Source organism: Schistocerca gregaria, chromosome 3 (genome assembly GCF_023897955.1).
Source record: "Schistocerca gregaria isolate iqSchGreg1 chromosome 3, iqSchGreg1.2, whole genome shotgun sequence".
Lineage (NCBI taxonomy): Eukaryota > Metazoa > Arthropoda > Insecta > Orthoptera > Acrididae > Schistocerca > Schistocerca gregaria.
In genome coordinates, this window is record NC_064922.1 from 501547345 (window position 1) to 501835702 (window position 288358).

At 42.7% G+C, this 288358-nt stretch overlaps 1 protein-coding gene and 1 non-coding gene across 3 annotated transcripts; both read right to left on the minus strand.

The window, feature by feature from the left end:
• Positions 1–47520: 47520 nt before the first annotated feature.
• LOC126355175 (knirps-related protein-like) lies at positions 47521–217273 on the minus strand. Of its 2 annotated transcripts, none has more exons than XM_050005387.1 (4): positions 216127–217273; positions 117425–117502; positions 54189–54667; positions 47521–51163 (listed from the first exon to the last, which is right to left on the minus strand). In XM_050005387.1, exons 2-4 carry the CDS (start codon positions 117500–117502, stop codon positions 50710–50712), a joined length of 1011 nt encoding a protein of 336 aa, XP_049861344.1. In that variant the 5' UTR covers positions 216127–217273; the 3' UTR covers positions 47521–50709. The 2 variants fall into 2 exon arrangements, with proteins under 2 accessions (XP_049861344.1, XP_049861343.1); XM_050005386.1 differs by having other exon boundaries at positions 216732–217272.
• Trnai-uau (transfer RNA isoleucine (anticodon UAU)) lies at positions 116832–116906 on the minus strand. The gene has a single exon. It is a non-coding gene; the product is annotated as a tRNA-Ile (tRNA).
• Positions 217274–288358: the final 71085 nt, after the last annotated feature.

Genomic DNA, 288358 nt, shown 5'->3' on the forward strand with positions numbered 1-288358 from the left:
GAGATATCTTTCAATTATTAAACCCACTAGCGAATCAATTTGTGGCACTCTCGTATCTTGAAATGAGTCACCTTTTTCGAACCTATCTGCTACAATAAAACTCGAGCGTGTTTTTTTCGGCAGCCCCAAGCATCTTGTTCCTATTTCGCAGTCTCTGCCCCATCATCCCTGCTGCTTTGTCAATGCGATCCTCACAGTTCAAGTTGGAACTGAGCAGAAGTTAGAGAGAACCACATCTACTATCTTCTGGAACCTGTGGAGAAATGAGGTGAGCTGAGTTAATGCAACAGAACTGTCTTTTTTGACCACTTTGTGGAAATGGTAACATGCTCTTGTCACAGCTGAGCCAACAGTGTAAGATGTGCAAGGCCAGTGCAAAATGAAACTTTCTTCTGCAGCATGAGGTAGTAGTAGAAAAGTACAGTACAAGCAGTTGAGGGAACTGGGAGAGCGACGAGTATTTTACAATTACACTGCTATTCAGTTCCAAACTACATACAGGTAATGCAGCCCAAAGGAGATGTGCACCCTTCACGGTGCATTCAGGTCTGTCGTCCAAACATTCCCTCTGTCATGGATATTTTGTACCATCCAACAGAGAAGAAAAAGAAAAAGCTACAAACTATAAAAATTCCACTACTGTCATCCAGTAGAGAATTCGATAAGATTTTACCATGTCCCTGTCTTCCAATATATATATTGATCCACTCAGCAACTGAAGTCGCCTGAAAAGTTTCATCGATCGTACTGTAGAACCACCATATCGCACAAGCTGTCAGTCACAGGAGTGGGTCCCTATGTCCCTGTGTTGTTGTTTGAGACAATGTTTTTTTTTATGCTGTAAAACGTCCAAGCGGTGTACGACTACAGCTTTGTGCACTATCATACATTTTTTGTTTCCACCACAACTTCAAGCCCTGTGTCAGGTTCTGAAGTGACATTAACATGTTTCGATCCATTGGCTTTGACAGAAAGTTGGACATGGAGTAAATTATGCTGCTGCTTCCACAACTCACACACAGGATGATTGAAATATTAGACAGAGATGGTGTTTCTTATCGACAAAAATGCAAAAGACATCACAATTTAAGGAAACTGGAAGAGTTTTAGGGCACTGTGAAGCGCTTCCAAACAGCTCTCCGAAGGTGACTGATGACATCTACATTTAAGCTCATCTTTCACATCGGCAGGGTAGCAGATGGACTGGTGATACATTTCGACTGATTCTGTATATTGTGGTCACGCATTCAGTCACTGTTTCGGTGCTAGTCATTCCTGGAAAACGTTGCCTATTTCTCCATCTCAAACAAGTTATGTCAGTCAATCATTATGTGGTAGTCAAAAGCACACCAATGGATGAATGGGATGTAAAAGACACCGTTGATGTACTGTAACAAACATTGAAGTTGACAGTGCAATCAATTTTAGCAGTTTCACTAGTTTTGCAACGCTGACCAATGACACGGCCGGCAGCATGCTTCCCAATTATTGCATCATCTCTAAACCACCCCTCCTCTACTTTGAGAGTACTACATACCAGATATATACCAAAGTATACTAGATCGACGCATTTATAGCACTTTCATCATAGTGTGTTATTTATGATTACAATTGCCCATCTTTCCCCTATGCAGATGGGAGTCACAGAACATACTCGTTTTCTTAGGATAAAGTTAGAGATTGAAAGATATCCTCGCATTGTCTTTGACCAACCATCCGTGCAACACTGTCACCAATTTAATTTGCAGCTGGCCAGAAGTAGACTGCTACATTCAATGTCTCATGAAGGGACAGAGCAAGTCGAGTCTGTAATTGCTATTCTCTACCAATCTTACTCACGGCACCCATCCAAATGCACAAAATGTCTCCGTAAGCGCGCATGTCAAGGAGGTTAGCACCTCTTATCGGTTTATAGTAAATATGAAAGTGTTGTGATGATATAACAGACAGTTAAGAAGAAGAAAAGTGTCTTTTTATGCATGATGGAGCTCCAGATGGATTGAGTTTGTAGTATTTTAGGTAAATCAAATGCAGTATCAATTCTAAAGTATTGTTCTAGTCTCTGGGGTCAGAACCAAGAAGGTATTGGTAAGAGAGAAATGATCACAGAACACAAACACATGCACTCTAATGCAGGACAGAAATGTGTAACATCTGACACACATCCACACTGCATCCCACTCACTATGTCAACAGCCTTTATGAAGACAAAAGTACCTCCTTAAAATGCAGAGTAAATTGGAAATTTGTGGTAAGGGCTATGGGATCAAACTGCTGAGGTCATCGGTCCCTAGGCTTACACACAAATTAATCTAACTTAAACTAACTTACGCTAAGGCTGACATACAAAGACCCATGCCTGACCGAGGACTCGAACCTGTGATGCAGAGAGCCACGCGGACCACGACAAAACGCCTCAGACCGCGCGGCTACCCCACACAGAAAAACGAAGAGTCTTCGTGATACATACACAATATAGGTCTCCAGAGGTGTATAGCTCCCACCGTTCACATCACATCACGGTTCAGAAATTATACTATGCTCGCATCAGTCCTATGTAAAATGATTATTAATAACGGAGAAGCCACTTACAACGAAGCAGACCAACGTGTAGCAGTGGTGTTTGAGATGTGAAATTACACATCATGATGACAGTATCTCCATAAAGAGGATATCAGTTAAGCAGGTGTATACATGCAGATTGCAGTACCCCACAAATACCTGTCAGTAACTTAGAATCACCGTAGTTATGAAACTGAAGACTTGATTTTATGCTCCAAGGTAAGGTAGAGGAATGGAGTACATTTATGTTCAAAGTCGTGGCATTTGTGTGGAAGGGCACTTTACATCTACATCTACATCTACATCCATACTCCGCAAGCCACCTGACGGTGTGTGGCGGAGGGTACCCTGAGTACCTCTATAGGTTCTCCCTTCTATTCCAGCCTGGTATTGTTGGTGGAAAGAAGGATTGGCGGTATGCTTCTGTGTGGGCTCTAATCTCTCTGATTTTATCCTCATGGTCTCTTCGCGAGATATAAGTAGGAGGGAGCAATATACTGCTTGACTCATCGGTGAAGGTATGTTCTCGAAACTTTTACAAAAGCCCGTACCGAGCTACTGAGCGTCTCTCCTGCAGAGTCTTCCACTGGAGTTTATCTATCATCTCAGTAACGCTTTCGCGATTACTAAATGATCCTGCTCTCCGTTGGATCTTCTCTATTCTATCAACCCTATCTGGTACGGATCCCACACTGCTGAGCAGTATTCAAGCAGTGGGCGAACAAGCGTACTGTAACCTACTTCCTTTGTTTTCGCATTGCATTTCCTTAGGATTCTTCCAATGAATCTCAGTCTGACATCTGCTTTACCGACGATCAACTTTATATGATCATTCCATTTTAAATCACTCCTAATGTGTACTCCCAGATAATTTATGGAATTAACTACTTCCAGTTGCTGACCTGCTGTTTTGTAGCTAAATGATAAGGGATCTATCTTTCTATGTATTCGCAGCACATTACATTTGTCTACATTGAGATTCAATTACCATTCCCTGCACCATGCGTCAATTCGCTGCAGATCCTCCTGCATTTCAGTACAATTTTCCATTGTTACAACCTCTCGATACACCACAGCATCATCTGAAAAAAGCCTCAGTGACCTCCCGATGTCATCCACAAAGTCATTTATGTATATTGTGAATAGAAACGGTCCTATGACACTCCCCGGAGGCACACCTGAAATCACTCTCACTTCGGAAGACTTCTCTCCATTGAGAATGACATGCTGCGTTCTGTTATCTAGGAACTCCTCAATCCAATCACACAATTGGTCTGATAGTCCATATGCTCTTACTTTGTTCATTAAACGACTGTGAGGAACTGTATCGAACGCCTTGCGGAAGTCAAGAAACACGGCATCTACCTGTGAACCCGTGTCTATGGCCCTCTAAGTCTCGTGGACGAATAGCGCGAGCTGGGTTTCACACGACCGTCTTCTTCGAAACCCATGCTGATTCCTACAGACTAGATTTCTAGTCTCCAGAAAAGTCATTATATTCGAACATAATACGTGTTCCAAAATTCTACAACTGATCGACGTTAAAGATATAGGTCTATAGTTCTGCACATCTGTTCGACGTCCCTTCTTGAAAACGGGGATGACCTGTGCCCTTTTCCAATCGTTTGGAACGCTACGCTCTTCTAGAGACCTACGGTACACCGCTGCAAGAAGGGGGGCAAGTTCCTTCGCGTACTCTGTGTAAAATCGAACTGTTATCCTATCAGTTCCAGCGACCTTTCCTCTTTTGAGCGATTTTAATTGTTTCTCTATCCCTCTGTCGTCTATTTCTAGATCTACCATTTCGTCATCTGTACAACAATCTAGAGAAGGAACTACAGTGCAGTCTTCCTCTGTGAAACAGCTGTGGAAAAAGACATTTAGTATTTCGGCCTTTAGTCTGTCATCCTCTGTTTCAGTATCATTTTGGTCACAGAATGTCTGGACATTTTGTTTTGATCCACCTACCGCTTTGACATAAGACCAAAATTTCTTAGGATTTTCTGCCAATTCAGTACATAGAACTTTACTTTCGAATTCATTGAACGCCTCTCGCATAGCCCTCCTCACACTACACTTCGCTTCGCGTAATTTTTGTTTGTCTGCAAAGCTTTGGCTATGTTTATGTTTGCTGTGAAGTTCCCTTTGCTTCCGCAGCAGTTTTCTAACACGGCTCTTTTCCATCTCTTGCGATTTTGCTTGGCACATACTCATCTAACGCATATTGTACGATGGTTTTCAACTTTGTCCACTGATCCTCAACACTATCTGTACTTGAGACAAAACTTTTGTGTTGAGCCGTCAGGTACGCTGTAATCTGTTTTTTGTCACTTTTGCTAAACAGAAAAATCTTCCTACCTTTTTAATATTTCTATTTACGGCTGAAATCATCGATGCCGTAACCGCTTTATGATCGCTGATTCCCTGTTCTGCGTTAACTGTTTCAAATAGTTCGGGTCTGTTTGTCACCAGAAGGTCTAATATGTTATCGCCGCGAGTCGGTTCTCTGTTTAACTGCTCAAGGTAGTTTTCAGATAAAGCACTTTAAAAAATTTCACTGGATTCTTTGTCCCTGCCACCCGTTATGAACGTTTGTGTCTCCCAGTCTATATCCGGCAAATTAAAATCTCCACCCAGAACTATAACATGGTGGGGAAATCTACTCGAAATATTTCCCAAATTATCCTTCAGGTGCTGAGCCACAACAGCTGCTGAGCCAGGGGGCCTACAGAGACATCCAATTATTATGTCTGAGCCTGCTTTAACCGTGAACTTCACCCAAATCATTTCACATTTCTGATCTCCGTCAATATCCTTCGGTACTATTGCACTTCTAATCGCTATAAACACGCCTCCCCCTTCACTGTCCAGCCTGTCTCTGCGGTATACATTCCAATCTGAGTTAGGATTTCATTACTGTTTACGTCTGGTTTCAGCCAACTTTCTGTCCCTGGTACTATATGGGCGTTGTGACCGTTTATTAATGAGAGCAGTTCTGGGACCTTTCTATAGACGCTCCTGCAGTTTACTATTAGCACTTTAATATTGTTATTCCCTGTTGCATTTTGCCTACTCCTACCTTGCCTCGCCTCAGAAGGTGTCTTGTCGGGCCTAGAGAGGGAATTCTCTAACCTAAAAAACCCCCATGTGCACTCCACACGTACTCCGCTACCCTTGTAGCCGCTTCCGGCGTGTAGTGCACGCCTGACCTATTCAGGGGGACCCTACATTTCTACAACCGGTAGCGGAGGTCTAGAAATTTGCACCCCAGATCTCCGCAGAATCGTCTGAGCCTCTGGTTTAAGCCTTACACTCGGCTCCAAACCAGAGGACCGCGATCGGTTCTGGGAACGATACTACAAATAGTTAGCTCTGATTCCACCCCGCGAGCGAGGTTTTCCGCCTTCACCAATTCCGCCAACCTCCTGTACGAACTGAGGATGACCTCTGAAGCCAGACGGCAGGAGTCACCTTGCTGAAGGAGCAGCCACATGTCCACTCAGAGGCAGAGCCGGCGATGCCACACGGCCAGCCTCCACGTTTACCCTCCGCCTCGTGCGCCGCAAACGCCGCTGAACCTGCCACTCCCCTTTGGGAGAGGGTGGCCCAACCGCGCCCGGTACCCGCGAAGATGTCTCGACAGCAGGGACAGTGGGTGAAGCACGTAACACCTGGGGTGTACCATGCGACGCACCGGAATCCCCACTGCCGCTACACTCCGAGGCAGCAGCCTGAAGACGGCTGACAGCGGCCATCAACACGCTCAGCTGTTCGCAAACAGTGGCCAGCTCCTCCTGCGTCCGTACACAGCAGTCACACATCCTATCCATCCTAAGGAATCAATTTACTGCAGAGAGTCAATCAATTTTTAACTAGACTGCTAATTCACTAAGGGCGGCTGATTGTTGACTAAACTGTGATTGCTAGCCACTTCTTGTAGAAAACAATGAAAATAGCACTACCTGTCTCTGGACTGTATTCAAAACAGACATTAGCACTACTGGCACTGTGGCTGACTAAAGGGACTCCGTCTGACTGTATTCAAAACAAACACGAAATCTATGAAACAATTAAGTAGCAATACCATATCTTGATTTATAAAGCTTCTATAGTTGTTCACGGGGATATCGTTAGGCGGTACTTTTGCGTACCTGCAGAATCGCGACCACTTGTTACAGTAGCATAGCATTGTGATCGTGTTTTATTAATAACTGGTCGCTTGTAAGTCAATTACGTATCCCTCCCTGAGACACACTGGTACCACTCGCAAGAAAAACAAATGAGGCATGTGTTTGCGCTGGCCATTTATTCCCTCCCATGTAAATTGTCCAATTGACTGCTCCTACAGATTTCCTGTCTTTATTTGGTTGAGAGAACAGCGATTGTGATGTTTGTTGTTTGCGTCTAGATGGTGAAAGACAGGTGGAAGAGACGTTTTCTGTTTCTCTAGACATGAGTCACACCATTGTTGACTTTGAAAAGTAAAAGGTGATTTGGCATGTGTTGTATCATGACATCGGTATTTATTTCAAAAATACCAGTGAATCTACCAGTTTCGTCTATTTTTTTGACTTTTCGCATAAAGATCTTTGAGGACGAGATAAGTTTCTAATCACTCAGTGGTATGCAGCATGTTCCACCTCGCTATAGTTATGGGTGCCTAGAGATATAATTTTCACTCTTTTTCGTCAGGATTATACTTTGCTAGGGATCAGCAGCATACTGCTGAGCGGCTAATATCGAGAACTGTTGCGTAAACGATAAATCATGTGAACATACATATGTCCTTGTAACCTCAGTCTGGAGATGACTGTAGAAAGCATGGCAGTAAAAAGCAAGCTGGTCGAGGGCAGACAGTAATGCCTTTAACCCAAGGGGAGCCAGCCCAGCCTTTGTACACCAGTTCAGAGAGTGACTGCGGCCTCCTGAGGGCACTTAAATCATGTTCCAGGGCAGCGTGTGTGGGGGCAGTTGACTCGAGACAGTTGGCCGCAGTGGATGACCACAGGAAATACCTATTGCTGTGAGGATTATATATGGTACATGTGCTTATATTTTTTGGGATCCATCTGTCTTCGCAGTGTAAGTATGAGTGTCTGGTGACCGATAGCTATTTGCAGGATTCAGAAGTGATGATTTACTATGGTGCAGTATATGAACTGTGTTTACTAGGTAGATATGGTATGTGGTGATATTGATATAGCCCAGTCTCACCCTGAAAAATTTAAGCTTTCCGGAGCAATATAACGGAAGAAGTGTCCTTGGCGATATTATTCATATTTCATGATCTGTAGACTACTTTCCTAGGGTTTAACTGTCAGTGCAATAAGGCTGCTGTATGTCCTTTTCCGATCTGTACAAAATAGTATTGCCGCTGAAAGTCTCATAATTGGTCCGTCTGCAGAAAATGGCACACAGTGCTCCCTTCCTGGCAACCACAGCAGTTTTGCAGGTTTCACACCAAAAAATTCAAGCTTTCCTCAACACTAGCACAGCATTGAAATTGAGGAAGTGTCTTCGCGATAGTTTCCGTACTTCATGATCTGTAGACTACTTTTGTAGGATTTAATTGTCGGGGAAACATGACTGCAATTTTTTTTCGATCTGTACAAAATAGTTATGCCACTGAAAGTCTCGTAATTTGTCTGTGTCTGCAGAAAATGGCGGACCGTATTCCCACACTGGCAGCAGCAGCAGTTTGTTGGGTAAATTCAGTAAGAACCAGTCAGAATGCTCCATTCACAAGGAGTTCAATGAGGTCAGAGGATCACAAGACATCCTTTGTATGAGGCATTGGAGCCCGTACAGACTGATTCAAACAAGTCGGGAGCAAGGTATCTGCAGACAGTTCTGCGGTACCTGGGAGTCACGTGATATCTTCTTTGTTCGAGTGTTCAGAGACAAGTCCAAGCAAACCATCCTCCTCTGTTTCCGACAGGCGGGTTTCTGACCCTCACCCGCCGTTGTAACTTTAGAGAATCTCCAGAGCAGCAACTGTGAAACATCGAAAATTTACCAAAAATTCTAGCCTTTTCCACGTCTGTGTGACAGTGAGGTGACCCGTGGCCTCGGGGTAGCGTCTTTGATTCATAATCAAAACGTTTTCGGTCCCGGGTTCGATCCACGCAACTGCCTAAATTTTGATAAATAATCGGCATTGGCGGCCGAAGACTTCCGGCATAAGAAGACAGCCTCATTCCGCCAAAGAGGGCGGAGGAGCGGATAGAGGTTCAGGGCACTCTCTTGTCCTAGGAGTGGGAAATTGCCCCTAAAGGCGGAAGAATCAGCAATGATCAACGGCATGAGGATGCAGAAGGCAATGGAAACCACTGCATTAAGGACACGTAACGTGTATCCACAGGACATGTGGCCTGTATTTGAAGAAGTGTCGTGATGGTCTCTCCATTGGCAAAAGATTCCGGAATAGTCCCCCATTCGGATCTCCGGGAGGGGACTGCCGAGGGGGAGGTTACCATGAGCAAAAGATTGAATAATCAACGAAAGGATAATGTTCTACGATTCGGGGCGTGGAATGTCAGAAGCTTGAACGTAGTATGGAAACTAGAAAATCTGAAAAGGGAAATGCAAAGGCTCAATCTAGATATACTAGGGGTCAGTGAAGGAAGACAAGGATTTCTGGTCAGACGAGTGTCGGGTAATATCAACAGCAGCAGAAAATGGTATAACAGGTGTAGGATTCGTTATGAATAGGAAGATAGGGCAGAGGATGTGTTACTGTGAACAGTTCAGTGACCGGGTTGTTCTAATCAGAATCGACAGCAGACCAACACCGACAACGATAGTTCAGGTATACATGCCGACGTCGCAAGCTGAAGATGAACAGATAGAGAAAGTGTATAAGGATATTGAAAGGGTATTGCAGTATGTAAAGGGGGACGAAAATGTAATAGTCATGGGCGATTGGAATGCAGTTGTAGGGGAAGGAATAGAGGAGGACGTTACAGGAGAATATGGGCTTGGGACAAGGAACGAAAGAGGAGAAAGACTAATTGAGTTCTGTAACAAGTTTCAGCTAGTAATAGCGAATACCCTGTTCAAGAATCACAAGAGGAGGAGGTATACTTGGAAAAGGCCGGGAGATACGGAAAGATTTCAATTAGATAAAATCATGGTCAGACAGAGATTTCGAAATCAGATACTGGATTGTAAGGCGTACCCAGGAGCAGATATAGACTCAGATCACAATATAGTAGTTGTGAAGAGTAGGCTGAAGTTCAAGACATTAGTCAGGAAGAATCAATACGCAAAGAAGTGGGATACGGAAGTTCTAAGGAATGACGAGATACGTTTGAAGTTCTCTAACGCTATAGATACAGCAATAAGGAATAGCGCAGTAGGCAGCACAGTTGAAGGGGAATGGACATCTCTAAAAAGAGCCATCACAGAAGTTGGGAAGGAAAACATAGGTACAAAGAAGGTAGCTGCGAAGAAACCATGAGTAACAGAAGAAATACTTCAGTTGATTGATGAAAGGAGGAAGTACAAACATTTTCCGGGAAAATCAGGAATACAGAAATACAAGTCGCTGAGGAATAAAATAAATAGGAAGTGCAGGGAAGCTAAGACGAAATGGCTGCAGGAAAAATGCGAAGACATTGAAAAAGATATGATTGTCGGAAGGACAGACTCAGCATACAGGAAAGTCAAAACAACCATTGGTGACATTAAAAGCAACGGTGGTAACATTAAGAGTGCAACGGGAATTCCACTGTTAAATGCAGAGGAGAGAGCAGATAGGTGGAGAGAATACACCGAAAGCCTCTATGAGGGTGAATATTAGTCTGATGTGATAGAAGAAGAAACAGGAGTCGATTTAGAAGAGATTGGGGATAGGGTATTAGAATCGGAATTTAAAAGAGCTTTGGAGGACTTACGGTCAAATAAGGCAGAAGGGATAGATAACATTCCATCAGAATTTCTAAAATCATTAAGGGAAGTGGCAACAAAACGACTATTCACGTTGGTGTGTAGAATATATGAGTCTGGCGACATATCATCCGACTTCCGGAAAGCATCATCCACACAAATCCGAAGACGGCAAGAGCTGACAAGTGCGAGAATTATCGCACATTCAGCTTAACAGCTCATGCATCGAAACTGCTTAGAAGAATAATATACAGAAGAATGGAAAAGAAAATTGAGAATGCGCTAGATGACGATCAGTTTGGCTTTAGGAAAAGTAAAGGCACGAGAGAGGCAATTCTGACGTTACGGCTAATAATGGAAGCAAGGCTGAAGAAAACTCAAGACACGTTCATAGGATTTGTCGATCTGGAAAAAGCGTTCGACAATATAAAATGGTGCAAGCTGTTCGAGATTCTGAAAAAAGTAGGGGTAAGCTATAAGGAGAGACGGGTCATATACAATATGTACAACAACCAAGAGGGAATAATAAGAGTGGACGATCAAGAACGAAGTGCTCGTATTAAGAAGGGCGTAAGACAAGGATGTAGCCTTTCGCCCCTACTCTTCAATCTGTACATCGAGGAATCAATGAAGGAAATAAAAGAAAGGTTCAGGAGTGGAATTAAAATACAAGGTGAAAGGATATCAATGATACGATTCGCTGATGAAATTGCTATCCTGAGTGAAAATGAAGAAGAATTAAATGATCTGCTGAACGGAATGAACAGTCTAATGAGTACACAGTATGGCTTGAGAGTAAATCGGAGAAAGACGAAGGTAATGAGAAGTAGTAGAAATGAGAACAGCGAGAAACTTAACATCAGGATTGATGGTCACGAAGTCAACGAAGTTAAGGAATTCTGCTACCTAGGCAGTAAAATAACCAATGATGGACGGAGCAAGGAGGACATCAAAAGCAGACTCACTGTGGCAAAAAAGGCATTTCTGGCCAAGAGAAGTCTACTAATATCAAATACCGGCCTTAATTTGAGGAAGAAACTTCTGAGGATGTACGTCTGTAGTACAGCATTGTATGGTAGTGAAACATGGACTGTCGGAAAACCGGACGGAAGAGAATCGAAGCATTTGAGATGTGGTGCTATAGACGAATGTTGAAAATTAGGTGGACTGATAAGGTAAGGAATGAGGAGGTTCTACGCAGAATCGGAGAGGAAAGGAGTATGTGGAAAACACTGATAAGGAGAAGGGACAGGATGATAGGACATCTGCTAAGACATGAGGGAATGACTTCCATGGTACTAGAGGGAGCTGTAGAGGGCAAAAACTGTAGAGGAAGACAGAGATTGGAATACGTCAAGCAAATAATTGAGGACGTAGGTTGCAAGTGCTACTCTGAGATGAAGAGGTTAGCACAGGAAAGGAATTCGTGGCGGGCCGCATCAAACCAGTCAGTAGACTGATGACCAAAAAAAAAAAAGGACAGTGATTCGAATTATGTTTATGCAATTGTTCTGATTTTCCCGACTGTGCCTATACATCAGTGTGTGCATCGAGAAGTGAGTAAAAAACGTCCCTGACTCCAGCAGAAAATATGAACTAAACCCATTCACCGTTTCACAAAAGTGATGAAGCAGCTGTAGGGCTCAGAAATTTCTCTCTCTGTTTGTCTCTCTCTCTCTCTCTCTCTTTCTCTCTCTCTCTCTCTCTCTCTCTCTCTCTCTCTCTGATAGTGTCTTTTAACAAGCAGCTAAAACTCGAAAAGTGGTGAGCATCCTGTTTAGAGTTACAGCGATATTTACTTTCAAGTATCGTCTTTTTGGAGTGTAAACTCAGATATTGCAGCTGACATCAGTTTCGGGACCTGTTTACCACAGTAGCGTGTGAAGCGTCTCAGGAAGGTTCCACAAGTGTACAGCGATCTTTTTTAGAGTCCATGTTCGAGTGTGGCGGTGTACATCGCAAAAATAAAACAAACTACTGTACAGAATCTTTTTTGAAAGTGTGTTTAGTGACATATTCAGTTGGCCTTAGCTCCTAAAGCAGTTAGTGCTCAAAGTCAAGCGTATTTCCCACAAAAGCGCTCGAAGTGTTTCAGGGACGGTTTCTCAGGTATGTCACGATTATTTAGTCAGTGTCCAAGGATGGCGGTATACACCGCAAAGTTGAGGCAAACTGCTGTGATCTTTTTGAAAGTATATTTAGTGACATATTGAATAGGATTTAGTAACCCGTGAAGCAGCTCACGCTCAAAGGCAAGGGTATTTCTCTCAAAAGCGCGCAAAGAGTCTCAGGGACGGTTTCACAAGTGTGTCGCGATGTTTCTTGAGTCCATGTTTAAGTGCAGTGATGGTATTCCTCGGAATAAAACATGTATTTACATGACAAATTGTTTAAATATTCTTGCGTCATGAGCAAAGCTCCCCTTCTCTCTCTCTTTGTGCAGTCGTACATTTAGTTCCTGTGACATCTTCGAGTTACGTATGTGACAATTATCTGCACTGCTTATAAGCCAGAATGAATAACTCCGAAAGCGGTTTGTGTTTAATGACAAAGCTTTTTCTCTGTTCCAGCGGACACGGAGACTTTGGAGTGAATGTGTTTCCTTTGGCGCTTCGAAAGACTGGACTTACCTCGAACGATCTACAGTTGTAGCATACGCACTTATCAGTATGAGTTGCAAAGCGTAACTCAGCCCGATGCTGCTGCATCTTCATTATCTGATGATGAAGCATGTTCATCTTCTTCATATATTCACTAAATATCATGGAACACGTGATACACACAGTAAACAATTAACTCTGTTCTCCCATTCCAGCAGCTAGACACAGACTGAGAGTTTCCCGCCATTTTTTCGCCAGAGCGCCATCTTGGATTATGTGGTGGGGGAGTGAAGGAGGGCTGACACCACCCGCTGGTGGTGGTGGTGTGAACTAGATCAGTTGGACTGTGGACCTTATGGTGAACACTCTAGATGGAGCTACTGTCTACGATACTCAAATTGCTTAAAAAAAACAATGCATTCAAAATAAAGACTTATGTCCATCCTATCCAGTAGCGCAGCACAGACTGAGTCCTTTTCCCATCTATTCCCTGGTGGGGGATGGGAGTGGGGGAAGAGGGAGGAGTGTAGAATTAGGTTAGTAGAGACAGACCATTGACATATTTCCCCGCCAAAATTAGAACTTCCTGCCCCATCTGTGGCCGCCATCTTAGATCCACCATATTTAATAAATTTGCAACAATGCTGTGTATGCACCCTCTTTGTCCCGCTACTGACGTGTCACACGATGGGAAAGATGCCACACGCCCCTCTTACCCAAATTTCATTCCTTTCTTTGACGCTTCTGTGATGAAGGTCAGAACTGCGACGCCCGTTGTTGAAATCACGTGGTTTTCTTGTGGGTGGCCGAGGAAGATTTTACAGATATATTGCCGCTCAGTGAAGATACTAAAAATCGTCAGCGGGTGAGGCATAAAGGGTGTCGCTGAACAACCCCATCCCTTGTGCCGTTGATTTACACACATTTCCCGGTCGTAAACAGCAGTTTGTAGTGCGATGAGCAACGAAAGAACATTCTTGATGACAACCTTTGACACTGTTAATATCCCTTGAAGGAGTCAACCCTTCTCTAAACAAGACCTGCAACGGCGCTGAATGTGATAGCACTGCTTTGAAGTGTACCTAGACCGCCATATTTGGTCCATCTAAGACCCTCCATTTCGGAAAAACCATCCGCACACATTTTTTGCACCCTTCAATGTGTTCCTTCACAGAACCAGGTACTCACTGATTCGCAGGCACCGGCGTGGCCGGCTTTCCTTTCGAGATTGAGTTAAAACGGCTGGTGCATAGAACCTTCCATTCGGAGACACAGGCACATGTCACTACAATAGTTTCTAACACATTCCAGACAACCGTCACTTTGTGACTCGCTACCTCGGTCTGCCCCGGGTTCCCCTATAGCAAAGTTGAAGTTGTAGACGGGTACTGCATAAACTGAAAAGTGAATCAAACTCAAAGTAAATGGAGGAGAGGTAGCCTGGTTTCAGTTGAGTAAGATGGCAAAATAATGCGTAACGTAACTTATCACTGATGCTTTACAGAATTCTATCTTCATCGATAACAGTCTTTGTGTCATCCCAAAGATAGGCTAAAATTTACAGACGCGCGAAATTTGGCACGTACTTCGATGCGAGATGCCTTTAATAGGTTCCACAACGAAACATTGTCTCGAAATTAGGTAGAAAATTCGAAGAAATTCTGGTCGTATGTAAAGTACACAAGCGGCAAGACGCAGTCAATACCTTCGCTGCGCAGTGCCGATGGTACTGTTATCGACGACTGTGCCGCTAAAGCGGAGTTATTGAACGCAGTTTTCCGAAATTCCTTCACCAGGGAAGACGAATGGAATATTCCAGAATTTGAAACACGAACATCTGCTAGCATGAGTTTCTTAGAAGTAGGTACCTTAGGGGTTGCGAAGCAACTCAAATCGCTTGATACGGGCAAGTCTTCAGGTCCAGGTTGTATACCGATTAGGTTCCTTTCAGATTACGCTGATACTATAGCTCCCTACTTAGCACTCATATATAACCGCTCGCTCACCGATAAATCTGTACCTACAGATTGGAAAATTGCGCAGGTCGCACCAGTGTTCAAGAAGGGTAGTAGGAGTAATCCATTTAACTACAGACCTATATCATTGACGTCGGTTTGCAGTAGGGTTTTGGAGCATATACTGTATTCAAACATTATGAATCACCTCGAAGGGAACGATCTATTGACACGTAATCAGCATGGCTTCAGAAAACATCGCTCTTGTGCAACGCAGCTAGCTCTTTATTCGCACGAAGTAATGGCCGCTATCGACAGGGGATCTCAAGTTGATTCCGTATTTCTAGATTTCCGGAAAGCTTTTGACACCGTTCCTCACAAGCGACTTCTAATCAAGCTGCGGAGCTATGGCGTATCGTCTCAGTTGTGCGACTGGATTCGTGATTTCCTGTCAGGAAGGTCGCAGTTCGTAGTAATAGACGGAAAATCATCGAGTAAAACTGAAGTGATATCAGGTGTTCCCCAGGGAAGCGTCCTGGGACCTCTACTGTTCCTGATCTATATAAATGACCTGGGTGACAATCTGAGCAGTTCTCTTACACTGTTCGCAGATGATGCTGTAATTTACCGTCTAGTAAGGTCATCCGAAGACCAGTATCAGTTGCAAAGCAATTTAGAAAAGATTGCTGTATGGTGTGTCAGGTGGCAGTTGACGCTAAATAACGAAAAGTGTGAGATGATCCACATGAGTTCCAAAAGAAATCCGTTGGAATTCGATTACTCGATAAATAGTACAATTCTCAAGGCTGTCAATTCAACTAAGTACCTGGGTGTTAAAATTACGAACAACTTCAGTTGGAAGGATCACATAGATAATATTGTCGGTAAGGCGAGACAAAGGTTGTGTTTCATTGGCAGGACACTTAGAAGATGCAACAAGTCCACTAAAGAGACAGCTTACACTACACTCGTTCGTCCTCTGTTAGAATATTGCTGTGCGGTGTGGGATCCTTACCAGGTGGGATTGACGGAGGACATCGAAAGGGTGCAAAAAAGGGCAGCTCGTTTTGTATTATCACGTTGTAGGGGAGAGAGTGTGGCAGATATGATACACGAGTTGGAATGGAAGTCATTACAGCATAGACGTTTTTCGTCGCGGCGAGACCTTTTTACGAAATTTCAGTCACCAACTTTCTCTTCGGAATGCGAAAATATTTTGTTGGGCCCAACCTACATAGGTAGGAATGATCATCAAAATAAAATACGAGAAATCAGAGCTCGAACAGAAAGGTTTAGGTGTTCGTTTTTCCCGCTCGCTGTTCGGGAGTGGATTAGTAGAGAGATAGTATGATTGTGGCTCGATGAACCCTCTGCCAAGCACTTAAATGTGAATTGCAGAGTAGTCATGTAGATGGAGATGTAGATGACTTAGAAAGAGCTTATTGAATATTAGCTGTTGGGAGGAAGAGATATACATCTTAATCAAGGAATATTCCAAATACGCCGAGTAATATATTTCAAGAATATTTTCTTTACTTTTTAAAGAGGTGTAGCGATGTCATATGAAATTTATTTCGTAATTAGCTCTTACCAACAGCTGCGCTCGGATATCAGTAGTTTGTTGTGATGAGTGACGCTGAGTAAGTAAGCTTCCGTATGTTCCTTAACATGTGCTGCCCGCGTGTGCCTCTCTGTTTGGGTGAGCGTAGCTCGTGGTGAGTGCCGCGCTCTGCTCCCTCCCAAGCCGTCCCAATGCCCGATGTGCCTGCATGTGCAGCGTCGCTGCGGAGCAGTGCGTACAGAGGGGTGTGAGCAGGAGTACGCACGTAGGAATCGTGTTTTCAAGTAGTTATACGTTAGACAAGGTGTACATTATGCATCAAGTAGTGTGGAAGTAGGGATGAAACACATTGAAGATTGTGTAAACATTTCATTGAAATGAAATGAGCGTACGGCATCCTGGGCCGGGAGTTCCCCATTCGGGGAAGTTCGGTCGCCGAGGGCAAGTACTTATTGCATTCGACGCCACATTGGGGGACTTGCGCGTCGAAGATGGGGATGAAATGTTGATGAGGACAAAACAACACCCAGTCCCTGAACGGAGAAAAGCTCCTGCCCCAGCCGGGAATCAAACCCGGGCATTCCACCACGCTGACCCCCTTTTTTTTTAATCTCATTTTGCTCGTTTTCATACGTTGTATCTGCTTGGGGCGGACGTTGCAAGACACTCGTTTCGGTTCGTCGTTGATCCATTAACTCAGTTTCTCTATTACAGGGAGCAGCTAATCCCCTGACCGAACACGCTGAGTTACCGTACCGGTAACCACTCAGCTGACGGGGGCGGACAACATTTCATTAATTACTTTGAATAGTATCATGTAGCACATACCAATCAATAAAAAAAAGTATTTTCGCAAATGTAGTAAAAATCAAAACAGAGTGAGTAAATCGGTTTTTAAACAGTAATATATTTGCCTAATTCGTGTAATATTCCTCAAATCATTAAATATCTTTCACTTCTAAAGTAGCTTATGTTCTTCCTGAGGTTCAAACTATTTTTATACCAAATTTAATCGAAATCGGTTCAATGGTTTAGTCGTGAAAACGGCAGACAGAGTTACTCACAGATACAACTGCAAATTAGGACATTATTTTCTTCCTTGGTCCGAGTCTGATTAAATAGAGCATATACATAGTTCCAAGCTATCATCAAGTTACCTGTGAAAACTATATGAAAATTCGTCTAGTAGTTTTGAAACCAGTGTGTTCAAACAGAGAAACAGACGGGAGAGATAGTTTTTTGATAAAACTTTAAATCACTATATGTTTTCCCGTGATCCGATTTAGACGAAATAAAGCCTATAACGGATCCCCAAACTATGCTCTAGCTACCTGGGAAAATGACTTGAGAATTAGTCTAGTAATTTTAGAGAAGTGTATTCAAACAGACAGAGAGACTGACTCAGCAGATTTACAGATTTATTATTAATGTAGATTGGTAAGAAACCTGTAGAAGAAATGTATCACAGTCGTAGGTGAGCACGATGTCAATAGAAAAACTGAACCACTCTCGAAACCGGTGTTAGTTAAAAAAAAGGGGATTTAATAAACCAAAACATGCTCCACGAAATGGCAAATTTCGTATTTTCGTGTTCTCCCTCACGCCGTAGTCACGCATTCTGGGTATTTCTGCCCAGCACTTTGTTCTCATATTAGGCACAATACGGACAGTTGCATTTAATAATGACAGCGCGAAGTCCCTGCTGATAGACACCAGTCACTTAGTAGCCAACAACTTCGGGACGGAACGCTTGGTGGTCCTCCTTTATCTGATTGGAGCAGCTAATTAATCGAAGCAAAATTTATTAAACTCGTCCGGCCGAATATCTCGGCCGGGTCCGTACGTGAGGGAAGGCGATTTAATTGATTTATTAATTGCCACACATAAATCATGGTTCGGCGCGTTTCGAGGCCGGGTGGGGGGCGGCATGCTAATGCGGCGTGTTTACTGCCGGACAGGCCGTGTTAAGTGCGGCGCGCCCGCGATCAGATGGAGATAGCAGATAGCAGATAGCGGCGCGCTCTCTCCGGCCCGCAGCCGCGGCCATTAGCGGCGGGAGGGCTCCACCCACGGTGCGGCTGCCGCGCTCTTGCCGCCCGCGTCAAGTCGCCGCCGCTCTCGCACCTGGCAGCGACACACGCCCTCTTAACGCGCAGAAAGATCCAGACGCGGCACTGCTCTCATTACGAATTTCGGTGTAGGTCGGGATATCTACGGTCACGTGCCATTTTATTGATCTGAGTAAAAAAACAGGTAGATTAAAACTGAAGAAACTGCAAAAAGGTGGGAATTTAAGGAGATGGGACCAGGATAAACTGAAAGAACCAGAGATTGTACACAGTATCAGGGAGAGCATAAGAGAACAACTGACACGAATGGGGGAAAGAAATACAGTAGAAGAACAATGGGTAGCTTTGAGGAATGAAACAGTGAAGGCAGCAGAGGATCACTTAGGTAAAAAGACGAGGGCTAGTAGAAATCCTTGGGTAACAGAAGAGATGCTGAATTTAATTGATGAAAGGAGAAAATACAAAAATGCAGTAAGTGAAGCAGGCAAAAAGGAATACAAACGTCTCAAAAAGGACATCGATAGGAAGTGCAAAATGGCTAAGCAGTGATGGCTAGAGGACAAATGTAAGGATGTAGAGGCTTATCTCACTAGGGGTAAGATAGATAATGCCTACAGTAAAATTAAAGAGACCTTTGGAGAAAAGAGGACCACTTGCATGAATATCAAGAGCTCAGATGGAAACCCAGTTCTAAGCAAAGAAGGGAAAGCAGAAAGGTGGAAGGACAATATAGAGGGTCTATACAGGAGCGATGTTCTTGAGGACAATATTATGGAAATGGAAGAGGAGGTAGATGCAGATGAAATGGGAGATATGATACTGCGTGAAGAGTTTGACCTAAGTCGAAACAAGGCCCCGAGAGTAGACAAGATTCCATTAGAACTACTGACAGCCTTGGGAGAGCCAGGCCTAAGAATACCATCTGGTGAATAAGATGTATGAGACAGGCGAAATTCCCTCAGACTTCAAGAAGAATGTAGTAATTCCAATCCCAAAGAAAGTAGGTGTTGACAGATGTGAAAATTACCGAACAATCAGTTTAATAAGTCACAGCTGCAAAATACTAACACGAATTTTTTACAGACGAATGGAAAAACTGGTAGAAGCCGACCTCGGGGAAGATCAGTTTGGATTCCGTAGAAATGTTGGAACACGTGAGGCAAAACTGACCCTACGACTTATCTTAGAAGAAAGATTAAGGGAAGGCAAATCTACGTTTCTAGCATTTGTAGACTTAGAGAAAGCTTTTGGCAATGTTGACTGGCATACTCTCTTTCAAATTCTGAAGGTAGCAGGGGGAAAGTACAGGGAGCGAAAGGCTATTTACAATTTGTACAGAAATCAGATGGCAGTTATAAGAGTCGAGGGACATGAAAGGGAAGCAGTGGTTGGGAAGGGAGTGAAACAGGATTGTAGCCTCTCCCCGATGCTACTCAAACTGTATATTGAGCAAGCAGTAAAGGAAACAAAAGAAAAGTTCGGAGTAGGTATTAAAATCTATGGAGAAGAAATAAAAACTTTGAGGTTTGCTGATGACATTATAATTCTGTCAGAGACAGCAATCGACTTGGAAGAGCAGCTGAACGGAATGGGCAGTGTCTTGAAAGGAGGGTATAAGATGAACATCAACAAAAGCAAATCGAAGGTAATGGAATGTAGTCGAATTAAGTCGGGTGATGCCGAGGGAATTAGATTAGGAAATGAAACAGTAAAAGTAGTAAAGGAGTTTTGCTATTTGGGGAGCAAAATCACTGATGATGGTCGAAGTAGAGAGGATATAAAATGTAGACTGGCAATGGCAAGGAAAGCGTTTCTGAAGAAGAGAAATTTGTTAACATTGAGTATAGATTTAAGTGTCAGGAATTCGTTTCTGAAAGTATCTGCATGGTGTGTAGCCATGTATGGAAGTGAAACATGGACGATAAATAGTTTGGACAAGAATAGAAGCTTTCGAAATGTGGTGCTACAGAAGAATGCTGAAGATTAGATGGGTAGATCACATAACTAATGATGGGGAATTGAATAGAATTGGGAAGAAGAGGAGTTTGTGGCACAACTTGACCAGAAGGAGGGATAGGTTGGTAGGACATGTTCTGAGGCATCAAGGGATCACCAATTTAGTACTGGAGGGCAGCGTGGAGGGTAAAAATCGTAGAGGGAGACCAAGAGATGAATACACTAAGCAGATTCAGAAGGATGTAGGCTGCAGTACGTACTGGGAGATGAGGAAGCTTGCACAGGACAGACTAGCATGGAGAGCGGCATGAAACCAGTCTCAGGACTGATGACCACAACAACAACGTAAAAAACAGCAAGATGCTTGGTTTTGGTCTTATGTTAAATCTGCCAGCAATTCGAAAAGACATTTTCCACGCCGTACATTTGCCACACTTGCCCCTTCGCCAGGTAGCTTGAGTAGCGATCCCTCAAGTAAGAGACGCCCTTCCTCGTACATCTTCTGTCCGCTTTCAAACCGCCGTCTCCACCTCTTACTCAATACAACCAGTACGTAAGGAACCTTCTTCTTCGACATCTTGGCGAAATACACCGCTTCTTTTCCGAAACCGAAATATTCATAGCTTTTGGGAAACGAAAGCTATACCGACGATTATGTCAGTATGTAATTAGTTCTGCCAAGTATAATTATAGATCCCTCTGTCTCTACGATAGCTTCCTTTCACGCTTACTGATCGCGATAGACACAGTTCACCGGCAGGGGAGCAACAAGAAAGGAACGTTGTAAAGAGAAGGCGAATGTACGCTAATCATTTCTTTTTGACCACTGCATTTGTGCCTTCTTTAATTACTACAACTGCATGCCTAAAAGACAATAGGGAAAGAAAAAGTTGGAATGTGAATGTTTGAAAAGAAGAACGACATACTCCATATTAATTTACTCTCTAAAAGCCGGCGGGAGTGGCCGAGCGGTTCTAGGCGCTACAGTCCGGAACCGCGCTACCGCTACGGTCGCAGGATCGAATCCTGCCTCGGGCATGGATGTGTGTGATGTCCTTGGGTTAGTTAGGTTTAAGTAGTTCTAAGTTCTAGGGGACTGATGACCTCAGAAGTTAAGTCCCATAGTGCCATTTGAGCCAACTCTCTAAAATCCGATATCCCTTCCGGCGAAACATTAGTTAATAAAGTGTAGCGGGACAATGTTCAAAACATGACTGAAAATACGATCAATAAATAGCGATAAGAACATCTATGATTGACATGTCATCTAAAGTCGACGTACAATTTTAAAATGTTAGAAATAAGGAAATGGAGTAATACAGAATGCTATGCTTGTAACGTACGTTGTTATTCTACATTGTTTAGCTCTGGTATTTACAGGGTCACAGAGAAAGCATCATAGGTTTTGGAGGGAAAAGCCGCAATTGTAATGATCTGCACTACAACAGAAACGATAAGGACAACTTAAGGAAAAACAATGTAATGTGTGTTTCAGCTCACAAGCGACATTGAAGCAGATAGTTCCTGTGACTTAGTATGGGCAGAGGGTATATTCTACAACCAGAATAAATTAATAACTTGCTCCTCTTCCCGGCCCCTGGCCTCAGATGAAACAGTTGAACAGTTCAAAGAAAACTTGAATCTCATCACAAAAATGGGTACGCTACTCATTCAATTATAGTTGGCAGTGACTTCAATGTGCCTTCCGTATGTTGACAAACATACATTTTCATACCCTATTTTAGATAGAAAACAACTTCCGTAATTGTTCTAAATGCTTTTTTTAAATTACTTTGAACAATTAGTTCACGAGGCCATTCAAATTGTAAATGGTTACAAAAACACACTTGACCTCTTAGCCACAAATAATCCTGAGCATCACGACGGATACAGGGATTAGTGAACACACAGTCGTAGCGAGGCTCAGTTCCGTAACAAAGAAATTCTCCAAAGTAAGCGCGAAATATATCTATTTATAAAAGTAGCTAAAAATTCGCTTGTCGTCTTTCTAAGAGACAGTCTCCAATACTTCCAAACTATGTAAGTGGCTTCAGTTCAAAGAAATAATATTAACAGCAGTCGAGAGAATCATACCAAATAAATTAATAAGAGACGGAACTGATCCCCAATGCTACACAAAACACGACAGAAATCTGCTGCAGGAGCACCGAAAAAGGCACGTATAATTTAGACGAAAGCAAAATCTCCAAGTATGGCGAAGTTTTACTGAGGCTCGAAATTTGGTGCGGATTTCATTGCGAGATGCATTTAATAGTTTCCACAACGAAAGTCTCTCTAGAAATGTGGCGGAAAGTCCGAAGAGATTCTGGTCCTGTGTTAAGTAAACCAGCGGAAAGGCTCAGTAAGTACCTTTACTGCACGACAGCGATAAGGAGGAAGAGGGGGAGACAAGCGACCCAACCCTTCGGAGCAGGCAAAATCGTGGCAAATGTCCGGCGTGGCAAATGTCCGGCGTGGCAAATGTCCGGCATTCATGCGAAATCACTCATTCGATCAAAGACCATACTGGCACCCAAACTGAATTTAACAGAGAGTTCGATTTTCCGCAATTGTTTCATGCGGAAGATCGTAGCACAGTCTCTTATTTCAATCATCTTACAAATATCCAAATGGCAGACATTTAGATAACCGATGCAGAACAGAAAAGCAATAACATTCGCTTACTATTAGAAAGGCATGAGGACCATATCTAATATCTACGAGGTCTATCTAAAAAGTATCCGACCATTGACTTTCCCGCGCAAAGTAGAGCCAATAGCGCGGCGCCACTGATCACAGTAAAGGAAGAGACTGCATGCGTTTGCAGCGCGTCAGTAGCTGCCTGTCGGTCGCTGAGTGAGGTGCTACACAGCGTTTTCGTCAGCTTAACGATTCTCTCAAGATGACTGAACGTGTTGAGCAGAGATAATGCTTCAAATTTTCTGAAAAACCTAGTGATTCTCAAGGCGAAACAATTCGTAAAATTCAGTAGGTGTTTGGAGAAGATGCGATGGATATAATACAAATTAAAAAGTGGTTCAACGGATTCAGAAATGGCCGCACATCAGCGTTCTGGCACGCCCCAAAATGCTCAGAGGGCAGCTGTTGTTGAGAGGGTGCAAAATTTGGTGATGGAAGATCGTCGATTGACTATGCACCAGATTGCCCAAGCGGTTGGAGTGAGTAAAGATTGTCCACATTCAGTTTTGAGTGATGATTTAAATATGCACCGAGTGGCTGAGAAATTCGTGCCCAAGTTGTTGTCACCGGAACAACTCCTTTTTGGCTGGTCACTGTGGCCGAGCGGTACTAGGTGCTTCAGTTGGGAACCGCGCGACCGCTACGATCACAGGTTCGAATCCTGCCTTGGGCATGGATGTGTGTGATGTCCTTAGGTTAGTTAGGTTTAAGTAGCTCTAAGTTCTAGGGGAATGATGACCTCAGAGCAGAGAAGAGATAATGTGGAACACGACGACGGATCTGAACACCATTCCAAAAGAAGACTTCCAGAGGTGTTTCCAGCAGTGAAAGGATCGGTGTGCTAAGTGTGTGCAAGCACAAGGAGCCTACTTCGAAGGGGATTAGGGTCCATCCCCGTCAGGTACTCGAAATATTTTTTTATGGATAAAGGTCGGATACATTTTAGACAGGCCTCGTACAACGTTTTACACTGAAGCGCCAAAGGAACTGTATAGGCATGCTTATGCAAATACAGAGATATGTTCAAATGGTTCAAATGGCTCTGAGCACTATGCGACTTAACTTCTGAGGTCATCAGTCGCCTAGATCTTAGAACTAATTAAACCTAACTAACCTAAGGATATCACACACATCCATGCCCGAGGCAGGATTCGAACCTGCGACCGTAGCGGTCACTCGGTTCCAGACTGTAGCGCCGAGAACCGCACGGCGTGTGTGATATTGTGCTGTAAGTGTCCCTTCACGTTTCCATTTCACTATCACATCAGAAACAGTGGATTTAGAGATGTTTAGGAGTGTGGAAATCTCCCGTACAGACGTATGACACAAGTGACACCCAGCCACCTGACCACGTTCGAAGTCCGTGATTTCCACGGAGCGCCACATTCTGCTCTCTCGCGATTTTTAATGACTATTGAGGTCGCTGATGTGTAGTACCTGGCAGTAGATGGTAGCACAATGCAACTAATACGAAAAACGTATGTTTTTTTTGGGGGGGGGGGTCCGGATACTTTTGATCACATAGTGTATTATTAATTGGGGAGGAGTGGAAATTGTCCCTCAGGAAGGCGTCAGGTAAATTTTTATCAGATTTTTTGAATAGGTATATTTATTATTTATTTTTGGAGGATTTGGGGGTTACAATATTCAATCTCGCTACGACAACCCTGTGTTCACTAATCCCTGAACCCGTTTTGATGCTCGTTATTAACTCAGGATTATTTGTAGCTAAGAGGCCAAGTGTGTTTTCACAACCGTTTACGTGGGCTCATTAACTAACTGCTAGGAATAATTTTTAAACAATGCGTTTAGCAGAATTTCGGATGCTGTTTTGTGCGTACCTCTGGAATAAACATGTATTTTCCCTTACAAATCGAGGGTAAACTGAAGTCACCACCAACTGTAACCGTATGAGTCGGGTACGTGTTTGAAATCAAACTCAAGTTTTCTTTGATCCCTTCAGAAATTGTGTTATCTGAATTGGGAGGTCGGTAAAAGGATCCTATTATTAATTTATTCCGGTTGCCAACAATGACTTATGCCCATAGTAACTCAAAGGAACTATCTACTTCAATTTCGCGACAAGATAAACTACTTGTAACAGCAACAAACACGCCACCCCCAACCGTGTTTAGCCTATCCTTTCGGAACATCGTTAAGTACTTCGCAAAAATTTCGGCTGAGCTTATCTCCGGCTGTAGCCAGCTTTCAGTGTCTATAACGATTTGAGGATCAGTGCTTTCTATTAACGCTGTTATACCCGTTACAACCTGTACACACACACACTTATATATATATATATATATATATATATATATATATATATATATATATATATGTGTGTGTGTGTGTGTGTGTGTGTGTGTGTCCAGATGCAAATTACAAAATGTTTCAAGCAAATGTTCGTTAGTAGTCAGGAGGACATCAATCAGCATGACTGCCTTCGCTGTAGCTTTGTTTTTTACAAAGATGTGAACAGCGGTATGACTTTATTACATTGCACCCTGTATTGTTTATTCGACAATTCATTTCCTCTCATAGCAATCTCTTCAGAAATGTATAACAATGTACCATTCACTGAAAGACAACGCTATTACTTACATAACAATATTGATTTGAGCCTGGGATCACAAACTTGTCCACATGTTGGAGTTGTCAGAAAACAAATGAAAACCAAGTAGAAACATAACACAAAATTGACTTTGACTCCCCTGTACCAATTCCCAGGAGAAGAACATTCAAAGGTGCTCAAAGTGGTGGCCTTCGACACCGATACAATGGTGAACTCGTTGAATGAAATAATTATTTACTACTTCCAGTGTTGCCTGGTGAAGAGAATTACAAGCAAGCACGATACATTCCTGCATGTCCTCTGGAGTTGTAGGAATATCGCAGTAGACAACGACTTTAATGCATCCCCAAAGAAAAAAGTCCAGAGTATTTAAATCAAGAGATCTACCAGGCCAAGTAACTGTTCCTCCTCGACCAATCCATCTGGCAGGATACCTTCGGTTCAGAACACGAAATGCACGCAAGGAATTATGTGCTGTACATCCATCGTGTTGATATAACATAAGCATTCTGGTTCTTAGCGAAACTTCATCCAGAAGAGGAGGAACAATTCGTCTGAGTAAGCTGGCATACGCTGTGCCGTTTAGACTACTGTTGATGAAATAAGAGCCAATAATTGTAGTACCAAGCATCCTACACTAGACGTTAACTCTCCATTGAGGCTGATGTTCCATCTGTCTAAGTCATCGTGGGCTGTCGCTGGACCAATAATGCATGTTCCTTGTATTTACCTGTCCTTTGTTTGAGAAGGAACATTCATAGGCAAATAGAACATTAGAGAAGAAGTTCGGGTTGGCGAGGATTTGCTGCTGTGCCCACTGACAGAACTGTACACGAGTCTGGAAGTCATTCCCTTGCAATTCTTGATGCAGGTGTACATGGTAAGGATGGAAACGGTGACGTGTAAGAATACGATGTACACTGGTTTTAGGAATGCCAATCTCTTATTCAAGCTGTAGTGTACTCACATGTGGATTCATAGCAATGGAAGCGAGAACAGTAACTTCGACAGCTTCGCCTGTGCGAGTGCTACAACGATTGCGTTGTCGTGGGTAGAAACTTCACCTTTCCTGAAGCGTCACAACAAGGCGAGAAAACATCCATTGGGAAGGTGGGTTCGTGTCAGGATATCGCTCTCTGTTCAGTTCCGGTGCCTACGTAACATTGCGGCTACCTCCAACGACAACAACAACAACAACAACAACAACAACGTCAAAAACAATAAAAGAAACGTTATGCCGATGCAGTTTGTAGGAAGGGCAGTCTTTACTGTATGCCTACTCTACACAACAGTATTTAAAAGGACTAAACTACTGTACTAAATGTACGCGCATATATGAAAACAGTGTTGAAATTACTGTTCTGCTAAGTTACATTCCCCATAGATGAGTAGCATTTCTACCTTCTCTTCGTTGGTGCACATTCTACTCACACAACTCTTCAACTGACGATGGTTGACGGAATGACGGGTGTGCATTCTACTTATGTTTACATTTGTCCTCTGTCAACGTCAGCACGTGGATGTGTTCCGTTTTCCCGAGTCTCCTGAGCTAAGCGCTGGGAGCGTCAACGTCAATGTAGTTAATAACGTTGTTATTATATATATAAAGTGTATGTGTGCTGCTGCCCCCAGACATCAGATACACTGAGCTACTGTAGAATTAACCTTAAGAACACCTAACATCACCACTGAAGTCTGTTCTTCTTTAATTGTGCTTGCAGCGTTTGGCAGCTCTTCACAAGAGAAGGGCGAAAAAAAGCGACTGCTCGCAGTATGTCGCCCATCCCTCGCAGTGTCGTCATCGGAACCCTCCGCCGCTGGCCGGCGCACCTCATTTATAGGCGGCCACCGTCTGTGAAGTGGGGAATTATGGGACACCAGAACACGCAGTGACGAAGGCCGCCGCCGCATACGAGTGGCGAGTTCTGTCCTTTTACAGGTATGTCCGTGTCGCCTTCGAGTAACTCCACTTTGACCCTTATATAGTCCCAGACTAGGTTCGGCGTACTTTAAGACGTTATTGAATTTGTCTCGGCGAAGTCACTTACTTGCATATGGATACATGATCCGTAGAGTAATACAGCGTTTCGCATCGGCGGAGAAAGGAGCGAGACGGAAATCTAGACTAATCCATTTACGTCGTTACAACGCGGTTATAGCGGAGCTAGTTTTCTTGTATCCCCGCAACCACTCCATTGAGTTGTCATTTTCTCCCCTCGGCCTTTTTAGCCTTTTTTCCCAGCCTGAGCCGTCCGTCGCGTCGGCCGGTTGTGTGCGTCCCCGCGTACAGACAGGTGCGCACGGCACAACCTGGTTAGCCAGCCAGCTTTCCCGTTCCGTGAAGTCGTGCAGTACTCTTTACTGCGGCCGCGGCGCGATGATGCGCTCTCCGCTTTTGTTGCGCCCGCATTCCGCGGGCGGCCGTTTCGAAACTGATATAGTGACCGCCGTCTCCGCACGCCGCCGAGCTCGTAAATACCGCGCACTGCACTAATCCCGAGTCCGTCTTTAGACCGCAGCGGTGCAAATTGTTTTACTGCCGCCGATAAAAGTCGGCGCCATTATTCTCGACTGCGACACATTTCAGGATTAAGTACCATCTTCTTGCCGGTCCGTCCGACAGATGGCGACGAGTACGTCGCCATGTGCACTGTCGCAACCTGGCGAACAGCACACGACAACGTTCCGACACGCACGCGCCGTTTACGTCCTGCGGAGGACGTCCCACTGTGGATGTGGCATTTTCGTGTCCCGCTGTCCGTGTTTCTCTGCCCGCGGAATATCCAAGGTCGCCGATGCACATCCTGCGAGCAGCTTTTCCTCAAAAGAAACAAAAAGAAAAACAATGCTAGATACTGACGAACAAGGCAAGGAACGTGTTCATGATCAAGAACGAGCGCTTGCAGGCACAGATAGAACCATAGAAGACAAAACATAGGCAGAAAATGCACAACACATCTCACCAAAACAGACCACCTCACAGAATAAAACGCCACAACGCAGACAACACACAGAATTAAAGGAAACAAATAAAAATGTAACGGGTAACATAAAACAACAAACAATAGACCACAGTAACACAGAGAATAACGTGCAACATAGTAGACTAGAAGACAGAGATAATTACAAGTTGCACTTAGATTAATAACGAGATTAAATCAACAAGACGGAGACAATATACACTGAAGTGCCAAAGAAACTGGTATAGACGTGCGTATTCAATTACAGAGATATGTAAACAGGCGGAATACGGCGCTGCGGTCGGCAACGCCTATAGAAGACAAATGTCTGGCACAGTTGTTAGATCGGTTACTGCTGCTACAATGGCACGTAATCAAGGTTTAATTGAGTCTGAACGTGGCGCTATAGTGGGTGCACGAGCGGTGGAACACAGCATCCCCGAGGTAGCGATGAAGTGGACATTTTTCCGTACGACCTTTTAACGAATGTACCGGTAACGTGAAATAATGAATCCGGTAAAACATCAAATCTCCGACATCGCTGCGGCCGGAAAAAGATCCTGCAAGAACGGGAGCCGAAGGACCACTCATTTACCCTTGATCACTGCACGTCACAAAGCTTTAAGCCTCGCCTAGGTCCGTCAACACCGATCTTGCACTGCTGATGACTGGAAACCTGTTGCCTGGTCAGACGGGTCTCATTTCAAACTGTATCGAGAGAATGGACTTGTACGGTCCATGAATCCATGGACCCTGCATGTAAACAGGGGACTGTGTGCAGTTGGAGTGATATGGGGCCCCCTGATACGCCCAGATACGACTCCGACAGGTGACACGTACGTAAGCATACTGTATTATCATCTGCATCCATTCATGTCCATTGTGCATTCCGACGGCCCTGGGCAATTCCAGCAGGATAATGCGACAGCCCACTCGCCCAGAATAAGTACAGAGTGGCTCCAGGAACACTCTTTTGAGATTAAACGTTTCCACTGGCCACCAAACTCCCCACACATGATCATTATTGAGGATATCTGTGATGCCTTGCAAGGTACTGATCAGAAGCGATCTCTGCCCACTTTTACTCTTAGGAATTTGTGGACAACGCTGCAAAATTCACGATGTTAACTCCTTTCAGCACTACCTCAGACATTATTCAAGTTCATGCCGCTTCGTGTTGCGGCACTTCTGCTTGCTCTAGGGGGCCCTACCCGATATTAGGAGGGTGTAACAGTTTCTTTGGCACTTCAGTGTATGTTACCCGACAAAAGATCAAACTCACCGAATGATCCTACGATCTGATAATATACCGACTGACAAAAAAGGACTCTTGCAGATGTCGGGAAAGGTATGTGCAAGGAGGAATGAAGGAATCTACTTCGACAAGGTATACAAAGGCCTCGTAAGGGTACATGGACGACTATATTTTGACCACACGCTGAGCGGTCCTACATGTTTTGTATTTACTAGACTGCCAATGTGATTTTCTTATAGTTAAATTATATAAAAGTGCCATTTTAGTGAAAGTGCTTTTGAAGCTTTTGGAAGAAGTAGATGCTGATGTAGTGTGTCTTCAAGAACTTACGTAATGGCAATACCTGATCTTGCAAAACATTGTATGACGATAAACGAAAGACGGGACATCAAGACAATAATCATAGCATATAACAGAAAAATCACAGCTAAACTAATCACATAGTTCTTTCGAAACACTTTGCAACAGCTGAGGTAACAGTAGGGAACGATATTTGGATAATATCCTAAACATATGCACAATACTCATTTTACGTAGAACCTTTTGCAGACGGAATAAAAGACATAGTACGAGTTGCAACTGGAAAACGACTAATGAAAACGACTGATGATTCTAGCAGACATCACTGCACACTCAACTCTTTGACACGCAGATAGAATGGATGAAAAAATAAACATAATAATTGACGTAAAATAAGAATACAATCTATTTTTTGGAAATAAACCTGGTCAGCCACCGACCTATTGCTATAACATGGGAAATAAAAGTAATATAGACATCTTACTTGCAGACACTACGTCCATTATACACATTACAGACTGGAGAGTTTTAGACAACGTAATACAAAGTGACCACAATGCAACATTAATACACACGGGAACTAGTAACACAAACACACACAATACACTAAAGAAACGAGTACTCTTAAACAAAGCAGGCCGGAATAAACTGAAACGGATAACTGAGAACTCACCTGTAAACGCAGTTCAAGGCAGTATCTATTACCGAGCAGACATCATAATCAATCTTCTAGCACAAGCATAAAAGCAAGCAATTCCTACAACATAAACCACACAAAAACAAGTAGTGCCATGTTCGACCACATTAACAAGACTAAGAAATGAAAGACCAGACAAACGACGCTACTACCAAAAATCTAAGATACCTCCGGAAAGAACCATTAGACTACAAGATTACTTAGATGCCAAACAAAGATACAAAAACGAACTCCAAAAGACCAGACGAAAACACTGGGATAGATTTGTGAAGACCAACACATAAAAGAACATATTGGAGTTACCTTTTAAGATATAAACAGGGCATAGGAAGACCCCAACAGTACTGCCAACGCTTTCAGTATCTCCAAAACTCTTAGTCTTTCTATTACTTGTCATAGAAACAAAAATACTGTTCGATACCCTCTGCTCATTAGATTAAAACACGGTCAAACAATTCAAAATTCCTTCCATAGGATAACGCTGGATTGCAATTGAGCATTATACTTGACGCGAATTTGCGGTAATAGTGTTAAAATTGGACGGATCAGCAAAAACTAATTAGGAGTGATGGCTGATTCCTATAGCGGCGTCAAACCAAAGTTTGCACTCTCTTTGTTATGGCGAGGAAGTGGCACAACATTACGAGCGTGTGCTGTGCGGTGCATGTGTTTATCTTTTAATTGGCTGTAATATACAGTTTTTTGTTCCTAAGTAAGGCCAACAGACGGAGTAAGTTGCCCTGCACACTTGTAAACAGTTCTTACTAGTGACAATAATAGCGTATTTACCCATGTGCCTGTACTCATTGTTATCTGTGAGCGTTGGTGGAAATGAGGTGTGTTATCCTATATTGGACCGGCAGTATTTTTCTTTATTTGACTGCTTATTTGGAGTGGTCCAATTTCGGACAATAAATTCAAACCAAACATGGCTTGTTTAAAAATAAATAATATTAATACCAATTATTACTTCAGTATTGAAATTATAGATTAAATTTCGTAATCAATGAAGTCTATACTAATTGTAGTCTTCTTTGTTTTTATAGATAATGTCAAAATGCGGAAGATACGGTACCTGGGAGGAACAGATGATGGAAAGAGCCGTAGGTGCTTACAGACATGGTAATATGGAATTGAACTGTCCAGAACACATATACAATGTTTCTAATGCCACTTTGAAAAGGTATGTTGATGGTGCCATTTTTTTTCTTTTGTTCTTAGTCGTCAGTCTTCTGACTGGTTTGACGCAGCCCGCCACGAATTCTCTTGTGCCAACTTCTTAATCTCGGAGTAACACTTACAACCTACGTGCTCAATTATTTGATGGATGTATTCGAATGTCTGTCTTCCTCTACAGTTTAATTTAATATTATCGCGGTAGAAAACAAATAGTCTTTTGAAAAAAGTTGACCTTCTTGATAAAGCAGAAAAAAACTTCGTAAGTCGCGTATTAACTTTAGAAGAGAGATTTTTTTGGACTAAGAAGGCTTGAGCCTCGACGCCTTGTATTAAACTGGGAGTTGAAAATGGCTGGTGGCAAGTGGTATTACAATGTATCTCTCGTCGCCCTTAAATACCGCTACGCTAACCTGGAGGAGCATCTATGGCCAGGGCTCGTGTATTTTATTTTTTAACGAGAAAGTTGATAATTTTTTAATTCGTTATAAAATATTCTTGACGAAAATGATGTGGAACATACGATGACGTTAAACGTAGGTGAAACTGCTCTTTTCACAGTTCAGAAGTCATCGAGTAAAACAGAAGTGATTTCTGGCGTTCCCCAAGGTAGTGTTATAGGCCCTTTGCTGTTCCTTATCAATATAAACGATTTGTAAGATATTCTGAGCAGCCGTCTTAGATTTGTTTGCAGATGACGCTGTCGTTTATCGACTAATAAAGTCATCAGAAGATTATAACAAATTGCAGAACGACTTAGAAAAGGTATCTGAATGGCGCGAAAATTGGCAGTTGACCCTAAATAACGAAAAGTGTGAGGTCATCCACATGAGTGCTAAAAGGAATTCATTAAACTTCGGTTACACGATAAATCAGTCTAATCTAAAAGCCTTAAATACACCTAAATACCTAGGCATTACAATTACGAACAAATTAAATTGGAAGAAACTCATAGAAAATGTTGTGAGGAAGGCTAATCATAGACTGCATTTTATTGGCAGGACACTTAGAAAATGTAACAGATCTACTAAGGAGACTGTCTACACTACACTTGTCCGTCCTCTTTTAGAATACTGCTGCGCGGTGTGGGATCCTTACCAGACAGGACTGACGGAGTACATCGATAAAGTTCAAAGAAGGACACCACGTTTTGTATTATCGTGAAATATGGGAGAGAGTGTCACAGAAATGATACAGGATTTGGGCTGGACATCATTAAAAGAAAGGCGTTTTTCATTGCGAGGGAATATTCTCAAGAAATTTCAAATCACCATTTTTCTCCTCCGAATGCGAAAATATTTTGCTGACACCGACCTTCATAGGGAGAAACTATCACCACGATGAAATAAGTGAAATCAGATATCGTACGGAAAGATATAGGTGTTCGTTCTTTCCGCGCGCTACACGAGATTGGAATTATAGAGAATTGTGAAGGTAGTTCGATGAACTCTGTGCCAGGCACTTAAATGTGATTTACAGAGTATCCATGTAGATGTAGGTGTATCAAAAAATATTAATACGAAAGGGGAAAGGTCAAGTAGATGGAATAACGAGAGGTCTAAGAGGAATCAGTGCTATGTCAGTTTGTTATAAGAGTCCTTGTGGGAGTCCTTGTATTTAACGAGCTTTAAACAATTTAAACTCTCAGCGGAACACCTCCAATAGCTAAATTTGCATGCCCAGGAAGTGGTTGGATCTCAAATGAAATTTTTGTGCAGTGGCTCGAACACTTTACAGAAACTGTAGTACTCACCGACTGGAACCTTTGGATGTGACCTTTTTAAAGGTTTTCTCAGTCGTTCTTGTGATTATTGGATAAGAGACCATCCTATGAAGCGTACTAGTTAATTTCAGATAAGTGAAATGGTTGGAAATTCATATGGACGAGCTGCAACAGCAGCCATTACTGGTGAACGGGTTAAAAACTACTTGAGTTTTGCCTTTTAACAGAAATGTTTATGATAGCGAGTTTGCAGCAGCGGATTTATGAGCAGTTTCATCGGCAACTTCAACAACGGTCTCACCAGAAGTCTGCAGAAATGACAGCCGAAGCAGCAACAGCAGCGCTTGTAGAAGTCGATGCAGAAGGTCCACTGAAAGTGATGCCGTTTCTCATCAATATGAAAGCTGTCCCAGATCTAAAACCTACATAAAGGCAGAGGAAATGTCTCCACTGCCCAAAAAGCAGTGAAAAACAGCAAAACAGCACACCGTACAGATTTGACGTCGTCTCCATACAAGAAAAAACAAGGGCATGAAGAACGGTCTCCTGCCAAGGTAGTGCCGAAGAATGGTACAGTCACCTGGTTTTGCATGTTATGCCAGATTGATGAACAGTATGAAGAGTCGGGAGTGGAAACATCAAGACTGCACTAGAGTGGGACCAAAGAAGAAGAAATATTACTGCAATGAATGTTATTATATTTTTTAATTGAATTACTAAATTTTTCCCACTTTTCTTCGGAGTGATCACATGACGACTGAGCTAGATTGGGGCCAATGTTAATATATATATATATATATATATATATATATATATATATATATATTTCTTTTATCGTGCTTCAATTTAGGAAAGTGTATCTCTAAATTGAACTAGTATATGTATAAAGCAAATACTCTTGTGGTCCTTCATAAGTTTTCAGGTACATTAATATGTGCATGTAGTGGTTTACAATTAATTGTGTCTCTGTGCACATATTTTCAAAGATAGGCACTCTTCAAATTTTTGGTTAAAATCTCGATGTCCTCAGGTGGGGCCAATGTTAATATTTTTTTTTATCGTGCTTCAATTTAGGAAAGTGTATCTCTAAATTGAACTAGTATATGTATAAAGCAAATACTCTTGTGGTCCTTCATAAGTTTTCAGGTACATTAATATGTGCATGTAGTGGTTTACAATTAATTGTGTCTCTGTGCACATATTTTCAAAGATAGGCACTCTTCAAATTTTTGGTTAAAATCTCGATGTCCTCAGGTGGGGCCAATGTTAATATTTTTTTTTATCGTGCTTCAATTTAGGAAAGTGTATCTCTAAATTGAACTAGTATATGTATAAAGCAAATACTCTTGTGGTCCTTCATAAGTTTTCAGGTACATTAATATGTGCATGTAGTGGTTTACAATTAATTGTGTCTCTGTGCACATATTTTCAAAGATAGGCACTCTTCAAATTTTTGGTTAAAATCTCGATGTCCTCAGGTGGGGCCAATGTTAATATTTTTTTTATCGTGCTTCAATTTAGGAAAGTGTATCTCTAAATTGAACTAGTATATGTATAAAGCAAATACTCTTGTGGTCCTTCATAAGTTTTCAGGTAAATTAATATGTGCATGTAGTGGTTTACAATTAATTGTGTCTCTGTGCACATATTTTCAAAGATAGGCACTCTTCAAATTTTTGGTTAAAATCTCGATGTCCTCAGGTGGGGCCAATGTTAATATATTTTTTTTTATCGTGCTTCAATTTAGGAAAGTGTATCTCTAAATTGAACTAGTATATGTATAAAGCAAATACTCTTGTGGTCCTTCATAAGTTTTCAGGTACATTAATATGTGCATGTAGTGGTTTACAATTAATTGTGTCTCTGTGCACATATTTTCAAAGATAGGCACTCTTCAAATTTTTGGTTAAAATCTCGATGTCCTCAGGTGGGGCCAATGTTAATATTTTTTTTTATCGTGCTTCAATTTAGGAAAGTGTATCTCTAAATTGAACTAGTATATGTATAAAGCAAATACTCTTGTGGTCCTTCATAAGTTTTCAGGTACATTAATATGTGCATGTAGTGGTTTACAATTAATTGTGTCTCTGTGCACATATTTTCAAAGATAGGCACTCTTCAAATTTTTGGTTAAAATCTCGATGTCCTCAGGTGGGGCCAATGTTAATATTTTTTTTATCGTGCTTCAATTTAGGAAAGTGTATCTCTAAATTGAACTAGTATATGTATAAAGCAAATACTCTTGTGGTCCTTCATAAGTTTTCAGGTAAATTAATATGTGCATGTAGTGGTTTACAATTAATTGTGTCTCTGTGCACATATTTTCAAAGATAGGCACTCTTCAAATTTTTGGTTAAAATCTCGATGTCCTCAGGTGGGGCCAATGTTAATATTTTTTTTATCGTGCTTCAATTTAGGAAAGTGTATCTCTAAATTGAACTAGTATATGTATAAAGCAAATACTCTTGTGGTCCTTCATAAGTTTTCAGGTAAATTAATATGTGCATGTAGTGGTTTACAATTAATTGTGTCTCTGTGCACATATTTTCAAAGATAGGCACTCTTCAAATTTTTGGTTAAAATCTCGATGTCCTCAGGTGGTTCTATATAGACTATCTTACCCTACTTATCACACACTGTTGCCTCTGAACTGTGTGTAAAATATGTATACATGACCCTGTTTGTGGAAAGGAATTCCGACAAGCGGCAGCTAGCGTCGAACACAGTAAGCCGCAACGAATTCGTCTGCAGCAAATAGTGAAAAGTATTTAATGTGAATGCTTGTGCCGGAGTGCAGAACAACATTTTGCAACTGACACTGGATGGTACTTCTTACTAAGCAACTCATATCGGAAAATAATTACAATACTAATAGTAATTCCTTGTGGCTCAACGGCGAGGTACAAGTCTTTCAATTGGAAACCTTTTCGGTGACTCCTGTGCTCCTCGGCCGCCTCTGTAGTCCTTCTGCCTTGATGGTTAGTCCTGGTCCAAAGTTTTCGTAATTTTGACTGTGCTAAACTAAGGCCGCCGTGTTCATCTTTGACAAGCCAGTACAGAACTTGTCACAAAATCAGTAAAATATCCATGCAATTCGGGCATTCGTATTGTGAATCTCATCAACTGCAGCCGCTTTGCTTTCCATACTTTGGGAGAAGGTAGTACGGACCAAATCAAGAATAAAAGGTTTAATGAATGTGGGCTCCAAATTGCATACCGTAAGAGCTATGAGCACTTGTTGAGTGGAAGATATGTGTTTCACAGCAGCGAAGATGAACAAATTCTCTTAGCGCTTAAGATATCTATTCTCGAGCCCATGTTTGCTAGCTTTTTTGCTTCGAATGATCGTTTCTGTCACATCCCTGAAAAACTGAGCATTCCTCCTGGGACACCCTGTATTGTGTATTTTCGAACATTTGCAAGTTCCGAAAAAAAAACTCGTACTGCAGCGTCAACTTTAAATATAATTTGTGTTTTTTAAAAACTTCTGGAGACAGTATCCTCGAAACCAGGCCATCGTCTCCTGTGCACACTGTCTCTTTTAAAAGAAGTATAGAGCCTGTGATTACTCGTCCACCGGACTGTGAGTGGGGTGTCTATAGTAAGTGTCGGCGCCCTGAAGTGGGAGGGCAGAGGCATGGAAACCTGCTGCAGTCATACCCCTACCCAGTAAGTTCGAGGTGCCGCCCTACACGTAAACTGAAACTGAGGGAGCAAACCTCACTTCATCTTTTGGGAAACCTGCTGTCACATGTTAAGAGGAGGCAAGCGCAAAAGGGTTCCTGTGCACTAATCATCGATACTTAAAACGTGCAACAGATAGTGGTACCCGTTAGGGATATGGCAGCAAGAGATGTGAACAACACTTTTTGCACTCATTATGTGTGCTTGGGGTCTCATTCAACGTGTTAGACTATTCCGGCAGGCACTGAGGGAAAAGAGTGCAGCCAGCTGCAAATTGTGGCGCATGTTGAATCAAACGACGCCTGTCAAATGGGCTCCACAGTCAGTATATGATAGCGAAGGGTGAAAGACCGGCGATACTCGCTGATTTTCAGCGAAGCCCACAATCCTCAAAATGGTCCACAGAACTGCCCGTGGACCCCAGGTTCTGAATCGAGTGGAAGGTCAGAACGAGAGACTGCTAGCGTTCTATGATAAGCTAGGCTGCGACTTCCTACGCTTGAGACATAGCTTGGAGAGGGTGCTGTGAAGCCTGCTGGAAGGAAGACTGGTCAAGTTAATTGTTTTATTTCATTTAAGTTCCTTCACTCCTTATTCCAAGTGTGTCAGTAGTTGAGTGCCTAGTTTCAAAACAATACATCATGTGGCGGAGAACGGTAAGATTCAGCAGGAGCAGGGAAGTCGATTTGGTTGAAGAAAACTGCCCCAGCCCGGAAGAGCACGTTTGGCCAACCCTCAGTAAGACATGTACTGCAAGAGGAAGATGGCAGACCTTAACGAAATCTCTGCCCACGACATTCTTTTATTTCTCTAAACATCTTTAATCTAGGGTCAGAATGTTTTCTTCAAAAATACTGCTGTTGTATAACAGCAGTTGTTGTGGCAACTTTGAACCGGATGAGAGTGGAGCGATCAGCATGCAGACGGGCCTGCTCCCAGATAAAGCAGATGCCCTGTGGGATGTGGTGAGGTGCAAAAACATCGGTATCTACTACAGCGCCGCGCAATGAATGAGCCTTGTTCACCATAAAATCATTCCAAATTTCGTAATAAAGAGACCATTCGAGCCTCAATATCCTGAAAAAAAAATTGTCTGAGCGGACACGGAAAAAAATTCTCTCTACGCCTTGTTGAAACTGGCTTATATGAAAAAATAAATGCTAAATATGCCCTGAATTAAACGCTCTATCCTGTAAGTTCAGAGACATTAGTTTATATAGTAGCGTGATCTGACAGCACCAATAAGAAAATATAATGTAGAACAGGACGGACCTACTTTTCACAACGTTTTCATAAAAGGCGCAGTAATTAATTAATTGATTCAGGCCAATCTGTCAAGCGGCAATAAACATCTGAATATATATGAGTTACGTGCAAGCAACTGTTCTTATATCTTCATTGTGTACAAGGGGCATGCTGGGCCCAGTTTGTAATCATGGCTCACAAATGCAACATGTGACATAGTTACACTTTACAGTAAATGATGAACTCGAACTCCATCAGCACCAACAGCAACTGAAAAGGCATGCATAGAAAGATGCAGAATACAGCTCACCGTATTTGCTATATAAAAATGTTACTCGTAGAAGCTATTCGAGAAAGTGGCTATCTGTCTTATAAGCAAAACGGACGGTGTATAGAAAGGTTTAGTTCCCCTTGCAAATAACAACTCAGCATAAAAGCGCCATAACTGGAAAAATTGTGATAACTAAATTCAAATTACTTTGAAGATATCTGATTAGAAAAACTTATAATTGTTCCCAAATTGTAGTTAAGCCTAGATGACACAACATTGATCTACAAAGCACATGGTACAAAAGGCTGTAACACTTTAAGTACTGGAGCAAAATAAGATCTATACATCTCGAAAAATGTTGAAAGAAGCACAATGCATACGGATGTGATGCGTTTGTAAACGCCACTATACGGGTCGATTAACGGAGAACAGAGTCCGTACCGTGCCTCGAAGATCATCCATTATCGAAAAACACAAGCGTAATATCTTAGCATAGAAGAAGATATTACATTTCTGAAAATACTGTGAAGGTCCCCAAGCTAAACCATGCAGTACGAACAACAAAACAGGCGCGCATTGTCCTCACAACATCTGCGCTTGGCTAGTAAACTCTGCGTTCAGCAGTACTCAAATTTTAAACAACTGTGCCGCATTGCCGCACTGAGTACCAGCGCCCCTGCCAGCCTGACCACTCTGTCCGCTTACAAACACGCTGACCACTGTTCGGCCTCGATACAATCCACGCTCGAACTCACTAACACGCGGAGCTAGAAACTCAGAGAGTGTCTTTAAATCAAGGTACTGAACGCTCCAAAGAAAGTTATTCTGACATATATTGATAGCGCGGTACGGAATACATCTTTGCAATGCACCTGCGACTTAATAACACGCTAAATAATGTCAGTACTGAAAGATGTGAATATGACAGATAACTTGCGATATAGTTAAATTCTTTTTAGGGTTTCGTATCCCAGTCTCTAGAAACGGAACCCTTTAGGATTGTCCGATTGTCTGTATGTCTGTCTATACGACTGTTAAAACCTCTTTTCTCAGGAATGGGTAGAGGTATCAAGTTGAAATTTATGTCACTAAATAAGGTCAGCGGCCCCTTGCCGAATGTGTAAAAGTTAAGCTTGTAAGTCAATGTAGTCAAAAGATATGGCCATTCATGATACATAGTTTGCTACTCGCAGACTCATTCATCAAAACTTGTAAATAAACTATCGATATACATGAAGCGCCTGGTGGTCTAGCGGTAATGAATGTCGCTAGAAACCGAACTGTGAAGGGATTCAGTCTCGATCGGACTATGAATTTTTTTCAGTCTGTGTCTTAACCAAACCTTCATCTCTCAGTGACGTGGGGAGACGTGAGAAGCAGCACAGGGTTCGGATTGCACCTTGAACTGTAGATCCCCTTTCCCGGGTTAGGTTAAGGACATGAAAAACGCCGCATAGGCCACCAACAGGAAGACTTGCACCAGGCCGCTGAACCACACGAATTTATTATTTTCTATATACATAATGAAGTGTTTACAGAACCCTCAGAGCGCGAGTGCTGACCATTTTTTTTTTTTTTTTGTTTCTCCTGTTTCATTTTTGTAAAGGCTTATATCACTCAAGAGATGAACACGGCAAGCGTCATAATAACTCAGTTTTCTAGGAACTTCGCACAGTAGGAGATGAGTCAATATAAGCACATACATTTTACGGTCAAAGTTTTCGAGGTACTGTGAGTGCCTTTTAGGGAGTAAACAGTTCAGGAAAAGCGGTGGCATAGTGGGCAGAGTCGTGGCTTCACACTTTTGCGCTCCTTGTTCGAGACCTGAATATTGTTTTTATTTTTCATATATCTACTCATGTGTATAGAAGATTACTACACGAATGTTCTCCAATGTGTGTTGAAATAACGTTGTCTTTACTCGTCTGCTAACTGTATGTCTGGTCAATGAATTTAAAAAATAAAAATAAAATAAATCAATGAAAATTTTTTTTTGATATTTGTTTCCTTGACATTTCTTTTGCATATCTTGGATTCATAATCAATTGCAAGCGCCAGTTTTAGTTACAGTGATCCGTCATGCGTGGTTTGCGGTGAAATTATTGCCAACACATGAAATTTCAGTGATGTTAACTTTTCTTTCCCGAGTGACATTCTGACGAAGACATGTCACTGTTGCAAATCTGCCTTCATGCTGTGCTCGTGGTGTTCAGAATTTCTTTATTTCTACGATCGGTATCATCCAAGGGAATACACCAAATCTTCCTGCAGTATAAACACTAGAATGAAATATAAGGACTGATATAAGAATGAAATATAAAAATACAAGAATTAAAAATATTTTAACTCCTGAAAGTACCGTAGACACATATGTTATATAATAAATGTATGGCACTTATTGTGAAACCCAGTTGCAACTTTACGATTAGTATAACGCCTTTGAGTCCCATAGCTTGATAAAAATATGCGTGTAGTAACCCTCTGCGCACACGAGTAGATGTTGTTGTTGTCTTCAGTACTGAGACTGGTTTGATGCAGCTCTCCATGCTACTCTATCTTGTGCAAGCTTCCTCATCTCCCAGTACCTACTGCAGCCTACATCCTTCTGAATCTGCTTAGTGTATTCATCTCTTGGTCTCCCTCTACGATTTTTACCCTCCACGCTGCCCTCCAGTACTAAATTGGTGATCCCTTGATGCCTCAGAACATGTCCTACCAACCTATCCCTCCTTCTGGTCAAGTTGTGCCACAAACTCCTCTTCTCCCCAATTCTCTTCAATACCTCCTCATTAGTTACGTGATCTACGCATCTAATCTTCAGCATTCTTCTGTACCACCACATTTCAAAAGCTTCTATTCTCTTCTTGTCCAAACTATTTATCGTCCACGTTTCACTTCCATACATGGCTACACTCCATACAAATACTTTCAGAAACGACTTCCTGACACTTAACTCTATACTCGATGTTAACAAATTTCTCTTCTTCAGAAACGCTTTCCTTGCCATTGCCAGTCTACATTTTATATCCTCTCTACTTCGACTATCATCAGTTGCAAAACTCCTTTACTACTTTAAGTGTCTCATTTCCTAATCTAATTCCCTCAACATCACCCGACTTAATTAGATTACATTCCATTGTCCTTTTGATTTTGTTGATGTTCATCTTATATCCTCCTTTCAAGACACTGTCCCCCCGTTCAACTGCTCTTCCAAATCGTTTGCTGTCTCTGACAGAATTACAATGTCATCAACGAACCTCAACATTTTGATTTCTTCTCCATGGATTTTAATACCTACTCCGAATTTTTCTTTTGTTTCCTTTACTGCTTGCTCAATATACAGATTGAATAACATCGGGGACAGGCTAGAACCCTGTCTCACTCCCTTCCCAACCGTTGCTTCCCTTTCATGCCCCTCGACTCTTATAACTGTCATCTGGTTTCTGTACAAATTGTAAATCGAGTAGATAAATGAATAAAATAAAATGAAAACAGTAATCAGGCTTAGAACATAGGGCGCAGAAGTGAGAGGTCATGGTGTTAGCCACTGTGCCATATCTTTGGTTGAGGCTGTCACGCGCTAAAACGTATCTAAATTACTAAAACTTTCACTCTCGTTTTCTTATAAGCGGCCGACTATTTACGGATAAGCCGCGACCGGTGTTTGCTTATTTTGATTCCTCTTCCACTGAACGAAGGTGGTGGGAAGTAGGGTTACGGCACTTGCCGTGTTCACCTCGTCAGTAGCGACAGCGCCGGCACCTCCAGCGCGAGCGGAACCATTATTTTGGCGAGCTGCGGCGCGTGGGCCGGGCGGCTCGGCGCGCCCGGTGGGCGTGGCACGCATTCCGCTCTCACGCTCGCCACCAGCCACGGCCGGCGTGCCCGACCTACGCGGTTCACTGGCCCTGCGCACTCCTTCTGGCTACCATTGTCAGCGGCGCACCATTCTGATTGTGCAGCCGGGGTATGCGCGGCACGCCATCGCTCCAGCTGCTGACAGGTGACAATGGACTCACCTCGGTGACGAGCGATTTCACGTCGCTGTTGCACCAACGCATGCTGGCGTACACACTGGTGGCGCTGTAATAAATCTATATCACATGATTCGGAGAGACTTCAGCACACCTTGCACTTCCGTTTCAAGTCTCTTAACGTGTAGGAGAGCACATGAACTCTGGTTAATTTTGGGTAGGGATTTCAGAAACTTCCGCTGCAGACTTAAGCTATCCAGTGGAACCCTTAGATTCACTGCCTCTTCAAGCTGCGATTCTCTGTTGGACGTCACATCAATCCATTAGGACAGCATATAACTTAATTAACGGAACCTCGAAAAAAGTGTCGAAATTTACTGCTATCTATGGCACAAAACACGGAAAACAAAAATGCTGTCGTAATCTAGATGTCTGTCCTAGCGCAACACTGAATCTGCTTGCCCCTTCACAACGTTATCATCACAGCCACAAATGAAAAAAAAAAAAAAAAAAAAAAGGTTCAAATGGCTCTGAGCACTATGGGACTCAACTGCTGTGGTCATTAGTCCCCTAGAACTTAGAACTACTTAAACCTAACTAACCTAAGGACATCACACACATCCATGCCCGAGGCAGGTTTCGAACCTGCGACCGTAGCAGTCGCACGGTTCCCGACTGCGCGCCTAGAACCGCGAGACCACCGCGGCCGGCATCACAGCCACACCTCTCTTCGATAGTTTTCGTCAAAACGAATCATACATTCTATATGGTTCCATCTTTCTGCTACAGACAATATGAAATTTGGATTTGTGAGATGTAAAAAGTTAAGGAGCAATGGAAGTGAGCAGGGCGGCAGCTGTACCACAGTGAGAGTCTGTTCTCAAAGACAGGTAGGCGCTGACGCCATCTGTTGCTAGTCTGCGTTAGAAGGTCGAGTGGAGATGGTAAGAAGATGGCGAAGCTCGCTCACAGTTTCAGTCCCAAAAAGGACGTTAAACGAAATGGACAAAGACCACAGATGTGCGTCAGAGACTAAATCTCTTTAACAACTGCCTGTTTAAATGCTGTTTTTAATTGACTGCAAAGTAAAAATTTGACTAAACAATGAAATAATGAGTGCTCTCGCTGGGAATCTCAAGCTGACTGAGAATTTCCAGATTTCCAGAAGGTTTTTGACACCTTTTCTCACTACTTCCAATTAAAGTTCATGCCACTTTTTTTACTTTCGTTGACTTTCAAAGACCTAACTGTTACACATTTGAAAGAGTACGTAATGTTAGTCTGGCGACAATATTTTATACAATTATTTCAAGAACTACATGACACAACCGGTAGAACTAATCAGTGAGTCATGGACAATTAATTCACCTTAGGCGGAGGTCGACAAAGGATAATACCATAAATCAGGAAAAATGTTGTCACAAACATTCCGGGACATATACACATGTTTATTTGCCGGTTCATATGGGTTAAACGTGACAGAACTATGGCAAACCATGCACGTACTGTAGAGACCACACTGATGTTCAGTTTCCTCGTCTATGAACTTATCGTGACGCACTTGTCCTACAGTCAGCTCCATTTTCACATACAACCCTACTTTAGAGTTCAAGTGACGATACTATTTGGAATTCCAGTGCAGCTCAACCAAAACTGAGTGACAGAATTATAAGAGATACTGAACATGTTGGCTTATCTCCTGAAATTGGTACAGCGAATGTTGCGACTGTTGACAATGCCATACAGTTTACATTTATGAAATTGGTAGACTTTTGAACATCCGCATTAATGAAACAGGTTTTCATACTCACAGAACATAATATTGAAAGTTAATCTGGTAAAAGATTACGCCTCTTGGGTGAAGTTTGTTACATGGTGGAATCATTTCTGTTCGTCAGTATGATTTGTATATAAAGTGAATATCAGAATGGTCGTAAACAGATTTTTCTCTTTACTGCGTTACGGCGGTATATATAATTCACTGAAATATTTCACTCAACTTCATGGTGATCGAAGTGTACTGGAATTGTTATATATCGTGATGAAGCTGTTACTGGACTAATCACATCTGACGACGACAATGAATTGCCTCTATCCGGTAATATGAATATCCTAATTATAAAGTGATCTTGACGTCATATATTCTCATATAAACGTTTATAAAGTCGCATAGTTCAGTCTGAAAATATGTCTATTTCTGAGAGAATCCAGAAGAACCAATGTGCAAAGAGGCGGGAAACTGAAGTATTGAAGAATGAATAGATGCGTTTGAAGTTTTTTAAGGTTTTAGATACTGCGATAGTTAATACCCCAGTAATAAAGTCAGTTGAAATAGAATGAACGTGTCTGAAAAGAAAGACAGAAAAAATAAGTTCAAGGAAGGTGATTGCGAAGAACCTTCGGTAACGGAAGAAACACTTCAGATGATCGAAGAATAAATCAATATTCAGAAAAAGCTAGGAATACAACTGGGTAAGTCACTTAGGAATGACGGATATACAGGGAGACCAAGGGTAATTGCCTGCTGGATAAATGTGTAAAAATCGAAAAAGAAATTATCGTCGCAAGGGATGATTCAACATACAGAAAAATCAAAACAACCTTCGGTGAACTTTAAAGCAGTGGAAATCGCGTGGTTTAAACGCGGGTAGGTGTAAAGAGTACACTGAAGGTCTCTACGTGGGGAAGTAAGTGACTGGCGGCGTTATAGAAGAAGAAAGGGTATCGATATAGAATACATAGGGCATCCAGTATTAGAATTTAACAGATCTTTGGAAGACTTGCGATCAGAGATAGATAACATGCCTTCGGAAATTCTAAAACCAGTTGGGGAAGTGATTACAAAACGATTATTCGAGTTAGTGTGTAGAGCCCATGAGACTGGAGATAAAGCATCAGACTTCCGGAAACATGTCATCCACAAAATCCCGAAGGTAGCAAGAGCAAGCAAGTGTGAGAACTATCGTATAATTAGCTTAACAACTCATGAATCCAATTTGCTGATAGCAGTAACATGCAGAAGAATGGAACATAAAATTGAAGATCTGTTAAATGACGATTTGTTTGAGTTTAGAAAACATAAAGGCATCAGAGAAGCATTTCTAACGTTGCGATTGGTAATGGAAGTAAGGCGTAAAAGATCACCTCGAAAAAGAGTACGATAATTAAACAGTGCAAGATGTTCGAAATTCTCAGAAAAATAGGTATAATCTGTAGGGAGAGATGGGTGATATACAATATGTACACATACCAAGAACTAAAATTAAGAAGGGATAATCGGGAACGATATAGGGAGTAAAACAGAGTACCAGTCTTTCACCTATAACCCTCCGTACGTACATCGAAGAAGCAATGGAATGGGAATAAAATTAAGAGTATAATGAATCACTGATAGATTCGATGATGACATTGCTCTCCTCAGTGAAAGTGAAGAACATTACGGGAGTAGTTCAATAGAATGAATAGTTTCATTAGTATAAGATATGAACTGAGGGTAAACCATAGAGAGACTAAAGTTATGTGGAGTAGCAAAACCGATATAAGCGATAAACTTAACAATGTGTACCAAGAATTATATGAAGTCAAGGAATTCTGCTATCTTGGAAACAAGATACAACAGGCGGATGCAGCAAGGAGGACATAAACAGGAGACTTACACAGGTAAAGACGACATTTCTGGCCAAAAGACGACTACTAGGATCAAACATAGATTTTATTTTGAGGAAGGTATTTCTGAGGGTATTTGTTTGCAGCACAGAACTGTATTGTAGTGTATCATGCGCTCTATGAAAACCACAGAAGGAAAGAATCCAAGCGTTTGGAATGGGGTGTATACAAGGATGTTGAAAATTAGATGGACTGATAAGATAAGAAACGAGTAGGATCTCCACAGAACCGACGAAAAAAAAATATATGGAAGACAATGAAAAGAAGAAGGGATAGGATAATAGAGCTTGTGTTAAGACATGAAGAAAGAACTTCCTTTCTACTTCAGGAAGCTGTAGATGATAAAAACTGTAGTAGTTCTATTACGTATCTGTATGTTGTTTCTCTTCAAAAGCATATATCTCTAGTAGTTGCGATAGCCAAATCAAACCGCCGCTTTCTGAATTTATAGCTAAGAATACTTGAATCCACTCGAAGCCAAATGATGTTATTCTTTCGGTTTCCATTTGACAGTTGTAAAACTTTAGACTTATTTTATTATAAACGTATAGCGTTATTGTAAAGGTAGGCTTATTCACCTTAATTTTGTGTCATGGACGTAATCTTACACAGCTTTCGACATTGAATCATCTTCCTGTGTTCTGGACAACGGTTAGAAACAGAAAGTGTTTCGTGGATTAGCCTTTCTTCCAGATGGGTGGTATTTGAGTTTGGTATGTAAGCTTCTGTAGTGTTAAAAATTCTAGAAGATTTTCGCTGTGATTCAGTGATTGCCTCCCGTTAGAGTTTCTGTAAACTATTGTTCACGTACTAAAGCTGGAATAGTCGATGTCCTTTAAGACTGCTGTGAAATAGTTTATGACAAACAAGGCACCGTGTGTTCAAAATCTGTACAATGTTACCAAGATACACATCAAAAATAAAAATGAAAAACCAGTTTTAAGCACGAATAACATTTTATTGTGAAACAATACTTTCGTTGATTACTGGCCTTATTTTGATACGTTGGAACTCCAACATTGAAAGTGGACGTAAATGTTTCCCAAGGAACAGCGCACGAAGTGCGTATATCAGTACGCTATGAAACTCATCTGCTCCATTGAATTACTTAAATAATAACAAAATACATAATATTTTACAAAAAAGCAAACAAGATACTAAAGAATATGCAACAAAAGTAAGTATTTACAATTGTCTTAACACACATGAAATCGAGTAATATTATCATACAAAAATATATGCCTCCGGTAAAGAACATGCGGTAGTAAGCCTAAAAGAATTCCTTTAAGGAGGCTTCAGTTTTCGTCGTAAAAAAAATCAAGATAGAATATCTGCTAATTCGAGTTTTTGTAATGCTGATAAATAATAAAAGAAGCACACAACGTAATCTATTTAATAAAAAAACTGGCCATTTAAAGCGTTCCTTCAATTAGGAAGGAATAAACATCTGCAGAGTCGAGTTTTCACTACTTCATTCAAGGAAACCTTAACAGAGCGTATCTGTAGCTACTGAAGTAAAGAAGATTCACAAGGAATTCCGTAATCCCCGTTTAGATACGCAAATAAAGCGCGTTCGTAGCTATCGCTGCCAATTATCGGCATATATCTTGCACTCCTTGGCAGGCCCCGTTTTCCAGTGCCACAAGCGCTGTATGCTATAGGTTTGGTAATCCTGATCGCCAGCAAGATGAGTACGTCGTTACCAGAGATCCATTATGCAAATGAATGTGATGCTTTCCTAATGAACTGAGCTGTACGAAAGTGTATCATGTCTTCATTAAAAGGAATTGAGATGATATTAACAGCTAGGTATGGCCTCCCTGTTCCGGGTCATTACCGGTCCAATAAAAGTGAGCCACTCAAGGCGTTAATTTAAAATGGCAAGCGTGATAAATTCGGTCCTTTAAAATACATTAGCTTTAGTCAATTTCATTTTCTCAGTTGCTTCGTAAATTAACCTCGCGATAGGAGATTGCTTTTCAGCACTGCCCATTAAAGAAGTATTAGTGGTAGGTGAGGGCACTCCGTAATGAACTGCGCATGAAATTGAAAACAGGCATCCCCCTGGACACGGCGACGAGACTAGCCATTCAGTCCTAATCGTGTCCTCACGATTTCCGTCTGTCAAGCATTTGGCGCCTTGCCGCTGTGGTCTCCCCAAGGTAGCTGCCTTCGGCCTAGATATTGCTGATGCGAATTACTTCGTAGAAATCTCAAAACAGAGCTTCGCAGTACCCTACCAGCTTATCTGTGGCGTTAAGGTACTGGAAGCACTTGGAGGTGACGTAAGATGCGGTACGTAGTTATTTAGTTTACTTCGACGCTAGTCTAATGTAAGAACAGCCCGTACTAGATGCTGTTTCGGAATTCTGAAAGATGTCTGGATTAAAGTCTTCTGTGAAATGGGAGACCAGAAGATACTTGCAATCTGTATCAAGTGGTGCTTTCTATCATTAACATAAGATGGCACCTAGTTGGTAAACTGGGGCATTTCACATTTTCTGAGCATCGACAGATAGGCGCACATCGTGCGTCTTCAAGTTTTACCGGTGAAATGATTGCTGAAACGACATTTAGGTTGCGCAGCTATAATCATTTTCTTGTTTCAACTGCAGCTACGGCTGCGAAATGTTTACACGTCTCTTTATTCAGTGAGTGGATTCAGATAATATTAACATTTTGCATTTGAAACTTCAGGGGGAGAATAAAACTGGCTGCAGCTGGAGTTTCGTGCTTACAAGATAAGCATTAAAAGACGGTGTGAATCCGCACATATGTAACAACATACAAAATAATCAATGATCAGGTCGAGAGAACAGGTAAATGTGTAGAAGTCATTGTTTCACTCTAAGACGTCTGCACACAAAACTATAGAATGAACTTTTCCCCAGCAAAACACTGTCTCCGTGATCCACTAATGACAGTTTGGGAACTGCAGCTACTTAACTGTCTTCACTAGGTGGACACCAATCCACCCCTCTTATCGACATAAAATATTTGGCGGTACTAGGGATGGATCTCGCATCCTCTATGGTACTGTCAATTCAGATATGGAAGCACACTTGCATAAAAATACGTAAACTAGTATCAGGCCGTTCCTCAAATTGTTATATGCCATCAGTTTATTTTTTTCCAGCAGCAGAAAGTGAACCAGTTTCTTCCAGACCGAATGCACTATCGTTACGAGTTTACTGGGAACGAATATTCCACAACTAATCCTTAGCCGCAGTTGAATACAAGTAGACCGCTGCAGATATGAGCCTGCGTAGCGTTACACACTCAGGTGGTCTTCGCCAAACTCCAGTCTTCGGCGGTCATCTTGTTGGTAAGGTCGAGAGGCGTCGACTGACGATCCCCGGCTGCGGACAGACAGAGGCAAATCCAACCCCTGCAGATATAGGTTCACGTAGTGTCAGACGGTCAAGGGAAATCGGTCGCCCTCTTTTTGAGAAGATGGAGAGGCGTTGGTCGATCGCCCTGAAAGAATTCCTTGATCGTAGTTGAGAAGAAGCAGGCGATGCAATCCAATCGCTCCCAATGTGAGTTCATCTGGTGTCGTGCGGTCAAATGGCTCTCAGCCAAACTGGGATACTTCAGCCACCCTCTTGCCGGTGAGGTCGAGAGGCGTTACCGTTCAACCCGAAACAATTCGTTAATCGTAGATGAGGACAAGCAGCGAAGCAATCCAACCGCTGCCAATACGAGTTCATCTGGTGTCGGCCTGTAAACTGGACCTCAGCCAAACTGGGGGCTTCGGTACCCCTCTTGTTGGTGAGATCGCGATGCGTTGGTCGATCACCCCGAAACAATTCCTTAGCCCAGTTGAGGACAAGCAGAGGAGGTGGTTCAACCGTTGCCTATATAAGTTCATCTGGTGTAGGAAGGTGAAGTTGTCCTCAGCCAAATTGGGGGACTTCGGCCGCCCTCTTGTTGGTGAGGTCGAGAGGCGTCGACCGACCGTCCCGTCGCTGGCGGTCGGCGGCGTCGGCGCTGTCGAGCGCCTCGTCGCAGTCGGCGGCCGCCGCGGGCGGCGAGCTGGGTGCGGAGTCGGAGCAGCACTTGGGGCGGCCGCGCACCGACAGGTCGATGGGCTGGTCCTGCTCGACGGCGACGCCGGCCAGCGCGGGGCTGCACAGCAGCAGGTCGCCGCCCAGCACCAGCAGCCCGCCGCCGCCCCCGGGCGCGCCGGCGCCGGCGCCGTTGACGGGCGTGCGCGCCGCCAGGCTGGGGTACAGGAAGCGCGCCTGCGGGGGCGGCGCCGGCTGCAGCTGCGGCGATCCGTGTTGGGGCGGCGCCGGCCCGTGGTACAGCGGCGGCGGCCGCGGGCCCCCGTGCAGTCGCGACATGAGCCTGTGCACACACACAACGTTGCCCTTCAGTTTCAGAAAACACAGTATGACAGGACGGAAGTAATTGTAATTGTTTGCAACTTGTAGTGAAGTGAACACACAATGTCTGGCACATTACAACGAATCGGGATATCCCAACTTTGATTAACGAATATCGGTACTTTACGATGAGGCGATGAACGTCATGGAATAGAGATATGCACGTCATTTGTACTCTGGTGACTCATGTGGAAAGGTTTCCGAAGTGATTATGACCGCACGAGACTCTGAACGCAGGATGGTAGTTGGACTTAGACACATGGGACATTTAGTTTCGGAAATAGTTATTGAATTTAATATTCCGAGATTCACATTGTCAAGAGTGTGCCGAGAGTACCATATTTCAGACGTTACTTCTCACCGTTGACAACGCAGCAGCTGACAGCCTTCACTTAACTATAGAGAGCAGCGGCGTTTGCGTAGAGTTGTAAGTGCTAACAGACAAGAAACACTTCGTGAAATAACCGCAGAAATCAATGTGAGACGTAAGACGAACGGACCCGTTGGGACAGTGCGGGGAAATCTGGCGTTACTGGGCTATAGCAGCCTACGACCGACGTGAGTGCATTCGCTAACAGCAAACACGTTTTTCACCTGCGGCAATTATTTTTCGCTATGATAAATACTAAGTTACACAGTTGATTTGTAGTCCACCTCAACTATAGGTCACCCTACAACAAGCAGATACGAACAGTACTAAGGACGGAACAAGATGGGGTATCCCTCATCCCATAGGAGTATGCTTAGTGAAGCACTGTGAGAGTTCAAGCCAACCATTAAGAAGTCGACTGCCCTACTTTTTGTCTCTAAAAGAAGATCAGAGATGTAGCAGTTTTCCAAAACAAACAACCAATTTTTTTATATGTAAATGACAATTATTTATGAATTATTAGGACTTTATTGACGATAAAATGCTGTCTTTTGATGTAACAGACCTCAGCCAATAACTGCTTTTCTTTTCTATGCATAATAACGTTAAATTCATTATTATTTATTTATTTTTGTCTGTTTTCTTACTCAAAATAAATGAAATATATACATACAAACACGATCTTCAGTACTTTCCACGCCATACTAGAAGTTGCTTATTTTGCGATACACTATCTGCTAATCTATATATAAATTAAAGTAGAAATATGTATGTATGTATGTCCAGGATCTCCTTAAAAACCTCTGGATTGATTTCAACCAAATCTGGCACAGAAACAGAAAGCTTTACTAGTGGCAGCACTGTGTGATTTATAACTTCATTGCTCCAACACGAGCATAAATATGTGGTAAAAAGTGTTTTTTTTTCAGCACCTGCCATACAGACTATCCTGCACAACATTAGTAGGAAGGTAAATGGCATGATGGCATGAACAGAGCTGAGTCAGAGGACATGGGCAGAAAAGGAGGCAGGGGGGGGGGAGAGGGACAGTCAGGGAGGAGGCAGAAGAGGAGGATGAGATGAAGAGGGGAAGGAGGAGGTGGACAGAGAGAGAGGGATTGAAGGATTTGGATGGGGAGGGTGGGCAAGATTTAATGTTTAAGGACAGAGGGTGTATCAGGTGCTAGGGAGAGGGGCAAGATTAGATGGATTGAGAGATGAAGCAGGAGTAGATGAATAGTGAGAGGTGGGAGAAAAAAAGAGTAGAGAGAGCGGGAGTAGAAGTTGAGTAGAGATGGGAAAGGAGAAGATGAGCTGGATGTATGGAGGAGCTTGGTATACTGTGAGAGTGGGGAGGAGGAGCAGTGATGGACAAACAGAGAGGAGCAGGAGGAAGTGAACAGCGAGAGAGGAGGTGAAGTGTAGAAAGAGATGGACTGGAGAATGTGGAGTGGGTGATGCATAGAAGAAGGGGGATGAGGGGACGGAGAGAGAGAGATATAGGAACAGATGGACAGAGAGAGGGGTGAGGAGAGAGAGGTGTAGGCGCATGTTGAAGATAGAGTGAGGAAATCGGCAGGTGAAAAAGGAAGCGATTGTAAGAACGCAGCTGAAAGACAAAGACACAGAGAGTGTATGAAGAGGCAGTTCGAATGCCATCAATTTCTAAGGAGGTCATATGAAAGATGGAATACATAAATACGTGGACAAAGCAGGGGTATTCAGCTAGTATCGTATTAGACAAAAGTGAATTGTTTGTGTAATGCACTGTAATAAATTAGGGCATATTATTCCCACGCATTTGGAAGATAGCAGTAATTTACAGATACATTTTTTTCTTCGTGTTGGATTCCATTGGAACCACTGGGCTCGACGAGTGTGAAGCAATCCAAAACAAGAAGTCAGCAATCAGTCACTACTCAATCTGCCAGTCTGTTCTTGATTGCAGATATAGATTTCAGGTACAGAATAGATGTTGTCATATGATATATGAAACACAGAGGTATCAGAGAGTTCAATATCACTGATTATTTTGTATTTATTATGTTTCTAGCACACGATAGGTATTCTGTAGCTGAGATCTACATGTATAATAGTATGGACTGAGTTGCGACTGACTGCTGGCTTCATTCCTGTTTCTGTATATTTTACTTCTATGCATTTTCAATCCCTCTGAAGCTCACACGAGTAGTATAATTCCCGCTGATGTTTGTATTGAAATATGTCAAAAACTTCTTATGAAAACAAGAAGCAGAGTACTCGAACTATTCCTCTGAACATTTAGCGTATGCTGTGCAACTGGAGGAAGTAAGACTCTGAGAGACATAGCAAGAAACCTCTGCCTCCCAAAAAACCGTTTGATAACTATCACTCTGGATCTTCCGGAGTGCCAAAGGCACTTCTTTCAGTACGAAAAGTAGAATGTTCCGGAGTAAGTGGAAGTACACCTCCTCTGTGAGGCGTTTTGTGAGAAACACAGGAATATCTTGTACAAGATTACGTTCAGTATGAAAATCGTGCTCTCTGGACGTATGCTCGTAAAATCCTATTGATCTCAGGGGGAATTTGGCTGTACTGGCTGAAGAGTTAGGAGTCTGTGGGCTTGGAGAATACGTACCCTGCAGTGATGGCGGCAGTCTCGTCGTCGACGGAGGACGCGCCCGAGGAGTCGTCGGAACTGCTGGACTCGAGTTTGCGCCGCTTGGGCAGCGGAGACGGCGGCAACACGGGGAAGGCTCCGTTGAGCCCGGCAAAGAAGGCGGGCGGGTAGAGGCCGGGCGGCGCGCCGCCGAACAGCGACGCCGCCCCCAGGGGCAGCCCGCCGCCGCCCATGCCGCCCCCGTCCTGCCCGTTCTGCTGCTGCTGCTGCTGTTGCTGTTGCTGCTGCTGCTGCTGCTCTTGCAGCAGACAGTGAATCTTGAACCAGTTAGAGCGCCGGCCGTAGCGGGAGCCGCTCTTGGACATGCCGACCTCGATGCACTTCTTGAGGCGGCACGCTTTGCAGGACGTCCGATTCTTCTTGTCGATGATACACTCGTTGTTGTTCTTGCATTCCGAAATGGAGTTCATGTTGTTGTAGGTTCTCCCGAAGAATGACTGAAAGAGAACAGAAAGTATATGGCGTTATGAAAAAAAAGCTAATTTGGTTACGTAAATTGTAAGTCTACTGACTACAGGAGAAATATTCCAGTTTCGACTACTAAGTAGCCTTAATAAGATCGATTACAATGTTACGTAAGCCTGAAACAGGTCAGCTTTTCAGTCTTTATGTGTTACCTGCCAACGACGTATTTTCGCACATTGCTGCATAATTGGGTCAAGCTCATGATCCGATTCCATCCGTGTGCCTTCGACCCATGGCGTCATGTGGGACGTCACCAGTTGGCGGCGTGTTACGAGAGGCATTCAGTAAGTAACGCGGCACATTTTTTTCACGGCCAGTTTCGGTTGAAAAAAAAGAGGAATTACACTACTGGCCATTAAAATTACTACACCACGAAGATAACGTGCTACAGACGCGAAATTTAACCGACAGGAAGAAGATGCTGTGATATGCAAATGATTAGCTTTTCACAGCATTCACACAAGGTTGGCGCCGGTGGCGACACCTACAACGTGCTGACATGAGGAAAGTTTCCAACCGATTTCTCATGCACAAACAGCAGTTGAGCGGCGTCGCCTGGTGAAACGTTGTTGGGATGCCTCGTGTAAGGAGGAGAAATGCGTACCATCACGTTTCCGACTTTGATAAAGGTCGGATTGTAGCCTATCGCGATTGCGGTTCATCGTATCGCGACATTGCTGCTCGCGTTCGTCGAGATCCAATGACTGTTATCAGAATATGGAATCTGTGAGTTCAGAAGAGAGGGGGGGTGGGGGGGGGGGGGTTGAAGGACAAGTAACTACAACGATAATTTTCTTAGAGGAAGTGGGCAAAATTATTGTCGTAATTGGTAGTAGATAAGGTAGTTATTTACCTCCCGAAACTCATCGCTACCCACGCAGGTTACTGGTCGTAAGTGGTGTACCACTGAATAAGAAAATTATTAATTAACAACTGAATCCTTCTAATCAAGATTGTCAGTAAATTTACAACATATTAAATTTCATGGCAGTAGTTGTATCGTGATAAGTAAAAAGTAACAAAACTCCTTAAATCGTTGTTTTTAAACTGGGAATCGATGGAGCTGAGACGGAAACTTTTGACAAAAATAATTTGTATGAGTAACCTCCTGTCCCATTTGAAATATCATAACTATCATTACTTCACAGCTTTCACGTTGAGTTATGATTTCAGTATATTGCTAATACAATATATATATATATATATATATATATATATATATATATATATATATATATATATATATATATATATATATGATTTTGTACCGCGCTGGTCAGACGGGTAGGCATCATTTACAAAATACACACTGGCTACTAGACCACTATTTTATATCGAAAACGTAATTTTTAACATTGTAACAAACTTGGAACGCTGTGTGTCTCTCAATAAACAAGTAATTGAATTAGATTAGAAATAATATTTATTTTATCACTGTACGTAAGTGTTACGGTAGATTACACACTGTAAACGAACTGACAGTCGATTACGGATCAGCGTTCAAGATAGATAACCCAGAGAAAAATCTGTGCCATATTCAGTCGCCGATCCAGGTGATAATGCCTAAGTGTTCCTGGCCTTAGAAATACACTCAAGTATCCATATTGACAATAAGCAGCAATACATCGTATATTCTTTTATAACAAGTGATCAATATTTTTTTCTTTCTTTTGTGATCTTATATTTCTAAACTGGCTGAGTATAGGGGCAGTCTGCTTTGTTTTATCCTATGGAAACTACGGAAAATTCCATTTGTTATCGTAGCTAGGATACAATTGCAAGCACTCCGACATATCTAAGTGATAAAATCTTTTAGCAGCTTTTAAGCATTGGTGAATAAAGTTGGGAATACTTTTAGCAAAATGTCACTGGATGGCGTAAACCAACTTAATCGACATAGTATCAAGGGCTTATATACCAGTTTTAAGTAGGTGTTAATACAATGAAAAAGCTTGTCACTGAAACAACATGGAAGTACTTCGTAAGGAATTAATAATTTGTGTGGTTTTCAGATTTCGTTATTCGTATCGCCAGAGAATTGGTTACTGTCACACACTTCCCTCTACCTACCGACGTCTTGAACAAATAAGTAACAAAACACAAAGATACAAGTACACATTTTACCATTAAAGGCATTTTACTGTGACTCGCCACAACAAGTAAGAGGATTATAAAGTGTGGGCAGATAAAATACGAAACGATGTCTTTTTAGAGGCCTTACAAAGGTTTTCTCCAGGTACTGTATATTTTGTGTGTGGCTGGAGGATTGCTGAAATTAATGATTGGACATTTCTACTCAAACAGAAGTATCACTGAAAGGGCGCGGATCTTACAGAAATTGTGCTCGATAGCACAATTTCAGAGCAATTAGAATGGGAAAGGGACAAACAAAGTATTGCATAAGAGAAAAGATGCGGATACAGCAGTCACAAGAGCATGAGCGCTCAAGGTAAACACGATAGCAAAGAAATCTGTACTAGCTTTTTCTCTCATAGCTAAGGCACATCCTGCTCGCTGAAATGAATGTTGATGAGGTGAGTCCTGGAGAACATTTGTTCACCAGCTATTATAATGTCGTAATGTGCATGGTCCGTGTAAGGTAAGGTTCCTGTATCTCCCTCATTTACATAGCTCGAACCATGATAGAAATATACGTCTACTATGAAGAGTTAAGCATCGTAATTATTACGCAAGATCTCTTTATTGAGAAACACCTACCGACTACGTACATTGAAGTTAAGTGAAACATTTGGATAACGAAGTGATCGAATGTGGAGGCTTATACTTCGACTTAATCGTATCGTGCTTAATTGCTGTGTCTTCAAAACTCAAGTAACTGCAGTGTGATTTATGTACTGGTAGCGGTAAACTCTGTGGACAAGTACATGTACAGCTGAGGTTAAACTTGGCTGTTTCCTTTGTGCTTTAAGAGAAGAGCTTGTCTATTTGACCTTTTTCCAGTCTACGTCTTTAATAAACATATCTAGAGAAACTTCTCTGAGGCACACAAATTCATAGCAAAGGTGCTTGGTATTTGCAATTTCGAGTATCGCTTTAACAATGTTATTGAATATCTGAACTGTTCTATGTCAAGGAAGCAATGAAGCAGAAATAATGTGTCATAATATTTTTAATATGGTGCATACCGCTTACGGGTGTCAATATATTTATTGCCTGTGAGTGCAGTTCTGACGGTCTGTCATTTTCAAAGACGCATATCAAATGGCGTTGCACAGATTAGCATATTACAAGCGAGCGAAGATGGCCGAACCCTATTTCGTGGAGACAATGAGAACGGATACTTGTACTGATTTGTTTTTCAGTTAAATCATAAATAAATTTGTAATTCAACTGCTAAGCGAAACAATACATGTGGCAGATTTCAGAGGTCATATTTTCCGCTTCCCATGTACTAGTTGTTGCTGTGGTCATGAAATCAAATTCGGCGATAATCAATGAAAAGTTTATTAACGTTTGTTATAAGCGCTGCTACACTTTTAAAATAGTCTGAATAATGGTCGCCAGCCTAGCTATGATTCGCAAGAATTCATTCTCAGTCTATTTCCGAAGACAGAAACCATGTAGCAGCCTAACTACAGCGCATTCATAAATATTCCGCTAAGTAACAAAACAGCGAAACAAACTAATTCCTTGCTACTTCCACTGAACTCTTCACAAAGTCTAGCAGTTCAAAGCTACGTAGCTTGCGGTAAACACCAGAATTACAACACTTCCAACTTGGACAGAAAAAAATGCACACAACTGGTTTGAATCAGCCGTATCGAGTCCATGTTTTTCACTAAACATCGCCAATCCTACCCATCATGTGCAATCCTAAACAACAAAAGTCGCGTAAACAATTGGGAAAGGACTGATCATAATTTCAAGCCTACGCACGGGAAACACTTGCGAAGACTTGTCGGCTTTCTGTACTGCCGAAATAACTTTATCGATAACTTTGGATATGTAGCCCCCCCCGGAAAACTTCAAAATTGTTTAAACGTTTACAACTTTCATCCAAAAGACCTCATGAGCAACAAGAAGACACTACCTTTCGATATTCCTTTCTCTCTCTCACGACACTACTTCGGAAATTTCACCATCCTGTCAGAACTACTAGACATGTATCCCACCTGAAAAGTGATGGAGACTTGATCTTGTGGGAAAGTCTCGAGCCTACAGGCTAGCCCCATATGCTCCAACTCCAACAATAACTATTGTATCCCTCCACTCTAGCACACTTTATGTTGATTACTCATCAGCTCGCTGATACCGAATAACACAGGACACCGCCTCTTCGGTCCCTAATAATATATATGATGTCCCAGCCAGCCAGCCATCTATTACGTTAGATCAAAAGAAAAGAAAATCATTAGTGTTATTAAGCTCAAAGTTGAATAATTGTCCTTTATAATGAACTCGGAATTATATGTTACATCATTGGGATTATTTGGAAAGACAGATGTTTTAATCCCTGTTCGGTCTGATCACGTTTTTCTGTCATTTCACTAAACCAGTGGAAGTGGGTGTCGTTGACGAGAAAGTCATACTCTTTTTCGGCGTTTCTCCAAGAAAACATTACTAACTGACAAACCCGCCATTGCCCTGGCATCCATTTTGTCAATTTTGTATTAGAAACGAAACCTTGCATGTTCTTCCGACTAGGTGTGAGATGATCCTGAAGCTGCGTACGATTGGTTAACGTCTCGTTGACAACGGCTCTTCACAGCTGTATGGACGTTGACTATTGATATTGCACCACAGCCACAGTCCCTTTGACTGTTCAGAGACGTCACTAACCCCGCCCAAAGATGAGGATCCGACTGCCGATCAGTTCCAGTCTTCCACCAGGAAGGAGGTACGCGACTTGTGTTTTCTGTAGGTGAACCATGTCTAGACGGTCAATACCGCGGTTCGATCGCGACCGCATTGTTACTTTGAGCAAGGAAGGGCTCTTAACAAAGGAAGTGTTCAGGTGTCTCGGAGTGAACCAAAGCGATGTTGTTCGGACATGGAGGAGATACAGAGAGACAGGAACTGTCGATGACATGCCTCGCTCAACCCGCCCAAGGGCTACTACTGCAGTGGATGATCGCTACCTACGGATTATGGCTCGGAGGAATGTTGACAGCAAGGCCACCATGTTGAATAATGCTTTTCGTGCAGCCACAGGACGTCGTGTTACGACTCAAACTATGCGAAATAAACAGCATGAGGAGCAACTTCACTCCCGACGTCCATGACGAGGTCCATATTTGCAACCTAGAGACCATGCAGAGCGGTACAGATGGGCCCAGCAACATGCCGAATGGACCGCTCAGGATTGACATCATGTTCTCTTTACCGATGCAGTTCGCAAATGCCTTCAACCAGACAATCGTCGGAGACGTGTTTGGAGGCAACTCGGTGAGGCTGGACGCCTTAGACACACTGTCCAGAGAGTGCAAGGTGGAGGCTCCCTGCTGTTTTGGGGTGGCATTACGTGGGGTCGTCGTACGCCGCTGGTGGTCATGGAAGGCGCCGTTACGGCTGTACGATACGTGAATTCCATCATCCGACCGATAGTGCAACCATATCGGCAGCATATTTGCGAGATATTTGTCTTCATGGACGACAATTCGCGCTCCCATAATGCACATGTTATGAATGGCTTCATTCAGGATAACGGCATCTCTCGACTAGAGTGGCTAGCATGTTCTCCGGACATGAACCCTATCGAACATGCCTGGGACGGATTGAAAAGGGCTGTTTAAGAACGACATGACCCACCAACCACTCTGAAGGATCCACGCCGAATCGCTGTTGAGGATTGGGTCTATCTAGGCCAACAATGCCATGATGAACTTGTGGATAGTATGCCACGATGAATACAGGCATCATCAATGCAAGAGGACGTGCTATTGGGTATTAAAGGTACCGGTGCGTACAGCAATGTGGACGACCACCTCTGAAAGTCTGGCTGTATGGTGGTACAACATGCGATGTGTGGTTTTCATGAGCAATAAAAAGGGCGGATATGATGTTTATACAGACCTCTATTCCAATTTTCTGTACAAGCTCCTGAACTCTCGGAACCGAGGTGATGCAAAACTTTTTTGATGTGTATAGTAAAGAACGAATGTATTAACTTTATACATGATGCGATATTTTTTCAGACATCTCAGTGTTTGGAAATTTGTGGTAAGGTCTTATGGGACCGAACTGCAGAGGTCGTAGGTCCCTAAGCTTACGAACTACTTAATCTAACTTAAACTAACTTACGCTAAGGACGACACACACACCCATGTCCGAGGGAGGAATCGAACCTCCGACGGAGGGAGCCGCGCTGGCCGTGACAAGGCGTCCTAGACCGCACGGCTACCCCGCGCGGCTTTCAGTGTTTATCACGGCATGTCTCTTGAACTATGTGTCGTACAATAATATATTTGTGTAGGTAGATCGAACTGCATATGTGAATACTGTCTGCGAATACGTTGTGAAAAGAGGTGTAGCAAAGAAGTAACAAATTCAAAGGTCATGCATAATGCGGCATGTTTTCATGCATCTCAGTGTTTATGATGTCATATCTCCTGATCTACGTGTAGTGCCATTACATAATTTTGTACGTGTGTTTAGAAGCATATGTCGATACTGTGTACAAAATTTATTGCAAGTAGAGTTAATAGCACAGAAGTAATAAATCTGAACGTTATGCATGATGCTACATATGATGTTTCTTAACCCCACAGCGGTTGTTGCCTGACAGTAAGGGATGTGAGTATCAATTTTGGCTGAAACCTGTTCAGTGGTTTTAGGAGGAGATGTCGAAAAAAAAGACACAAACATAAGAGGAGTGGCAGGAAATAATCCGGACTCATGCTCTAACTCTTTACTGAAATAAACTTACACAAGTGAAATGTTGCCCTTTCAATGCAGTCCTCTCCTCGGTTCCTACACTGCTCCACACGAATTTTGCACTTTTAGAATCAGTGCTGCTAGTCATTTTATGTCATGCTGTTGTGGAGGTTCGTCACTCTTTCCATCACTGCATCCACGGACTCGAACCTCGTACCTTCTAGCGCAGACTTCAGTTTTGGGAAGAGAAAGAAGTCGCATTGTCCTGGGTGTATGTCGGTGTGCATATGTTCCTGAAAAGTCAAACTTCCATTTGGAAAATTATATATTGGTGGCGCAGTGGCTATCACACTGGACTCGCATTCGGAAAGACGACGGTTCAATCCTGCGTCCTGCCATCCTGATTTAGGTTTTCCGTGATTTCCCTAAATCGCTCCAGGCGAATGCCGGGATGCTTCCTTTGAAAGGGCACGGCCGACTTCCTTCCCCGTCCTTCCCATGACACCGATGGCCTTGCTGTCTGGTCTCCTCCCTCAAACAACCCACCTCCCCCCCCCCCCCCCCCCAGCAAACGCGACGCTGTCAACTCCAGTTCAACGCTCCTATTAGCGAACCGACTTTGAGAGTGGCCAATTTCCAACATTCACAATGAAAGCGCTCCTGCAAGGTACCTGTCGAATGCCTTTCGTACTGTACAACGTATACGGCTTTAGCAATGGACAACGCGGGCCCCCATACTCGGGAAGACATTCCGGCGTGCGGGACGTAATTTTCCGCCGTTGCGCCGGCTGGAAGGAAACCTGCTGCCCACGTGCGCCACACAATGTGGCGAGACCGAGGAGAAATGTCGGCGAGGCACGCAGAATATCACACGCACTCCGAGGCCACGGGAATGCCGGTGCTCTGCTCCGGTTAAATAGCTGAGCCACTTGTCGCCGCCGTCTCGAGTCCTTTGCGCAACTGCGTACGCGAGCCAAGTGGAGCTGGCCGCCTCCGGTCGTACAGCGCCGCTGCTGCCGTCGCCGGCGCCTTTCCTTTGATGCGGTGGTTGCTCCCGAAGAAGACGGCCGGCGTTACGTCAGCGGTCCCCGCAGAGGCTCGTCCCGTGCTGCGGCGCGGTGTGGCGTGCCGCCTCGTCCCTCGCGGGAAAGTGAAGCGAGCGGGTCAGCTCTGCCGGGCGCCGCGGTCGCGCGGCCCGGCCGCTGCGTGTGAAAGTGTGGGAACCGGCGCTGGCGGCGCGGCTCCACCTGCTGCTGCAGCGGCCGCCCAATCGCCGCCGTCTCTTCCTGCTCGGCAGCACCGCCGAGCCGCTCTCGGTGCGACGCCGGCGTCGTAAAAGCTAACCGGCCGCGACTTCTCACGTTACGTCGCTACTCGGTTCGTAGCCAGATGCCGCTCTATTGATAGACAACTCTCGAATAGCTGACACGGTCGTTTCGTTCCTGTGCGTCATGTGGGAACGCACTTATATCCGCGGTCGCAATCTGAAATCTTGACGAGGAGAAATGCGCGAGAAAAACTACGACACGTACTGCTCTGCGGATGCACTACTGTTCACTCTAAATAAAGGTCGCCAGCGTCGCTTTGACCCAAGAAAGAGGTATACATATGAGGGTGGTTTGAAAATTCTCGCAATCACCACTAGAGGTCAGCGCTAGCACAACGAGGTGTTCACGTGGTATTCACTGGACTGTTGCCTGAAAACACGTGCCACGTCAGTGCTCTTGGAAGAGGGCTATGGTGGTGACGTGGCTGTGTTGCTGTTTCCGCGTAGTGATTAACGAAGATGGAAAAAATCGAGATTCGAGCAGTGATTAAGTATTTCGTAACGAAAGGTATGAAAGCAAAGAACATTCATACCGATTATATTGGAGGAGTGTTCCTTCATATCCAACTGTTACCAAGTGGACAAATGAATTTAAATATTGTCAGGAGAGCTTAAATGATGATCCGCGTAGTGGTTGGCCAAGATGCTGTAAGTAGACTGCCTAGGTTTTTATGTTGGTAACGTCACATAGCGCTCTGTATGAAAATCACTGGCTGTGCTGTATGCAGTCTGAGGCTGGTCGGCATTGTTGCAATATTTGCTATTGTAGTGTTGGGCCTTGCCCAGTTGGAGGTGAGCCGCCAGCAGTAGTGGATGTGGGGAGAGAGATGGCGGAGTTTTGAGAACGGATGATCTGGACGTGTATCCATCAGAGACAGTAAATTTGTAAGACTGGATGTCATGAACTGATATATATATTATTACTTTTGAACATTATTAATGTAAATACAATGTTTGTTCTCTATCAAAATCTTTCATTTGCTAACTATGCCGATCAGTAGTTAGTGCCTTCAGTAGTTAGAATCTTTTATTTATCTGGAAGTATTGGCACTCGCTGTATTGCAGTAGTTCGAGTAACGAAGATTTTTGTGAGGTAAGTGATTCATGAAAGGTATAGGTTATTGTTAGTGAGGGCCATTCTTTGTAGGGATTATTGAAAGTCAGATTGCGTTGCGCTAAAAATATTGTGTGTCACTTTAGTGAATGTCTTAGTACGTTCAGTTCTGCCCAGCTGTTTGAAAATCGTCCGCAGCTCGTGGTCGTGCGGTAGCGTTCTCGCTTCCCACGACCGGGTTCCCGGGTTCGATTCCCGGCGGGGTCAGGGATTTTCTCTGCCTCGCGGTAGTGGGTGTTGTGTGATGTCCTTAGGTTAGTTAGGTTTAAGTAGTTCTAAGTTCTAGGGGACTGATGACCATAGATGTTATGTCCCATAGTGCTCAGAGCCATTTTTTTTTGTTTGAAAATCAAATAACGTAAGGGGTTTACCAGCACACTCATTTATAATTTTTCTAAGGCGACGTTACACCTGTAAACACGTGTCACGTCAGTCCTGTTGGAAGCGAGGCCCACGAGAAAGACAGGCCGCGTCGCGTACGTCACGAAGGTAGTCCTGAACTTGCTCGCTCTCTCAGCTCAGGAGGCAAAACGTGTTTTTAAACCTGTTAACTCGCAGCTGGGCGTGTATGTAATAGCGAGAATTGCATCTTCCACTGGAGTCTGCTAGTATGAAGTTTTACTTATTAACAGTACTACAGCGAAATTTAATTTAAGATCAATACTCGATATAAATGGTACAACCGCTTGTTTACAGCATTTAGTATCTTCTGCTTAACAGCACTAATTACATGCTGGAAGTGGTGACTTATGCAACTGATAATCATTTTGTCATGGTTTTATTTTGCAGTAAAGCTGTAACAAATTATATGTAGGACCATGGACTTCCCATCATTATAGGACTAATAACAGTAAGATTCCATAATAGCGGATTCCAGTAGAAGATCGAGTTTTCGTTTGTACGGACACACTTAGTTACGAGTTAGCAGATGTAGAAACGTAGTTTGTCTGTTGATTTGAACTTGCGAGCAGGCGCAGAACTACCTTCGTGACGTACGCGCCGCGGCTCGTCTTTCTCGTAGGCCTCGTCTTGGAAGAGAGCTATGGCAGTGACGTGGCTCAGTTGTTCCCGCGTAGTGATTTGCGAAGATGAAAAAAATAGAGATTCGAGCAGTCCGATCTCCAGAATACACTGGGGGACTGCCTCGTATTCAACTGTTGCCAAGTGGACAAATGATTTTAAATTTTGTCTGGAGAGCTTAAATGATCATCAGCGTAGTGTCACTACTCCAGAAATCATTGCAAAAGTGCAGAAAATAGTCGTGGAGGTTAGCCGATAGAAAGTGCGTGAAATTGCTCACTCTTACCAGACGTCATCTCAAAGGGTATATCACATTTTAATTGAAGAGTTAGAAATGAAAAAAAATATCTGCAAGATGGGTACCGCGACTCTTGACGCGCGTCCACATACATGTGCCGTCGCAATGACAAAATTACACGAACTAAGGTATGAATTGTTGTCACGTCCACCTTATTCAGCTGACTAGGCTCCATCAGACTTCCATCTCTTCCCAAAACTGAAAATTTTTCTTGGTGGACGAAGATTTACTTCAAACGAAGAACTGATAGCCGGAGTCGACAGCTATTTTGCAGGCCTGGAGTTGGGATCAAGGCACCGGAACAGCGTTGGACCAGGTGTAATAACCTACAAGGAGAGTGTATTGAAAAATAAAAATACGTTTCAGTGATGTGAACGAAACTTGTCTAGCTTGAAGGGGGAAACCAGATGGCGCTATGGTTGGCCCGCTAGATGGCGCTGCCATAGGTCAAATGGATATCAACCGCGTTTTTTTGAATAGAAACACCCATTTTTTATTACATATTCGTGTAGTACGTGAAGAAATATGAATGTTTTAGTTGGACCACTTTTTTCACTTTGTGATAGATAGCACTGTAATAACAAAAAAAAAATATGGCTCACAATTTTAGACGAACAGTTGGTAACAGGTAGGTTTTTTAAATTAAAATACAGAACTTAGGTATGTTTGAACACATTATTTCGGTTGTTCCAATGTGACCGATACATGTACCTTTGTGAACTTATCATTTCTGAGAACGCATGCTGTTACAGCGTGATTATCTGTAAATACCATATAAATGGAATAAATGCTCAATGCATTTGGCAGTACGTGTAACGACATTCCGCTCAACAGCGAGTAGTTTGCCTTCCGTAATGTTCCCACATGCATTGACAATGTGCTGACGCATGTTGTCAGATGTTGTCGGTGGATCACGATAGCAAATATCCTTCAACTCCCCCACCCCCCCCCCCCCCACCTCGGAAAAAAATCCGGGGACGTCAGATCCGGTGAAAGTGCTTCGACGACCGATCCACCTGTCATGAAATATGCTATTCAGTACCACTTCAACCGCATGCGAACTATGTGCCGGACATCCATCATGTTGGAAGTACATCGCCATTCTGTCATGCAGTGAAACATCTTGTAGTAACATCGGTATAACATTACGTAGGAAATCAGCATACATTGCACCATTTAGATTACCATCGATAAAATGGGGACCAATTATCCTTCCTCCCATAATACCGCACCATACATTAACCCGCCAAGGTCGCTGATGTTCCACTTGTCGCAGCCATCGTGGATTTTCCGTTGCCCAATAGTGCATAATATGCCCGTTGACGTTACCACTGTTGGTGAATGACGCTTCGTCGCTAAATGGAACGCGTTCAAAAAATCTGTCATCGTCCCGTAATTTCTCTTGTGCCCAGTGGCAGAACTGTACACGACGTTCAAACTCGTCGCCATGCAGTCCTTGGTACATAGAAATACGCTACGGGTGCAATCGATGTCGATGTAACATTCTCAACACCGACATGTTTAAAATTCCCGATTCTCGCGCAGTTTGTCTGCTGCTGATGTGCGGATTAGCCGCGACAGCAGCTAAAACACCTACCTGGGCATCATCATTTGTTGCAGGTCGTGGTTGACGTGTCACATGTGGCTGAACGCTTCCTGTTTCCTTAAATAACGTAACTAACCGGCGAACGGTCCAGACACTTGGATGATGTCGTCCAGGATACTGAGCAGCATACATAGCACACGCCCGTTGGGCATTTTGATCACAATAGCCATACATCAACACGATATCGACCTTTTCCGCAATTGGTAAACGATCCATTTTAACAAGGGTAATGTATCACGAAGCAAATACCGTCCGCACTGGCGGAATGTTACGTCATACCACGTACTTATACGTTTGTGGCTATTACAGTGCCATCTATCACAAAGCGAAAAAAGTGGTCCAAATAAAACATTCATATTTCTTTACGTACTATACAAATATGTAATAAAAACTGGGGCTTGCTATTTAAAAAAACGCAGTTGATATCCGTTCGACTTATGGCAGCGCCATCTAGCGGGCCAACCGTAGCGCCATCTGGTTTCCCCCTTGAAGCTAGACGAGTTTAGTTCTTAGCAGTTTTTTCGTTTCATGCTTATTTCGTGAGATATTTGGCCCGGTCACTATCATTGGACCACCCTATATATGTTCCGAGAACTTTTCAAACCACCCTCTTAATAATCCAGTCTCACAAATCAAAAGCCCTTAAGCAGAAAGGTATCGAGAAAGGCCCTGAGGGAAGTCCCGATATCCGACCAATGGAACCAGTGGACCAGGATATATATACACACTTCAGTGAACATAGAGAAGAATTTCATGTTGATTTCAATCAACAGTCTAATGAGTATAGAACATAGAGTGAGAGCAAATCGAAGAAATACGCAAATAACGAGAAGCAGCAGAAATGAAAATGGCGAGAAACTTAATATCAGGATTTGTGATCACGAAGAAGGTGAAGTTAAGGAATTCTGCTACCTAGGCAGCAAAATAACGCACGATGGACTGTGCAAGGAAGACGTGAAAAGCTGGCTAGCATTCGCAAAAAAAGGAAATTGCTGGCCACTAGATTAAAACGAAGGCCTTACTTTCATGAAGAAATTTCTGTTTTTACCACATCATTCTATGGTACTGAAACATGGGCTGAGATAAAACCGGCACAACAGAGAAGCGAAGCATTTGAGATGTGATGCTATACAAGAATCTTTAGAGTTAGGTAGACTGATAAGATGTGGAATGAGGTAATTCCCCGAAGAATCAGCGAGGGGAAGAATGTATGGAAACAATGAAAAGAAGAAGGGACAGGATGATAGGACATCTGTTAAGACGTCAAGAAATAATTTCCATGGTAATAAAGGGAGCTGTAGAGTGTAAAAATTGTGGAGGAAAACAGAGACTGGAATACAGTCAGCAAATATTTGAGTATGTAGGCTGCAATTGCTACTCTGAGGTGAAAAGGTTGGCATAGGAGAGGACTTCATGGTGGCCCATATCAAACCGGTCACAAGACTGATGACTCCAAAAAAGTAAACACAACCTGTAATATAAACACAACAAAATTCGACACTCACAAACGACACATGTTCCACTCAGAGGCAAGAAACCTCACAGATACAGACTTAACAGAGACACACTATTAGAACAGGGCTCAGACACAGCATCTGGACTAATACAGACAACCACTACGTAGGAAATCTGATTGTACCAACAGAAGTCATCCGAAAACAAGAAGAGATACTAATGCAGAGCTAACATGAAAATGGGTGAAGATTAAAATAAAAAGCTTAATCACCATGCCAAAGAAAGAACTTAACAGGAAACTCAAGCAGGAAACAACACCACCAAAAATTAAAAGGAAAAATACACTTCAGAACTGATACAGGTATTACAATATTACTGACCAATAATGAACAGTTTATAGAAAAAAACCAATAATTAATTTCCTAAAGCATCACAAAAATGAAATCTAATCCAACATCACATTTTCAGACATCCATAAAAAAACTTCAAGGACACCAGACATATATTCACAGACAAACAGAAACAACCTATCACACAAAAGAACCAAAAAGTACCAACTCCAGGAAGATAACCCAACATTCACAAATAAAATACTTATATGTAACATGGTATAAATTTCATGATTACACCATAATGCTATATGGCAAAGCACGTAAAGAAATAAAGAACACCAGAAGAGTGAAAAACTCAAACGGACCTACAACACAAATAAAAAGCCTACATATTCCGCAAACAGCTTCACAATTTTTTTCATATAGCAATTATGTACACCCTTGTACCGATTACAGACACAACAAAATTAACTGAAGAGAATCCATCGATACACAAGAAATTACCCACAGGTAATATTATAGACATAGCCAAAACTTTTCAAGTAGTCACATCGCAAATTAGTTCCAATCTGAAAAGGAATATTACTTACTAAATGATGACCTTTCAACGGGAGCCCAGCAGGAAGACGGACAAACGTATTCATTAACCACATGGAAAATGCAATCTTTAATACAATAATTATGAAGAATTGATACAAAACTCTTAACTGGTACAGATTTGTGGATGATGAAACCTGTGTGGCAGATGACCCAATAGAGAAAATTAATGAACTTCAAGCAGACATAAACAGAATATACAAAAATATCCAGTTCACTATAGAAAAAATTCACAAACAACAAATACTCTTCTTGGATATAACAATAAAAAGACGCATACTTGACTTTTGCAGATAGCCAACATAGGCAGAAACAATTATCTATGCCACATCAAACCTACAAAAGTACAAAGCAGCAGCATTCGAAAAAATGATACACAGACTGAACATAATCTCACCCAGCAGAGGAAACTATGAAAAAGAACCAGAAACAATACAACTTGTAGCCACAAACAACGGATATAAAGCCCCCAAGACAGAAAAAAATCAACTATTACACCAGAGCAAAAATAAAGAAAAATGAAAATGAACAGAAGACATGCACACAACAAAACTCCACAGGTACTACCTTACGCACAGACACACAGAAAAGAAACGACCATTAAATGACTAACAAAAAGAACTTGTAAATTTTAAGAAACAAACACAATTCACCATACGAACAACAAATATACTGAAAAAACTAGGATTAAATTTACACACACACAGAGATCAGGGAACACGCCCCAGTCATATGTAAAAACCCTGATACGAGAACCAGAGAAGTACCAAAGATCAGCTGTGTATTAGTTAGAATGTCAACACTGGAATTCGGTGTATCTGGGAATGACAGGCAGAGATTTCAAAATTAGATACCAAGAACACATAAGAAGATGAAAGAACAAAAATAGCTATTTTCTACTGAACACCTAATACAGCATGGACATGAAGAGCCATCTAACATGGAACGGGACATGAAAATTGTTAAGTTTTTGTATGTCCATCCTTTTGGCAGGAGGTCTTTGAAACGGCGTCCGTTTATTATTGCGAGGAAATAAAACACCTACAGCCGTCCTTATAATTTTATTTATTTTGTTGGAACCGCATCAACTACAGCCTGGTTGCGCACTGAAGCGCCGAAACTGGTTGCAACAAAATAAATAAAATCATAAGGACGGCTGTAGGTATTTCATTTTCTCACAAATGAAAACCGTTAGGGTTAACAATCACAACAGAAAATTCCTAACGTCACACGGAAAAGTTCACAGAAAAAGAGACTTTGCAGTGATCAAGAAAGACGAGTATTAAATGACAAAATCAATATAAATCGCAACCCATTAACACACTAACACAGTAACAAGTAAGGATGTACGACAAAACAGAATCCTTCTATACGCACACACTTAACAATCAACGTAATATTAAACCAAATACAGACAACACAACAACAACAAAAAAGGCGAATGAAAAACACACAGTGACTATTGGCTACAGTACGAACACTAAACAAAGAAATTAAAAATACAGTGATCAGTGGAAGTGATGTGTTGAGTTGAAATGCGTTAGAAAAATTCAAAAAGTCAGACATCATTTGTACGCAAACGATGTAATTGTAAGTACACCTCGACGGCGGCACATATGCACTAAAAAGATCACAAATCGTAAGTAGGAACACATATATATTTAACAACATGAAACTTGGGCTGCAAAAAGTTGTTTCTCACCTGACAATAAAAGAACAACAAACCCTGCAATTTAGAAACAAATCTATAATTATTATGCAACGCAAATATTATATACAAATGCAAAGTGTATTACAGGCCACTGAAAATGCTTCATAAAGAAAAGGAAGCGAAACGCGTTTGGGACATTGAAAAATCCATTTAATATGGCTGCAATAGAAGAGTCACATTCAAAAACTTATAAAGGTACTCTTTTAACATTTGATCACTGGCTAACTCTTGTATTTTTCGGATAATTGAGGCGACTTTCTTTATTGCTGTTCCTTGTTTTCACGAAAAATTCCGCTCTGTGATTCGAATCTCGTGTTAAACTGGAGTCCTTCCCAATGTTACCCGAATGACTGTGGCTAAGCCATGTCTCCGCAATATCCTTTCTTTTAGGAATGCTAGTTCTGCAAGGTTCGCAGGAGAGCTTCTGTAAAGTTTGGAAGGTAGGAGACGAGATACTGGCAGAAGTGAAGCGGTGAGGACAGCGCGTGATCGTGCTTGGGTAGCTCAGATGGTACAGCACTTGCCCGGGAAAGGCAAAGGTCCCGAGTTCGAGTCTCGGTCCGGCACACAGTTTTAATCTGCCAGGAAGTTTCAACCGAATGACTACCTCACTGGACGAAGAAAGGTATATACCGGGTCCGTGAAGAATAAGGTTCGTAAAGAACAGTTAGGTCGTTAGAAACAATAATGTTGAGGATTGCTTATAATTTGATTTAAGAGTAAACATAACACACTAAACTGTGCCATCGCATGGGAGTTGTAAGAAAGAGTAATAGTAAAAATATGAAAAATACTAGTTTTTCGATAGTTTCTGTTTCAGAAATTGTCAGTTGGTAAAGAGGGTAACGTGGGAAACACTAAGAAATTGACACCTCTGCGCGGCGAAAAAAGCTTAGCTTATAGTTCTGCTACCTGTCTTTTCATATTAATTATATGAAACATACGTGATTGGGTTGACTGAATACTGAAGACACAAAACGTGCGATAATCCCATTCACACTGGTAAATGACAACAGCTTGGAGGAAATGTCGACTATCTCTCTAAACCTATAAACGTCATTGTGAAAACTATTCGTGACGTAGAATCGTCTTATTGGTAGTTATAACGAGTACAATACAGATTAATTACAGAACAAATGTACGCACTGAAGAAACTAATTCTACCACACTCCTTTGCAATAACACTGTTGTAATAACGAACACCCTCGGCGAGTTGTTTACAGTGATTTGCAGAACCTGTAGTGACAGAAGTGATCTACGACGAAGTCTCCACAGGGGCACACATTCTCCTGCCGAGTGAAAGCTGCTATTCAGAACGCACTCATAGACTCCGCATGAGATGTTCTCGCTCGTATCCTTTCTCTCACGAGTGCGACGTAAAAGATCGAAGTTGAAAGTGACAGACTGCAAAAGTTGCGGTTACTAAAGTTTCCAGCCAGAAAAATGGAAACCGCAAACAGTGATTGCGTTCAGCATAATGTCAAGTTAATCCGAGTGCAAGGATTGTTTAAGTTCCGCAAATGAATACCTACGCAGCAGCTTATTAGTGGACCTTAATATGGGGTATTTTCACCATTCAGCTTTATGATGGCTGGAGCTCCACTGGGAACACTTTCAATGAGGTGTCTAAATGGCTGTGGAGGAACGGTGCCCCATTCTTCCTCAAGAGCCGAAAGCAAAGAAGGGCTCTGGGGCACGGAGCGAAGCCGAGGCTCTACCTCACACCAAAGGTGTTCCTTGGGTTCATGTCCCAGCTGAGGGTACACTAGTTCATTTCAGGAACGTTACCGGCCACAAACCGTTGCCTCACAGACGCTGGGGACCACAATCTAATCACGAAAAAATATGTGGTGTCTTTTCAAATCGCATCGCATACTCTTGTCCTAATGGACTAAAGGTAGTACTTTGGAACTCACGAGTGATTCGCAACTTCACAGAAGAAGACAAAGTAAATACTGCAGAATTCAGAATTCGAATCAAGAACACCTGCCAACATGAGTAACGTAGAAGTAAATATCCCCGGAGTAGTGAAGCATTTTAAATCACTTAATAAAAGCAAGTCTTCTGGTGCATACTGCATACCTATTAGGTTCCTTTCAGAGTATGCTGATGCAGTAACTCCATATTTATCAATCACATACAACCGTTCGCTCGACTAAAGATCCGTACCCAAAGATTGGAGAGTCGTACAGGTCACACCAATATTCAAGAAAGGTAGGAGTAATCCACTTAACTACAGAACCACATCATTAACATCGATATGCAGCAGGATTCTGGAACATATATTGTGTTCTTGTGTTCAATCATCATGAATTACCTCAACAACAAAAAAATATTGACACATAGTCAACAGGGATTTAGAAAACATTGTTCTTGTGAAACACAACTAGCTCTCTACCCGCATGAGGTGCTGAGTGCTATTGACAAGGGATTTCAGAATGATTCCGTATTTCTGGATATCCGGAAGGCTTTTGACACTGTGCCACACAAGCGGCTTGTAGTGAAATTGCGTGCATGTGGAATAACGTCTCAGTTATATGACTGGATTCGTAATTTCCTTTCGGTGAGATCACAGTTCGTAGTAACTGACGAAAAGTCATCGAGTAAAACAGACGTGATTTCTGGCGTTCCCCAAAGTAGTGTTATAGGTCCTTTGCTGTTCCTTATCTATTTAAACGATTTGGGAGATAATCTAAGCAGACGTCTTACGTTATTTGCAGATGACGTTGTCGTTTATCGGCTAATAAAGTCATCAGAAGATCAAAACAAATTGCAAAACTATTTGGAAAAGATATTTGTATGGTGCGAAAATTGGCAATAATGAAAAGTGTGAGGTCATCCACATAAGTGCTAAAAGGAATTCGGTAAACTTCGGCTACACGATAAATCAGCCAAATCTAAAGGCGGTAAATTCAACTAAATACCTATAAATTACAATTACGAACAACTTAAATTGGAAGGAAAAAATAAAAAAGGTTGTGGGGAAGGCTAACCAAAGGCTGCGTTATATTGGCAGGACAGCTTGAAAATGTAACAGATTTAGGAGACTGCCTACACTACGCTTGCCCGTCCTCTCAGAATACTGCTGCGTGGTTTGAGATCCTTACCAGAAAGGATTAACGGAACACATCGAAAAAGTTTAAAGAAGGGCAGCACGTTTTGTATGATCACGAAATAGGGGAGAGAGTGTCACCGAAAGGATACAGTATTTGGGGTCGACGTAATGAAAACAAAGGCGTTTTTCCTTGCGGCCGAATCTTCCCACGAAAGTCCAATCGCCAACTTTCTCTTCCAAATGAGAAAATATTTTGTTGACGCCGACCTACATAGGGAGAAACGATCATCATGATATAATAAAGGGAATCAGAGCTAATACGGAAAGATATAGGTGTTCCTTCTTTCTGCGCGCTATGTGAGATTGGAATAATAGAGAATTGTAAAGCTGGTTCGATGAACCCTCTGCCAGGAACTTATATGTGATTTGCAGAGTATCCATGTAGATGTAGATGTAGATGCTCAAGGCCCCCGTCAGTAATGAGCCCGCATAGCTTGATTTATCTGTGGTTGTTGCTAAGCGTTTCCGCTTCACAGTCACATCACCAACAGTGACAGTTTTAGAGTAGTTGAAACGTCTTTGATTGATCTGTTACTCAGGTGGCATCCAACGACTATTCCACGTTCGAAGTTGCGGAGCTTTCCTGACGGACCCATCTTCCTCTTACTGCTTGTCTACCCTCCTTCCTTTGTATTGGCAGGTCCGCCTCCAGTGACACCTAGTGGTCATTTCAGCAGTACGTAACGGTGTCTGGATTCTACTGTTCAGATAGTGTATCGAAGGGACAATCTGGGCTAATAGTAAAATGTGGAACACCTAATGAATTCCAACAGAAAACTAAGTCAAAACTGCCGAACTAGCCTAAATTACTTTTGCAGTGGCCGTTTATTTACTGATGACAGACTGAAATTAGTTATACTGCACTGTTGGTTGTCAGATTCGGTAACAGTTATGTCCGACTCAGGCCTGTCCTCTTACAGAACGTAGACTAAACTTATTTACAATAGAAACTACTCCTTCTCTTAGGCTGTAGTTTTAATAGGACCTATTGCTGGTCTGTCACATACACTACAAGTAGTTCCAACCTATACAGCTATTTTCAGGTGTAAACATATTTACTTTTGACGTCCATGTAGTAACTTCGACATTTTCTTATAAGTTGCGTCCACAGCCTGTTTGAAATTTCTAAATTGCGTCACTTTTACTAATCATTTGGTAGTGGTCTCACAGTCCAAAATCAGCTGACCGTGGTGGACTAATAAACGCAGCTTAAGGAAACATGGTGACACTTTACAGCTTAAATTTCCTTGCATTGGAAAATGAATGTATAAGCTAGAACCAGTTGTGCATATATGACTGTTTTAACTAGAAGACGTAATAAAATAACAGTTTCAGAAAAGTAAGGAGCCCTGATTTAACTAACCATCTCTCTTTCATACACGCACGCACACGCACACACACACACACACACACACACACACACACACACACACACAGTCAAAGAGAATAGGAAAGTGACAGAGAGAGAGAAATGGGATGGAGAGAGAAATCTGAACCAACAGTGGACAAGTGAAAAATGACAGTGATACTATAGTGTTTCATCGGATGCATAAAACATTAAAATTCACGGTGATTACCACATACTAGAGAAACCCTGTTTCCCCTCGTTTGTAGAAATAAAGGGAATAAAATACATTTCTATTCTATTGCTATAAGCAGGTGAGGTACTGGGCTAAACTCGGTGACTCTTTCAATATTTTCACCCGATTAAGTAGTTCTGCCGTAACAAACATCTGCTTCACTTCTGAAGTTTCACAAATAAGTTTTTTTAATTAAGAAGAAAAAGCTAATTCTATTTTACTGCCTGTATCAAGACTGATATCACCTAATTACATGCGCAATGTGCTGTGTACTGCGTTCGAAAAAAGAAATACGACATAGTATGTAAAATTACACTACACTATCATACAGAGGCCGTGCACTAAAATTTAATTATGTAAGTGACCAGTAATCACTGTGTAGATTAAACAGTATATGAAAGAGAAATTCTTGTAATAGTGGAACAGTTCAAAGAATCGAAGCAACTACATATACAGTCCTCTAATATCGTAAACAGTCAAACTGATTACCATCCACTGATTCTGTTAGTGAGTTCCTGGAAGAGATTTCGGTATTCCCCAGGAGGAAAAATCTCCAGGCAAAGAAAAGTCATAGAGGTGGTGGACTATCTTCAGTGTCTCTAACAAGCAAATACACCATGTGATAAAAAGCATCCGGACACCTCCAAAAAAAACGTTTTTCATATTGGGTGCATTGTGTTGTCACTTACTGCCAGGTACTCCGTATCAGCGACCTCATTGGTCATTAGACATCGTGAGAGAGCAGAATGGGGCGCCAAGCGAATCTCACGGACTTCGAACGTAGTCAGGTGATTGGGTGTCACTTGTGCCATACGTCTACATGCGAGATTTCCGCACTCCTAAACAGCTGTAGGTCCACTGTTTCCGATCGAATTGTGAAATGGAAACGTAAAGGGACGCGTACAGCACTAAAACGTACAGGCCGACCTCGTCTGTTGACTGACGGAGACCGCTGACAGTTGAAGAGGGTCGTAATGTGTAATAGGCAGACATCTACACAGACCATCACACAACAGTTCAAACTGCATCATGATCCACTGCAAGTACTATGACAGTTAGGCTGGAGATGAGAAAGCTTGGATTTCATGGTCGAGTGGCTGCTCATAAGCCACACATCGCGCCGGCGAATGCCAAAGGTCGCCTCGCTTGGTGTAAGGAGCGTAAATATTGGACGAGTGAACAGTGGGAAACGTTGTGTGGAGTGACGAACCGCGGTGCACAATTTGGGGAACCGATGTCAAGATATGGGTATGGGGAATGCTAGGTGAACGTCATCTACCAGCGTTTGTAGTGCCAACAGTAAGATTCGGAGGCGGTAGTGTTACGGTGTGGTCGTGTTTTTCATGGAGGGGGCTTGCACCTCTTGTTGTTTTGCGTGTCACTATCACAGCAAAGGCCTACATTGATCTTTTAAGCACCATCTTTCTTCCGATTGTTGAAGAGCAATTCGGGAATGGCGACTGCATCTTTCAATACGGTAGAGCACCTTTTAATAATGCACAACCTGTGGCGGAATGGTTACATGACAGTAACATTCCTGCAATGGACTGGCCTTCACAGGGTCCTTACCTGAATCCTATACAACACGTTTGTGATGTTTTAGAACGCCGACTTCGTGCCAGGCCTCACCGACCGACATCGGTACCCTTACTCAGTGAACCACGCCGTGAAGTATGGGCTGCCATTCCCCAAGAAACATTCCAGCACCGGACTGAACTCTGCGAGAGTGGATGCTGTCATCAAGGCTAAGAGCATTACCGATGGAGGGCGCAACGAACTTGTAAGTCATTTTGAGCCAGGAGTCCGGATACTTTTGATCACATAGTGTATCAAACATGAAGAGCGACATTCGAGTCAAGTGAGCAAGTTAGCCACGATATTTAAGTTGTATTCTCAGCCTATAACATACGAAATATGCGAAGACAATGTAAAGGAAGGCAGATCGGAGTTTAGCTTCCTGTCGACGCCGTGATCAATACCGAGGGAGCACTAGCTCGTCTCGAATAAGACAGAGGATGAACCATTTCAGCATTCACTTGTACTGATTCAGAAATTACCGTCACATAACTAGTTGCTTTTCATAATCTTAATCCTTCAATGCTTATACTACTGAAAAAAATAAGAACAGCTCCTCTTAAATACAACCTCTGTCCAAATTGAGCAACCGCATTTCTCACATTACACTGATGCGTCAAAGTAACTGGTAAAGGCATGTGTATTCAGAAATATGTAAACAGGCAGAATGTGGCGCTGCGGTCGGCAGCGCATATATAAGACAAGTGTCTGGCACAGTTGTTAGATCAGTTACTGCTACTACAATTGCAGGTTAACAAGATTTAATTCAGTTCGAACGTGGTGTTATAATCGGCGCACTAGCGATGGGACACATCATCTCCGAGGTAGCATCTCCGAGGTAGAGATGAAGTGGGGATTTTACCGTACGACCATATCATGAGTGTACCGTGAATATCAGGAATCCTGTAAAACATCAGATCTCCGACATCGCTGCGCCCATAAAAAGATCCTGCAAGAACGGGACCAACGACGACTGAAGACAATCGTTCAACGCGACAGAAGTGCAACACGTCTGCAAATTGCTGCACACTTCAATCCTGGGCCACTAACAAGTGTTAGCGTGCGTACCATTCAACGAAACATCATCGATATGGGCTTTCGGAGTCGAAGGCCCTCTCTTGTACCCTTGATGACTGCACGTCGCAAAGCTTTACTCCCAGCCTGGGCCTGTCAACACCAATATCAGACTGTTGATGACTGGTGACAAGTTGCCTGATCGGACGACTCACGTTTCAAATTGTATCGAGCGGATGGACGGTTAGGGGAATGGAGACAACCTCACGAATCCATAGACCCTGTATGTGAGCAGGAGACTGTTCAAGTGTGTGGAGGCTCTGTAATGGTGTGGGCCGTGTGGTGTTGGAGTGATATGGGACCCCTGATACGCCTAGATACAACTCTGACAGGTGATACGTACGTAAGCATACTGTCTGGTCACCTGCATCCATTCATGTCCATTCTGCATTCCGACGGACTTGGGCAATTCCAGCAGGACATTGCGACGTCCAACACGTCCAGAATTACTACAGAGTGGCTCCAGGATCACTCTTTTGAGTTTAAACACTTCCGCTGGCCACCAAACTCCCTAGACATGAACATTATTGGGCATATCTGGGATGCCTAGCAAAGTGTTGTTCAGAAGACATCTCCACCCCTCCCCCGCCCCAACCCCCCCGTACTCTTAGAATTTATGGACAACCCTGCAGGATTCATGGTGTCAGTTGCCTCCAGCACTACTTCCGACATATGGGTGTTGTGTATTGAACTGGGGACCTAGAAATGACAGAGAGGCTTCGTCACACCGTAGCTCTCAGTGGTTCACAACCCGACAACAGGCTACAGCAGTCCTCCCATCCCATTGTCGCTTCACACCAACCCTAGGATTATTGTGGAGTTCGCCCCCCGTGGACCAGCCCCCCCCCCCCCCCCCTTGGGAACGTCTCACACCAGTAAACTGTAAACCAACATGTCTGTGTGGTAGAGTAACTACAGTGTACGCGTACGTGGAGACAGTGTTTGTGCGGCAATCGCCGACATAGTGTAAATGAGGCGGAATAAGGGGAACCAACCCACATTCGTCGAGGCAGGTGGAAAACCGCCTTGCCAAGTGCTGTTGCGGCGCTTTTGCGTGCTCGCGGGGTTCCCTACACGATATTAGGCACGTGTACCAGTTTCTCTGGCACTTCAGTGTATAGAAATGTGGAATCCACAGCTGTGATATATATTATATAAATTGAAGAAGGAGAAGAAGCCGGGAGAATGGAAAGGAAATGAACTGATGATCAGCTGCATCGGTCCTTCATGCGAAATAGGCGGCGATAAGTGAAAATGTTTCCTGAACAGGGACCCGATCCCGGGATCCATCATTACTAGGTACTTGCATTAAGCACTGGGCCACCCGGACACATTGTTTATCACAATTGCACAGACTATCTCGGGACTGCTCCCGGTTGACCCCATTCCCACCTGACAGCACCTATCAGTCCCTTCCATGTCCTCCATACTCTCTTCTTTGAGATTCCCGTAGCAGGTCGAACGTATTTGTTCATCCGAACTGAAGGTGGTGGATTCATTGCCCATCGAGGCAAACCAGTTATGTGAATGCGTGATGTTCGTTGTTTCGGACAAGTTCGCTGATTCCGCACTAAGTCCCGATCAAGCTGACATCAATAGTTCCATTCCTTTCCCCCCCCTTCCGTCTTCAGATTACATAATATGTTTCATATTGCCGGATGACTTTTGCGTCTGGTGAGTGCCATCTTAGCAGAAGACGGCTCGAGTAGTCCTCTTTCACGACGGACTCCCTGCTGCAAGGGCCGCATGGGCGTGAGAAAGGGTCAAAGAACGGGTGCGCGCGCCTGGCCTTCGACTATTACAACAGCGGCCTCCCCGACAGGTGCTGCCGCTTGATTAGTTCTGACCACTAAGTGCCGCGTGCCGTCCGCGCCGGCCTTGCGCTCTGGCATTTTCGCGCCGTTGCGGTTTCCACGGAAAATTATTACGTTAACCTTCCAGAGTGACAGCTCGGTGCCTCTGTGCGTTCATCTGCAGCAACACAAGCTAATATGAAGAGGAAGCTCCGCTCTAGAAAACAAAGAGCTGTTGCTGAATGAAGAAGTGTTAAAAATAATACTTCGTCTTTGTCGCTCAGATTGCTTCCGCCAATAAAACATAACACATGTATTGTAGTATTTCCTCTGTCCCTTTAAACAATACTTTTGGTCTTACAAAGGGACCTCGCCTAATCGTCACCATTGATTTCGTCCAAATTTTTGGTATACTCAGAGCTACGACAGTAATGAAAGTGAAGGAAGTAGGAGCAGAGACGGCCAAGCATTTAAAAAACCGGCCAAGTGCACTAAGTGTTCCCTACAAACTTATTTATGTATATAGACAGTTCATCCTGTGTGGGAATCGAGAATCTCGACGATTAACAATTTTCAGATTTTTATGTAGCTCGAACGGGAAAAAAATCTCTTCTTACCAAATTTCGTAATTCTAGACCGCCAGTAAGAATCCCATAGGTTTTGATGAGTGAGTTTGCATCAAAACATATGCCGTAAATGGCCATTTCTTTGAACTGTATTGGCTTGGAAGCTGAAATATTTTAACGTCTTCAATGGACTGTAGACCATAGTATGTGACAAATTTCAGTGACAAAAATTTGAATGACATAAATTTAAACTTGATACGTGTACCTATTCCTAAGAAAAAGGGGTCATATCAGATGGACAGACAGTTGGACTGTTAAAAGCCGGTCGTTGTCGCCGAGCGGTTCTAGGCGCTCTAGTCCGGAACCGCGCAGCTGCTACGGCCGAAGGTTCGAATCCTGCCTCGATCTTGGATGTGTGTGATGTCCTTAGGTTAGTTAGGTTTAAGTAGATCTAAGTCTAGAGGATTGATGACCTCAGATGTTAAGTCCCATAGTGCTCAGAGCCATTTGAACCATTTTTGATTGTTACCAAATGACAAAAAAATATTTTTTTCTTGTGACTGGATTAAGAATCAACAATTTCCGATTTGTTCCTTTATTTTCACTGCGAATCCTTACCTCTTGCCGAATTTCATGATTCTTGGCAAATGGGAAGTACCCTACACGTAGGATATGAGGAGTGAGTTTGCCACTATTAAAATATGTGTCGCAAATGGATGCGTCTTTTGATTTTATTGACTTAGAAACTTAATTTTGTTCAGTAGCCAAGGAACCATAGACCTTAGTATGTGATACAAATTTCAGCTCTATAGTTCAGTAAGTTCCTGAGAAAATGGGGTGTCAACAGACGGGCAGACAGAGAGACAAACGGACAGCGAATGACAGAAATTTTTTTTTTTCGTTTGATACAATTACAGATTAACCATTTTTAGGATTTTTTCATTTACTTGTACGGCGAATACTTGCTTCTCGCCAAATTTCATTATTCTTGGTCAAAGGGAAGTACTCTATACATTTCTGCGAGTGAGTTTGCGAGCATCAAGAAATTTGACATAAATGGCCGTGTTTTGTGATTTCATTTAAAGCTTAACTTTTTTCATTGGAGGGCCGTAGACCATAGTATGTGACATAAATTTCAACTTTATACGTCTACACATTCCTTAAAAAAGGGTCTTAACAGTCGAACAGACACTGAGACAGCAAGACAGACGGACAACAAAGTGACCCTACAAGGGTTCCTTTTTTACCGACTGAGGTATGCAACACGAAAAATACAAGTTTTGGCGCCGGGGGCTAGGCGTAGTTTGCAGACAGCGGCTGACGCAGCGGAAAAGTACAGAACTGTAATTCGAAGGTCGTGAGGTCGAGTATCTGTACGCAAACTTTAATCGTTTTAATTTTCAGTTCTTGCGTTAGTTGCATGAAAATAACCGGAAATAATGCTCAACATATTGTGCTTATTAACATTTTCACGAAAGGCCTGAAAAGGAAAGTCAAAGGATAATTGGGGACTGGAAATAAATTAGCAAGAAGGAATTTTAAGGCGTACAAAGGACTTCCTACATATAAAATTAGATTCTTTCGTTATTCTACAGCCAGCGGAATTTAGCATAATATACTGAGAATTGTTTAAAAAATTAAAACTAATGTTAATAATAGCTCTCTACGCTTCAAAAACGTTTAAAAGAAATTTTAAAAAAAGGTTTATTTAAGTTCGTCTCGTTGGCGCCGATTTCTTTAGTGACGAACCACCAACTTAGCTGGAAGATAAAGACGTGAAGGGAACGGTTGTGGCGTGCCCAGCTTTTTTCGGAATTCTCCTGGAATGATTCGCGAATATTAAAGAAAAGCGTTTGAGGGCGTCGCTTCAAATCGTTCAGGATCAGACGGGCTGGGACTAAAACTGCTTTAACAATACATAAGAGCGTTCAAAACGCCAGAAGGAACTTGCTTATGCATTGTATTTTATTATTATATTTTGCAGACATTGAGTTACTGTAAAAGGTTACAGTTTGCCATGTTCGTCGCAAGCAAAGTGGGCTTTATTTGATTCTGCTGGCACCGTGCTTTCAAGGAGGCTGTAAAATTGATGGGTTTGTTTAAGAGAATGCGGATGGAGGACCGGATTTATTGCCACTATCGCCTATCTTTGGTGTGTGCAGCCGTTTATCGTAAAGTGAAAAATCGACTCAGTCCAAGGACAAGAGTTCATGTTGATACAACAGTTAAATAACAGCCAAATGAAGCTCACTTCTTCAGAAATGCAAATACAACTTGGAGAACGAAATACAACTCGGAGAAATACTGCAAAAAGTCAGCGTCGTAAATATCTTTTCATTCGAGTAGCTGAACGACGTAATAGTGGAGGTGCTTGCGTTCTACACAGCGGCACAGCAATAAACACAACGTAAATTAACATCGAAGTTGAATGTTTAAGAAATTTCTATAACCTCGATGTTGGCAAACATAAATAATTTAAAATTCCGACGGTTTCCAAATTTCTTCCAGATTATGTACGACTCTCCGCGTCAACTGCTTGCGTCTTATTAGTAGTGTCGTCTCGCACTAACGCAAATTCTATTTAAAATCCACAGAATATACCTAAGGTGTGTCCTTGAAAATGATCGAATTAGGGATTCAAACGTTTTGAAACGGGCACTGATTTCGACCTCAATCTTCTTTTATATAAATGGGAATGAATCTTTTTAAACGTAATTTTAAATCGTACTGGAAAATTCACAGGTATAGAGTGGGACGAAACGATGTGATCATCCCATTAGGGAGACATATTTACCTAATTTATTCCTGAGATACCCACAATACATATCGTATTTCTGTTCTGTACACGTAACATAACGTTTTGTAAGTTTTCGTACGAGATCGTTCCGTACGGTGATCGTTTTAATGTTCCGTTGACTTGTGTTCATGACCGAAAAACAGACATTTAATGATGGTCACTTATTTGCTGGCAACACATACAGATATCCTAGAACAATGTACAGTTACTATTCTACTCTCATGAGAAACATACACAATGCAAGCGAAACTATATCTGTCAACAGACAGAAGACAAATGTAAACTCGTTAACAGTGATCGAATCCATTAAATAGAATTTTACAAGTGATGAAAGGAGATGAGCGTAATTCAGAGAACGATGTGTCAACACAGATCGCCCAGCTTAAACGAAATATTTCTGGTAGAACTAGCATTGTCAAACCTCTGGCTAATCAAATAAGATTCTTTAGTGGTATAAAGGTTACAAAAACAATGGTCAGTAACTAATGAAAACATGTAGTGGGAAGCGATGAGGAAACTTTACATTATTCACCTAGCAGGACAAGTTAATAAACCCAGAACTTTAGGAGAAACATATGGATTGGGTAGCGAAGGAACTATTCGATATCACCATAGAAGTGACTTTTTAATTGTTGAAAACCTGCTGTCATACCTCACACGAACAGGGTAACAAATAGCATATTCTAGCAGGATAATACAATACTACACACGGCAGTTCACGTCGTACACGCCCAGAGCAATGGACGTAATCCTTGACTGAACTGCTTTCCTCTGATTTGTTCCTGTGTATTGTTTCTGGGGTGGATGGGGATACGTGTATACTTTGACACCAGCCTCCATGAAGCAATCTTCGTGACTCGATACGGCACATATTCCTCAAGGCGACTTTCGAAGGCTGTTTTCTTCTACACCAAAACGAATAAAAGAATGAGTTCACACTTGTAAAGATCTCGATTACAATTTAACGGCATTTAAGTCAGCATTTAACGCAGTTCAGCGAAAATACTGGTGCACCGACCTCGATCAAGGTTAAACGGGGGAATGGACCATGCTTAAATTTGACCGAGATGACCTGGGCGTACGATACTGAGATGGCGACTTGTTTCGATGTACTGAGACAGACCCAAGGCATCGTGTACAGTGCCCTAACGTAAGATGAACGCAGAAAGTCTATTCATACATGAATCAAACTTACCAGGAGTAGAATTAAATAGTACCTCCACATGTGACCACATTATCTGTTTTTCTCTAACATGGGACCACAATGGAAGATACGTAATTTTATACGTTTATGGTCCGTGTAGTTCAAAACTCAAACATACCTCTCCCAAAGTAGTTATCGAGAAAATCGACTTCTAAGTGGAAATGGAAATTTGTCCTAAGGTCTTATGGGACCAAACTGCTGAGGTCATCGGTTCCTAAACTTACGCACTACTTAATCTAACTTAAACTAACTTACACTAAGGACAACACACACACGGAGGCCCGAGAAACGACTCGAACCTCTGACGGGTGGAGCCACGCGCACCGTGACAAGGCGGCTAAGACCGCTCGGAACCCCCCTCGTCTGGCTTCTAAGTGTTCCGACCAAGATTAGTATGCTAAAATAAGGCAGAATTATCTCTTCTGTGGTGGTATGCTTTCTCGCTGATTGGGAGGCCTGGGTTCGGTTCCACGCTCACTCAAATTTTTAAACAGAGATTTATGTTCAGTTGGCATTTACGTGAAGTGTAAATTACATAATGATAAGAAAAAAATTAATTTCCTTGACTATACGATCTTGATTATAAATCTTTTATAAAAGTGGTAATTTTGAAATTTTATATGCAGTGAAAATGGATTTTTGCGTGTTGTATATAGAAATATGAAAAAGTGCGTTCTACATAAAAATGACAATTAGATGCGTTAATTAGCAAATATTTGATAAACCTAATATTTAAATGACTAGAGTATTCGACCTGCACGAAAAGAAAAACGAGAACACAATGTTTCTTCTTCTATACTGCAGCTGTCAGTTGTTTTACGCTAAATAACTCATGAAATTGCACCGACCAATTCGAGAAGTATATCTATCTCGTACTTCGAAAAATATGTGCACTTCTTTTGTTTTCCATTTCGTCAACCATAAACGAACAGAGCTCTCAAGTGATTGTCTAGAAGACATGTTTACAGATGGCCGTGTGCCATTTCATATCTGTCAACAACTTGGCAGCCGGCCGTTGTGGACTAGCGGTTCTAGGCGCTTCAGTCCGGAACCGCACTGATGCTGCGGTCGCAGGCTCGAATCCTGCCTCGGGCATCGATGTGTGTGATGTCCTTAGGTTAGTTAGGTTTAAGTAGTTCTAAGTCTAGGGGACTGTTGACCTCGGATGTTAAGTCCCGTAGTGCTTAGAGCCATTTGAACCATTTTTTGAACAATTTGGCACCTCTAGGACGCCTTCCCGACGCTATACACGGAGTTAGACGCGGAGAGACTATGGTTTGCTGACCGACGGTTAACGCAGATGCACCGCAGAGACTTTCTAAACGCGGTTCACTTCTAACCGTTATCGCGAGACATCGGTTATCTTGCTTTTTGAGCGAGGCTATCACACTCAGCCAATAAGGGTTAATACCACTATAGAATTTTCAAAAAAATCAGTTTTTTAATGGCTTGAAGGACGCTTATAATATTTTAAAATGTGAGGAAAAACTTCTAATCTCTCAAAAAAATGGTTGTAAGGAATTCCGAGCGCCCCACATGCCCTAAAACGGCCTATCTGTGCCAACTCAATACCCCTGTAGTGTCTGGGCATAGTCAGACGCCTTTCAAAATAATAGCACGTTAGCCTGGCGTTTACGAAAAAGACAGTTCTTTCGCTTCGAATCTTTATTTTTGTGTGCAGTATTTACTTGGGCAAATCTGCAAGACATTGACCAAGATTTTGATGTGGATTACGAATTGAGCCATAGGATTATACATTTCTTTGCCCCTTTCTCTGTTATATCTGAGCAAGCGAAATGTGATACGTGCGGTGCAGACACCACTTGCAAGAACGAAGTCCTCGACGCTTAGGCTTCACAATAATTATTTCTTGTGCAAACTGCCCGCAAGTTGTTATACCAGATGGTAACTTCATACGGAACGCTTACCAAATCAACAGTCAAGTCGTCCTCGAAATGCGCCTGCTTGCAGTAGGGGTAAATGTAAATGTAAAGTTTTGTTTGTTCATGGAATTGGCACGAACGGTATTTCAATCGTTCTACGATAAAATAATGTATATGATTTCGATCGCAATGCAATCCTCGGATAGCAGATTAATGCTAAGTGTTTTCTGAAAGTAGAGTTTTTTTCATTTGTTCACGTCTATAACACATTTTAAAACTTCACAAGCGTTTTTATCGTAAATTATTTTTCAAAACGGCATGCATCATAACTCCAATTTTCATTCTTCTCATTTGAAAATTTAACCTCAAGCTTCAAATAGTATTTCAAAGCGAACCACCTAGGGGATTTTCGATTAGTTCAAAAATGGTTCAAATGGCTCTGAGCACTACGGGACTTAACTGCTGTCGTCATCAGTCCCCTAGAACTTAGAACTACTTAAACCTAACTAACCTAAGGACATCACAAACATCCATGCCGGGAGGCAGAACTCGAACGTGCGACCGTAGCGGTCGCCCAGTTCCAGACTGTAGCGCCTAGAACCGCTCGGCTACTCCGGCAGGTTTCGATTAGTTAATTTAAACAATATTTATCAACAAATGACTGTCTTTTTTGGTGAAAACTGGACGACTGTATTCCAACACTCACCAATAACACAAAAATAGTGTAAATTCCCATAAATGTTTCACTAGCTACACTCGTGTAGATTACATAGATTTTTTTTCTTTGTTTTTGTAGATTCAAACTGGCGGCAGTTATAGCGCGTGCCACAGATCGCTTCAAATTCAACATGCCTCGGGAGAAATGCTGCCGTGTCACCATTTTACAATATTTTCCGACAAGAAGTTTTTGCAATACACTAAAATATATGCTCAGTAACTACCCTAAGTACTATTTCTCTATCACTTTTCCTTGCGAAAAAAAAACTGTCAAGGTAACTCTCGTTTTAGGCGGTTATAATGGTGTGACCTGTTAATCACGTAATGCCCGTTAAGTGACGAACATTCCTGAAAGGTTTGAAAAACGCTGGGATGGTGGTTCGTGGCGTGGAACACTTCCATTTCCGTGAGGACAGTCGGTGTTGTTAGCGGAAAACGAGTGCCTCGCATTTCGAGCATACTGGCGGCCGGTTGCCCGGTTGCCACGGCACAGCAAGCAAGCACTCCGTGAATGGGTCGCTCGTCCGCAGCGCGCGACGTGGCTCGTGGCGAAACCGCGCCGCCGCCGCGGCCCGGCGCCCGCGTCCGGCCTCGCCGGCCGGCCCGGCGGATGTTCCGAGAGAGGGCGGCCGTGTAGCCATTAACGGCGCCCGATAAACACGGCGGCCTCCCGTGCAGCGCCGTGCGCCGCGCCTCCGCTGCCCCGCTGCTACAATTACGCTACTCTCTGCCGCGCAACACGCGCGCGCCGCTGTTTTGCGTAAGTGCCCTGGCTCGTACCGCGTCGGGCGCTCGCGTGACGGCTTCAACACAGCGGTCACTAACAGCTCGAGGAAAAACGCCTTTGTAATTAAAATATCTGGGGCTAACACTCGGCCGGCAATTAGTACGGAAAACACACCAACTAACCATCCAATAGAAATCCCACAATAAGCTGAAGCTACTACTCGACCAAACAATGGGACTGCACCTTTCCACAGTCGTCCACACCTACTGCTATGCACGAGACAACATGGGTGCCTAATATGTTCCCAAAGCTCCGCGCACAGACATGGGATTTTGAAGTGTTCATATCTAGGGTTCTACCGCTGATAAGAAGGTGGTGGCCAAGTATTTTAGTTAGCCTTCGAACTACACACCATTTACACCGAGTGATCAAAAAGTCAGTATCAATTTGAAAACTGAATACATCACGGAATAATGTAGGTAGAGGGGTACAAATTGACACACATGCTTGGAGTGACATGGAGTTTTATTAGAACCAAATAAAATACAAAAGTTCAAAAATGTCCGGCAGATGGCGCTTCATCTGATCAGAATAGCAACAATTAGCACATGATGTTATTTACAGGAAATGCTCCACATGTCCATCATCATTCCTCAACAATAGCTGTAGTTGAGGAATAATGTTGTGAACAGCACTGTAAAGCATGCCCGGAGTAATGGTGAGGCACTGGCGTCGGATGTTGTCTTTCAGCATCCCTAGAGATGTCGGTCGATCACGATACACTTGCGACTTCAGGTAACCCCAAAGCCAATAACCGCACGGACTGAGGTCTGGGGACCTGGGAGGCCAAGCATGACGAAAGTGGCGGCTGAGCACACGATCATCACCAAACGACGCGCGCAAGAGATCTTACACCCGCCATCTGTCGGACATTTTGTGATTTTTTTTGTTCTAATAATACCCAATATCATTCCAAGCATGTGTGTCAATTTTTTCCTCTCTATCTACATTATTCCGTGGTTTATTAAGTTTTTAAATTTATACTGACTTTTTGATTAACATGTATTTCCAACAGAAGTATCGTCATAGTGCCACTATCCTACAGTAGGTGTCAAAGTATAAACATTATAGACTTCCTCCCGCTGAAGCTTATGATGTAAATCGGTTGGCCGCCCGTTGTGGCCGTGCCGTTCTAGGCGCTTCAGTCCGGAACCGCGCTGCTGCCAAGGTCACAGGATCGAATCCTGCCTCGGGTATGGATGTGTGTGATGTCCTTAGGTTAATTGGGTTTAAGTAGTTCTAAGTCTAGGGGACTGATGACCTCAGATGTTAAGTCCCACAGTGCTCAGAGCCATTTGTAAATCGGTCGGTTCTTTTTTTACTTGATTTGATCTACGGTGGGCTTGATCGAACTTACTGGCACAACATTAGTTCATGGGCGGTTACTCGGAAAACCCCACAAAAGACCTTTTCGCTGTGCTTTCGCCGTCACTAGCGGACCAAAAGGCAGACGAGGATTCCAAGATGACTATGCACTGCAAATAGCTGAAAGTTTTACGATATATTCCTAAGATCCTGATCTGGAACATCCTTGAAAAATTTCTTCCCACCTTTATCTGTTTTCGAGAGAGAGAGGTTCAAAATTACCGTGATTGTACATGTAAAATACCCAAGTAAAATCCGGTGTGAGACGAAAACGTAGTTTATAAAGTGACTTAGTATAGAGAAATATGCTGTAAAGTGTCTCCGTTATTATTTGAGAACCCCATTTTGTAGTACTTAAGTACATGCATAATTTTTTACACGTAAAATCCGGTCTGAGGTGTAACATTAGTTTCGATTTGTTTCATTTTTATACAATAAACTATCTAAATTTTGCTGACCAATACATTTCTTTTTATGTGAGCTATGCGCCCTGCTGCAGCACGAAATAGAAGGGAATCAGCGAAAAAATGCTCCTATCGCACCACAAGAAATATGAATGTGTTTCTTTTTATTTAAAAGATTCAAACTACAAAGTGGGGTACCAGCTGCCTCATTCTACTTTTCTCACTACCTTTAAAAATGTTCCCAAAATTATACCATACAAACACATTACCACTTTTTTAGGCAGTGAGAGAAGAAGTAAGAGGCAGTAGGAAAGATATGTAAAGTAGTAAATGTTGGAAGACAGAAGACAGTGGTTGTATTATAGACAGAGCGAACGAGACAATTGCAGTGTGACAGAAATGATACAGTGGCAGTGGAACATAATAATTGACAGTGACAGAACAGTGCTAGGACAAAAAATAATAGGACAGCGCCTGGGGCGGAGGGAGGGTACTCGGGGAGGAATAAAGTGAGAGAGAAAGTAGTAGTGGATGGGAGACAGTGAGCAGAGACATCAGCAGTAAGAAGGAAAGAATGGGATATAAGCAATAAGGGAGAGTAAGCGGGAGACAGTGACTGTGAGCGGAGACTGTGGAACTAGGCTGTTACACAGGAGACACTGACAGAGAGACACAAAGAGAAAATGAGAAAATGACAAAGAGTTGGGCTGAATGAATGGGTAAGAAAGGACAACAGGGAGTGGATGCGTATGAGCGATTTACAGCGATGGACTAGTGGGCGTTGTGATTGAGTTTTCAGTTAGTGGTGCTTGTGGGAGTTTGAAATGAGTTGCATGTTAAAATAAGCGAGAATATATCGCATGCCAAGGTGTTCGGCAAAATTTTTAAAGGTTGTTGAGGAAGATAGAATGAGGCAGCTCGTAACCCGCTTTTCAGTCAAAATCCTTTAAATAAATAGGTACATATTCACCTTTTTTGTGCTTCGATAGGAGCGCTTTTCTGTTGGTAAATTACGGATCCGACCCATCCATTGATATGCCAATGTAGCATAGTTTCCCGTTCCACCAAAATTTTTTAAGCCCTGCAAATCCTATAATACAATGCGTTCGGCCTAGCCTTCCAGAATCGCTTACCTTGTCCTACACGAGGCTGTTATAAAATTTCCCATCTTCTACTCCATACTGGCCATCTACGCGTGTCCCACTTGACTTTAACCACCTTATACCCCTCTCCCCCCTCTTCGATCCTATGTAGCACTCTTTCGCGCCTGTATCAACACATTCTCTCAACACTACACTTAAACACTCGTCATATCTTCACCCACGAACATTTAATCACCACCCCTTACACGAGCTTTCTCTCACCGTTTTGATTTATGCTGAGAGGCGGGGGGGGGGGGGGGGGCAGGGGGTGTAGGGCACGACTAGGCTTTCAACATATGTAAACATGAAGACGCAACTTCTAATAGTTCTCGAGAAAATCGAATATGTACGGTTTAGGCTTGCTTATGTACTTTGTGTGGTCGCTCGCACTGAAGGACCCCGCAGTTGAGAGAGTAAGCGGTTAGTTTCATATGAGCGCAGTCCTTGAATCGAATTTGGCTACTGATACCTCCTTTTTTTCATTCCCACTTTATTCTACCGACTGGCAGTATTAAGGCATACCAAATGTACTCTATTGATGTAGTCTTGAGACATTTATTTTTAAGGCTATAAAACTGCGTGTACTGAGCAGAATAGGGATGTAGCTTCTGGAAAAGACAGCATAAAAATTCAGTTAATAGTCTGCGCCAATATTCGGTTACATGATTCGATATACAGGGTGACACAGAATAACGGGAATGTTTGAAATGAGTAGTGGCAGCCATGGGCAGGTGGCAGCACTGCGGGGTCGTGACAGTTACGAGTAATCAGTCAGCCATTTCAGTAATCATGGATCGGCGGAACGGACAACTGCGTGCGTTAGCCATAAAAATGTGTTATAAAAACAATGATAGTTTGGGATCGGCACAGAGGGAGTTTCGACGTTTTTATAATTTAGGACATCATGATGCCGTTCTGTCGAAACATGCCTAAAATGTTGAATTAGTAACGTTGAAGAGACTGGATTTGCCGTGAAGAAGAAAGCAGCAGGACGACCAAGAAGTGTGCGCTCTCCAGCAAAATTGATGCTGAAACTTCCTGGCAGATTAAAACTGTGTGCCGGACAGAGACTCGAACTCGGGACCTTTGCCTTGTACTGCCGGAATTACAGCTGTGAGGATTTGGTCTTGTGAAGTCCGCACCGACCAAACGCAACGAACTATATCGAACAAAATGAGTAAAAAAAAAAAAAAAGTTGGTAGAGCACTTGCCCGGGAAAGGCAAAGGTCCCGAGTTCGAGTCTCGGTCCGGCACACAGTTTTAATCTGCCAGGAAGTTTCATATCAGCGCACACTCCGGTGCAGAGTGAAAATCTCATTCTGGAAACATCCCCCAGGCTGCGGCTAAGCCATGTCTCCGCAATATCCTTTCTTTCAGGAATGCTAGTTGTGCAAGGTTCGCAGGAGAGCTTCTGTTAGGATTGGAAGGTAGGAGACGAGGTAGTGGCAGAAGTGTAGCTGTGCGGAGGGGCCGTGAGTCGTGCTTGCTTAGCTCAGTTGGTAGAGCACTTGTCCGCGAAAGGCCAAGGTCCCGAATTCGAGTCTCGAACCGGCACACAGTTTTAATCTGTCAGGAAGTTTCTTTCAAGAAGCCTGGTTTCAACAGGACGGAGCGACATCACACACTGCACGGCAATCAATGGCATACGTGAGAGAACTGTTTGGCAACCGTGTGATGTCACGATTTGATAACATTCCCTGGACCCCTAGATCGCCAGATTTATCCGTTTGTGATTTTTTCTTGTAGGACTACCTCAAGAGCAAAGTCTACAGGACTCGACTGAAAACCCTGGATGAGTTAAAACAGAGAATTCGGGATGCTATTCGTAGTATCCCAGCTGAGATGTTGCAGCGTTCAATGAGGAATCTCACAGTAGATTTCACGAATGTGTTCGTACAGCAGGAGGACGCCATCTAAAGGATGTAATATTTAAAAAATGATAAATGCCATCAGTGTTTCGTAAATGGCAGAGTTGTAAGTTTTCAGTTACTATGAATGCAATTTCTTTCCTGCATAACTTCTAGTTTATTGGATTGTGGAAATCCAGTTTATCTGTGTCACCCCGTACTTGGTACGCCACTAAACTGAGTGACGACCGAGAACCGTTTATGAATGTAAACTAAGTCGAGTTTGCAATAGGCAGACACGATGAAAAAAATCACGCAAATGCAAAAATACTGCGTTCATCACAAATGCTGTATGTCCCATTAATGATAGTTTTCTATGGCTCTACGATCAGCATCATTCTGATTCGTGCAGTGCTCAACAGGTTACATATTATACCCGTCACGAATGTAGATACCATAATATAAATTAAATGGCTATATTGATTTTTTTAAAGTTCTCGTGTATCCTTCTTTTATTTCTAGTCTCCTTACGAAAAAGGTTTTCTCTTTTTTTTCAGGAGAAGTGCTGAGTAAACAATAAAATAATCATTAAATACTGTTATTAGAATTACAAGGGAATGAAAACCAGTACAATCAGCGAGATTCAGGTTATGAAACTAAGCGCTTACCCCTTCGGCTGTATTAAAAGCATCCCTAAAATTTTAAAATTCCAGATCTAGCAAGAATCCGCCTCACCTCCGCTTGTCGGGAGGGCTCTTGTCCTGACAGGAGGGCTCCTGTCGTCACCACCCTGTAGCCACATCCTTACACTTCGTTGGCAACCTCTCTATCATTGTCCAATTAAATCCCACAACCAAACATGCTCCCACATACAACTCATAATGCTCACTACTCAAATATCGCGAATCCGGTTATACCCTTACCCTGTCTATATAAACGCACTTCTTCATTCTTATCCATGGAAATGCTTTAAACAGTCAGCTTACGCATCTCAGGGTCTGTGTTTTATACTTCATTTCACTTTATAACATGTACTCAAAAATTTAAACGTATTTACTGTTTGGCTGAAGAGCTGAAAATTGTAACAGCTGATATCCAATGCGTTCGTATGTGGGGCCAGGGGATGAAATAATAATGAAACAAAAAATAACTTTGTAACCTAATTCTAGTGCGTGTCATTATTCCAGCAATTAGTGTGCGTTAGCAGTACATACAAAGGAACCACTGGTGGATGGCAGTGCCTAATTATGGTTGTAACCTTGTTGCTTGCTGGAGCTCGTCTAGAGGTCTTCGATCGACGTTCATCTAGTGGCAACGACTAAGTGCCAACAAACAAGACCTTCACAAGTGGAACCTCAACAACTGTTAAATTTAAGTCATCAAAATAATTAACTAAAATTTATAAATGTAGTTGGTTCTTTCTGATACTATCACTGACAATCCGTCTTCGTTTATTAACTTCAGAACCGACATCCTATAACATCGTAAGCTGTTCTGAAAGGTATTTATAAATAAGCGTAGGCTTTCCGTCACATGCAATGTTCCAACCCAGGTTGCGGTAACAGCAACAATAAATGGTTCAAATGGCTCTGGGCACTATGGGACTTAACATCTATGGTGATCAGTCCCCTAGAACTTAGAACTACTTAAACCTAACTAACCTAAGGACATCACACAACACCCAGCCATCACGAGGCAGAGAAAATCCCTGACCCCGCTGGGAATCGAACCCGTGAACCCGGGCGTGGGAAGCGAGAACGCTACCGCACGACCACAAGACGCGGGCAGCAACAATAATGTCATCAATTGGAGCACAATGTCAAAACGTGCACTGGTAGCGGTAAAGGGAGTACACATGCTAGTCGACGTTTGGCACTGCTTTGCTTTTCTAACTTCTTTGTACTTCATCGTTGTTGTTAGGGGCAGCAGTGCTGGAAAGTGGCCTTTGACCGAAATCACTCACTCGCTTATTGAAGATTACTTTAAACAACAGCTTACATTACTTCATAAAGTCACTTATAAAGTTTACCGAAGCTGTGGAACGGAATGAACAGAAAATATTTAGTTTATTAACATTGTCAGATTATCTCTTTCGATACACTTAAAGCAAAACATATTAATGAAGAAGTACAGGATACTTTGATAAATCTGATAGCAAGAGAATTTTTGGTTTCCGAAACGTAATCAGAAAGATACAGGGCCATCAGTTCACAAATGTCAAATCCGCCGTAAAACGTCTGCACAGAATTTGCAAAACGTTTTCGCTTTCTAGATCGGCATTTTAAAAAAAGGTATTTTCTACGTAAAAACATTGAACTGTTCAGACTGTTAAAATGGTCTCTTCGTAAGCTTCAATGCGCAGCTTGCGAGACAGGGAAGTGAGCCATATCGGATCGAATTCCCGCGAAGACTTCAATTACAGTTTGCCTTGTCACCGGCCGGCATGCATGTGGTTTTTAGACAGTTTCCGCAGTCGTTTTGGTGAGTGTTGAGTGGCCACGAATCTCCACCTCAGAAAATACGATAAACATGCCCATCCCTGTGCTCCAGTAACCACTACTCTACCCACCACCAAACTCCTTCTCACTCTTTGTCTTTTCCAACATTCTGTATTCCGACCTTCATCTCCACAGTTATCTTAATTGACCTCTATGTTTTCTATCCGCACCCATTAACTCTCCAGAACATATTATCTTCTTCAACACTTCTCACCTAGTGCAGGTCTTTCAGATTTTACGTGAAAATGCAGTGCTTCAGCACTTTTCTCAGAAGAATTTCGCCATTCTGCGATGTTGTTGTTTTATAGCTGTCCGTCTTTGGTTTTTCACTTAAATTACAAAACCAGTGGTAACCTATTTTTTCACATTCTTGCTATATTTTTCAATTCCCTTGACCGTAGAGCGGAATATTGTACCGCTACAGCTGACACCTATATGGGGCGAAAGAGACGAAACAACAACAAAGGCTAAAAAATCGAATCTTGTTTATCTAAATACTCGATTATCTTCCTCCACCCCCCTCCCACCCCCCGTTACTAATTCCTTACGGGATATTATGAGAGAAGAAAGAGCGTTGATTCAGTTCTGCGTAAGTCAGACTCATTTCACTGTTGTACTCCTTACGAAGGAAACATTTCCGAGTAAGGAGTAAATAATACGTTTTACGTGCTCATTTTAAGTGATCAAGTAGGGTAACTTTGAACCTTTTTATCTCGGACACGGATGAAGATATGAAAAAATTCGAAATCGAGATTTAAAAAAATGTTCAAATGTGTGTGAAATCTTAAGGGACTTAACTGCTAAGGTCATCAGTCCCTAAGCTTACACACTACTTAACCTAAATTATCCTTAGGACAAACACACACACCCATGCCCGAGGGAGGACTCGAACCTCCGCCGAGATTTTAGAAATACATCGTAAAAAATGTAGCCATGTACTGTACATAACCGTCTCGGGCTCCGCGGCTGGGTTTTGATATAGGGGAGGGGAGTTTCTCAATAACGAGTAGATATTTTTACATACAGGAAGATGACTCCTATAGGTAAATGTCTGGAGAATATACCGGTAAGAGTTGAGGGATCTGCTTTGGTTATTTATTATTTCGAGTTCGTTTCATACCGGATTTTACATGTAGTAGTACTAGGGTAAATTAGAACCTCTGCACCTTGGATAACGACATCAAGAAAATTTTCAAGGTTGTTCGAGATAAGGATCTTAGATACAATCGTACAAATTTGAGCTGTTTGTTGTGCCTAGGCATCTTGGACACCATGGCTGTGTTTTGATCGGCTAGGACGACGAAAATACAGACAAATAATCCTATTTGCTTCTTTTTCCGGGGAACCGCCCTCGAATTAATGGCTCCTCCATACCTCCCACCAAGCCCACCATAGACAACATCAAATGCAAAAAGAATCAACCGATTTGCTCCATTTTCCTAAGCAGGGGGAAGTGTGTTCAAAATGGTTCAAATGGCTCTGAGCACTATGGGACTTAATATCTGAGCTCATCAGTCCCCTAGAACTAAGAACTACTCAAGCCTAATCACACACATCAATGCCTGAGACAGGATTCGAATCTGCGACCGGAGCGGTCGCTCGGCTCCAGACTGTAGCGCCTAGAACCGCACGGCCACTCCGGCCGGCGATCGGCGAAAGATTCAAGTCCAGGTAGAGAGACATTCTCACATCGAACAATCGTAAGGGTGAACCATCCACTCCCAGTATTCCCTGTGCCAGTATCAAGACTAAAATTAACACGACATCCACGGAAAAATATGGGTCCATTCAATACAACACTTTGTGCGGTTCCATTTGTGCCAAGTTTATTTTCGAGGCTTAGTATGTTCGTAGAAAGGCATGCGGTGGCGGCGTTGACGATACACACGCCGACGAGGCATAGTGCTTCAATGCTGTTGCAGATAGAGCTCACAGCGGAATGATCCCGCTGGCGTGCACTGCGCGGCGTTTTGGAACATATTAGGTTCGCATGCGTACCATTATCTCTTCGCCGGCTACAGTCTGGAACCGCGTAGGTTCGAATCTTGTCTCGGGCATGGATGTGTGTGATGTCCTTAGGATAGTTAGGTTTAAGTAGTTCTAAGTTCTAGGGGACTGATGACCTCAGAAGTTAAGTCCCATGGTGCTCAGAGCCATTTGAACCATTATCTCTTTCACTTCCTTCACACTCTGGACCTAGATAGTCCAGAAGCAGCTCCGAGGTGGCCATATGAGACTCCCCACGTGCAAAGCGGCTGTATAGGTTTCGGCAGCGCCCGAAACACCTGTTGGGGCAGCAGGTCATACCGCGGCTGGGCGCGTACAAGCGCGGCGCTGCTGCCGCGGACCACCCCGGCAGGCGAGCTTGTATGTAGGTGAGGCGGCCGCGGCGCGTGCGCGCTGATGGCCGTGTCCCGCGCCCCGTGTTCCGGCCGGCGACACGGTTCCCCACTCAGGGCGCGGGCCGGGCCGCTATCTCCGTACACGGGGGCCGGCCGGCGCGCTTCCTAAATCACAGCCCACCTGCCGGCCGCCGCCGCCGGCCCATTGTATCAGCCGTTTGTCGGCCTAAATCACGGAGCGTTGCCTCGCGACGGCGCAGGCGCGCGCCGCTCCGCCGCTGCCGCGGAATGTAGGAATACCGCCGCGTTTCCCCGGCACAAACTGTACGTGTTATTCCTGACGCCTTGTTGCACAACAGAGGTGACGAAACGAAAGGCAAAACAGTACGAACACGTGCCTAATACGGCCTTTGACATCCAGACCAGCTAGTGCCCCTTGCGTGTAAATACTGCGTCGTCGTCAGTGGTATATCATACAATTTCTCGTGCAGAAACCACTCCAGTTCATTGACATGCTAACGAAAGACCTGAAGATAATGGGCGAACATTTCCGTAACTGGAGACGTCAACCAAATGCTTCCAAAGCAGAGGTTAGTTGCTTCTATCTCAACAACAAAACTCGCTTCAATTGTGCCACATCTTGTAGCGAGGGCCCAATCGCCAGCATTCCCGAACTTCCTTGATTGTGTTTCCAGCAGATCTGCAATACAGAGGCTAAACAGCAGTGGTGCGAGCACTGATCCTTGTGGAAAGCCATCCCTCGTTTTTTTTTTTTTTTTTTTTTTTTTAATTGAGCTATATTCAGTGCCCATACTAAGCAGTCTATTAAGCGTACTATAGATTTGCAAGGAATTACTACGAGAATTTTGTACATAATGCCTTCTCTCCACACAGCTTACGACACTACTACAGTCGCAGGTTCGAATCCTGCCTCGGGCATGGATGTGTGTCATGTCCTTAGGTTAGTTACGTTTAAGTAGTTCTAAGTTGTAGCCGCGCGACTGCTACGGTCGCAGGTTCGAATCCTGCCTCGGGCATGGATGTGTGTGATGTCCTTAAGTTAGTTAGGTCTAAGTAGTTCTAAGTTCTAGGGGACTGATGACCACAGATGTTAAGTCGCATAGTGCTCAGAGCCATTTGAACCATTTTCTAAGTTTCAGGGGACTTATGACCTCAGATGTTAAGTCGCATAGTGCTTAGAGCCATTTGAACCATCTTTGAGCCAACAGGGAACACATGTAAACTATGTGATCAAAAGTTTCCGGACATCTAGCTGAAAACGACTTACAAATCCGTGGCGCCCTCCATCGGTAATGATGGAATTCAATATGGTATTGCCTCACCCTTAGCCTTAATGACAGTTCCACTCTCGCAGGTTGTCTATAAGAAAGTAGTAACGCCAGAAGACAGTATCGATTTGCAGTTGCACGGAGTGCTGCACTGAGGAGAGATATCTATGTCGGTCGGTGAGGCCTGGCACGAATCCGGCGTTCCAAAACATCCCAAACGTGTTCTATAGGATTCAGGTCAGGACTCTGTGCAGGCCAGACGATTACAGGGATGTTATTGTCGTGTAACCACTCCGGCATAGGTTGTGCATTATGAACAGGTGGTAGATCGTGTTGAAAGATGCAAATGCCATCACCGAATTGCTCTTCAACAATTGGAAACAAGAAGGTGCTGAAGACATTAATGTAGGCTTGTATTGTGATAGTGCCACGCAAAACAACAAGGAGCGCAGGCCCCCTCCATGAAAAACACGACCACACCATAACACTACAGCCTCCGAATTTTATTGTTGGCACTACACACGTTGGCAGATGACGTTCCCCGGGCATTCGCCATACCCGCACCCTGCCATTCCATATTTTGTTCAGTTATTCGCCACCCTACAAAAAAAAATTCCACTGTTCAATCGTCCGATGTTTACGTTCCTTACACAAAAAGAAATGGTTCAAATGGCTCTAAGCACTATGGGACTTAACATCTGAGAACATCAGTCGCCTAGACTTAGAACTACGTAATCCTAACTAACCTAAGGACATCAAACACATCCATGACCGAGCAGAATTTGAATCCGCGACCGTAGCAGCAACGCGGTTCCGGACTGAAGTGCCTAGAACTACTCGGTCACAGCGGCCGGCGCTCCTTACACCACGCGAGGTGTTTTGTCATTTACCGGCGTGATGTGTGGTTTATGATCAGCGGCTCGACCGTAAAATCGAAGTTTTCTCGCCTCCCACCTAACTGTTACGGTTCTTGCAGTGGATCCTGATGCAGTTTGGAACTGCTGTGTGATGGTTTAGATAGATGTCTGTCTATTACACATTACGACCGTCTTCAACGGCGGTCTCTGCCAGTTAGCAGAAGAGGTCGGCCTGTACGCTTTTGTGCTGTACGTTCCCCTTTACGTTTCTACTTCACTATCACATCGGAAACAGTGGACCTGGGGATATTTAGGACCATGTTCGAAATCCGTGAATTTCGCGGAGCGCCCTATTCTGCTCTCTCCCGATGTTTAATGACTACTGATATCGCTGATATGGAGTACCTGGCAGTAGGTGGCAGAACAGTGCACCTAATATGAAAACGTGTGTTTTGGAAGGGGTCCGGATACCTTTGATCACATAGTGTATGGACGACATAGAGGGAAGTGCAGATGATACGATTGTCTATAAGAAAGTAGCAACGCCAGAAGACAGTATCGATTTGTAGAACAACCTGTGGAGGATTGACGAATGGTGCAGGCTCTGTTGTTGACCTTGAACGTAAATAAACGTAACATACTGTGCACACACAAGAAAAGAAATCCTCTACTGTACGACTTCGCTATTGATAAATTGCCGAAAACAGTATCTACCGTAAAATAGCTAGGAGTAACTATCCATAAAGATCTTAAGTGGAAGGACCACATAAAACAAATAGTATGAAAAGCATGTACTAGACTGAGATCTATAGGAAGAATCTTAAGGAAATACAAATCATACACGAAGGAAGTGACTTATGAAGCGCTTGTTCGACCGAGTCTTGACTATTGTTCACCAATAACGGGTCCTTCCAGGTAGGACTGATAGAAAAGGTAGAAAAGATCCAACGAAGAGCAGCTCGTTTCATCACGGAATCGTTTAGTCGGCACCATAGCGTTACGGAGATGATCAGCGAACTGCAATGCCAGTTGTTGTAAGAGATGGATCGTGCATCACGAGGATTATTACTATCGACGTTTCGAGCGAGCACTTTCCAGGAAGAGTCAGACACCACATTATTTTCCCCTGCATACCTCTAAAAATGACCACGGCAAGAAAATTCGAGGAATGAGGGGTAATACAGAGGATTGCCGACAATCACTCATCCCATGCGCCATGGTCAGAGGAAGAGGGAAAGGGGTATCAATTACTGGTATCAGAAGTACCCTCCGCCACACATCATTAGGTGAGTTGCGGGGTATGATGTGGTCATAGGTGTGGATGATCGGCGTAAGGCAACGATAGAATCTTTTTCCTCTACTTTTCAGGATGTTTAACTCAGAAACATTTAAGGAATGCAACACAGCTTTCGAAATGGGATTAAAATTGAGAGTGAAAGAATATCACCTACAACACAGATTGCTGTCATCAGAACATAGTGAGGATGCATCACAGGGCTAGTTGAAAAGAATGGACGGACTAATGACTACAAGTCTGGATTGAAAGTAAAAGAGAATGGCGAAAGAATTGAGAAACAAATTTAGCTTCAACATTGGGGACGGCGTAGCAGTCGAACTGAAGGGACTGTACACACTAGGAAGCAAAATAATGGTATGATGTGCAAAGCAAGGAGAGTGTTTCAAGCAGACTAGTACAGGCAAAGAAAGCACTGCTTGTCAAATAAATCTACGAGATCAAACATAGATCTTAATTAGACATAAAAATGTGTAATGATATACGTCCATGCCACAGAATTGTATGACAGTCAGTCATTGACATGAGATAAACAGTTACAGAGGAAATTGTAGTTTTTTGAGATGTTGTGTTACGATACGATGCTGAACCTTACGTCGATTGAAAAATAAGAAAAGACGATGTTCAGAACAGAATCAGGGAAGAAATTAGTGTATAGGAAACAGTATCTAGGACGAAGGCGAGTTGTTAGGACATTGTGCTGAGACATCAGGTAGTAATTCTCATGATATTAGAGGGATCTGTAGGGCATAAAAATTAAAAGAGAAAGCAGAGATTGGAATGTGTTAACTGGCGGAGGAGATGAATCGTCGCAGGCCGAATGAAACCACTCAATAAAATAAAATAAAATAAAATCTCAAGAAATATTGCTGAACAACCTCCGAAATTTTATCGGCATAGTTCGGGTTTACCATGCAAACCAAACTGTTTGGCTGTTCAATCTTACTACTCTCGCCAGCACACATCATGTATTTTTGTAACTAAGAAATCCATTTAGTTGTCGAAGTGGTAAGATGGTGGACTCTTATTCAGGATGATTGCTATTCAGATCCCCGCCCGACCATCCACGTTTCTGTGATTTCCCTAAATCGCTTAAATGAGAAAAAGACAGTCTGTAGTCATCTTCGTATTTCCTAATCCGCGCTTGTGCTCCGTATATAATGACCTCGTCGTCGACGGGACATTAACCCCTAACTTTCCTTCCGTAACTAACACAGCTTTTTCTTTGACGTTAAAATAATATATAAGCGAGAAGTATTGAAACTGCCATCGTGTTGTGCAACGAAACTTGCTACACTTATACACCTCATCTTGCAAACAAAAGCTGCAGGTTAACAGAAAGATTCCGACGTCCTTCGGCTAGCAGGGGTGATACGGCTACAGGGAGTAACTTCGCAAATAAGTTTACCGGACCAAAAATTAGTCACTCTAACGCGCATGCTCCAATGAATCGTTCGGTCTTTACCCACGGCGCAGCGATGGAGTCTTGGGCTGAACCGGGCTGAGCATAAAAAAAGTAGCTATCAGTAAGACATTTATGTTTCAAGCGGACTTTGATGTAAACATGGGTAAATGTAAGAACTTAACAGAATGGCAAAAAGGAGGGATAGCGTTTGGCCGTGTTATGGCCATACGGTGTGTGAAGTTGTCTATAAGAAGCGGTGACCACAAAACACGACGTCAGAACTGTGGTCGATAAAAGCCCTGACTGAGGGGGACGAGAGACGCGTTTCACTGTTTGTGAATAAAAATCACTTCCCAGCTAGACAGGAATTGCTGCAGACGGTGAATGAGGGTCGATCCCCACCTGTTAGCAAAATAAAACTATGGCGGGAAATACATACAATGAACATTTCGAGTCGGTCACCATGCAAGAGGCCATTGCTCACACTGGCACACAAAGACAACAGCAAAGTTCTTCTGACTGGAAGAATATGTGATTGGTTTTCGGAACACTGCCGCACATTACTAAATCTTCATTGGCGTGCCGAATCATCTGATTTGAAACCTATAGATAATCTGTAGGACACGTTGGAACAACGGATAAAACGCCAGCAACAGCATCTCCGAAATTTGATGGAACGGTGCCATCAAATCCTCTGCATGTTCCTTTGCCTGGGTGCGACGTATGTGCACAAACTTGTGGATTCGCTTAATAATCAAATGCAGGCGGTTACCAAGTTCAGTGGTGGAATTACGCAGTATTAAATGCGGTTTGTAATGATTTCGGTGGGAGTGACAATTTTTTATCCATCCGGTGAGATTAGGTGATTGGCTGGATCAATATTTGACTAACAGATCCCAGTAAGTCATACTGGACTGTGAATGCTCTACATAAAGTAAAGTAGAATGAGGTTTGTTCCAAGGTAGCATAATCGTATCTCTAATATCGTAAATAAACAGAAATGATTTATCAGATCGGATCAACAGCGCTATAAAACTGTTCACTTCCGAGGTCCTAGTCCACAGGAAATTATCTTCGATGGACGATGCTCATAAAGAAATGGAGACAGAGTTGGAGAAAATTTCGGATTAGTGTAATAAATGGTAGCTCTCTTTAAATGTAGATAAATGCGAGATACAGCACAAAATAACGAGAAGCAAAATCAGAATATTGACATATGCACAATTCAGTTATTATATACTCAGTTATGCATATATAAATATGTTTTTCTAAAAAAAAATTTAAATATATGAAGCGGCTGCAGCATTGGACACAAAAATTAAAAATTAATTTGTGATGTACATACATATATTTATGTATGATGGAAACAAAAATCACATGTTACACTGTTATGTACAAACTACACTGAAGAGCCAGCCAAAGAAACTGGTACACCTGCCTACTATCGTGTAGGGCCCGCGCGAGCACGCAGAAGTGCCGCAGCACGACGTGGCGTGGACTTGACTAACGTCTGAAGTAGTGCTGGAGGGAACTGACACCATGAATTCTGCAGCACTGTCCATAAATCTATAACAGTACGAGAAGGTGGAGGTCTCTTCTGAACAACACCTTGCAAGGCATCCCAGATATGCTCATAATGTTCAAGTCTGCTGAGTGTCGTGGCCGACGAAGTGATTAAACTCAGGAGGGTGTTCCTGAAGCCACTCTGTAGCAATTCTGGACGTATGGGATGTGTCATTCTCCTGCTAGAGTTGCCAAGTCCGTCGGAATGCACGATGGACGTGAATGGGTGAAGGTGATAAGAAAGGGTGCTTACATACATGTCACCTGTCAGAGTAGTATCTAGACGTATCATGAATCGCATATTACTTCAACTGCACACGCCCCACTCCATTACAGAGCCTCCACCACTTGAGCAGGCCCCTGTGACACGCTGGGTCTATTGATTCATGAGATTCTCTCCATACCTCTATAGTCCATCCGCTCGATACAATTTGAAACGAGACTCATCCGACCAGGCAACTTGTTTCCCGTCATCAACAGTCCAATGTCAATGTTGACGTGACCGGACGAGGCGTAAAGCTTTGTGTCGTGCAGCCATCAATGGTACACGAGTGGGCCTTCGGCTCCGAAAACCAATATCAATGATGTTTTTTGAAGTGTTCGCACGTTGACACTTGCTGAGGCCCAGCATTGAAATCTGCAGGAATTTGAGGAAGGGTTGCAGTTCTGTCACGTAGAACGATTGTTTGCAGCCGTCGTTGGTCTCGTCCTTGGAGAATCTTTTTTATGGCCGCAGTGATGCCGGAGATTTGATGTTTTACGGGATTCCTGCTATTCAAGGTACACTCGGGAAATGGTCGTACGGGAAAAGCCCCACTTCATCCCTACCTCGGAGATGCTGTGCCGCATTGCTCGTGCGCCGAATATAACACCAGGTTGAGTCTCACTTAAATCTTGATAACCTGCCATAAGCCGGTCGCGGTGGTCTCGCGGTTCTAGGCGCGCAGTCCGGAACCGTGCGACTGCTACGGACACAGGTTCGAATCCTGCCTCGGGCATGGATGTGTGTGATGTCCTTAGGTTAGTTAGGTTTAAGTAGTTCTAAGTTCTAGGGGACTAATGACCAGAGCAGTTGAGTCCCATACTGCTCAGAGCCATTTGAACCATTTTAACCTGCCATCTTTTCAGTAGTAACCTGTCTAAAAACTGCGCCAGACACTTGTTGTCTTATACAGGCGTTGCCAACCGCAGCACCATATTCTGCCTGTTAACACATTTTTGTATTTGAATACGGATGCCTATACCAGTTTCTTCGGCTCTTCAGTGCATATTAATGTACATAATCATTTATCTTTTATTTTTGTATCCACCGCTGCAGGACAATAAAATTTTTGTAAAAAATGTAAGAAAATCTTATTCATGTATATAAAATTACCTGATATAGTGACTGAATTGTGCATATGTCCATATTCGTTGAAAACCATTCATTTTTTTTAAGAAAAGGAAAACGTATTTGTGTAAAAGTCATTTCATCTTTGATCTTTGTGTAAAGGTCTAAGCAAGCATATCTGTAACATGTGTTAGTAGGCAGCTTAGGTTTTTGTGTTGGTAACGCCACGAAGCGCTCTGTATGAAAATCACTGACTGTGCTGTGTGCAGTCTGTGGCTGGTTTGCATTGTTGGAATATTTGCTATTCTAGCGTTGGGCAGTTGGATGTGAACAGCGCGTAGTGTTACGCTGTAAGAGGTGAGCCGGCAGCAGTGGTCGATGTGGGGAAAGAGATGGCGGAGTTTGGAGAGGGGACGATCTGGACGTGTGTCCACCACAAAGAGTAAATTTGTAATACTGGATACTTTTGAACATTATTAAGGTAAATACATTGTTTGTTCTCTATGAAACTCTTTCATTTGCTAAGTATGCCTATCAATAGTTATTGCTCTGAGCACTACGGGACTTAACATCCTAGGTCATCCGTCCCCTAGAACTTAGAACTAATTAAACCTAGCTAATGTCGTTATCAGGAGAAAGAAAACTGGCGTTCTACGGATCGGAGCGTGGAATGTCAGATCCCTTAATCGGGCAGGTAGGTTAGAAAATTTAAAAAGGGAAATGGATAGGTTAAAGTTAGATATAGTGGGAATTAGTGAAGTTCGGTGGCAGGAGGAACAAGACTTCTGGTCAGGTGATTACAGGGTTATAAACACAAAATCAAATAGGGGTAATGCAGGAGTAGGTTTAATAATGAATAGGAAAATAGGAATGCGGGTAAGCTACTACAAACAGCATAGTGAACGCATTATTGTGGCCAAGATAGATACGAAGCCCACACCTACTACAGTAGTACAAGTTTATATGCCAACTAGCTCTGCAGATGACGAAGAAATTGAAGAAATGTACGATGAAATAAAAGAAATTATTCAGATAGTGAAGGGAGACGAAAATTTAATAGTAATGGGTGACTGGAATTCGAGTGTAGGAAAAGGGAGAGAAGGAAACATAGTAGGTGAATATGGATTGGGGCTAAGAAATGAAAGAGGAAGCCGCCTAGTAGAATTTTGTACAGAGCACAACTTAGTCATAGGTAACACTTGGTTTAAGAATCATGAAAGAAGGTTGTATACGTGGAAGAACCCTGGAGATACTAAAAGGTATCAGATAGATTATATAATGGTAAGACAGAGATTTATGAACCAGGTTTTAAGTTGTAAGACATTTCCAGGGGCAGATGTGGACTCTGACCACAATCTATTGGTTATGACCTGTAGATTAAAACTGAAGAAACTGCAAAAATGTGGGAAATTAAGGAGATGGGACCTGGATAAACTGAAAGAACCAGAGGTTGTACAGAGTTTCAGGGAGAGCATAAGGGAACAATTGACAGGAATAGGGGAAAGAAATACAGTAGAAGAAGAATGGGTAGCTCTGAGGGATGAAGTAGTGATGGCAGCAGAGGATAAAGTAGGTAAAAAGACAAGGGCTGCTAGAAATCCTTGGGTAACAGAAGAAATATTGAATTTAATTGATGAAAGGAGAAAATATAAAAATGCAGTAAATGAAGCAGGCAAAAAGGAATACAAACGTCTCAAAAATGAGATCGAGAGGAAGTGCAAAACGGCTAAACAGGGATGGCTAGAGGATAAATGTAAGGATGTAGAGGCTTATCTCACTAGGGGTAAGATAGATACTGCCTACAGGAAAATTAAAGAGACCTTTGGAGAGAAGAGAACCACGTGTATGAATATCAAGAGCTCAGATGGCAACCCAGTTCTAAGCAAAGAAGGGAAGGCAGAAAGGTGGAAGGAGTATATAGAAGGTTTATACAAGGGTGATGTACTTGAGGACAATATTATGGAAATGGAAGAGGATGTAGATGAAGACGAAATGGGTGATACGATATTGCGTGAAGAGTTTGACAGAGCACTGAAAGACCTGAGTCGGAACAAGGCTCCCGGAGTAGACAACATTCCATTAGAACTACTGACGGCCTTGGGAGAGCCAGTCATGACAAAACTCTACCAGCTGGTGAGCAAGATGTATGATACAGGCCAAATACCCTCAGACTTCAAGAAGAATATAATAATTCCAATCCCAAAGAAAGCAGGTGCTGACAGATGTGAAAATTACCGAACTATCAGTTTAATAAGTCACAGCTGCAAAATACTAACGCGAATTCTTTACAGACGAATGGAAAAACTGGTAGATGCGGACCTCGGGGAGGATCAGTTTGGATTCCGTCGAAATGTTGGAACACGTGAGGCAATACTGACCCTACGACTTATCTTAGAAGAAAGATTAAGAAAAGGCAAACCTACGTTTCTAGCATTTGTAGACTTAGAGAAAGCTTTTGACAATGTTGACTGGAATACTCTTTTTCAAATTCTAAAGGTGGCAGGGGTAAAATACAGGGAGCGAAAGGCTATTTACAATTTGTACAGAAACCAGATGGCAGTCATAAGAGTCGAGGGGCATGAAAGGGAAGCAGTGGTTGGGAAAGGAGTGAGACAGGGTTGTAGCCTCTCACCGATGTTATTCAATCTGTATATTGAGCAAGCAGTAAAGGAAACAAAAGAAAAATTTGGAGTAGGTATTAAAATTCATGGAGAAGAAATAAAATCTTTGAGGTTCGCCGATGACATTGTAATTCTGTCAGAGACGGCAAAGGACTTGGAAGAGCAGTTGAACGGAATGGACAGTGTCTTGAAAGGAGGATATAAGATGAACATCAACAAAAGCAAAACGAGGATAATGGAATGTAGTCCAATTAAATCAGGTGATGCTGAGGGAATTAGATTAGGAAATGAGACACTTAAAGTAGTAAAGGAGTTTTGCTATTTAGGAAGTAAAATAACTGATGATGGTCGAAGTAGAGAGGATATAAAATGTAGACTGGCAATGGCAAGGAAAGCGTTTCTGAAGAAGAGAAATTTGTTAACATCGAATATAGATTTAAGTGTCAGGAAGTCATTTCTGAAAATATTTGTTTGGAGTGTAGCCATGTATGGAAGTGAAACATGGACGATAACTAGTTTGGACAAGAAGAGAATAGAAGCTTTCGAAATGTGGTGCTACAGAAGAATACTGAAGATAAGGTGGATAGATCACGTAAGTAATGAGGAGGTATTGAATAGGATTGGGGAGAAGAGAAGTTTGTGGCACAACTTGACTAGAAGAAGGGATCGGTTGGTAGGACATGTTTTGAGGCATCAAGGGATCACAAATTTAGCATTGGAGGGCAGTGTGGAGACCGAGAGATGAGTACACTAAGCAGATTCAGAAGGATGTAGGTTGTAGTAGGTACTGGGAGATGAAGAAGCTTGCACAGGATAGAGTAGCATGGAGAGCTGCATCAAACCAGTCTCAGGACTGAAGACCACAACAACAACAACAATTGAAGGACATCACACACGTCCATGCCCGAGGCAGGATTCGAACCTGCGACCGTAGCGGTCGCGCGGTTCCGGACTGAAGCGCCTAGAACCGCTCAGCCACAACGGCCGGCTACCTTCAGTAGTTAGAATCTTTTATTTAGCTGGCAGTACTGGCGCTCGCTGTATTGCAGTAGTTCGAGTAACGAAGATTTTTGTGAGGTAAGTGATTCATGTAAGGTATAGGTTATTGTTGATGAAGGCCATTCTTTTGTAGGGATTATTGAAAGTCAGATTGCGTTGCGCTAAAAGTATTGTGTGTCAGTTTAGTGTTGATCAGAATAAGTGAAGAGAGAAATGTCTGCGTACGTTCAGTTTTGCTCAGCTGTTTGAAAGTCAAATAACGTAGAGGTTTACCAGCACAGTCATTTAAAATTTTCTAAAGGGAACGTTTCACATGTACAAGATCTCTGAAGTGACAATGTGAACATGATGCGCAATGGAGAGTAGACAGAACAGGTAGCAGTTTGCAGACTCTTTAAGGCCCGTAAGTGCAATTGACTGTCGGAAATTCACGTTTTCAACCAGAAAAGTGTCTTTCCTAAATAAATAATTTTTACCATTAGCATACGACGCAATATAATCTACGATGGACATGGTCTGCTACTGTGAGAAGACGGCAGTATTCTTCACCCAAACCAGCTACGTATATAAACAATTCTCCATCTGAAGATGGTGGTGTAAACCATCGAGACGCGTAGTGGCAATATAAACGAGTGATTTACGCAAAAAATTATCTTATTTGTGTGGTGCAACAGAGTAGAAAATGAGATGCATAACAATGCGCGAAGTGAGCTGAACCAGTTTCCTCGATGTGAGAACTTGCAGTGTGAAAAGCGTGTGTAGATTTATTATGGCGCAGACTGACAGAATTGGTACTTGTGAGCCCAGCGCGCTACCAGCCACCGGCGAAGGCAGCCGCGCCGCGGCGCGCCGGCCGTCCTTCCGGTGAGGCAAGCGGTCGGAACCGGGCTCCAGTGCGCAGCTCGCGACGCGCTCCAGTTGCGCGCGCAGCGCCACCGCGCCCGCCGCGCACGCCCTGCCGCCGCGCTTTGTCTCGTGCGCTACCGCGTGACCCGCCGGGCCGGGACGAGCGCCGGCAGCTGCCATCGGCGATCCGTCTTCCTAGCACTGCGGTCCAGCACGCCTCCAACCGTTCGCGACTGGCTAGCGACACAGCTCGAGAAATCTCGGCTTTTACTAGAACTCTCGCTCGCTGAGCGATCTAGCTACCTCTGATGGTACTAACGCCATTCCATAGCGTTATGAATGCATGCATTTTAATCGTAAAACTAACCGTGATACACGTACTGCATTATCTTATACAGTGCAATTCATATGTGAACATTGCCACTGCTAAATAAATAAATGACCACGATCACGATTTAGTCTAATTCAAGACCTTTAGCTCGCCCTTCTATGTAGTGATGTCTGTTGGTACTATCTCCAAACAGGTCTTGCTACTCAGCTATTACCGCGATCGCGATTTCAATCGAGTTAATACGATTTATTTTTATTTGTTACACATTCAGTTCCCAACTAATTTTCTTCCTCGTTTCATCTGAATTTTAACACCGTATTTAAAGCCGTTGAAAAGACGGTGACTTTTTTTACAATCCGCAGCTCGTGGTCTTGCTGTAGCGTTCTCGCTTCCCGTGCACGGGGTCCCGGGTTCGATTCCCGGTGAGGTCAGGGTTTCTTCCTGCCTCGAGATGACTGCGTGTTGTTGTGTCGTCTTCATCATTCATCCCTATCACGGTTGGAGAAAGGCAATGGCAAACAAGCTCCACTACGACCATGCATAGTATAGCGGTGCGGGTCTCCCGCTTAGTCCCCTACGCTCCTTTTTTTATTATTATTCTCATTTTGTTCGTTTTTTTTCGTTTCGTTGTATCTGCTCTGGGCGGACCAAGGGAAACAGCCCGAAAACTTTGGTCGGAACTGGGAGACTGCAACCATATTACATTATTTTGGGGTCCTCACTCTTTTTTTTTATTACAGAGGGTATCTAACCCTCTACCACGATATATCGAGCTCATTCTAAATCAAGTATCATTAGCCACCGCTACAAACACCGCGGTTTCACAGTTATCGTAGGTCCTTCACACCCTAGTCCTCAAGGAAATGAACACTGCTGAAACGTTTCTTTCGTCCGTGATCGAAACTACCATGGAGTCGCTCGAAATCGCAATAGACTACACCGCAGCCAGATTCTACAATCTCTTAGGAATTTAAATTTACTCGGAAAAATTTATCAGCAGACTCAGATTAAATGTCTGCGTTTCTGCACGCTCTTCATTTGTCTAAAGAAGGTCGTCAGCGTCTCTTTCACACAGGAGACAGGGATAAAGTTCTCATTACTCCAAAGTCAGCAAATAACTAATCCGAGGCACCTGTGAACAACTGCGAGCTCAAAGAGAGCCTCCACATGGCTCTTAGAAACTTCTTCCATTTCCACAAAGGCAAAAGCAGAAATACAGTCAATAGGCCACAAGTCGCACAAAAACACCAACACCTTACTCTCCACAGAAATCATCATAATTACTGAGTTCAGTCTTTCATGAGCGTCGTGAGCTTATTGCTTCAATCACTTCGTAAGTACGGAAAACTTCTTTGGCTGATCCAGTCATGTACTTGTTGGTCTTCCTCAAAGTCTTCTGATTTCGATTTTATGTTGCACGTGATCTTTTCTGAATGAACCTCTTTTCAAAACGAGACTAAGGACATCCAAGTAAATTTAACTGACAGTAAACTTCAAATATGGAAGCACTGGCTCTTCTTCTCATCCACGAAACGCGTAACATCTTTCTCCTACACCGCTTCTCGGAGACATCAGTTCGGCTCTCAAGCACACAGCAAACACCAACGATTCCACCAAGCACCTCTTCGTTGTTCTGTATATTGCCCGGTTGCCAGTCTTACTGAGATCAACCATTGCGGCTCGGCCAAGGACGATACGTCGTTTTATTTCTTTATCACAGTTTTCTGTGTCACTGATCAGACATCCTAAATGTACACAATAATTCGCTACCTCCATATCCATTAAGCAAACTGTGTGTAGGATTTCATCCAAATCTTGTCGGTTAACAACCATTAGTTTCGTCTTTTTCATGTTTATCCCTACACCGAAATTTAAGCTAATAGTCTTTGCTCTGGAGGATAAATCACTAGGTTACAATGTAAAATTAAAATCACCTTCAGCCTTATAGATCTTGAATGTAATTTATTTGTGGAAACAGATTTTGCGTTTCACTACGCCGACTTCAGGCTCACTGATCAATGTGTAGGAGGATCCAGCCTTATGTGCATTCGATATAGTGGCCAGCATTAAGTAACTGGTGTCCGTAGACTAATGGTTTCAATAACGCGGTCCCTTCTTTCATCAGCTGAAGAGCGCCTTCAAGCGATGAATGAGGGGATCGCCGGCCGCTGGTGGCAGAGCGGTTCTAGGCGCTACAGTCTGGAACCGCGCGACCGTTACGGTAGAAGGCTCGAATCCTGCCTCGGGCATGGATGTGTGTGATGTCCTTAGGTTAGTCGGGTTTAAGTAGTTCTCAGTTCTAGGGGACTGATGACCTCAGATGTTAAGTCCCATAGTCCTTAGAGCCATTTGAACCATTTTTTGGAACCTCAAAGTTTTTATTTCTTCTTCATGGATTTCAACACCCACTCCGAATTTTTCTTTTGTTTTCTTTACTGCTTGCTCAATATACAGATTGAATAACAGCGGGGATAGGCTACAACCCTGTCTCACTCCCTTTCCAACCACTGCTTCCCTTTCATGTCCCTCGTCTCGTGTAACTGCCATCTGGTTTCTGAACAAATAGTAAATAGCCTTTCGCTCCCTGTATTTTACCCCTGCCACCTTCAGTATTTGAAAGAGAGTATTCCAGTCAAAATTGTCAAAAGCTTTCTCTACGTCTACAAATGCTAGAAACGTATGTTTGCCTTTCCTTTTTCTAACATAAGCCGTAGGGTCAGTATTGGCTCACGTGTTGCAACATTTCTACGGAATCGAAACTGATCTTCCCCAAGGTCGGCTTCTATTAACTTTTGTTAGACAAGTTCGTTTTCTGAGGTAATATAAAGTTCAAATGCACGATATCGCGTCACTTCTTAATTATTTTAGGGTAACAATGAAATAAAAAGCACAGACACTTACAAAATAACGTCTGTTATGCAGTTTTAATAAGTAGAACACCGACGGTGATCTCATAGCACTAGTACCCTCTATTCATTATCCCATTGTTCCGGATAAGTTGTTTCCCTCCCACGCTGCTCTATAGAAGACTGGCGCGCCGGCCGCATTATGACATTGTACGAAACGCCGCCAGGAATGCTCCGCCTCGCGCGACTATAACTCAGCATCGATGACTCGAATCAAAAGATAATCACGAAAGAGAGGCCGCCGGTCGGCGGTAAGCGTCATCGCCCCTATCGGAGCGGCAATCAATCACGGGCCGCCGCGATTCTGCACGCTCGGCGGGCGGGGGCGCCGTGCCGGCCTTCACCTCGCTGCGTCTGCGCATGCGCCAGCGCCTATGTCTGTCTCTACCTGAGACTGCGACGGTGCAACTCCGTGACCGCCGTGTTGGCTCAGGACCCCTTCCCGCCGGCAACAGGTACTTTATCCGCCGAGGTCACAACTAAGCAACCACGAGGGCAAGCCGAATATACCGGCAGTCTCAATGAAATTTTGTTTGTTACGTTGGTACATGTTGTGCAATAATATACATGTATTTCCACGCTCTGGAAGTCACATAATGGAGGGTGGTTTGTGTACTATTGTCACTCCACCAACCCTCCTTTTCCTGTTCCACTCGCGAATGGTTCATGACATTAACTATTATCGGTAAGCCTCTGAATGAGCTCGAATATATGTCATTTTATTAGGTCTACAACTTTGCTTCCGCCATTCTGCAATACATGGCAGTAGCGGCAAGCGGTGGTACAAGTAGTCGGTCGCAAGCGTCATACAGTAACCTTCGGCATTTGTCAACAGAGTTCGATTAAAATGTTGATCGATATGCGATATGCGTGGTGCTACAGAAGAATGCTGAAGATTAGATGGGTAGATCACGTAACTAATGAGTAGGTACTGAATAGAACTGGAGAGAAGAGAAATTTGTGGAACAACTTGACTAGAAGAGGGGATCGGTTGGTAAGGCATAGCCGCGCGGGATTAGCCGAGCGCTCTAAAGGCTCTGCAGTTATGGACTGTGTGGCTCATCCCGGCGGAAGTTCGAGTCCTCCCTCGGGCATGGGTGTGTGTATTTGTCCTTAGGATAATTTAGGTTAAGTAGTATGTAAGCTTAGGAACTGATGACCTTAGCAGTTCAGTCCCATTTCACACACATTTTTTTTTTTTTTTTTTTTTTTTTTTTTTTTTGGGCGTGCTCTGAGGCTTCAAAGGATCACCAATTTGATATTGGAGAGGGTAGAAATCGTAAAGGGAGACCAAGAGATGAATGCACTAAACAGATTCAGAAGGATGAAGGTTGCTGTAGGTATTGGGAGATGAAGAAGCTTGCACAGGATAGAGTAGCATGGAGAGCTGCATCAAACCTGACTCTGGACTGAAGACCACAACAACAAAATGCGATAGTATCACAAAGTCATTCTCGATTGAATATGTCTAATCTTCGAGGTCACTTCTCGTCATTTCCACGAAGTTTAATCTTCTGATTTAACAAATAAAGAAATCTGCGGCTGAGGCTCATTAAATGATGTGTAAGTCCTATGGTGAGGAACCTCGTAGTAAAATAATGTACAGAGAATGCTTTCAGCGTTTCAACAACGGCGACTTTGAGGTAGAACACCAGCGGTGGAGGAGAGGTTTCCGAAGCTACTGAAACCAACGGAAACAATCAGAATAGATCGTTGTTGAAAGCAGTTGATGTATCTTAACCGAGCACTGAAAGACAAACGGTCACAATACAGCGATAGATGTGAGAAGATGATTTTTAACATGACAATGCTCGACTCTATATCGAAAAACTCATCAAAACATACTTGGAAACGCTCAAATGTTAAGTCCTATCCTACCTGCCGTATTCTCCAGACTTTCATCCCTCTGACTACCAACTTTCTCGATCAAGAGCACACAGTCTGGCTTACCGGCACTTCTGGTCATATGAACTTGTCCAAAATTGGATCTATTCATGTATCTCCTTAAAAGACGCCCACTTCTTCCACTGCCGGATTTGTACGTTGACAGAAAGCTGGGTGAAAGTAGTGGCCAGCGATGGCCAATACTTTGCATCGTAAATTGTAAGTTTTTCGCAATAGCGCTGGCCGAGCGGTTCTAGGCGCATGAGTCCGCTGTTGCTACGGTCGCAGGTTCGAATCCTGCCTCGGGCATTGATGTGTGTGATGTCCTTATGTTAGTTAGATTTCAGTGGTTCTAAGTCTAGGGTACAGAAGACCTCAGATGTTAAGTCCCATAGTGCTTAGAGCCATTTTCACAATGAAACCTCGAGTTTTGAGAAAAGAATGATGGAAACAATGTCGAAGATTTACTACTTTCATGGGCTTTTGGCCAGGAATACATGGAAGGGAGCAATATATTTGTTGACTGTTCTATAAATGTATTTTTCCGAATTCTGACACTAAAACACGCCCCGATGCACAACGCATCTCTTGCACCATCTGCCAATGGAGCTGTATGAGCATCGCCACGACACCTTCGCACTTAGTAACTAAATCTTTGACAAAACATGCTGCCTTTTTTCGGGAAATTCAGCACTTTCTCTGACACTTTTATCTGGTAAAATCGGAGATTGATGAGCAATACTAAACTATCGGTCGAACGAGTTTTGTCAGCTACCTTCTTTGTGCGTAATGATTCAGGCAATGAATCTCAGTTTGACATTTGCCTTTCCTCCAGTTTGTTTTATGTAGTCGTTCCATTTTAAATCGCTCCGTATGCATTCTCCTTAATATCATTACTTCCAGTGATTATTCTAAAATCCTATAGTCGTACAATAATGGGTCTTTTTGCCTATTTACGTGCAATGCGTTATATTTGTTAATCTTGAGGGCCAACTGCCAGTTTCTGAACCTAGCGTTGATAATTTGCAGGTGTTACTTTCGGTACATCGTAAGAAAGGTCAGTGGCATACTTTCCATGAAGAGTCAAGATCGTCCTCTGTTTGCACATCACTGCTTGTTAAAAAAGTTGTTTTTATTTTTTTTATTTTTATTTTTATTTTCATTTTTTACTAAAATTGGGTGACTGGGACGAAATTTATTCGCCCCTACTCATGCCGAGGTTCGAGTGCTCCCTCGGGCATGGGTGTGTGTGTTGTTCTTAGCATAAGTTAGTTTAAGTAGTGTGGAAGCCTAGGGACCGATGATCTAAGCAGTTTGGTCCCTTAGGAATTCACACACATTTGAACATTTGAAATTTATTCACCTAATGACGCAGTAACAAAATGTTGAAGAATTATTGTCTTCTTAACAGGGACAGATGTTCGATAATTTAGTAATAAATAACTGTATGTCGCTCTCCTACACAGTTTGGTTTACATTAGCACGGCCTAAAGTCAAGCGCCGGCACGCCAGAAGAGACGGCTGTGAGAAGTCAGGCAATAAAAAGCTGACCGGACCTCCTTCCAGGACGACAACGCGACAGAAGCGGCCCCTGTGTGAAGAGGACATAAGCATCGCGATCGACTGCTGACGGCTCAGTTCAATAGCAATTTAAAGATTAGCAGCGTGGATAGCAGCGTCGACGTTAGCAGTTCAGGAAGTACTTCTGTCAGTTAGAGATCAGCAGTCACTGCAAAGACTGATTATTTCGTATGAAATGATAATTAAATCAACACCCTAAGGTGTCGACAGGCGTTGATATACACCAACGGGGACAACTGAAAATGTGTGCCCCGACCGGGACTCGAACCCGGGATCTCCTGCTTATATGGCAGACGCTCTATCGATCTGAGCCACCGAGGGCACAGAGGATACTGCGACTGCAGGGATTTATCCCTTGCACGCTCCCCGTGAGACCCACATTCCCAACTTAATATCCGAAAGAACAGATACCATCTTCATATGGTTATTTCGTATGTCGCCTCTCGCTTGCAACACATCTCTGTAATTGCCAAAGCTAAGCATTGTAGTTATCTTATTGTAATGAAACTCATTAATCCGAGTTGTTTGATTGATTGTCTAGAGAACCGAGTTCGCAGGATTCCTAGACACTACGTAGATAATCTACAAGGGTTGCCATGAGGTCATTTTGTAGTATCAAGGCTGCTCGTGACTAAGAAACGGGAACAAGTATTGCACCCAGGAATTTTCTGTTGTGTTCAAGTGCAGTTAATTTGAATTCAGTACAGTCCGGAGGGAGCTACTGAAGACAGGAGGCTGAGATGACTAGTGAACTCGTTTCCGTGGTCAGTGTTCCCTTATCTCTGTCCAAACCCAGGGTGAGTCGCGGCGACTGCAGTGCAGCTTGCTAGTGGAGCTCACCTTGCAGCCCTCGCAGGTGAAGGCGCCGAAGTGGAAGCCCGCGGCGGGCTCGCCGCACACCTTGCACTGCTGGTTCATCTGCAACAGCGCAGGCAGAGCACTCGTTAGAGGCGCAAGCGGGGTTAAGCGTCAGACACACTACATTAGTTACGTGGCAAGTCATTCTGTGAAATTTATTCCACTGTACACAGCCTTTAGCTTCCTTTTTGGAATCTAAGAATATTATCTACATCATAAGTAATTGGTTGCTGCATATCATTTTCCTATAATAACACATGAATTTTCTTTACGAAAAAAGAAATTTAAATTATGCTTCATTACACGTCGCACTTCTCCTTCTTTTTCTAAACGATACATACTATTCTCCAGATATACAGATATATTTACATATGTTGTTTAGAAGAAAACATTTTACTTACAAGAGTACTATAAACATATGAAATACTGCGTTATATACGTGGTCTCACATAATATAAACACTCATAACAACTAACAAATGTTTCAGGATGTAAACCTGTGACTCATGACCATCTGCATGTATGATTAATCCTCCATCCGTGTGCGATTTTCCGATTTTTCTGTCAAAAATCACAGGGGATAGTTGCCGAGAATTCTTCCAGATTGTATGACTGTGGTCCATGGAACTCTTCTGTCCCTGACGTTTCGTCCAAAGCTACGTTGGACATCTTCGGAGGTGCTCCTGGTTGTGCTGAGTCTTGCCAACTGACGAGTCGGACGTCGAAGAACGGCCCAAATACCGTGGAAAGTGGGCGTGGTCTGGATTTCACGTGCTAAACCTTGTCAAAGATAAAATATAACTATCCGTCATAGTACGTCACAGACAAAAACTTCTCACAGATTCTGTAGCGCCACTGTCCATATTTCGCTGAGTTTCATGGCTTCTTTTCTGTTAAAGATGTCCAGCGTAGCTTTGGATGAAACGTCAAAGACAGAAGAGTTCCCGCAAGAATTCTCGGCAGCTGAAACATCCGGTCGTGAAAGCCTTCATTGTATGACTGGGGACAGTATTAAAACAATCTAACAAATAAACCATGAACTGAATTAGAAGTAAGTTTTAATTGACATTTAACTTGCATCGAGCAGAAAATGCGTAAATAGCGTTCAACGTTGTAACAAAAGGAGGAACTTCCTAAAAAAAATTTCGATGTGGTAAAGCTTGAAGTAAGGCTCCGTACACTAGCCCGTATTGTAATCTTCGCAGCAAGTGCCTATTTCTTACCGTATTTTATCCCCACCATCGTTTCTTCTGGAACAGCACACAGCACGCCTTCTACGAGGTACCGTTTTTTTTAAAAAAACAGATTCGGAGTTATATTGGATATGAAGTGCCTCTCTTTGATACTTGTACTTCAGTCTGCTTATTCACCTCAAGGTAATTCATCTACGTATTTCTCGATAATCACTTCAATTACTTCCAATATAAATTCCAAAAATATTTTCTTCGTGTTGTTAGAACTGTTTTGGAATATGATAAATTCAGCAAATGGGGACAGGCAATAAATTGCCGAAATACTTTATTGTAATCTATCTTTTGCTGTTTCCACGTGGTTTCATAATGAGAAACTTACTGATCACCTCTCTCAACGCCTCCTATTGTATCGTTATATAGTCAAATATAAGTGGAGGGTTACTTACTTAGTAACAGCTTTTTGCTTTCATTATACGCGGCAATAGGTTATGAACAGTACTCAACACGCAAACTGTTTCTGTGGCATGTTATTTTAGGACCATAACTTTGCCTCTCTGGAAAGCTCTGATTTCCGTCTTTCCAAGTTTTATGGCTGCAAACACGATCGGTAGATCCATTCTATTTGCTTGAAGAGCTTTTTTTTTTTTTGCTTAGAAGTAAATGTCATAATATTACCGTAAATTGTTAGCAAAAGTTTGTGGGATGGTACCCAGTGTACCGGTATACTCTACGATGCCATCAAACAGGCCCGTTTCCATCGTCTGCGAGACATGAGAACACGTAAAATGCTAACATCGATATTGCAGAGTAACATAAAAAGATTCGACGGGAAAATAGAGGCGTCAGACGTACAAAAAGCCCGGGAAAAGTCCGACGCGATAACAGCAGGACCCGCGAAAATATCCGGAAAGTGCTGAACAAACAAGTCCGCGTCGATCACGCCTGGACGGTGAGATTTATTGCTTTCTTGCCTTTTGAGACAATGACTTAGATGTAATGTTTATATATTTTTAATACAATTACGATTACGTTTTTATTTTACTGCCAGTCTATAGATGTGGAACAATGTAACGTTAGTCAATGTTTAGAATGAAAAGTTTGTGGAAATGGCACACTTCCTCCTCTGTTAGAACACTATTCGCAGTTAAGTTGCCGACAGAACAGAAAATCTGCCATAGTCGGATGACACCGACCTATATCCGCTGCATGCTGTTTGCTGCCAGCGACAGCGAGAAAACAGATTGTGTCTACTAGAACTACACTAGCACTGCACAATGATTTTCACCTTGCAACAATGTGTGTGCCGATGTTATGGTGTACTTTAACCGCAGATTAAATCTGAATGCCGGACCAGGACTCGAATAATCTGTACCAAAATATCAGCTGTACTGCACATGGCAATCACCTACACGAATATTAACATGTGTTATTAAGCCAGTAAAATTAACTCACTGGCGTTAGCAAAACTTCACCAAAAACGGATAAAACTGTGTTTCTTCAAGGGTTCCTCTACCAAAAGAAAACATTGGAAAAAGTGAGCTTTTACCTCAAGTTGAGAAAATAGCTTTAAACGATTGATTAAAATTGGGGTAGAAATGTTACAGAACCAATTCAAGTGCAAGCTACCCGAGGGCCATGAAATCTGAACATTCTTTGTTCGCTCGATGCTCCAGGAACTTATATGCTTCGCAGATGATTTATTGTCTTCCTTCCAAAAAAAAAAATACTTTGACAGGATCTATTCCACTGCGTGGCCAATTACAATGTCGCTATCACTTCAGATTTCTTCTAACTTGGGAGGTGGATACAACTAGAGGAAATACCCACCTCAAGTCATGGCCCATCACATCATTCGCTGAAGCAAATGCGACAGCGATGTCAGGCAGAGAGCACCAACCAACTGTAATAGTCTTTCAGTTGTCACTTGCTCGCACCCTTATTCTGATGTCTCTAATCGTTTATGAAGTATTAGGGTGACCACGTTTCACGGGATTCGCTGTGTGGCATTGCTTTCTAGAACTTGAGACTAGCCCATAAAATAGTAACTGCTTTTCTATGTAGACGTCCAGAAAATATTTTCACCTCTTCACGGCATAACGTACAACACCACTTAACCTCTGAGGTCATCAGTCCCCTAAAACTTTTTTTTTTTTTTTTTTTCATCAGTCTACTGACTGGTTTGATGCGGCCCGCCACGAATTCCTTTCCTGTGCTAACCTCTTCATCTCAGAGTAGCACTTGCAACCTACGTCCTCAATTATTTGCTTGGCGTATTCCAATCTCTGTCTTCCTCTACAGTTTCTGCCCTCTACAGCTCCCTCTAGTACCATGGAAGTCATGCCCTCATGTCTTAGCAGATGTCCTATTATCCTGTCCCTTCTCCTTATCAGTGTTTTCCACATATTCCTTTCCTCATTCCTTACTTTATCATTCCACCTAATTTTCAACATTCGTCTATAGCCCCACATCTCAAATGCTTCGATTCTCTTCTGTTTCGGTTTTCCTACAGTCCAAGTTTCACTACCATACAATGCTGTACTCCAGACGTACATCCTCAGAAATTTCTTCCTCATATTAAGGCCGGTATTTGATATTAGTAGATTTCTCTTGGCCACAAATGCCTTTTTTGCCATAGCGAGTCTACTTTTGATGTCCTCCTTGCTCCGTCCGTCATTGAACTTCTTAAACCTAACTAACCTAAGGACATCACACACATCCATGCCCGAGGAAGGATTCGAACCTGCGTCCGTAGCGGTCGCGCGGTTCCAGACTGTAGCGCCTAGAACCGCTCGGCCACCCCGGCCGGCCAGCGCGGTTCCGGACTGAAGCGCCTAGAACCGCTCGGCCACAGCGACCGGCAAATGTTGGTAGAAAGGAAAGAATTCGCACCGATGCATGCTCGAAATTTAATGCGTTTTCCAGTAATCCACCACTGCTGGTCTCTTCACTAAAAAACAATCACTTTTACGTATCTGGTGATGTCCGGAGGAAATTGGGGAGGGAGACAGCTAGGAGCGGCGCACATCCGGGACGCTTAAGTGGGACGTCTCAATTTGTAACGTTTGTGGGCGACGCGCGATCCGCCGTAACGACCGTGCAAATTACCGGGATGGCGCGTGGCATCGCCGATGCCATCGCCGCCGCCGCCGCCGCCTCCGCCGCAGCCGGTGCGGCCTCGCGCCGCGTCCTCAGGGTCCCGTTTCCCTTACGTGCTCTGTTGTCGCTCACTCACTGTGAGGCACACTACTCCTGCCCGCAAGAACTCTCTGCGTTATCCGTATCCGTATCTGCGTTCGTGCATCAACCGAGTCCGTAATAGATACACAGTCGTAAGATGTCGTGACTAACTATTCCGATGGAGGAAACGCCAGCAGGTTCTTATGAATGGTGCTTGAACATTTCTTGGTCGAGAGCTCTTCGTGGGGGTAGAAGAGCAGTTTCCAGAGTAGTAAAAGCCATACAGACTTTTTGGGGACCGGGGAAAGTCGTCAATGAGTTGTTAGCGGCAAGTCACATTTCACAGACCCTGCAGCTTCCTAGTGGTTTAAACACGAGCAACAGTACGTTTAAAATATTCTGAATCGGCTGTACGCAGTTTCGATTTAGTGGCAACCGTTTCTGGATTTTAATGATGCGTTGTTCGTTATTCTCTTATTCAGTGAAGTCTATATCCCAACCATTCATTTATTGTTATTTCATCCATGCTTAATTTTGTGAAATCTGCGATCGTTAATGATCGTTCGTGAAGGACACAACCAGCCACAAATATTTTTAAAATGTTTTATTTCAGTTCCGTAAGAGGTTTCGGGCTAACATGCCTACCTTCAGATGGCTAGTGTTTTCAGTTAGACAGATCTCTTGATCAGTACCATTAGTCTGCTCCTGCACTGCACACGAATATTTGAAGACTTTGTACTACTTCATTGGTTGTTTCATTACTAAAAACACGCTAAAGTGTTTGCATTTGGCCGAACGGTTCTAGGCGCTACAGTCTGGAACCGCGCGAAAACTACGATCGCAGGTTCGGATCCTGCCTCGGGCATGGATGTGTGTGATTTCCTTAGGTTAGTTAGGTTTAAGTAGTTCTAAGTTCTAGGGGACTGTTGACCTCAGAAGTCCCATAGTGCTCAGAGCCATTTGAACCATTTGTTTGCATTTATTTAGATGTACACTACTGGCCATTAAAATTGCTACACCAAGAAGAAATGCAGGTGATAAATCGCTATTCATTGGACAAATATATTATACTAGAACTGGCATGTGATTACATTTTCACGCAATTTGGCTGCATAGATCCTGAGAAATCAGTACCCAGAACAACCAACTCTGGCCGTAATAACGGCCTTGATACGCCTGGGTATTGAGTAAAACAGAGCGTGGATGGCGTGTACAGGTACAGCTGTCCATTCCGCTTCAACACGATACCATTGTTCATCAAGAGTAGTGACTGGCGTATTGTGACGAGCCAGTTGCACGGCCACCATTGACCAGACGTTTTCAATTGGTGAGAGATCTGGAGAATATGCTGGCCAGGGCAGTAGTCGAACATTTTCTGAATCCAGAAAGGCCTGCACAGGACCTGCAACATGCGGTCGTGCATTATCCTGCTGATATGTAGGGTTTCGTAGGGATCGAATGAAGGGTAGAGGCACGGATCGTAACACATCTGAAATGTAACGTCCACTGTTAAAAGTGCCGTCAATGCGAACAACAGGTGACCGAGTCGTGTAACAATTGGCTTCCCATACCATCACGCCGGGTGATACGCCAGCATGGCGATGACGAATACACGCTTCCATTGTGCGTTCACCGCGATGTCGACAAATACGGATGCGACCATCGTGATGCTGTAAACAGAACCTGGATTCGAAACTTACTGGCAGATTAAAACTGTCTCGGTCCGGCACACAGTTTTAATCTGCCAGGAAGGTTCATATGAGCGTACACTCCGCTGCAGAGTGAAAATCTCATTCTAGAACCTGGATTCATCCGAAAAAATGACGTTTTGCCATTCGTGCACCCAGGTTCGTCGTTGAGTACACCATCGCAGGCACTCCTGTCTGTGATGCAGCGTCAAGGGTAACCGCAGCCATGTTCTACGAGCTGATAGTCCAAGCTGCTGCAAACGTCGTCGAATTGTTCGTGCAGATGGTTGTTGTCTTGCAAACGTCTCCATTTGTTGACTCAGGGATCGAGACGTGGCTGGACGATCCGTTACAGCCATGCAGCTAAGATGCCTGTCATCTCGACTGCTGGTGATGCGACGCCGTTGGGATCCAGCGCGGCTTTCCGTGTTACCCTCCTGAACTTACAGATTCCATATTTTGCTGACAGTCATTGGATCTCGACCAACGCGAGCATCAATGTCGCGATACGATAAACCGCAGCCGGACGGGGTGGCCGAGCGGTTCTCGGCGCTACACTCTGGAACCGCGCGACCGCAAGAGTTAAGTCCCATAGTGCTCAGAGCCATTTGAACCATTTGATAAACCGTAATCGCGATAGGCTACAATCCGACCTTTATCAAAGTCGGAAACATGATGGTACACATTTCTCCTCCTTACACGAGGCATCACAAGAACGTTTCACCAGGCATCGCCGGTCAACTGCTGTTTGTGTATGAGAAATCGGTTGGAAACTTTCCTCATGTCAGCACGTTGTAGGTGTCGCCACCTGCGCCAATCTTGTGTGAATGCTATGAAAAGCTAATCATTTGCTTATCACAGCATCTTCTTCCTGTCGGTTGAATTTCGCGTCTGTAGCACGTCATCTTCGTGGTGTAGCAGTATTAACGGCCAGTAGTGTAATTTGAGACAGTCGTCTTCACTTACGTAAGTTCCAGTAGATGATGGTTTGTTTTGTTGTGGGCCATATGGTTTTGCAAGTCGATATATGTGTTGTTGAATTGCAAACACCAAATAAATCACTGTCACACTTCATAATATTCTCAATGTCAGTGTTGAGCGTTAACACGAGTACACTACACGTTCGGCGCTTAAGACTGCCGTAATTGAAACAACTGCAGGAACAGCATAATGTCACAGAGAGATATGATCACACACATACACTCGTTGTATAATGTACTCCGCCATCGCGCAGTGCAATCCTGATGCAGGAAAAACCATTATTGTGAAACACAGTTCGCTTCATTCGCGGAAGATTTCTTGAAAGCAGCTCACGGGTGACAATAGGAAGCGCAGACTCACGCCACTTAAATTAACCATGCCACGTCGTTTAATAGCCAAGTCGACCCTTCGCAGATACAGCTCGGAGACACATGAAAAAGAAAAATACGTCACTAAATGTTCTGGGATCTAAGACGCGCATCCGAGTTGACAGTTGCGTTCATTTGAGAAGCTGCAACTTTAAAGGCATAGTTGGTCACAGTCTATCGGGCACAGTGACAAAAGAATGGCGGTGGTCAAAGAACTGGCGATGCGACAGGTCGATCTGCGCGCACGCGCGATCTGCCCGGTATGTAAATGGCTGGGAGCAGAAGCGTACGCCACGGCCGCTGCCCCATTGTGCGGTGAGAGGCGAGTCCCCCGCCTCATTAGATTGATCAGTGACGAAGATCTGTCCGCCGACGTGGTAAACAGCGGACGCGATCGCTCGCTACAAACGACTCGGACTGCGCTCCTGGGAATACGTGTTCTCGTCTTCAATTTGTTTCGACATGAGCTCCGCCGAGACGAGTATGTTAACGAGGGTGTCCGAGCTGCCGGCTGGGTTCTGCAACTGCAACGCCGTCGAGTAGAGCGCGCTGACGCCGGATACATTAGACAACAGACAGTATTTTTAATTGCTGTAGCTGCAGCAGCTGACGAATTCTTACATAGGGAGCATCATAACTAATAGCGAAATCCGACACGAGTAACGTAATACAAGGAAAAAGTCCCAGGTAAAATGGGTTCGTAAACGACCCATTCAAATGTCTGGGTACGAGCTTCCACTGTACAATAGTTAGTACGAACGTATGATGCGAAATGTAAATTTTCTGATTAAACCAAGGTTCAACTGCGCTCTAATTCCATTCTTACCCATGGCTGAAGATAGTAGTACAAACATGATTTGGAGCACTGACACATTTTGCTACTGATGTAAGACGACGTCTAATGTGCCAAGATTATAATACACTGACGGAAAGAAAAAATTCGCTTCTCCAAGAAGAGGTTTAATGACATAAGGTTCAAGTGGTTCATATGGCTCTAAGCACTATGGCACTTAACACCTGAGGTCATCAGTCCCCTAGAACTTAGAACTATTTAAAGCTAACAACCTAAGGACATCACACACATCCATGCCCGAGGCAGGATTCGAACCTGCGACCGTAGCGGTCGCGCGATTCCACACTGCAGTGCCTAGAACCGCTCGGCCACTCCGGCCGGCATAAAGTACTGAAGATGAATCATAACTGGAGCCCAGTTAGATGAAAACTTAACCAACACGTTTGCATTCCAAATAAATTTATACTAACTAGGACAATATTTCTTGGCGATTATTAACTACACAATCGCAATTATTTCGCAAACATCTTTCTTGCGGATTCATTTTTAATGGAACATCTTTGTTTTACTGTCGTATACTTTAAAATATAGCAGTTTCCGCTGTTAATCACGGCACATTCTTTAAAGTCACCCTGCCGCGAACAGTCTGTGCACAATGTCTTCACCATTTGACGGAATGCCCAGGCATCCTTAAGAAAACCACTATTTTTCCGATTCAGCAAATGTTAGTGCAAATACATTGAGGTATTCAGTCATACAGTTTCGTACGTTCCGTGATAAATAATATTTTATTTCCCATAATAAAATTTTATGTGTTTTGGGAAATGTCTTTCTCTGCTTCTAAATCAATCCAATTTATTCCAAGTTGTCACACACTTTTTTTTTTTGTTTCACGTGCTGATTAAACATACTTATCGTTTATAAACTACATCGTATGATTCCACAGTTCTACGTATTCTGTTTTTGACAACCGATATCAGCAGTAGAAACAATATGGAGATAAGTTACGCTACTAAGATAGTTCTGCTAGTAATTCCTGACAATTCTAATTTAAATCCCAATATTTTTCGCATCCATGATTGGTATATGTCGATTTCGGGAAAGTGAAACCGATATCTTGTTTTGACAGACGAAACAGTGTGTCAACGGTATTTTGCGTAGCCTCTACCGGTCTGTGTGTCTTTCTGCAACGTAGCTCCGAAATGATGTATGAACAACTGACGGAATAGATAATCTCATTTTGTGGTCTTAGGCATTATACATCCTGTTACAAAGATTCGAATGGATACCTCTTATGAACAGTTATGTGAAGCTTTTATGGGTTACAAGGTTTCTAGTTTCTGCTACAAGTCGATTGGCAGATATTGCTAATAGGGGACAATAGCGCATCTCCGCTTGATCCAGGGACCCAAAGTCATTTGCTTCAAGAGCTGCTGGAGCAGAGTTAAATTGTTGAATACTATCATAGTTGTTCCTAATATTCACACAGAAGGTGATATAAACATGACGCACAGCATGTAACAGAAAATCGGGACAAGGCTCACTCGTGCACCAGTACTAAATATTACACATTGTCGATGGATGTGAAAAAACAGTGGTGATCCATGCAATACATCCACGGTGCTGCTGTCGCAGATTCACAAAGACACGGGTCAGGTCTGTTATGTGAAAATAATGGCAATGTCGAGCAAAATTGCACATAAATAAGCGCAAAGTCCGTACATCAAATGAATTTTCCGGTCACGACTTTCACTCCACCACCTGCAGCCAGCAAGTGTATGCAGGACAGGAGTGACCGTGAGGAAAGAGCGCCGTAATAGTACCCACTCGGCGTGTGGACTCTGTTGAAACGCGAACCGCACAATATATCAGCTCCACAGCAGGAGGAACAGCGTTGCACAAGTACGAATAAGCGCGGAGAAGGACGAGCCCAGCGTGATGCTGTATCCCATTGTCTGTGACCGTGGAGGACTCGAAGTCGCCACTCCGTGATTTGTTGTCTCAACGCTACAATTGCCTCACACATGTGTATGCGTATGATACTGCTTAGCTTTTAGGTGACGCGGAAGGCCATTCTCTCAATTGCGATGTCACCACTTTTCAAAGATCGGAGAGCTACATTATTCAAAAAAACATTTTCTCTCGAAGCAATATTGACAAAGATTTAAAATAAATACTGAGTGTTTGCTTCACATAGTTTGGACGTTCCGTCATTTCTAAACGCTCTGCAGTATTTTACTATGTCGTTAATACTCAGCCGGACGCTGTGGACGAGCGGTTATAGGCCCTTCAGTCCGGAACAGCGTTGCTGCTACGGTCGCAGGTTCGTTTCCTGCCTCGGGCATGGATGTGTGTGATGTCCTTCAGTTATTTAGGTTTAAGTAGTTCTAAGTCTAGGGGACTGATGACCTCGGATGTTAAGCCTCATAGTGCTTAGAGCAATTTTTTGGTAAGACTCAGAAATATTCTGTAGCAGCTGTGATTACGATGGTTTTACATTCATTGTGTTACAAACTTTGCAAAACCGTATACCGCATCAAAACGTCGACACCTGCGTTTCCTATACAACTCGCCCGTTTCAGAGAAATGTTTCGCTATAAATATTAACAAGCAATGTATGGTTACAATATTCTGTTTACTGGAGTTTTAATGCTGTTACATGCAAATATTTCAATTACATATACCACACTTGACTCGGAAATTCGGTTGATAATAGTTTCGAATATTGGCCACAGGCATAATGCTGACATCTCTGTGCGCAAATATTTGATAAAATTTCACATCCAGTGTTCATTTACAATTGATAAACTTTACGTTGGGTGCCCGGTGTATTTTCACTTTAACGACCATTTAGCAACAATACTGTAAACATATAATTATTTAGTCGAACTGATCATTCAAGTTCTATGAGTGACTTCATTACTTTTCAAGTTACATTTCCTGTGTAGAATTTGTACTTCTCTTGTGCATCATTTTCCTATGCACTTCAAGAGTAAAATGCTTATGGCACCAATAACTGATTGTTGCCTCAATACTGGTAGCGCTCGTGTTAATTATTATTTATTTAATGAACTACCATGTCTCTTCATAATCAAATGTCATCTCTGTAGAATTTATAAGTCAGAAGAGCGTCCGAAATACACATGTGATATAAACGGCAATATTAAATATTCTTATTTAAATTTATAGTGTAATGGGGTTGAGAACAACATTATATTTGACACAAAGAACAATCACGTAAAAATCAACGGTTAATCTATTAAAAAAAAGATGTGTACTGTAAATCTCGTAGAAGTTATGCTGTAATTCTTGAACAAGAGCGTACATCAGCATTATAATATCCTTTAAAGTTGTTTTGTCGTCTATAAAAAATAATATACACGGTTAAATTGACACGGGATAGAAAAAAATGACAGTGAGATTTCATGAACAAGGAAGCGGTACCATTGACAGACACCTAACATGTTTTCTAATACCCCGTATCTTCTAACGTTATTTTTGCTTGTTTCTTCATTTAAACTTCACCATACTGCCTCACTGATAGCCATAAGACGTTCTAATGCAGGTCCTTCGTGCTGAAATCCTGTAAAAGGCGTTCAAAAGTTCTTAGCTAATAGAGTAAGCTAGTATAGGAAAAACTGCTGTTGCTACCATGCAAAAACGTCGCTCATGATGATATCATTTGTCCTAGTGTGCTAGTTTCCACAAGAAAGTGAAGTAGAACATTAATGAGAGAGACTGAGTCACTGTCATCATAACTATTAATGTTAACATCAAATACTGTGAAATCCAGCAGTCTTTTCTGTACTGGTTGAACATCGCGTAGCTTCCTTGGATGGAGTATGAAACTAATGCACTTTGTCACTGGTTTCCAACGATAGCCTACTAGATACTGTAATGAAGTACAAAACCCATATCAGTTTCCGCTGAATCTTACGATGCCCATAATAGCTTCGTCATTAGTGTTGCCTTGCAAAAGTAGTTAATGATTCTCTAGACAATGAAGTTGCGTTCTGTAAATAGTCAATCCTTCTACTACTACTGGAATGACATTCAGAAAGGCACAGAGGAACCTGCAGTCATGTAAAATTCCTCATTAATTTTCGCTTTGTTTGACGTGGGTATCAAAGCAGTGGCATTGTTATGATGAATGCGGGCCGCCTACGATTCACCACAGTAATAAAGATGCTGTTGCATGGTATCCTTGAGAGCAGAAGAAAGATTATCGAGCAATGAGAAACGATGTTTTAAACAACCTGCAGCAGACGGTGCGGTCTGCATTGTGTGCACCAAGAGTCACGCGGAACTGAACTCTTAATAATATTTCAACAGACATGGTAGCAAAATTACGATACAGCCTTATCTAACCGTAATGAATCTCTGTGTTGAATTCCGAGCGGGGCGGATTTATTTAAATGCAGGTAGGTTGAATGCATTAATATCAATTTGTCGGTCGGCATTGAGGTATCATGAGAACGTTGTGTAACCATATCGCTCGTTCGGATTAATATTTCATGAGCACTGCTGCCCTACAGCGTACTGTCTTAATCGAACACTATGCGGCGGCATTCGGGTTCGAGGTCCGACACTACCCTGAGAATCATATGACGTCACTTTCGCTGATGCACAAAGAACAGGAGCTAATGCAGAACTCCAGTAGTGACTACACACAAAATGATGTATTCAGCTTCTGGATCTTGTACTTTCTTTTCGCGTTTAAATTATAGGATGGGGGGTCCCGACTTTCTGCAGATGACAAGCTGTCAATGAAGGACACTATAGAGTTGATCCTCTAAAACCACATAATGCAAAATCACGGTAAGAAGCAAAACGAACCATAACTTTCTTTTGGCCTTACCTTGTTAAATCAGTTATAACCTAAAATATTTTCGCTCTTTTGCAGTTTCTTAATAATGAAAAAGAAAACACTGATGATGGCACGGAGGTGCTGAAACATGTTTGGGTAAAAAGCAAAAGCGGTGTGTCTGCAAAAAGGCCTAATCCACATCCACAAAATGATATTTCTATCACTGCCATTAACTTGTTAACATGTGCAGCTGTTTCACAGAAACATGACTCGGAGGGAAAAATCTACATGTGAAGACGCAATTTTTCTACTTAAATACGTGTAAGCCGTTTATTTCAAATATCTACGCCGGCAATTTGTAATTCTGTTCTTTGTTGTAGCCAGTGTTTAAAATGCGCACCGAACATGTGGACCTCCTCTAGTGTTCCAGCCATTAGCAAAAAATCCTTTGTATGCCACACTTTACATTATAAAAGACTGCAACTGTTTTCTCCTGCTTATGGGCCTCCATTCTCCCATTCCGATGTGGGCAGTTTGCCAAGGAAACTCTCTGTGATTTACAAACTGCTCTTATTAGCTTCAAATTATTACACGGACAGCAGGCTGCATAAATACGTCATGTTAAATAGGTCATCTCCTTCTACGATCGACGTAAATTTGACAGTACTGAAACAAAATCATTTTCAAAATATTTTTTTTATAGTTCACCAAAGAACAACAGACACCCGAAAGATTGTAAGCTGGCAACGACCCGAACCGTTACCCACAGCCGAACATTTACGTTAAATTTCGTACTTCACAATGATGGATACAAATAACGAAAATAGAAACCACAGATTCGAAACCAGCAGAGTTGTAAAGTGACAAATGCAGGACTGATACTCAAGACACAATAAAACTTGAGTAACACTCATAAACACAAATACAGTATGTGACCCTGAAATACTTCGAGTATTGTGGTGTAGAATCACACAAGTAATCCATAAAAAAGAGGTTTGACCGGAAAATACGTATAAAAGTTGAATAATGTCTTTACGTTACAAGTTGCAGTCACCGCCAGGTGGGACTACTGCTGTAATCAATCCCATCAACGCTCAGTTCGAGTCAGAGCACTCTGCGTGAAGGTCGGAGTGTGCGGCAGCTTGTTGACAGTTAACCTTTTTCACCTGCCGTCGGCATGCAGCTCTCTCTGGTTGAGGAACAGCGCGTCAACATCAAGTTTCTTGCATAGCTAGGCAAGAATGGCCGAGAGATTTTTGAGTGTTTGAAACAGGTTTATGGAGACAATTCTCTGAAGAAATCAACCGTGAACAAGTGGTTAAAAAGGTTCCTGGATGTCGGAGAAGAAGTGAACGATGACCCTCGCCCAGGACGCCCGTCGACATCGAGTTCCGATGGAAATGTTGAACGAATTCGGGCTTGTGTTCTTAAAGACTGTAGATTTACAGTCAGAATGATTGCTGACGAGCTGTCAATCCCCAAAACAATCGTTCACGAAATCCTGACACAAAAACTTGAAATGAAGAAATTGTGTGCGAAAATCGTACCAAAGCTCTTGACGCCAGAACAGAAAGCAAAGAGGGTTGAGTGCTGTGAGGACTGGTTGGAAGCAGAGGAACGAGGGGACATTCTCTACCGAGTCTTCACTGGAGACAAGTCTTGGTTTTACGAATTCGATGTGCTCAAATCTCAAAGCAAGGAATGGAAACTATCAGGAGAACTGAGAACAAAAAATTCGCGAAAATCAAGGTACAATGTGAATACAATGTTGATTGTTGTCTTTGATACTAGGGGGCATTATTCACAAGGAATTTGTCCCTCCCGGCCAGAGAGTGATAGGAAATTTGTACGTTGAAGTTCTGATACGTCTCAGAGCTCGTGTGGCCCGAGTTCGACCGGAGTTGGCAAAAGGGGGCAGGTGGATCCTTCATCACGACAATGCGCCCGCTCACACGTCGCTCGTTGTGCGCGGGTTTTTGGCCCGAAGCTCAGTCACCGTGACAGACCACCCGCCTTATTCACCCGATTTAGCCCCGTGTGACTTCTTCGTGTTCCCGAAATGCAAAATGGTGCTTCGGGGGCAGCACTTGGGAGGTGTGGAAGTCTTCAAGGCGGAAACGACACGGCAACTGAACAACATCACAACTGAAGACTTTCAGCAATGTTATCAACAGTGGAAATGGCGTTGGCAGAAGTGTATTGCGTCTCAGGGCGAGTACTTTGAAGGAGACCATATTGTAATACCTGAACAATTGTAAAATGAAGTTATTGTTCAACTTTTATACGTATTTTCCGGACAAACCTCGTATTATAAAAGAATTATGTACGTATATATGTGTGTACACTGTGTGATCAAAAGCATCCGGACAGCTGGCTGAAAATGACTTACAAGTTCGTGGCACCCTCCATCGGTAATGCTGGAATTCAGTATGGTGCCGGCCCACCCTTAGCCTTGATGACAGCTTCCATTGTCGCAGGCATACGTTCAGTGATGTGCTGCAAGGTTTCTTGGGGGAAGGCAGCCCATTCTTCACGGAGTGCTGCACTGAGCAGGGGTACCGATGTCGGTCGGTGAGGCCTGGCACGGAGCCGGCGTTCAAAAACATCCCAAAGGTGTTCTATAGGAATTAGATCAGGACTCTTTGCAGCCCAGTCCATTACAGGGATGTTATTGTCGTGTAATCGCTCCGCCACAGGCTGAGCATTATGAACAGGCTCTCGATCGTGTTGAAAGATGCAATCGCCATCCCCGGATTGTTCTTCAACAACGGGAAGCATGAAGGTGCTTAAACATCAATAAAGGCCTGTGCTGTGATAGTGCCACGCAAAACAACGAAGGTGCAAGCCCCCACCACGAAAAACACGACCACACCATAACACCACCGTCTCCGAATTTAACTGTTGGCACTACACAAGCTGCCAGATGACGTTCAACGGGCATTCGCCCTGCCGCTCGACCATGAAATGCAAGTTTTCTCACCTCCCGCCTAAATGTCATAGTACTTGCAGTGCATCCTGATGCAGTTTGGAATTCCTGTGTGATAGTCTGAATAGATGTATGACTATTACACATTACGACCCTCTTCAACTGTCGGCGCTCTCTGCCAGTCAACAGACGAGGTCGGCCTGTACGCTTTTGTGCTTAACATGTCCCTTCACGTTTCCACTTCACTGTCACATCGGAAACAGTGGAGCTAGGGATGTATAGGAGTGTGGAAATCTCGCGTACTGACGTCTGACACAAGTAACACCCAATCACGTGACCACGTTGGAAGTCCGCAAGTTTCGCGGTGCTCCCCATTCTGCTCTCTCACGATGTCTAATGACTACTGAGGTCGCTGACATGGAGTACCTGGCAGTAGGTGGCAGCACAATGCACCTAATATGAAAAACGTATGTTTTTGGAGTTGTCCGGATACTTTTGATCACATAGTGTATGTATATACGTTCCTTATCTCCTCCTAAATCGCTGGCCCGATTTCAACCAAACTTGGTACACGCATCACTTGCCCTCTGCAAATAATAGCTATGGGGATAAGAACCATCTACCTATCAAATGGGATGCGGGATTGTAAAAAGTAGTGTAGCCCACGAATACCCATAATTGTTATCCAACATTTGAAAATGAGAGCACTTTGCAACTTGCGACAAACCTTACAAGGAATTTCAAACCTTCAAGACACTTTTCTAGCTGAAAAGCCCTACAAAATGGTGAAAGGTAAAAAAAGGTCATCGCTAACTGTGTTTTTGCTGTTCATGCAGTAAAACTGTCGCAGGAAGCATGACGTTTTAATTTATTACTTCTTTACGAACAACTGTATTTGCGACAGATTTTTCGGACATTATTCACTTGTAACAGCTGCCAAATTATGTCATAGTACAGTACATAGTTCATAAATATTGATCTGCGTTATAAATATTGAACTGCGTGGAAATTAAACTGCAGTGCAAAATTCGCGTGAGATACAGATGGAGTATGTGTACAAATACGCGTGAAATATGTCAGATAAATGTAAAATATATTTGGTATGTGCGTTCGCGATCAAAGCCACGAGTAAAAAGCTAATTCTAAACCCCTGGAACAATTTCAACCAAATTTGGCACACGTTTTTGTCACGGTCTTGAAAGAATTACTGAGGGGAAAATCCACCAACCTCTTATTGGGGTGAGCGTGATAACGTGGAGAGAGAAGGGAAGAAGGGAAGAGGAGGAGACATAACAAAGAGGGAAGAAGAGTACATGGACACTGATATGAGCGGTGAAAAGGGGGGGGCGGGGAGGGGGGTTAAGACACGGAAAGAGGAAGGAAAGAAGAGTAGATGGACAGTGAGAGGGGTAGGACGAGATGAGAAAAGAGAGGGAAGGAGGAAAATGACAGAGAAAGGGCAGAGGAGGAGATGGAAAGAAAGAGGTTCATGGCGAAAGGGGTCTGTTTGCTCATTCTAACTAGCTAAAAAGAACTATAAGCCCAGAGTTAGCAAACCTAACCCTTTCCGAGGATCCAAATGGCACATAATTACTTTATGACAAACAAATTACAACAAGTGTTTCACATGCTCACCATTAAAGTGAAAGCAGCCTTCAGCACGGCTCCTCATCGATACTGGACACGCTCGAAAATCTCAGGCGTGTACCGAAAGCGTTGACAACCATCCACAATGCGTTGTCGGGGTTCTTCGACGGTATAAACAGTATTGGAATACACCGAACATTTTAAATATCCCTACACAAAAAATCCACTGGGTTCAGGTCGGTGGACCAGGGAGGCCACGACCGGATACACCCGTTATCGACATTCGTACTACTTATTATTGAACACCCTCATGAATGGGTCACGTTGCACTGCCTTCACATCCTTTCAGCATAAGGAAAATCATCCATATTGTCGGTCAGCTTGTGTTGCAGGAAATGAAGATACATACGGTCAGCAAGGAGGTCAGGTAGGAAATGTGGCAGTACCGGGGAAACCACTGGTTTTTGGACCAATGTTTACTGGTATTAAGACCCTACATCAAAATGTGATTGTGTGATTATATGTTGGTTGTTACGTGTTAGTAATCAAGTGCTTCTACCAAAGAAACGACCTGAACTCTAAATCAGACAATGGTCAGTATGTAACAATCCCCAGGAGTAAATTTAATCGATACGCCAATTCGTTTGAAGCAAATGAAGCGTAAATACACAAACTTGATTACTGTTCGAAATTATAACATGAAAGTTGCACTAAATGTTATTTCGTGGCTGAAAAACAAGTACCATACAAGTACACTGAGTAGCAGTAAAGGAACCCAAAGAAAAATTAGAGTAAGATTTAAGTTTAGTGAGAGTAATTTAAAACTTTGAGGTTTTCCGATGCCGGCCGCGGTGGTCTCGCGGTTCTAGGCGCGCAGTCCGGAACCGTGCGACTGCTACGGTCGCAGGTTCGAATCCTGCCTCGGGCATGGATGTGTGTGATGTCCTTAGGTTAGTTAGGTTTAAGTAGTTCTAAGTTCTAGGGGACTGATGACCACAGCAGTTGAGTCCCATAGTGCTCAGAGCCATTTGAACCATTTTTGGTTTTCCGATGACACTGCAATTTTGTCACCGACAGCAAAGAACTTTGAAGAACAGTTGAACGAAATGGACAGAATCTCGAAATATATATAAGATGAAATATGTATAAGAAGAACATAAAAATGCATAACAAGGATAATGGAAAGTTGTCGAATGAAATCAGGTGATGCTGAGGGATTCGGTTAGGTACGTAACACTTTAAGTGATCTATGGAATTTGGTATTCGGGCAGCGAAACAACTGATGAGAGCCAAAGTAGAGAGGCAAGAAAAACGTTTCTGAAAAAGAGAAATTTGCTAACATCGAATATATATTAAGTGTCAGCAATCTTTTCTGAAGATATTTGCCTGGAGTGTAGCCATGTACGGAAACATGAACGATAAACAGTTTAGACAAGACGAGAACAGAGGCTGAATACATTCTGTTTATGAGCTGTATTATACGTTAATATACGAGTAGAAATAAGACATCAGATCACTTTAAGCTTGTTCTTGCAGTAACTTACTCATTTATTTATTTTACTCATATTATCGCCAGTCTGATTAAAATATTTGCCCTTATATCGACCTTAATACACGTAAATAAGAAAAATTACATCTCTGAGCGTAATAGGCCGAAGCCATATCTTTTAATCAAGATCTTTGTTGCAAGCACCAGTTGCATAGCACATGCTGGATGCTGGCAAAGTTTCGCTGTCACATTGTAAATGAATACAGATTTTGTAAAAGAGTGTGAAGTGAATGTACCGATTGGTCATCAAAATCCAAGCAGATAGGTGGATACTAAAGAAAAAAAGCCGCCCATACTGTGGCAGTAAGTAAAAAACTAAATTCGCGTCCATATCGACAGATAAACAATAGTCATAGCGTTATATTAAAGCGTGTTCCATCTTTTTATCACAGAGCCAGTACACATCATTATGCTAGAAGCAGTGGTGTAACTTCCAGAATACCATCTGAAAAGGTTAGAAAACCAGTTCATGGAATAATAAATAACTATTCAAAGAAGTGTTTGGTGGCAGGTTTATGTATTTACATTCAATTAACATTCAGAGCTTCTACAATATCCATAATGGATAAGCTTAATCAGTTCAATAACAAATGCAACAGCAATAAATTAAAAAAAAAAAAGACAGCTGTAAGCGGAAAATTCCAAACTTAATAATTAGATGAAGGCTTTGAACTCATCCTAGATTGAACTTCCATATTTCCTACAGTTACTGTTTTTTCTTGCGGGGGGGGGGGGGGGGGGGGGACGGAGGGGGGAGGGGAGAGAGAGGGCGGCGGCTTGACAGATTGAATATCTTATAGTTACAGAGTCGAGTTAGGCTATAAACAGGGGTAGAATACAATGACTACTTCATGATCCGCATGAGGTCCACGTACAGAGGATACATAATGACCAACATAAACGGAAGAAGATTAGGTCAGCCGTGAAATTACTGTGCGCATTAATGGAATTGTTACTAGCCTATATACCGTAAAACGTACCCTTAATATCGGTTTTCGTTAAAGCTTTGGAGTGAGCTCTTGAATTGTCGTTTAACGACTCGGTTGCGTTTTTATGTCGGTGGTGTACCGATTGTAATGTATCAGCGCGTGTGTTTTAAATTTCGAACGAGTATTTTTAGTTGTCGGTTACCTCGCCGTGACCGGTGAACACTGCTGGAAAAGAAACTCCACAGTCCATCGGCCGTCCGCCGTTCTTAGCATGAGAGGAAAGCGAAGTTACGGAGCGCGCCGAGTCCGGGAGCTGCCTTCGCCCGTCAAACAACTTAATGTCCGCGCCGGCTTCCCGCGCGCGAGCACTGCAAGTCGTCGGCGGTTATTCTAAACACGGAGCGCTTTAGCATGTGGCTCGGGACAGGACTGCATCTTAAAAAGCCCCGGCCCCGATAAATTGCGCTCGCCGGTGACCGAATAGAATTTCTACAGTTGCAGGCCGCCGGCGGTCACCTCATCAATAAACAATGAACGTAATTGCGCCACGCGAGCTGCGGTATAAGGGCTGAGTGATGCACGTTTTAAGCTGCGCTAAGAGACCCCTCGGCTGCCGCGATACGGCCGAGGGTCGGAACTGTCGCATCTGGGAGCCCGGCTTACACGCAGCCGCGCATTGCGATGAGCAGCACGTGCGTCGCCGAGCTATTAGATAAAGCTTAAGGACAATGAGGCTGAGGAACGGCCGCTCGGACACGTTACTCGCGCCGAGGGCCACCGCCTGCCGCCCGCTGCCCACTGGCTGCGCGTCCCTCCATTAACTGTCGGCTAAAAAGGTTTCGGAGGGCCCGAGTTACCGTCTGCTCCTAAGTGTTCGTATTGATATGGAGATCTTATTTGCTGAATATGCATGAATGCAGAAAACATTCGGTTCTTCTTACATTGGAAAGTCTGCAGCCTCTTCTGTAGTTACAAATTTATGTACAGGAGAAAGGCTTGAGTCTAGCAGGCAGTTTCGATTCCAGCACGAAACACTGTACCGAAACACCGTTTTCCAAGATCGCAAACAAGAATGTAAAATGGACATGCACTTTCCAAAGCAACTGTCTTACACAGGGTATCCCATCTGTCTTCACCGCCCCAAGTAACTTTTTGTCCAGAAGCAAAATGAAAAACGTATCGAGCAGCTTCTCATTCTATCTTTGATTAACTTACGGGGAAAGTGTTCGTCTTCCGTCCCCGCAGGAGACGGACGGCGTTTCGGTCACGCGAGTCAGTCATGCTCACGGAATCACTAGTGTGCTGCAGTCCAGACGTTTATACTGGTGATAGGATAGAGCAATGGTTCCCAACAGGTGGTTCGTAGACCCCCAGGGGTCCGCGAGCTATGCCAGAGGGGTCCGCAAGATGCTATTAGAATAAAAAATATGTTAAATATATTTGGTATGATAACATATTTTTTGTTTTTGTCTGCTCAATATATTTTCAATAAAGAATACGTCAATGTTTTTTCTAAGTACCAAAAATTAGAAAATGTATAAAAAGATTCTTAATTTGGCTTTTTTTGGGTACTTGAAACTGTGATATGACAAGGTACCAATCATCTTCGTTGACGGGGCATCGAGAAAATTTTGTTGGGAACCCCTGGAATAGAGGCAATACACTACCATACCGCACCCCGGCAAGAAAAGTGACACAAGTCAGAAAACAGCAGTTTTTAGCTTTTGTCACTGAAAAGTATACCAGAAGTGCCCCAACCTGCTCGAAAAAGTCACATCTGTGTTTCGCAGTTTGTCCACTTCATGGGAGTTGCGTCAGTTTTGATTCGCCACGGCAAGAACCAGTGTCACACCAGCGTTGCTACTGTCGAGTGTGCGAGGGTCATTCGAGTAGAGCGTCACACTCTGATCTGTGGAACTTGTCATGTACCGGTATAAGGTAAAAGGAATGTAATGGTTAATATCATTCATTATCACAATCTCTTTGTTTATAAAGAGTCTGTATCTTTAATTACAGTATCCTTGAGACATGCATGCATGTCTGATGGGACAGCCATTGTTTTGACGACTACACCTTTCGTAAATATAACGAAATTTTGTGCGTTGTAGCGTATAAGACTCATATTGAATCCCTTCCCTAGCAGAAAAATATTCCTACATTATATAAGCCCATTTATGATCCTATGTTTTCGTAAATAGTGTTCCTGAAATTGTATCTAACTCATGTTTCTTACCGAATTGTATTAATTTTCGTAAATTACAAGTTTTAGTTTTTCTAATACAGCGATTTGAACTTGTTTTCCATTCCTTTCTTTAACTTAATTAACTAAAGTACTAATTTTTGCCTGACTGAGAAAAATTACGCAACTCAAAGAATTAATTAGCAGTTACCTCATTTTGAAAGAAATAATCCACACTGGCTGTAGAATATTGTTTATTAAAAGTCACGACGGTTTCGCGCCACTATAATAACCATCCTCAAGTAATAAATATTCTTCCTAACAAGTCATCGCCGTCATAATTAACTGATAACTTCTTATATTTGACGAGAGCCAAACTACATGTCAATATTACTGTTGTACTGTCTATAATGAAATTTACTGGCAAACTTACTTACTTGAAATTTAAAGAGCGCTTATACTATTTCTGTTTAAGTTTTGTGGAATTCTTGAAGTTGATTTTCTCAAGTACTGCAGTTTTGAGTAGTGACACTGTTGACATCGGGGTGCAATACGTTTTCATGTTGTGGCCGAGTGGTTGTGTTCTCCTCCGCGCCTTCTACTTTCGAGAGATTCCTTAAGACCAGCTCGAGAAGCGCCTTAAGAAAGAAGTTACACTAAGCACACGACAACGTGGGGAGTGACACTGTTACTCCAGGCTGATCACGGACGAATATAAATTATTTCGTGAGATTTTTATTCTAAAATTATCCCTGCGGGGCTCACCGGAAAACTGGCGCTGAATATTCACTTATTGCTACTTGACATCGTTAATAATTCATGTGTGTCTTTATCAGTTTCTTTTATCGTAAGTGATAACATTTTCGTTATCTCCCTCTGGTTCGAATGATAACAGCTGAATATTGTATTAAATATTTTAAATTATTTTCCGCTGGGGGATCTATTACAACCATTCTGTTTTCCTTGCGTTATACGACGATTTCGGGAGTACGAGAAGAGAACATATTTGCAACACCGCCTTACCACAATTCCTTTGTTTATATTTGCTGCTCAAAAGTTTGTAACTGACACTTCCTGCGATTTGGTAGCCAGATTTTATCACTTGTTTCAACCGGAGTTTTAACGTTCTAATAGTTCATTTTAATGGTGTTTCTTTCTTTCTATTACAGTTCGAAATTATTTGTTACCCTCACTAACTGTTACTACTATTCCAAGGCTTCAGTGGACGTGTTTATTCGATACCAGTGAACCAGAAGCGTCTCGTTTATTTCTTGAAGTAAGAATTGTTTAATTTATGCGTTTAGTAAGAGATTTTTAGTGTCTTATTAGTCTTACAAATGGTATTTAACTTGAGTCCAGTAAAGGTTCTTTTATGGTTAATTGTGGGTACTTGTCTTTCAAGAAATTGTATGTTTGTTATTAAGGACCGAAAAGTGATCTAATGAAACTTTGTGCTAGTACCCTGGTCAAAATTATTCTTGGCGCCTTACTACTTAACTGTTCCCTTCCTATGATAAATGTTGTTTAGCTACTAGCACCATCACCCTTCTTGCAGCTTTGCTCCTTATGAAGCTATGAACAGCAGTACGCCCTTTTCAAATAACATCCTATAGTTTTTATTCGGTAATCCAATTCCTCTCCTCGAAACCTGCTTAAAAACGTGATTTACTTCTGGACAGGAAGTTATTTCGAGTGGTCAAGATAAATGATACACTCTGTACAACAAAATAGCACTACAATAAACGAGAATGATTACAGATACCAAAAGGAGAAGAAGACGGTTTCCTATTATTTGGTTGGGTTTATTGGACCATACTGCTATTAGCTTGATACAAATATAAAACATTATACAGAGAAATCACAGTATACATAATTTAAGCAATGATTTAAAATTATTTTACAGCATCCACAAACGCACAATAGATACTGCTACAGAATACACGATAGCAAAAGCTGACAAAATAGAATACAAAGTAGAGCTCAACAGAGACTGGGTAGAATATTCGCAAAGATTAAAATGTTTATCCAACCACTGGTAGTACATCGAATTTCATAAAATCACTACTATCTCGTTAAATACCACAGAGAGCTTGGTATATTTTTGGCACAATAAAGCAGGAGAACTTGTTAGAAACCTCCATTTTTCACAAGGGTTTGCTGTAACTGATTTTGTCTACGAAGAAATGCATGAAAACAGAAAGTGGTTTACATCTCCTCCTTCTTTCTTCTGATAGAAGCAGAAATTGTCATCTTTGATGCCTTTCCGATGTTAGTGAGTGGAGCCGAACCATCGCTGGTACGCATTCGTTCCACGACTGAACGATATCGTACTGAAGAAATGAAGCTGTTTAGAATTTGGCATCTCAAAACTTAAAGTAGACGTCGTAACGAAGTTTTTAAAAGTTTATAACTTGGACAGCAGAAAAAGGCGTCCTTGATTTATTATCAAATTGAAAGCCATGAGTAGGGAAATACTGAAAGCGGAAACCAGGTTTGCTAATAATCCAGATAATGGAGGACATGTTGGCCAAGATACACAAATATGACTGGATTTCGAAATAAACTTAGTGTCTCGAGAACCAATAAGAAAATAAGAAAAGAAAATATTTGTGTCCGACAAAGAAGGTAACTGGTGAAAGAAATGGTATCTTTGTACATACTTTTACCAAAATTGTTGGAGGTACAATAGCACACAAACTATAAAAAAAGGCTTTCTTCAACATGTTAATCAATTAGGTGACGTATCGCAGAGCTGCTCCAACAATTTTCGATATACAGCGCATCCCACGTTAAGGACGTACTGATATAGTGCATAAATGGTTGAATAAATTGAAATTATATTTTTGGCAAATGATTGTTCAGAAGGAGTGAGTAATTTGCTGGATTTTTAACGGCCATAAATGTTTGTATCGGTAGATATAATAACGTAAATGTGTTCCTTACTTAAAACTGATACACATTTACCTTTTGTTAACATGTGGTAACAGATTTATTTCTTGCTTGATACATAAACTCGGACGGACGGAAATTAAACTGCGCTCTGAAACCTAACTTCGAACTCTCATTTACTGACTACTTATGTATTGAAGCCGGCCTCAAACTGTGACACAGTAGGCTGGGTACCTACATTAGTTGGAAGAAGAAAGTCGTTATGAGTTTTAACACACACTCACACACACACACACACACACACACACACACACACACACACACACACACACAAACGCATATACACATGTTGGTTTTCTCGAAGTGTGGTTAAGCAAAAGTAAATGGGAGACTTAGTTATGGAGACAGTGGTACGCTAAAGGCAATTTTCCTCAACAAACAACTAACTAGAGACCCTACAACCGTTTAGTGTTATGTCAGTACTCAAAAATCACTTCCTCACAGAGACCCCCAATAACTCAGTATCAGCACTGATGTGCATTTAGTCACAGTTTCCGTTTTTCTTAAATTTTGGAAACCAAAACGCTAACGTTACAACTAAAGTAATTAGACAAATTGTAAAATGTTATGGTAGATCAGCCTGCTGCTGTCATATTTGTAATATCCCATGGACACCTCACTTTCTTACGCTGGTTAGTTTGGTGAACTTGGTCAGAGGCGATTCCTTCTTCGTCCTTATCAGCTGAGTTAAATCCTAATAGCACTGTCAACATGACGACACGCTTTATCTTCCCTCGATGCTTTCCCTCATCTCTATTTCTGTCTGGCAGTCATAGAACATGCAGTTCGCTCCTGATACAGTCATTTCTCGTATAAAATACTGTGTTGGAACGTTTTGTTTGGAGGGAATCCATGTTACACGGTTGGTTTTTTCCTTAATATTTTTCCCTTGTAACCTAGTAGTCTGCCAAATAAAATAATTCAGGAGCTCCGATTATCTTGTAAGATTCCAATAGGGCCATATTTCACATTTGCCTTTTTATAATTCTTCCAATTTGATAGCGTAACATCTGGTAGTTGTTCGTCCTATTAATGTATGTCTGTCCCCATAAAAAATTGTGTCACAGCCAAGATACTAGATCTGCAATAACTGCTTCAGTAACGTTCCAATCATGGTCTTCTTCGACTGAACGGGGCTGTATTCCAAGGAAGCCATTAGTTTCATTTTAGTGATTTAAGCTATAATTAGTGCTTAGCTTGCGCGTGTTTTTCTTCTCTTGGATTATAGCTTTATTGCCGGCATTTAGTCAATGTTTCAATGACTCTCAGCCTCTTGTTGTATACCTAGAAGGATAAAACCTTCTTTGGAGTCCATACAGAATTACTTTGACGTATGGAAATGTCATACTAATTAAAAAATTCCTGTGTGTTACACGGTGGTAGAAGGAATTACTTGAAGAAACCCAACGTTTCGTCATCATCTGCGGAGGTCATATTAAGCGGGGGTTGTATCTTCTATGAAGATGTGATTCACGTCCTGGCTCCGAGTAGTTTACTCAGCGAAACAACCAAAAAAGGTATGTGGTACGGAAAGGAAATCCCAGCAGAATGGACTTTAGCACATCTAGGCCCCATACATAAAAATAAAGCAGGAAAGCGTGTAACAATTGTCGTGGCATAAGTGTCACAAGCACAATAAGCAGGCTGTGTGGGAGGATTTCAAAATCAAGAACGGAGAAGTTTGTAAATGAAGTGCAAGAACAAAATAGCCTTACAAGAGGCAGGTCACGTGTAGGTAACATCTTTACCCTATCATGGAGAAGAGATTGGAAAGGAATCGAAGCAGTCATTTGGTTTTCATAGAGCTCGGGAAAGCATACGGCATAGTGCCACTACAGCTATTGTTCCAGGTGCTGTCGTTAGAGTAACTGCCAAACATTTATGTATGAAGCATGATAAACCTATACAAGTCAGCAGAACGTGTCATTAAAGATGGGAAAGAAATTTATAGAGAGGCTTCAGAATAATTAAAGGACTGAAGCAAGGATGCGGTTTGTTTTCCACACTCTTTCAGATGTATGTCCAGAAGGCACTAAATCTGTGGTGTAGAAAGTGCATGGGCGGGGGGTTTGAAGTGGAGAACAGTATATGTACATATTTTTCTATATTGATTATCAGTCCGTTGCAGCACTTGCTCCAGAAGTTTCTGGAAGGGAATAAAACGAGTGTTTTGAAAATCAGTTTTGATAAGACGCAATATATATCTTGCGGAGAAGAGGGAAGTAGCGTAAACATTGACGGACATCTTATTAGAGTGCGTAAAAAGCTTAAGTACCTGGGTAGTGTCCTACCACGTGACGGAAGATGTGACAGAGGTATCCAACAACGGATCAGGCAGGAACGGGCGAGTATCCAAAAATTAAACCCTGAACTTCGGTCTTCAGAAATGTGTTTATATGCTAAAATTCATTCATACAGCCTACGGAGGCGAGTGCTGAGAAGACACAGGAAGAAGTAAGAAGAGAAATGCTCAAATGGTTTGAGCACTGTGGGACTTAAGATCTGAGGTCATCAGTCTCCTAGAACTTAGAACTACTTAAACGTAACTAACCCAAGGACCTCACATACATCCATGCCCGAGGCAGGATTCGAACCTGCGACCGTAGCGGTCGCGCTATTCCAGACTGAAGCGCCTAGAACCGCTCGGCCACATCGGCCGGCAAGTAAAAAGAGACATAGAGCCTTAGAAATGGACCACTTCAGAATAACGTGTAGGATTTCCATACTTAACCGCGTAAAAAATGAGAAAATAATAGAAAGGACACAATCTCATGGTTTTTTTTGCATTACTGAAAAAACAAATAGGCAGCTAGGATGGTTTGGCCATCTCAAAATAATGAATGATGACAGATGGTCCAAAGAGCATTTTCATGGCTAGCTCCTGGAAGGAGAACAAGAGGAAAACCACGGAAAGTGTGGCTAAATGGTATCCAAGAAGTGATGGTGAGAAAAAGAATGGAAGAGGATGAGGAGGAATGGGGAGATCGAGATATTTGGCAACAGTGGTGCGAGATGCAGCAACAGCTATAGTAGGACCCTAGCAACAAGGAAGGAAGGTAAGGACAAATAGCGTTGAAGAAATTCTTTACCATTACTTTATATGTATCTGAGTTGTCAGCTACCTACCTGTATTTGTAACAATTATGTAGCAGTATCGATGCTGTATATCACATTAATCATATCTTTCACCACCCTGAGTTTAATATTCTCTCCCATACACGCTTCTGCCAACGTCACTGAATGTTGTCTCTAACTGCGCCAGAAAATAATAGCAGGGTTACTGAAGGTTTGAAAAATTCAAAAGTATGGAGAAACGAAGGGTACAGTACGCAAGGGGCAGAAGGAGCATTTAAGCAACAAAGCATTTGTTATTGAAGTAAATGACGACGGAGCTTAATTTACAAAACTATTTATAGATCGGAAACTAGCTCTGAAATACATCACTAAACCAATTATCCATTTCGACAGCTCTGTGTTCACTTTAACGGATAGCAACAACTAGTTTCAGCAGTTTCTCCTAGACTTAATTTAACGAGAGCGACTGATACCGAGCAGACGCTGTCGTCCTGAACGCTGCAGTAGTCAAAAGACACGTCAGCTCCATGGGCACTGGAAATATGCAGAGCCCACCTCGGAATTCACATTTGCTTTTTGTGAAAAAGAGATCACCCGCCGCTAGGCTGCTATTTCCACGGATGGCCCGGCAGGGCCTTTCACAGTTTATGTTAATGCGGGGTTCCTTTCATTTTATTTGGCCGCCGCGCCGCGGCACGTCCTCTCGCCCTCCCATTCCTTCATCCTCAGCCTGCTCCTCTGTTCCGTTCCGAAGCTCTCAAGCACACAATTGACAAGATTCTAAGATTAATTACTCGGGATCTGTCATACGCGTTCCGGATGTGACGTTGATTTATGTTGGCGGGTGTGATGCGTGCAGCTCGCGGCAGAGGATCACCTTTCACGGGAGGGCATAGCATCCCTTTGTGCCTTCGACCGCACGGTGTAAACGTTATAAGCGCACTTTTTGTGCAAGCTCAACACTCACTTTGTGCGAGCACAATACCGCCTTGCCATCCGTAACGGTCGACAAAAAAAGGCTGTCTTTCTGGTGGTATATCGGAAAATATTTGTCAAATTAATGAACCTTTGGACAACACATTAATCGACCGTACTCCAGATACGGTTACTTCAACCGATTCAGGGGTGTGCAAGTCGGGCTCACGTGGCAATAAATTTGAAAGCTGAGAACCCTGTTATGGTTAAAGGTAAGTGTATTTTGGAGTGCTATTTATAAATAGCGTTGACAGACCCAAGTACCAAACGTTCTTGTACTCCTTACGACACGGGCGTAACACGTTTGTTAGTCGTTCAGTGCTCATGGATACCGATGTAAACGTTACATGGAGAGGGAACTTGGTTTTGATAATCCCAGTAAGTAGGAAATTATTTTCCAGTTCATGTATTTAACTGTTTTCACCTGTTCTTTTCATTTGCTACTAAGTTCACACATGGCTAATCTACAGATGTGTAATTTTTTTTCAATGATTTAACATAGGTTCATGAAACATTAGTCGTGTAATGAAACACAGTGACCTTATTCGTACATGATATTCTACAAATAGTAAATGCAGGTAGACCACCAATTATTGTCTTCAACACTACGGCATGTTGCCGATTGATATTTAAAACATGATCACAAGGAGTTTCACCTTATATATGTGACCAGAAAGAAGAATATTTTACTCCATTTTTCTGTTATTTATTATTTCTTTCACCTCATGCTATTACTTGTTAATGAAGTAAGTACCAACTTACACCGTGGTTCGGAATCGTCGTTAAACTGTAGATTTCCCTGTAATTGGTCTATAACTAATCAATTCTAATGTCAGAGTAAAGCAAGGCCGTGCCACGTGCAATAAAACCATACCGAGTAAAGCGCTCTCGCCATCAAACCAACCTTCGGTTCCAGGACTCAGTCGCTCAGTGTGAAGGGGAGATATATCTAAATTGAATAAATGATACTTAATCCATGTAAACAAGTGAAAGAACCAGATACTACCAGAAAACGTAATCAGTTTTAAGCTTATCGAAACTCACATAGTTTTATATTTCTGTACTACAGAGTGACACGAAATGAAGATGTGGAATCAGATGCAGGAAAAGTAATAAAATACTTGAGATAAGCCAGAAGGATTCTAGTAATATGTGCTGCCGTTGCTAAGGAAACCGACATAAGGCTCTTAGGCGACCCACTGTCCCATTGTGGTAGCGTGGTAAGAGGTCGCTGAAATCCTTACTAACGTGTTACGTAAATGCTGACGGAACATGAAGACGAGTGTAAAGAAATGATCACGAAAGTGAAAGGTGTCGATCTAAGTGTAGAACTTAGTGAGAAAAATAGCAGACTCCTATGGTTAAAAGAAATATGTCGAACACATTTTGTAGAATGAAGTACACCTGACTAAGATTTGCTGATGATAAGTGTCGCTATTGCTCAAAATGAAACGAAACTTCGCAGAACAGAAATATTTTGAATAATATTTGGAATGTATTCACAAAATTAAAAGTGATTCGGTGCGTTTTTTTCTCTGTGAATGAGACAGGTAATGATTACTAAAACAGAACTAGCAGTCGAAATAGTGAACCGAAACTATATCCAAGATATACTGAGGAACTATCGTGATATGACGTACTGGAGTGCTGAAGGATTTTATTCTTTGATTACCCCAGAAGTGATACATATATCATAGAAGAATCTTATTACCATTTAGTGAACACTTTTGGTGCCAAAATAGGTGAAAAAGAACTGGTTTTTCAGAAGAAAGACTCTTTCGTCAAGATGATGCATCTCCTCACCAAAATATTTTGGCAGTGGAAGACATTATGATCTTCATTATAGAATGAAGAGCGCACCCTGTTTCCTGCATTTGCTTACCTTGGACTATCTCTTCCCAGACTCAACCTTTTCCTCGCTAATCAGCGTTTTTCACGAAACCTCTCTGTTTTAGAGATGCTGTGGCGGTCCTTCGCATACATCCCGAAGAAGCACATCAGATTGAATACATTGGCACTGGAGAAATTCTGCGAGCATTTTTACTATTCCATAAGGTCATGTTCAAAAAATTTGTGCATTAAGTAACTGAATAAACATTAACATTTGCATAGGAATTAATACTGGAACTGAAAATAATTTCAATGGAAAGTGAATATTAAGTGAATGAGCCACCACAATGTTAGTTAAAGCGACAAATACGTGCGACAATCAGTGCTGCAACCACGAGACTGAATGTGTCTCTCTGTGGAGTTATTCGTGTTTATCAATGTTCTACGATCAGTAAAGCTCATGTGACCCCAATATTAGCTCATTTCCGTCCAAAATATTTCAACATTATGAAGACGCGAGGCCTCACAGTGTTCTGAAGATTATTTTTTGGCCTTTCGGCGCTAGTAGGAGGATGTTGCCTTTTGGTTCTAAATAGACCACTGCCACATAAGTGACTGCAGTGTTTTATGCGTGTTCAGAGAGCACGACGTGAAAGGGAACAATGAAACAGGAACAGTGTTTTTAGTGTTACTACCAAATCTCCTGGAAACAAAGTAAATGCAAAGAATACGCATTGCTTTCGGTAACGATCCATAGAGGCACAAAATATAACCTGACAAGTCTCCTTTTAAACTATTCCCTACCATAGCTCAAGTCTCCTTTTAAACTATCCCCTACCACACGTCAGGTTTTAATAAACTCTGGGAAACTGGACAACACATACTGCATGCTGAATCATGATGGGTATTCTGTATTGGTTTAGTCACCGCTATAGTCATTTTCACTGGGTGCTATACTGGTACTTAATACAAAGGAATTATTGAGCCGTTTTTCACGTCACTATATTCATTCAGTGACCTTTGTTTCCAGTGTTGAACTGAACAGGGCAGTATAACAATGTTTACTTTGGTGGGAATCTGGATTAATTACACACCGTCTTTTGAGTCCAATTTCATCGGTCTTGAATATTGTCGAATGCTTGTGGGATGGATTAGCAAAACGACTTCCATTCGATGAGTCTCTTCCAAATTCTCAGAATGAATTGGAACACGGTAGGTCATATAATTTTCTCCACTCCAAAGGGAGGTTTGGCTTCGACATTAATCAATATCAGGAATTAGTTTTCAAGAGATACCTCTCCAAACATTTCGAACACTGAAGAAATTTACGCTACTTTTCTGATTGGCTAATAACATTTTCAAACTCCACAGGATCGCCTTGAAACAGCAATATGTAAAACAGAGTCCATGGCTTTCGATGGCACTTCTCAAATCTTTTCTAATAAATTTGTTAGTAAAAAAACATATTAAAGATGGGTGAGTTTATTTTTTTCAAATAACACTTTAATCTTTCGAGGATGTGGTATTGAAAGCAAAATCGATAAAATTAGTAGACTGTGTGGCAAAAATGCGGAATCCTAAAGAGAAAAAAATGTGGTAATTAAATAACTGTGTGGTTATCCCCTCAGTAAATTTCAATGGAACAGATAGCCTTAATCCAAGAACTAATGTACAGCCGGCCGCAGTGGCCTCGCGGTTCTAGGCGCTCAGTCCGGAACCGCGCGACTGCTACGGTCGCAGGTTCGAATCCTGCCTCGGGCATGCATGTGTGTGATGTCCTTAGGTTAGTTACGTTTAAGTAGTTCTAAGTTCCTGTGGACTGATGACCACAGATGTTAAGTCCTGTAGTGCTCAGAGCCAGCCACTAATGTAAAGAATAAAATATACGTCTGTATAATTCCATTTGGGTAAACCATCGCTTTTAAAGGGCCTGACAATGAATAGGCTGTAAAATATATTTTTATCAGCATAAAGTATTTTACTGGACCCTAGGTAAACTTCGAATTAAAATATTGGATTATAAATAATAAACAACTGTCCTTGCCGGTAAGGACAGATTGAGACTTTCCATTTTAAAGTAAATTTAAAGAGTGTAAACACACTTTCGTCACCTACTCATCCTCACTAATTCAAATACAAATGCTGAATGTAGCTAAACAATTCATATATTCTCCAGTAAATTGCAAATACACCGCCTCGCTGTATCACCAAACCAAATCAGTTTTCAGAATATGAAGCAATAAATTCATGTAGTATGCCTCTATTAATGTACAATCTTAATTTCTTTTATTCGAAAACCAATGTTGGTTTTGGAAGTATCCTAACCGTATTTTGTGTCCATTCTGCACGATCTCCGTCGCACCCACATCAGGTTTTCGTGCACTTTTTTGTCAGTCAGTATTATCAAATTTATTTTAAGGCACAGATCAATAAAAGGAATTACCCAGGCTGTCCTCGTATTTCTATCAGTCAACGTATCTGTCAACGTAATCAGGTTTTAGATACCCTTTTTCGTTTGAAATTAGGAAAATATAAGAAGCTGATTTAACCAGACTGTTAAAACCGATGCTGATATATCACACAACGATGACAGCAGAATCAAGCGTGTATGATGCTGAAATCACGGGATGTTACTAGAACGGAAAATGTAGAATACATGTTCTGAAAATGCCTTTCCTTAAAGCGGTTGTAGATATCGCGAGGAAAAGCAAAATACCAAGCGAAAGTTTACGTCTTTCACTAAGTAGCCTTAACAGTAAAAGCATGGAATACCTACAGAACAGGGTATCTCATGTGGAATAGATTAATGATGCACGCATTCTGTGCGAGTAACATCCTAACGAATTCCGTAGAGTGGACACATGGAAAGGCCAACTATAAATTAACTCTGGACTTTGAAGGTGAGGACTTTGATTAGTGAGAAAGTAACCGCTATCTGCGTTGCCTACAGCCTGGTCACCTAGGCTTGCTCTTTGAGGTGTCTACAAGACCGCGCCCAGGGATATCCATCACATTGTTTTATCACGCTAGAGGAGCCTTTCTTCATGAGCGCCCCTCAGCACTTAGCACCATAAATCGAGGCGTGCTGTTTTTTCTAGCGTCATTCCATCCACTAGAGAACGCCGTTCCCGACAGTTAACTGAGCGCCTCACGTAGAGTCTTTATGTGGAAGCGTGTTCCGGGAGAAGCGAGACAGATTACTGAGCGCTGAGATGGAATAAAAAGCAACCATCCATACGGCGTCGTGAAGACCCTACACAGTAGAGTGTGTGCGGTTTCACCGCGCGGCGCAGTCCGCCTGAAAGGTAGGCAACACTACTTTCTCATGTCGCTCGGTGCTGGCTACGCCAGTACGAGAGCATGCTGTAAAGTGATGCCTCCGAATTTTTATGTGAAAACACTTCAAGCTTTTTAAATAAAACAAACATTATCAACATTCTACATCTTTATTCTTCACGTCTACATGTTTGTAGTCCCCTGCCACTAGAGAACTTCGAATTTTAGCGCGTAACGTGGCGGTAGGAACCGTAACTACGTCGGTACGTGAGAAAAAGCGTGCTTTGTCGAGCTTCGAATACGAAGAGTTTCTCCACACATGTATCATCCTCTCTGTCACCATGACAATGTCAGACGACGTACGAGCGCTATGACATCTGCAGCAATCCGACGCCATGGATTCACTGTCATCGGTATCATCCATACAGTCCCGACTTGGCCTCTCGGAATTTCATCGCTTTCCAGAACTTAAAGAACACCGAGGACTTCACTTCACAGTGATGAAGCGGTGGAAGTGGAAGTGAGGCTGTGGTTTCGTCAACAAAGTCAAACATTCTACAGTGACAGTGCCAACAAATTGATTTCGCATTAGGAGAAATGTGTTGCTTGTCAGGTTGGCTGTGCTGAGAAATAAATATGTAGACATGAAGCATAAAGACGTAGAAGGTTAATAACGTTTGTTTTATTTAGAAAGCTTTAAGAGTTTTCACATACAAATTCGGAGGCATTACTTTTCAACACACCCTCATAGTTCATTGTATCGTCTTCCGCATCTAACACTTTGCTCACAACGTAACTGTGGTGGAAAGCAACGCACCTAGAGTATCCTACACATAATGCTAGCTAGAATATAAGCACGTACTCTTCAGAAGATGTAATAATAATCTTCACAAAAATACAATTTCACTTGGAACGTATAAGATTCGTTTCGTGGCCACGTAAGTGATAAAGCAATCAAAAATCATAGCTTACGACGGATGTTTTTCCAGAGTACTGTCGTTCAATCCGTAGTTTTTCTTAGAGCAGTTTCTGGTTACAATCTCTTCTCATGTTCTTTCTTTATAACTGTTTATACATTCTCTATTATTTTCTATTTTCTTAATTTTTTACTGCTCTTTCTTGCTATGTTGTTTATATTTTCAAGACGCTGAAGACTGTCCCATTTACTCTTAAGAGCACCAAACTTGCAATCCGTATCTTCTTCCCAAAAGATTACTTACTATATTTTAAACTACCGCCGGCCGGAGTGGCCGAGCGGTACTAGGAGCTATAGTCAGGAACCGCGCGACCGCTACGGTCGCATGTTCGAATCCTGCCTCGGGCATGAATGTGGGTGATGTCCTTAGGTTAGTTAGGTTCAAGTAGTTTTAAGTTCTAGGGGACTGATGACCTCAGTAGTTAAGTCCCATAGTGCTCATAGCCGTTTGAACCATTTTAAACTACCATGAAACAATATCGCCTTTACTTCACTAAATCTAAAGCAAAAACATCAAGTAAATACTCCATATAGTTTCGGAAGTCTATAGCTTGTAGTCAACACTGATGTGATTGTATTTAACACATTTCCGTTAACGTAGCTAAACTCATAGTATGTATTTGTAATGTTTATGTGACAAGTTACAACACTTCCGGCTGAGAAAAACAATTTATTAAACTGCCACAACGGTATAAAAAAAACTCCACGCTCACAGCAAAAACCTCATTGTAGATGCCTTTGTAATTTTCATTGTTTGTCCACATAACTGTACACAGATGCGCTGGAAACCAGTCACACAGTTGTCAGTATGTTCAAAGAAAACTGGTGAAAGCAATGTTACCCCTGCTCATTTAAGCATAATTTGGCATTGACCTTGGATGTACTCCATTGTGTTTGGGCTAGTGTCGACTGCTGTCTTAAACATCAGCGAACATCAATTAATACTATTAACACACATAACAGGAACAGGTACGTTTTTACTTTTATCAGGGAACTTCTTACCGTTCGTTGTCACTAATACGGATGCTTAGAACATACGAAGTAGTTATAAGAAGTTACGGTGTAAAATAAATATCGATTGCTACAATGGAGATAGCATTTCTTCCCTGCAGAGGATGTTATACATACACAAACACACACACACACACACACACACACACACACACACACACACACACACACACATACATATATATATATATATATATATATATATATATATATATATATATATATATTACTGAATACGCTAGTCTCTGAATTGTCCTAAAACACGATAAGGAAAGTATTTTTGAGCTAATGGCTCTTATAATGTAAAATGTGTGACGTATTTGGAAAGGGATATCATTGCCTGTGTTATTCACCAACTTTAACTTGTCACAAACGTTTAATGTAGCTACTAAAGTCAGCATGATGCGACACTGTAAACTGTTGGCAGAAAAACGAAACTATCACAGCCTCATTCATCCCACTCAGTTCTCTGGTTCCGATTAATCTGACTTTATGTATACATTCAAAAAGAACGAGTTATAAATTCTCGAAGGTTTCTCAAATAATCATGATACATGCGCAGGCTTATAACGAATCCATAAACTTCACATAAAGGACGTAGCATTTGTGCGATCTTGAAGTTCAGACTTGATTTTCAAAAGCAATATTTGTCCTTTGTACAATGTTACAAATATAAATACAGCAGAACGTTCCCACAACTATACACGTGAAACACTGTGATACAGCAGCCGTGGCCCGGAATAGACTATTTCGTTACATTAGTAAGTACAGCTTGCAAGCTTTACAAACTAATCACTAGAACTGTCAAACATTTATGGTCTAAACAGTCTTTTATAAAAGAAGGAAAACATTTTATTGGGCCTCATAGCTGCTGGATGTTATTACAGTGTAGTTCGCATAGTTCGTCTCTCGACTTATAGCTGGCATTCTCAGATAGTCGTTTTAATAAGCATTGCAGTGACGCGTTGTCCAGGACAAAGTCATACGGTTATCTTACTCGGAAAAGAAATCATTGTTCCTGTTTTTTACGCAATACTTAATAACGCTCTAAGATAAATAAACGAAAAGTAACACTGTTAAACAAAAACATTCACTTAATATGCAAGAAATATATTCTAAAAGCTTTCTTCATCCTTATCTGGACATGTCTTCTTAATAATGTACAGGAATAGACCTCCGCAACTGCTGGCAAGAACTGAACTTTGATTAGAGAAATTGTATACAGAATTGTAGTATCATCCCACGATTATACTGCTTCTGCGATATAGTTCGTAAGGCGTATGCTGTCTCATTGTAAACAGGGAAGTTAGATCTAGCCTTAACACCTCTAGTTCAAAACCTCTTACAACGTTCATGCTGTAGGCGGCTGTGGCGGCGGTTGTGCAACAGAAATGATGAGAGCCGTCGGGATTTCCATTTAACAACAGACACCGCAACGCAATCGTCGTTTGACGTCACAGGCTGCTAGATCGTCGCAGCAAGAGTTTGCTGATTCAAGTTATGAGAACATGGAACGCAACAAAGGATAATTATTTGATATTTTATTATCTCGTCGAGTCGTCACATGTCTGACAGTCCGGATGGGTGGAGGACGTATGGAAACTTGGCACTGAAAAGTGGAGAAACATTTAAGTTAAAACGAAAATACAGCGATGAGAAGCACTTCGTAAATTCCAATTGCATCATTCACAAGTTGTGTGCCACCAATACCTTCACGAATGAGTGAAAGGAGTGCCTCCCCTCATGTGAAAGGGCTCAGGTTATGCAGTAACTGTCACAGTCAGCCTATGCAGGCCGCTTCTGAAAAGTATAATAACAACTATTTATGACAAGTCTACTCACACTAACGATTGTAATGATCTGAAAGCAAAATCTGATGAAAAGCAAGTGGTCTTCTTTACTATGGCACTCCGGTGCTGTCCTTACCTAACACTTCATACTAAGAATTTATGTATATAGATTTTTCCGAGAAAGTATAAACCTGCATAATATGAATTCGCTGAGTGATAACCGATATTTACCCCCTGAAATCCAGATATTCTGACAAATCTCTTTCATTTCACTGTGGGTAGGGGAGAGTGTTCTTGCTTAAAATGGCTCTGAGCACTATGGGACGTAACTTCTAAGGTCATCAGTCCCCTAGAACTTAGAACTACTTAAAACTAACTAACCTAAGGACATCACACACACCCATGCCCGAGGCAGGATTCGAACCTGCGACCGTAGCGGTCGCGCGGCTCCAGACTATAGTGCCTAGGACCGCTCGGCCACCCCGGCCGGTAGAGTGTTCTTCTTGGAGGATAATCTATCCAGCAACATACGATGTTTCCTGGACGGTGTTACAGTCTAGTGACCTATTTTGGAGTCACTTGAAGGAACGCGCACTGGAAACCGCAGTAAGCAATTTGCAGTATTTTCTACTGTCTTTGTTGTCGTGAGATATGAGGTTGTGTTTTGTGCAGCATTTGTAAAAATTAAGAGTTCTACATGTTTAAGTGTTGTATAACATTTTAAAGTTATTTTTAGACTACTGTTAATTCTTCACTTACAGAGTTTCACGGTGAGTAGAAATATTTTTTAAAGAAATAACATAGGTCTGAAACGTTATGCATCATTTTGTATCCTGCAACTCAAGTTCTCTTTACCATGGTACACGTGTTATTTGCAAATGAATAGCTTTTCCTTAAATACCTAAAAAAATTTCATGGCTCCAAAACGAAACTTTGTGTTCAAAACAGCATTTTTTGTAAAATGTTTTTTAACTTGTAAATGGTTTTTAGCGAGAATGGTTTTTAATTTGACTTCATTAGCGATTATTGGCATGAAGTAGACTACTAACGTAAGACTGACTATTAAGCAGATACTGAAAAGATTTCTCGACTGCAACACTTTTAAATTTGTATATAGCATTTGTTATATGCCGTAATTTGGGACAGTTGGTCATATTTGCAAAAACATTACCTTTCGGGATTTATTTTTGCTTTCAGAAAAAGACTACAGCACACGTAAAATGAATGTTATCACTTCAAACTGGAATAACAAAATATGTTAAATTTCTATTACATGGATCTCTGGAGGCGAAGGTCTGTCAAGTATTCCAAGGAACAACATTCTCCCCTACTTGGTGAAACATATGGAAAAAAAGGCGCATTTACTTATCACTCATTTCATTATTTTTCTGGTCGATATTCATAAATAATTTGTAAAACAGATGGGCAACGTGTGTGTTTTTTCGGTTTTGATAAACTGTAGGAGTGAGTGATAACGCAGTTTTTACTTTAGTTTTGAATATTTACGGAAAACCATTAAAGGTGGTGTTTAACTAATCACGTCGTGATAAGAAGGCTGAAGAACTTTAAGGAAGCAGGAAGAGACATTCACATTGTTTACGCTGCCAAATTACAACCTGGAAAGTGTTTTCAGATACAAGTTCAAAATACGCTCGTCTTTACGCTGATCCTTCTCTGTTTTCGAACAGAAGGAATTTGTGCGCTTTCAGAAGTTCTTATTCGACATATCCGGTGTGATGCCGCACTACGGCGATCTCTTCCGCTTGCGTGATCACGGAAAGAGCACAGTCAAGTTTGCTGCGGAGCTTGAGGATCAGTTCTCCCTTTTCAGCCTAATATATAAGTCAGTTTTACTTTGTTTTTGGAAAAATAAAATAGTTAAGTAATCGACGTAAATCTTTTTGCACATTATTTATTGATTCTTGGACAACATTTTCTGATTTTTTAATGAAATTCAGTCAACATTAAGCGCCCCCCCCCCCAATCCGTGGAATTAAAGCTGCTTTCATTCAAAGTGAAGTATGTCCGTGACGAGTCTTGTATAGTCTGCAAAAAAAGTCACTAAAATTAAAAACAAAGAAATTTTCAATAAATAATGAATAAATTAAAATAAAAAACAATCTATTATTCTTTGCAGATATGGACGACGAGTATTTCATCCAGATTTCAGGGAGACACATTCATCAATGTGCCTGACAGTCCATTGCGTCAGCCTGAGATACAATGTATTTTAAGCTGGCGGAATGGATTGCGAGCGTGCCAATGAAGTTACCTTGCCGAAATTTGGATGAATTACTCCTCAGGCCTGTCCGTAAGGAGTAATATGCTGTTTTTTTCAATTTTAATATATTCGTTAGTCACTGCAAAAAGTGTGACCAAAAACACAGGACAAAACTACATCTTTATTTCAAACATCCACCATTTTATTATTTTGCAAGTTTCAAAAAAGCTGTGCTACTACTCTGTCTACAATATCATGAATATAAAAAAAATGTTTGCTATTTGATTTCAGATAAGATTTGCAGCCTGCAAGATTTCCGCTATAGACACACCTCATTTCAGACAGAGCAATTATAAATGTTCCGAGTGGGGTTTAATGATGACTGAATTTCTTTTTTTTTATGTGAAAACGTTGTTCATGGATCGATGAATAATGCGCAAACAAAATTTGTAAAAATCTCATATATTTGAATCTGATCGAGGAGAACGCACCCTGACGATGCAAGTCGTGCAACGGGAGACGTACAGTCTAATGCCCTTCGTCCCTGACGCATCCCAAAAAAATGGTTCAAATGACTCTGGGCACTATGGGACTTAACATCAGAGGTCATCAGTCCCCTAGAACTTAGAACTATTTTAAACTAACTAACCTATTGAGATCACACACATCCATGCCCGAGGCAGGATTCGAACCTGCGACGGTAGCAGTCACGCGGTTCCAGACTGAAGCGCCTAGAGCCGCTCGGCCACCACGGCCTGCGACGCACCCCACCCTGCATATTTCAGCAGTTATTAAATCGCTTCTGGCGCCTCGAAGCTAGCGCGCTGCGGCTGCAGTGCCGGACTCCAGTAGCGCAGGGAATGTGTAGTCGAGCGGAAACGAATGCTGTAGCCGAGCCGAGGGTGCAAATGGCTTACGGAGACGTCAGCGTCATCAGACGGCCACCTTTCCAGGCGGTGATCTCGTCGGTTAGCCGCCGCTTGTTTAATTAGCGCGACACCCTGGCCGGCCAGGAGACGGCGTTTTTCCGCAGAGTTTGAGCGACGCCAACGGCCGGGGCCAGTCGTCGCGACTCCACAAAGCTGTTAAATGATCTGTCCGTAAGCCCATTGAGCAGGTCGCCGGAGGGCGGGTGTGCGCCCTCCTCTTCCCAGGCAGCAGGGACGCCCTCCTCCTCTTTTTTTCCTCTCTCCCTCTCCCTCCGAGCGCAGGCCTCTCCAACACGGCCGCTGTTGTTGCCCGGTTTCCACTCTGCTGATAAGGGAAATTTTCAGCCGTGATAAATGGTTTAGCGACACAAGGCGCAGGCCGCCCCAGCCACTTACGCTCGCCGGGTCCGCGCCTTTGTGCGCCTCGCGCTGTGGTCTTGCTCCTTGCATAAACACACGCTCCGCGGCGCAAACTGTACAAGCCAGCCGGTCGCCCTCTCCCCCTTCCCCTTGCTCCCCGACACTCCATGCCGGTAGACCCCTCCAGCTGCTGGCGCGTTTTATAAACCCAGTTTCGCTTGTTATGAACTCGTCTGAATTTCTAATGTCGAGAGCGGAGTGACTCTGCGCTTCCCGTTGTTGTCCCGGGGTGTTAGAGCGGTCGGAGAAGGGGGGGGGGGGGGCAGAGACCTAATTCCGGAGGTGCTAAACGAGCGTGTGCTGTTAACACGCGAGCTTTTTGTTTGCGCTGGCGCGCGGGACGGGCCGGCCGCATCTGGGTTAGCCGCGCGTAGCGCACTGCAAGTGTGCCATTCAGTCCCGCGCATGCGCGTTGGACTCGACTTGCTTCGCACGCTCCCGGATCGTATGGTCCGTGGTGGCGTTCGCGGGCCTCGGATTCCCCTGGTGAAAACGTTTTAAGCACATGGATACACTATTTTGCCACACGTTTCTCTTGACGAGGCATCCACAACAGTCATTCACTGTCAATGATAAAATCAGCTATAGTTACTAAATTTACTAGAAACATTCAAAATCCAAGCTCGCATTAATATTTCTTTACCTAAAACAACCGTTTTCGACAGACTTTCCTGTATCTTCAGGTCTCAACATTTTTTTTTTTTTTGTTATGAAATGTGCTCATTTTAAGTTGAACCACATCCCAAACTGTCATGTGGATAAAAACAGATCATTATAGAAGGTTTGTCATAACTAAAGTATTTAAAAACATGAGACACGCCGGCTGGAGTGACCGTGCGGTTCTAGGCGCTACAGTCTGCAACCGAGTGACCGCTACGGTCGCAGATTCGAATCCTGCCTCGCGCATGGATGTGTGTGATGTCCTTAGGTTAGTTAGGTTTAATTAGTTCTAAGTTCTAGGCGACTGATGACCTCAGAAGTTAAGTCGCATAGTACTCAGAGCCATTTGAACCATTTCACCCATAAGGCACTCTGCAAATGGCCATGCCCATCTATATATCGCTCACAGGTGATTGTTGCGTCACAAGTCCCCCTTAAACGGCGTTCAGAGGAGGTCCAGCTCGTGTAAAAAGATGTGCTGCGTTGTACTGCTACCGCATTTTTGTGAGATAATGATCATCTGTGAGCGTATATAGATGGACGTGACCATTTGCACTAGGTGCTTTGTGTTTTTGAGTACTGTAGTTAAGCAAACCTTTTGTAATGTACTGTTTTTATCCACACGACAGTTTGGCGTGGGGTCCAACTCAAAATGAACACGTTTCGTAAGAAAAAGATTTTTGAGGACTGAAGACGACAGGAAAGCCTGTCAAAACCGGTTGTTTTATATGAAGAAATATTCATCTAGAGTGGATTTTGAATGTTCTCGGTAAGTAAAACACATCGCTCTGTATGTCTTCTCAAAATGAGCAAATTCAATTGTAAAAATTATTTATTTCTAAAAAGGAAAGCACTGTCCGGTTACAGAACATAAATACCATCTTCAAGTAGAAATTAAACTGTGAGTCCATGAATGCACTGTTTTAATCTATTTTAACCTTCTTTATGCATCCTTTATGGACTCACGTTTCAATGTGCTCCTGAAGATCGGACGTATGTCCTGAAAGCAGGTAGTGCTTTCCCTTTTAGCAATTAGTAATTTTTACAGACTTACGTCAACCATTTCGGACTGTTTTTTAACGAAACTGACACTGTTTTACAACAAAAGTTCAAATAAAATAATTTATCTGTGTCTGTTACTTTTTGTTTTCTTCCAAGACGCACTTTGAAAACTTTCATCTTCAGGTGGAAAACAGCGGTATCTTGTTACATCTGTACCAGATGGATGCAGCTAGTTATTTGTTTTGATTTCATGTTGAATCTGTTCCAATGTAAACAAAACTGCAGTTCGTCACAAATGAACATTTTTGACTTAATTGTTCACACATAAACACCAACCACTAATATAAACACACCAAATATATCTACAATTTTTGGGAGAAAATAAAAAGTGACTGTCACAGATAAATTGTTTTATTTGAACTTTTAATTTTTACAGCTGCAGCGTATTTTATCTTTGACACTATTTTGTACATATTTGTCACATTGTCAGACACCATAACTGAGCCCATTACTTTCAACTGTAAAGTTTATTTCTGTTCATGTCCGCATAGTCTGTTTACTGGGTATACCTGTTTGGATTTCCTAGTCATCATCAGTAGGCCACATGTACAGGGTGTCCAGCTTAAACTTATAATAATATAAGATTTATAACTTGAGAGGTAATTAAGATATATATTGGCGGTATGGTTCTAAAAGTGTGGTAACTCAAAATGCTTTCTGTTTTTGCTTGTGGCAGATGGTGCCGCGTGCGCATGCGCTTAACTGCTTTGTCCACGTAAATAGACGCCAGTAGCCGTGTGGATTCCATAGCAGATGGTGTTCTGTGTGATTTCCCTCGCGGCTCTGAAATTTGTTGTAGTAACACAAGTTCGTTTTCGGCGCAAGTATAGACTGCGACCAACTGACTGTGTTCCCACTTTCAAAACAATCAAGAATTGGGGCAAGCGGCTTGGGTATACTGAGAGTTTACTTTCGATGTCGGGCCACCACACTAAGCACTCACTTCCAGAGGTTACTGTTGACTTAACCCGTACGTCCTTCCAGCGGAGCCCTCGTAATTCAATCTGACAAAAATGGAGGCAGTTACAGTCATCGTCACAAAATCAAGACTGTCGACAGACCACGATGGAGGGTATTCGCGGAGACAGCTCTGGTAAAAATAGATGAAAACCAGGCATTTCTGCATTCCGCCAGTTTTTCTGCCGAGGCTAGATTCCACACTTCCGTAGAGATAAACACGTACAATTGCCGTATGTGGAGTAAGTGCTACGCCTGTACTTGGAGAGAAGGGAAATACGGATTAGATGTTTGGCCCGCCACTAATGATGCGCATATAGAGGTGTATTAGGTGTGTAAACATACATTTTAAGATACTGTACTCACAGAGACATACCGTCAATAAATATCTCGAATTCTCCGGCGCCGGCCGGGGTGGGAGCGCGGTTCTAGGCGCTACAGTTTGGAACCGCGCGACTGCTACGGTCGCAGGTTCGAATCTTGCCTTGGGCATGAATGTGTGTGATGTCCTTAGGTTAGTTAGGTTTAAATAGCTCTAAGTTCTAGGGGACTGATGACCTCAGGAGTTAAGTTCCATAGTGCTCAGGGCCATTTGAAACATTTGAACTTCTCAGGCTCTCATACTTTATATTATTATATGTTTAACATATACACCCATTATGTTGGGACGGTCACTTCTTCAGAGCATGTTAGGACTTAATATTATCTTGGGGCTCCTTTCAGAGGCCTCACTAGAAACAAAACTGTTACATTATAAAGCTTATTTGGGTCAATGCTGACGTAAGTAGTTCTGTCCATACCAATTTAGACTGGTTGGTGAGCCTAATAGGAGCCTCGACGAAATGTTGCTCCTTGCATGCTTTGGCCCAGAAATGTTTATCGACTCTTGATAACCAGTACACCCCATGCCTGATGCTTTAAGAAATTCTTTAAATTTCTGTGAATGAAACATCAAATATCCCGATTTATGTATCGCACAGTGATATAATAATGCAGGTACATTCAATGGTATATGTGGTTAATGTCTAAACTTTGTTGCGTATAGAGGTAGTAAGTAGTAAAGAAGTAATAAATTAAAAGTCATGTTGGTGTTGCAGTTTTACTGCATGAACAGCGAAAATGTACTAAGCTATAAACTTTTTCTTCCTTTCATCATTTTGTGGGGGGTGTCAGTGAGACAAGGCTTCGTGAGTGTTTCAAAATAAGTGTTAAGTTTTTTGGAGGTCTCTAACTGCTCTCTTTCTCAAATACTGGATGTATATAGTCTGGTATTCTCCGCCCCGTGTGTAATGCTGTCTCAATACATAAACACAATTTCTACTTAATGCTTAACTTATTGTTTTAAACCTCAAACGTAAGATTGTAACTCTTAATTAGTAAATTATAATAGCATTTTGTATTCTATGGTCGATCAACATCCATGTGAAATTTTAAAAAATAACTTCCTCTTGTCCCTTTGATTGACAACCTTCAAAGTGGACGGTGTGCCGGGTTAGTGGTTTGTAATACAGACGACTAACCAGTCAAAACCTGTACATCCAGTAAATTGTGTGAGCTTTGAATGAACTAAACTTTATAGTTGAAGTAATTTTTATATTTTCCATGGTTTATTTCACGTTCAAATATCTTCATTAACATTCTCAGTAGGGACACATGTTTAAACAGTTCCACATTATGGTGGTATGAGATGGCTCCGCCGTAGTAATTTACATTATAGAAAGGAAAATTATTTCACCGAACAGCTACTTTTTTTAGCACACCGGTTATGGGGAATTATAACTCCATTTTCAGTACATCAATTCGTCTCATTAATCTAAAGTTGAAATGACGCTGTGTTGTGGCACTAATCGTAGTGATTCTCCAACAGAAAGAGGTCTCTACTCAATGGTCTGAAGATGACCATACTAGTGGTCGAAACCGGTCACCTTGATAAATAGATCGTAATCAAGACTGTTTTTAATAGTAAATATTTGTAAGACATTGATCACTGGCTCTAACTAATGGCAGGCATACCGCTTGAAAACTGGCGTTTGTTAACGCATGTAACTAGTATCTGCATCACGAAACAGGTTCCTGTAAACAGCAAAGCTAAACGAGCTTACCTGAACGTATAATATTTGAGTTCCGTGGAGACTGTCTCCTTCAGAAGATATAAGACCTCGAAATTTTTCAAAAATGGTTCAAATGGCTCTAAGGACTATGGGAATTAACATCTGAGGTCATCAGTCCCCTAGACTACTTAAACCTAACTAACCTAAGGACATCACACATATCCATGCCTGAGGCAGGATTCGAACCTGCGTCCGAAGCAGTAGAGCGGTTCTGGACAGAAGCACGTAGAACCGCTCGGTCACAACGGCCGGCTTCAAAATTTTTGATTACAGCAATAATTTATCCATGATAATGGTGGCTGAGTGCCGGGCAGTGGATAATTAACTTGAAGAAATACAGCAGCCAACCATCATTTTTTTTATAGCTTCATTTACGCCGAGGCACTTCCTGCATTTTCGTCCACTTTCAGTTGATGAGTAGACGCAGTACATTTACATCTTTATTAGTAACACTTTTTTGGTCCAACACATTTTGAATGCTGTAATTGCCTTTCATTCTGTAGCTTTCAGCTCCTTGATTCACATTTATACGCATAATGCACACATTTTCCTCACATGGCAAATACTGCACTGCATCAGTGCAGCGTTAAAGCTAAAAGTGTAAGTGTTACGCTGTAAATGTGAAACAAGGAGGTACAACTTATGAAATGAAAGGCAGCTGAAGTGTAATCGACCAAAACTTGTTACTGATAAAGATGTAAATGTATTAAGACAACCGAAGTTAGGTGAAAATCCGATACGCCTTGTGTATTAAATAAAACTGTGCAAAAAGTGGCCTGTTGCTGTAATTTTTCATGTGCTTTTGGTATAAAGTTCCGATTACTCTTTCTTGCGAAATACGGCCATGAGGCATCACTTGTTCTTCACACAGTACTTATCTCCTTCTTCCAAACACGAATGATCCACACTTTCCACAGCAATGAAGTTCGTTATTGGTCTACTCATCAACACACAGCATAATACTACAAATTCCTTAATTCTGGCTTGAGGCGGTACGATTGGACCCATTAATAGTTTACGAGAAATCCACACGGCTATCAACAAAACAATGCTAAAATTAATTTCCTTTCTTTATTGCTATTACTGTTCAGTTGAAGGAACAAATGTTCCACATTTTTAGTGAAGTACACAACGTTATCAAACACAGATTGAAAGCCCTGTATATCGTTTAAAACGTTTCCTTCATCTCTCACGCTAGCTAATTTAAAATTCTTAAAAAAATATCGTCGTGGTACAACCGAACAACTGCTGCAATTTTCAGAAACTTTATGTGGTTTCTTCATGGGTTATTCCAATTTCTGCACGAAATAATTCCGTGTCCATATAATATCAAAGTATTTAACTGTACCTGTAAATTCATTGTAAGAAGGGAACTCTAGTGTCCATTTTTGTTTTTACTTTCGACAGGCTTTTTTATTCACGTCCCTGTATATTATCGTTAACCACTCAGCTTTGAATCAGTCAACTATAAACTCGTGAAAATGATGACATAAACCAGCCAAGAACATATCCTGTATGGGTCACTGATTATAAAATTTGAAATGTGTAGTAAGATCTTATGAGACCAAACCACTGAGGTCATCGGTCCCTAAGCTTACACACTACTTAATCTAACTTTAACTTACGCTATGGACAACACACACACCCATGCCCGAGGGACGACTCGAACCTCCGATGGGGGAAGCCGCGCGAGCCGTGACGAGACGCCCCAGACCGCTCGGCTACCCCGCGCGGCCCACTGATTATAAAACAATACAAAAATCAATATTCATCGGCTGGGCACCATGGCTACTTCGCCGCTTGTAAGACTCAACCGTAACGAGAGGTAATATGTCATGTATGTGGATAAGATGGTCTGATTGTCATGTTCGACGCACCGAATCTAACGTGTTACACATTCAGAATACGCGATGAAAGACTGCAACCGTAAAACAGCTAGAGATCACTGTTACAACTTTAAATTTTGAAGCTTCGGATGCCATCTGTTACCGTTGTAGAGTCGATAGCAGCAGCAGCCCACAGTGTACGTAATGCAAACAAGCGCTCTCCGTTTGCGACGATTTCGTAACTCGTCAATATGGCGCACTTCACTGAGACCTATTTTCTTTTTTTTTTTTTTGTTTTTTGTTTTTTTAATCTGCGTGTCAGCCCGCATCTCGTGGTCGTGCGGTAGCGTTCTCGCTTCCCACGCCCGGGTTCCCGGGTTCGATTCCCGGCGGGGTCAGGAATTTTCTCTGCCTCGTGATGGCTGGGTGTTGTGTGATGTCCTTAGGTTAGTTAGGTTTAAGAAGTTCTAAGTTCTAGGGGACTGATGACCATAGATGTTAAGGTCCATAGTGCTCAGAGCCAATCTGCGTGTCAGTCCGGGTTCCCCTTTAATACAACCTATGTTCGAGAGCGCACAGAGGTTTACTGAAACACACTTACGTGGCTAAATGATTCCGCAGCGTAGCAGAAGGTGTAAATAACACACACGACAGAGGTTCAGCACGTCACATTCCCTCTAGTAGTGCCTGTTGTAAAACTGAAGCTACATGACACAAACGGCAACTGTTTTGCTTTTGGTCCATTAACCACGTGCGAGCGGAGGTGAAATGTAGGCGTGGGACATTCCAGTGGCCCGGGACCTGGCTTTCCCACTGCCCTTTTCCGGGACGACATCTTCGTCGACAGTTATGACACACTCCGCCAGTAGTACGGCTTTGAGTTCCTACCGCAAAACGCGTCGCGTCGCTCCGTCTGTCGCAAGGTGGAAGCCAAACAAACAGGCTGAAGTTCAGTTCGTACAGGAGACTCTCTGTCTCTCCCTCTGCAAAAAAAAAAAAAAAAAAAAAAAAAAAAAAAAAAAAAAAAAAAAAACCACACACACACAAACGCACACATATTCGGAAATGTATATTTGATGTATTGGCTATGTAGTAAGACTGTTGCATGGGCCTAAAAGTAATAGAATTAGGAAGTGAACTATCAACGAAACGCATTAAACGAAATACCTTCTTTAATATGAAATAACCTTGATCGTTCTGTCTTCTGGTGTAACCACTAGACTTTTCTTCTTCAGGCCGTTGCTTCTTGTAGCATTCACAACAGCGAGAAACGCAAAAGATTTGGGCTGATCGTAAGCCGAAGGTTGTAAGATGAGAATTTTTTCCGAATGGGTCACTGGTACCTTCCACTAGCCATGACGGTACGTACAACTTTGAGAATGAACAAGGTGTTGCTGATATACTAACTGGGGATCGACATAGAAAGATGACTCTTTGATACACTGCTGGACAAAAAGAACGTAATTGGGAACACCCCAAGAATTTACCACAAAAGAAAATAACTGCAGCATGTGATTAAAGTATATTCAAATGAATGAGAAAATTTTACATTAATCTTTATTGCTGGCCTGAGTGTAATTGGAAGCCAAAATTTTAGCTGTTGCTTTCTGAGGTAGCGAAGACCACTTATGTCTCTTGTCAAGGCTAAGAAGGCGCCCGCAACAGTTGTTGGGGAGAGCTGCAGTTTGTTGACTTTGCGAAAATCATTACAAAACACTATTCACTATGGAATTTTTCTCCAGTCCACAAGCCATTTATGCACATCCATAAGCTCTGCAGACATGGACGGTTCAGGCTTCCACCTTAGAGAGTAATGCAGTAATTTTTTATGCTTTGTTTCTTCTTACGAAGAACAAATATTAATCAATAACTTTACCAATATGAAATTTTCACTCTGCAGCGGAGTGAGTGCAAGTCTCGGTCCGTCACACAGATTTAATCTGCCACGAACTTTCAACTTTACCAATCATTGTGACCCATAAACTAAAAAGCAATCGCCTCCTTGTGTCGTCGTCGACGGCAGAGAAATGAAGACAATACTGTGGTGCTGACTGCACAAAGAAGTACTGAACTGAATGCTTCTAGAGAACAGAGGTGACAGAAACACTGACCTGCGAGCTGTGTAGTTAAAACACGCCTAGCTTTATAAACTGGCAAATTTGTGGCAAACCATGTCAACCTGAAGAAGGGCACAGAGCAATAACAGTTGAGGAGCTGAAATCTACAAGAGGTCTCATTGTATTTATCTATGGAAAACATCAGGGACCAGGGTGTAATCTGCCAACTGTGAAGCACAACACATGTTCTACACAGTTCAGTCGCATTAATGTGGTCACCCGTCAAACGCCTGACTAACAGCCTGTTACAGCACGGACCGCTGCGAGACGTGAAGCAAGATAGTCAATGAGGTTCTGAAAGGTACCGACCGCGATGAGAAGATATGCCGAATCCAGTGTCGTGGCCAGCTGCGCTAAGTTTCGCGGTTGAGGATACACGGCACGGACAGCCCTATCGAGGTGACCCCACAGATTCCTGATTGGGCTGTAGCGCGGTGATTTTGGTGGCGAGTGGCGTACGTTAATTTCATCCTGGTGCGCTTCGAACCACGCCTGTGTACTGCGAGCCGAGTGACAAGTTGCATTGTCCTGCTGGAAGGTATCATCGCGCTGGTGGAAAATAAAAAGTATGTAGGGGTGCGTATGGTCTCCAAGGATAGATGCATATTTGTGTTGATCCATTTTGCAGACTGACCAGATTACCCAGGGTATGCCACGAAGACATTTCCCGTACCATACCGCTCCCTTCTCCGGCCTGGATGCTACCGACGATTGTTGTCTGTTTTTGACATTTCACGCCCTACACGCCAACGGCCATCTGTCCGATGTAGTATAAAACGTGATCCATCTGAAAAGAACGCGTGTCGTCACTCAGTGGGCATGCAGCTGTGGTATCAACGTGCAAATTCAAGCCTACGTCGCCGACGATCAGCAGTTAGCATGTACAAGGCGCCTGCTTGCAGAGGCCCATATGCAGCAATGTTCCCTGAACGATCTTGACGATTCATCTGGGCAGTCAGTTGCTCAACAATTGAACAACTCTTCAGCCGTATACTTCTGTTCAGTTGTCGTTAACCCGTGTCATCTATGGCCCGCGGTGCACCAAAATGGCAGTTTTATCATGGTTTCCACGCTTCAGAACCATAAGGATACCAAATACTGAGTATTAAATCGCCCGGTCCGATCAGCGATAGCTTCTTCAGTCGCCGAATTTGATGACTTAATATGTACTTCACTACAATTATTATCCATGGTAGCCATTATGTGTGTGGACAGCAATGTCAAGGATACAATGACTTATAAAATGCAACTGTAACAACTGTGACGAGGAAAAGAACTGGAGACAGTCCTAATAAAAACCGTAACTTGAGCGGCATAAAACTCATGAAATTCTATACGATAAGTGCTCCTAGTCAAAGGGTAGAAGCGAGATGCTGCTCAGGACGTAACGTGGATTGATCACTCGCCGAGCAGCACACAGTGCTGCTGATGACTGCCGTCTCTGGAAGATGAACCGGCGAGCTGATGCGACTTTTCAGCAAAGTTGGATGCGGTATCATGTGGCACCCCACGGCACTGTTGAGAGGTCACCGTAGAGAGAAGTTCCCTCCTGGAAACGTCACTCATGATGGACGAGATGCCCTGGCGGGAAACTTGAGACGACTTCATGCAGGTTCATTATTTACAGTCAAGTAAATATGTGCGACAACCGGCACTCTCCAGAGTCGTAAGTGGAGAGGTGGTAGCGCCGTGCGCCGCTGCCTTCAAAGAGCGGCGCGCCCGCAAAACCCGCGGCTGGGGGCGACGGCAGGGCAGGTAGCGGCCGCAGTCTCACAGCACAGCGCGGCCCACCGTCCAATTTATCACCGCCGCCCCCCTCGCCGCCCCTGGCTCGGCCGCCGCCCATTACTCGGTTCCTCTCGCGCTTCTCTTAACATATTTAAACCAGGTGCGATACCGTTACACCGGTGACGCCACCTGCACCTCTGGCTGAGTGGAGTGCCGCTCCTACCTTAGCACTCGCGGCTAATTAATCGGCGTGGAAAAGTCACAGCGTCTCAAAAGGCTAACCGCTTTTTCAACTTTTTCCTTAGGCATCGTACACCTTCTACCACCAATTTTTTGTACTCTACTGGCCATTAAAATCACAGCAACGGCAAGAACAGCAAATAATGAAAATTTAGTGGAGACCGGGCAACGTTTACGCAGAGCACTTTCCTCAGGAACTATTTTTGCTAGGGCACTAACGACCGTGGAAGATAATTTTTTTCCTTAATCATCAGTATTCCGATTGGTTTGATGCGGACCACCACGAATTCCTCTCCTGTTCCAACATTTTCATCTCAGAGTAGCACTTGCAACCTATGCCCTCAGTTATTTGCTGGGTGTATCCCAATCTCTGTCTTCCTATACAGCTTTACAGGGTTTTACTTTAAGAATCTGATAGTGTCAATCGGTGACAAAACGGAGAGATGCACAAACTCTCTTCCACTTTTTTTATTTCTTTCTAGTCGTCTGCACGAAAGGAGGCAGTAATTTCTTTAATAATTTGTCGCTACGCCGCAAGCAAAGGGATATGTGCTACTTCTCAAGATAATGTTTGCCTCTTGATGTTGCTAATTGTCTCGGCCTTCTGGACCGTTCTTAGGTGCCCACTACACCGGATATACCAGGAATGTTGTAACAAACTTCAAGGGATTGTAGAGTATGTCTTGAGGAGCAAATCGAGATAAGAACCTCCGCCGAAAAATGTCATCCAACGATGCTTTAGAGTATCGAAGTTTCAGACACCGGCCCCCGCCACTAGGCCACCCCTTCGTAACCAAACGTTACTTCGGTCGGTGACGGACCGTAGGCAGAACGTCTCGCAATGTTGGTTATTCAGTGAGTGCGACTCATTTCTATGAGCTCCAGTGGAGAAGACGCAGCTAGCTGCTGCGTAGGCAGGTCTCATCGCCTGCCGCGCGCTGCAGCCGCGTGGTCCGAGGCGCTTTCTCACGGTCCGTGCGGCTCACAACGTCAGAGGTTCCAGTCCTACCTCGGGCATGCTTGTGTGAATGTTGTCAATAGCATAAGTTAGATTAAGTAGCGTGTAGGCTTAGGGACCGGTGGCCTCAGCAGTTTGGTCCCGCAAGACCTTACCACAAAATTCCAAATTTTTCTTGTCTTCTATGAATGTGATGTTCTGTAGACAGGCTGGACGATGGTTTTGGAGACGGGTTATCATCTGCATTTATTTTTCTCCTGTATACCGAGAAGCAAAGGAGATTTTAGTGGATTCTAGAAGAAAAATAAACTGTGGGTGAAACCGTGTCCGAAACCGTCATCCACTGAGGCAACAGGGCATCTCATTCATAGGAGACAAGACCTTGTTGCGCAGCAACTAGCCCCGTTTTCTCCACTAGCTATCGTGGCAGTCAGTCGTCTGAATAACAAACAACATTGCGAATCGGTCCGTCAGCGTACATGTCACGTTTGCTGCCAGAGGGGTGGCCTACTGACAGGCGCCCGCTCCAGTAACTTCGACGCTGTGTAGCGTCCCTGGATGACGTTTCCGGACACGGGTTGCCATCGTCGATTTGACCCTCAAGACACTCACCACATACACTCGAAGTTTTTAGCAACGTATCTGAGACACCCTGTATGTACGTCGGATGTTATTGTAGATCTTAGTCGACCGCGGTGGCAGTGCGGTTCTAGGCGCTTCAGTCTGGAACCGCGTGACAGCTACGGTCGCAGGTTCGAATCCTGCCTCGGGCATGGATGTGTGTGATTCCTTAGTTTAGTTAGGCTTAAGTAGTTCTAAGTCTACGGGACTGATGGCCACAGATGTTAAGTCCCATAGTGCTCAGAGACCTTTTTTTTTTTTTGTCATTATTTTTCTGTGCGGTTTTTTCAGAAGCTGAGTCATCCCAAGGAAGCAAATTTCTACCGTCGAATCAGTACCTGAAGACAAGGAACTTGCCTCGTACAAGTATTGTGTAATATCTACACCAAATCCGACTTCAATTCTTATATAATGCACGTAATATCGACGTCAGTTCCATAGTATTTTGGTATAGACGGTATTGCAAGTATGCCACATCTTCCAATAGAGTGAATTCAGACAGAGCCTATTTCTCGTTTACCTGTTTGAGATAAGACAATAATTGTGCAGAGCGCTTACACTGTCGCTGGCGAGGACGTCCATGACCTTCAGCGACGAGCCCCGCTTGTTAAACACTGCCGGTTGCCGCCCGCCGCGCACGTTTTCCATTGCAGATGTTTCCCCTCTGCCGTCTAAACGGCCGTGATATCGTACAGGCTTCGCAAGAGGTTATTTAGGTAATAATGACTCTGGTTTACGTCGTCCGCGTTTCCGCAAGTAGCTGCTGCGGTCTTAACACTTTAGTTTCGTTAAAAGCAACTGTAAGCGGAATATCAACAGGTATAAATCCCGCTCATGACAGGAACTCACATGGGTATGAAGTAGAGCGTCAATATTTCTTCTCCCTTGCTTTTTCGTGTAGCTCATCGTCAACAGTAGTGTAACTGCGGCCGGCCGGAGTGGCCGAGCGGTTGTAGGCCCTACAGTCTAAAACCCCGCGACCGCTACGGTCACAGGTTCGAATCCTGCCTCGGGCATGGATGTGTGTGATGTACTTAAGTTAGTTAGGTTTAAGTAGTTCCTAGTTCCAGCAGACTGATGACCTCAGAAGTTAAGTCCCACAGCGCTCAGAGTCATTTAAACCATTTTGTAACTGGTGAACGACACCAGGTTGCAAAAGAACGAAGAACGTGATATGCGGTGATTCTGCACAGCTACTATCGCAAGAACCATATTCTGCAAGAACTGTGGTAGTCCCCAAGTGTGAGATGGGGAGTTTTTTTTTTTTTTTTTTTTTTTTTTTTTTTTTTTTTTTTTAAGAACTACTGGTACTTAACATCTTAGGTCATCAGTCCCCTGGAACTTAGAACTACTTAAAACTAACTAACCTAAGGACATCACACACATCCATGCCCGAGGCACGATTCGAACCTGCGACCGTAGCAGTCGCGCGGCTCCGAACTGAGCGCCTAGAACCGCGAGACCACCGCGGCCGGCAACTTCTAACAAATCACTCTGCCACTGTGCAGACTCACTACCATCCCTTTCGTTTCATTGTCAGCAATGTGCAGATTTATTTCCCAGTGCTGTAACTTACTACACTCACCACTCATTAATAACACATATAATTCCTATCTGTTTAGTTACAAACAAAGACCTATTAAAATGGTTGATTTCCTGTTTCTAGTGAAGGAACAGAGAGATGCATTTTTGTCGAGGTGACTACTGAGGGCGGTTACGAAAAATATTGAGGAATTTCATCCGGGCAGCAGTCCCTACGTTTTGTTTTTAGTAGCAAGACAAACTGTAGCTTAAGAATTGTGCCAAAATTATTTTGTCTGTAAGTAAATGTGTTGGGAACTTCTTTGGTATTTACAGCGTAATACGCAACGTCCTGAACGTGAGCAGTATTGCGCGCGCAGAGTACGAGTCTACAAGCAGCGTATCATTTCTAGCTTTTCCTTTTTTTCTCGTATTATTTTCGCAATTCGTCACTCGCTTCTTAATCCATAGTGTGAACTATCGGCAAGAGATTTCCCAATTGCTAACGAGAACGTGAATTTCAGAGGTAATGCTAATCGTGGCTTAGGAACATTTGTGAATACACAACTCTGCAACACAAGTTGTGCCAAGGGAAGATACTATCATTTAACAAACACCGTATTTCAGACAATTACACAATTCTCACTAGCGTATGCGTTCTGATTTGAGTAATACGCTTCCACTGAGAAAGGTCGTCGCTACTTCAGTTAGTGCAATGACTACGAAAATCATATAAATAAGTAACTTGTTGGTTCAGATACTTTAATTAAGCTGTCTTTTGTTTTTAATCTAAGACTCTAAGATCCAAAACTTAGCTTTCAATGGATTTTGTGTGTGAGCTTAGAACCGAAAACATTCATCATTTACAAAAGCAGAAATATCTGTCACAAAAACTGCACTTGAGGTTGTGTTTACAGCAGAATACGTGAACAAGTTTTTAGCTACATGATCAACTGATACTGCACATAGTCCGTTTCACGCAGTATAGTCCTTTTCACCTTATATGTTACAGTCTTGCAAAAGATGTAAAAACCATTGACTTTAAAACACGAATGAGAAGATACTAGAAGAACTTTTGATAAAATTCGTCTTTTCTTCTCAGGCAGATTCCTATACCACAGTATATATTCTCCAACGGCAGTTAGACAAATAAAATAGTTTGCTGATCCAAGCAAAGCGCATTATAACAGCAAAACCTAACAACTTTATTCTTCTTGTGAAGTCTCTCCAAAGCATATATTATTGTTTCCATTTATAAACTAGAATTTTATAAAAATAAATCAACCAGGTAAATGTTATGCGTATATTTCAGGAAAGGAGAACGGAGAATGAAAGAGAAATGGCGCATTATGAGTATCGAAAACAATATTTCATGACTGACGATAAATAAGTACGAATTGGTACATTTCTCGCCTTGTCGATGATTGTGCTACAGTGATGACATTCGCCTTGATGATTGTGCTACAGTGATGACATTCTACATATAGTCCCTCCGAGCCTACAGATAGTATTAGAAATACGATTTTTACAAAACTATTGAAGGTTTTTCTGTTACGAAAAGACATTTATCTCATTTAAAACGGAATACATATGATTCTTTTCCAGATATGAAGTAATTAGCAAGCAGAGAGCTCGAAATATTGCAAAAGATAAAGTGTATAAGACAGTTATAGTAAAATAGAAATTGCATAACGTTTTAGAAGTGTGTATGTACATTTTAAATCAAAGTTGCCGTTCTACGTAAGATCCATCTAATATGATGGTAATATTTAATGTCTATAACATACCCAGCGACAGTAGACTTACAGTATGTTTACTATGATGTTCTTTATTACTCACAAAGCAGCCTTTAATTTGCCAGAGAAACAAGAAAAGTATTTAGCCGCAAGTAACTTCACTGATTCCCCGAAAAAATAACAGTTTTTCAATGAGAATAAAGATATTAAAAAAAATTATATCCATTTGTGTGCTTCAAACCTCAAGAGAATTTTTTCAGTAGATTCAGCTTTATGCAAGAGTCAGTCTCTCTCTCTCTCTCTCTCTCTCTCTCTCTCTCTCTCTCTCTCTCTCTCTTTCTCTCCCTCTCTGTGTGTGTTTGTGTGTGTGTGTGTGTGTGGGGGGGGGGGGGGGATGGGGGACTGAGTGCGCACGTTCTAACACGTTATGAGCCAATTACAGTGTGCATAACATAGGGTTGGGGTGTTTGGCGGAAGTGACCAAACAGCGAGGTCATCGGTGTCATCGGAATAGGGAAGGACGGGAATGGAAGTCGGCTGTGCCCTTTCGGAGGAACCATCCCGGCAATTCCCTGGAGCGATTTTGGGAAATCACGGAAAACCTAAATCAGGATGGCCGGACGCGGGATTGAACCGTCGTCCTCCCGAATGCGAGGTGCGTAACATAGTTGGATATCATTCTTTATCATAATAAGTCTTCGATCATTTGATTAGCAGAAGAAATTTTGCTTAGCACATGTCAAAGATTTGAAGAGGACCGTTTGCCGGATGTCGAATAGGAGCAGCAGTAAATGGGCACTTTAAATGAACTTGCTACTCACTTTCCCACTCGTCGAAACGTTATCTGTTGTTACAACTGAAAACCGCTGAGTCTATCTCTGGGGTGGCAATGCTAAATTAGGTTGATCCACGCAGAGAATTTTGTACACATAGGGCCTACATAAAAAACATGTCTAGATTTTTAACACCAGTGGTGGACCACCTCTGAAATTTGTAACTAATCACCTTGTCTTATCGGTTCAACGGATACTTTTGAAGCAGAAATTGCTCCATCGAAGGATATTTCATGATGGCGCTTCTGATTAGATTTTGAGACTAACATGAAATAAGCTTCCGAAAATTGTAAGAAATTTAATGTTGTCACTGACGACAATATGTAAAGCGTTAAATCTTCATGCAGTTTAAGATCTGTTTCTTACTGTGGATTTAGTGTTCACTTCATACCTGAAGGTGTTCTGGTAATTGTGTGTCATGTTTTAAGCCTTCGCGTACTGCTTCTCAAGGGGTGATGAGTGACCAGCGTAGCATTCGCGTAACGGCGTGAGACGTCGGCCAGCCGTTGTGGCCGTGCGGTTCTAGGCGCTTCAGTCTGGAACCGCGTGACCGCTACGGTCGCAGGATCGAATCCTGCCTCGGGCATGGATGTGTGTGATGTCCTTAGGTTAGCTAGGTTTAAGTAGTTCTACGTTCTTGGCGACTGATGACCACAGATGTTAAGTCCCATAGTGCTCAGAGCCATCTGAACCATTTGTGAGACGTCGCCCCCAAATACATGTCCGCAGGCACCGGCACTTGTACAAGCGTGACTCGACATTAAGCCGACGCGTGAATTTGAGCCGGTTTCGCTCAACTTTCATGTCTCGTAAGTTATCATATTACGCGTTACGCCACAGAGACAGTCTACCTGTTTTCAATCCTTACATGTGAATTACAGACCGTAGTAGAGAATGTAGCTCAATAAAACAGTCTTAAGAGTTAAAGAAAATATACTAACTTCAAAATAGTCAAGTTGTTCCAGTTTTTCTGAATTCTTTTATCCTCCGTATAAGTATAAGAAAAAACCAGTTACTCGGGATTTAGCAATGACAGGCATATAGTCGCTGAGCGGCAGTGGTCGTGTTAAGACTGTATTTTTTAGACAAAGATAACGGGAGGTTTCATAGACTGTTACAGATAATACCCCTTATTACTTATAGATAAGCATAGATATTAACCGTTCTTTGCAATGAATTATTGTTATTTTTTTAACCTAATATGTGTCATGTACACGTGAAAGAGATCATCAGCGAACTTTATGAATCAAAACAGTAAATTAAATACACATTTTGTTTTGAGGTGTATACCATCTGCAGGCAACACATTTAAGTTACCCTATCATTTATTCTATTTACGATGTTTACTGTGAAGAGTATAAAAAGTAAGATAATCTAAATGTGCTGCCAGGAGACACTATACATACATCTCGTAACAAAATGTGTGTTGTTAAACAATTATGTCCTTTATTTCTTATAGTTTACATATTATCGCTTAGATGAATAGGTGAAACATATTTCATAGAAAGCAATAAAAAAACTCAGCCGAAAAGTTCGGATTGTATTTATTCTCGTTTACGTGATTAACGTACTGAAGAAGAATGGCAGCATTTGATAACAATATGACACAGTCTACACTGCCAAAATAAATAAAAATAGATCCACAATCTAATTTGGAGAAATAACGGCCATTCAGAGAGCTCCATTTTTACTTCCAGTTAAAAAAACTGCAGTGCACGGTACGATACTTAAATAGAACAAAGTCAGCCTTCTTCACTTCTCGCCTAAACGTGAGCTAGAATTGGTTGGTAATTAGGAATGGAATGAAATGGTACTCTGAATGACAGTTTGTAGAGATTTGAGGCTATACGGGTTTAACACCTCGGAAAAATAATATTACGGTTTTTTTTGTTTTTGTTTTTTTTAAAGATATGGGTACATGTATGGAATCCTGGTACACATTGCATCCGACACCCCACCGTATCGTAGCACGCATCGAAATGAGATATCCCATTCATATAGTGCAGTACCCTGCGTTAATTCACTTTTGGCAGCAGTGGAAATGTTGTAACTAAGTCAGGCCAATCCAGACGGATGAAGCAACCATCGTGATTGCCCTGATACAGATAAAATATTTCCGCGGCTATGGGAAACGAAATACCATAATGTACTCCACTTCAATGTACTCCACTTCATCTTCAGCCTACACAGCGACAGCCGACATGGTAGCTCACCATGTTCGGGGACCGGCCACTCTTCGTAATAAAAACAAAATGTGTAAGATTTTCATCTAAGTAATCTGAGAGCTGTAATGCGAATACGCACGGGAAAAAAAGACGGAGAAACATACAGGGGGAAAAAGTGCTAAATATAGTTGACTGCCATGCGGAGCATCCCCGTTCAATTCTTGACACTAAGAAGGATTTTTCCTTGGTGGCAGGGCTAGAACGGGGTTGCCTCAGTCTAATGACGCCAACTGAACTATTGGAATGAGAAGGAGCGGCTTCATATAGTCTGCAAAGCCTACAATGGCCAGGAGAGCGAACTGATGACCCCAGGCACTTACATACAGCATCAAAATGACACTACTGGATAAGGACGACATGGCGGTCGTCGGTCCCGATTAGGCCGTCAGAGGCCAGAATGGTGGAGCTGCTTCACTCTGTCACTGGGCTGTTGCGTTTTGTTTTGGCTCCTATAGTGGCGTGCTACACTACTGTGGTGCAGCTATTTCAGTGTGTACGAGTACCGCCGACGTAGAGGACGTTAGGTGTGTCAAGTGCAAATATTGTAACCATTGGTATTTTAACATGTAACCAATGTCAGTTATTTTTTTCTCTGTGCCTAAGTCTTACCACAAACATAACACACAATTTGCTGACTGATGATTTCTGGACAGTCGTAACTGCAGCACTAAGCGGACTGCGCCTGTCAGTATAGCCAGCACTTCGCATGCTGCACCATGCATCCAGACTTCAGCACCTGATCTGCTGCCCAGTGGAAAATAAGCATTAATGGCTCGCTCTGGCTTCTCACTTGAAGATACTAACCAACCTAAAAATATACTACTCCTAATAGCTACAATTATTAGTCTGCAGATGAGGTATAAATGATGTAATCTTGCTCAGAAAATTACACCCCTAACACCCCGTATAATTGCAAGACACATAAATAAAGAAAAAAAAATAAAGAAAAAAATAAAATAAAAATGTTACTTTATTTTTTTCGAGGTGATAATTAAAGCCTTTCGACTAGCCCTCATATAAATGTATATCAAATTAAAAGTTCTACATCTACATCCACATTCATATTCTACAAGCCACCCAACGGTGTGTGGCGGAGGGCACATTACGTGCCACTGTCATTACCTCCCTTTCCTGTTCCAGTCGTGGAAAGTCTCCGTGCACGCTCGAATCTCTTTAATTTTACATTTGTGATCTCCTCGGGAGGTATAAGTAGGGGAAGCAATATATTTGATACCTCATCCAGAAGGGCACCCTCTTGAAACCTGGACAGCAAGCTACACCGCGATGCAGAGCGCCTCTCTTGCAGAGTTTGCCACTTGAGTTTGTTAAACATCTCCGTAACGCTATCACGCTTACCAAATAACCCTCTTCTGTCAACCCGACCTGCTACGGATCCCACACTGATAAGCAATACTCAAGTATAGGTCGAACGAGTGTTTTGTAAGCCACCTCCTTTGTTGATGGACTACATTTTCTACGGACTCTCCCAACGAATCTCAACCTGGCACCCGCCTTACCAACAATTAATTTTATATGATCATTCCACTTCAAATCGTTCCGTACGCATACTCCCAGATATTTTACAGAAGTAACTGCTACCAGTGTTTGTTCTTCTATCATATAGTCATACAATAACGGATCCTTCTTTCTATGTATTCGCAATGCATTTCAGTCCGGAACCGCGCGACTGCTACGGTCGCAGGTTCGAATCCTGTCTCGGGTATGGATGTGTGTGATGTCCTTAGGTTAGTTAGGTGACTGGTGACCTCGGATGTTAAGTCCCATAGTGCTCAGAGCCATTTTTGAATACATTATATTTGTCTATGTTAACGGTCAGTTGCCACTCCCTGCGCTAAGTGCCTATCCGCTGCAGATCTTCGCCGGCCGGTGTGGCCGTGCGGTTCTAGGCGCTTCAGTCTGGAACCGCATGACAGCTACGGCCGCAGGTTCGAATCCTGCCTCGGGCACGGATGTGTGTGTTGTCCTTAGGTTAGTTAGGTTTAAGTAGTTCTAAGTTCTAGGGGACGAATGACCACAGATGTTAAGACCCATAGTGTTTAGAGCCATTTGAACCATTTTTTTGGAGATCTTCCTGCATTTCACTGCAATTTTCTAATGCAGCAACTTCTCTGTATATTACAGCATCATCCGCGAAAAGCCGCATGAAACTTCCGACACTAAACGTTCTGCTATGGAATAAAAGAGTATATGTGCTCTGCTCCGAATGGACGTAGTGAAGAATATATTGTCCACCCCAGAAGACATGTAGTCCCATAAAATTGACAAAGATCTATAATTCTGAGATGTTGGCGATTTCCTGCCGTCCCAACTCATATTTCACTTACTGCACAATGGCTCTACTGTTGCGTGTGTGTGTGTGCGTGTACTGCGCGTGTGTGCGTGCGAGAGCGCGGGGGTGTGCGGCATGCTAACAAGCGGCGGGTGGGTCGCGGCGGTGCCGGCCGTAACTCAGGGATATCGCATCTGCGCGGGCCCCGGGCCCCGGGCCCGGCGGCGGCCGGGACCGTCCCACCCGCTGGGCGGAGCTCTATCGCGTGTGTCATCGCCGTGTTCCACATTTCGGGCGGTTTCCAGAAACGCGCCGCTGCGTCGCGCTGGGGTGCGGCCCTTCCGCTGACTCAGGGTGCCCGCGTGGCCCAGTCCGCCGCAGGCGAATGCGGGGCTGATGGTCGCTCGCGAGAAACCAGGAACAGCTCTCACGATCTGGTAGCAAGACACCGCTCGCTGTTATGAGAGAGGTGTTTCTATTTCTCCCCGTCGATTCACTTAAGTTTCAATACACTTTGTCTAATATTTTTCTAGTAAGTGGGCCACTATAATGCGTGGCTGGAGTATCTGCCAAATACCACTACGGATGCTATATGATGTTCTCACATACGGATCGGTAAAACACGACGGGGCCCGCATCTCGTGGTCGTGCGGTAGCGTTCGCGCTTCCCACGCCCGGGTTCCCGGGTTCGATTCCCTACGGGGTCGGGGATTTTTTCTGCCTCGTGATGGCTGGGTGTTGTGTGATGTCCTTTGGTTAGTTAGGTTTAAGTAGTTCTAAGTTCTAGGGGACTGATGACCATAGATTTTAAATAAGTCCCGTAGTGCTCAGAGCCATCTGAACCATTTTTTGAAAACCCGTCGGGTTCCGTATCTGTTAACTAAAGCAGATATTTCCACGATTTGTAGTCTGAATCAGCTGTCTATTAAAATTTCTTAAATTTCCTCGCAGATTAAAACTGTGTGTCGGATAGAGGATCGAACAAGGGATCTTTCCTTTTCGCCGGGAAGTGCCCTACCGACTGAGCTACTCCAGCACGACTCACGATTTGTCCTCACAACTTCACTTCCACCTGTTCCTTATCGTCCGCAGCTCGTGGTCGTGCGGTAGCGTTCTCGCTTCCCGCACTTGGACTCCCGGGTTCCATTCCCGGCGGGGTCAGGGATTTTCTCTGCCTCGTGACGACTGGGTGTTGTGTGATGTCCTTAGGTTAGTTAGGTTTAAGTAGTTCTAAGTTCTAGGGGACTGATGACCATAGATGTTAAGTCCCACAGTGCTCAGAGCCATTTGAACCATTTGTTCCTCATCTGCTACGCTCCACACATCACAGAAGTTCTGCGAAGTGTACAGCACAAGCACTCTTGGAAGAAAGGGTACTGCGGAGACATTGCTTAGCCTCATACTGACATGAAAATTAATGACAGATTAAGACGGTGTGCCGGGCCGGGATTCGAACCCGGGACCTTTGCCTCCGACGGCCAAGTGTGCTACAGACCGAGCTACCCCATCATGAATCAACAGACGTCCTCACAGCTTTGTTTCCGCCAGGTCCACATTTCCTATTTCCAAAGCTCACTGAACTTCTCCTGGCATTTGCTCGTTACGCAATAGTCACGCAAATTTACAAAAGTGGATATCATTGTTCAGTGGCTTAGATTCCTTTTGTCTAGTCGCAAGTTCTCGTCAACACCTTATGTTCGTACTCTTCGTAAAGTTTATGCAGCTATCTCAGCAACAAGAAATTTACAGTTAATAAGACTTTCATCACTTTATAAATGTAATGACTGCTCCTAGCGGAAATGCCGCCAGCGGCACTGTCTGGTCCCCTCCGAACCCACACTTACACACCACAAACACAAAACAAAAATAGTAGCAACCAAATACAATAAATACACAAATTTCACAGATCCTGACATTCCATGAATTGTAAATTTAGTCCTTCTTAATGAAATAGTTTCATCTGTTCTACCCGCAGGAGAAAATTCTCCATTGTGTGGAGCAGGAGGCGGAGATCAGTATTTAACGCCCTGTCGACAACGAGGTCATTACAGATGGAGCACAAACTCCGATTAGGGAAAGGTGGACAAGGAAAGCGGCCGTGCACTTTCAAAAGAACCATCCCGGCATTCGCCTTAAGCGGTTTAGGGAAATCATGCAAAACATACATTAGGATGGCCGTAAGCGGTTTTGCAACGTCGTCCCCCATGATGTGTGAAAAATGTATACATTCACCCAAATCACAGCACTTCCGCAGAAGATAACGGACATGCGCAACTAATACTTTCAGGATATTCAGAATCTCTAGACATGACAAGTGTCAGCAGTTAAATTTTAATTATAATATTATAACATTCCGTGATAGGTAATTAATGAGAAAAATCCTTTCGCGTCTGATGAAACGCTGGCCATACTCCCTTTGTATGTAGGGCATTCGCAGTCAAAATATTCCACGTTAAATAAGGATTGTTGTGCCGATTTTAAATTTTTATTCGAAGACATTGCGTATGGGCGACTTTTCACATAGGCCACGCTGCAGCTTACATTTAGTTTAATATCGGCAACATCAACGCTTCCTCCCAAGGCTGTCTACATGGGAGCTTTCGAGGTGAACTTAGTCCCCTTTTTCCATTTATGGGCGTTCGCAAATTTGCGAGTTACAAATTTTTAAAAAAATTAAAAAATAAATAAAAACTTGATGAGAATGTTGCGGAAAGTCCTTTTTCCAGCTTTTAAACATATCGCTTCTATGGATTGACTATAAATACCTGATAATGCAAATATAGACTGAAAAGTCGGTCATGTCTTTGAATAAAGGTTTTTAACTGTAGCTGAGATCGTTCTTATACAACTGGCCATAGTCTATCCAACAGATGTCGTAGACTTCATGTTGGTGCAGACATATAATTTTCGCCAAAACGCAGGTAGTTGACACACTAGGCAAAAAATATTACATTAGTATTTTCTTTAGGTTTCGAAGTAAAAAGGTATTAAAATCGTAGACAGATGTTAGTCAAATTCTGCTGTGAACTGCGCTACACCTCCCGGAAGATGGAAGCGAAGTATTTACTTTACTACGACTGAATACCTACCGGCCGCTCTGGCCAAGCGGTTCTAGGCTCTTTAGTCTCTAACCGCGCTGCTGCTACGGTCGCAGGTTCGAATCCTGCCTCGGGCATGGATGTGTGTGATGTCCTTAGGTAAGTTAGGTTTAAGTAGTTCTAAGTCTAGGGGACTGATGAGCTCAAATGTTAGAGCCATTTGAACCATTTTTTGAAGAACAGCTTTATGTAGCAGACCTCACCAGAAAAGTTTCACAGTCTTTAAGGAACAAGAGGTTTTTTTTCTTCCTGCGATAAATAAATACAATTAAAAATTGAAATGAATTATCTTCAAAGAAAGTCAGGAATACTAGTGAAGTGAATACAGCAGACTGTTTATTAGTAACAAAACATAACCTATAAACATACGATAAATGTTTGTTAAAAAGACATGATTCTAAATGTGAATCCGAATTACGAATTTCCTAAAAAAAAAAAGGGGGAATTCGCAGTTAAAACAGTATACATTGCACTATATAGCATGTCATAATGTCTACAAATACTAAAAAATACACTTAAACCCACTACTGTTGCACCTACTGTGTATAGCCACACAGTATCTTGCATGATGCTTAACTTGTCCAGGGAAGACGCAAATCTTTACAGAACGGTTCAGTTCAACTCAGATTTTGTCGTGAAACCTATTCATTTCCTTTCCATTTTCATTTTGACCCTACGCTTGTGGTTGTCTGTTTGTAACACATGTTCCTTAGAAAGTTTTCGTAGATTGTCACCCCACGTTAGTATTGTGCTGTCTCTACTCTTGCTAATGCACTATTAATTGCTAGCTTGTACTTTCAAGCAGTAACTCATCTGCGCCTGCTTTGCTGACACATACTTTCGTTCACTGCTTTCTTTCTCTCGTAGAGAAAAAGAAGCTTCTCCTATAATACAGTACAATCTAAGTTAATTTCCTTTGTGGCATCATGATCTATATAAGCCAGGAGAATGATAACTTCTAAATTAAATTATTTCATCCGCAAAAATATGTCACACTGTGCAATGATACGATAATTATCCAATTTCTGGCGGACACCGTTAGTAGTGTATTTGTAATTTCAGTTTACTGTTCACAGGACATTGATTTAAAAACCATCATAAGTTAAGCGTGTTCCAAACTGCTTATTGCTTATTAATTTTTTGTTCCTTACTCTGGAAGAGGAAAAATTCCTTCGCCTTCTAGCGTTCAACTGAACCAGGATTGCCGGACCTCACTCCTTCCGGATATGAGCCTGGTGCGGTAATCACTGAGCCATTTCGCTTTTACGACGTTTGATAATTAGAAGGAAGTTTCACGAGAGTTGTCTGTATACCAGTAATTGCCATCAATTGCTGACGAAATGTTTTCGTAGACACTAGACTAAGTATTAATACGACGAGAACAAAGGCAAGGTAGTCTGTCAAATACGGCATTTTCCTTCCTAGAAATATTTGTTACATGTAAGTAATGTAGTTCCTCCCTCTATAGTTAAAAATTTTTGCGATACAAAGAAATTAGTAGACGCCGCAAGTTGCGTGCAGCTGGTGAATTTCCACGCACTAATCCTCGCTGAAATTATTTGTATTACTAAGAGCGAAGTAGTGTCATCCAACAGAGTAACTTCTACCCATTGTCCATTTGCACGTGCATCTATAGTAACGAATTGACGACGATATCTCCACATCTGTAATTATAGATGCACTTGAAAATGGACAGTGTCTAAAAACTAGGAGTGAAAATAAATCAATTTCAAACGCAGCCTGGTGAAATCATATGTAAGGACACAAATGTTTCAATTATCAATAAAGAGCAAGAGGCTATTCAGCTGAAATGTCACGAATAGTTGCTATTCGTTAACTGTAATACATCTTGGCAGAAAACATACAATTATCATGTGTTTGATTTTTCGTATGGGCCGTGAAGTGAGTAATAGGAGATGTTTGTCCGCGGAAAAGAATTAAGGTTACAGATCGAAACATAATGTTTCAATCTACAAAAGTGTTATTAAAGTGTGTCCGATAATGCTTCCAGGAAGAATTTAATTGTAAACACAGTTATATGACACGTAAGGCCGAGTACGATGATATTAACATATGTGGGATGACACTGTCGTAACATTTATGTGAAATGACAATGAAACGTGTAGGAAAATGGAATCTTTTCTCCTTTAGCACGCAACGGAGTGATTTTGCTAATTACTTGATTACAAAGATCCGCTGCAACTCCTAAACCCTTCATTTAATGGCTGAAGTCTTGTCACTTACGAGGTAGTTCTCAGTGCATTTACAACAAAAGGAATCGACTCAAGAGATTCTTCTAGTCGTGTTTGTTGTAAGGTGAGCATCTGTTGACAGCAGACTCTGAAAATATCATTATCCTAGCCAATAGCTACAATCAGTATATGGATGCGTTCTGATTGAAATACTCTTCATTTGCTGTAACTTTTCAGTCTATTTTTTACGCGTAACCTATATGTTGTGAAGTTTAACATCACTTGTGACAGTAAATATTATGGAAAATGTGCGTTTCAGTGAAATTTGTACAGGAATAACTGTTAATCTTCCACCTCCATTAATATGAAAAGAAAGTTATAAGCAATATAACTATCATCAGTACTGTCCAACGTGGTCGATTCAATTATAGACATCCCATTACATCAACACAGCAACGAAACGCCTGGTTTACTGGAACATCGGGCTGTCCTGTAGAAACTGCGGTTTGTGCGTGTCACAAGTTACAAAGAAATAATGAATATAATCTTCAGATATTTTATTCAAGAAACGTAGGAGCATTCGTAGCTCTCACAAGTATTTATAACGCAACGTGAGAAACTGTTCATTTATTTAGCAGTGGCATAGGGCAACACTTCCAACAGTGTTTATAGGCCTATAAGATGTGGCATAAAACAGACGGAAGTTAAATATACGCCTCTAATCAATAAAGTTCATCTAACCAGTAAATGAAAGTTTGGCTGTAGGAAATAAATAGCATCAACCACAGAGATCAGTATGACGTTGCGTGATTGCTTGAACTCATGCCAGTTTACCTTCGCTTGAACAGACGTGCAAACATTCAGTATATCTGCGGAGAATATCTATACTGAACTGAATTTGAGAATTCCGACGTATAATTCTATGTACCCATGTACAAATCGTTTCCTTCGTTCATCATCACGGCAAAACTGTTGTATGTTAGTCAATGTGTGACATGCTAACAGTCTCTCAGAAATGGCTTTCCTTAAATGATAAGAATGCCAATATAGCACTATTTCTAATTCGATGGGAGTTTCGTAATGACAAATATTGCAGATGTTTGTGGAACTTCTATTTGTACATTTCTGAGGCCCGGGCGTGTTGCTCATTACATCATCAAAGGACCAGAAAAGAGAGGACACTCCTCGCTGAGTGAACTCTTAGAAAATGCGAATGGTGGTCGAAGTAAGCAGAAAGGCCTGCTTGGGCCGAAAACAAGATACGTAGCGGAAAAGGTGAGGGCTCTCCGAGGGACAGCAAGGTTTCGTGACACGTGTCAGGCTGTCATATTCCTCATGGATTTTATACGTTAGTTTTCTACTACGTTCATATTTCTAGAAGAAATCACGGCTAATTACTTCTAAAATATTTACACAAACAGTTTCAGAGTCTTTGCGTCATTAGTTCTACTTTATGGCGACGCACTCTCTCGTTAACTTACACTTTATGTTATACTTACGAAGGTATTTGCTATCCACTTGCAGACGTGGAAGTCGGGGAGACCATTCCGTATTTCTTTTTTTTTGTCAGTGAACTATGATAATAATGTCTTGCCTCTAGTACCCGTGAAATGCTCTTCCCGTAATAAAACTGATGTTACCGTTTCACAGGATCCCTACTATCTGCCTACGTCACTAAAACGTACATGACCAAAATATAACTCAATTTTCCGAAAACGAAAAAGCAGAACAGCAAAAAAGCGCAATACATAAAAGTAACAAAATCTTCAGAGAGCATCATTCCACATGAAAATTATGATGCACTGTTTTCTCAGTTTAGTCTACGTATCTTCTCTGTGGATACATTTCATTGTGTTTATATCTGCAACGGCCTTACAAAAGGCTTTTCCTTAAATGTGACATCGTTTTCAGTATGTTAAGAAAATGCATCAATTTACGGGCAATAATTCCATTATTCCAATACGGAAAGTAAGCATAACTTGTATGTAATTGTGTTATCATTAACAATTTAACTGCAGAGAGCAAGTTATCATGTTTGAAAAATCTTCATAAAATGAATTGGCATGCAGCGATGCACAAAATCATTTTGTACTTCGCAGGGAGCAGTTAACATGTACACGATTACTCTGTGATTCGCAATTAAATGCCTAGCAAAGCGTTCAATGATCCAGATTCAACCTATTTCTTTACCGTTTCACTCTCTTACAGCGCGGGGGAATAATAAACACATAAATCTTTCCGTGCGAGCTATAATTTCTCGTATATGATCATTATGATAATTTCTCCCTATGTAGGTGGACGGCAACAAATATTTTTACACGCTGAGGAGAAAGTTGGTGATTGAAATTTCATGCGAATATCCTTCCACACCGAAGAACCCTTCTGTTTTAATGATTACCACCAAAATTCGGGTGTCATATCCGTGGCACACTCTCCCCGATTTCACGATAATACAGAACGAGCTTCTCTTCTTTCGAATTTATGATGACTTTACGATGTCATTCGTAACTGAGGCGGATCCCACTCAGCACAGCAGTACTCCATAAGAGGGCGTACAAGCGTAGTGAAAGCAGTTTCTTTAGTAGCACTGTCACATTTTCTAAGCGTTCCGCACCGAAATTTAGCGGATTCCTGTCAATATTCTTGTCTAAATCATTTTGCAATTGGTTCTGAGTCAAGTCGTTCCCACACGCACCTGTTTTACACGTACACTAGGATGCTGATACGAGATTTCATCACATTTTTTTTAACGGACGTATTGAATGTATTTTTTTCATCCTCGTGGTGCTTTATTTTCCCCCTACCAGATTACTCCTACTGACAGTCGCATACAACAGCCACTCACGACTCACACTTCCTTTATAACTTGCAGATAAGGAGAGTGGAAATGTAAATCGCTCTACCAAATCTGACACTTTTCACGTGAGTGATAAATGTATTTCTCTTTACATGTAACAGATTTGTATTTCAAAAACTTATGATAGTGTTCTTATTCCATAGAATTATGCAGTTCATCTTATTACCGCAAAAAGGAATGAGAGAACTCACAAAATAAATAATTCATTAAGTACGTTTTGTAATAGGAAAGTGTGAGTAAGAAAGTTTGTATAAGCTGATTTTTTGCAAAGAACAGAACAGCCAGCAGCTACTGTTAATAATGCCATTTATTTACACAAATAATACCGTTACCCGTTTCGAACCGACAGGTTCGTCTTCAGATGACTGTTCACGTTTATATTACATCTGTCATTGTTCCCGTAGGTTGTTGGCTATTATTTGTCCAACAACTACAAATGTAATACAAAGCTGAAAAGCCGTCTGAAGCTGAACCTATTGGTTCGAAACCGGTAAAGCTGGCAATTGTGTAAATAATTAGCATTATTAACGGTGGCTGGTTGCTGTTGGATGGAAGTATTTGTTCCAAGTGGCACTAAAACTGATGGACTGTGTTTTGTTTGTGGTACTACAAGCACAGATAGAGCAATACTTTTTTAACTTGTAGAATTGTAGCCAACAAAAACTACTTCCCACATCTTTTAGATTGTCGATGTGCAAAGGGAAGCACATCTTGGCACAAAGACCACACGCCTTACAATGCGAATTCGAAACTCGACTACAGAATTCTAACGTACGTTTGAATGACTTTCCTCGTGGTTTGGCAACAGTATCAAGTCTAGGGACATGTAACAGAATACCGAGGAAACAGTCGCACTGAAAATGCGTTTTGAGAAAAAAAAGAAAGAAAAAACTTCGAAGGTTTTCTGTTTCCACTCTTCAAGTGGTGATCACATTAGACATTACGGGAGAGTGCTGAAAAGTAATGTTTCCGAATTATTATGTAAAAATTCTTGAAGCTTGTTAAATGAAACCAACTCTATTTGACATTCTACATGTTTATTCTTCGTGTCTGCATATTTATTTGTTAACATTGTCATCCTGGCGACGAACACTTTTCTCCAAATGAGAGACCAGTTTGTTGATACCGTTTGACTTTATTGACGTTGCCAAATCTTCACCTTCGCTTCCACCGCTTCACTACAACTAAAGTAAAGTCCTCGAAGGTATTATTTAAGCTGTGGACACAGACGAGAATTGGACGGGACCAAGTCGGGGCTGTATGAAGGACGGTCGATGACGGAGAAACTAAGGCGTCGGATTGTTGCAGATGTAGCACAGTGTTACGCAGGCTGACGTGAGGAGGGAAGAACTGTATTGACATGAGGTCTGGAACATGACAAGGGATTAGAATTCAGAAAGCGGACGTAATTAGTTAAATACTTAACTTTAATCCATTAATGGTGAAAGTCACCCTTGACGGTACATGATTCACAATATTATCTGTTTAGGATACGTAGTAACTGAATATGGCGCCATGCTAGGTCGTAGCAAATGACGTAGCTGAAGCCTATGCTAAACTGTCGTCTCTGCAAATGAGAGCGTATGTAGGCAGTGAACCATCGCTAGGAAAGTCGGCTGTACAACTGGGGCGAGTGCTAGGGAGTCTCTCTAGACTAGACCTGCCGTGTTTCGGCGCTCGGTCTGCAGCCACTGATAGTGGCGAGACGCGGGTCCGACGTATATTACCGGACCGCGGCCGATTTAAAGGCTACCACCTAGCAAGTGTGCTGTCTGGCGGTGACACCACACACAGCTTGTGTATGGTCTGCCATTGCTAAGCTGAAGGAGAGGGTGCTCCATGTGTGGACGAACTGTTCGAATTCGGCACTCGATTACAGCACGCTGTTCGTCACGCACCGACGTACAAGTTCTGCCACACACCGCCATGTTACACACTACAATTCGGAGCCCTCTGGCGGCAGAAGGTTTCGAATATGTAGACATGAAGACTAAACGCGTAGAGTGTTAATGATGTTTATTTTTCTTAAAAAGATTTAAGCGTTTTCACATTAAATATTCGGAGCATTACGTTTCAGCAGGCCGCCGTAGTATCGATGGTATACCAAATGGACAACTACGTTTAGCAACAAGTTCTGGACTCCGTAGCTATACTATAGTCACCAGTTTCACAAGAATTCATTTCACTATCGAGACTGCCACGCCTGCGTTATTAGCCACAACAAAGGAAAGTTGTGAGGAATGTTGGGTGACCCAGCACTGTAGGCGTTAAATGCACTGACAATACGAAAGGAATTCAGCAGCCGAATCCTTGTTACCGACAAAAGGCTTTCCCGACGAATTCCTCCCTACTCGGCCGTTCTGTATCCGGAGGAAAGCTGGGGTAGTAACGAGTGAAGGCTGTTGGAGTCGATGGGAACGTAACTAGGCGATCCATCTTGACGGACAGTGTGACAGCTGCCGCGCGCCGCGCGCTGCCTGTCGGGTAAACGGCGCATTGAGGCGGCGTTGTCACCAGCGGAGCGAGCGATTGAGATTGATCGGCCCGCGATGCACCCTCGCGAGGCGTGGACCAACAGCGCGAAGCTCGCTGACAGCGGACGAATACGCGCTGAGCGACGACCGCTATTAAACTCTTGTTTGCCGGTGGCCGTTTTGCAAAGCAGCGTTCGCCGCACGCCGTATCTACATTTAAATGGAACGGAGCTACAGACCGAAGCAACATCCACAGTAGACGTTGGCGCTCTTTTCCAGGGCGTGCTTCAGCTAGTTTCTGATCAGGTTCAACGGTTCTGGCGCCACAGCTTAACTTGTAAAACACATCTATTTATACAGGCTGTCTCTCCTAAGAGTCGTCGGGCGCATTTTCTTTGCCGTATCAGTAAATATTTTCAATTTCGTTTTCACTTTTGTAGGTGGATTCAGCCCAAACAAATAGTGGTACTGTACTATCACTCTTGATTTACATTTGTTTTTCTGTGCTATTATGTGATTAACGTACCAAAAAAAATTGTACTGTCGAGTTATTTTTGGTCCAGGATGCTATATTCTTTGTGGCAAATCAAATAGGAAATGGAGCAATTTTTCTTTTGTGGATACGTAACTGCTTTGACATATATGCAACATTCTCGACAGGCATGAAGTTCAAATCCGCATTCGTCAATGGTCATTTACGTTTATCACAAACAAATGTCAGTATAGTTAAAAATAATGTCACAGCAGCCGGCCGGGGTGGCCGAGCGGTTCTCGGCGCTTCAGTCTGGAACCGCGCGACCGCTACGGTCGCAGGTTCGAATTCTGCCTCGGGCATGGATGTGTATGATGCCCTTAGGTTAGTTAAGTTTAAGTAGTTCTAAGTTCTAGGGGACTGATGACCTCAGATGTTAAGTCCCACAGTGCTCAGAGCCAATATCATAGCCCACTTCTTTTCACATGCTTGTTCAATTAGAGCTTTTGCTCCGTATTTACGGACTAGAATGTCGGCTACCCGTTACATTCAACCTTTCAGTACACCATTCTCCACTTACGACATATATTGCACATGATATCAAATTCACTTTTATTAGGAACCTTTCATAGTCGAATACGTCGTATGTCAGTTTTTGAGCTGTATAGGCAGCATCTACTACCTTTATCACTGCGTTTTATATTTTTTTCTGACACGTTGATTCCAGTCGAGCACGCTGTCGCGTAATTTCCAAAATCATTAAATATTATTTAAGTGTAGTCCGTAATTCTGTGGGTCGTTAGGACAGCTCTAAACGAAATATGTAAAAAAGTCGAAATGTGTAGAAAGTAGTCTAGGCACTTCATGAGAGCAACTCGTGACAAGTTCAAGATGGAATACACGCCAGGCATCGTCGTAACAAGATGGATTCCAAGAAAATCCGCAGCAGTTTTTTCTTTGAATATTGGATTTCGGTAAGACAGTGGACTCTCACCCTGAGGAATCCTACGTCATTTTCAACTGTTGTGGTTCAGAAAAATGGTTCAAATGGCTGTGAGCACTATGGGACTTAACATCTATGGTCATCAGTCCCCTAGAACTTAGAACTACTTAAACCTAACTAACCTAAGGACATCACACAACACCCAGCCATCACGAGGCAGAGAAAATCCCTGACCCCGCCGGAAATCGAACCAGGGAACCCGGGCGTGGGAAGCGAGAACGCTACCGCACGACCACGAGATGCGGGCCAACTGTTATGGTGATTCTCAGCGTATTACTTCATCAAGGCAATGAGAGGAATGAGACACACACACTTAAAGGCAGACCAGAACTCTGTTTTATTAGTGGCGAATGGATGAAACAAGTAATCAAAATTTTTATCATTTACGTGAGTATTGACCACAGCTATATTGCGGATGATACACATATAATTAGAAATTAGAAAGATATGGCGGAAACGGAGCTGCGTTAGGGCAGCTGACAAGGAAACTGTTGCGTTGCTAAGGATAAGATTTATTTTAGCAGCACGTGGTCTGTTCCCCCTTAACTCACTTAACTGCTTTGTTACATTATTGATTCTCTGTATTTGTGCAACAGCTTTCGACAAAAGTAGAAGGCCATTTTTTTTCCTTCAGAGATTCTTGCAACATAGTCCTGAGTATCGCCGAAACAGACTCGTACTGATTAAAATATTTTCCTGTTATGTGATCTACCGAAGAGTCTAGCTGCAATAGGGAACAGATAGCGCAAGGGTGTTTTTGATTTAGCGAGATGACGCTGCGGTTACGCCACTGTACTTTTATCCATACGGATTGGATTTCAAACCCCCGTCTCACTTTCCAGGTTTAGAGTTCGAAGGATTCTCCTTCAGTTCTTCTGGCGAATGCAGCGATGGTCTCTTTGCACAGGTCACAGCTGACATCTTTCCCCGTTCTTGTCTCCCTGCGCTTGTACAAACAAGGGTCGCGCAGCAGAATACGTGTCGAGGAAGACACTGTGTATGCGGATACTTGTACAGCGATGGTCAAATGCTGATCAGAAAAGTATTTCGAAATCAAGCACTCGCGAAGACCGAGGCTGAAATCCAGGTACGATCACCCATATTTGTTTTCCTTTGTTCTCTCAAATTTCTCAAACCAAATGCTAGGTAATTCATTTGAAAAAACGTGGACAAATTTCTTCCTTTACCTTCTGAGATTGTACTGTAATTCTCTTGAGACTGTCGTCTACGGGACGTTACACACAGACGTTTGTCTTCTCGTATCGTTTCTCAATGTTGCGGCAAGGCGTCTACTGGACGCTAAAGACTAGAATAACTAGCTACATGTCTGTCAGAAAAATTCCTTTTCACTGACCGTACAGAAATAGCGTGCTAGATTGCGTTAGGTAAGCTTTCAGGATGACTCCGTTGACCAGTCTGAAGTATTGTCCGCAGCTGCCCACTGTAAATCACGACTGTGCTATTAACGCTGAAGCTCGCTGTAGTTCCTGTGCTGGAGAAATGGCGCAACACTCTCTGGATTCTTGCAGTGCTGACGCACTTTGGAGGATCGTCATTTACGTAGCGGCGCATACCGGAGAAATGGAGAGCGGCGGGTTTTTTTCCTTGTTACGGTCACCCATTTGTCCACCGCGGAGCCACTTGCGGCGTGATTCAGGCCTCGGCCCCTGATTCACACGTGTTGGGCAAGAGGCTGCGTGCGAGCTAGCGGCGGCGGATTCCTCGCATTCCCTGCCGGTACGGCGCGGCGCGGCGCCCACAGCCGTACTGCCGCCTTCCGGGCGCGAGCGCGGAGCGGACGCGCCGCCGAAACCGGTCCTCGCGGCCAGCCAAACGCGTCCCGCCGGCCGAAACGGCCGCGATGTAAGTTTCAGCGGACCGCGCTGCGCGATGGTCCCGCGCTCGCCCGCTGATTTGCGGGGTCTTAATCTCTCGCGCAGGCGTCTCTGGCGCAGTAGGAATGCCGTTTTTACGATCTTACACTCGCCGACTGCGGAAAATTCTCTCTCCTAGGACGCGCTTTGCTCGTACCTCGACTGCAGCGAATGTTCTGATTTCAGGAGAGACGCTTCAGCTGTGTGGCTCGATATATAATTTTATTAAGCTACCCCTACCCCTGGGTTTTATGCAACCCGCAACACCTACAAAAATCACTTTTATTAAGCTACCCCTACCGCTGGGTTTTATGCAGCCCGCAACATCTACGAAAACCACTCGCCAGGTTTTCATATTTTCTCGCTCGCTATGTGCAAACTATTAGTCCCAAAGAAAAGAAAATGAAGAAGGCCTATTTGTAGAAAATTTAATACAGTTAAATTTTGTGCTGGGATACGTTTTGGCTGGTGGCCACTATTTTCGAGGTATTCAAGGAAACTGCGTTCGGTAGTTACTTTTGTATGTTTTTCTTGAGTTATTACAAAACTCTGGCCTCTAGCGGAAACGCATCGCAGTACATAATTTATCTGCATTAAATTTCTTTCCGAAAGGCCCTGTTCATTTTTTCTGTAGGACTGATAGTTTTCAGGTTTCAAGAAAGGGAATATGAAAATCTTGATTTCTGAAGGCGTTGCAGGTAGCGTAAAAAACAGCTTTAAATGCTTGAATCACCCTACATACATCAAGCTACACAGCTCATATACAGGGTATCTCACAAATATTGTGAGAAAGTTGGAGAGGTTATAGGGGGTGTCTTGAGAAACAAATCGAGGACAGGAGCTCGTGTCGAGAAAAGCCATCTTATGACGCTGCAGAGCGTCAAAGTTTTAGGCGCCGGAGCCAACAACTGGGCGACGCCTTCAGCATCAAACGTGACTTCGTACCCTGACGGACAATGGGTGGGACGTCCCGCGAATGTTGTTTGTTATTCAGGGATCCGACTGATTACCACGACTGCAAATGGAGAATATGGATTTAGTTGCTGCTTAGAAAGCCTTATCGCCTATGAATTTGATGCTCTGTTGCTTTCATGGACGACGGCTTTGGCCACTGCTTTCTATCTGCAGTTCATTTTTCTCCTCGTACCATCTAAAATGTCCGATTTTTTTCGTTACACAGGACAAAAATAAATTGCAGAAGGAAACGAGTGTCCAAAACCATCATTCACCAAGACAACAGACCATCACATTCGTAGGAGACAAGACCTGCCTAAGCAGCAGCTAGCTGTAGCCTCTCCAGTGGAGATCGAAGCCATCAGTCGCGATCACTGGATAACATTGCGAGACGTTCCGCCTGCGGCCCGTCAGCGTACAAGGTCACGTTTGCTGCCCAGGGGTGGCCTATCGACAGGCTCCACCTCCTATAACTGTGACGGTCTGTTGTTCGCTGGATGAAGTTCGTGGACACGGGTTCCTGTCGTCGATTTGCTCCTCAGGACACGCTCTACAACACACCCAGGTTTTAAATTAAAAGGAAGGTCAGCGTTGGCCCTAATATTGATGTTTTATTGATCGCAGAATCGATTTTCGATCACATAGTGACAATCTTCAGTGCTGTACAAATTAAACTCGGACACTGGTAGCAAGTTATCAATAGCCAAAACTGAGAAGCATCGCTGACCTCCGTTTAAATTTAACATATATGGTTGTTGTGCACACAGCGCTCCATGGAGTCGCCAGTCAACATCCAGGTTTGTTGCAACATTTCTGGGACACCTTGTATGTATAGGGGGCTTCAAAGACTTTGCATCAAACGTCTATGGATGATAGATCAGGTCATGGGAGGGGACGCAGGGACGAACAACTTTTGTTGGAGACAAAATGTTCGCTGACACTTTCCGGCGACACTAGGAATCTTTTTATTGAATTCACTAACCCTATGGCGACGAGATATCACCGAACTAGCAGAGTCTACCAATCAGGTGAGCTGCGTATCGACACAATTTACCCCAGTAACTTGGCAGAGTTGCTTGGAGAAAGAAGCAAATCTGGAACTATAATTTGCTTGGCCTCCACCGTTTCAAATGGAGCAGATGACTACATTTTAGACAACGCACATTGCCCACACACGCCACGGTATGCCTACGTCCTGCTGCGACTCAGGGGCATAAACAATGGTAGAAAACCTCTAGCATCGGCGAACGTTTTGTTTCTGACAGAAGTTGTTCCCCTTGGCGTGATCTACCACCCGCAGACGTTTGACAAAAAGGTTTTGACACCCCCCGAATGCGTATACAAAAACCTACCGATACCACGTTGTCTGCTTCGTCCTTTGGTGTAATACAGTTGTGGCATGTGATGTTACACGTGCCCGTGTGCGCAAGTAGAAAGAAAACAAAACACTGACAGTTTATATTACTTTTTTTGGAATGTAAGTTATACTTACAGGCAGATCTGTACCGTAGTCCGAAGTGAACGGTGACAGTTTTGCAGTCGGTTGGCGAAACCACGAAAACTCAGTGGTTATAACATACTGTCCTATAGCGAAGGCCGAAGTTTAGGTTAAGCTGAAAGACGGCCGTTTGGTTGTCAGTTGGCGAAGTGGTGTCGAAGGCTTTAATTAATCCCAAGTATGCTCAGAAATATTTTCTCCTGTAGACTTTGTAGGGCAAATATTTATTAATAAAATGGTCTCCGAATGACACCACGCTTGTTAATGTGGGCCTTTAACTTCTCCACAAAAATACTCGAGAAATGTGCGACAACTGAAAGTCAAAGTGGCGTAAGTCAGCTGTCGTGTTGGAACATATAAAGAGGTGGAAATAGTTTCCAAGGTGTAGCGCTAGTGATGGAAGCTGTAAAAGCGACTCCTAAACAATATACCTGACGAGCAACACAGCAAACATTGTAAAAACTTGATAGTATTGTATTGAGTTAAAGGAGGGAAGGAAAGCAATTTATAGAGAAGGTAGGATGGTACAGTGGCGTAATGAGTTTTATTATTTGCATCAAATAAATAAAGGGGCACTGAAAAAAATCATTTTTTTTTGTGTAGAACATACTACGACTATAAGGAATCGAGGGCAGTAAGTACAGGATTATTTTCATCATTTTTTCTATAGGTATTAATTCTTTGCCGCTAACTGTTCAACGAAAAATAACAGTGCTCGATATATATTTGTTACTGATAGTAACAAAATATTTCTAAATAATTGCTGGTATAGCTTAATGTTTAACGCACTAGTTTGTGAAAGTAGGAGGTAATCCAGATCTGGATTGAATTTGTGCTGTGAATTAAAGATCGTTGATCTCTTACACTGGCCGGCCTGTACGCAGCAGGCAGTTTTCCACGCTTGTATAAGCACATGCTGGGATCCTCATATATATATATATATATATATATATATATATATATATATATATATATATATATATATATATATATATATATAGGCGATTCCTACAGACAGATGACACATATGACGGCCACAACGTTAAAGGAAAGTATAAAGTATATTTGCAAATGATGAAATTTGTGACTGCTTTGGAATGTGATAAACAACAGGAAGGAAAGAGAGAGCGAGAGATTTCTGAAAAGCAAGAAAAAAAAAGGAGAAATATTAAAACTGTAGAACGTTATTTCAAACTGCAATAACCAATCGATTTAGTGTGGCCGGAACAATTTAAGCATGACGATACATTATATTCCATTTACTTATGGAACGGGAATAGTTACTCGGACTCTCGCTCATAAATGCAGATACGAGCGCGGTCATATGCGCGTTGCTTAGTGGAGGAGGTTTTGGTACGGGCATAGCGGACAGCTTTCCCTCACCCCTGTTTCCACATCGCGTTCGCGAAGATGAGCGCTTTCTCAGCAGGCGGCGGGCGGGCGCAAGTGGTTGCTTCCGCTTCCCGGAGTGTGCTCAGATTACACGGGCGCTCGGCTGAAGCCGCGGCGCCACGCGAAGCCGGGGATCGAGCGAGAAGAGCAGAAATCCAGCCGTTCCGGAACGAAAGCGCCGACTTTCTTGCGGCACGCTTCTCGGAACCCGGACCGGGAGTGCGCTATTGCCCCGAAACGGCGGGTCGCGTTTGCTCAGCGGCCCCGGTGACGCCTGCTGTTTGCAGAGGAAACACGGGATCAGCAGGGGCGCGCGGGGACCACGGCTCTCACCGCCCGCTGGCGGGCAACCAGGCTAGGGCGCCGATGCGGCGACGTCCTGCCCACGTCAGCAGGTTTCGCTTTTATACTACTGACGACGACATTTCAACAACACCGGCGTTGCTACTGTGTCGGCCGCCCTCATAGTTCCCACGTCCAGTCAATGTCGCACTACGAGCGCGTCCTACATTCTTCCTCCTCCTACCGTTGTCTATTGCCATGCGCTCCACTTTTCATTTCGTTATTTGGTAACTCTTAATTCTATGAAATTTCAGCTTCCCCTGTCCTAGCTATTGGAAGTGGGAAAGTTTCTGTGTGGCATCTATCAGTGGATGAAATCTGTTATCTGTTCCTTAGATTACCGTATTATTACTCTGTGTGTAGGCCAGCCTGGTATTTCCGTGAACAAGAGTGGGAAGCAAGCCAAAGCACATACACCTAGATGTTCGAGGTGCCGCACTAGCAGTCGCTAATCTGTAGTACGCCGGCCGGAGTGGCCGAGTGGTTCTAGGCGCTACAGTCAGGAACCGCGCGACTGCTACGGTCGCAGGTTCGAATCCTGCCTCTGGCATGGATGTGTGTAGTGTCTTTAGGTTAGATAGCTTTAAGTAGTTCTAAGTTCTAGGGGACTGATGACCTCAGCAGTTAAGTCCCATAGTGCTCAGAGCCATTTGAACCATTTTTAATCTGTCGCACGGATTCGATACGGGCCCGAGTCACCTCCCTGACTCCCCCTTTATTTTTCTTCCTGGTGGCTGGATTTCAAACACTCCTACACCTTTACGGTCCAATGACTTGACTCTCTCTCTCTGTCTCTCTCTCTCTCTGTCTCTCTCTCTCTCTCACACACACACACACACACACACACACACACACACACCCGCGCGCGCGAAGAGAGCCGTGGATAGCAAGATATCATCCATAAATGAATAACCACCTTTTGTCAGTAGAATGCAAATGTACACAAAGATTTTTTTGACAGTGGACAAGGAGTCATATAGTTTTTTGACAGAACTCTTTTTACTGCACCTGGCTCACTTTGCCTGCCAACTGTTCCAATACCTAAATAAATTTATGCTGCAGAGAACCCCAATGAAGGATATTGGCACTTGCATGGCTGTTAACAATCCTTCAACCATCGCTCTTCAAGGAGGAGATCTATTGGCCGGGAACACATTCGAGAAGTGCACTGGTCTAAAAATAGTCTACAACTGCAGTTTTTACCGTAATATCTTTCATTGCCAGCCCGAGAATGTTAAATTTGTAGTCATGTTCTTATTTCTTATCGTACTTCTGTGATACTTTAGAGGTGGCTGTGAGAGCAACTTAACCTTACCCTTCATGTTACGGTTATTCTGGGCTCAAATCACAGTCTTAAATATCTTTGTTGCTCGAGGCTAAAAAAAAAAAAATGTCCCTAAGGCACAGTGTAATAAGCTGTGCCGATTTATTCCTAAAATTTTAGTATTCTACAAATGAGAGCTGTCACAATATGAACGCAATTGAAAGGAAAGATTACTTAAACAAGCATGAGATCTGCGCAGTTTATCTCTTTACTTTCTAAGTTATTAATCTGTCCTCTAAACGCACACTAAAAGCTAAACGACGACGGTCTACCAAGTAGAATGCCATTTTATGACACTGATTATGTGACTATCTACATGTACATACTAATTTTCTGCATTAAATTGCAACAAGCTACTATTCATGAGGGAGCGTATTTATATGAGAAATAGTTACATTTCTGTGCAACAAGAAGGTTTTCATTTATGTATAGACAGACCAACAAGTTATTGAAATTGAACACTCACCCAAAAAGAGAATTGCTTCATTAAAGCCTTTGTTTCGAAAGGACTCAATATGAATATCCGAGAAACATTGTAGTATCTTTCCAGTGCGGAAGGAATATTGAACGTGGCAGATATCTGAGGACGATTAATTCAAACTCTGACGTAGCCATTCCGAATGCTTTATAAATTTTGAATCGTTAATTCAAATTATAAGAGGATGGTTTTAATATCAAAGAGAAATGGTAACATGAATTACGGAATATATTTCAAAGAATAACAGAACTTAAGCTGTCGTAACTTATAATCTATTTCATCGACTTGGAACCATTCCTCCACATATTTTCAGGTTTATTCAATACTCTGGAATTGCTTGATATTTTTGATGAAGGCGCAGAAAATAGGAGATGGCGGTGGCAGAACCGCCGAAATGTGTCTCCGAAATATTAAAAGAGCAACAGAAGGACCTGAACTTCTACAAAGAGTAAGCTGACGAGTAGCGAATTAACTGGTCTCGAAATCTCGATTTTTCAATTACCTCTCATACATCACGCAGCTCAGGTACACATGTGACTCATAACAGTTGTAATCGGTAAAACTATAAATACAGAAAGAGTAAGTGCTTGGAGAGAAAAAAGTCCGTTACTCAGTGAAAGGCGAAGCCGAAGAGGCGGCGGTTTTCACCACAATGTGTAAAAGTCTAAGGTTGAGTCTGTAAACATTTCCTCAACATACTTCAGTATTCGTGGAGACTTGAGATATTGCAGCGTTTTTTAATAGGAATCTCAATGGAATTAGCAGTCTCTCCAAATAACAGCTGACACTATATGTACAGAGAAGGATACCTATTTTGGATTAGAATCATAATAGGCGTCCAAACTTGGACCTACGATTAAAGTATGCTAATTCAGCCGCTGATGCTTTACCGGGAACAACTGCAGCACCAGTTTAAGTTAGATCCGCGTTTTAACAGTCATATGACAACACTAGTTTAGATGGTTTGAACCATGAATGGTTCGAACTGTGATTTTCCGGATGGACAAATCTCTCCCTGTAGCCAGTGCGGGAGAGTTGTGCCTCGGAATAAAACTGGAGCCGCTCTTACAGTTCTAAAAATTACTGGATGCTTTAAACAGTCTTTATTAAGGGTAACGTTTACATAAGAAGCACGCAACAAACTATAGAGTGTTCACAGAAGAAGTCATTTCTTTTGATCGTAGTGAACTTCATTACGTAGCTTTAATTTTTTTCTTCAAGAAAGAAAATAGACGTCTTCCCAAAACTGGTTCACTGGTATGTCAAAAGAGTTTAGACGAATGGTTAACGTAGCACAAATATAAAATGTCAGTGTCGATATATTTATATAACTAACAGCTCACTTATTTAATCAGTGGAGGGCTCTTCTACATTATGTAAGAAATTGTGTACTTCACATGTTCAAGAACTCTAAGCTAGTTGTTTTGAAGAGTAACGTGAAATTTGTTCTCCTCCAAGGGCGTGAAACACTTCTCTAAATATATGACTTGCAGGCTTGAAGTTTTCATAAACAAAAGTCTTCGGTAAGCCAGTAGTTTCAGATAGTAAGAACAATCTCAAATTAAGAACTACAGAAGTTTGCTGAAGAAAGATAGTTTAGAAACAAATAAGAGAAAATAGGGAATGTAGAATGTATAAGAAAGGAAGGTACTGGTGCGTTTGTCAAGATGTTAGAACGACATAAAACGGATAGAGGGAACTGCGATTAAATACCTGGAAGTCACCTTCGAATAGCGAATACAGACAGAGGGGATTGTTGGTAAATGAGTCGATTATAAATAGAAATAACTAGATTCCTCTTCACCAGCATCGATAGGAAATCATTGTGATGATCGGGTATTTCCTGATAACGTCTTTGACAAAGATACGCGTCTGATAATTTCCATCGCTGTGATTCGAAGTGTAGCGGTAAAAGCTGAAGTTAACGGCTTGCGATCCTTCCGGGAGTTGATGACAATGGGCCCAGTAAGTCCTGACAGTCGTTTACAGCTTAAACACTCAATCACTGACGGACGCGTCCTGTAATTTAGCGCCGGCAGCGGATCGTGGCGGTGCGGCAGGCCGCGTTGTCGCAGCAATTAAATACGCCGGCGGGCGCATTCCGGAGCGGCCGGCCCGTGCTCCCAAGAGGTAGCCGAATCGGCGCCGCGGGAAGCGGGCAGCGGGGTGTTCACCCGCCGGCCGCAGCGGGATCACAAGGAGGGGCGCGGCGAGCCCGCAGCGCCCACACACCGGCGGACTTTATGCCTCTCTGTCTCGGCGACAGCGCACTCACCTCGAGACAACCGCCTCTAAATGTTCTTTTCCCACGCTCCCGAACGCCCCAGACTCATTGAAACAGGAACGTCATTTTCAGTCTTCCGAATGGTTTGATGCGGCGCGCCACGGATTTTTCTCCTGTGCTAACCTCTTAGTGTCAGAGCAGCACCTGATACCTGCGTCCTCAATTACTTGCTCGATGTATTCCAATTTCCATTTCCTTCTTACTGCTCCTTGAGTACTATGCAAGTTATTCCGTGATGTCTTAGAAGATGTCCTACCATCTTTCCCTTTTTCTTGCCAGTGCTTTCCGTATATTCCCTTCCTCGCCGATTACCCGGAGAACCTCTTCATTCCTTACCACATTAGTACACCTAATTTTCATCTCAAATGCTTATATTCTCTTCTTTTCCGATTTTCCTGCAGTCCATGTTTCTCTACTGCACAATGCTGTCCTCCGAACGTACATTCTCAGAAATTTCTTCCTCATATTAAGGCCAATGTGTGATACTGGTAGTGCTGATTGCTTTTGATGTCTTCCTTGCTCCGCCAGTCATGGGTTATTTTGCTGCCTAGGTAGCAAATTCCTTAAGATCATCTACTTCGTGATCACCATGCTACTTCTCGTTACCTTCGTCTTTCTTCGATTTACTCTCAGTCCATATCCTGTACTCATTAGGCTGATCATTCCATTCAACAGATCCTTTTCTGGAATTTCACTGGCGACAGCAATGTCATCACCTTAAATTTTAATTCCACTCTTGAACGTTTCTTTTATTTCTGTCATTGATTCTTCGATGTATAAATTGAAGGGTAGGGGCGAAAGATTGCATCCCTGCCTTATATCCTTTTTAATCCGAGCACTTCTTTCTTAGAGTTCCACTTTAACTGTTCCCTCTTGTCCCCGGTACATACTGTATATCACGCGTCTTTCCCTACGGCTTACTGCTATTTTTCTCAGAATTTCGAACATCTTGCACCATTTCACATTGTCCAAAGCTTTTTCCAGGTCGGTAAATCCTATGAATGTGTCTTGATTTTTCTTTACTCTTACCTCCATCATTAACCGAAACGTTAGAATTGTCTCTCTGTTGCCTTCACCTTTCCTAAATCCAAACTGATCATCGTCTAAGAGACCCTCAGTTTTCTTTTCCGCTCTTCTGTATATCATACGAGAAGAGAAAAAATCCGTGTATCTATTCTCTGCAGACTATTATACAGTGCACGGGAGAAATACCACATAGCTGCAATTATAAGAACTTCTTCTCGCTGCATTCTCGTATGAAGCTTTGGAAGAATGACTGCTTAAACGCCTCTGGGAATGCTGAAATTAGTACAATCTGGTCTTCCCGATCCCGAGAGGGTCGACACTTAGGAGACTGTTGTGTTCCTAGCTTTGTCGCTTAAAACTTGTTCTTCAAAGTTTCTTGGTAGACTTTCAAGAGATAATTTGTGTCTGTCTTCAAGGATCGGCGATATCAGGTTTTTCAGCACATCCTTAACACCGTCCCATTGGTCAAACAAACCTGTCATCATTCGTGCTGCCCTTCTTTGTATAAATGAATTATCCCATATTGATGCTGCTTGCTAAGTGTCCCGCACACTTGAACAACTTTCTAGGATGGGTCGCACGAGTATTTTTTAAGCCAACTCCTTCGCACACAGCTTTTTCACAATATCCTACCAACAAACCGAAGTCTGCCACCGCTTTACCTACGACTGAGCCTCCGTAATCGTTCTATTTCATGTCCCTAGGAACTGTTGCACCCCTGTATTTGTATGAACTGACTATTTCTATTCGTGATTCATTAATACGTTATTGTAGTGACAAGATACTAGGTTTTCAAGTTCTGTAATGTTCACAATTTTAAATCTCTGAAAACTTACAGCAAGTTCGGAGTCATTGAACCTCTTTAAGCTATTACCAGGTTCTGAATGAAAACAAGTGCAGTTTTTCTCAGACCCCACGCTCATATTAATGCTCTTCCTCTGATATGTGAACTTCTTCTCCATATTCGATTGCCTCTATACCGTTGACAAAGTTTCTATTACACTCTTTCTCTTCATTTAATTACTTTTATAGTGTTCCCATATATTTCTGTTACATGCCATTGCTCACGTTCGACAAGAACATAATGAGGAAATACCTTATCACCATGTTAATAAGATTGGGTTTTCTTGAATTCCACGCTCATAACTATACACATTCTCCCAATATTAGCATTATCGTAATATAATATTGCCCTACTCAATGAGGATGTCTGGGTAGATGTAATTGGACCTGCAACCCCTATTAAATCTATAAATGAATCTATAAATCTATAAATGAAATAAAACGAAGAAAACGAAGAGATGTTTATAAAAGGTGTATCATAATACACGCGTATACGCGTACAGTTGAATCTACGCGATACTAGAAGCAAAAACGTCTGAGTGTAAGATTTTTATTGTAAAGACCTCAATTTCTTCTAAATAGGTTCTACAGTTTTAAGGACCTGTATTTACTTTCACATTTGATGAATAACAGATTTAAATATTATTCCTTTTTTTCGTATTTTATGCTTTTAAGATAGAAGCTTCACAAGCTGCGACACCGCCGCGAAAAACCCAATGACCCGTGTATATAATAAGTTTCGTTTAATTTACGTCTATGTTCACACTCTTTTTTGTTTAACAGATTACCGGTTTCGGTCTTTAATGACCATCATCAGATGAATCAGATCTGATAATGGTCATTAAAGACCGAAACCGGTAATCTGTTAAACAAACAAATAGTGTGACCATAGACGTAAATTAAAGGAAACTTATTTAAGACAGAAGATTGTCTTGTAGACGACGTGAGCGTTAGCGAAAAGAGTGGGAGAGAGAAAGTAGAGTTGGTTATGCATGTAATTCCGTGACACTTCCTGATCCGGTTTAATTGGCAACGCATGAATACTTGTTCATCAAATGCCGCCCATAGGTATGAATCATATGCATTTTAACAGCACTTCACTAAGCTCACAAGCAGACATAGTGAAAATAATTGCATTCGTTTCAAGTCTTAATTTAAGCTTACCTGTTCTCTATTGTAACATCTGAAGATGCGCTTCGAAACTGGTTATGATTCTGCCATATTAAAGGGGTTGTGTTAAAAATAAAAAATAATACTTTACAATAAATCAGTGACCGTCTCCGCTAACTAAATGTCTTATTCTCCAAAGTCTCATATACATGGGTTCAAACACGCATGAGCTATGCACTTCTTCATCTTCGATACCGTGGAACAAACCTCTTCTACTGCAAGCTCTTTGCTTTCCATGTTTTGGGAGGGACCAGTATGTATCAAATAAAAAACTACTGTCTAGCAAACATGCGCTGTAAAATGCATAACGTAAGAGCTATGAGCACTTCTTCAATGGAAGATATATGTTTCACAGTAGTGAAGATGAAGAAGTGTCCATAGCTCTTAAAGTATGCGGTTTAGTCCCCATATCTATTGAGAGTTTTTTCTTCTAGTATCGTGTATTTTCAGCTATATGCGATTACGCTTTCAATTATGATGCATCCCGTAGATTAGCTTCCCTTAGTTTCCCGATGGTATCGACGATATTAGACACGGAGCACTAGCTCATGGAATAGAGACCGAAATTTTCCGAGCCCTATTCAAAGGAGCAATTCCAAGAGTGGCCTTACACGATTTATGTAAACCACGATAAATTATCAGATGTAAAGGTAATTGCGGGCATACAACAAGGAATTGATACTAGACAGTTACTACTCATAATACATGTAACTGAGTTAGCGCGTAATGTCATAACGCAAGCGAGGTGTTCGCAGATGACGCTGTTCTGCTGCGTGTTTCAGAATACCTGGTATCTCTTGTGAAAACATGAGCTAGAAAATGCTTTGATCTAGATCGATGTTTATGAAATAATAATATGACAACGACATGGAGCCGCGAGTTACCTGTTCGTGTAGCGTAACGCGTAGCGCACTGCCGTTCGAGACAGGAAGGCGAACCAGACCCGGTTCCAATCCAAGTGGCGCATTAACGACCGTGTGCTGGTACGCCGCCAGCGTCAACCTTTAGGTGGTTTCCCACGCTCGTTTACACGAATTCTGGGTAGGTCCCCACATTCCACCCCAGAAAATACTATACACAAAGAATTAAAATGTGATTACATACAGAACTCGATTTACGCAGTTCTTAAACATGTAGCACGCATGACTTCTCTCGCTTATGTTACTGTGATATCAGGATATATATCCGTCTACACAGATAAATAATAAAATAAAATTTGCCAAATCCTGCAATAATGGGCACTGTACCACACGCGATAAACGACAGAGAAAAGAGAGAGTGCTACAGATAAGTGGGTTGCTGCCTGCCGTACTTTGTTGGCTGTCGGCAATTTCTAAATCCTGCATCTCGCTCAAGAGTTTTATTTTCTAATGGAGGAGCGTTGTAGTAAATCACCTAGGAGGACTGTATTTCTCTGATTTGAGGAAAATCCCCAGTATGTGCAAGAGTCAGTTACGTATATGTCATCACGATTCGTACCCGGACCTCTCCACGCTAATTGAGTCATTAGGAGAACAGCCAAGTCCCACGTGGCCCTGCGTCGGTACAGGCCTACTGCAGGAGGGCGCAAAAGCTTTGAAGAAACCTTTCGAAGCGTAATTCCTCAGACGTCCCACACGGTGGCATTCGTATAGGTCTACTGGATATATAGTTTTCGTATGTAAGTACTCCAATAACGGCGTATACTATGACGCAGAGGTTCGGAAACTTCTCGGCTACACTGTCTGTAAAGATGTAATAACGACAGAATATTATAGCGGAATGCACGAAGACTTGCTGCAAATAGACTATTAATGCAGGGATTGGCAGATGACTCGCCACCCAAAGAAATCTAACGTTTTTTACATAAAGCGTCAGAAATGCCCTTTATTGTATGACTAGACATTTCCGATCAACGACGCAGTCAAATCCATTAAATATCTAGGAGACTGAGTACCACGACCTTTAGCAGAAACGATTGACAACGGTAATAGGAAAGATGCAAAAATGAATACCCCATTTCGTCAGAGATTCATTTATTAAGGTGCACCCTCCGCCACTCACCATAATGTGGTTTGCGGAAATGTAAATGCAGATCTGTATGGTTAGACGACGATCTGGACCCCACTCTTTTTGAGTTCACTACACCACTTAGTATAATGAGATCATTCGTTTACGTGGTTTAATTGAAGAACACCAACGTAAAGGGTAGACCTGGAATCTTCAGATGCAGAAAATGTGACTAAAAGGCGCAAACAGTACGGTCACAGGTAATAGCGATAAGGCAGTACCGATTACTAAAGCAGATATTTTAGATATAATCTGAACTCATCATCAGCAACAGCAGTGACCGTTCGACAGGCATGTGATAAAAGTCTCCACTATAAAAACTTTGAAGCTTGAGTGCGTTGCGTCTTCGATGTACGTACCGAAGGTCATTTTTGGAAAGTAAATATGAACAAAAACTGCTTGTATTAATTTTCGTTTATTCATTGGAACTTTTCTTTTGAGCCCGCCATCATCTGCGGCTAAAGCATGCACCATTCGTCCAAAGAGTTCAGGAACTGAATTTATTCCTGGAGTATAAACGACATCAACGCAGTAACAATGGTTTCAGTTTGAATTAACAACTGTAAACCGGAAATGAGCGTTCAATCAGCCCTTTCTGGGCAGGCAGGGTAAATTAGTGGGCGTGCTTCCGTAGTGTGTCGACGTGGTTTTGTCACAAACTGCAATGGAACAGCATCTCCAACTCAGGTATGAAGAAGAGAAAAGTGTGCGCAAAGTTTGTCTCGCACATCTTGACTTGCCAACGAAGACAATGAAGGGTTGATGTCAGTGACAACTTAATTGAAATGCGAAACGCGGACAGTTCCTTGCAGGAAAAAATCATTATGATGGGTGACGAGACGTGCTGTTATCAGTCCAAAAGTACGACAAAATGCGGAACGGGTCTCTGACAGCTTGCCATGACCGAAGACGAGGCGAATTTGACGCGCGAGTTGAACAACGGCCCAAAGAAGGGCTTTTTTGACAGTTTCACATTGTTGTATGAATGTTCTGTGTGTTGTACTTAAACGGGTGGCGGGGGGGGGGGGGGGGGGGTGACTGTATAGAAAGAATACCCGAAGCATTAAAACCAACATCTTAATTTTTTTTTTTTTTTTTTTTTTTTTTTAGTCTAGCCTCGGAACTTTCGAGACTGAATGGGAATATAGTAAGTGGTAGATAAAAATGTATCACCTACATAGACTCAAACTCCTTGGTTAAAAAAAGTTGAAAAAATTTGTAATTTGGGTACTGTGCAACTCTGATGTACTCTGACGACAAAAGTTTCTCGTAATTATTTTCTTTCATTTAGTCAAACTTTTTTGCGACCCACTTTCAGGTGGTGTTCGTGCTTTTAGACTTTTCACGCACTACTGCCTCCAGCCAGACGAGTTCATGCTGCTCCATCTACTCACCTTCCATTATATCGTATCCTCGGTATTTTCTTATTTCTTACAGTGTAGCTAACATCTTCCTCTGTCCAGCTACCACTCACTCATCTGCCATGCTACACATAATCATATTTTCCGTGATTATGATTCAGAGAATAAAAGGAAGCGGACAAAGGCGCTACCAAAATCTGTAGCTCTGATTACAACCAGGAAATGTTAGTAGCTGACCTATCAAATAAGCTTGAAGTGCTTTCTGATATCTGAGCTATATTCAGTGTCTGGAAGAATTGCGTGTACAAGCAAAGACTAAAAAGATCAAACAATAAACAAATTCAGGAAAATATTGCAAAATATAAAGACATACGTGCTGCTTTAACTGATTTATAGATGAATTTGGATTGATGGACGTATCGGGAGCCAATAGACTCGGTATAATAAAAAGAAATGGATGTTATCACCAGCAATGTAATGTCGATGAAGATCGTATTTTACTGTCATCTGTATGTAAGTGAGTGATGTCATTCTTCGACGCATGTATGTGGGAGAGTAACAGCACATCATAAATCCTTCATTGTCAAATGGTCGTAGGAGCCAACGAGAATGTGGAAGAGCAGTGCGACGGCATGATTGCTCCAGGATGGATTAACTCAGCCATTACTGAAATACCATATTTAAAGGACGAAATTATCATGTACAGGCATATTGTACTATCTGGCACTCCACATAAACATTCCAGGTATCCCATGGCGAATGCAAAACCATTATATTTGTTATTTTTTTTTTTATAATTATTAGAAAAATCACAATGCGTAATTTACATTGAAATTAAGAATTCAGAAGCAATTAAAAATTTGGCTGAATAAAACACTAGGACTTTGCTGATAAGTAATATTATACCCAAATACGAGTATAAATTCGGACTTTTCGAGAAAAGTTTCTAATTACAGCGTTGGCGACGAGGTAGGAAAAAAGGGCTGAATTTATTGTATTTGTATCTGTAGTCTTCGATAGGATTGGAGTTATATATATGAATACAGAGGAAAAAATCTACAGAATAATTTCATACGAACCTGTCATTTACACTTAGAACACATCTAACTGCCACAAGCAATTGTTCATTTTATATTTTAAAGTCCGCAGCTCGTGGCCCCGTGGTAGCGTTCTCGCTTCCCGAGCACGGGGTTCCGGGATCGATTCCCGGCAGGGTCAGGGATTTTCACCTACCCCGTGATGACTGAGTGTTGTTGTGTTGTCTTCATCATCAGCCTTCATCCCCATTACTGTCGGAGGAAGGCAACGGCAAACTACCTACATTAGGACCTTGCCTAGTACAGCGGCGCGGGTCTCCGGCATCCTTCCCCTACGCTCTGTCAAGAAGCATGGGAGTTCATTCCCATTTCCATTAATTTAAACTTACTTATAGCATATAGATTTTCTGTGACACTAGTCATTTCCTCATTTATGTAATACCAGCAATTTACATGAATAACAAATGAGTGCAAGTAGTATTTTGATAATTGGTCATGTATGTATAGGTAGGGTGTCTCAATTTTGTCATCTTAGTTCACTAACCTTTCATTCAATGAAACTAACGTTGATTTCTACTACTGTTTTAAAAAATACAATAAATCAGTTCCTGTGTATAACCTGCCGTTAGCGCGAATTCTTAAAAGTGCAGAAAACCGTTCTTGAACTATCCTCTCGTCAATGAATAACAGAGACGGGGAAGAGACTTGGTGCTTGGTTTCTTACATGCGACTGCTAGTTTATTCGCCCGTTGCTATCACCTGTTATAACCATGAACATCATCGTTTGTCGAGCAGTTTCCGCTGCAGTGGATTTCATGATTATCTGCCCTGGGGCCGATTTGAGATATTCTTATAATTTACGACGTGTGTGCCTTGTAGCACGCAAAGGTAGTTAACTTCACGCATTATTTCTGTCAGATATATTCTGTGCAGTAGCTGTACTATTCTTCGAAGCGTTTCAGATAGTAGCGTACACTTTATTCTAATAGTCCTGCAAAGGAACGAACGAAAAACACTAAACAGGAGTTAAGTCATCGTGAACGTTAATGCTTCTGCATCTAGTGAAATGGCATGAGAAACACAGCTTTGAGGAGTCACTTATTGTAATTAACAAGCAGTCACGTCACTGGAAGATGATTTAACTATTACGGAGAGGAATTCAAAGGAACTTCCAAATGAGCAATTCTGGAATAATGTGACATTACATGACTGTAATAGTGAGAATTAACAGCGTCGCTCTTAAAACTACAGTATTGTCTTGAGTTTCGTGTACTATCTGAGTGTCTGGATTGTAGTTTTGTGCCTCTCATGGCATAATTTAAGTCGTAAAGGTTGCTACACTTCCCAAAATAATCTTGAGTAAGTCACAGATATGGTAGAATGGAGGTTCCGGCAACTTATCGATTGTCACTCTTCAGAGGAAACTGTAAATCGCGACGATGTGAAAGAGGAAACCTGAAACAGACTTTGTTGGTTACGTAGAGATACAGGATGTGTAGTAGATATTTATTTTCTCCGTAATAGTTTTTTTAAATTTTTTTCGCTACCGGACTGTCCGTGTTTGGTCGTTCTAAGTGGTTGTCTGCAGAGAGCGCACGCTCGCACTGCCTTGCTGACCTTTCCTTTTCCTGGCAGACGGGTTGGGCTCCATCCGTTGTGTTTTTTAGATTGCGGCTAACGGATGTCACTCGGGGGCGGTTCCGGACACCCAGTGGCTCCCTTCCTCCGGCTACCGCTACGCACTCAGCGGCTTCACGCTCCACTGTAGAACGAGTACGGACACACCGTGGCAAGTGCCCTTACCTGCATCTGTACTTACAATAGTACGTCATAAAAAAGTTTTACAGTTATTTACGACGTTATACACTGCGCACTCTAACAATCGCGCTGTAATCATGGTAGTCACTGACGACGGCGGGAATCAAAAAATAATCAAATTACTCGTCGTTTAAGTTCATTATAAATAGTTGTACAGCTTCATTGTTATTTGCGAGACATCGCTAGGCGTTCGGTTATGATTGGATGTACTTCTTTACAACTTCGAAGATGTTTGCAGCTGTTAACATTATGGATCAGCCAGTGTGTGGCTGGTAGATTGCAATTCTGAAAATGCGAGAACATGCGCGTGGAAAAAAGAAATGAACGCACGGTGCTGTTATCAAACTCGAGTTGACTGTACCTCTGACTTCTTCTGCAGTCAAATAATGATGGAAACGACACAGACAAGGTCAGTCTCACATTCTCAAGTAATTTAAACTATAAAACAAACACAGCTCGTCCTCAGCGTCAACGTAAGGCTACATAGATACACCAAATAAAAATAGAAAAAGGTATGCTGAACAAATATTGTGAAGTAATTCTACTGTGGTGTCTGTTCAGATAGCTGAATCAAAGGTAAAGAACTCTGAAGATATTAAACGTGAACATGGCAGTTAATTATGAAAAGTATTGTTTTCTTAGACAAACATAGAGTAACGTCAGATTAATATGCCGTGTGGTAGCGTTCTCGCTTCCCACGCCCGGGTTCCCGGATTCGATTCCCGGCGGGGTCAGGGATTTTCTCTGCCTCGTGATGGCTGGGTGTTGTGTGCTGTCCTTAGGTTAGTTAGGTTTACGTAGTTCTAAGTTCTAGGGGACTGATGACCATAGATGTTGAGTCCCATAGTGCTCAAAGCCATTTGAATCATTTTTTTTAGATTAATATGAGCCAAAATACGTTTTTGCTATTTCCCTTCAGCTTATCTGAGATACTTCTATGAAACTTTGATCTTTTGATACACACTATATCCATCTTTAAGATCTTCACGTAGCACAGCTCGATTGTTTCTAAAATATATGAAAGTAATGTAAAACTAAATTATTTTAAGTAACTTAAAACGAATAAAGTAATATGAACCGGGTAAAACCTATTAACGTTATTAGTAACATTAATTAGCAGGATTCAGATGTTGTCATCTGTTGTCAGAACAGCGAGAAAAAGGTCTAAATAAAAATTAACCGTTGTCACGTGTATTGCTAAGCTGTCTCAGTGTTCGTTTCGACAGTCAACTCTGGTTTCTTATCGCGGTAATTTTAGGACGTTAAGATGCATCATTAATTTCATTACGAAAAATTTCCAGCATGCTTCACACGTTTAGTCAATTAACTGTAGAGTTTTATGACGATAATTCCAGAACCCTCGGCAGTATCGTTAATTTAATTACGAAAAGTTTCCGTTGTGCTCCACAACAATAGGTGCAAACAAATATTGATATCTGAATCAATTTGTCAAAAAGTGAAACAATCGTACTACGCTTTGGGATATGTCATGGTTTGTGACGTGATAATACAATAATTCTGAGGATATGATGGACAATATCTAAACGAATAGTATCTATTTTGCGTAGGAGAAGTCGAAGTTGCGATAACTAGTAGCCTTCGTGTTTTTCGCACGTTTCAGAAAGAAAGAAATACTGTTTGCAAGATGGAACGCATATTTTGAAATTCTGAAAGTAAGATGTGCAGCAAATTGTGCGGACACTCTAAAGCCCTTCACAGGATGTGGAATACACGAAGCAGTCATTGTACCACAAGATTAGAATGTTTGTCAGAGCTGATGTATGGCACGCACTATCGTGAACTGATTCATCAAAGCAAACGCAATGATTTTAATTCTATGAAACACGAATATATGTAATGCAAAAACTACACGATGTCAAATATTAAACAGAAATTTCAAATATTTCCAGAGATAAGTATTACGTTTCAGCAGCGATGGAATCGTAGTCATCGAATACATGTAGAACATTAACGAGTAGCAGGCAGAGGTAGAAGCAGCAGGGTTCAACGTGCCGTCGACGATGGTATCATTACGTACGGAGCACAGGCTCGGAATGGGAAGGACAGGTAAGAAAGCTGGCCACATGTTTCCATAAGAACCGTCCAGGCACTTACCTTAAGCGACTTTAGGGGGAACTACGGAGGATCTAAACCTAGACGAACTGAAGAGGATCTGACCCACGTTCATAGCGAACGGGAGTTCCGTATCTGAATCAATGAACTGCAGTAAAAATCCTCGCTAAGGTGTAAGTGACAAAAAACGATAATGAACGGTGATATGAAATGGTATTATCAATTGCTTCTATAATGGAAGAAGCAAGTGACAAGCAACAACCGAAAGTCAGCTGCTACCTGCGGAACAACCTACCTGCACAGTTTGTCCCGCAGTACGAGTCACATGTTTCGTGTCATTAAATGAAAATGTGTATAGAGAATTTCGCTGACGGTTACGGTTCAGCCTTGGCGAGTGCAAAACAGAGTGAGTCAGATCACGAAACATGGTAGGCGACTAGAGAAATACATCGATAACTACGTGGAAGTCCATTTACAAAATGGCAAAGATGGCCATCGACTGGGTAACTTTTTTATGACACTCTGTAACAGTTGCAGATATGATCTAGAAGATGAGGAGTAATTAATTCTAATTACATTATGCACGAAGACGCAATGTAAAATCATTTTCTATTTGCACAGGAAAAGAAGATAGAAAAATAGAGAACAGTATCATGAGATAGCTGTCATATAAAACATAGTGGTTTTCGCAGTCCAAAAGAGACTACGGGACGAGCTCAGCAATATGTCTCTAAGCCGTCCGATGAGAAGGGATGTGTCACGGTTGTGACAGCTTCAATACAACTGCTATACCAAAAAACTTTGGGAATCGTAACCAACTCTGGCAATAACATTCGTAACGGTCCTGATGGCAAACCATGTTTACGACAGCTTTTCGCTTCAACAGGATCATTGTCATTCCCAGTTAGAGCTATCGTCATGCGTCCACCGCTAATCACACCTGCGAACAATTCCAGTTAGTTGCTCAGTGCGTCCATCGTAAGAGGGGACAGCATGTTATACACTGACTTGTGATTTAGACCAATTCCACGAGCAACGATATCAGCAACGAGTTTCAGAGACAGTACTGCATCCTCTGGTGACGTGCAATACTGTTTCGGAGATATTACGCTTCAGCTGTCGCCGCCAAATTTTATATATTTCCCGTACGAAACAAAATGTTTCGTGTTACTGTCATTGCCTATTCCAGAACAGTGAAAAATAAACCTCTAGCAATTGTGACAAATTCGAGAGTAAACGGAATTTCCTACTCTACTAATGTGTGTCGTAAGTACTATAAGATATTTATCACTTTTCTGAAGGCTGTGACAATGGCTGAAGTTAGTTTCCTTTATACAGTATGCGAAACGAGATGGGGTTTTTCGACGAAAATTGAGCAGACGAGTTCCGAAAACGAGTTCTATGATTTGTAAGTTGCCCGAGGATGGGATGAAAGCTAAGAAGCAGGTTCTGAAGATTTTTTTTTAAATGTGAGAAACAGTGAGTGACAGTCGTCTTCATTATTATTTAAAAATTCAGGCACACATGCGCCCTACATATTACAGCATTTTTATATTAAAATACTGGTAACATCATGATGTTCATAACTTGTCGCAACTGGTCGTAGAGCTCATTTCATATACAATCCGTAATGTATGATGAATGATCGCCTAAAATAAAGCTATTTCGAAACGTAGCATCCATGGACGTGCTTGATTTTATTCGGAGAGATGGTCTCTTATACAGGAAACGAGATAAGCTATTATGGAGAAAACTGCACACATCGAAAAAAAAGGGCAAAAAAAAAAAAAAAAAACGTGTGTCTCTCGTACATCAGTAGAGCATACCATGTAAGTTCAGAAACATGTTATGATGAATTATGAAAAAAGCTGAAAACGTGAAAATGGTGAACTTTTCCTTCACTATCACTTAAAACCACTGTCACGAATACGTACTACAGACAGCTGTATGTTTGTTTTCCTAAAACAATTTGCGGCGATCCCTCATGATGGTCGTAACAGGCAGCAACTGGTCACGCAACAAATTTTGTATTCAGTGTGGACTGGTGAATAAATTAATGACAAAAAATCATTCTTCACGACTTAGCGCAGGCAGAATGGTGCAACAGTGCTTGATGATACTTTATGTTATAAACAAGACAGGATGAGGTACTGCAGCGAAAAGTGACGAGAAAGGAGTGGTATTACTCCTAAACTGCTCAGGAAACACTTATGGAGACCTTTTATTTTAATTTCAAAAGGTAAACAGTGGACGTCTTCCTCATTGTCGTTTTTAATTGTACTGACGTATTCGGTTACCGCAATACGGGAAGTTTACATATCTACAAAAGTAGCGACGGTACCTGATGATGGTCATAACCGGCCGAAATTAGCTGCGGAGGAAAGTCTGTTTGCAATCAGTGCTGTCAAATAAATTATTCAAAAAAAATCACGGTTTCCGTACAGAACATCTGCGGAGGTACGCGAGGCCCAGTCGAACCGCGGGGCTCGGGCGGCGGTTTCCGGGGGCGCAGCGGCCAGGTCGTCGACCCCGGGGGCGGCGCCGACACTTACCTGGCGGCGGCGGAGGCGGCGGCGCTGTCGGTGTCGTCGGCGTTTTCGCGTCGCTGCAGCGCGCTGCGTCGCTTCGCCGCCGCTGCGTGGCAAAAGTGCGCCGGGGCCAGGACGCTAGCGCGCGCCGACGTCCGCGCCACCTGTTGCCGCGAGCCGCCACTACCGGCCGAGCGCATCTCCCAGGCCGCACCAATCAAATGTCACCCGGCGGCCGGCGCGCTCTATCATTTCCACTCCGTGCCGGCGCCTTATCGCTCTCTCACGGTCGTCCTCTCAGCGCGGCGCTCCCCCTCCCACCGACTTTATTAACCTCGCAGCGTGAAACTAACACTCTGCTTATGCCTCTTCGCTGCTTATGCCTCTCTCTCTCTCTCTCTCTCTCCCCCCTCCCTCTGCTTTTTCTTTTTACTTTCCTTCCTGTCGCTCAAAACTCGTTTTCTTCGTTTCCCTCTAATCGCGCTACACGTATTCCGTTGCGCGCACACACAGAACAATCTACTTTACCGGCCACGAGCGCGCGCACCTCCCTTTTATCCAGTTGTCAATCAAACGTTTCACTTCTGAACCCGGTCCATCACTCACGGGCCCACCTGTCATCTACGTACCGTCATTTATCCATCCAGCAGGGCGCGACGCGTGGAGGGAAAACGCGCCGGCAGCACCGGCTCCTTCCTCTTCGCCGCGAAGGTCGACGTCGGACGGCGGACGTCGGTCGCCTCGGCTAGGGTCGCGTCCCGCTGTTGCTGCTCTGGCGTCGCCGTCCGATACAGTTCCAGTTCACGTACGCACTGAGCGGGAGGACGATCCCACTTTTCGAAGCGGTGCCCGTGCCGCTCGGGGTAGGGTCGGGTCAAGTCGCGGCCGCGGGGAGGGGTGAAGGGGGATGCAGAGGGGGGGGGATAGAGAGATAGACGCGTCGTCGACACGGGAGGAGGGAGGGAGGGAGGGAGGGAGGAGGAGACGAGGTGATCGCGGCGGCGTAGCCACGCCTGGAAATCGGCGTCGAAGGCAGAAGCGGAGTGCGCGCCGCGGTGTGCTATGGCTGTTGGGCTAGGCCCGCCGGGAAACGAGGTCAGCGAGGCGCGCGGCGCGCCGGCCAACCACAGGCCGGCGGCTCCCTCCACGCAGCGCGCCGCGCCGCCGACTGAGCGGCCGACGGTGGGGCTTCGCGGCAGCCGCCGGCGGGCAGCGGGACTCGGCGGCCGGCAGCGGCGCGGCGCTGCGGACTAGTGCGCTGGCACAGCTGCTGCCGTGCCGTGGGCTGATGTACCGCTCGCCCTCGGCGCAGCGCTTGTTCACATAAAAATCACACGCAGAGGCTCTGTGTGTCTTATTACTCTCCCCGAAATTCGACATCACGGACTGGTCCTTTAGTCCGTTCTGTCTTCTTCAAAATTAGTCAAGCATTCGCTTCCTAATGATCTTTTGCCTCTTGGTTTATATTCTTGCACCGGGAATACGGTCTATATGTTCTTTGGATCTTAACTGACATCACACCATCTACATCTACATTTATTGACGACATCGGAAATTAAAAAAAAATGGTTCAAATGGCTCTGAGCACTATGGGACTTAACATCTGTGGTCATCAGTCCCCTAGAACTTAGAACTACATCACACACATCCATGCCCGAGGCAGGACTCGAACCTGCGACCGTAGCAGTCGCGCGGTTCCGGACTGAGCGTCTAGAGCCGCTAGACCACCGCGGACGGCATCGGAAGTTCACTGAGGCTGTGGTGTATCGAGAGGTTGTAACAATGGCAAATTGTACTGAAGTGCAGGAGGATCTGCAGCGAATTGGCGCATGGTGCACGGAATGGCAATTCAATCTGAAGGTAGACAAGTGTAATGTGCTGCTAATACATAGAAAGATAGTTCCCTCATCATTTACCTACAAAATAGCAGGTCAGCAACTGGAAGCAGTTAATTCCATAAATTATCTGGGAGTACGCATTAGGAGTGACTTAAATTGGAATGATCATATAAAGTTGATCGTTGGTAAAGCAGATGCCGCACTGAGATTCGTTGGAAGAATCCTAAGGAAATGCAATCCGAAAACAAAGGAAGTAGGTTACAGTACCCTTGTTCGCTCACTGCTTGAATACTGTTCAGCAGTGTGGGATCCGTACCAGATAGGGTTGATAGAAGAGATAGAGAAGATCCAACGGAGAGCAGCGCGCTTCGTTACACGATCATTTAGTAATCGCGAAAGCGTTACGGAGATGATAGATAAACTCCAGTGGAAGACTCTGCAGGAGAGACGCTCAGTAGCTCGGTACGGGCTTTTGTAAAAGTTTCGAGAACATACCTTCACCGAAGAGTCAAGCAGTATATTGCTCCCTCCGACGTATATCTCGCGAAGAGACCATGAGGATAAAATCAGAGAGATTATAGCCCACACAGAAGCATACCGACAATCCTTTCCACGTACAATACGAGACTGGAATAGAAGGGAGAACCGATAGAGGTACGGAGGGTACCCTCCGCCACACACCGTCAGGTGGCTTGCGGAGTATGGATGCAGATGTAGATATATTCCGCAAGCCACCCAACGGTGTGTGACACTGTCATTACCTCCTTTCCTACTCCAGTCAGGTATGGATCGCGGGAAGAACGACTGCCGGAAAGCCTCAGTGCGCGCTCGAATCACTCTAATTTTACATTCGTGATCTCCTAGGGAGTTACAAGTAGGGGGAAGCAATATATTCGATACCTCATTCAGAAACGCACCCTCTCGAAACCTGGACAGTAAGCTACACCGCGATGCAGAGCGGCCGGCCGCGGTGGTCTCGCGTTTCTAGGCGCTTCAGTCCGGAACCGCGCGACTGCTACGGTCGCAGGTTCGAATCCTGCCTCGGGCATGGATGTGTGTGATGTCCTTAGGTTGGTTAGGTTTAAGTAGTTCTAAGTTCTAGGGGACTGATGACCACAGCTGTTAAATCCCATAGTGTTCAGAGCCATTTGAACCATTTTTGATGCAGAGCCTGCCACTTGTGTTTGCTAAACACCTCCGTAACGCTATCACGCGCACCAAATAACCCTGTGACGAAACGTGCCGCTCTTCTTTGGATCTTCTCTATGTCCTCTGTCAAACCGACCTGGTACGCATCCCACGTTGGTGAGCAATACTCAAGTATAGGTCAAACGAGTGTTTTGTAAGCCACCACCTTTGTTGATGAACGACATTTTCTAAGGACTCTCCCAATGAATCTCAACCTGGCACCCCCCTTACCAACAATTAATTTGATATGATCATTGCACTTCAAACCGTTCCGTACGCATACTCCCTGATATTTTACAGAAGTAACTGCTACCAGTGTTTGTTACGCTATCATATAATCATACAATAAAGGATCCTTCTTTCTATGTATTCACAATACATTACATTTGTCTATCTTAAGGGTCAGTTGTCACTCCCTGCACCAAGTACCTATCCGCTGCAGATCTTCCTGCATTTCGCTCCAATTTTCTAATGCTGCAACTTCTCTGTATACTACAGCATCATCCACCAAAAGCCGCATGGAACATCCGACACTATCTACTATGTCATTTATATATATTGTGAAAAGCAATGGTCCCATAACACTCCCCTGTGCCACGCCAGAGGTTACTTTAACGTCTGCAGACGTCTGTCCATTGGGAACAATATGCTGTGTTCTGTTTGCTAAAAAGTCTTCAATCCAGCCACACAGCTATGTTATCAAAAGTATCCGGACACCCTAAAAATCAAACGTTTTTCGTATTAGGCACATTATGCTGCCACCTACTGCCAGGTACTCCATATCAGTGACTTCAGTAGTCAATAGACATCGCGAGAGAGCAGAATGGGGCGCCCCGCGGAACTCACGGACTTCCAACGTGGTCAGGTGACTGGGTGTCACTTGTGTCGTACATCTGTACGCAAGATTTCGACACTCCTAAACACCCATAGCTTCACTGTTTCCGATGTGATAGTGAAGTGGAAACGTGAAGGGACACGTACAGCACAAAATCATACAGGCAGACCTCTGACTGACAGAGGCCGCTGACAGTTGAAGAGGGTCGTTATGTGTAACAAACAGACATCTACCCAGGCCCTTTACAAGTTCCAAACTCCATCAGGATCCACTGCAAGTACTATGACAGGCGGGAGGTAAGAAAACTTGGATTTCGTGGTCGAGCGGCTGCTCATAAGCAACACAACGAACCAGTAAATCCCAAACGACGCCTCGCTTGGCGTAAGGAGCGTAAAAATTGGACGATTTAACAGTACAAAAACGTTGTGAGGAGCGACGAATCGCCAACCGGAGTGACCGAGCGGTTCTAGGTGTTACAGTCTGGAACCGCGCGATCGCTACGATCGTAGGTTCCAATCCTGCCTCGGGCATGGATGTGTGTGATGTCCTTAGGTTAGTTAGGTTTAAGTAGTTCTAAGTTCTAGGGGACTAATGACCACAGCAGTTGAGTCCCATAGTGCTCAGAGCCATTTGAACCATTTTTGGCTATTGCATCTTTCATCACGATCGCGCACCTGTTCATAACGCACGGCCTGTGGCGGAGTGGTTACGCGACAATAACGTCCCTGTAATGGACTGGCCTGCGCAGAGTCTTGAGGTGAATCCTACAGAACACCTTTTGGATGTTTTGGAACGCCGCTTCGTGCCACGCCTCACCGACCGATATCGATATCTCTCTCCACTCCAGCTCTCCGAGAAGAATGGGTTGCCATTCCCCAAGAAACCTTCCAGCACCTGAAAGAACGTATGCCTGCGAGAGTGGAAGCTGTCATCAAGGCTATGGGTGGTCCAACACCATACTGAATTCCGGTATTACCGACTGAGGGCGCCACGAACTTGTAAGTCATTTCCAGCCAGGTGTCCGGATGCTTTAGATCACACGGTGTATGTGAATGCGTAGTGTCTGTTCTCTCGGATACTTATGAAAGAACAGACACCACGAATTCACATGATTCGCCTTGATGGGCAAGAAACCCACCACCCTCAGTACGGATGCCCGATTACGTCCGACCTCCTGATGGAATCTCAAGAAAGTAGCGAGCATGGACGACAGGGACAGAGACCGCTGGTAGTTGGCCCTAGGTGGGGGGAGCGTGCTGGGACAGTCCGCATAGTTGCGATAAACACAGTGTCCTGACGGCGCAGTGATTAACGCGACTGCCTATTCAGCAGTAGATCGCATGTCCGAATCCCAGTCTGGCAGACATTTTCACAGGTCGCCGCAGATTCCACACGAAGTCCTGAAGTACCTACCGTCTATAGTCCCTTCCCTTTCGTTTCCTTTCCCTCCCTCCACCTTCAATTTACATAATTAACTGTTATAGTTTTGATTATGTCAATTATGTTTTGCATATTCAGCTCGTCAAAGTATGTCCAGTCATGTATTTAAGGAAATTCATTTCACCTGCTTCGATTCTCTTTTCATCTCTCTTCTTAAGTGAACCGTTTCCGCATCCCTAGAGCAGCGCTGGCATTGCCATAACCTTATAGAACTTTAGTAGAGTATCCCTGTGGACTTTCTTTTCCAGTGTTTTGCGTAAAGTTCCACAGAAGTGGTTAAAGAGGTCTAACTTATTTTCTACTTCATTGTTTGTCGTGTATATAACACTCCACCCTAAATTTTTAAATGTGTTAACGTGCTCGGAGATTTGCTTGTCAGTTTCAATCTAAACTCGCTTGGACTGGTGTGCAAAAAATGTCGTTGATTTTAGCTTCTTGATGGAGACGTTCAAATAGTATGCTCTGGCTATTTTACTTAAATTAAAGGTAGCTTCTTGTAGGTCATTTTCATTCTAATACTTATTTGGTCGTCAGCAAAAAAAGTGGTGTATTAACATCCACATCGTTAATTTTAATTTGTTTTATTGTCTGTAAGGAAGTTCTCGTTACATCGTCGATATACATATTAAAAAGAGTGGACACCCTTGTATAACTCCTTGGTTTATTTCACCCATATTATGTCTGCTGCGTGCTATTTTTATTTGTATTTTGTTATTCATACATAAATCCTGTACAGCTCTTATAAGATGCGATGGAATCACTCTTTTTTATTTTTTTAAATCTCCCACGGTTTGCTTTGATTTCGTTTATCAAAAGCCTTTTCGTAGCCAATAACGGCAAGAAAAGTTGGTAAATTGAATTCACAATGTTTTTCTATTAGTTGTGTCATGGTGAAGATATAGTCGGAGAATGATCTGCCTTTTTGAAAATCATGTGGGGCATCAGATAGCAGAGTTTCAGCGACTGGCGATAGTCTTCTTGTTAGAATGCTACCATATAGTTTATAAAATGTATTCAGAAGGCTAACAATACCTCTGAAGTTCTGACATTCATGTCTGTCTCTTTTGTTATAAATTGGGCATATGTGGGCTATACTACACTCCTGGGTGTAGAAAGAATCCACCAGTACATATCCATAAATATTCTTGTTTTTGCGATATTTCATGCATATTTTATCAGTTCTGAATTCGTCGCCAGATCTGCTGCAAAAACACTTCTCTGATTTCCGCCCCGGGAAGTCCCCCTCATATTGCCAACTGTTCCGTGTCAGAGGTTTTTACTGTACTTGCCGCAAGACGCTACTAATGACATTCGCACGGCGGAGTTTCTACGAGAGCTGTTCGGAAAAGTAAGGAACGATCGGTCGCGGAATGGAAACCACAGTGAAAACCCGATCAAGCTTTGCACCGATGTGTTTGGCAGTGTCTGTAGTATGCCCGCAAATAGCGTCACGTTGCTCCTATCAATTATGAGCGCGCAGTGAGCGCCTAAAGATGCCTAGAAAATACGGTCTCCCAACAAGTATGAGTGCTTACCGAGGCATTTCGCTCGATCTCATGTAACCCCACTGTCACGTATTTCCTTCTTAATGACAGTGTTCGGTCTCACACTGCAGGTACAATTACGGCGCTCCCTCAGCGTTTTCGATGGGAAGCGTTCGATCACCCACAATACAGCCCGGACTTGGCTCCCTCTGATTTTTATCTCTGCTTAGATGAGCCCCTCGCTATGAAGACAATATTTTGAGACGGACAAACAGCTTCAGTCCAGCATAGAGAATTGTCGGAAAGCACAGGAGGCTGCCTTCTACAGCAAGCGAACTGAAAAGTTCGTACAACGCTTCACGTGTCTAAGTCAGAGCGGCAACTATGTACAGATGTTGCTGGAAGGTGTAGCTAACTGTTGCAAATAAAACAGTTTTGATTTTCAGTGTGGTTTTCAGTTTGCGACCAATTATTCCTTACTTTCCAATAGCCCTCGCACATCTACTTGCATTCCCCGCAAGCTATCTCACAGTGTGTAGCAGAGGGAACATTTCGTTCCACTTAGTGTTCTTTCTCTCCCTTCTCTGTCCCAATCGTGAAGAATTACTGTCGCTAACTAAACGTTTTAGCTCTAATTTCAGCCATTTTCTCGTTGTGTTCACATCGGGAGGAAGTAATATATTGCCTAAAACTTCATCGAAGGTACACTCTCGGAATTTCAACAGCAAACCACTCCGTGATGCACAACACCTCTCTCGTAGAAGTACCCTCAGAGATTCACCATTTTCATGACGCTATAACACCATCTGAACGATTCCCTGCTCTTTGTTGGATATTTATGTCTTCTACTAATGCAAACTAGCAAGGGTCCCAGATTGATGAACAATACAGAAGAATAAGTCGAACAAGTGTTTTGTGAGCAGCTACTTTCGTGGATTAATTTCCTTAAGGCTTGCCTTCGTTGAAGTTCATACTTTAAGGAAATTCATCCCCGAAAGTAAGGTAAGGTAAGAACAGAGCGTTTTGCCACTGAATCATTTGGTATGTGCGCTGTCGTTACGAAACTGCGGGTAGATAATGCGAGAGGCGTCGTGCACCACTGAGAGGTTTACTGTTGAAATTCGGGAGCGTAAGGTTCTGGCAACATATCTTTTCTTTCTGAAGTGACCACAATGAGAAAATCAGAGAAATTAGACCGAATACTGCGTCTCTGTAACTGTGGTCCTTCCACTTTAGCTTACTACGGTTACTTCTAGATATTTTACCGTTGTTACTGTTTCCACTGATTCGTCATGATTAGTGTAATCGAACAGCAATGGAAATTTTTGCCTGTTTAAGCGTAATGTGTTACATTTATTTACGTCTCACGTCAACTGCCAGTTCGTATGCTAGTCATTCATCGTCCTCGTTTTGCTACAGTCTTCTCGTGTGCACCCGTCCTACAGATAACAGTATTGGCCTGCATTAAACCTCATGGTTCTTCTGATGTTAGTCACTAGATTATTTACATACACGGTAGACAGTAACGGCTCTGTAATGTTCCATGCATGCATTCCAGATATCTTTACGTCTGACGACAGAATCTTAGAGTGGTAAGAAACAGTCTGAAAACCTTGTAACGGTGTTGCGGGATATGTGATACTGAGAAATAATTATTACGAAAAAAAATTCGATACGTTGAGATATTACAGAGTTCATTAGCATTAAAATTAGTTAATAAGGCCTTTGATTGTGTAAATTCAAGCGACCCGCCAGAGAGGTGTCGCCAAAGGTGTTCTTCGTTTTCTTTCGTAAAACCGAACAAAAAAGCGGTAAGAGAGTTAGAGCTGGGACGATAGTAAAACCCGAACCCGAGCCAAAGTCTGAACAATCACATGCGCTTTCATCTACGGTAAGATAACAATTTACAGTGATTGTATCTGACAGGCCGACGGGCTGATTGGCTAACTTCAATGCCAATTAACTTGCAAGTGATCAGCTTTAAGTTCTTAACAATTATTTCTCAGCACAACCTAACCTGCAACAGCCATACTAGCTTTTCAGACTGTTTCTGACCTCCTATATACACAGCGTTTTATATGCAATGAACACCTTTGTTCGAACATAACAGAATGCTTACTTCTGTAGGAGGACGAAAGACGCATTGCGTTGATTATTGATGACAACCCAAACGTCTCTGACCTGGAATAATTGCTTCTAGCGGGATGTGTTCGACCAGGTAAGTCACACTAATAAGTTTTGTGGAAATACCCACACTTTAGCTTGTGACGCCGTTCAATCTAATTTGCCACTGTTGCGCGGATTCCTCTAATTGTACAGCATACTGGAATAGTGGAATGTAGAGAAACCAGCGCTAGGTCAAAGTTTAGAGTTAATCTTTGTATTTTACTTGATGCTGCTGTGATCTTCAACCCCAATGGTGGTCTGAAGCAGCTCTATGCACTAGTTTCTTCATTTACGCGTACCTACTGTAACCTATATCCACTGTAGTCAAGTCCTGGTCTCCCGCTCTGTATCATTTCCGTACTTATCTTTATTACCATATCGACAGTTACTAAATGTCTCAATGAAGTTGTACCATAAATTTATATTCTCCCCAATTCCATTCAGTATCTTTTCATTGGCTTTTGATCTGATCATTCAGTTATATGTAGCTTCTAGTCTCTTCTTGTTTGAAACGTTTATCGTCCACGTTTCACTTCCGGACAAGGCTACAGTTCAGAGAAATATTTGCAAGTAGGACTTCCTAACAAATTTACAGTTGATGTTAACAGATTTCTCTACCTCAGACATACTTTCCTTGCTACAACTAATTTTCAGTTTACATCTTCTTTACTGTGAGCACTGTCACTTATTCTTCTGCCAAAGTAATAAAACTCATCTACTGCTTTCAGTGTCTTATTTCCTAATCTAATTCCTCCACGACAGCATAATTTAAGTTGACTATTTTCCACCATTATTATCTTAGTTTTGTGGATAGTCGTATTACCATCTCTTTTCAAGGCACTACTTATTCCTTCCAACTGCTCTTCCAAGTTCTTCGTCGTCTTTGACAGAAATGCAGTTTCGTCTAAAAACTAAGTTTATATTTCTTCTCTCTGCATTTTATTTTCCTTTCTAAATTTTCCAATGTTTATTTAACCATTTGCTGAGTGTGCAGACTTACTAATATCTGGGTTAGTCTGCAACCCTGCCCTACATAATTTGTAAAGAGCATTTCACTCTACATTGTGTTTCGTACTACTCGTAGGTAAGTTATGTACTGTATAGCTAAATGTGGTGTTTACTGAACAGTTCACAGAACTGCAATTTGCTAGCCGTGCCAGTCCTCATTTTCCGACCAAAGTGCGGGAAAAAAATAATGCTTGCACACCTACGTATGCGCTCAGCCTCTTTTATCTGGTCCTGAGTCTGCCGAGAAAAATATAATGAAATCAGTACAACTGTGTTATAAGTTGTCTGTGACATTAGATCTATAAATTTGCTTAACATTATGTAAAGTAAGTGATAAAAATGGTAAGATGGTGGTTTCCTTTTGCCTCGTTTGAGTTTCGAAACGAATAATGCTGCAACTGAGTTACTCCGTTAACCATCTTCCTGTTCCAAAACCGGTCACTGATGTAGCGATTACCGATTCCTTTTGCAGCTGAAGTTCATGATCTTTTACTTCCCACTTCCCCTTTATGGGTAGTCTCAAAATGTTCAAATGTGTGTGAAATCTTATGGGACTTTACTGCTAAGGTCATCAGTCCCTAAGCTTACACACTACTTAACCTAACTTATCCTAAGGACAAACACACCCACCCATGTCCGAGGGAGGACTCGAACCTCCGCCGGGACCGCACAGTCATCGCTACGTCCTCCTCCTTCAAAAATCAGTCGAAGAAAGCGGCAAAAATCGCTATCCTCTCAGAACCTTTTTCCTATTCGAAGTTTCACTAATGCCTCTGATCGAGTTTGTTATCTTCTAAGGCACTCTAGCCACGAATCCACGGTTACACGATGCTGTTCACATGGAGATGAATAGTCATAAAGTCTTTGACTTACTAAAAGCAACTAGACCGATCACTAGCGTTAGTGCAGCATTTTCAAACTGAATAGGAAGGACCTGCCATTCGTAGGATAACTCGGTGTTTGTACCTAGTAAATAAAGTCAAATATCTGATGAAATGTTTCATACAGAGCTATTTAAGAGGTCAAATGATTGATAGGGGCTCTATAGCCCTGTTAGAAACAAGTATGAGAATGAAATGCCTTTTCAAATTATATCAGACTTCACAATTATTCAAGTCCAAGTAATCTGAAAGAAAAAAATAACACATTTACGGAAACGGATGAAGAGAAAATTGTGCCATAGAAAAATAAATACACAATACGGAGCAAAAGACGTGATAGGAAATATTAATCAAAAACTGAAAGCGAAAAAAAGAAAACTCATTGAATGAGATAATAATGTCCCTGTCTGCTTCTTCGAAAGTTTCATGTAACTATCTTGAACCGCTAACTTGTCTCACTTTCACTAGTTTTTGCAAAAAATAACCCTGTATCTTGAACAGATACCTGCTCCTTCTCATTTCTTGATGTAGGTCTAATACAGGATAATTTTTAGACAGACTTGATTACTCAGTAGATGTGGGCCTAGGAGGTAACATACCATTATACAAGCGTTCGCCATAGATGGTGTTATAATCTGCTTCTCGATGTTTCAGCATTACTGTTCCTTAATTTTCAGTTCCTGATAAAACGCGCAACAATTCCGAAGCTTTAACAACATAGATTTAACATTCCATCGTCGGTTCATCTTCTCCACGTGCCTTGAAGTCACCCGTAGTTAGGTCTTTTTTTTTTTTTTTTGATGAAACAATTCATTAACTTAATTTTCACGTATTTTCCGCCACATACATTTTATATCTGTGTTGACTATCATAATGGCACATAACAAAAGTGCCAATTAGAGTTACGTTCTCAGTGTGTCAGTAACCCATCACGATAAGTTCGTCTTCTGTACATGCCTCGAAATCACTTGCCGCATGTTGGCGATACCACAGCACTCTTGATGTAAAAGTAGTTTGAGTGTGTTTTATGGCCGGAATAATTTTTTAATCTATTGTTACAGCACTTTTCTGCAGCAGTTTTCCTGATTATTTTACGACTTCCATGAAGGCATATTTTCAGAGTATTTGTCTGTTTTACTGCTCTGTTGCACCGCCAAGTTCGTCATTACCAATTTTATTAGGCGCTTCTTAACTGTGTCACTAAGATGTCGTACAGTGAAAAGTAACCTACTAGGTGCACATTTACTTCAACAAATAACTAAATTAAATCTAAAGTTATTAAATTAAAACTAAATGTAACTGTAAAATTGATTTAGGAGACAGCCTTTTTGAAGATGATGTAGTGTCACGGATATGATACGCGAGTTGGGGTGGCATTCATTGAAATAAAGGCTTTTTTTGTAGCGCGGGAACTTAATATAGGTGAAGATAATGAACAGTCACTTCGAAGAAATGTTACGCTATGTTATACGGCGGTAAACCCAATAACTGTATTCGCCATTGACCAGGCGGGAACGCCTGTAAACGCATTATATAACTTTTGAGGTACCATAGTTTATCGAACTAAGGAAGCATTCTAAGATTACAATGGATGTATTGGAAATTATCAATGCAGCGTAAAAGTGAAAATCGTTGGAACTGCTAAGACGCAAGCTCATGAAGACAGGTATTTGAGAGACAAAAGACAGCGAGCGATCGAGCCAGCGGGAAAGAGAGAAAGGTACAGTAAAATTTAATACTATTGTAGAAGGAACGCAGTGCGTATGTGTGGTTCACTGACTGAGTATCTAATAAAGACATTCAGTCTTTTCATCAGTGACAGGGTTCTACTTTATGTATTATATATTATTTACATATTAACAAGACCCGCACCCGTGATCTACGGGTAGCATCTTTGATAAGAAATCAAAACGTCTTCGGATCCGGGTTGGAACCACGCAATCGGTTAAATTTTGAATAAAAATCATCAGCAATATCCGCCGATGAATTCCGACATAAGAAGTCACCCTCATTCTGCCAACCACCTCGTCAAAGAGGGAGGAGGAGCGGACACAGATTCAGAGCACTCTCTTGCCCGAGTGGTGGGAGCAATCAGAAATGATCAACGGTATGAGAATTCAGAAGGCAATGGAAACCATTGCATTAAAGACACATAATGTGTATACAAAGGGCATGCGTCATGATGATTTCACCATAGGAAAAAGATTCCGGAAGAGTCCCCCATTCGGATCTCCTGGAGGGGGACTGCCAAAGAGGAGGTGACCATTGGAAAAAGATTAAATAACCAAAGAAAGAATAACGTACTACGAGGCGGGGTTTGGAATCTCAGAAGTTTTAATGTGTTAGGGAAGCTAGAAAACCTGAAAAGGGAAATGCAAAAGCTCAATCTAGATAGAGTATGGTTCAGTGAAGTGAAAAAAAAAGACAAGGATTTCTTGTCAGATGAGTGTAGGGTAATATCAACAGCAGCAGAAAATGGTATAACAGGGTAGGACTCGTTACGAATACGAAGGTAGGACAGAGTGTGAACAGTTCAGTGATAGGGCTGTTCGTATCAGAATCGACAGCAAACCAACACCGACAACAATATTTCAGGTATATATTCGGACGTCGCAAGCTGGACATGAAGAGATAGAGAAAGTATATGGGGATACTGAAAGGGTAATACAGTACGTAAAAGGAGATGAAAATCAAATAGTCATGGGGGACTGGAATGCAGCTGTAGGGGAAGAAGTAGAAGAAAGAGTTACAGGAAAATATCGGCTTAATACTAGGAATCAGAGAGGAGGAAGGATAACTGAGTTCTGCTATGAATTAATGCTAGCAATAGCGAATACTCTGTCCAAGAATCATCAAAAGGAAAAGGTACGCTTGGAAAAGGCCAGGAGATACTGGGAGATTGCAGTTAGATTACATCATGGTCAGTCAGAGATTCCGAAATAAATTTCTGGATTGTAAGGCTGACCCTGGAGCAGATATAGTCTGATCACAATTTAGTAACGATGAAGAGTAAACTGCAGTTCAAGAGACAAGTCAGGATGAATCCATGCGCATAGACGTACTAAGGAATGACGAGAAACACTTAATGTTCTCTGAGGCTACAGATACTGTGATAATGAATAGCCCTGTAGGCAGTTCGGTCGAAGAGGAACGGACAATTCCAAAAAGGGCAATCACTGAAGTTGGGAAGAAAAACGTAGGTACGAAGAAGGTAACTGCGAAGAAACCATGGATAAAAGAAAGAACTTCAGTTCATCGATGAAAGAAAGAAGTACAAAAATGTTCAGGGAAATTCAGGACAAGTCACTTAGGAATGAAATAAATAGGAAACACAGGGAAGCTAAGGCGAAATGGCTGCATGAAAAAAGTGAACAAATCGAAAAAGAAATGATTTCGAAAGGACTGACTAAGTTTACAGAAAAAGCCGAAACAACCTACAGTGAAATTAGAAGCCAGGGTGATAACATTAAGAATAAGACAGGAAAACCACTGATAAACGCAGAGGAGAGCGGGTAGGTGCAAGAGTACATTGAAGATCTCTATGAGGGCGAAGACTTGGATGATGACGTAACAGAAGAGGAAACAGGGAACGGTATAGAGGAGATAGGAGTTCCGGCATTAGAATAATAATTTAAAGAGCCTAGGAAGTTCGAATAAGGCAATGGGAATTGATATCATTCCAATAGGATTTTTAAAGTAGTTGGGGGAAATTCTCAACAAAACTGCTATTCATTTTGGTGTGTAGAATGTCTTGCTATAAAGCATACGACTTTCAGAGAAACATCATCCACACAATTCCGAAGATTGCAAGAGCCGACAAGTGCGAGAACTATCGGATAATCAGCTTAACAGCTCATGCATCCAAGCTGCTGACAAGGATAAAAATAGAAAAATGGAAAAGGAGGATGTGTTAGATGACAGTTTGCTTTAGCAAGGGAAAGGCACCTGAGAGGCAATTCTGACGTAGCAGTTGATAGCGGTAACAAAACTAAAGGAAAACCGAGAAACGGTCATAGGATTTGTCGACCTGGAAAAAGCGTTTGACAATGTAAAATGGTGCAAGATGTTCGAAATTCTGAGAAAAATAGGGGTAATCTATAGGGAAAGATAGGTATTACACAATATGTACAAGAGCCAAGAGGGAATAATGGTTCAAATGGCTCTGAGTACTATGGGACTTAACATCTGAGGTCATCAGTCCCCCAGAACTCAGAACTACTTAAACCTAACTAACCTAAGGACATCACACATCCATGCCCGATGCAGGATTCGAGCCTGCGACCGTAGCGGTCGCGCGGTTCCTGACAGAAGCGCCTAGAACCGCTCGGCCACACCGGCCGACGAGGGAATAATAAGAGTGGACGACGAAGAATGTAGAGCTTCGTTAAAAAGGGTGTAAAACAGGGATGTAGTCTTAGACCCATTCTGTTCAATCTGTACATCGAAGAAGCAATGATGGAAATAAAAGAAAGGTTCAGGAGTGGAGCTAAAATTCAAGGTGAAAGAATATCAATGATGCGGAATAAGATCCAGAATGAGATCACTTGCCTGCGAAAGGCAAAGGTCCCAGGTTCGAGTCTCGGTCTGGCACACAGTTTTAATCTGCCAGGAAGTTTCATCAATGATCCGATTAATTGATGAAATTACTATCCCGAGTGAAAGAGAAGAATTACATGATTTGCTGAATGGAATGAACAATCTAATAATTGCAGAATATGGATTGAGAGTGAATCGAAGAAAGAAGAAAGTAATGAGAATTAGCAGCAATGAGAACATCGAGAAATTTAACGTCAGGTTTGGTGATCACAAAGTGGATGAAGTTAAGGAATTATTGTACCTAGACATCAAAATAACCCATAACGAACGGAGCAAGGAGGACATAAGAAGAAGAATAGCGCTGGCGAAAACGAAATTCCTGGCTAAGATAAGTCTATTAGTATCAAATATACGTCTTAATATGAGGATGAAATTTCGAAGAATGTACGGCTGGAGTACAGCATTGTATGGTAGTGAAGCATCGGCTGTGGGGAAATCGGAACAGAAGGGACTCGAAGTATCTGAAATGTGGCTCTATAGAATAACGTTAAAAATTAAGTGGACTGGTAAGGTAAGGAATGAGGGGGTCTCCAGAGAATCGGCGAGGAAGACAGTATGTGAAAAATACTGACAAGATGAAGGGACAGAATGGCAAGACATCTATTAAGACGTCACGAAATAACTTCCATGGTACTAGAGAGAGATGTAGAAGGTAAAAACTTTAGCGGAAAGCAGATTGGAATACATCCAGAAAGTAGTTGAGTAGTCAGGTTTCAAGTGGTACTCTGAGATGAAGAAGTTGGCACCGGAGAGGTCTGATGAATGAAAAAAAAAGACCTACAGAAGAATCAGATGTATTTTCCAAAACAATATAGTTGAACAGGTCATACAGAGGAAGGATACCACCTAGAAGGAAGAAGAAACATTAATGGGTCAAATATAAGTCTTTTTAAACAATAATGGAACTAAAGCTGTAACTTACCGTAATGTCTAATGAGTAAAGAATAAGAAAAGGAACGAAGAGAACATGTCTACTACATTATATAAATCAGTATCTTGGTCATCTATTAGCTTACGTAATTCATGACTAGTTTTGTCTTCGGAGCCTCATATGATCCGAAAAGAACAGCAGCGGCACTTAGGAGCACAGTCAACAGTTGAACATACAAGAGTACGGAATATATATTTAAAGGTAAAGTAAATTTACGCTGTCTGCTTTCTTTCTGTTATTTATTCACTATAGGCCTACTTGTCATTGCTGTAGTCTTCGGATCTGATGGTGAACAAAAAGCCGAAACGAGCCACGAATTGATAAAATAATATGTGGCTAAAATATTGTTTTCTATAATTTAATCCAATACGTGAGTCACCGGTCTCCTCCTCGAGTCCTAGATATCTTATTTAGAGAGTATTGCAATTGTTGGAAACCGTGGCTAAGTTGATTTTTGTACTTCTGTTGATTGATGTAGTTCTACACAAAAAATAACATAAGCAGACAGTTCACATTGCAGATACTATCAATCTACATTTTCGTAATGAAAAACAAGTATCTTTTATGATGTACGTCGCTCGTTGCCGACGATTTCCCTTGATAATCATCACTGATCCAACTGTGCTTAGCTCAACTACCGTAAAACAATTGCCATATTCGGATAATTGCCTTCACTTGCATATATTTTGGTACAACTGAGAAAGGCATTCCAATGCCAATGATTTTGCAACCGTTAAATGACATTAAAACAGATGTAACTCAGCACTTACAGAAAGGGCGTGTGATCGGTCCTACAAAGCAAGAAAAAAAACCGGCCATGAGAAAGGTTAGATTACAGCGTGTTGTCAACAATGAAGTTAATAGAGACGGAGCACAAATCAGAAATTGTGGAGGAAAACGACTATGCTTTAGCCGAGGAGGTATCCTAGTCCTCGCGTGGAGTGACGTAGGAAGACCAGAGGAAAATTGAATCTCTCTGTAATGAAATGAAATGATCGTATGACGTTGATGACCGGGAGTCTCCACCTGGGGAAGATCGCCCAATGAGTTGCAAATCTTTTGAGTAGACGCCACATTTGGCGAATTGGCTGTCGATAATGATGAGGACAACACAACACCAAATGCCTGAGAGGAGAAAATCTCTGTTTATTCTTAGTGCATTTGGTCGGGGCAGATATCACATGACCGTTCAAATTTATCGTCGATCCCTTCACTCAGGATTACCGAGGGTAGCCAGCCCTCGCTCGTTAACGTTGAGCTACGGTGCCGGCAAGCCACTCAGCTAATGAGGTGGACTAAATATCTATGACTAGAAGGAGATGCGAACCACGGTTTCTTCTGAATGCAGGTGTAGTGACGTACAGCATGGGATACACGGCGCAGCAGCTGCGGTATAACGTTACAGTGACGCGAGTGGAATCGGCTGTTCCCAGCTGCCGGCGCCTGTGGGCCGCTACCCGCGACGCTAGCTCTGGGTCCCCGCCTGCATGACTTGCGTCAATGCTGGGTTGTTAAGAGTCCCCATAGTCAACAGCTGCGGCCACTCATAACGCCTCGCTTCAGCAAAGCATCACGTGCCACACGGCTTCGTTATTTTTCAGCAGCGTGAATGACTTACAGTTTAATTCATCGTACAGTCAAAGCCCTCATACATGTAACGGCTGAGAGATGCATTTGCTGAATGTTTCGAAATGGAAGAACAACCTCACATATTTGGCATTGGTTTAAGAAATTATATGGGACCTTAAGACGACTGCAATCAATTTGGAGTTGAGAGTATAAAGCTGCCGGCCGCTGTGACCGAGCGGTTCTAGGCGCTTCGGTCCGGAATCGCCCGACTGCTACGGTTCGAATCCTGCCACGGGCATGGATATGTGTGATTTCCTTAGTTAGGTTTAAGTGTTATATGTTCTATGGGACTGATGACCTCAGATGTAAACTCCCTTACTGTACAGAGCCATTTGAACCATTTAATATAAACCTGTGTTGTAAATGACGATGGAAATGGGAGAAAAGAATGTGATAAATTGATATACAGATCATAAACTACAGTTTTGGGATCGGGCAACGCATTCTGTTAAATAAAGTGCACATGCTAATGAAAATAAATACCTTACATTATTTCGAAATTCTAACTGAAAGTAGAACAGGCTGAAAAAAGCCGCCGGCCTAGGTGGCCGAGCGGTTCTAGGCGCTACAGTCTGGAGCCGCGCTACCGCTACGGTCGCAGGTTCGAATCCTGCCTCGGGCATGGATGTGTGTGATGTTCTTAGGTTAGTTAGGTTTAAATAGTTCTAAGTTCTAGGTGACTGATGACCCCAGAAGTTAAGTCCCATAGTGCTCAGAGCCATTCGAACCATTTTTTTAAGCCTTTCTGGGAATACGATAACCAAATGGAAAAACATCACAGCTGTGAAAGGTACAGTATACGTTGTACAGAAATATTTAAAACCAAAGTGTCAGATTGTTGAATATGGATAAAGTGAGTAAACAGCGTACGGTTTCACAACGAAAAGAAGAGTTGTGTTTTTTATTATTATGTATTTTCTTGGCGCTACATCAGGTTTTGAAAATTTTGGACAAGTGTGGTAAGAGGAACAGAAAAAAAATTCGAAGTGGCGAGAGAACATGAAAGTAGTGGAATATGTGACATAAAGACTATTAAACCTTTGATAGAAGAATTAATAAGCACTGATCAGTAATAACATCTAAAAATACCACCTATATCACTAATTTTGCCCTCAGTTATACACAGTTGGGAGCACTACAAAAGAAAACAGTTCTTACTAAGCTCACTGGAAAATGATAATCAAAGCAAAGGTCCACCGTCAGCTGTACAACATCCAGTTTTCTCTGTATGGAGCTATAAACTGTTCCCAGAGGAATTCTGTATCATTTAACCTACAGGTATAAATTCTAGAAGCAGAAAAAAAATCAACCGTGCTAGCAACGAAGGTATGAAGCATGTGATTAAACGAAATTCTTGTCGTCACAATCGATAAAATATTTTTCACGTTCATATATGCCGTTCAACCCTCAACTCTTCGCGCTCGTTGAGGGCTTGTAAAAAACCCATATTTATATTTTACCATTTATCTCTCGTTTTGGGTAGGTTTAGCAACGAAACTGCATATGTAAGTTAAGTCACAAATATTTCCGTTGCGAGTTTCTTTCAGGTGAATAGCGACTTTGGGTTTCTCTTTACAAACCCACGCACTCAGCAACGTTTATAAATCCTCAGTCGTAGAATGCTAAAACTGCTTCGATATTTTAAATTTGTTGTCAGTGTCTAGACCCAGCTTTTTGTATTGTACTAAATATCTGACTGTTTGATATAAGTGATGGCTCTGAGCACTATGGGACTTAACATCTGTGGTCATCAGTCCCCTAGAACTTAGAACTACTTAAACCTAACTAACCTAAGGACATCACACACATCCATGCCCGAGGCAGGATTCGAACCTGCGACCGTAGCAGTCGCGCGGTTCTGGACAGAAGCACGTAGAACCGTTCGGTCACAACGGCCGGCTTCAAAATTTTTTTAACCGCGAGACCACCGCGGCCGGCCAACCATCGAGCATTCCAGAATGGACCAGCAAAATCGATGTGTAAGCGTTGCCAAGGGGAAGTGGCTTTTGGCCATGGAAAGAATTTCCGCGGTGGTTCTGACTGTTGTTCGGCACACACCATGCAAGAAGAGCACATATTCGTAATCGCGGCATCGATTCCGAACCAAGTACAGTGCTGACGAGCAAGTTGTTTCGTTCTCACTATACCCCATGTCCTTTGTGGAGAAGCTGTAAGACAGAGGACTGTAACGAACGTGGTACCACGACCTTGGACTGATCATTATCAGAACGCAACAGCAAAACACCACGTCGTACAAAAAGTCTCTCCTTGTGAGCAAAAAATCGGCGAACCAACGGGTCCCCGATCCGTGACTTTGACAAGGGCCATTGCCTAGCAACAAAACGCAGAACGGGAGCAAGGTCAGGGTCGGCAGCTGTGGCTGTAGCTACACGACGAAAATCAATCGGAAACGATTCGACCACGTCATCGATTTCCGCATCAATGAACATGCAAGCAAGTTCGGAGGAATCGAATGCCCTATCCTGAGCAACAGGCAAGCGGGACAACGCATCGGCGTTTCCGTGCTTAGCAGTGGAGCCATACAAGATATCGTAGCGGTACTGCGAGAGGAAAATAGACCAGCAAGTGAATTTCTGCGCTGTACGTGGAGGTACAGGCTTGGTCGGATGAAAAAGCGATGTCAAAGGTTTGTGGTCTGTGATTATGGTAAAGTGACGACCATACAAAAAATCATGAAACTTTGTAACACCAAATACGAGAGCCAATGCTTCTTTCTCGATCTGTGAATAATTTCTTTGCGCAGACGAGAGCAATTTGGACGCAAAGGCAATAGGGCGATCGCGCGATCCATCTTTGTGCGCAAGCACAGCACCGATCCCGAAATCCGATGCATCCACCATCAACAAAAGGGGCTTCTGGGGATCGAATGGCGTAAGGCAAGTATTGGAAAGCAACGCCGATTTCAACTGGCGAAAGGCGCGTTCGCATTCCTCCATCCAGACGGCGTAAGCGATGAAGCGAAGCTGAAATGGAAGAGGCATGCGGCATATATTTATAATAATAGTTGATTTTTCCCAGCACACTCTGTAGGTGCTTCAAATTCTGCGGCGAAGGCAAGTCGTGTATGGCACGAAGGTGCGTTGGACTGGGATGTATGCCTTGGGCATTGAGTAAATGTCCCAAATACGGCAAGTCCCGAGCAAAAAACACACATTTATCCTTTCGCAAGCGAAGACCATTTTATCGCAAGACATGAAATAATGTTCTGAGATTGGCCAAATGTTCTTCTTCCGTCTTTCCGGAGATCACAATATCGTCCAGATAATTAGCTGCAGTAGAGACCGACGAACAAACAGTTTGTAGATATTGCTGAAACAATGCAGGGGCGGATGCACACCCGAATGGCAGTCGTTTGAATCGATACAAACCAAGATGCGTGTTAACCACCAAAACGCGCTGGGATTTATCGTCCACCGGTATTTGCAAGTACGCATCTGCGAGGTCCAACTTTGAAAAATATTTACCCGGGCAAAGTTTGTCAAAAAGATTGTCCGGGCGGGGTAAAGGAAAAGTTGCAATCACTAGCTGTGGATTCACTATTGCCCTGAAGTCCACACAAAGTCTCAATTTGCCGGAAGGTTTTGGCAAAATTACTAAGGGTGATGCCCAGAGAGAAGCCTGCACACGTTCAATCACACCTTGTGATTCCAAATCGCGTAATGTTTTTGCGACCTCATCACGCAATGCGTGGGGAACATTGCGCGCTCTGAAAAATTTCGGTTGCGCGTTTACTTTCAGTTCCAAATGTGCTTTATAGTTCTTAGCGCAACCGAGGCCCGGTGCAAAAATGTCTGCAAATTCTGCACATAGACGAGAAACACTGTCTGAAGACACAGTCTGGTTCACTGATAGGGCCTTATTTACGATAGACACGTTAAACAACTGAAATAAATCGAAACCAAACAAGTTCACTGCAGAAGAAGAACGAAGGACGTAAAATGACACAAGTTTTGTTTGTCCTTTGTATTTTGCAAGAAGGCTGCACTGTCCTAACACAGGGATACGTTGACCGGAGTAGCTATTTAACGTAACATTTGCGGCACGCAACGGAGGTGTGCCCAGCAGTTTGTAAATGTCTCGATTGATCAGTGAAACTGTAGCTCCGGTATCGAGCTGGAAAGGTATCACTTTGCCGTTAATGGCGAAGGCCACAAAAAAGTTTATTGTCCTGCTGACGACAAGAGCGAATGTCTCGTGCAACGTGAACTGACACTGGTACATAATCACTTGCGACTTGACGGGAGTTCCGGCGGTGTCGACGCACACTATTTGTGGGACGAACACAGTCACTGTTAGAGAGAGTGGCACTGGGCGGAGTGGAATGAACTACGTGAATTTCCATGGGCGAAGTTTCGCGAGCCTGAGTATCCATGGTTTGATTCCGATTCCGGCGCGAAGCAAAGGGCCTGGAACGGTTTTGAGCTTCCAATCTAAGCTTTTTCTGGCACACATTCTGAACATGTCCTTTTTTCACAAGAAAAGCAAATAGCTTGGCGTGACGGGCAATTCTCACGCGAATGTTTAGCAGCACACCGAGGGCATGATTTGATCACTGCATTTGTCTGCCGGCGCGGCACACGTGGCTGAGAGCCTGGCGGCAGCGGCGCGGCCGGGCGCGCGGGCTGTTTACTGCTCCGTGCAGCTCGCCCGGCGGGTTAGTTAACCTGACACACTGCTGGCGAAGTTTCAAATGATTCTTGAGCAAATTCAAGTGTGTCCTGCCGATCCAATATGTCCATCACTTGTTGAAGGGAGGGATTTACTAGTTTCAAACTCTGTTCCCTTATACGAACCTCAGAAACGTTCTGTGCAATTGCATCACGTACCATAGTATCTGAATAAGGGAGTACACATTGACACTCAAAAGCACAATCCCTAGTAAGGCCTTGTAAGGTTGCAACCCACTCCCGATTAGTCTGACCTGCCGTAAGTTTTGTACGAAAGAAGGTATACTGTTTGGTAACTACATTGACTGATTCTTTGAAGTATGCATCTAATGCAGACAAAATTTCTTCATAGGACAGAGTTGCTACGTCGCGTCGGGGGAAATAATTTGACTATCACACGGTACGTGGTCACGCCGACCGACGATAATAAATAAGGCTGCTGCTCGTTACCTTGAATTCTGTAGGCGGCGAGATGGAATCCAAATTGGCGTGACCACTCCGTCCAGCTTTCCAGTGCAGCATCAAAAGGTCGAAAAGTGGGTGCAACAGCGTGTTGTGGCTGCGTTAGCGGTGAAGCGGCTGCTGCCGCATCGGTTTGCATCGCACGTTGACCCTGGACGAGCTGTCCAAGAGCATCCATCCAGTAAGGCCTGCGTCTGCTGAATCTGTAAGCGATAAAATTCGGACAGTACATCTGGAGATTGTGGCGAAGCCATTACACAAGTAAATCAGGACAATATCGATAAGAACGCGGTTTCGCCTCGTCGCCAATGTTGTGGTTGGCAGGAGAGCCAACCAGGGTTAGTAAAGGAGGCCGAAATGCACGCGTCTCAGGTCCGCAGGCTGGCGTGAGGTCTGGATCATGGCAATGGAATTAGAATTTAGAAAAACGGACGTAGCTGGTGGAATACTTAACTTTAATCCATTAATGGAGAACGTCGCTCTTTATGGTACATGATTCACAATATCAATAGTACGGATACTGGCGCCTTGCTAGGTCGTAGCAAATAAGGTAGCTGAAGGCTATGCTACCTATCGTCTCGGCAAATGAGAGCGTAGAAGTCAATGAACCATTGCTAGCAAAGTCGGCTGTACAGCTGGGGCGAGAGCTAGGAAGTCTCGCTAGACCTGGCGTGTGGCGGCGCTCGGTCTGCAATCACTGATAGTAGCGAAACGCGGGTCCGACGTATACTAACGGACCGTGGCCGATTTAAAGGCTACCACCTAGTGTCTGGCGGTGGCACCACAGTTTTCGTCATGTTTGTGTATCTAATTGTACAATTCTGTCAACTATGGGTGCGTATCATGCTGTTTTACCTTCTTTCAAACGCGGATTCTCTTATGTGTTTACTGTTATTTCGCTGATTGTAAGTATAAATGTTGTAGCACATTTATATTTTCTGTCATTCCCCACTTGTCAGTAATTGAAGCCTACAACTCGACAAGTGAATAGCAAGGATACGATATTCTGCTATGGTTTAGCAAATAGACGTAGCCTGCATTCCCGTGCCCTCTACAATGAAAAACATCCACAGTGCAGAGTGTCCTCTGATAAGCTGTTCGGCAGACATTTCCAGCGCCTGAGGGATACAGGAATCCTTGCACCTCAGAATGCTGACAGTAAAAGGTCCTGCACACTACGCACGACTGACATGGAGGAGTGTGTGCTATGTTCGGTGTGCGACGATTAGCAGCAGCCCAAGGCGTGCCTCACTCAGTTATCTGTGGAGGGGACAACGCGTTCTGGTCCTATAGCCACAGGATCATCATGGCAGAAGACGTCTCTGTCAATGGCTGTTGCAGAAGTGCGCGATATATCCATTGTTCATGTCCAAGATTTTATTTACCGATGAGGCAGGGTTCACAGGAGATAGTGTTGTGAATTTACATAACCGGCATGTAGGGGCAGATGTACAACCCCAAGCAAATCAGGAAACAGGGCGTCAACACCAATGCTCAATCAACGGCGTATTTGGCCGTAATTAATAGGGCCATAAGTGCTACCAAAAAGGTTAACTGGGATGCATTATCTGGACTTTCTCATTAATTTATTGCCTACCTTGATGGAGGCTGTGCATTGCAGCAAGAATGTGGTTCATACATAATGGCAATTCCGTCACAATGTGCGCCAACAGACACTTCAGGACCGCTGGATTTATCGGGGAGCCCCACGCCTTGACTTGCTCGTTCCCCAGACCTCAATTCCCTAGACTTTCGTTCATGGGGACACTTGAATGAATCGGTTTACAACAGCCAATCAACGATGTGCGGACACTTCGTGGTCACGTCTTCAGTGCGTGCCAGCAGGTACAACAACAACAACCTGTATTCTTCAAAGGGTGTGTCATTCCTTACGCCGGAGGGCAGGGGGGTTCATTGTCATGAATGGACATCACGTTGAACACCTCCTGCAGAAACGTGTTTATCGCAGAAAGGATGCATTTCAGGACACATGTTTATTGGACTCATTTTTCTTGTTTCGATGAACACTGACACCTCTCAAAGTATTGTAAACGTTTTCTTGAACAGCCTGTATATGTGAATGACCTCCCACCAAGCACTGAACAAGCAAAATTGATACTTCATGCAGATGTAAGTGTTATAATAAATCCTATTAGAGAGAAAGCCACAGAAGAGGTAATAAATGATATTTTCAAAGAGTTATAAACTGGTTCCCTAAAAATGGGTTCTCCCTAAATTTTGAGAAAAACACATTACATTCAGTTCTGTACATTAAACATACCAGCAACTGATGTAGCACATGAGTAGGAGTCAGCAAGTAGGATAGAATGCTCTAAATTTTTGTGCGTATATACTGATGAAAACTTGATTTGGAAAAGCACATTACTGAGCTTTTGAGATAATTACGTTCAGTTACTTTTGCTCCTCGTATAATTGCAACTCCTGGAAAGAAACCTGACGGTCTCCAGACATACTTTGCACGTTTTCATTCTATAATGTTGTACGGAATACTTTTCTGGGGACCTCAGCACTTACAAAGAAAATATTGATTCCAATAAAGCTTTCAGTAAGAATAATATGTGGTGTTCACACACGGACGTCACGAAGGTACCTCCTCAAGGAGCTAGGCATTTTAACGGCGCCGTCAAAACACTTATATTCGCTAATGAAATTTGTCATTAATAAACCATCATAATTTGAGAAGAAGATTGATGTAAATACCTACAACACTGGAGGGAAAAATGGCCTTTATTACCTCTACCTCAGAGAGAAGATCAATATGCAGTATAAATTTTTTATCGTTTTTCAACAACATAACATGTCTGACAGCTAGCGAAGCAAGTTTTAAATCTAATTTAAAATCATTTCTCCTGGGCCACTCCTACCATTCCACTGAAGAATTCAACTTAAAAACCGGTAGCCATTTAAAGAAAATTAAGTGTAGTTGCATGAGTAGGACTAAAAATAATACTATGTTCATTAATATGAACACTAACAACGTATGCACATCGTGTAAAACGACACGTTCCGCATCATTCTGATACAAGCACTGTTCAAATGATCTATGGAACATATAACTAACTAACTTCAGAACACACATTGTTTGTGCTGGATGGTGAAACTACTAGCCCTCAAATTCAGATCTGTATGCGCCAGGTTTCGTAATACCAAAACTAAACAAGTGTACCATCTGTCTTACGTCACACTGCGCCGTCTAACAACGGCAAACAACGATTTTTCTCCACCTTCGTAGTAGATTTTATGTTCTAGCCAAGAGGCCAAAACGTAAAAGAATAAGCCATGTATCGACGAAATACTGTTACTTTTAAAACTGGTGAGTGCTCGCTCTTCAAATTTTTTCACGAAATAGTTGACCTCTCCCCTGGTGTCACCGTCAGATTGTTAGAAAAGCTGACTGTTAAACGTACATCGAGGAAAGAGTGACAGTGAAAGACGCTGTTATCAGGGACGTTCAGTAAGCAATGCAACACATTTTTTCTAGGCCAATTTAGGCTGAAAAAATTCGGAATTTGTTGTGGGACATCCTGGAGTATTCCCACTTCTGGCTTGCCCCGCTATACGTAGTCTTCAAAATGTCTGTAACGGAGCTGCGTTCCAAGCAGAGGCCTGTCATTGAGTTTGCAATTTCAGAATTCCTACGGAGCCCTGGCAGTGAATAATAGAACTGTGAGCCTTTGGGCGAGGCGTCTGTCATCACCGCAACAAGATCGCGCGAACCTGTGCTATCTCCCTTGTGCACGCAGCTGTGACTTCTCCAATATTGGAGCGTGCAGACCTCTCATTCAAGGTTACTGACAAATCAAAATCAAACACTTCGCTGCTCCATGACAACGCAAGGCCTCACACAAGTCTGCACACCCGAGAGGAACTCACAAAAACCTAACTGTGCTGTTCTTCGTGATATACCATATAGACTGGATCTGTCACCTTCCGACTTCCATCTTTTTGGTCCAATGAAGGACTCACTCTGCGGGAATCAGTACGTGGATAGTGTGGAGAACAATCTCCACATCATCCACGTACTGTTTCTCGCATCGAGCCAAATAAATGGAAGCTGGAATGTGAGATCCGGAGATCCGGACTGTAGGTGGATGGCGAAGAACAGTCCAATTAAGTTTTGTGAGCTCCTCTCTTGTGCGCAGACTTGCGTGAGGCCGTACGTTGTCAGTGAGCAGTGAGATGTGATGCATCAAGACGTTGAGTCCGATGTCGACCGGTAAGGTGGTAACATGAAGGCATACAGGCCTTCTCAGTAAGACGGCCTAGGGCCGTTATATTGAACGGAGATTGTCTGGAAAAATTGGTTTTTTTACCCAAAAAAGTCGGGAATAATGTGGTGCATATGAATACTGAATTTAGCCCTATCTACTTTCAGAAAAAGGTGTTGCGTTACTTACCGAACGCCTCTCGTATGGCAGTCGCAAACATATCGCCGATGAGTTGTAGCCAGTGTTCCAGACGCAGTTTTGTAAAAATGGAGACACCAAGACAGTCATTACTTTCCAGTTACTGACATCTGGAAGTTCTTAATTTCACAATGAAAATAAGGAAAATAAAAGTCTAGCAGAGGAAGTGCTTTATCCGCTTGAACAATCAGAACTCTAGATGGAGCTGGCAATACTCTGATGCCTTTTCAGTTGTTAAAAAAGACTTAATGGAACGAAAAACCAGTTCACCAAATTGCAAATTTTTTTACTAGTCCGGAACCACGCGTCTGCTATATGTTATGTGCTTAGGTTAGTTAGATTTAAGAAGTTCTAAGTTTATGAGACTGATGGCCTCAGATGTTAAGCTCCAAATGTTCAAATGTTCAAATCTGTGTGAAACCTTATGGGAGTTAACTACTAAGGTCATCAGTCCCTAAGCCTATACACTACTTAACCTAAATTATCCGAAGGCCAAACAGACACAACCATGTCCGAGGGAGGACTAGAACCTACCCCGGGACCAGCCGCACAGTCCATGACTGCAGCGCCTCAGACCTCTCGGCTAATCCCTCGCGGCTCAGATGTTAAGTCCCATTGTGCTTAGAGCCATTTGAACCAATCTACAGGGGAGAAAACCGAATTTTAATTCATGCATAACACAGTTATTACCAAATTCTTGAGCATATGCCAAAGATACGGAACATATCGTTTTAAACTTACACAACAAAGTGGAAATTTTGACCGGTTTTTCGTTCTATTGAATAACCCAAGTTACTCCAGTTGCTGGAAGTTCGTAAAAAAACTTAAGATTTCCTGTTTACGGAAGGTGTGGTATTGATACGAAATCACAATAACAGGCGACTGATCAGTAGGCGATCACTGGACGTGGCACCAGCAGCAGGTAGAGGAGCCGGGGGAAGGGAGGGGGCTCTCGAGCGAGTCCTCTGCGGAGGCAGCTGGCGACTGTATTCTGCGGGTGTTACGGGCGCCGCCGGCCCGTGGAGTGCGGAGGATGAGTCAATGGCTGCGTCCTGCGGGCGTGTCCGCCGATAAATCTGCGGCGCGTCACAATGGCCGCCGCTGCTGTTGTGACGCTGCGCGCCGCTCCGCTGCCTCCGCACCTCCCCGGCCCTTCGCGCTCCACCGGACGCCGATAAAGCCGCCTCCGGCACTCGCCCTTTGCGCTAAACGGGCCATTCAGCCTGCTGGAATCCTCTTTCGCTTTCGCGCCGCTGCCAGAATTCGCCTGAGTCCCACCCATATCTCCTGGAGGGTGCAGTTGGGAAAAATTTTTCAGCGCGCACAATGAAAGGGAACCGCTACAGATAAACTTCCATAGTGCAATGATTATGTAAACACCTCTCCTGGAGCGCCGGCTCCGCTATTCTGGCTGCGCGGTCTGTCGGTCGGGCGGCCGGCCGTCCCGCCCCGCCCAACTCGAGAGCCGGCCAAGGGCCGCATGCGGCGGGTTCTGGCTGCACGCCCAGCGCCGTTCCTCAGCGATTCTTCCGCGCGATTTGCTCTGATCCGGACATCTGCGACAATTCACCCGCGGCGTGTGCAGGAGCACAAATAGATAACTGGCGCAGATATAAATAATATTTCTCCGTAAGAGGGTGAGCTATGAACGGCTCTGGTGTGAGGCTCGACTCACACCAATACATTTTGAGCTCTCTGGTAAAATACTTTTATCTGTCTGTTAGTCTGTGCGTGTTTCCCCACAGTTACTGCGGTTTAACTTATTAACACCTGAGCGCGTACATTTACAAAACTGTGAGTTCTGAAGCTTATTCTCAGATTGTTATCTGATTTTTTCCCGGTATGGTATGTCAGTCAGCTATGCTGTTTTGTTGTCATGTGTCTTTGCTGGGGGAGTCCCACTTTTTATTTTTTTCCCATTGACGTGTAGCTTTCTAGTGTAAAATTTGTTGTTTAAGGGAGCGTTGGATCACTGATTTTGCTAGTTTTTCAGTGATTTCACGTATCAGTAAATGAAATAATTGACATTATCGAGCTTAGATTACTTGCACAGAAATAGAAAAGTCGTAACTTTACTAAACTTTCCACTATCCCATAAATATTTCAAGTTCAAAAACAAGCTGTATATACAAGAATATCGTTTAGCAGTGTAAAAATAAGTAATATTTTCCTACATAACAACGAGAACAAAAATAAAAGTACATCATTACCGTAGATGACACAGTGATCTTCTTTGAAGGAAAATAAAATAAACGGGGAACAGGAAGAAGGACTTAGCGACAGAAGTGCCACGGCTATAAATGGAGTTTATGCATGAGTGTAGTATAAGAGATCCACGCAGAGGTGAAGTGTGCAGAAGCTCAGACTGGATAAGGACGGAAACGCAGCATCACTATATGACACCATTGAAAGAAAACAGCCCTCGGTCACTATTTTTAACGAATTAACCGTGTTTCAACATTGCTGGGAGGGTCTTCCTCAGAATTTAAATCAAAGTATGGTCTATTACACGGTCACAGAATTAACACTGAAAACGTATGGTACAGAGTATAAGTACAGAATCATCGTGAAAGGCTGGCAGTAACGCGTAAGTAACGAGCAGCCCTTAGTGGCTCGCCATCATAATTTTTTATCATAAATGTCTTTGTGACTAATGCCCTTTTGGCATATTTATTATTTTATAAATGACATATAAGTACTGCCAGTCTTTCACGATGATTCTGTACTTATACTCTGTATCATACGTTTTTAGTGATAATTCTGTGACCATGTTATAGACCATTCTTTGATTTAAACTCTGAGGAAGACACTCCTAGAACTGTTGAATCCCCCTTAATTCGTTAAAAATAGTGACCGAGGACTGTTTTCTTTCAATTGTAACTATTCGCGGTCTCTGAACGTGCAGCCATGTACAAAATTTTTGTTTATCGCTATATGAGGATTTAAAATCGTTTTTATTGGCAGATGCTGAGGAGTCTCTTGGAAGAGAAGGAGGATAAGGAAAGGGTACTTGATGGATGGTGCAAGCCTTAAGAGAACGGACTGAGACAAAGAAGACTGCTTATCCGAGATGGTTAACCTTCCCACGCCCGGGTTCACGGGTTCGATTCCCGGCGGGGTTAGGGATTTTCTCTGCCTCGTGATGGCTGGGTGTTGTGTGATGTCCTTAGGTTAGTTAGGTTTAAGTAGTTCTAAGTTCTAGGGGACTGATGACCATAGATGTTAAGTCCCATAGTGCTCAGAGCCATTTGAACCATTTTTTTCAAAAACCAAAAAATGGAAAGCCAGAAGACTGTATTAAAGGCCTACTGAAGTTCGGAGGACCTACATGAAGGTGCCAAAAGTCGTGGGATAGCCGATATGCACATAATAGGTGGGATCACGTACACAAGGTGTAAAAGGGCAGGGCATTGGCGACAGTGCACTTAACCACCGAGAGCAGCGGCGTCTGTGTAGAGTTTTTAGTGCTAAGATAAGCAGCACCAAGTGAAATAACCACAGAAATCGGTGTACGAAGTACGATGAGAGTATCCTTATATCACGGCGAAATTTGGCGTTAATGGATGACGGCAGCAGGCACCCACCGCCTGTAGCGCCTCTCCTGGGCTCGCCACCATATGGAACCTAGACGACTAGGCTGATCAAATGAATCCCGATTCGGTTGGTAAGAGCTGATTGTAGAGTTCGAGTGTGATGCAGGCCCCACGAAAGGACGGACCCAGGCTGTCAACAAGGCACTGTGTAAGCTGGTGGTGCCTTCATAATGGAGTAGGCTGGGTTTACACGGAGCGGACCTGCTACTATGGTCACCGGGCCACAATCGTTCGTGATTGGTTTGAAGAACGTTGAGAAATTCACCAACTCAGTAGCAGTAGATGAGTCGTTCACAACAGATATGTCAACTGCTCTTCTGACTGGTTGGACGTGGTCCGCTAAAAACTCCTCTCCTGTGCCAACGTCTGAATCTCAGAGTAGCACTTACACGCCACGTCCTTAATTGTCTGTAGGATGTATTCCCCTGCCGTCTGTACCCTCTGCAGCTCACTCTGGTACTCAGGGGCTGACAACTTAGCGCATGTACTATCATCCTAACTCTTCTCTTTGGCAGCATTTTCCTCATGTTCCTTTCCGTCGATTCTACGCAGAACCTCCTAATTCCTTATCTTGCCAGTCCGTTTAATTTTCAACATCCTTCTATAGCACCGCATCTCAAACGTGTCGATTCTCTTCCTTCTGGTTATATTCACTTGCATACAATACTGCGCTCGAAACATACATTATCAGAAATCTTTTGCTCATATTAATTCAGTTTGATACTAGCAGACTTCTCTCGGCCAGGAACGCCTTCTTTGCATGTGAAACCTGCTTTCTATGTCATTCTTCCTTCGCCCGGATTGTATTATTTTCTTTCAATCCCTATACTTCGTCTTACGTGCTTACCAAATATAATTCAAGTGTTTGTGGCCTTCAAAGTGAGAGACGTCTTAGTCCAAACATATTTTGCATTCATTCTTTCGACACTCTCCATGTCTTTTTTTAATGTATGTGGTGTCTGTTTTTTCGGACAGTGATGTATGTATCTTGACGGTAAATAATAATACCTATAGTGAGGATGCACTCTTCGTACGACCTCTGGTTGAATGAGGTGATGTTCCGAGCTAATGGACAGACCACATAACTAACTAGTGTGCGGCATATGGGAATTTGGGTTGGGCAAGAAGCGTGCTCGGACAGTCGAAGTTGTTTAGGTGACTGCTCAAAATAAGTGGGAAATCCGGATTAGAACCCAGTTGGGCACAAATTTTCACATGTTGGAACTGGATTTATTTCAATGCCCGATTACAACTGATGTCGGAAATTTTTTTTTCGTCATTCTTCACGTCGTTTCGGTTGAGTCTGCGTAGGAGCTCGGCCAATTTTTGCCCTTTCGTCCGTAATTCAGCGGTAGAGTCGTTTTCCTTTATTAAGCCGTATGTCGGCTCTCACTTCACAGGCATCCAAGGCTTTCGGAAGATCAGATATTGAAATTTATGACAATCACATAGCGTTTTCGTAGTTTCGGTTGTACAGGCCTTTCTCTGGTTATGTCAGTTGCAGTTTTTATTGTACTGTTTGCTTCGAAGGCTCCTTTCATCTCTTACTTCGTAAAGATAACATTTAGGTTTTTTGTTTCTGTACTATAATAGGTCCATCGTTTTTAAGCACGTACAGGGATTTCTGGTGCAAGTGTATTTTGCGTGATACGTCTCGGTGTTGATAATATTGTTGTATTTATTTTGGATTGTATTCTTAAGCTGTTGTGTAAGAATTTGTTGTCTTCATTGTCTTGTAGTATTATGGTGATGGTCTTCAGCACATCCTAAAACTGTTTTTGCTTGAAGGTATTATGCAGAGTGTATATGTCATACACCGATTAACAATAAAAATTTACTGAAATGCCAGTGTGATGTATTTTATATGCAATCCACGAATATGTACCAGTATAAATAAAATATGTTTTATTTGTGATAACGTAATGAAGCCTGTTTTAAGTGAATGTTCTTCGTTAGATGAAGTGCAAGTGATCTCCTCACTTGTTTCTAAAATCTATGACGTTTTATTTTAAATTGCAAATCCCTGGAGTTCCTTATGTTGTGCTCTTTATTCATTTTATTCTAGGTAAATATTTACAGTTATGATGTATAGTTCACTTATTGCAACCTTTCCAAGTCGTCTTCACAGCATCCTTATGAACGTTTGACGCATAAAATTATCAGGCTTGTTATGCATATTTACTTCAGTATGTGAGTTGAAATGCGTGGGTGATGAACAACAGCCTCATACGTACTCTATTTTAACTATTTCCCTCAATAATTTCCTCTGGATTAGTTCATTCCACTGTGTTTTCTCCATCACTAGCTCAGTCTAATGCAGTGTGATATTTTCCGTAGTTTTCTTCTATACGTACTCTCAGAAGCATCATATGGTATTCGATCGTTCACGCATTTCATTATGAAAGTGCCATTTTTGTGCAACACACAAAAATATCTTCACATGATAACCTGCTCTCCAAATATTATAGGTTCTATAACATTCTTTAGATCAGTTGGTAATACGTTAGAATGCGATTTACGTTGAATATAGAGCAAGCTGGTTCATCCGTAACAGCTTTACGTCACTTGCCATCAGTAAAAAAATAATCAGATTGAAGGCTTATCTAATTTCACCTTCCTTGGATTTTTATATTTGATTCAACACTGACAGTACTTACGTTCAGCTGGCACCTGCGTGCGAAGTTCATTCTTCCGTACTTCTTTCCCTTATATTTTTCGTCAACTCACGTAAGGTTCAAAGCTGATACTGGCCTCAGGTTGTCATCAAGGTAATATATTCAGAATTGTTTGCGTGGACTTCAGTTCGTTCTAAGACTAGTTTGACACAGCTCTCCACGTTACTCTACTCTGTGTGGATGATATGTTTCGTATGCAATCCACAAATATGTACCAACATAACATAAAATATGTTTTATTTCTCTTATTTGTGACAAGGTAATGAAGCCTTTTTTAACTGGATGTTCGTTACATGCAGTGCAAGTGATCTCGCCACTTCTTCCTGTAGTCTATGATATTTTATTTGAAATTGAAAATTTATGGAGTCCCTTATCTTCATTTTATCTCCCTCACGCACCTCCACCGGTAGATTAATTACTCCTCAACCCCTCAAGACGTATCCTGTCAACTTGTCACTTCTTTCAGTCAAGTAGAGGCAAGAAGCTCGGGTTTCCCCAGATCTATTAGGTGTCCCTTCATTTGTTATCCCATCCACTATCTCATTTACAGCACTTGTCTGTAATAGCACGTCTCAAAAGCTTCTAGTCTCCCCTTGACTACACTGCATAACGCCCAAGTGCGACCACGTTATATGACTACAAACAAGAAAAATACTGTCAGAGATACCTTAATAATATTAAAATGTTTAACATTTATTATGAGAACAGTCCTGATCACATAAAAACACTTTTATTTATAATTGGTGACGGGTTTCAAAACGATGTGGGTCATCTTCGGGGCATATTCTGTGATTTGGATTACAGTAGAATAGCGGGAAACGTATAATACAATAAACATGAAGTTAAAAATAAATTATACAATGTTATACGCAGTGACGACGCGTGGCGGCGATGACACGGAGCGGAAACTCTGGACACCACCCACTTACGTCGACTGCTGACAATGTGGCGGTGTCATTGTGCTAAGTAGCGGTTTCCCTGCCCCTTGCCTGTCGCCGTAAGTCATCTTTAGCCATTGGGGTTCAACGTATGTCACACGTCTCAGACAGCGTAAACATAAACCTTAATACTATGCTGTGTATTATCGTAAGTTGTATCTAAATAACAGTTTACAGATATACGTTATACAGTTAAAAAATTATGTAGTATAAAGTGAGAAAGTATAACTGAGCAGCCGAAGGCATCAATTAACCCACTGGCGAACTACTCCCGCAGGATTTAGTACACATTAAAGATGGGCTGCAGGACGCAGCTAGTTACTTAGCGACACGGACAACTGCCGTCCAGCGATCAGTTCGACCACGTATGATCACATTTGCGTTGTATGCAAGTCGGCCTTCAGCGGCGATCTTTAACATTGCAGGCCGTGTCGCACAATGTAGAAAACTAACATAACCAGTGACTACACGGCATTCTGTATGTATTATTAAGATATTTATTTAACTGGTGATACTGGTCACTGATTACATACTGTAAGTTTTCTACAGTGTATAACACAGCAATCCAGTGTTGAAGCTCTGTGCTGAAGGATTATTTGCAACTAACACAGATATGAAGATCATACCAGGCCGAATCGAATCAGTAGGGCAGCGGCGTAGCATCTTTGATCGATATCGGTAAATCATCCATGTCGCTAGGTAACCAGCAGCGTCGTGCAGCCAGTCTCTGATATACACGAAGTCTCCCAGAGGGCACACCACTAACCCGTTAATTGATGCCTTTGGTTGATCAGTTATACTTTTGCACGTTGTATTACACTGACGCTCCAAAAAACTGGCATAGTATAGGCATGCGAATTCAAATTCAGAAATATGTAAACAGGAAGCATACGGCCACGCTGTCGGGAATGCCTGTATAAGTCAACAAACGTCTGGCGCAGTTCTTAGGTAGGTTACTGTTGCTACAATGGCAGATTATCAAGATTTAAGTGAATCTGAACGTGGTGCTACATTCTGAGCAAGAGCGATAGGACACAGCATCTCCGAGGTAGGGATGAAGTGTGGATTTTCCCATGCGGCCATTTCACGAGTTTACCGTGAATATCAGGAATCCGGTAAAACGTCAAATCTCCGACATCGGTGCCGCCGGGAGAAGATGCTGCAAGAACGGGACCAGCGACGACTGAAGAGAATCGTTCCACATGACAGAAGTGCAACCCTTCAGCTAATTGCTGCTGCTTTCAGTGCTGGGTCATCAAAAAGTGTAAGCGAGCGAACAATTCAGCGAAACATCATCGATAAGGGCTTTCGGAGCCCAACACCCACTCGTGTACCCTTGATGACTGTTCGGCACAAAAACTTTACATCTCGCCTTGGCACCTCAACACCTGCAATGGAGTGCTGGTGACTGGAAACATGTTGCCTGATCGGAAGAGTCTCGTTTCAAATTGTATCGAGTGGGTGGAAGTGTACAACTTCATGAATCCATGGACACATGTCACAGGGAACTGTTAAAGCTAGCAGAGGCTCTGTAATGGTGTGGGGAGTGTACAGTTGCAGTGATATGGGACCTCTGATATGTCTAGATACGACTCTGACAGATAACACGTACATAAGCATCCTTCCGGCGGACTTCATAGTTTCCAGCAGGACAATGCGACACGCTACACGCCCAGAATTACTACAGAGTGGCGCGGGGAACACCTTCTGAGTTTACATATTTCTGCTGTCCACCAAACTCCCCAGATATGAAAATTATTGAGCATCTCTGGGATTTTGGTAAACATTTTTGGAAACAGTGATCAATAGAGTATTATATCTTAATTACAGTTCAGTCTTGGTCACAACATATACGTCTCAATAGCATAGGTTACTGAGACATAAGTGTTGTAATCAAGACTGAACTTTAGTTAAAATATCTGGGATGCCTTGCAACGTGCTGTTCAGAAGAGATCTCCACCCTCTCGTATTCTTACGGTTTTAGGAACAGCCCTGCAGGATTCATGGTATCAGTTCCCTCCAGCACTCAGACATTACTCAAGTCCATGCCACGCCGTGTTGCGGCACTTGTGCGTGCTCGCGTGGGCTCTACACGATATTAGGCAGGTGCACCAGTTTCTTTGGGTCCTCAGTGTTTACAAAATTTTTACTGTGTAACAAGTAAAGTGTTATTTAAATATAATTTACCATAATATCCAGCGTAATATTAAGGTTTATATTTATGCTGTCTGACACGTATCGCATTAGTTGCATCCTTTTCACTGAAGATGGTATAGGGCGACAGGCAAGCGGCGGGATATCTGCTATTTAAACCCATGACACCGCCACATAGTCAGCAGTTGGCATCAGTGCGTGGTACCCATGGTTCCCGTTCCCCCGCTCCGTGCCATCGCCGCAACAAGTCATCACTGTGTATACCATCGTATAATTAATTTTAAATCAATGTTAGTTATATTACATGGTTCCCTATATTCTGTTGCGTTCTAAATTAAAGAGCATATCCCGTAGATGATCCACATCGAGTCGAAACCTTTCACCACTTATTTACAAAAATATTTTTATGTGCTCAAGACGGTTCTATATATCATTTTATTACTATTCGTTGTGACCACTGTTATCCCCAATATATTTACAAAGTCTAAAATTTATATTCGATGTTATGACATTTCTATTACACAGAAAAAGTGTCTTGATGTTGCTATTAACTATTTTTAACTTCTATATGCCGGCCGCGGTGGTCTCGCGGTTCTAGGCGCTCAGTCCGGAACCGCGCGACTGCTACGGTCGCAGGTTCGAATCCTGCCTTGGGCATGTACGTGTGTGGTGTCCTTAGGTTAGTTAGGTTTAAGTAGTTCTAAGTTCTAGGGGACTGATGACCACAGATGTTAAGTCCCATAGTGCTCAGAGCCATTTGAACCATTTTTAACTTCTTTACTTATGTTGTCGTAAGTTATTTTGCTGGCCATACAACACAACATATCCAGCACTTTCAGTACGTCATTTTCTAGTCTAATGCTGTCAGCATCACTCCACTTAATGAAATTGCAGTTACTGTGTCTGATCAGAAAGATTAATGATAACTGGGAAGAGAACTATTATATTTTTGGAGACAGTGTTAAGTGGAACATGATACATCCACTAGCAGTAATAGCCTAAAACGCAAGACTCTTAGGCCTGTTCATTCAGCAATGAATCCGATTGAGTTGCTCAGCTAGTCAGATAGTTCGTATTTTTCTTTTCTATTTTACACATTTTACACATAATAACGGAGGCACACATACAATCACTATTCCGACGCTCTATTCGAGTATTAAAGAAGACCAACACTCCATAATGTTAGTAACATTACTCTCAGCCATATTCTTGTGTGTTATCTTTACATATAAAGTAGAAATGACAATAACGGAGACGTGGTCGTAAAGTGGTGATTGAAATCGTTAATCTGAAGTCGAACGACCACCATATAGACCTACAGTAACAAGTTAGTATTTTCTTCCTAGAATGAAACATCTGGAATAACTTCACTATAAGAAATATATGAAAATACAATGTGTTCTTCGTACTGACAATAAGGAAGCTCTGCTTCTTTCGCGTTTAAGATAAACAGTGATACATAAATGATGTAGTTTGTTCTGCAACAGCAGTGAAGAATGTGTAGTGAAGTAGAAAAGTACTCTAAGATAAAAGAAAGAGAAGAACATCAGTAACAGTCAAAAACATCTTTTGCATACTAAGACGAGCTATTTGTTGTAATTTTAACATCGTAACTTGTTTCTATGTTTCATTATTCTGCCTACAACAGTCGTTTCATAATACGGAAAACAGCGTAGAACACCATAAGTACTGCAAGCATTTCTACACATAAAACGTGAAGGGTATATGGAAGGCTCATTTTAGAACCACTGTTTCAAAAACTGATATCAGTGGTCTTGGATGTGATATACTATACGCATCCAGTGAAGACAATGGTTACACATGAAGCAAGTATCATTTAATATAGTAAAGAAGTAGTTTCCCCTTTAATGTATTTTTGTACATTTACTGCAAAATATTAATTACTACAACTTCTGCCATTGCAACTTTTTTCTGCCCTCAACGTAAGCTATAGAACCACAGGTTATTACAAAGAAATATTAATTGTTTTAGATTGTTCCATAAAGTAGACTATAATTAAACGAAAAAGTTAAATTGTGCTTTATTTAAAGCTGAGTCATTTGATCTCTATAATACAGCAGTATACTTTAATGTATAGGTTCTATTGTAATAATATTCACTTCCCTAGTTCAGTATGGAACTTCCAGCTGAGAACTGGATTTATAGTAAAAACGAGAAAGAGAAAATATTTAACCAACAATACATAGCGATGAAATTTTGCTTTAACGTAATGATAGCTGGACATTCCTCGTTTCTTTTGTTCCAAAATAGCAATGATGAGTATTTTTTGTCTACAAACACCATCCCGACAGATTTAGCTGTGTCTCTTGTGTTTCCATAAGCACCGAAGCAGTTAACTACGGAAGCGGAAAAGCTAATGATTTCTGGCGAGCTTGCGAGGTGCATGTAAGCGAGGGAAACAAAAACTGATCACTTCATATAGTATGTGCATGTCATAGGATCACAGCTGAGGTCTAGTGCAGGAAGAGAGAGAGAGAGAAAGAGAGAGAGAGAGAGAGAGAGAGAGGGGGGGGGGCAGAGGATGTGAGAGAACATGCATACGAAGCTCTTGTTTCGGCACTGGCGTGAACCAACAGATCACTTGAAGAATCGCCATTTCTGTATCTCCGAAGTGTCACGTCAGCAGGAAGAAAACTAGTGTGGTGGAATATCCTGAACATCCTTGAGGCTTGTTATACACAGTTAATTTTTAATTGGTCCTCGTATCCCTTAAACACCTCTATAACAAACTGGAAACGGCCTTACTTTATTCGTACCTATTCACCCTATTCTGATATATTTTCGCGTACTCAGATTCGTTGGAATTTAAAAAATTTTATTTGCTTTTAAGATGGATGTATATGGTACTTGTAGGGTACATCTCCCGCTTAGGTGGATTACACATGATGCGGAAACATTACTTTAAAAAATATGTACTACTGTGAGACTTATTATGTAACTGGACACTAACGACCTACCTGTAGAATAAATGAGAACGTTTTATTTAAATAAAATAAACCCATTGTAAATTTATATAATATATAAAGACATTATCAGCAACAGTATAAACAAGTATGCACCAAATAAAGTTAAAGAAAAAGGTAAAGACACACTTTCGTTTCATGATAGCATGTGGAGATTGTTGCGAGAGTAGAGACTATTACACTCTCGCTACAACAGAGATTGGACGGAAATTGACAGAAAAAATGTATTAGTAATTCCTGAATCCATAAGCAAGGTTTGTATGGGGCCTACAATAAATTGCACAGTTAAATTAGAGCGGAATAACTACCAAAAATTAGTAGAGGTTCCGGTCATACGTAAATCTAATGATCGTATCAAAACCTCCATTCAGTTTGTCGTGTATCAGTCTCTTAAAATAGAAAACAAATGACTGAAAGCTGAAATATTAAATTTCACATCTATAAATGTAATCAAATCAAGTATACTACAACACCAATATCTAGGTGCTGCATATACTCACGAATTAGGCCTCTTGATACATGCACCCCTGTATAGCAAAACATTTAAGACAGTTTAATGCAAACAAAGTAGCAGGATACGGCAGAATTCGAGTTATTATTTCCATGGAATACACTCTAAACATCTTTATTACTTCATAATTATCGAGAATCTCCAGTGAATAGTTCCCGGGGCATGACTGGTCACTCTTGTTTAAAAAAGGGTAAAATAACGGAAGCATAGATTACAGACCAATATTATTTACGTCAGTCCTTTGCGGGACCACAGAGCAGATTGTAAAATAAAAGCATATGATACTTCTGGAGAAAAATTAAGGCTTTCGCAAGGAACCAGGACAGATTCTGGAATAAATCTCATGTGAAACACTGCTTGCTTTATTCGAAAAGTATATCTTGAAAACAGTAGATGCAGGTCAACAAGTAGATTCGATCTTCCTAGAAAGACTCCCGACTTATCGTCTAATAACTAAGATATCCTATACGGAGTATCATAACTTGTATGTGACTGGTTCGGCTAACAACGGCGGTGCCGAGGTGGACGGACCGTCTTCCCGAAGTTAAGCACCGTCGGGCATGGTTATTACTTGGATGGGTGACCGTCCGGCTACGCCACATAATGTTGACAATTTTCCCAATGCCTTTGCGGTAGAGGGGACAGGAGGAGTGGTGACGCAAAGTTATTGATCACCAGACTTTGCACCAATCTCATGGATTACATTCTAAACTTTTACACAGTCTCTCGTGAAGTGAGGTCACGCCACTCTGCTGACGGTGATCCTTCCGTCGCATGGGGATGTTAAGCTTGGCAGGCCCTTTGGTGCTCTTAAAGAGAAATAAGTTATGTGCTGGCACCGGGTTTCAGTCTCTGTGCCGTGTCGGTACTCTTTTTCTTTTACTATATCTTTAACTACCCTATTCATTCCCTCCATCACAACATTAAAAAGCGCAGGAGATAGAATACTTCCTTGCTTAAGCCCTTGTCTTATTTCGAAGTATACAGAGTTCCCCAATGGTGTTCTAATTGTACAATTGTGGCCTCTGTACATTGTCTTTATAACATTAATGTATACATCTTCTATATCTATCTTCTTTAGTTCTTCCCAGAGTCTTTCCCTGTCAACTGAGTCATATGCCTTTTCTATGTCTATAAAAACCATTATCACCCTTTTGTTATACTCCCAACCTTTTTCCATCAGTTGACGGATAACAAATATCAGGTCGATCATGCTCCTTCCTTTCGTAAATCCATGATGTTCTTCACTCAGCTCCTTTTCTATCTTTTCACTTATTCGATTTCGTAAAATTCCTACAAAATCTTGGCTGTATGACTCATGAGGGTTATTCCTCTGTAATTTCTACAAAGTCTTTTATTGCCTTTCTTGAAGATGGGAACAATGTCTCCTATTCTCCAGTCGTCAGGTATTCTACTATTTCTCCACACGCTTGGTAGTACTCTATACAGCCACTGCATTCCCACTGGACCTGCTGCTCTTATCATGTCCACTGATACTTCATCAGGTCCTGGGGCTTTCCCTCCATTCATCTTCTTCGCAGCTTTTTCCATTTCTTCCCGTGTAATTTGTCCTAATTCTGCTTCCCAACTTCTCTCAATTTCTCCATTATTTGTTGTTTCCTCATGTACCTGCTCCTCAGCGTTTAACAGCTTCTTAAAATGTTCTTTCCAGAGATCTTTTATGTTACCTGGATCTTCAATAATGGTACCGTCCTCTGCTTCCATCTTTACTGGTACTTCAGAAGCCCTCCTTTATTTTTCATCATTTTATAGAACATTTTCTTATTACTCTTCACATCTTCTTCAAGTTTTTTTGTAAACTTTTCCCATACCTTTTTCTTTGCTGTTTCCACTATTTCTTTGCACTTCTTCGTTTCCTCTATATATCTTTTATGGTCTTCGTCATTTTTAGTTTTCCACCATTTTCTCCATGCTCTATTTTTTCTTCTAACTGCTTGGATAGTGATATCATCCCACCAACTTGTCTGTCTTATTTTTTCCTTTGCAGATGTTCTGCCACATACTTTATGTGCTGCTTCGACAAAAGTGTCTCTGAATAATGAATAATGCATCAGAATCTATTAAAAGAGCGAAGGTCAGAAGAAAAAAGTATTCAGGTGTAGTGGGATGCGAATCTCCAGCACTACCGTGACGACGGCTGTTCAAATGGTTCAAATGGCTCTGAGCACTATGGGACTTAACTTCTGAGGTCATCAGTCCCATAGAACTTAAAACTACTTTTAAAAAATGGTTCAAATGGCTCTGAGCACTATGGGACTCAACATCTGTGGTCGTAAGTCCCCTAGAACTTAGAACTACTTAAACCTAACTAACCTAAGGAAATCACACACATCCACGCCCGAGGCAGGATTCGAACCTGCAACCGTAGTGGTCGCGCGGTTCCAAAACGACGGCTGTTTAAGGGCTATATCTAGCTTATTACTAAACCATATATTACTAATTGAAATTTAATTATAACAAATTGTACCAGAAACAATGCGGTTTTAATAAATCCTCAACATGCTGTTGATTTCAAATGGCCTACTCTCATAATACTCAAGATAGAGTAATGCTTTTCCCACGAATATGTCGTTTCTTGTCATTTTATTACAACGAGTTACAAAATTAAGGGAGTTTGCTGGTGCTCAGAAATGGCGTATATACATATGGGCCTAAACTGCAAACCAATATGGTTATATGGCGCCTCACAACTCTGCACCGAAGGGAGATGGCGTGCGTGTGACGCAGATGGCGTTCTCACATCTCATTGGTCAACGTTCAACCGCAAGTTCAGAATATCTGAAATACTAGATATTGCTCTGCACGTTTGGAAGGACTTCTCAACGTGTTATTATAATCTATGATGCCAGAAACGTTCGGATGCACGGTCCATGTGCCTAGGGCTTGGGCACACTGTGGATTGTGCGGCGTGCCAGGAGTGCTGTTCTTTGGAATCACCTGCTCAAGCTGTCTATCAGTCCCGGCGGTTTGGCATAACAACTCCGAGAACTGTGTGTGACGTAGTCGGAGGCGTGGGTTAGCTCTGGCTGAAATGACATCGTTTATAAGTCTAATTCTTGAAGTACTCGAAGTAACAATGTATTTGAGGAAATCGTTTTAGCTCACCCACGTTACTTGCATTCAAGGATGCTTAAAGGCTGTGCATTTCAAAGTGTTGGTGGCAAAGTGCGATTATTTGCCTAAGACTGATTTGCTGAGTGCTTAACGTGGTGATTTTCCTAACAGATCCTTTCTGATGCATTGATGTTAATTATTAGTTTTCTACTTTGAGAACTGCTCCATTTTAAAGGCTTCCTTAAATCCATTTCTCATGCTTATGAGAATAGTCCTGATTTGAGGACTAAATAATTTTGTGGCCCATTGGTTAGTTTCTTGTTATTTTCGCTTAATTTTCTCCTGCATGTGTGTTTTTTTCAGTTATTTGTGTGTCCTAAGAAAGTTTATCATTGATACATTGAGGAATCGTTTGCATTTGCCGTATCAATGGTTATCAGTTTGTGTTTAATAGCGGCTAGTGTATTTATTCTGATGCATCAGTCTTTTCTAGTTAAGTCTTTATTTACAAAATGTGCTAATTTTATTGCTGTTTCCTTAAGATCGTCTCAACTGGGTGTATATTAATAAATATATTTCAAAACTCACGTTCAATCACCGGCTCCGTGCCTATATTTACCTTCCTGTTACACCTCTCCGTTCTCTCATCGTCTTCAACAAGAACAAGGCACTACGTTACACACATAATTACAGTAATCTACGCTTAACAGTTGCACTTAAACTCACAACTCTAATACTTTGCGAAGAAAAAATGCCTCTGCTCGGGGAGGATAGCAAAAACTTTTCCAGTTGGGCAACTGAACCTACCCTTCGGTGTCTCCCAGCCATTCATACCATACGCTTTACTTTTATTATTACGTTATACTTATCGACGAACGTTCAACAGAAAAAAATGATAACATTGGTTGTGCCCCAACGAAGAATATAAAACCTCTAATGTTCTCTATCTGCATAAATAATGTATCAGGTAGGATCAGCAACAATACCAGATATCCGCTGGCCACGCTGTAGTCTGCGGGATTTTACCACCCTTGGGATGTCCTAAGGAATTGCAGAAATATCAGCACCTAGTGATTGCGTGATAATATGGTAAACTCTAGGTAATACCTATAGCAAACACTAAGAGCGAGTAGTATCCGATTACATGAATAGTGTCCAGCATTTGGAGAACGTCACATCGTTTGAATATTTAGCACCAGTACTAAGAAGTTATATGGAAGGGGACCAAATGGTTCAAACGGTTCTGAGCACTATGGGACTGAGGTCATCAGTCCCCTAGAACTTAGAACTACTTAAACCTAACTAACCTAAGGACATCACACACATCTATGCCCGAGACAGGATTCGAACCTGCGATCGTAGCAGTCGCGCGGTTCCGGACTGAAGCGCCCAGAACGGCTCGGCCACTGCGGCCTGTGGAATGGGACCAAAATGTAAAATCAGTGTTAGGGAAGGCTACCGAAAGACTTACACTTGTAGGAAGAGTCCTGGGAAGGTTTCCTCGTTTGTAAAGGAAGGGCCCTAGTGAGACAAATTCCAGAGTATTGTTCCATCGTTTGGAGTGCTTAACAAGTACCCATGACTCTAGACATCGAAAGTATTCAGACACGCTATGCTAGCATCGGAACAGGATAGAACATTCCAAACGAAAATGTAACAGAGACGGTCGAGGATCTTAGGTGCGAATCTTTGGAACGAAGGCGTCGTCGGTCTCACGAAATCCCGTTTGATAAATTTAATCAATTGTTTGTCGACGGATACAGTCCGATACGTCTGCCACCATCATCGTACACCACACACAGAGATCACGAGAATAAGACAAGAGAAGTCAGGGTGCCTACTGAGGCACGTACTCAGTCGTTTAGCCCTCGCTTAGTTAGTAAGTGGAACAGGACAAAAAACATACTGGTACGAAGTTCTCTCAGAAACCAAATGTACAGCAAAAGAACACTCAGTAAATATCATAAATTGGCCAGTAATTACAAATAAAACTGTCGATATCTAAGATATAAGTTCTTTTGATTTATGAGCTGGGATCAGCACAACATTATTACTCATATCTATGCACATCAATTCATCTTTTATTTCCGTAGCCACGAGGTGCATCCTGAGACGCCACTGAAGATTGCTTTTCTAGTTGTGGTACTTCTCTTAAGGTTTAAGGACAGTTATCACTTTCACAGCTAATTAATGACATACATTAAAAGTAGCGAAATGAAACTGCTAGGCCTTATAAGCAGATCCAATATGCTCTTTCCATTATATGTTCTCTGTCATAAACGTAATTTTTCAAAGCGTTCATAATAATTAAGTGCTAGAAACAAAATGATGTCTTTGAGAGAGTTGTTACATCCTGATAGGATGCGTGTCTCGAAAACTACGCTACCCTTGAAAGACATACAGAAGTAACACGAGTTACTGTTCCGTATCCAATTCAGAGGTTTAATTATGTTCTCTGTTCACCCCTCGCTGACTACATATGATGAATTAACGGAGATAATGGCTTATGCGCAGTTGACGTTTAGTCGTTAGAGAGTGAGTGAGAGATACGAAGGAAACTAGCTTGTCTATTGAAATAGTAATCACAGGAACCTAGTGAAGCAATTTTGAAAAATATAGAGTAAGGTGAACAAAATCAGGATCGTGAATACTTCCTTTAGTGTTTCAAAACATTCTAATCGATATGTCATGTCTCAACATGGTTTTTATACGGATTTTCTTTGGAGAAAATTTCTGTATTGCAACTCAGCAGTCTAGTTTATGGAAAAAACACTCTCTTATAGCCTCATTTGAAAGGACACAGTATACGTAAATGAGCTCTGGTTGTGTTCCATGGCACGGCTTTTGTCGTCACGGTAGAGATTCAGTTCCAAAACGTGTATCCTCTCGTTCTTTGCAATGGAATAAAGATGCATTTCCTTCTCTGTACTTCACCCTTTCTCTAAAATTTTAAATTATTTCATCATTAACAAGTGTTATGATTGTGCGGCCTGTGTATACCACACAAAACCAAATGACTTCTAGAGACACAAAAACTACAGGGGCAATCATGGACGTACTCCGCTGTGGAATATATATTTATACATCATACAGTTACTGCAAATTATCAAAAAGTTTGTTGTATTTGTAAAAGTCCATATTTGCACATTATTCTTTTGTGACAGCTAAGCCACAAACAGCTGTGTTTAAACTATAGAGTTACAGAATTTGGTACCGAAACACCAAAGAAAATCCATTCGTGCTTTAATATCTGATTTGCAGAAAGCCGAGTATTGAGACTATTGCAGTTCATTTACAGATATTTTCCTTGTCAAGAAATCGTCCAGTTGCTGAATGATACTTAGCCGTTGGTATGGATAGAAAGAACCGTCATACGTGTAATGTACACTTTGTTCCGGAGCGAAACATTTTCCTGCCATGAGGGCCTAATGTTATCACAGACGATACAACGTCGTTCCATCTCTGGCTTAGGCTTACGGTACTTATCATAATTATCTGTCTCATCATTCATCAAGAACAAACAGTTAGCAGCATTCACAACTCACTACCAGCAGTTACCCTGCATGGGACGCATAGAGGGAAGCTCTTCTTAAGAACGAAGTCGCTTGAGCGGCATGCTACCATCCGCAGAATAGCAACAATTCCGGAAAACGTACTCCATGCCTCATAACGGAATTCCAAGCACAAATCGATACTTTACGTTACTTGAGAAGAAAGGACGACAGTTTCAGGATGTGCATCACGGGCTCTTCAATAACACTGGGGGAACGCGCATACCAGATTCTTTCCTTTTTTTAGGTTCTTGCAAGTATCAGGAAGGTTTGATACTATGGACCCTCAGCGTTAATGAATTATTCCCTACTTCTTTCTGTGGAGAGAAGACGGTTGTAATTGGCTGATCCTCGTGGATACTACATGTTTACTAGCTCGCTTCCAAAGGACACATCGTCGGTCACAACTTCATGAACTGTGTCTATCTCTAATTCCTTGTTGAAATTGTGGAGTCTCCTGGGTTACATTAGTTGCCTTATAGTCATGTTCAAACAAAACAGAAGTTGGCATTTTCAAATTATGCCCGTTTTAAATTACAGCGTTCGTTAATTCCTCAATGGTGAGAAGCGATACCAATGGATACTATCATTCAGTATCAACATTTACTGTGTTAAGCGTCGTCCAAGACATTGTGAGTCATCTTTTTTTCTAAAACACCTACGAATGAGGGCTTGATGTCATATGCTGGAAATGCGATAAAAAGCGTCCCATTGCATGCAAGATTGTTTCATGCAACTTTTTTATATTCTGATGTGATAAACTCTCCATCTCAGAGAAGCACTCACACATAACATCAATTATTTGTTGGATGTATTCCAATCTGCCCTCCTTTGTAATTGTAGCTCTCCGCAGTTCCCTCTAGTACATAAAACATGTCTCGGAAATCGTAACAAATGTTTATCACATAGTTCCAGTCTTCCAGTCAGTGTTTTCTTCGGCTATTCTGCGGAGGACTTCCTCCTTTCCTATCATGTCACACCACAACATTTTCTGCATTCTTTTGTAACACCACACCTCAGACGTTTCGATTATCTCTTTTTATGGTTTTCCGATCGCCCATTATTTCAGTGCCACACGGTGCTGTGCTCCATACGAACGAACTCAACAATTTCTTCTTCAAATTGAGTCCTATTTTTGGTATTAGTAGACTTCTTGTAGCGAGGAATGCCTCTTTGGCTGTGCTAGTCTGGTTCATAGATGTACGAAGGAAGGAAGATCAGGGTTATGAGAGACGAACACAAGATCGTATTGTTTCAATAATGGGGAAGGCAGTCGGCCGTGCTCTTTCCATGGAGCTATCCCGACGTTTGCCTGGCTCGATTTAGAGAAATCACTGAAAACGTAAATCGGGATGGCAGTTGTCCTCCCGAATGCGAATTAAACATAATAAAAACTGCGCCAATCCTCTCGGTGGTTCATGTATCGTTCTTGTGTTATATAGTTTCCAAGGTGGGAGAAGTCCTCCACTTACTCTACTCCCTCCTGGTCCTCAAAGTGTATCGCCAGTCTCACTCATCAGTTTCGGCTTTCTGCAGTATACTTTCTTTCATATTCTACGCTCGTTTGACTGAGCATTCCATTCAACAGATCCTGTAATTCTTCCTCACTTTCGCTGTGAATAGCAATATCATCAAAGAATTTTATCATTGATATCCTTTCAGCCTTAATGTTAATGTTATTCGAGAACTTTTCTTTTGCATTTTTAACTGCTTATACGAAGTACTGTAAGGAAGAAAGGCTGCAACTTTCCTTACGTACTTCTTAAACAGGGCACTTTATTCTTGGTCTTGATTACCGTACAACAGGCGAAACAATAGTATTGACATACATTAAGCAAGTATTCCTTACCAATCGGATGCAAAAATACGGTGAGGCTCGAAATACAAAAGAATAAAAATCACCTTTCTTCAGGAAATGTACTGGCGTGGGAAAGGCGCCTTTGCAATCGAAAACGTGTGGGATCAGAAGTCACAATTTTTAAAACAATTTCGGACAACAACCCATTATCACATGTAAGGTACTGAGCCTCTGACAAAAGTTTTGAGTGAAACGAAGAGTTTATGGCAGAAACTGGAAGCGTAATCGTATGACGTCGTTATGCCATTCCACCGAGTTAAACAGCTAGCGCAAGATTAATCTCTGTTTTGCCTCTACGTCCTTACTGAAACTTGCTAGGGGTGTCAGTCATGTGATAAAAGAGAGCTGAATGATCCTCCGTAACAGTGTAAGTGAAGAAGGTAGATGAGGGTTCAGCGTCCCGTCGATGATGAGGTCATTAGGGACAGAGCACTAGCTCGGATCGAATAAGGCTGAGAAGAAAACGGCTCATGCACTTTCTAAGGAACTTCTCGGCATCTGCCTTCAGAAAGTTAGAAAGTTAAGGAAGTCACGGAAAATATAAAGCTGATTGCGTGACAATGATCTGAACCTTCATCGCCCCGAATACTATATCAGAGGCTCAGCTATTTTATGTAGAATGGAGCAAAGAAAATGTGTAGCGCTCTAATTTGCACTCACATCTCCAGTTTGTGAAATCTATACAATTATATAAACAAAAGTTGTAGTTTAACGTAATTACCAAAAATGTCGACAGTTCTTGACCGATTTACTTCAGATCTTCCAGCTATACTCTTATAAACGTTCGGAGGAACGTAGGCTACATATTTTTAAATATATGCTATGTATCTTCATTGGAAAGGTTGTTAACAAAAATCTTGAAAATTATTTAAAATTTTTACATGGTATTCTAAAAAACGGGCATACGTAGCTTCTTTGACAATATATGTGATAATGTGGTATACAAATATGTATATGCTATATGAAAGAGAAATATTCTTATCAAAATTCTCCAAATGCTCATGACCTACTTACTTCAACCTTATGTACAATACTCTAATTCACGTTCGTAAAAACGTACGCTGCACAATTTTAAATACATGTGGTAAACAAAAACATATATTTGAACAGTAATGCACAGTTGTTCCGTTAAAACCGACTTTCAGAAAGAATCCGAAACCACATATTTTCACAGCATAGTACAACACTTTCTTTCTTGCATTCACCTTTAACTTACATATCGGGGCATTTAAACCATTAGACAAATTGTTTCTTCCACATAGTTCTTTCTCCTTATCAATAATTTTAAATAAAAACTGCATACGCAACAGTGTGCTGTTTTGTTTTCTTCGTTGCTGTCAGTTTTAAGTGGAAGGAGGAACGTTGCGTTTCTGGCTTATCGACTAATGATTAGAATATTACTGTATTATGGAACGTGAATCATTGGAAACTTTGCAGTCGAACCCGTTCACACAGTAGAAATACGAGAAATAATGTCCTTGAAACTACTATTCTCACCTATCCAGCGCTTCCGAAGTCTTTCCGTGACCTTATATAACTGACACCAACCGATTTACCCATTCATTTTAAATGAGTTCATTACAATAAACAAGGCTCGAGGTCAGAAGACAGAGCGGAGGAGAGGACATGAGAGGGCATAGACAGAGAGAAGAGGGACAGGAAATGGATAGAGAGAGGGGGGAGGAGAAGATGGAGAGATATTTGTGGGCGGGGAGATGAGGAGACGCGCGCGGTTAGCCGAGCGGTCTCAGGCGCTGCAGTCATCCACTGTGCGGCTGGTCCCGGCGGAGGTTCGATTCCTCCCTCGGGCATGGGTGGGTGTGTTTGTCCTTAGGATAATTTAGGTTAAGTAGTGTGTAAGCTTAGGGAGTGATGACCTTAGCAGTTAAGTCCTATAAGATTTCACACACATTTGAACATTTTTAGCCGACCGTTGTGGCCGAGCGGTTCTAGGCGCTTCAGTCAGGAACTGCGCGACAGCTATGGTCGCAGGTTCGAATCCTGCCTCATTCATGGATGTGTGTGATGTCCTTAGGTTAGTTAGGTTTAAGTAGTTCTAAGTTCTAGGGGACTGATGACCTCAGAAGGTAAGTCCGATAGTCCTCAGAGCCATTTGATGAGTAGACGGAGAGGGGGGGGGGGGACAAATAGACGATGATCAAAGAGTGGGGAGGGGAGAAGTAGATGGACAACAATAGGGGAGGGGACGCAGATAGACAGAGAGAGGGAGAAGAATGAGATTAGAATGTACAATATCGATACATATTTGGCAATTACGAACCTTTGCCAAGTCCTTTAGTCTTTAACACATTCAATGCAGTTATAAAAATCAGGAAATCATTTCGGTGTGTTCTGAGGGACAAAAATGAGTACTGTGGCAAGAAAGCGAAGTTCGCAACTGCGTATAAGCCGAGTGAGTGCACTGAGCCGTATGACTTCCCGAGAAGGGCAGCCACGAAGGGTCCGGCCAAGGAATGTGGCCGTGTGGGACGCTGCGCTCTGCCCCTGCCGGCCTCGAATCTACCCGCGCGTCGTCGCCGACGTTTGTCATTACGGCCAGCATTGTAAACGTAAATAACCCCACACAAAACACGACCGACCTGCTATCTCATAGCAAGGCGCAGGGAGACACTGGGAGGGCAGGAGAAGAGGAGGCAGAAAAAATTTACTACCACTGCGGTCCTCTTTTACTTCATCCTCACCAAACACGAATAAACTATTTTCATTTCAGCAGCTCATACCTTTTGTTGCTCGCTACGTGTTGTTGACACTTATTTATATTACCGCGAGCTTTTGATATAAAAATCGCCTTTGTCCGCCGCGCGGGTCGGCCCTTAACGCCGCGCTGCCGAGAGGGGCGCTGGCGCGGCGTGCCGACGCGGCTGTGACCGCGGCTGCCGTTACCTTCCCCGCTGACATAAATTCCGGCCGGTGACTCGGAACGATCGCGTCCAGGGCAAGAAGCGAGGCCCGGCTCCCTCTCGCTCCCAACCGTCTCTCGGCGCTACACTCCTTTATCCCGCGGCTCGGGAACTGCCGCCGCTGATGCGCTTAATGGTACGGAAATAAATTATTAGGTACTTTCGGCTGTAATTAGTGGCGACACGTTCCTCTTAACGACGCTCACTAGTGCCAGTTTCGAGGTATTACATTAAACACAACAAGTGAGTCTTCTGGCGCGGTTCTTTATCTGACGTCAACAAACGCACTGAGGAAGTTCTCGTGGAGTGGTGGTACATTGTCTGCCTGTGGCGTCTCAGTTTCCGCATAACGGTCGCAAGAGTTCCCGAGGTGTCGTCTGTGTCTCTCTGAGACGTGATACCGCATAGGAGTTGGTAAACCACTTCAGCCGGTCACACGGCCGTACCGAGCCCCACGAGGAAGACAGGCCGTGGCCGGTACGTCACAGCACGTGACGCTGCAGGTCTTAACGAGTGCCAGCAGCCGTCTCCGTTTAGGAGCGAGCAACTATTACAGACGAGTTTAGTAGTTTTTGATTGCGTGTTTAAATGCATGCAAGTTCTGGGTAGCACACGACAAACTTAAGACCTTTATTGGGTACCTTTTCAATTAACCATTGATTTCCCGTGGACCCTGCACGGAGCCAAGCGTTCACGGAGTGTGGCGGACAAGCCGACTAGTGTTACGTCACAAGTTCGCTGCAGGGCCTATATTTTCCATGGACCCCGGGCCACACAGTGTGATGTTATGATTCGCAGTATCGTAAGCGGAAATGGTTGAATGGTCTGTAGGCTAGCAGCACGTAACGTTTGCTAACTGAATTTGGGGAAATTGGAAAACGCTTACAATAAATTACGAGTGCTGTCATTGTGACTGAGCAAGGTCACCCGCAATATCTAGGGTCACATCACGTAGTCTGCTGATGGGCTTGAGCCATGTCGCGGCTCGCGTTGGTGCCGTTGGTAGGTTGGCATCGTGTAATAGGGATACTGGCGCCTCGTTTTCTTCTTGTGTTTACTGGCGCCGCTACGTTTGCTAGCATTTTCTGTCCGCGACAGGCAGCAGCAGCGGTTATCGATATCTAGTATGGTGGTACTGTGTTTGGAGGGACGTAAAGTGTTTTCCAGGTCGGAGTGTGTCAAGGAGTTAGGGTGGGACGGTACAGCAGGGACATGCTGGGACTGCTGGCAGCACGCAGACACTGCTGGATCGAGGGGCTGTAGTTGCGAGGGTGACAACCTCGTCCTCCACCGAACCCAGGACGTTTGAGTTGAGTGTACTTTAATCCAGTAGTGAAACCTCCACTATTTTGAGATCACGCCATTTGATCGCGCGTTGCTTCTAGCAGGGTTGCTGAGACAAAGAGCAACAAGTGGAGTGTTTGGAGTTGCCGAAATGAATTAGCTGTCGCCCACCTTTTATTATTAATCATTGAATTCCTTGTGTTCATTGATGAAGTTCAACCAGTGGTATTTTTCTGCCTAGCGGCCGCTAACGCCCCAGTTACCTGCCCTGGACGTTAGCGTATTTTCGCGGCAGTGTACCTTTCCCCGCCTTGCCGCTGCTGTCCAGTAAGGCGGATAGTTCGACAGCCTCCTTGATTGTGGTTCTGATATTTGGTTTTTTTTTTTTACTACTTTGGTCGTAGTGGGTCCTTCTACTTCTGGATGTTATAAACAGTGCCGTCCGCCGGTTCCGCCTTGCCTGGGTTATTCCATCGTCGTGTTTGTTAGGTAGATGTTGAAAAGAGTGTTGGCCGGAGTTTAAACTATCACTAGTTTGAGTTGCCATCCGGTTAAGTGAATACAACTCTTGGCTGCCTGACTCATCGTTGAGAGACTTTCCCAGGTCGATCCTTGGAGCACCGTCTGAGGCCCACTTCTCTCGTAATTTGATCACATTGTGATGATTGTCAGTAAAACCTTCAGCTGTGAATGCAATTTGTCTTAAGAATTTTTGATTAGGTACTGTCTCTTAATATGACTGTCCTTTTTTTAATAATATTTTAATAAGAATTTGCTATCTCGGGCTTCAGCCGTCAAATTGTTTTTGAGTTTTTACTATTGGGGCCTTCAGCCGACAAATAATTTGAATTTCTTGTCAATAAGGCCTTCAGCCATGAATGCAATTTGTCTAAAGAATTTTTAATTAGATATTGTGTTACCAGTCCGATTTATTAATTGTTCCTTATTGTCAATCTTATGCAATTGGTTCCAAATAAAGTGTAAGTGACTTTAAAAAAATCTGTCTTTCCCTAACCACCACGTCTCAGGGCTAAGGAAGAAGTTTGGGTATGGCCTCGGAAATTTATATCACGTGATTTGTATTATTAATCAGAAAATTTTAAGCAATGGAAGTCCAATGAAGCACATCATTTGATATGTTTTTTGCTGTGTTTCAGAATCCATTGTTGGATTATATGTAATTATTAATGACAATGGATTTGAATGAACTCGGTATGCTGACTAATGGACAGGCAGAGATTACTGAAGACGAATTAGGCATAGTAGATAAGGTTCGTGTAAAATATAAGACCAGTTCGGGTGGAGCAACACAGAACAATTTATGTGTATTTCAGTGGATCGTTAGCTGTCTGCTTTGGTGGCACTGGGACCTATGATCCACGAGAACTTCTTCAACTCCTGTTAAACGTGGCCGGCCTCTATACCAGATACTCCTACGATCTTCATTCTTCCACCGGAACTCGCTTTGCTCTCATGAACTGTGAGCACAGGGTGCTGGTGGCTCACATTGGCAACCAGTGATGGTTCGTTTCTGGATAGCAGTGAAGTAACTACAGTATTAGATAGACCATATCACACTGCTGTAAGTCGAAGGCATATTCTTAAATGACAATTTTCCACAACGTGTTACACTTGTTCAGACATCTAAAACTAAAAAGAAACCTGCAGCTTTCACTTTAAATGCGGCAAATGTTTGCGAAAGCCATCCACTTTATAAATTTCATTTGTTATTAATGCTAATATTATGCAACGCAGCAAATAATTATGACACCCATTGACAGTTTCCCAACTCTTTCAAAAATTGTTGTAGAAGCTACACATATCTACATCTACACCTACACGACTACTCTGCAATTCACATTTAAGTGCTTGGCAGAGGGTTCATCGAACCACAATCATACTATCTCTCTACAATTCCACACCCTAACTGAGCGCGGGAAAAACGAACACCCAAACCTTTCTGTTCGAGCTCTGATTTCTCGTATTTTATTTTGATGATCATTCCTACCTATGTAGGTTGGGCTCAACAAAATATTTTCGCATTCGGAAGAGAAAGTCGGTGACTGAAATTTCGTAAAATGATTTCTCCACGACGAAAAGCGTCTTTGCTGTAATGACTTCCATCCGAATTCGCGTATCATATCTGCCACACTCTCTCCCCTATTACATGATAATACAAAACGAGCTGTCCTTTTTTGCACCCTTTCGATGTCCTCCGTCAGTCCCACCTGGTAAGGATCCCATTGCCCGCATCTCGTGGTCGTGCGGTAGCGTTCTCGCTTCCCACGCCCGGGTTCCCGGTTTCGATTTCCGGCGGGGTCAGGGATTTTCTCTGCCTCGTGATGGCTGGGTGTTGTGTGCTGTCCTTAGGTTAGTTAGGTTTAAGTAGTTCTAAGTTCTAGGGGACTGATGACCATAGCTGTTAAGTCCCATAGTACTCAGAGCCATTTGAACCATTTTTAAGGATCCCACACCGCGCAGCAATATTCTAACAGAGGACGAACGGGTGTAGTGTAAGCTGTCTCTTTAGTGGACTTGTTGCATCTTCTAAGCGTCCTGCCAATGAAACGCAACCTTTGGCACGCCTTCCCCACAATATAATCTATGTGGTCTTTCCAACTGAAGTTGTTCGTAATTTTAACACCCAGGTACTTAGTTGAATTGACAGCTTTGAGAATTGTACTATTTATGGAGTTATCGAATTCCAACAGATTTCTTTTGGAACTCATGTGGATCACCTCACACTTTTCGTTATTTAGCGTCAATTGCCACCTGTCACACCATACAGCAATCTTTTCTAAATCGCTTTGCAACTGATACTGGTCTTCGGATGACCTTACTAGACGGTAAATTACAGCATCATCTGCGAACAACCTAAGCGAACTACTCAAATTGTCACCCAGGTCATTTATATAGATCAGGAACACCAGAGGTCCCAGGACGCTTCCCTGGGGAACACCAGATATCACTTCAGTTTTACTGAAGTTTTACTGAAGTTTTACTTGAGTACTTGGAATGGTTATAGTAACAGATCAATAGCTCAGGCGAATCTGAGATACTAGGTATGGACCCGTACTGAAACGCCATACTAGGCCGCATTACAGCCTCCACGGTTGGCAATGGAGACATCGACTCTGTCAAGCAGTCGATCGTAAAGGCGACGAATATTTTCTTTGTATACTTTTTTTACAACTGCTCGATCTGTTCGAGTAGCTCTCTCAACGTTGTGGTTGGACGAACAGCACGCATCACATGTCGTCCCATCATTTCTGCGCGATTACAGACAAATCCAGCGATCGTGCTGGCCAGGGAAGGTGCTGCACGTCTTGCAGAGAACGTTGAGTTTCACGGGAAGTGTGTGGGCGAGTATTATCGTAATGAAACAGCACATCACCTTCCCTTGCCTGAATGCCAGAAGAACAGGCCGAACCAAATTACGTAGAACTGAGCATAGGTCAGCGTTCCCTCCACAAACACCAAAGGTGAACGAGCTTTGTGTCTTACCGCACTCCACGCAACAGGTCGGACCGATGTGCTTTGGACGAATGTACTGTTCGCTTGCTCACATGGTCTACGTCGTACGTGTGAACGACCTTCACCTACACGCACGCAGATTCTACATTCATTGCTGAAGACCACGGCGCACCATTCTTTCCTCCAGCTGATCCTCTGACGGCATCAGCCTAGCCGAGCATGTCGATGCTATGCCATGAATGTAAGATGGGCTACAGGTGTGGGTTCCCATAGTCCACCTGCCAGTAACCAGATCGCAACAGTTCATGTTGACACCTTATCTGACATCTGCTCTTATCTATGCTGTGGAAGCTGCACGATTCGCCTCTTTCGACCTTACAGTACGAGGGAGCTGGAGCACGTATATGCTGCTTAGATGTTCTACGAGCGTGAGAATGTTCCCATATCCGCTGTTGCCAGCATCGCTGCACAAAGGTGTGGTACATCCTACATCTGGGGCATTTCTTCGAAACGACAGTGCCACCACTCGAAAGGCCACTCTCGAACTCGCTAAGGTCGCTGCAAGAAAGATAAGTGCGTGTCTGTGGCACGGTGCTTGCTAGCTATACACGTCTGCGCGACACTAGGCCTTATGGCCACGGCAGTTCTCTTTTAAAGGATAGAAACAGATGACGCTCAGGTAGCCACGGCACTACGCTACCTGCTAGCGGATGAGGTTTAGACCATTATCAGCATGTCTACCATACCTCAGGTGGCATATACTATCATGAGATAAAAATCGATATCTCTTTATGGGGTTCTAGTTTCTTTTTTTGGGGGGGGGGGCACTGTGTTTGAGTATATTTCAGATTTTTATTCTCTTGTCAGAGTTTTATTCTCTTGTTACTTAATGGAATATTAAAAATAGTAGCTAAAATAAAAAAATGGTTCAAAAGGCTCTGAGCACTATGGGACTCAACATCTTAGGTCATAAGTCCCCTAGAACTTAGAACTACTTAAACCTAACTAACCTAAGGACATCACACACACCCATGCCCGAGGCAGGATTCGAACCTGCGACCGTAGCAGCCCCGCGGTTCCGGACTGCAGCGCCAGAACCGCACGGCCACCGCGGCCAGCAGTAGCTCAAATAATATTGTTGTTAAACGTTGAGATAGTTTTATAAATTCACTAGGAGGGAGAAAAGTGCAACACTGCGATATACCACAGATTTTCCAGGAAGAGATATTGATTATTCTCACTCGGAAAAATAATTATGTACTTTGTGATTACAGGAAAACATATACAGTTTTAGCACTTGAAGTGGCAGAAATTGATTTGACACAGGTGAAAGATACCACAGGTTCTGGAGATCCGATCCTATTTTGGCTGATATCCTTGCAGGTTTCTTCCACAACAAAAGTCTGAAAACCTTGTATTAATTTGGGATGTTAAATGCAGGGGAAATTATTAAGCAGATTGGTTGTACAGTCCCGCCTTACGCTCCAGATGGTGCCGGGAACTTCCTAGAGAAGCAATTTTTTTTAAACTGTGATCTAAGTAAGATACTTAATTATGTTCTGATCTAGATTTAAATAAAGCATTACAAAACGATTAGCCAAAAAGGAAAGGTAGCAGAGTAAAAGGTATTGCACTCGTCTACGGCAGGACGACGATTTCAACTTTCATCCAGTCGTTTTCCCTGATTTCGCATTAGCACTGAAGGCAAATGCCAGGATGGTTTCTTTAAAAGGGCACGGCTTGATTGCTTTTGTATTTTTCCCCAGTTCGGGCACATACTCCTTCTCTAATGAACTCGTCGACGACGAGATGTTTAACCCTAATTTTCCTACTTTCAGTCCTTTTCAAACTCAGAAGAATTTTATCATTCCTTGATACCTTAAAAACGATTGGACAACAGAGTGATGTTCAGTCCAGTTCGTAGAGATAAGTATACTTATGTACTCTGCGAACTGATTTCGGTAATTAATACGAAATTATAGGGATACGCAATGGGACTATAAAGTTTATTTCAGTCAATGATAACATTCATTGTTTAATGGCTATACCGGTTTGAGATGACTAGTAACTATTAATAGTCCACAAATATTCATTGACCGATGGCTATATCACACCATACTATGTATCAACATTTCCGTGCGTCTCCTACTGCAGGAGGAGGGGATAAAATTATATATAACTGCTATAACTCCACGTGCGCTATGTTATATTAGAGAAGTAGACAGTTACTCTTGCTTGTCAATCATCTCGATTACAAACATAGAGGGTGATAATTTAATGAAAATCGTCTGACCAATGTAACGTTTTGCAATTAACGAAGGACAAGAGTAATAATGACTCGGTAGCCTCAGGCCAGTAAAATATGTGAAGAGACTACATCAAACAGAATCTCACCGAAAATCTTGCCAACACGTAATTTTACGTCATGCCAGACTATGTTGAAATGATGTTACATAATTCAAACTAGGAAGAATGCATTTTCTGCCCAGTGGAGCAACATTTCACGCTCCTAGGTAAATTATGTAACCGAACTACAATTCCTGACAAGGGTGCCGCGGTATCGTTCGTTGGCCCTCATTGGCCTCTTGTGTGTACACGTCTTTAGAGTTGTCTCAGGCCTGGTGGTGTATATAAGGGGCGTGAAGGGCGTCAGATGTTGGATGTTGAGTGATCACTACGGGGTACACCGAGCGAGGTGGCGCAGTGGTTAGCACACTGGACTCGCATTCGGGAGGACGACGGTTCAATCCCGTCTCCGGCCATCCTGATTTAGGTTTTCCGTGATTTCCCTAAATCGTTTCAGGCAAATGCCGGGATGGTTCCTTTGAAAGGGCACGGCCGATTTCCTCCCCAATCCTTCCCTAACCCGAGCCTGCGCCCCGTTTCTAATGACCTCGTTGTCGACGGGACGTTAAACACTAACCACCACCACCACCACCACTACTACGGAGGACACGGTGATGGCGTGTACTCTTGTGAGTCAGCGCCACCAAAATCTGACCGAGTTTGAAAGGGGAGTCATTGTAGCTCTCCATTAAGCTGTCTGGTCGAATTGTGCGATATCGAGATTTGTGGGACGTTCGAATGTGACAGTGGCCCAATGTTATGTTGTATGGGAAAGTGAGGGCTGGGATACTCGTCGTCATAGTTCCGGTCGACCACGTCTGACCACCACTAGGAAGGATCATCCTAGCACCTCGTGACCCCTTCACGTCGGCGTCGGCCATTCGAGAACAAGTAGTGGACTCCTTGCAACATTCTGTGTTATCCCGCTATATAGACCGGAGTCTAGTAGCAGCCGGATTTGGGAATTACCATCCAATGGGTGGCTGTCGTTAACACCACAACACAAACGGCTGCGTTTGGAGTGATGCCGTGACCAGGAAGCATGGACTGCTCATGAAGGCCTTCACGGATCTGCATGACCCCGGATGACCAACGTCTTCGAGTATGGCGGTTAACTGTGATGAGTGAACGGCTACCTGTGCAGCGAGACAGACACGTTACTCTTGGCTTCATGGTGCGGGCAGCCCTCGGGTATGACTTCTAGTCGGGGCTGGTAATAACTGAGGGAACTTTGACTGCACAATGGTACGTTACTGATATCCTGCGTCCTCGTGTGACTGTATGGTAATGCCATTTTTCAACAGGAAAATACTTGTCCACACATGGCACGTGTCTGTATGAACTGTCTATGTGATGCTGAGGCAGTGCCTTGGCCAGAAAAATCCCAGAACTGTCCCCAGTAGAACAGGTTTGGGATCAACTCGTATGTCAGTTATGTCCCAGTGCAGTATCCAGGATATCAGGGACCAGTTACAACAGCCAGCTTGCTTCAGGAGAGAACACAATGGCGTAATGATGCATTCCCAACCCAATCCGTGCGTGCATACAGGCCCGAGGAGGCGCCAACCGATACTGATGTGTGGGCTCGTAATGCCAAGTTCTTAGTAAATTGGACTCGATTTTTTAATCACTGAAATAGCATTGCGCACCCTCCCAACCAGTGAAGTTTCGTTTCGTTTCCTCCTTTCTTTCTAGGCCTTCACTTTTTGGTCAGGCAAAGTATATTCATGCAAAAGGTATGTCATAATGAGAAACATTCCAGAAAGATCGAAAATGAGTGCCGGAATTTTATTAGGGAGCAATGCTTTACTATGGAGCGTTGCTTGAGGTGGCGTAAAGACCGACGCCACTGAGTAATTATTCACGGTATACCCTGAGGCAATCCGAAGCAAGGGTTTCGGCTTGGAAAATGCATGAAGAACCTGTCAGCCATCATGTGTAGTTTTACGGTATGGTGGTGTTTCTCAAGGTTAGAATGAGATCCTCTTACTGTGCTTAATAAAACGCTAAATGCGGAAGAATATGAGCACCTTTTGAAGGACTGTGTACTGCGTACAGTAGAGGAGCTTTTAGGAGATGATGACTGTTTGTATCAGCATAACAATGCGGCCTCTCATAAAGTTGCATGTGTCCGCCAATTTTTTGTGGAAAATAACATTTCTGGAATGGGCTGGCCTACTCTGAGTGCCGACATGAAATGAACCCGTTGGAACCCTTTGGAATGACTTAAAAGGTCGACCGCGCTCCAGAGCCCACCGTCCACCATCACCACCTCGCTCCGGCTCTTGAGGAAAGATAGGCTGCCATTATCTGCCATTCCTCCACGGACATTCACTCATTGAGTGTCCCCATTAGAGTTCAGAGCGAGATAAAAGTGATATTGACGTCCAATAATAGATGTACGGATACTTCTGATCAGATACTGTGCTTTTATACTGCTGTACTGATGGAAAAAACCATAAACAAAATAATTTTTTTCTTAAAACTGGTTTTCCACTCATTTACGGTTGTACAACCACAAAAATGAGAAACTCTAATATGAAACATTGTGTCTGACGGGCGAAACAGAAAATTTATGGTTCACAATACATCTCAGTAGTTCGATAACGATTTACAGTCAAAGCTTTTCACCGAGAGTGGCAGAGTGAAGGTATCTTCCCATAAGTGCACAAGCACGCTATCCCTACTCAGAAGAAAATAAGGCGGAAAATTTTTTTCTAATTAAATAGTTACAAATGATTTCATTCTTGGTTCAAATGGCTCTGAGCACTATGGGACTCAACTGCTGTGGTCATCAGTCCCCTAGAACTTAGAACTACTTAAACCTAACTAACCTAAGGACATCACACACATCCATGCCCGAGACAGGATTCGAACCTGCGACCGTAGCAGTCGCATAGTTCCGGGCCTAGAAGCGCGAGACCATTCATTCTTGAGCCTAAACATCGTTCTGTTGTGGGGTCAGTTGTTTGTCAAAACCGCTACGACTCACGATGGTTGCTATCATTGTTATTAAGTTTTATAATTACTAGAAAGAGTCCGCCCCCGGTATCTGAGTGGTCAGCGCGACATAATGTCAATCCAAGGGCCCGGATTCGATACCCAGCTGAGTCGGAGATTTTCTCTGCTCAGGGACTGGGTTTTGTGTTGTCCTAATCACCATCATTTCATCCCCATCGACGCACAAGTCGCCGAAGTGGCGTCAGTTCGAAAGACTTGCACCCGGTGAACAGGTCCACCCGACGCGAGGCCCTAGCCACACGACATGTACGTTGTTATTACTAGAAAGAGAGCATTATTCAAGCTATGCATGGCAAATAACATAATTTTTGAACAAACTCTCAAAAGGTATAAGTCAGTGAATTTTCTTAAATTCATTGGTGGCAGATTTACTAAAATATGTACTCTTTTCAGGAAGTCTGACTCCCCTAAATCCAAAATTTTCGAGGTAATTAAATGATGGTCGTCACTTAACGCAAATAGTTGCCTGATAAGAAACCGTAGTCTCAGAGGAAGCCAAGTTTTAAAAAGCAGCCAGCCGTGGTGGCCGAGCGGTTCTAGGCACTACAGTCTGGCACCTCGCGACCGCTACGGGTGCAGGTTCGAATCCTGCCTCGGGCATGGGTGTGTGTGATGTCCTTAGGTTAGTTAGGTTTAAGTAGTTCTAAGTTCTGGGGGACTGATGACCTCAGAAGTTAACTACCATAGTGCTCAGAACGATTTGAACCATTTAAAATGCAGACACGTGGTGAAAAAATGATAAAGTTTGTAGCTAAAGAATGGATAAATGTCAGATAAAGTAAAGAAATAGAAAATATAATAAATTAGTGAAGAGTACGTTGTGTGAAGACTAAAGACGATGATGATTATGACGACGGACATCGGGTGCTCAACAGCACGATTATTAGTGCATTTAGAAGGCGTCAGCACACACGTCTCGTGAGAGGGGATGATGTCTGTCCCCACCGGTGAAGTTGCTTATAATGTATCAGAATCTAGCTATCGATTCTAAAAACCGCCGTCATGTTCCACAAACTATGACACGTAAAATCGATTTATAATAACCCTGAACTGCCTGGGTGAGCTAGCCACTCAGTGCGGGCCGACTTCCCTTCTACAAGACTTTAGGAATGTGACTCGACATTTCACAGAATTTTTAACAGGCATGGTAGGAAGATCTGCAGACAAATTGAGGGTTGGGATTATGTCAGTTACAGGGTGTTCCGAAACTATTGGTTCAAATTACTACAGGAGATAAAGAATATACGGTCTCTGAGGTAAACGTGTACCGTTACGGAACATTTTTGTAGTGGTGTTGACGTAAGCTGTCGCTGACTGGGAAAATGTACTGACATTCAGAACCGCTCTGTGTACGTACGGTTGGCTCTGACGTCTGCTAGCAAACACAGTGCATGACAGCGCTAGCACCTGAAGATTTTCCCTAACGGGTGCATTTCTCACTGTGGTTTTTACGACAGACTCCTCTGGATACCTTATTTCCGGCCGAGGTCCTGTACACCTACGAGGCGTTTAAGTATTCACAGATGGTTCAAATGGCTCTGAGCACTATGAGACTTAACATCTTAGGTCATCAGTCCCCTAGCACTTACAACTACTGAAACCTAACTAACCTAAGGACATCACACACGTCCATGCCCTAGGCAGGTTTCGAGCCTGCGACCGAAGCGGTTGCGCGGTTCCAGACTGAAGCGCCTAGAACCGCTCGGCCACCAGCGACCGGCGTAAGTATCCACAATTTGCATGTTTGGGCACAGTACAAGGTACTCTATCTAGTGTTCATCAACGACGATTCGATGTTAAAATTTGCATTCTCGGTGATATACTGACTGGACCGTACATTTTTCTGTTCCATCTCAACGGAAGGAGATAACGCATTTTCGTGCAATTTGCTGGATAATGTACCTCTGAATGTTAGGCAAAGGACGTAACTCAACCACGATAGGGCGCCAGATCATTTCAACATGCTGTGAGGAACCATCTGAGATTTACCTTCGGGAATCGATGGATCGGTGAAGGTGGCCCTGTGGGCTGTGCCTGAATGTCTTCCTGTGAGGCATATGAAGCCACTGGTTTACGAAACCGTTGTGGGAACAACAGAAGACCTCGTCGTTAGAATTTCCGTCGCTGCTGGTACCACTGCGGACATGCCAGGAATCTCCGAATGGACACAATAGTCAGTGGTCCAACGTTTTACTGTGTGCATACAGCCTGCGTCGCAGCAGTTCTTGTGAATGCGACTATTGCAATTATCATGCTAAACTACCTTCTGTGTAAACCGTCCCTAGCGTCCAAAATTGCCGTCAGGGACTGCTGTGTACCGTATTAACTTGAACGAATAGTTTCGATACACCCTGTACAAAACACACGTAACTAAAACGTGCTGGTCCCAACGTGCTGGGAAGTAGCACTTCCTGCAATCGATATGACTGGCATGAAGTTTTCGATTTTCCACTGACACATGATTCTCCCGTCAGACAATGGGGTGATGACATGCTAGGAGGCAGTACATTGAACTACAGCAACAACCCTTCGTGGTTCTGTGGCTGCTTTGCCGGCTGCGTCGTTTCTCCCATCCCGGCGTATGCCGGTACATAGGAATAGATCGTTTCCTTTCCTTGGAGTTGGGTCAGCTGAAAGTTTCCGTGGATAATATAAATCATTTGTCTACTGGATACATTTGGTAGCGCACCGAATGAGTCAGAACAGACAAGAAACCTTGTAATGTGATGCGTTTGTGACTGCTCCAGTGTCGTGAGGATGCCACGTAACTTAGCATCATAATTTGAGAAGTATTTCAGAGGGAGTACTCGTAAAACACGAGCAGGTAAAACAGCTGAACAATCGAGTGCAGCCTCTTGACGGGATCCATCCGTTTACACAATCTGAGTCAGGAGGAAAGGTACGTATTTTGAGGGGTGGCAGAACTAGTGATTCTGAAGAAAAAGCGTCATATCAATGTATGTACCTTCTTAACAGCTTCCAAGGAAACTAGTGAAAACAGCGGGGAACAGGACAAATGCAGGTGACATTAAATGAAACCTTGTGATGTAATGTTTTCTTTAAATGTGTACGTTTCCTCACAAAATATGTCCACCGTCATTGCAATGCTTTTGGCAGCTCATGTAAATAGCTGCTGTGTTGCTAACCTGAGCTTATTCGTACAGTCCGTACTTGAGCACATGAATGTAATATACAAGCGAGAAGTTCCTTCTCTGTGTCTACTCTGCGGTTGTAGATTTCGCTCTGAAGCGAAATCCGTAAACACTAATGTCCAAATGTTCAAATGTGTGTGAAATCTTATGGGACGGATCTGCTAAGGTCATCAGTCCCTAAGCTTACACACTACTTAACCTAAATTATCCTAAGAACAAACATACACACCCATGCCCGAGGGAGGACTCGAACCTCCGCCGGGATCAGCCGCACAGTCCACGACTGCAGTGCCTCAGACCGCTCGGCTAATATGACTCTACGGCTGCTGATAAAACGCTAAGGATATGTTTCAGTGAAGTATTGTGCCACTGTCCCTACGGAATGTGCAGCAGCTCCACCGCATTGAAATTAGTTATGATGTCGTGTAGCCAAAGAAGTATTTTGGTAACACATTTTGAAGAAAATCAAGATACCGTAGTCTATTGAGACGATTATCTAAAACAACTGAACCTATGAGTAGGTCATCAATACCAAACGTTCACTGAGAAAATACAACGCTAGTTAGCCAAATGTCGCTTTGGTTGTATCTGCATAAGTGTACTGGTGAAAAAAGGACGCGCGACTGACGCCTGTTAATTTCACACTGCTGTATGTCGGACACGGTTAAGAAAAGAGCATATGTTCATTTAAAGTTTTCTGTTGAAACTCTCCAGTACTGTCATTCATCGAAACACATACCTTTTTTCCTGACTCACCCTGTAAAACGATAAAACCGAACGTGAAGACTGAGGAGTTAATAAATCGTATATTTTGCCCAAATGCCGAACCTAATATCAGCTCAGGAAATGCTGTATCAAACATTGCTGTCATCGAATGTTAAGAAATGTCATTTAAGTTGTCAGGGAGCAAGCACTTCAGATGAATAACAACATCTAACCATGGTCCCAGAGCCGTAGTGGATTCTTGCGGCGTTGGTTCTGTCGACCCTATAGGGCGTCAGGGCGGGACGTTGACCCTCGGCGCGATAAAATCGTGTCCCGTTAGAGGGCCAGACAGGCAGCTCCAGTTCCGTCTTAACGACCATCTCCAAGAAAAGATTATTATCCCGCATTAGACGACAAAGATGACTGGTGTATTTAATACCCTCATCGGCATTCTGTGGGCCGGAGCGGCCCACATTGACTGATGGACAAGGAACGGTACCAACTCGGTGCGTTGCCAGCTCTCTAAATTAGGCCGCCGTATGAGGGAAACGGAACAGGTTATAATCGGGAGGAAGCCGCGGGCCGGCCGGCCGCCCCTGCGTAACTCACGACACGGCGGCGGCGGCGGCGGCGGCGGCGGCGGCGATGCGATGTGGAGCGACCAGGAAGAGCACGCTTGTCCAGGCATCCACGTACAATGAAGTCAACGAGGAGTTAGGCGCGCGGTGTGGTCCTTGGCGGTGGAACACAATTAACTGCAGAGAAAACTATATAAACTTTTATAGTACAAAGCAACGCATATTTCACAAAATATGGAAATCATTCGCACTGTTGTAAGATTACAAAGTCTCAATACAGCTTATCGCAGAGTATTATAACCATTATTATTTCATTTCATTCGTTGTTTCAAATTACTGTTTTTATTTTTAAAAGGGTCCGAGATTGTACTACTGAGATTCTTGATTTGGAATCTTGTTTGTCATTGTAGATGAGTTTAAATATTCGAGCAGCAAAACAACTAACGATAGCAGAAGTAGAGAGAATACAAAACACAGACTGGCAAAAGCAAGGAAAGTGTTGGTGACATTTAACATAATTTTAGCTGTTATGGAGTCTTCTCTGTAGGTACTTGTCTGTGGTGTAGCTGAGCCGTGGCGGGACTGGTTCCAGGGTTATCTTTGGTTTGGCGTATCGATTCCCTCTGGCAGAAGATTGTCTTTGGAGCCTGGGCCGGCTCAGGATATAGCGGGCAGTACGGAGTGGAAAGGGACAAAAAGGTTGGGCACGGCTCGCGAAAGTTCGTGTATTAGCGAGACGTTGGAGGGACGACTGCGAGCACGGTGTGCCTCAGTACGGGCGGCAGTTAGCGCTTGATCTTACTGGGGTCAGGAACAGCGGGCCGGCGCTGTGGCTTCTTGGCAGCCTCGTGAAGCTATGAATGTGCTTGCTTCCGTGAGGGAACGCGCAGTTGCTAGCGGACTAAGCAACGTCTGGTGTCTTCGCCACATCGGTCCAGCACCTGGCATCAAGTTAAGTAATTCAAGTCCTACCAACGATTAATGAAATATAATACAGTAGTACAAGTTTATATGCCAACTAGCTCTTCAGATGACGAAGAAATTGAAGAAATGTATGATGAAATAAAAGACACTATTCAGATATTGAAGGGAGACGAAAATTTAATAGCCATGGGTGACTGGAATTCGAGTATAAAAAAAGGGAGAGAAGGAAACGTAGTAGGTGAATATAGGTTGGGGCTAAGAAATGAAAGAGGAAACCGCCTGGTAGAATTTTGCACAGAGCACAACTTAATCATAGCTAACACTTGGTTTAACAATCATGAAAGAAGGTAGTATACATGGAAGAACCCTAGAGATATTAAAAGGTATCAGATAGATTATATAATGGTAAGACAGAGATTTAGGAACCAGGTTTTAAATTGTAAGACATTTCCAGGGGCAGATGTGGACTCTGTCCACAATCTATTGGTTATGACCTGTAGATTGAAACTGAAGAAACTGCAAAAAGGTGGGAATTTAAGGAGATGGGACCTGGATAAACTGACTAAACCAGTGGTTGTACAGAGTTTCAGGGAGAGCATAAGGGAACAATTGACAGGAATGAGGGAAAGAAATACAGTAGAAGAAGAATGGGTAGCTTTGAGGGATGAAGTAGTGAAGGCAGCAGAGGATCATGTAGATAAAAAGACGAGGGCTAGTAGAAATCCGTGAGTAACAGAATAAATATTGTATTTAATTGATGAAAGGAGAAAATATAAAAATGCAGTAAATGAAGCAGGCAAAAAGGAATACAAACGTCTCAAAAATGAGATCGACAGGAAGTGCAAAATGGCTAAGCAGGGATGGCTAGAAGCCAAATGTAGGGATGTAGAGGCTTATCTCGCTAGGGGTAAGATAGATACTGCCTACAGGAAAATTAAAGAGACCTTTGGAGAAAGAGGAACCACTTGTATGAACATCAAGAGCTCAGATGGCAACCCAGTTCTAAGCAAAGAAGGGAAAGCAGAAAGGTGGAAGGAGTATATAAAGGGTCTATACAAGGGCGATGTCCTTGAGGAGAATATTATGGAAATGGAAGAGGATGTAGATGAAGATGAAATGGGAGATACGATACTGCGAGAAGAGTGCGACAGAGCATTGAAAGACCTGAGTCGAAACGAGGCCCCCGGAGTAGACAACATTCCATTGGAACTACTGACGGCCTTGGGAGAGCCAGTCCTGACAAAACTGTACCATCTGGTGAGCAAGATGTATGAGACAGGCGAAATACCCTCAGACTTCAAGAAGAATATAATAATTCGAATCCCAAAGAAAGCAGGTGTTGACAGATGTGAAAATTACCGAACAATCAGTTTAATAAGCCACAGCTGCAAAATACTAACACGAATTCTTTACAGACAAATGGAAAAACTAGCAGAAGCCGACCTCGGGGAAGATCAGTTTCAATTCCGTAGAAATACTGGAACACGTGAGGCAATACTGACCCTACGACTTATCTTAGAAGAAAGATATAGGAAAGGCAAACCTATATTTCTAGCATTTGTAGACTTAGAGAAAACTTTTTACAATGTCGACTGGAACACTCTCTTTCAAATTCTGAAGGTGGTGGGGGTAAAATACAGGGAGCGAAAGGCTATTTACAATTTGTACAGAAACCAGATGGCAGTTAAAAGAGTCGAGGAACATCGAAGGGAAGCAGTGGTTGGGAAGGGAGTAAGACAGGGCTGTAGCCTCTCCCCGAAGTCATTCAATCTCTATTTTGAGCAAGCAGTAAAGGAAACAAAAGAAAAATTCGGAGTAGGTATTAAAATCCATGGAGAAGAAATAAAAACCTTGAGGTTCGCCGATGACATTGTAATTCTGTCAGAGAGAGCAAAGAACTTGGAAGAGCAGTTGAACGGAATGGACAGTGTCTTGAAAGGAGGATATAAGATGAACATCAACAAAAGCAAAACGAGGATAATGGAATGTAGTCGAATTAAGTCGGGTGATGCTGAGGGAATTAGATTAGGAAATGAGACACTTGAAGTAGTAAAGGAGTTTTGCTATTTGGGGAGCAAAATAACTGATGATGGTCGAAGTAGAGAGGATATAAAATGTAGACTGGAAATGGCAAGGATAGCGTTTCTGAAGAAGAGAAATTTGTTAACATCGAGTATAGATTTAAGTGTCAGAAAGGAGTGTAGCCATGTATGGAAGTAAAACATGGACGATAAATAGTTTGGACAAGAAGAGAATAGAAGCTTTCGAAATGAGGTGCTACAGAAGAATGCTGAAGATTAGATGGGTAGATCACATAACTAATGAGGAAGTACTGAATAGGATTGGGGAAAAGAGAAGTTTGTGGCACAACTTGACCAGAAGAAGGGATCTTTTGGTAGGACATGTTCTGAGGCATCAAGGGATCACCAATTTAGTATTGGAGGGCAGCATGGAGGGTAAAAATCGTAGAGGGAGACCAAGAGATAAATACACTAAGCACATTCAGAAGGATGTAGGTTGCAGTAGGTACTGGGAGATGAAGAAGCTTGCACAGGATAGAGTAGCATGGAGAGCCGCATCAAACCAGTCTCAGGACTGGAGGCCACAACAACAATAATGATGACTGAGGCAGCAAAGCGTTGCAAGGACGGTGATGTGATATTTCATGCCTCTTATTAAGTGTGTGCTTCGCTCCTTAATAGTATTGTTCCTACTTCAGCTGGCAAGTGTCTAAAACATTGATACGAGCGCGCAGCCTCACCAAACTATCTATATTCCGTGTCTAAAGATTTCCCTGTGGTACCTTACAGGCCCACATAAGGTGCTCCATGTGATGCTTGGGTTTTAATGAGCCAGTTCGGTTTGCGTCATTCGTGTACGTGGTTCTGCTTAAAGGAATGAAAGCAGTTTTATTACTTTTCTGTATAAGTTTGAGTATTAAGGTGAAGAAAATGGTGGTTTGGTTCCATGTTGTCGCTTAAGACTTACGTTTCAAAGATCGGAAGCAGTGGGCCACCAACGTGCAGAGCCTCCCCTTTTAAATCACTAGCGGTCGTACGGGCGATGGACTTTGCCTGAACTCGCGTGTGCTGTTTGGCTCCAATTTCGGTGTTCTGAACGGGGTGGAAGTACAAACGGAGTCCACATCTTAATTCGAAGATAAGTAAGTACTCAGTCGCCTCCACCGTTCGTGGCCAATTTGCGGCCTCACAATCTCGGGTCTCAGTTATTGTAGAAGCTGCAGTTTTCTAAAACTGCAAGGTTGCCCGGGTTAAATGTTTTAAATATTTGTCTTAAGAATTTTGAGGGAATTCTAGAAGAATGTGTCTTAATTGAAACCGTTTTCTGAAATAGCGGTGCAATTCAGCCTTAGTGGCGTATGTCAATTTTTATGGAGAAATAACTGGGTCATTATTGATCGAACTGTCTATAATCTACAGAAGAATTTGTAAGATTAGGTGAATAGATCACGTAACTAATGAGGAGGTATTGAATAGGATTGGGGAGAAGAGACGTTTGTGGCACAACTTGACTAGAAGGAGGGATCGGTTGGTAGGACATGTCCTGAGGCATCAAGGGATCACAAATTCAGCATTGGAGGGCAGCATGGAGGGTAAAAATCGTAGAGGGAGACCAAGAGATGAATACACTAAGCAGATTCAGAAGGATGCAGGTTGCAGTAGGTACTGGAAGATGAAGGAGCTTGCACAGGATAGATTAGCATGGAGAATTGCATCAAACCAGTCTCAGGACTGAAGACCACAACAACAACATCATCGCCACATGCGGAAGCCGGATAACAGACATAAATGACGTTCATGGTTAACACAGGTGAGCCTTCCAACATAATGGTTGACATCTGTCTCTCCTCGGGCACTAATACCCATTTTACACCTGTTATTCACGTTGTCTACCAAGCTACTGAGGAGTCCCTGGAGCGCTGTGATGGCGGTTTTCAGTTGTTGCGCGGTTTGGGGAGAGATTTTTCGCCATGTCTGTCAAGAGCATCCCATTCAAGCGTTCTATAGCGTGTAGGTCTTGGAAGTACGCAGGCCATTCCATACGTTCAGGAACGTCCGATACCGCAGCGGTTGTGTATGGGCGGGCACTGTCGCCCATAAACAGGAAATCACGACCTACCGCCCCCTAAACGGAGGAACATAATCCAGAATAATCTACTTCCAACAAAGCTGTGCTGTAAGGGTACCTCCCTCAAAGATATGCAGCGATGTTCGGCCATTGTGCATAATCCCTGCCTACACCATAATGCCTAGGCTATACCGATAACATTCATGAACATTCTGTGATGTGTAACGTGTACCACACTAACAGGTAGCAAGAATCACTTGCCACGGTCAAGAGGGATTCGTCGGAGAAAATCACTCTGGATCACTATTGCTGACTCCAATCAACATACTCCCTACATAAACGAACTCTTCCTCGACGATGGCGTAGTTGAAGTGGGATCCATTTAACAGGCTTCAAAGCATGCAAACAAGCCTGACTGAATAGCCACGAAATGGTTCTGGAAGAGACGCGTGTACCCGCAGCGGTTGCAAGGTCTGCAATGATCTGTCTAGGAGCGAAATGTCTGTTCCTTTTCGCCACTAGGGCTAAGTAGCGATCCTCTTACGCTGTGCCGGTCTGTCTACGACCAATGGCATGGTTTCGCATAGCATTTCCATCTTCAGCGGTCTTTATTAATGGTAAGATGACGCTTTTGGATACTGTGGTCACAGTAATGACACTTTGACCGACTTCGAGGCGTTAAACTGCTCCCCCACGATCGTAAGCATTCAAAAGATGTCTTGCAGACATGTTGCCACATGGAATGTGGCACTAATCGGTCCCAAGGCAACCATCGTCAAACGCCGTACAGCATAAACTGACGAATGCATAGAGAGTGTTCGCTCACAGGCTCCGCTGTAGTTAACAAGCC

Coding starts and splice junctions, on each gene's coding strand:
- LOC126355175 (XM_050005386.1), bottom strand. Junction 54,668..117,424: donor TCACCTGCGAGGGCTGCAAG/GTGAGCTCCACT, acceptor GTTCTCTTTCAG/TCATTCTTCGGGAGAACCTA. Junction 51,164..54,188: donor ACTGCCGCCATCACTGCAGG/GTACGTATTCTC, acceptor GTGTGTGCACAG/GCTCATGTCGCGACTGCACG.